General features: G+C 40.6%; 3 protein-coding genes, 2 long non-coding RNA genes and 2 pseudogenes across 11 annotated transcripts in view; 3 read left to right on the top strand and 4 right to left on the bottom strand.

Moving 5' to 3' along the window:
• Positions 1 to 10,610: 10,610 nt before the first annotated feature.
• LOC117076974 lies at positions 10,611 to 10,709 on the bottom strand (annotated as a pseudogene).
• Positions 10,710 to 12,397: 1,688 nt separating this feature from the next.
• Positions 12,398 to 69,798, bottom strand: LOC117075645. The gene is made up of 5 exons (XR_004434073.1): positions 69,635 to 69,798; positions 62,281 to 62,338; positions 38,581 to 38,703; positions 17,237 to 17,398; positions 12,398 to 12,997 (listed from the first exon to the last, which is right to left on the bottom strand). It is a non-coding gene; the product is annotated as an uncharacterized LOC117075645 (long non-coding RNA).
• Positions 38,741 to 236,693, top strand: NOTCH2 (notch receptor 2). Of its 5 annotated transcripts, none has more exons than XM_033198181.1 (34): positions 38,741 to 38,946; positions 111,000 to 111,081; positions 136,253 to 136,512; positions 143,845 to 144,180; positions 160,768 to 160,890; positions 178,342 to 178,575; positions 180,177 to 180,332; positions 180,783 to 180,971; positions 181,915 to 182,028; positions 182,854 to 182,967; positions 184,613 to 184,846; positions 188,970 to 189,080; positions 193,202 to 193,394; positions 194,740 to 194,885; positions 197,627 to 197,740; positions 199,416 to 199,535; positions 199,978 to 200,130; positions 206,301 to 206,529; positions 207,301 to 207,502; positions 210,051 to 210,204; positions 210,595 to 210,779; positions 212,444 to 212,576; positions 219,078 to 219,314; positions 221,943 to 222,055; positions 222,755 to 223,260; positions 224,608 to 224,955; positions 225,816 to 225,958; positions 226,148 to 226,358; positions 226,789 to 226,885; positions 228,459 to 228,627; positions 229,255 to 229,556; positions 230,302 to 230,449; positions 231,103 to 231,200; positions 232,070 to 236,693. In XM_033198181.1, the coding sequence occupies exons 2-34, from the start codon at positions 111,044 to 111,046 to the stop codon at positions 233,456 to 233,458; spliced, it is 7,299 nt and encodes a 2,432-aa protein (XP_033054072.1). In that variant the 5' UTR covers positions 38,741 to 38,946; positions 111,000 to 111,043; the 3' UTR covers positions 233,459 to 236,693. The 5 variants fall into 5 exon arrangements, with proteins under 5 accessions (XP_033054072.1, XP_033054073.1, XP_033054071.1 ...); XM_033198182.1 differs by lacking the exon at positions 38,741 to 38,946 and adding an exon at positions 45,931 to 46,091; XM_033198180.1 differs by lacking the exon at positions 38,741 to 38,946 and adding an exon at positions 69,876 to 70,307.
• Positions 236,694 to 252,121: 15,428 nt separating this feature from the next.
• ADAM30 (ADAM metallopeptidase domain 30) lies at positions 252,122 to 255,108 on the top strand. Its single transcript, XM_033198185.1, has one exon. The coding sequence runs from the start codon at positions 252,304 to 252,306 to the stop codon at positions 254,677 to 254,679; it is 2,376 nt and encodes a 791-aa protein (XP_033054076.1). The 5' UTR covers positions 252,122 to 252,303; the 3' UTR covers positions 254,680 to 255,108.
• A 28,557-nt stretch (positions 255,109 to 283,665) lies between these two features.
• LOC117074954 lies at positions 283,666 to 285,375 on the bottom strand (annotated as a pseudogene). Its single transcript, XR_004433789.1, has one exon. The product of XR_004433789.1 is annotated as a profilin-1-like (transcript).
• Positions 285,376 to 287,490: 2,115 nt separating this feature from the next.
• The window catches only part of NBPF7 (NBPF member 7), a 7,245-nt gene continuing 6,377 nt past the window's right edge, over positions 287,491 to 288,358 (top strand). For both annotated transcript variants that reach the window (XM_033195486.1, XM_033195487.1), the window contains exons 1-2: positions 287,491 to 287,657; positions 287,758 to 288,071. In XM_033195486.1, the coding sequence (XP_033051377.1) occupies positions 287,978 to 288,071 (94 nt within the window). In that variant the 5' untranslated portion in view covers positions 287,491 to 287,657; positions 287,758 to 287,977. The remainder of the gene's footprint in view (positions 287,658 to 287,757; positions 288,072 to 288,358) is intronic.
• The window catches only part of LOC117074248, a 1,535-nt gene continuing 1,174 nt past the window's right edge, over positions 287,998 to 288,358 (bottom strand). The window contains exon 2 of the long non-coding RNA XR_004433535.1: positions 287,998 to 288,287. This is a non-coding gene — a long non-coding RNA (uncharacterized LOC117074248). The remainder of the gene's footprint in view (positions 288,288 to 288,358) is intronic.

The following is a 288,358-nucleotide window of genomic DNA, read 5'->3' on the forward strand; positions in this document are numbered from 1 at the left end:
GCCATAAAAAAGAATGAAATCATATCCTCTGAGCAACATGGATGGAGCTAGAGGTCATTATCCTAAGTGAATTAAGGCAGAAACAGAAAACCAAATGTGTTAGTATGTTTTCACAAGTGGGAGTTAAGCATTGGGTGCTCATGGACATAAAGATGACAACATTTGTGCACAAGTTTTTGTACGGAAATATGTTTTCATGGCTCTTGGGTAGATTCCCAAGATGAAGAATTGCTGGGTCATATGGGAAGTCTAATTTTAGCATTTAGAGGGACTGTCAAACTTTTCCAAAGTGGTTGCACCATTTTACTTTCCCACTAGCAGTGTATGAGCTTTCCAATTTCCACACATCCTTACCAACAATTGTTATTTTCTGCCTATATTATTATAGCCATTCTAGTGGGTGAGAAGTGATATCTCATTGTGCTTTTGATTTATATTTTCCCAGTGACTTTTCATGTGGTCATTTGTATATTTTTCTCTTGAAAAATATCTTGTAATCATTTGCCCATTCCTAACTTAGATCATTTGTCATTTTTTTATTGATTTGTGTTTTTTATATTCTAGTCCCTTATCAGGTAGTATAATTTGCAAATATGTTCTCCTATTCTGTGGGGCTGTTCTTTCACTTGTTGGTGTCCTTTAAAGCACAAAAGTTTTTTATTTTGATTAAGTTCAACTTATCAACTTTTTTTTTTTCTCTTTTATTATTTGTGCTCTTGATGTTGCATCTAAGAAAGTACTGCCTAACTCAAAGTCACAAAGATTTACTGCTTAACTCAGGTCAAAAGAGTTAGTTTTCTTCTACAAGTTTTATATTTTAGTTTCTACATTTAGGCCTACGATTCACTTTGAGTTAATTATTGTGTACAATATTAGGGGTCCAAATTAATTCTTTTGCATGTGGATATCTAGTTGCCCAGCACCACTTGTTGAAAAGACCATTTTTTCCCCATTGAATTATCTTGGCTCTTTTGTTGAAAATCAATTGATTGTAACTGTTAGGATTTATTTGTGATTCTCAGTTCTGTTCCATTGATCTGTATGTTTATCCTTAGTAACACACTGTCTTGATTACTGTAGTTTTGTTGTAAGTTTTGAAATTGGGAAGTGTGAATCCACCAACTTTGTTCATCGTTTTGGCTTTTATGAGTCCCATGCATTTCCGTATACATTTTAAGAGCAGCAGAAATTGACAAGTTGTTTCTAAAATTCATTAAAAACCCTCACTTCTAAGAAACAATTAAAATATTTTCTTTCCAACCCAGGGTGAAATTGGATAAGGAGGACTGGGCAGGTACATTTTTGAGTTGTGGAGATGGGGGATGGGTCATTTGAAAGGGGGACCAACCTAATGGAGGAGGGGAATAAAGGAACCACAAAGTTTGGTAAACTTCCCACCCTGGTGAGAGGAATGTTTGTTCAGAGGAGGCAGTTTGTTCTAACACCAGGGAATATTATGAAAGATAATTGAAATTGTAAAGTCCATTGATCTCCCCAGAAGACAAAAAGGTCTCTAAGTAAGCAGTATTGTTAGCTTGTTGATTCTTACAGAAGAAGATTTTCATCCAACTAAAGGAAGCAGCTGGGCCTTTCTCAGGGCTGTAAGACAGGAAAAAAATGAAGAAATTCCCCTCTGTCTTTTCTTACCTCTTTCTGTGGCCAGCCCTAACTTTTGTCCATCTTTGTTACCCTTCCCTTTTATAAGCTCCCCAAAAAGAGAGAGAGGAGAAAGAGAAAAAGAAGAAAACCATAGTGGGAGAGAGGGTTACAGATGCTGGGGATAGAGGAGAAATTCTGAAGCATTTCAAATTAAAGATCCCTAAGGTACTATGGGTGGAACCTACTAAGTATATGATGACTTGTAGCAAGAGCCATAAGGATGATCACATCTTCAACTCAGTAATCCAACTCCTGGGAATTTATGTAAGGAAATAAGACATGCAAAAACTATGAGTGGGAATGTTAATGAAAATATTATCTATAATGGTGCAAATGGGAACAACCTAAATCTCCAGAATAGAAGCATGTTTTATGACATCATGGCATGTAAAGATGGCAGATTATAATACTAGCTTCACTGTCAAAATATACTCTGAATTGCATCACTTTTCACTGCATTCTGTATTATTCTGGATCAAGTCACCATTATCCCTCACCTGAATTAGTGCAACGGCCTCCCAACTGGCATTTCTGCTTTCAGCCTTGTTCTCCACCCCCAGTCTACTCTCAATACAGCACTCTTAGCAGTCCTTTAAAAACTTAATTGCAAAATTCATATGGAATCATAAAAGAGCCTAAATAGCCAAAGCAATCCTAAGCAAAAAGAACAAATCTGGAGGCATCACATTACCCAACTTCAAATTATACTACAAGGCTATAGTAACCGAAACAGCATGGTATTGATATAAAAGTAGATACATAGACCGGTGGAACAGACTAGAGAACCTGGACATAAAGCCAGATACTTAGAACCAACTGATCTTCAACAAAGCATACAAAAATATAAATTGGGGAAAGGACATCCTATTTAATAAATGGTTCTGTGAAAACTGGATGGCCACTGGATAGAAGAATGAAACTGGATCCATCTCTCTCACCACATACAAAAATCAACCTAAGATGGAATAAAGACTTAAATATAAGACCTGAAACCATAAAAATTCTAGAAGAAAACATAGAAAAAATTCTTCTGGACATTGGTTTAGGCAAAAAAATTATGACTAAGACTCCAAAAGCAAGTGCAACAAAAATTAAAATAAATAAATGGAACCTGATTAAACTAAAAGGCTTTTGTGCAGTAAAATATATAATCATCAGAGTAAATAGAAAACCCACAGAATCAGAGAAGATATTTGCAAGCTATCCATCCAGGAAAGGACTAATATCCAGGATCTACAAGGAGCTCAAACAAATCAGCAGGAAAAAAAAAAAGAAAAAAACAAATAATTCTATTAAAAAGTGGGCAATTTACATAAATAAATGCTTCTCAAAAGAAGATACACAAATGACCAACAAACATGAAAAAAGTTCAACATCACTGATCATCAGGGAAATGCAAATCAAAACCACAATGAGATACCACTTTACCCCAACCAGAATGGCCGTTATTAAAAATACAAAAAGCAATAGATGTTGTCACAGATGTGGTGAAAAGGGAACACTTATACACTGTTAGTGGGAATGTAAATTAATATAACATCTATGGAAAACAGTATGACGATATCTCAAGGAACTAAAAGTCGCAATCCCACTATTGGGTATCTACCCAAAGGAAAATAAGTAATTATATCAAAAAGACATCTGCACATGTATGTTTATCACAGCACAATTGACAACTGCAAAGGTATAGAACTAACCTAAGAGCCCATCAACCAATGAGTGGATAAAGAAAATGCGGTATATATATGCCATGGAATACTACTCAGCCATAAAAAAGAATGAAATAATGTCTTTTGCACAACTTGGATGGAGCTGGAGGCCATTATTTTAAGTGAAATAACTCAGGAATGGAAAACCAAATACCATATGTTCTCACTTACTAGTGGGAGTTAAGTTATGGGTACACTAAGGCTTACAAAGTGGTATAATGGTCATTCGAGATTCAGACAGGGGAAGGTTGGGAGGAAGGTGAGGGATAAAAAACTGCATATTGGGTATAATGTATACTACTTGGGTGACAGGTGTACTAAAATATCAGACTTCACCACTATACAATTCATCCATGTAACCAAGCACCACTTATACCCCAAAAGTTATTGAAATAAAAATATATTTAAAATTTAAAAAAGAAAACCTAAATGTGTCATCCACTACTCAAAAGTTTCCATGGCTCCTTCTCATTTAGTATAAAAGCCAATGTCTTTGATTAGTCCTGGGCCCTACCTCATCTGGCCTCCACCTGTGACCTCATCTGATATTTTTCTTCCTGTACACTCCATTCTGAACGTATAGCCTCCTAACTGTTTCTTGAATATACCAGGCCTCCTCCTGCCCCAGTGACTTTTGACCTTCTGTCTGCCTCAGAGTATCTTCTCCCAGATATCCATTAGTTTGTTCCTTCACTGCCTTCAGATCTTTGTTCAAATGCAACCAATGATACTTTCTTTTCCTGACCATCCTATTTAAACTCACTATCTTCCTCCCATCCCTCAGCCTCTAGCATATCCTGTTCTTCTTCCTTGCTTTATTCTTCCAACGCTTATCATTTTACTTGACTTATTTATCTGAGCTGTTGTGTATTCCTCCCCCTGCCACCTGTGCTCTATGAGAGAAAGGATTTATGTATTTTCCTCGCTACTGTATCTTCAGTGTCTTGACTATTCCTGGCACAGAGTAGCTGCTTAATAAATATTTACTGAATGAGTGAATACATCCACAAAAGTAGTGATTATGAACATTAGGTCATAACTTGAAAAGTGGAAATATGTAACTGGAAGCTGTGATGTGCACAGTGGCTGTGGCAATGTGGTGTAGCACAGTCTGGGAACTGCAGATGAGAGATCTGGATTTGAATCCTGAGTTCACTCCTTCCTAGTTATGTGAACTTCGGCAAGTGTACCTAACTTCTTCGTTTGATCATCTGTGGAACAGGTAGAATAATGCCTCCTTCACAGAATGGTGAAAATTAAGTGAGAAAATGTAGGAAAACCCTGACACCTAATAGGCGTTCTATGCACATTAACATTCTCCTAAAGAATATATATCCAGTGGGTAAGAACTGCAAAACAATTGGGTGTTTCAAAGACAGGGATTATGCACTTTTATGAAAAAATTTTAATACACAGGTCCTCTCTAAGCATGGATATATATATAAAAATAGTGCCAGACTAGGAGTATGGAGACCTGAGTTCTGAGTTCACCTCTGATACAAGCTGTGTGACATTAAGCAAATCCTAACCTCTCGGGACTGTTTTTTCATCTGCAAAATGAAGAGGCAGAATTTAGTAAGTCTGAGTCCCATCGATGCTTAACATTCTGTAATTCAGAAAGGCAGGTCATTCCACCTAGTTTCATCCCGCTTCAGCCCAGCCTTACTCAGATGTGCTGGCCAGATGTTTCTAATCTTACGCATAAAAGACTGTATTTGGTATTCAGAGGCCAAAAGAAACTGGACAATTTAGGAAAAGTACTAAGCAGATGAGTTTTCCTTCTGTCTGATTCTTAAACAGCTACATGACTATTATTCAAACTTAAGAAAACAGGAAAAGAAAAGCAAGTATGCGTATTTAGGTTTGAATCAGCTATGTGAATATTTGGCCATGAAGAAAACTGCTTTTTTGTGTGTGTTTTATTAATTATTATTTGTACAACAACCAAAAAAGTAGATGTCAGCAGTTTTCAACTGTAACTATAACCTTGTACCATGTGGCTGTGAGCCGAAGCACAGGAGGGAGTGGCTGGAAGGGAATCTGGCTAGAGCCTTCCCCTGCTCTGGAAAGCTCATGGCTTTGTTTTTTTCACATTGCTACACCAAGGCAGAGGAGAGGAGGATGTTTGGGTTTACAGGCCACCAGCCCACCAGCCACTGTCAGCAAGTTTGTAGCCCTGGCTTCACTTCCCTGAAAGGGCGGGGGAGTTTCAGCTGCCCTGGCCTCCCTCCAGCAACTGAGCCACAGAGGATTCAAATACCCCATCAGTTGCAAGGCCCTGACTTTACCCAGCTGAAAACTGACTATCTCATCTGGGAAGGGTCAGTTAAAGAATGACAGAACTGCCTAAAGTAAACAAAGGGAACAACCACAACAGAAACTTTCTCTGCGACGTTTCTTTATAATTACCGGCCCATCCCACCAGGGCTCTGGCTTGAGTCCCCTTCCACTCTCCCTGCCCCCACAGGACCTTGTTTGAGTAAGTCCTAGCTGACCTGAGGATCGCCTCCCTGTCTACGTGCCTCTGTCCCGCCCTCTCCATGGAGGGGAGGGAGACTCCAGATTGCAGGAAGTTTTGAGAATGGAGTTTGAGGATTGTCAGGCAAGAAACCCTCTAGAGCTCATTCATTAGGACCCCTAACAGATGAGTAAACAGCTTAAATGAAGTGCCTAAAGTTGAGAGCAAGTGTGGGACAGAACTGGTTTTCTTCTTGCTAACCGAGTGCTCTTTCCAGGTAATCATATACTGTTTTAAGGGACTAAAGATAAGGAAACTAACATTGAAGTTCTCTTTCTCCACCTTTTCATTCTAAACAAATCCTACTTTGTTGAACTTTACAACTTTATAGATAGGCCATGCATGGTCGCTCATGCCTGTAATCCTAGCACTTTGGGAGGTAGAGGCAGGTGGATCATGAAGTCAGGAGTTCAAGACCAGCCTGGGCAAGATGGTGAAATCCTGTCTGTACTAAAAATACAAAAAAAAAAAAAAAAAAAAATTAGCTGGGTGTGGTGGCGGGTGCTTGTAATCCCAGCTACTCAGGAAACTGAGGCAGAGAATTGCTTGAACCCTGGAGGCAGAGGTTGCAGTGAGCTGAGATCATACCACTGCACTCCAGCCTGGGTGACAGAGCAAGACTCAATCTCAAAAAAACAAAAAAAAAACAAAACAACCAAAAAACAAAAAAAATGCTTTATAGATAAACATATTTTGAATTTAGACTTGAGGACAAGGACTAAATATTACACTCTGTGTACCTTGTTCGTATTTCAGAGTTCATGAAGTGTATTCATGGCCAGCAGCCAAGTAGAGTGGGTAGGACATTGGCTTCAGAGTTCAGCAAGTCTCAGAATCCCATCTCTGCACATTCTAGCTGCGTAAACTTGTAAGCAGATTATCTACTCTAAAACTTAGTTTCCACATTTGCAAAAGGGGAACAATAATAGCTCCACCTTATTATTTTGCCATGAGGGTTTCATAAGATGATACATGTAATGCACATTGAAAAACTCAATAAATGTTAGAAATTGTAAATAGTCCTGGAAGGCATTTATCATTCCCGTTTTACAGATGAGAAAATTAAAGCTCAGAGAGTTTAAGGGCTAGAGCCATATAATTAGTTAGTAAGGTAGCTAGGATTTAGCTCAGACTCCCAGCTCCATATCCACAGTACTTGCTGCCCCACCACTGAGTGTAGACAACTGAGGTGGCTCTAAGCTATGGGTCAAATATGTCTGTCCATATCATCATGGAATGACATGTTATTTATTAAGTCCACACATGCTTGAGGTGCCAGGAAATGGATGCTTCCGGGGTGAGGTAGGCTCTTCATGTGCAGCCTTCATGTGCAGAATCCAGCCAAGGAAATCAAGCCTGGCACTAGTCCCTTGCCCAAGCCCAGGGACGTCCCAGGGACGGAGTAGGTCGGAAGTCCTTGAATATCCTCAGCCTTCCTTTCCTCTAGCAATGCTTCCTTGATGCCCTAAGAATATTTTGCTTACCCTGATATTAGAGCCCTCTTTACACTCTCAAGCGTTCTAGTATTTTGGGTGTCCATCTGATTCTCCTGTTGAAACAGTGGACTCCAAAGTGAAGTGCTCAAAATGGTACATAGGGGTATGAGAAAAACATATGTGAATACTTGCTTCTATTTATTTTTAAATCTAAAATATTAAGAAAATTAGGTTTTACCAATATTAAAATATCACAGTAGAGCATATATAATTTATAGTAAACATGCAATTAGTAGGCATGTATGCTGGTTTTCTTTATATTTCTTTTTTTTTTTTTTTGATGGAGTGATATGAAGAAAAGAGACTAGAGGTAACTGTTCTGGAAAGTAAGCTCCTACAGGCAGAAGCTGTGTCTTTTTCTAATGTGTATTCCACCCCTCCCTCATTACCTAGCACTAAATGACTCTTCCCTGATTAAATGAATTTGGCATCTATGTAAACTTGATTGTCTTTCTTGTTTTTCCTCTCCTTTTGTCATCCATCTGATATAATATTATGTCTTATTCAATATTCTCCCAAGACCTGAACAAATAATAAAGCTGTGTTAGTAAAGAGTGCAAATTGCCATAAAAAGACTGAAAAATACAAGATTCATAGTCCCCAAGGAGATGGTTAATGGTAGTCAATAAGGCATGTAGTGGGCGAAAGAAAAGCTAAATGTAAAACTTCATGGAAGAACTCATGGACACAAAGTCAGGCTGGGAGCCCCAGCACTACAGTCTGAGAAATCAAATGTAATCTGAGCATATGTGTATTTTCAAACTAACAATTGCCCTCCCTCTCCTCTGAAACTTGCAGAAAGCAATGCAACACAATGCAATGAGCCAGGGTCTTGGAGAAAGAAAGAAGTCCCAACTCTGTCACTGTCCTGGTTGGGTGATCTTGGGCAAGGTCCCTAATCACTCCTACTCCCAGGAAAATAGTTCCTCACCTACAAACGAGGTTGAGCTAGATGATTTTGGAGGTTGCTTCATGCTTTGAAGCAATCCATGTTTTCTTCCTGAGGCAATTTATACTTCAAGTGACACCATGAAGCTCACTGGACCAAAAATATCATCTTACCACCAAGCCTTTCATGGTTTGTGACATCCTCTCCTCAGGCACCGTGTCTCCATGTGGTGCTTCCCAACCTAGCAATAACTTACTGGCATGAATCCACTTCAAGTATCAGTTATATCCATAATGCATGTAGAGTGGGAAAGCAAGATATGAAAGATTATGTATGTGGTATGCATATGTCTATAAATACATACAAATGTATGTGCATACACATAGAAAAAGAACGGAAAGATACTCAGCATACCTTCAATGGTGATTATTCCTAGGGAATAGGAAAGCAAGATGAAGGTATGAATTTTACCATTTACTTTAAATTCTCCTATATTTTTGTTGTTTTTAAAAAATAAACTATTTTACTATTTAAAAATAAAAATTTTTAAAAATAAATATTAAAGTCCTATACAAATGTTTAATAATATTTGTAATAAGTAGCACCAGTTTCTTCAAGAGGCCCTACCAGAAGCAAAACTGCATCTTGATACTGCATTAGAGCCTTGGCTGAAGTACTAATAATACCCGAACATTCTATGGAGGATAGGGCCCTGGACTGGGAGACCCTAATCACATAATCAGAAACTCTTGTTGAGTGATCTTGGGCAACCTGAGTTTTCTCAAACTTTATTCGAGTTTGGTTTTCTCGACTAGAAAACAATGCTTTTGAACTAAATCCTCTATTGGGAACTTTCTACTCTGAAGTCCTGTGATTCTTAACAACAGGACATGCAAAAGACACAGGAAAGTGAGTATGTCCTATGGCAGCCAGGATACTTTCCCCTAAAGCAAAGTGAAAACTGATGTGAAACTCCTTCTTCCTTCCTTATTTTCCTCTCTCTCTCTCTCTCCACCTCTGTTATCTAAATGCTCTATATTTGAAGCATTCATCACTTTATAGGCCCTGATGGGATACAGAGGACAACCTTTTACTTTAGAAGCGGAAAATGTCAGATACTTATTTTGCAGCTTCCCTTACAGGTATGCATAAGCATAAGGATCTGCATTGCTTTTTGACTCAGGAGCTAGTGACCTCAAATAGCAAAGACTGCTGAATCTGTTCTGCAGCAGGAAGTGGCATTAGTTGTAATAACAACATTCATTTTCCAGATGCTACAGCGGTGGTTGTTCTGGTGGTTCTAGCAGCAGGGACCAGCATCCAGGCTTGGGGCATTCACTGAGCAGTGGTTTCCATGCCGTGGGGGCATTGATGACTTCATGATATTGTTCTGCGGTACAATTTTAGGTGTTGCTTCTGGCTATGTAGCCTCTAAACCTGGGTTTCTAGTCCTCCTGGAGAGCCTGTGAACTACCTAATATTTTTTAAATAAATTCATTTACTGCTTAGATTAACTACAAATTGTTTCTATTGCTTGTGACCAAAAACGTTTACTAATACACCTGTTATTTTTTTAAATCATGCACATGGAGATTATATATATACACACACACACATGTTTTTAAGGGAAAAAAACTCTCCTTCCCTTCCCTTTGTTGATCCCTTATTTTCCCAGTTTCTTCTCTAGAGGCAGTCATAATGATTTGTTTCTTATGTATTCCTCCAGAGATATCTTGTGTGTACACAAGCACATCTATGTATTGAAGAAAAGTTACTAAAAATCACTCAAATAGGATCACTCCATATACACTGTTTCATACTTTGCTTATAATCTTAAGACTACATGTTAGAGATAATTCCATAAATATAAAGCTGCCTCATTCTTTTTATTATTTTTATTTTTAGAGACAGGGTCTTGCTCTGTCTCCCAGGCTGGAGTGCTGTGGTGTGATTGTAGCTAACTACAACCTCTAACTCTTGAGCTCAGAGGATCCTCCTGCTTCAGTCTCCCAAGTAGCTGGGACAACAGGTATGTGCCACCACTCCCCACTAATTTTTTATTTTTTGTAGAGTCAGGCCTTGCCATGTTGCCCAGGCTGGTCTCAAACTCCTGGCCTCAATTGATCCTCCCATCTCGGTCTCCCAAAGTGCTGGGCTTACAAGTGTGAGTGACTGTGCCTGGCCTGCCTCATTCTTTTTATTGGCTGCTTAGTATCCCTCTGAATGAATATACAATAATTTATGTAGCCAGTTTCCTCCTATAAGCAGTTGAATTGCTTACAGTTTTTGTGGCTACAAATAATGCTACAATGAATATCGTTGTAAATATGTATTTTAAAAAATATATGGAATGCTTCATGCATGTCATCCTTGTGCAGGGGCCATGACAATCTTCTCTGTATCCTTCCAATTTTAGCATATGTGTAGCTGAAGTCAGCAAGTAAATATATCTTAATGTCCAGTGCAAGCAGATACATGTCTGATAATGAAGCTGCAGCGTCAAAAGGTAAATGTAACTTTAAAACTTTGACAGATAGCACCAAAATGCACTGCAAATTTAGTAACAAGTTTTAATCCAGCTAAAAATATTTTAGACTCCTCGTCTCACCGAATCTTTATCTCACCAATGTATATTATCAGATTTTATAATTTTGCTGTTCTAATAGGTAAAAACTGATTTTCTCATTGTTCTGATTTTCATTCTTTAATTTACGAGTGAGGTTGAACATTTTTCATGTATTTAAAAGCCATTTGTATGTATTCACCTGTGTTGTCTATTCATGTCCTTTGCCTGTTGTTTTCTATTGGATTTTTACCTGTGTTCAATTCCTTTGTAAAAACTTCGTCTTTTTTTTTTCTAAAATAGGTTCTTGCTTTGTCACCCAGACTGGAGTTGCAGTCTGGCATCCTCCTGCCTCGGCCTTGTTTTTTTGAGACGAAGTCTCACTCTGTCACCTGGGTTGGAGTGCAGTAGCGCTATCTCGGCTCACTGCAACCTCCGTCTTCCAGGCTCAAGCGATTCTCCTGCCTCAGTCTCCCGAGTAGCTGGGATTACAGGCACGTGTTACCACTTCCGGCTAATTGTTTTGTATTTTTCGTAGAGACGGGGTTTCACCATGTTGGCCAGACTGGTCTTGAACTCCTGACCTCAAGTGATCTGACTGCCTCAGCCCTCCCAAAGTGCTGGGATTACAGGCATGAGCCACAGCACCCAGCCCTGCCTCAGCCTTTTAAAGTGCTAGGATTACAAGTGTAAGCCACCACACCTGGTCAAAATTCCATATTTTAAAGCGAATTAGCATTTTGTCATACTTCTTGTAAATTTTTTTCCCAATTTGTTTTTGGTTTTCTGACCTTTTAAACTTTGATATGATTTTTGGTTTTTGCTTTGCATAAATCTTTAATTTTCACAAAGCCAAATGTGTCTATATTTTTGCTTATGGCTCTGGATTTGTTTGGAATGGCTTTTGGCTGGGTAGCTTCTCATGGTTTCAACATTGAAGCTGCTAATTTAGAAAAACAACACTTGAGACTTCTGGTTAAAGACAGCAGATTAAACACATGCTCCACTCCCTCCTAGAACCAAAATTTAATGTTTTGATTAAGTGATACATTCACATGGTTTTAAAACCAGAAAAATACAAAGAGGCACAGTCTGAAACGTTTCCCTCATCTATGTCTCCCATCAGCTCAGTTCCCACTTTCTCCTGGTCCAGAAATAAGGACTGTTATACTTTCTTATGCGTGTTTCCAGAATTTCTTTATGCGTATGTAAGCAAGTAAGAATTTTGGTAAACTTTTTTTTAAGGAGAAACCTACAAGGACAAAAGACTATAAAAAGGACAAGAGTAAGAAAGATAATTTTAAAAGCTGGAACATAAGGCCAGGCACAGTGGCTCACGCCTGTAATCCCAGCACTTTGGGAGGCTGAGGCAGGTGGATCACTTGAGGTCAGGAGTTCAAGACCAGCCTGGCCAACATGGTAAAAACCCATCTCTACTAAAAATACAAAAATTAGCCAGGTATGGTGGCGGGTGCCTGTAGTCTCATCTACTTGGGAGGCTGAGGCAGGAGAATCACTTGAACTGGGAAGGTCGGGGGTGGGGGTTGCAGTTAGCCGAGACTTAGCCACTGTACTCCAGCCTGGGTGACAGAGTGAGACTGTGTCTCAAAAAATAACATAACATAACATAACATAACATAACATAAAATCTAAACAAATAAAAGCTAGAACATAGATGAATGAATGGTAACTGAATCAAGAGACCTGAGCAAGCTGAATCCTAAGCCTGAAGATGAGAAAGGTAAAGCAACTCACTTTACATTTCAGAATCCCCCAAATGCTCAGCAATTGGTGGCACCAGGTACTTTTGGAAACAAGGATGAAGTTGTGGCTAAAAACAGTAAGTTGAATCGAAAATCAGTTCAGGAAACAATGAAAGCCCCAGGCCCCCTCTTCCTCTTGCTGTTAGATGGATTGCCCCTTCCCCACAATGTCCAAGAATGGAGGTTTTTCTGGTGGGAGAGTAAGACAGAGAAGGGACAAGGCACTATTGTGTGAAAGGACAACATGCTGGGAAAAAATAGGAGATTATACATATTGCCTTCTGCCGTCTTCTCTTACTTAGGGGACCCTGACAGCCAGCCTGAATGTTAGGAAAGCCGTCTCCGAAACTCTGACACACTGGAGACAAATGCTCTAAAGATAACGCAGAAATGACAGCATCTGTGAAAGAAAAAGAAAACAAGAAGTATTAATAATATCTCCAGAGAAATAAGAGAACTAGTGCATATATGAAATAGGAACAGAACGCTATTTTTTAAGAGGAATATTTAGAGAACAAAAAAAAAAAAACTTAGAAATTCAAATACGATAGCAAAAATATAAAAAAGCTTACTAGGTTTGGAAAGTAGAAAGGAAAGCAGAAAGATAACAGATGGAAAATAAAAACTATAAGAGCAAAATTAATTTATCTGGGAGATGACCCCAGGAAACATCTGTAGCAGAGTAAAGTAATGAGAAAAGGATCGTACGGAAGTTAATATATCTAGCAAGTTACTGTGGACAAGTGGAACTTGACTCCATTGGGAAACTCTGGGAGGCCTGTGTAGAAAGCATGCTTCAGGGTTAAACCCCCTCATGGTTGAGCAAGCTGGGATATTTATCTACTAACTCTCATCAGTCATTGGTTAAGGGTCTCTCCCAGGGAAAAGGGGGTTAATTCCCCAACACTTCCTGAGCAAACTTTCAGTAGCTTTTTCTAAGCCCTCAGGCAAAGAGACATATGTGCTGGCAATTTTGAAGGCCTGGATGTTAACTGCCAAGAGAATTCGGGCAGGGCACTGATGGCAAATGTTATATCTTCCCTGCACTCTCTCTGAGGAAACTACTGAAGAATGTGCTCCACCAAAACAGTGCTGTGAGTCAAGAAAGAGGAAGAGGTGGAATTCAGGAACCAGAGCACTCAACACAGAGTGAAGAGAGTCCCCAGGATGTGGGTGAAGGGAAGTCCCAAGATGACAGATGTACAGCAGGCCTAGAGGTCGGTCAGCCCAGAGAGGAGCAGATCAGTAGGCTCTGGAAGAGCTCGCTTCCAGATGAAATTGATGGAATACCAAGTTTGTTCGGATATAATGAGAGGAGACTTAAACAGCTAGAGAGGAGTATGGATTAAATTAGTGACATATGCACAGAAAAACTAGGCAGATGAAAAATGAGACCATTATTAACTCCAGAGAAAGCAAAACCGTTTTGAAGAAAGTGATCATAATTTATTACACAACACAGGTGTGAATAGTATTTATTTGATCATAGTAATATAAACACTGAGTGTCAGTTTAATAATGACATAGAAATATAAGCCCGTGCAGTATAGGAAGAGGCGAAAACTGAATCCCCATCTTCCACAGTGGAAAGTCAATAGAGAAAACTAAGAAGTAGCTATTTAGAGATACAATGATTTCCCTCCACCCCTAAAAAAAGATTTAGTGAAAGCATTGAAAGTGATTTCCTCTGAGGAGTGGGAAATGAAGGGGTGGAGTGGGGGAATGCTATTTCTTGTAATTAGTAATTTAGAACTATTTGATTCTTTAAACTATGTGCATATTTAACTTTGATGTTTAAAAAAACTAAATAAAACTCAGTAATCATTTTTCCTTTGCTGTATGAAAAAGGGAGGAGGTGAGAGATGGAAAATGCGCATCATTCCTAGCTGATAAGGAAACTGGGCAGGCAAAATGAAACTTTCTTGTTCCATGAGTCCATCAACCCAGCAGGGTCAATGTCTTTTCCATCTTCTTGAGGCAGAAGAAAAGCTATGAGCAACTGGGAAATTAAAACTTAAATTCCTTTGAAAGAGCCATTGATGCCAAACTGACCTGAAATCTGGGGCTACCCTAAGAGGGTTTTGGCCCAAATAAACAGTCCAGGATAAGTACAAAGAAAGGGTTCTTTCAAATGCAAAAATGAAAACAGGATTATATTAAGGGAGCTAGTAACAGCACTTGAGTGTAAGTAGAATGCACTCTTAATTATGTCTAATATGAATTTCTTTAAATTCTTTAAATGCCAGTTGTTTTAAAATACAGAAATTAAAAATGTTACTATCTTGATTTATAGTTTTAATTTTAAAAACCATGGGAGTACTTTGTACAGTCTTTTAATTAACCACGTCTATGATTGAATTTGCACATTGTGGCCGGGCACGGTGGCTCACGCCTGTAATCCCAGCACTTTGGGAGGCCGAGGCGGGCGGATCACAAGGTCAGGAGATCGAGACCACGGTGAAACCCCGTCTCTACTAAAAATACAAAAAATTAGCCGGCGCGGTGGCGGGTGCCTGTAGTCCCAGCTACTCAGGAGGCTGAGGCTCCGGAGAATGGCATGAATCCGGGAGGCGGAGCTTGCACTGAGCCGAGATCCCACCACTGCACTCCAGCCTGGGCGACAGAGCGAGACTGCGTCTCAAAAAAGAAAGAAAGAAAGAAAGAAATTGCACATTGTTTAGGTCTCTGGCCCGATCATGATACCAGAGTTTGTCACTTTCTGATTGCAGGCAAAATAACTACAGGAATGAGGCCTCCTGAAGGCAGAATCAGTTCTCCTTTCTCTTCCTACCTTCAATCTTTACCTACTAGACCCTTCTCCTTAGCCTAGAAAAATGCTCAAAAAGTTTCAATCTAAAATAAAAATAAAGAAGAAATTCTCACTTAAACTATCACCCAAACTTTCTCTTTTCCTTCATCATAATACTTCTAAAAAAAATACATGCTAACTTCCTTCTCTTCCTTTACTTCCTCACCACATACTACTTCTTAACTCCTTGTAATCTAGCTTTCACTTTGACCATTGCACTGAACCTGCTGTCTCAGAGGTCTCCAAGGACTTCTTACTTGCCAAATTTCGGTCCTGCTTAGCCCTCATCCTCCTCAACCTCTCTGTTTTTGACTTTCAAAATGTCTCACTGTATCTCTCTCTGTTGCTCTGTCTCTCTTCTCTCTGTCTCTCTCACCCACCCACCGTCTAGCCTCCTTATTCTGTGTTTTTCCTCTCTTTTGGTTTTCCTTCCTCCCTTGTTATTCTTCCTTTGGCTCTTCTGTCCCCGTCATTCTCTTAAGAATAGGCATCCAATGAGATCCCATTACTCCCTGCAAGATCTGGGATCGGCCTATGTCTCCAACCTCATATGCACCCTGTTCCCCCTTGTTCATTTCACTCCAGTTACACTGATGTTTCAGTTCCTCTAATGGGCCAATGAGCTCTTTATTACCTCAGGACCTACTCTCTCTACCTGGAACACTCTCCCCCACTTCCCCCCACCCCCAAAGCACTTCATCTGGCTATTTCCATATCAACTTTTAGGTCTCAGCTTCATATTGCTTCCTCAGAGTGGCTCTCCCTAAGTGCATCCTCTCCCCACCCCTCCAAATTAAATCTGTTTCCCCATTTTTTCTATTTTAGAAATAGTTTTTAATCAAATTATTATATGGCTTAAAATGGAAGACTAATTATGTATTTATTTGCTTAAATCTCTACCTTTCTCACCAGAGTGTAATTTCCATGAGGACAGGAACCATGTCAGTTTTGTTTAACACTGTATCCTTAGCATTCAACACAGACCTTAAAGCAGCAGATGACAAATATTGGTTGAATAAATGAGTGAACAAAGTGCCAGGCGCTACAGTAAGTACTTCTTCCTGCTGGGTGCTACAGTAAGTACTTTACATATATCACCTCATTTTTATTCTTACAACAACCCTATGCATAGGTACCACTATCAGATGAGGAAATGAAAGCTTATAGAGACTGACCAATATGCCCAAAATCTCACAGAAAAATAAGTGTAGCTCTTATGACATGAAAAGATGTAGAGGAACCTTAACTGCATATTACTAAGTTTAAGAAACCAATCTGAAAAGCCTTCATACTGTATGATTCCAACTATGTGACACTGTGGAAATGGCAGAACTATAGAGACAGTAGAAAGGTCAATAGTTGCTGGGGGTTGGAAGAAGGGAGAGATGAATAGGCAGAGTGCAGAGGATATTTAAGGAATGAAAATGCTCTGTATGATATATAATAGTGGATACGTGTCATACATTTGTCCAAGCCCATAGAGTGTATGACACCAAGAGTGAACCCTAATGTACACTATGGACTTGGATGATGATGATATGTTGATGTAGGTTCATCAGCTGTAACAAATGTACCACTCTGTGTGGGGATGTTGATAATGGAGAGGGCCTGTGCATGGGTGGGGACAGGGAGTATAGGAGAACTTTCTATTCTTGCTGCACAATTTTACTGTAAATCTAAAACTGCTATAAAAAATAAAATATTTTTAAAATGAGTGTCAGAGGTAGGATTTGAAACATTTGTTTGACTCTATGTAGGGCTTAATTACTATACTGCTTCCCAGTTGACAAATCTAATACTTTCACCGTCCAAAGCTTCCCTCACACTTACTTCCTGTTGTCTGTTTCTATGGTTTCTCTTGAGTCCTCCTTCCAGGATCCATTCCAAGCCAGATAATGGTACGTGGGTGGGAAACTGTGGTTATGGAGGAGACTGGACAGACCTGGAAGCTTTTCTTTTCTAACACATGTTTCTGAGGATCCCTCAGGAAGCCTGTGAAGGAGGAAAACCACGGCGATGGTCAATGCTCTGACAGCTCCCCTGCCTCTTTCTCCATGCTATTCTCCTGCCGTGCCTTCCCCAAGGCTGTGGGTTGCTCCCCACTGTGCTGCTCCCCTCAGGCCTTCTCTCTCTGCCCACATTTGCATGTGCCAGTCTTTTCCCCTTACAAAAATGTCCACATAGAATGGTAAGTAGAAAAAAAATGAGGCAATACTGTGCAAATAGTTGTTATCGGTTGAATTGTGTCCTCCCAAAATTGATATGTTGGAGTCCTAACCCCCGTTACCTCAGAAGGTGACCTTATTTGGAGATAAGGTTGTAGATGTAATCAATCAAGTTAAGATGAGGTCATAATGAAGTAGGAGGAATCCTTAATTCAAAATGACTATTTCCTTATAAAAAGAATACCATGTGGAGAGGCAGACATGTACCGAGGATACTGCCACGGGGAGAGGCGGACACGCACCGAGGATACTGCCACGTGGAGAGGCGGACATGCACCGAGGATACTGCCACGTGGAGAGGCGGACATGCACTGAGGATACTGCCATGTGGAGAGGCAGACATGCACCGAGAATACATGCCATGTGGAGAGGAAGGCAGAGATAGGGGTGATGCAGCGGAAAGCAGAGATTGGGGTGATGCAGCAGAAGCTGAGAAACACTAAAGACTTCCAGCAAAACAGCAGAAGACAGGAGAGAGGCCTGGGACATATTCTCTCTCACAGTCCTCACAGAGAACCCACGTGCCAACCCCTTGATCTCAGACTTCTAGCCTCCAGACCTGTGAGACGGCAAATTGCTGTTATTTAAGCTACTCAGTTGTGGTACCTTGTTATGGAAGTACTAGCAAGCTCATAGAAATAACAGAATCCTGATCTTGTAAAGCAAAATAAACTCATGTATTACAGGTTATCATCTTACATACACACATACACATACACGTAAATGAACACATAGAAACAATGAAAGGCAATATATTTTAAAAGTTATCAATACTTCTTTGGGGATAATGGATGCTGAGTAATTTTGTTTTGTACTTTTCTGTGCACCTTTGGGTATTTTCTCAGTTTTCTTACCTCTCTACAATATTATGCATTACATAGACCAGCGGTCCCCAACCTTTTTGGTACCAGGGATACGTTTTGTGGAAGACAATTTTTTCCACAGGTGGGGGCAGCAGTGGGGATGGTTTCAGGATGAAACTGTTCCACTGCAGATCATCAGGCATTAGATTCTCATAAGGAGCATGCATCCTAGATCTCTAGCATGTGCAGTTCACAATAGGGTTTGCGCTCCTATGAGAATCTAATGCTTCCACTGATCTGCCCAGGAGGCGGGGCTCAAGGGAGTATGTGGCCTATTCTTAACAGACCACAGACTGGTGCCTGTCCATGCCCCGGGGGTTGGCGACCACTGACACAGACAGATCCCCAGAGCTTAGTTTCCTCATCTGTAATTTGAGAATAGCTATACCAATCTTCCAGCACTGTTGTGAGGATGAAAGTGCCTGACACAAATAATAGGTCACTGGGTCTTCCTGGAATAGGGAAAGCAGCTCCAAAGAAGTAAACCTGGACAGACCTCTGTACCTCTCTCTATTCATCATCAGGCTTCACTGTTGCTGCTAAGCAGGCCTGCAGATGCTGCTCAGCACTGGCCTCCCTCTGTGGTAAGGGTGGATATGCAGAGATGAGATGGCACAGGGGAGCTAGCTCGATATCTTGGGTTTGGGAAGGTCAGCAAAGAAAGGCAAGAGATGGAAAAGTTTGATTGAAGAATGTTGGCTAGGTAAGGACAACTTAACCCATTTGGGGTAACATTTCTTAGTTTGGGGTGGGGTCCAATGGGGCAACTGAAAAGGAAAAAGGGACTGAGAGAGATTAGAAGACATAGCCACGAAGCCCAACAATCCCCTCCCACAGGAAGAATGCCTTGCCTCTTCATTTCTTCTCTGAAACCCCTCTAGAAATGGGAGTGGACAACGTAACTTACTTATTATCATTTTCCACAGCCCCTGGGAAGATGTTCTTTCCCCAGGAGGAGTGTTTCCCAAACATCCCTCCTTCTGGCCATATCTGTGATAAGTTGTTCTTTTCTGGGACTGTTTAGGTAGCCTTGACTCTGACTTACTCAATAGGGCAGGTTAGTTGTCTTGAATCTTGAATTTAGCCATTTGTGACTTCATATTAATCTTTCGTCTCCAAAAACATTGGGCTGTTTTGCCTCTTTCTACTCACTTATGTCTTCTTTATCTTAATTCCAAATCCCAGCAACTCAGAGAAGAATTGGGTCCCACAAGTGATATTCACAGTCTGTTGCTTTATGGGAGGTCATTGAAGCCCTTTCCCCATTTACTTTGTCAAAATCTGTTATCTCTTTTCATTCCTAATTTTTTATCTGCAAGATTACATAGCAACATGGGAAACATTTATCATATTAAATAGTGAAAGAAGGGGACACAAAAATTGCATGTAAATTATGATTCTATGTAAAAAAAGACTGAGCAAATAGACAAACAAAAAGACATACACACATACAGGGAAAATAAAAATGGAAGAAAACAAAACAAAAAATGAATAATGGCTATGGTAAAGTGCTGGGATTGTGTTTTTTTTTTTATTCTTCTCTATTTACCTAAAAATTTTAAGGTAATAAGAAAATACTTTTATAATTAAGAAACAGACTTACTAAAATAAAACAGGGGCAGAATGAGGAACAAAGTTTGCTAAAATGCATAAAACAGGAAAGCTTGTAGATAAGGTTTTATGGAAGTAAATATACGTAGCTTCCAGCTTAGTGTGTGTGAGCTGATGGAGAAACATGACTACAGAGCTCTTATGGAAGGCGTTTAACCATTTGTCACCCTTGCAGTCTACTTCAAGAGTGACTAAAAGGAAGAACAACATGAGGAAGACTTCAAACCTGTTGAGGATTTGAGAAGAGGGGCTAGAAGTCCAGGCATGTTAGAGGTTTTGGGGCTGTAGAGAGATACTGTAGGAGTTACTATATTGGGGGTTTTCTGGGAAGTGCTTCAAGCATGACATTGTAAGGCTATAATACTGTTTATTTTTAGAAGTCCTGTTGAGAGGAGTATCTTTCACCTCTCACTAAATTAGCTATGCTCCTTGGAACCATGGACATCTTTCTGCTGTAGCAGCAATAGGATCAAAGCACGTGTTTAGAAAGAGAAGTGAAAAACACCAGATGTGAGCAAAACCACAAGGGGAATTTCAGACAGGCAGCATGCACCAGATGACCCAATTTGGAATGTGGCCCAGGCCCCAGGACAGGCAGACCCTGTAAGGATCTGGCTGGACAGTCAGAGGTTATTGATCCCGATTTAAGCCAAATGTTGCTAAAACTTGATCTGTGACCTTGCTTAAGCCATTGACCTCCTCTAAACCACTTTCACCATCTGTAAAATGCAAGGACTGTGAATTTCCTCTCAGGAATAGCTAATGGAAACCATGCTAAAACCTAGAGATTAGAATGCAGCATGATCTTGCAATCTTGAAGAATGGTGGTAAATTGTATTTGATTATATAAATACCACAACATACACACACTTACAGTGTATAGATGCACATACTTTATGAGAAGAATGTGTATAAAAAACAGAATTGGCGGGGTGCAGTGTCTCACGCCTGTAATCCCAGCACTTTGGGAGGCCGAGGCAGGTGGATATCTTGAGGTTAGGAGTTCCAGATGAGCCTGGCCAACATGGCAAAACCCCGTCTCTACTGAAAATACAAAAATTATTGGGGCATGGTGGCACCTGCCTGTAATTCCAGCTACTTGGGAAACTGAGGCACGAGAATCACTTGAACTTGGGAGACGGAGGTTGCAGTAAGCTGAGATTGCACCTCTGCACTCCAGCCTGGGCAACAGAGCAAAACTCCATCTCGAAAAAAACGAAAACCCCCCCACGGATTAAAGATTGTGTTCCATCAATTCACAGAGTAAATAATCTATGTGTTGACAATTGAAGGGGTAGAAAAAATATTTTTTCTCTTGCACATAGCTCTTTAAGACTCCTAGGGCCAGATTCAGCATACTGTCTAGCACAGTTAGTGACAAATGAATGCTAGTATAGAATAGAGCTTATGCTTCAAATTTCAGCTCTGTTCACCACTTAGTTGCTATGTGGCTTTGGGTAAGGCACTCCATCATTTTGTGCCTTGGTTTCCTAATCTGTAAAATGGGGATAATACTAGTACCTACCTCATAGACTTGTGAAGATTACATAAAGTGATATATCTAAAGAGCTTAGATGAGTGCTGGGTGGATAATGTTAGTTATTACTATCTTCTAAAGTCTTCTGTGTGGACTTCAAAACTCTCTGCGTTTCTTTAGTTTATCTCCATTTTCCCATCTAAATGTTTCCCACATTCTTGCTCCATTCAAGACTATTTCTTGTTTGTCTTATTCATCTATGTAGGATATTGCTCCCTGTAGACTTTAAACCAGCTTACTCATTCCCCCTCAAAGCCATTACTTTATTCCTATTTACGTCAATTTTGAGTCAGTCTCTAAGTTGACCCCACAACCAGAAATCTATGAAGTGTCACTAAATCCTCTGTTCTCCCACTCCTGGGCTTCTTATATAACAGGATGTCCTCTTAACCACAGGGGATGTTTCACTAAAATTAAAACATATATCTTTATCTTCTTTAATAGAAGAAATAATCGGTTATGGCATCACAGTATATAACAGAAAATCAGCTTTGGATCACTGAGCATGGCTGTCTTTAAGAGGATGGGGCAGGGAGAGGAGTCCTGGGTGCAGTGAAAATGCCTTCCACCCTTTGGAGAGACATGGTCATTGGGGAGAAAGAGGGATGCAGTACAGGGTCCAGGAAGGGAAGATACTGGAATTCATCCTAGGTCTCATGTACCCAGGAAGTGACTCTGTATGAGAACAGAGGGGAAAATCAATAACTGATCAATGAGAGCTATGGTATTTTGGACTTAGGCCTATTAGGGGATGATGAGGGCAAAACTGAGAGGAATGTTAGGGAATCACTTTCTCTAAAGTATCAATATAAATTGACTCTACTTTTGGCGCTCATGAAAATGGCAGAAAGAGGACATCACAACCCCTACCTGGACAACTTCTGATGCAGTTTCACCAGCAACAGCGTCACTCCTTTCCAAGAGCACTCTTGTCTTCCACTGTTACCTTGTATGATTATGTGATTGTTGTTATCATTCTTATCATTATCACTTTCAAATCACTTGACTTTTCTTTCATCCCTCCACTATATTATCTTCTAAAATAACTTTACTATAAGATGATTTAATCCCATGGAAATTTTTGGGCCCCTATTATGAAGGCTAAATCCTAGGGAATACATAGATGAGTAAAAAAGTCATTGCTCTTAAGGAGCTCATATCACAAGATTTAGGCAGATTGAAATCGCTAACCGACATTTAACCCAGGTCCAGGTGCTCCTAATTATCTTCCCTATTGGTTTGTCTTGTCCTGTTCATTAACACATATTTATTGAGCACCTACTATGTGCTAGGCACTGGGCTAGCCTAAGGATGCAATAGCAACTAAAATAAGCATCGTGTTTACTTTTACAGAATATAACTACGATATGAAGAACTAGGCTCAATTACATACCTGATTAACTACAGAAAAATATTAAGTATTCCTGTCTCTCCTCCACAGAGTGGGGTGCACGCCAATGTACTCCTCTTCCAGCCATTGTGTAGTCAAGTTATAGCTGAGACATATTTAGTTCTTATGTGAGTCCAACTTAAGAGGCACCTGAGAATAAGAGGACAAATCTCCACTACAATGCTGAGTAGCTGGTAGCCTCATGTCCAATATTCTCATGCAAACACCCTTTCAGGAACCAAATACCCTTCATATTATGCCCTGATTCTATATGGGTTAGACATACACATCAAATAACTTTGGTTTGTCAATAAACAATCTAAATAATGGAAGGTAAAATCAATTATATAAAGTTTCCAAAGAAGGATAGGGGAAGAGTTTCCAAGAAAAGTTTTTTTCTTATTGGAAGAAGCATATCAGATGAAGGCAGCATTACTTTATGTATGTATGTATTAGGTATGTATGTATGTATGTATGTGTATGATTTTAAGGCAGGGTCTGGCACTGTCACTCAGGCCAGAGTGTAGTGGCATGGATCTTGGCTCACTGCAACCTCAGTCTGCTGGGCTCAAGTGATTCTCCCACCTCAGCCTCCCAAGTAGCTGGGACTACAAGTGTCCACCACCACACCCGGATAATTTTTGTATTTTTTTGTAGAGATAGGGTCTTACCATGTTGCCCAGGATGGTCTTGAACTCTTGGCTCAAGTGATCCTCCTGCCTCAGCCTTGCAAAGTTCTGGGATTACAGGTGTAAGCCACCACACCTGGTGGCTCACTAATTTTCACTAATGGCAATAAAACTACTACTTACAATATCAGAGTGACAATTAATGTATTAGCTGACTAAATAAGGAATGTAGTAAGTTTACTCAGAGCTTCTGCCTATATAGAGTAAGACCCCAAGGCATGGAAGAATTACTCACTGTAATAAACTAAGCCAACTAAATATTGATTAATGGTGCTCACATAACAGCATAATATTAGAACAGAAAAGAAAATTATAGATTGTACTGGATAACTCATTCAAGCATAAAATTTGGAATCAGATGGTCCTAGGTTCAAATTCCAACTCAGCTTCCTCTTTGCCACCTCTGTGGCCTTGGGCAACTTGGCCTCTCTGCTCCTGCATTTTTTTTTTCTGAGACAGGGTCTTGCTCTGTCACCCAGGCTGGCGTGCAGTGGCGCGATCTCAGCTCACTGCAAACTCTGCCTCCCGGGTTCATGCCATTCTCCTGCCTCAGCCTCCCGAGTAGCTGGGACTACAGGCACCTGCCACCACGCCCGGCTAATTTTTTGTATTTTTAGTAGAGACGGGGTTTCAATGTGTTAGCCAGGATGGTCTTGATCTCCTGACCTCATGATCTGCCTACCTCGGCCTCCCAAAGTGCTGAGATTACAGGCGTGAGCCACCGCGCCCAGCCTGCTCCTGCATTTTTAAATTTGCCTGGTACAGATCTATATTCCTAGCTAGTAGAGTTCTTTCTCTTATGGATTAAATAAAGTAACACAATTGAAGTCACATGGTGCACAGTGAGCACTTCATAAATACTCTAGTCTTCTTTTCATTTTACAGAAAAGGAACAAAAGCCTGGAGGACTGATCTAACTTCCCTGAAGGCCCACAGTTAACCAATGTCAGACCCAGATGAAAGCCCCTGGCTTCCTGACTCCTGGTCCAGCTGGCTGTCTATGATTTCCAAAATAGGGCTGTGCCAAAGACAACTGAAAATACATTTACCTCTGGTTTTTTAAAGCTGAAGAGAATGAAGTAAAAAGAGAGAAGGAGGCTGATGCGGGGTGAGAGGTGTAAGAATCAGATTTACTTTCCTGGTTTTGCATTACCTTCCTGAGTTTACACTGCCTGAGCACACACCCACTAATGGTGGGGGAAGTGGCGGAGCGTAGCCAACATGGGATTAAAAATTGTGTTACATCAACCCACAAAGTAAATAATCTACCTGCCCACAATTGAAGGAGGTGTGACAGGGTATTGTGTTTTTTCTCACACATAGTTCTTTGGGTCTCCTGGGGTCATCCCAGATCTAATTTTCCAGAAGATCCTATCTATGCCTTTCCATTGGAGTTTTGAGCTTGCTAATATGTGGATTTGGCAGACAGATGCAAATTAAAGAAGATATATATGAAAAATCACTTGTAGCCTAAACATGATTTCTGTGTGGGACTGGTGCTCCACATGGATAAAAGAGCCATGGGCCAGAGACAGGATGCTTGGCTGCTTCCCTGCACTGCTGTTAACACTCGGGGGGACCCAAGACAGGAGGTTAACTTCTCTGGGCATCTATTTTGTCACCTATAAAACACCATCAAGTAGTCATTTGCTATACAGTGAATGCAAAACGTTTGTCACATTTTATTTTTCTTTATCCTTTTAAGAGCTTCATGGGGCAGATTGTACTCCCCACATTACAAGTAAAGAAATAAGGGCTTAGGGATATTGTGACTTGTCCAACGTCATTTAGCTGGTAAGTGGCAGAATCTGACAGAACCAGGATTTGAATCCAGAATCTGCTTTCAACCTCCAAGCTATACTACTTAATATTGTGAGGGAAGGAAAGGATGTTAAACTTTAGAGTACTTTACAGGAGTTTAAACAAATGTTCAATACAATCATTTGTTAGAGGTATGATCCCTAGGAGGTGCCTGTACTTGTCATTTTCAGCTCATTGACTTTCTCATTCACTGCCTCTCATCTGATCTGTGAGCCTCAAACCACAGTTATCCTATTTCATTTCCTTTGTTTTTGGTGTCAGTACTCCTCCCACACTGGCTGATTTCAGGGGGAGCCGGCACCACTTCTCTTCAAGTAGGGGAGTGTAAGTGTAGGAAGCCAGTCACACACACACATGAATATGCACGTGCGTGCACACACACATTCATATTAGTTTGTGATACACACATGTGGTTTCAGAAATTGACAATTTAAAAACATGTCATTATTATGACAGTGCATATATCATGTATAAATAATTCCCCAGAATTGGGGTTGGGTGAAAAATACGCTGTGATAAACTGATAGAAAGCGAAGAGACATGTACTAAGGAGAATACCAACAGACTTAGAACCTTCTGGTTTCAGCCCCCACCTTGAATTTTAATACAAGTTTATGAATTTTTTCCTGCTCATTTGGTCTCCTGAAAGATCCTTACCCTTGGTAGGAAATTAGCTTGATACAACCCAGTGTCTCTTCATCAACTGATACTGAGCTTCACTCTGTTATCTGTATCTGCATTCCAGGTAGTGGTGGTCATCAGACTGTAAACTTTGGAGGCTCAGGGTCACATCTGTGGAATTCTCTCTTCTGTGGTCTGGCATGGCATACAATTAGCAAATTGGTGATGACAATGTTTTTCATTCCTTCTGTTGCTTTTTGTTTGGTTTGTTCAGGAGACAGACACAAAAGATTTTGAGGCCGGGTGCGGTGGCTCATGCCTGTAATCCCAGCACTTTGGGAGGCCGAGGCGGGCGGATCACAAGGTCAGGAGATTGAGACCACGGTGAAACCCTGTCTCTACTAAAAATACAAAAAATTAGCCGGGCGCGGTGGCAGGCGCCTGTAGTCCCAGCTATGCAGGAGGCTGAGGCAGGAGAATGGCATGAACCCAGGAGGCAGAGCTTGCAATGAGCCAAGATTGCGCCACTGCACTCCAGCCTGGGGGATAGAGCGAGACTCTGTCTCAAAAAAAAAAAAAAAAAAAAATTTTGAGACTCATTTAATTACAGCCCCAACTGTCATGGCATTCAACAAATGCAGTTATTCATTAAATATGTACTTGTTGAACATCATGGTAATATTATTGAACATCATGCTAATATTTCATTTTTTGCATTAACTCTTAATGGTTACAAAGTGCATCTATAATTAGTGTCACACCTAGGCTTCCTAAGAATCCTTTGAGAAGGGAGAAAGGGATAAAAGCATTACCTACCTTATGAGGTTTGTGAGAATCATACAATAAAAGACAAAAATGCTTAGCACTGGAAGCTGACACTGTAAACAATCATGAAATGCTACTATTAGCACAGTTATTAGCCCATATTACTGATGATATACCTCAGTTCAGGGAAGCTAAGTCACTTCCTCAAGGTCGCACAGTGAAGTAGTAGAATTCAGCTAAGAGTCTGTTTCCAGACCCCAAATCTGTCTTAGGAAACTATCAGCTGAGATTGCAATTATGGAAGGCAAAAAAACAGAGCCTTAAAGGAAGAGCAGACATGACAGGTTTTATGGTGGGTGAGTAGGCAGAAGTGTTTAGGGACCTTATGTGCATTGTCAAGTGCTCAGGGGAGAGGGTGAGGCCCAGGCTATGTACCACAGGCAGCTGTACCATTCATTTTTGGTTCCTCAAATGTTCTATCTTCCCTCAGCACCTTCACATAGAATGTGTTCCTTCCAACCTGTCTTCTTCTCTGTCTTCACCTCTCTTCCCAACACTTCACCCAAGTAACACTCATGCTTCCAGGCTCAACCCAAACATCTCTTCTTCCAGGAGGCTCTCCATGAGCCCCTGTCTGCATCTACTGACAGGCACTCACAGCACTCTGAATGCCTCCTTTAGAGAATAGTTGTCCAATATTTGTCTTCCCAGCTAGGACGTAAGCGCTGAGAAGTCTGCAACTTTCCCTTGCTTGCCGGCTGATGTCTCCCTAGCAGCAGTGTCTGGCACGTTTGTCAAGTGCAGAGCAGCTGCTGAACACCATAACGATGGAAAGGAATGAGACTGAAAAAAGGGTGGGAAGTCATGAAAACAAATGTAAAATGCTTTACTATTTTGCCCTGGAACCACTCAGGGTGGTGCTATTGGGAAGAGCTAGGCAGTGAGAAAACATAAAGGAGGCAATGGAAAGGAGCTGAGAAAAAAGACACAAGAAAGGCATGGAGAAGTCACTTGACACAAAGCGTAGCAGACACAGGTGTTCATTCTGAAGGAGCCGTGGATGCCAAGCCTTCCGAAGACATATGAAAGCTTGCTGAGAATTAGCTGTTTCTCTTTCTTTCAAACTTCCTCTTGTTCATGTCTGCCATCTTTTGTCAGAAAGAGATGCAGGGGCCCTGCTCTCTCCAGGAGACTAACCCCTGCAGCAGTCCACGGAATCCAGGGATAAACCTGCTGAGGTAAGAGGGAGGGAGAGTTTCCACCAGGATGACATATTTCTGACTCTGCCCTCTGACAACAAAGGGTGCCGGTGGTGGGACTTTTGGCAGGGAGAACCCCACCTCTGGGGGAGTCAGAATCATGCGGGGGGGCTGACAGTGACTGAGGCCAACCCTGGAGCCCTGGCCATCTCCCCTGCATGGCTCTGGGCAGCAGTGCCTGGATGACCTCCTGGGCGCCTCCTCCGAGATTCGGGCAGGGCCGAGGGAGGATGCGATGCCCAAGCTCCGGCAGGACCCATTTTGTTTATGTTCCCACTCCTTCGCCCTGGGAAGCCCCGAGTTCCCACACTCACTGAGGCAGGAAGGTCACCACGGACACCTCATCTGTCTGGGCCGTTGACTAACTACAGATAAGCAGCAGCTGCCACATCCATGTTGGGGTTACCTCCCAGTCTGCCCACCCTGGAACCAGGGGAGAAGCCCTCATCCCTGCCTGCTTGCACATGATGCCTCCCCAGCAAGGCCAGCTGCTCCTGAGGCCAGGATGGCAGCATGGGGCCCCAGAAAAACGTGCTTTTGCAGGAGAAACAAGACATGACCAAGGGATTGAAAGGTCTTAGACATCACTACCCGACAGCCCAGCCTTATATTTCCACCTTACTTTTTTTTTTGAGATGGAGTTTCACTCTGTCACCCAGGCTGGAGTGCAGTGGTGCAAACTGCTCACTGCAACCTCCGCCTCCTGGGTTCAAGCCATTCTCCTGCTTCAGCCTCCTGAGTAGGGATTACAGGCATGCACCACCACGTCTGGCTAATTTTTTTATTTTTAGTGGAAATAGGGTTTTACCATGTTGGCCTGGCTGATCTGGAACTCCTGACCTCAAGTGATCCACCTGCCTTGGCTTCACAAAGTGCTGGGATTGCAGGTGTGAGCCACAGCACCCGGCCTACCTTATATTTGCTGAGCACTTTAGAGTTTTATAGCGCTCTACTGCCTGCATCTTTTCACATGACTCTGACCACCACCCGTGAAGATCGCAGAGCAGGTGTTTTTTGTGTCCATTTTGCAGATGAGTAAACAGCCCCAGGATGTTCAAGGCGCTTGCCAAATTCACACAGCTAGTTAGTAGTAAAAGTCATGTTCACGGGGGCTTTGCGCTACCCCATGCAAACACGCCAAACCAACTGAACAATCCCAATTTTTGTCCCTAAAAGAGGACTCTTTCTCCCAGGTTTAACCTGTTTTCCACCCAAGCCTGCCGTGTTGTGAGAAACACAGCAGTTTTGGAGTTTGAATCTGATTCCTCTTCTTGTTAACCAAATGATTTAGCAGTTGTGTATTTGGGACTTGATTTCCCTGAATATTTGCTTCCACATGTATAAAATGCAGATAATGCTGCCTAACGTGAACGGTTGTAAGGTTTAAGAATAACAACAGGCCAGGCACGGTGGCTCAAGCCTGTAATCCCAGCACTTTGGGAGGCCGAGACGGGCGGATCACGAGGTCAGGAGATCGAGACCATCCTGGCTAACACGGTGAAACCCCGTCTCTACTAAAAAATATAAAAAATTAGCCGGCGAGGTGGCGGGCGCCTGTAGTCCCAGCTACTCGGAGGCTGAGGCAGGAGAATGGCGTGAACCCGGGAGGCGGAGCTTGCAGTGAGCTGAGATCCGGCCACAGCACTCTAGCCTGGGCGACAGAGCGAGACTCCGTCTCAAAAAAAAAAAAAAAAAAGAATAACAACAAACATCTATTCCCTGTTATCCATACTCTAAGCTCTAAGCTCAGTTCTAAGCACCTTATGTTCATTGAATTCTCACAACATGTCTATGTGATTTCATGCATGCTATCATTATTTCATTGTACAGTTAAAGAAACAATGGAAGAGAGGTGAAGAAACATAGCCCAGGTTACACAGCAAGCAGATGGCAGAACCAGGATTGCAACCCAGGCTACAGAGCCGAGTGCTTAATCTCCACGCTATATTGACTATGCAAATTATGTTTACTGTCCACAATCAGCACTCAATCAGTAGCTATTACTAAGAGTTGGGGAAGGGTTGGTTTGAATTACAAGCAAAGTGATCAGCTAACTTAATTAGATAAGTCAAAAGTCCTGTCTACTCAAAAATATTTTCTATGTAGTATGTACCGGTTTCTAATTTCTTCCCACTAGATTCATTGCTGCAGAGCACGAAGTCACCCAGGGAACATTTGGTAATGTCTGGAGACATTTTTGGTTGTCACAACTGTGGGGTGCTACTGGCATCTGAGGGGTCAGGCCAGGGATACTGCTAAACTTCCTACACAGAAAGAGTTCCAAAAAAGGATTATCTGGCCCAAAATGTCAATATGTTGAAGTTTAGAAACTACTTTAAAATTGAGTATTTAAAGTTGAGTCAAGATTACTTAAGTTTTGAAGTGCCCTGATGGATCCAAATTTGACACATATACCAATTTGTTTATTCAAATTGGACACATATACCGGTAAAGTAATGCCCTGTTTAATATCTACTGATACATTAACATGGTTCCTTATATGCAATCATTTGTCATTACTTATTGTTGCTGCTGCTATTGTTACCAAGTAAAACAGATGTGTGCCCTAGAAATGGTCAGGCTGATTTGGGGCTTGTGGTAGAGTTAGAAAATTGAAGCTGTTTTTCTGTTAAATTACGTTACCAGCCTCCAAATTGCTGACATTTCTTCCAACATGTTGAAGTAGGTCATAAATAAACTCACAGCAATGCCATTTCCTTTCAGCATGCAACTCTATGAATCCCTGGTATCTTTCAGTGCAGTCAGCTCTTGTTTTGTGTGTTATGTACACACCAAAGAGATTTTTAAAGTTTAATTTTGTTGGCCCCTTTTGAAAACTCCTATAGCTACTGACATTTTCTTTTTTTTTTTTTTTTTTTTTTTTTTTTTGAGACGGAGTCTCGCAGTCGCCCAGGCTGGAGTGCAGTGGCGGATCTCAGCTCACTGCAAGCTCCGCCTCCCGGGTTTACGCCATTCTCCTGCCTCAGCCTCCCGAGTAGCTAGGACTACAGGCGCCCACCAACTCGCCCGGCTAGTTTTTTCTATTTTTTTAGTAGAGACGGGGTTTCGCCGTGTTAGCCAGGATGGTCTCGATCTCCTGACCTCGCGATCCACCCGTCTCGGCCTCCCAAAGTGCTGGGATTACAGGCTTGAGCCACCGCGCCCGGCCGCTACTGACATTTTCAAAATGATAAAAGTTTTATTTTTTCAAATAGAACTTTGACCAACAGAACACCCTTGGCACCCGATGCATGTGTGGCACATCTGTGATGCCTGGCAGCACACTGAGCTTTCTTACTTTGTTGGAAAATACTGTGTGTCACATCATCAAGACTCACTGATTTTCATATCATCATGCATTAGCTTCAAAGACTCTGTTTATAATCCTCAAAGGAGTTGTATCAGTCAGTTTTATCTGGGTTGTGATACAGTAATGGATAATCTCCATATCCTAATAACAAAATAGATTTGTATTTGTTGATGTTACGTGTACACCATGAATTGGCCACTGATCTACTTCATGTCTTTTGCATTCTTAATCTAGACTGAAGGAGCTGGCCCTATTTGGGATATGGTAGCATCATAGCAAGGGAAATGAGAAAGATGAAACCACATGATGGCTCTTATAGTTTCTGCTCAGCATATATCACATATGTTTGCATTCTATTGGCCAATGCAAGTCCGTGGCCAAATTCCTTCCACAGGCCCCACAGGCAGGGGCAGCAAATATTTTAAACAATACGATAATCTGCTATAAGAGTCTGTTTTTGCCACCAAAGTCACCAACTTCCTAAGAGCCAGGGCCTTGGCCTTGAATCATTGCTTTTTAAAGATGTTTTTATCAAGAAATGGGGAGCGAATAAAAAGTGAAAACGTCAAAGAGTAAAATTGTCAGATTCTAATGGTTAATTTGATAAGGGGTAGAGTTGGGTGGCAATGCCAAGGAAAAGACAGAAATGAAAAATAATTTCTAAGATTCCAGGTCGGGTGACTGATAAATGATAGCATCAACAAGCGAGGTAGAGAAGAGAGAAGAAAAGGGGGTTTAGAAGGAGACAAAACAAGTTTCATTTTTGACACAACGAATATAAGGTGTCTTTGGAACATCTGTGTAGAAATATACAGTGGTCAGCTGGATATATGAGTGTGGCTCCTGAGAGAGTACTAAGCTGGAAACAAAGCTCTGAGTTGCAAGACCATGTAAATAATAATAATCACTATTAGGGCTGCATTTATTGAGTATTTACTATGTGTCATGCACTGTGCTAAGAATGTTCATACAATTTGCATATGTTTTATTATTTAATTTTCATGTAACCACATAAGCTGGGTATATATATATATATAGTCAATGTTATTTATACTCATTTGGCTGATGAGTTTAAAAGAGGGAAGCTTAGGGCCGGGCATGGTGGCTCACATCTGTAATCCCAGCACTTTGGGAGGCTAAGGTGGGCGGATCATGAGGTCAGGAGATCGAGACCATCCTGGCTAACACAGTGAAACCCCATCTCTACTAAAAATACAAAAAATTAGCCAGGCGTGGTGGCGGGTGCCAGTAGTCCCAGCTACTCGGGAGGCTGAGGCAGGAGAATGGTGTGAACCTAGAAGGCAGAGCTTGCAGTGAGCCGAGACCACGCCACAGTACTCCAGCCTGGGCGACAGAGCGAGACTCCGTCTCAAAAAAAAAGAGGGAAGCTTAAAAGATGATATAATTTGGCCTAGGTCTCACAGCTAGGAAGTTGCAAAAAAGATGCAAGTGTTTAATCTGTGCAGTGGACATTTTAGTCAGTTGTAGTCTCAGTTGGACCCGTGATGGCAAATGAGAACATCCAGGAACCAAAGATAGAAAGAAAAGAGAAGAGCAGTGGGCCAAGGGCAGGACCCTAAGGAATATGAACACTTAAGGAGCAGGAAGAAGAAGAGCCCTTGAAGAAGACAGAGAAGGAGCAGCTAGGGGGAGACCTGAAGAGCACAGTCTCAGAAGCCAAGTGTGCAGAGAGTGACAACGAAAGGGAGGGTCTAACAGAGTCAGGGATAACAGGATAGTTGAAGAGCAGACCTCAGAAATGTTCCTTGGTGTTGAGAGTTAGGTCTGCTCCCTGAAAGCATCTCTAATCTCAGGGAAGCATCTGTAACCAGCCTATTCCCCACCCACAACCCAGGAATAATAATAATAAAAAAAACATGGCGGCTAGTCACACACTGATTTCAGACACATCAACCTGTTGCTGGTTCACTCTCTGAACTTCGTTTCTCAAGACTGCCTTGACTTTTTTACCTGTCTGGGTAGATCTTTGTTTCTGAGTCTTAGTGACCTGGCTTTCAGACTCTACCTATGTACACTTCTCTGAGTCTGGACTGTTCTCTCAGCTTAGGAAACCCAGCCTTACACCACCTTCTTACTCTTGGTTACTACCCACTCCCACCTACAGTCAGTGAGGTTGGGCACTGGCCCTCAATCCACAGGACTGTATCTCCAGCTGATTCTCTGAAACTCAGCCTCCATAAGGGAAATGAGTTGTGGTCTCAGCTGGAGGCTGCTGTATCTGTTCTGCAGATGTAGCAAATGTGTCTGACAACAGAGCTGCTGCCTTTGAGATCACAGGTTGCTGGTCAGACTTGCCAAGTCTTGCACTGCCTGTTACCAGAGTAAGCTCTCTGTCTTCAGGTGAGCCTTCTCAGTTGCCGTGTTATTTTTTGTCCCAGCTCCAGTAGTTTATGGAGATACAAGGCCTATATCTGGGGGCAAGAAGATACTTATGTAAATAGGACTTCTCATGTCTTCTGGATAGTGGCCTGGCTATAGTCTGGAAGGCCACACTGCGTGGGCACCACTGGGACTGTCTCACAGCTCTGACTGATCAGCAAGAGTCCTTGAAATCTGTAGAGTAGCCAACTACAGCATTAGAGTGGTTAAGTATCCAGACCTGCCTCACTCTCAGAGAGCTGAACCAAATGAGCCAGTATCATGGAGAAGAGCAAAAAGCATCCCCTCGAAAGTCCTGCAAGGAGAGTCCCCTCTGATGTGAGGGCACCAGAATCCTGTAGCGTTTCTATTATTTTTGTTTACTTGGAGGTTGCACCATCCATCGGCCTTCCCTGACCATACCCCTCAGTGAGGATTACCAGACTTAGAAGGTGAAAATACAGGATACCCAGTTAAACTTGAACTTCAGATAACAAATACTTATTTGGTATAAGTATATGCTACATAATATTTGGGATATATTTATATCAAGACATTATTCATCATTTATTGGAAATTCAAATTTAACTGGTGTTCTGAATTTTATCTGGCATCCCTGTGGCCACCACAGCACCCATAACTTAAGACTTGGTAGGAATTCATAGGCCTTGAAATCCACTGGGGCCCTATCTCTCCCAACAAGGCAGTGGAGCACTTTGTGAGGAAGAAAAGCAGATGACTGGGCCTCTGCTAAGATTACTGGGATCCTAATACTGTCTGGTTCCCTCATTCTCCTGGGCCAGCTCAGAAGGACCATAAAATTAGATCTTCTGAGTGCCTAGAACCTTGTCTGCCTTCCATTGTTGCATTTGGATGACAAAGAGTTTGCAGAGAACACAATGCCTCTTGACCTCTGGCAGCAGCATGAGGGCTTTTACTTTCAAGGTCTCTCAAAGCACTGCTTTCCAACCACAGCCCTCAGCTATGCCTCAGTTTGGGCCTATCAAGTCTATATCCACATATCCACCACCCCTAGACAGGTGACAAAAGTAGTGCTTAAGAAACACATGTGCTTTTTTGCCTCCCTGACACAACTGACTGCTCTGGCTAATATCACTGCTACACACTTTACTTTCACTAATTATTATTTTTTCCTGCCCTCCAGAACTGCTTTTTTGCATACAACAGTTTGAAAGTCCCGCAGGACTTTCTAGGGGATGCTTTTTGCTCTTCTTGGAAAACATCCTCATATACCCTGAAACATCCACATACAACCTGACCAGCTATGCTTCATACGATACTCTAGTCCCAGCAGTTCTGAGTTACCTGAAACATCAGCACCTTCAAAACAGCACAGAAATGTGTGACATTTCTGAACCAAGTTCAGTGTAGCCAGTTATCTGTAATTCTGGAGTGAGAGACACCCTTGTCACTGAGGTTACCTAGACATTTCAAGAGATGTCTAACACCATTTTGTCTTTTTCTGTGCAACTGCCCTAGTAATGACCTCCTAAAATAGAGAAGGAAATTTGCCTGATGTGCTGAGGTTGACACTATGTTTGGCAAGTCAAAACTCGCTGCACCTCTGCTCCAGGACAACACGAGCAAGCACTGACGATGTGCCAGGCCCCGTTGAAAGGGCTTGCCTGTATTAACTAATTTAATACTCATGATGACCCTATGAGGTATATGCTATTATTATTATTCCTGTTTTGCAGATGAGGAAACGGAAACGTGGAGTGATAAAGTAGCTCCTATAAAGCCATACAGGTAAAAAAGTTACTAAGAAATAAAAATGAATGCAAGCAACTCAGCTGCACAGTGTGTCCTCTGCTCCTGCATACCAGCTCTACACAGCTGCAACCTAGCTTGGTTCAGCATCACACTGTTGAGACTGGTGCTGCCAACACTGTGGAGTGGGCAACCCTGACCCAGAGAAGCTTTATGCCACTCTTCATTATCCCTGCTTGGAAAGGGGAAAGGACTGAAGTCAAGCATGTTTTCAAGCCCTAGAGAGTCCAATGTACGACAGGGACTTCGGTCTGCCATAGGCTGAAAGCTCAGCTAATGCTATGCAGGGCAGCTCACCTTATCTGTGCTTGGGTGCTCCATCAGCTGTGTGCCCAGCACTCAGAATCACAGGCCAGAGAGATGCTCTATCCTGAAAGCCTGAGCACAAAGCGTAACAGAGAGACTCACTCTGGAAGACCATGGCTTGAGTATTTCACAATTATTCTGTTCAAATGATGTATTTCAGACATTTATGCATGGTCTTAATCCTGATACAAGGCCTCTTGAGGGCAATTTGGATTGATGTTAAATGCCTCAAAGGTCTTTACAGGAGTAAGGTAGTGCTCATCCCTGCTAGCAAGGCCAGAATGCAGCCTCAGCGCAGCCACTAGCCCTCCCTGAGGTGACATGGTCTGGTACACTACCACAAAAGCACCTGGACCCAAAGCAAAGATAACTCAGGATTCCTCAAGAGCAGCAGTGACTCTTTCTGATCCACACTCACATCTGAAACTCTAGTTTTGGGATTTCTATTTGTTGTCTGCCTGCTTCCTGGATTGATTGATTGATTGATTGTTTTAGAGACAGGGTCTTGCTATGTTGCTCAGGCTGAACTCAAACTCATGGACTCAGGTGATCCTCCCACCTCAGCCTCCCAAGTCACTGGGAGGTCTGCCTACCCCTCTTGACCTCTTCTCTGACTCTGCGCTCTTCCCTCCCTGTGTTGCTCCTCCACCCACTCCAGTCATTTATACCCTGATGGGTAAAAGAGGGCTTCTACTTTCATGGTCTCTTAAAGCACTGCTGTCCAACCACAGCCCTCAGCTATGCCTCAGTTTGGGCCTATCAGGTCTACATCCATATATCCACCATCCCTAGACAGGTGACAAAAGTAGTGCTTAAGAAACATATGTGCTTTTTTGCCTCCCTGACACAACTGACTGCTCTGGCTAATATCACTGCTACACACTTTGCTTTCACGAATTATTATTTCCTGCCCTCCAAAATTGCTTTTTTGCATACAACAGTTTTTATCCTTACTGTTTTCTTTTTACACCTCTTCTTGGAATTATTATTATTATTATTTTATTTTTTTATTTTTGAGACGGAGTCTTGCACTTTGGCCCAGGCTGGAGTGCAGTGGCGCGATCTCGGCTCATTGCAAGCTCCACCTCCCGGGTTCATGCCATTCTCCTGCCTCAGCCTCCTGAGTAGCTGGGACTACAGGCGCCCGCCACCACGCCTGGCTAATTTTTTGTATTTTTAGTGGAGACGGGGTTTCACCGTGCTAGCCAGGATGGTCTTGATCTCCTGACCTCGTGATCCGCCCACCTTGGCCTCCCAAAGTGTTGGGATTACAGGTGTGAGCCACCACGCCCGGACCTCTTCTTGGTATTATTGATATTCCTGCAGTTAGACAATACCTGGGAAGGAATGCACCAACTAGAAGGAGCTTGAATGAGCCTACCATGTTATGGCTGGCAGCAGCCTTCAGAGAGGTTTGAGTATAGGATGCCATCTAATTCCCCCCAGCCCATTCATTCTACCCAGCTAATGGGAAAACAAGAGGATTGCTGATAACAATATCATCAGCAAAAATAGTTACCATTTATCAAGCATTTACTATGGGCCAAGTACTACGCTAAATGCTCTGCATATATTTTCTCACTTAATTCTCAAAAAATGCCTTGAGGAGAATGCTATTTTATCTCTAGTTCACAGCCTAGAAAACTGACCTGCCAAAAAAGTCACATAATGAATAAGTGATAGAGCCAAAATTTGAACCCAAGTTAATCTAAAGCCTGGGCATTCAGCCACTCTGCTGCCATTATCATACATCATCTGACTTCCTTCATGTCCCATCTCCCAACTTCTGTTTTTGTTTTTTTTTTTTCTCTTTTCCTGATTCTCCAGTTACCCACCCTAGCAGTGCAGGGTGATATATATGAACTGCATGTCAAAGTGGGTGTAGACTCATAATGACACCATAATGACACCAACTGGACCATGGGAAATGGTGAAGGCAAGAGCAGTGATTTTAACTTGGCCCTTTGAAACAGAGACCCTGCTGCAAGTTATGAGGGGTTTGTTTTAAGTATGTTCCTGGTTCATTCACCCATAGATCCCAAACACCTAGAACTGTGCCTAACTCATAGTAAGAGCCCAAGAAATACCAGCATGGAAACCCAGAAAACTGGGGTAGATCCGATGAAGAGCACAGGAACCTTAGTAAATCTGGGTGGTCTGAAACTGGCTTTTAGTTGAGCCAGTTGATAGGATCTTAATGACAATGGTGCACCACTTCTCATTTCTTGTGACTCTGCAGGTTTGCTTCTTGCCGTCTTATTCCAACTAACAAATTCTATTTACTTTTCATGTATTTTCTCTACCTCAGAATTGCTGCTTATTCATAAATTCTGCCTTCTTATCACATTATTCTGCTTCCTCATAGTTTTGGTTTGCTATAATCCTCCATGGCCCTGTTCCATTGTATGCCATCTTTTCAGCTTCAACTCCCATGGCTAACTGCTTCTTTCTATCCATGTTTCCCAATTCAAATCCCAGAAGCAGAGAATCTGATTGATGAAACTTATCTTTTCCATTCAAGCCCTGGTTTTTGGAAAGGCAGCCCGTAATGTCAAGAACCAATCACTGGTCCAATCAGGAGCCATCCCTGGGTAAAGAACAACCTACCTCTGCTTCTCAAAGCAGGGGGCTGTGGGTGGGGCACTTTCATCTCAAAGAGGAAGTTGGGTGTGGCAGGCACTGTGTTGACATATCCAGTACAGGAGTGCCCTGGGAGCCCATCTCTCATTTCTGAAAGAGATAACATTGTAGGTCTGTACATTTCATCACATATTCCCAGGAAAGTCCAGCCAAGTGCAGCTGGTAAGTTGCTGAATTTGGAATTCCTCTTGGCCTTCCAAGTCTTTGTACTCTTCCTTCTGGGACTACTTTGGTTTTTCGGTTTATTATGTGTTTGGAGCTGGCTTGTTTCTGGACTCTCTCTTCTGCTCAGGTGAACAGACTTCTAACCGGGATGCCTGGCTCTTGGACAAGGTGAGTGTTTGGATCCAACTTTGGTTCTGCACCATTCTTCCAACTTGGATGACATTGCCTCACCTCTTGTATCCTTGTCCTCTCCCTTTTACTCAATCCACTCTATTCTGGGTTATTATTTACCTGAGGGTACCTTCCCTTCCCGGACCCACTAACATACTCCTGAGGGAAGAACATTCAGAAGCAGCTGGTGGCTTCAGTGAGAGCAATTTTTAGAGGAATGATCGGGGCAGAAGCTAGATAGAAGCAAGTTGAGGAAGTGGAAATAGTGAGTGCAAGACACTTTTCTGAGAAGTTTAGATAAAAAGGAGGGGAAGAAAACAGCTATGTGTCAAGAGTTTGGTGTGTGTGTGTGTGTGTGTATGTGTGTGTGTGTTTTGAAAGAATTTGCTTCTTATTATATAACACATGATTTTGTGAAACATTTTGAAAAAACAAAAATTGTAAACAATATGTTTACAGTTGCCCATTAAACTACTACCTAGATAATTACAATAGTTACCACTTTTTGAATACCTACTAAACAGAAGAATTATGCCAGGAACTTCATGAATTATTTTTCTATTTCTTGTGCAATACAATGTCCCAGCTGGGTCAGAATTCAGACAGATATGGTTGTGATGCAGAATAAGACAATGTCTCATCCCTTTAAGCAATGATTGGCATCCATTGATTTATAAGGGGGCTGAGAAGTTTGCTGGGGGCAAAATGGAAATATTTGCCTCAGTAGGGTTTTCAGCATTCATGGGCATGTCTGGAGAGAGTTCCAGAGGTAGGCAGTGCTGGCAGGAATGGTGGGGCCCCTGGAGAGAGCACAGTTGGTTGAGGAAGGAGTTTGTAATGGTAAGACTGGGCTTTAGACCTGGAAGGTCATGGTAAGTCTGGCTGTCACAGGGAAGGGCCTAACCCAGCTTCCTTGCATGTGTCTTCCCAGAAGAAAACAAAGAAGGGCCTCTGAGTCATGGAAAGAGCCATGAAACTCTTTGATGCTCTAGGTCCTATGGCCCAGTAACTGGTAACTCAGTGTAATATTAAGGAAGACAGCTTTTCTTTTCCCACTTTGAAAGAGGATGGTGACAGACATCACAGGGGCTATTACAGCCCTCAATTTCCCATAAAACCAGCACCACAGTGCCAGCTGTGATTGCAGAGAAAGGTTTTTATCCAAGTTGCATTAAGGAAATGGTAGTTGATTTCAGTTAATTCAGTAATAACACTTTATCTTGAGCATTAATGCTGAAAAAGTCAATTCTCTTACTTCCTGTTTTTCAAAAGCATTATTGGCTAGGGTAGCTGTGCAGGGCTCTACACTGACACAGTTTGTGGACTTCTAGCCCACAGTGGCGCTGTCAGTGCCAGCATCATGGTGTCTGGCTAAGCTAACTATAACAATACACATGATGACGGCACTGGCTTAAGAACACAGGTAAGATCTGTCCACTAATGACACCCAAATGTCTTTGTACAAAAACACCTACTCAATGAGGCCCTCCCTGACCACCCTATAAAAAACTGAACAACCCCTGTGCCTCCTCACCCTCTGCCTACCTCAACTTTCTTTCCATGGCACTTATCATCATCTCATGTTTTGTAATTTTGGTTTCTGTTTCTTCTTTTTTTAATCATCGTTTTTCCTATCCCAGAACGCAAATGCCAAGAAAGCAGTGTCCAGGCCTATCTGTTTATTGTTGTGTCCCCAGAGCCCACATCACTGACTCACACAGAGTGCTCAGTATTTATTGAGTTAATCCATTTCATGAGTTTCTCATAAATATTTGGGAAAGGATGAGAACTGTTAAGATTTTTAATTAACATGATCACATTTGGATTTATAGCCCAGGAGAACCAAGGATATTTGCTTACATTTATACCACCCTTACAAGGTCCATAATCTAATATGACCGTTTTACAGATGAGGAAACCGAGGATTAGAGTGAAAGCAACCTGCCTCAGCTCCCATAGATAATAAGGACTAGAGCCAATATAAACCGATGCAGTAAGTAAGAAGACCAAGTAGGCGGCATTGCTATAGGTAAAGCAAGATCTAAGGAAAGCCTTAGTTGATATGGCAGAAATAGGAACAGAGAGAAAGGGACAGAAAAGGCTGATTAGAAATATGGAAGGCAGAATTCAATATACTATTAGAAGCAGCCCATGAAAACAAAATGAAAGAAGGATTTTTTTCTAAGAGGAGGGTGGCTTCAATTTCTTTCAGAAAAGATTGGCTAACTGAAAACTAAGAAAGAAACAGACCAAGTCCTTGTAGCTTCTAGCACATCTATGATAAAATTTTGTTAATTGGATTTCATACTTGGATTATAACTGCACAATACATGAGAGTAAAATGCCTTATGACAAAAAGAGTAAAAATTGAGTCATAATATGGTGACGATACTATTCAGGCAATAGTATTCAAAGAATGGACCAGGGAGCAGTGCACAGCTTTGGGAAGCAGGGATTGTCAACATTAGGACTCAGAGTTGTTAGTGATGAGGTTCCTAGGCAACATAAGAGGCCCTTGAAAAAGACCTTGGCTTAGGGAAAAAGAATTATAGGGGCCAAGCGTGGTGGCTCATGCCTGTAATCCCAGCACTTTAGGAGGCCAAGGTGGGTGAATCACCTAAGGTCGGGAGTTCAAGACCAGCCTGACCAATATGATGAAACCCCGTCTCTACTAAAAAATACACAAATTAGCCGGGTGTGGTGGTGGGTGCCTGTAGTCCCAGCTACTCGGGAGGCTGAGCCAGGAGAATCACTTGAACCTGGGAGGTAGAGGTTGCAGTGAGCTGAGATTGGATGCCACTGCACTCCAGCCTGGGGCGACAGAGTGAGACTCCATCTCAAAAAAAAAAAAAAAAAAGAATTATAGGACCTAAGTAAGAAGGTCTGGCTCCCTTGGCATTTCTCACCCCCTGGCCCGTTAACTGGTGTTGCAGTCTCCACTGTAGTCCTCTGAGGGGTTTTAGAGGGAGAACCAGGGCAGATGACTATCCAGATCAGAAGGGCCAGGTAGGATGGTCAGCCACACATGTGAGGGACAGATAGGGAAACAGAAGATTAATGCATATGGGAAGATTAAGGAGGCTAAATCTATCCCAGGTCACTCTGGATACTGGCTATGTTGAGGCAGGCGGTGGGGGCTCAGCCTGGTGACAGCATATTTGTTAATTCAATCAATATTTACTGAATGCTTTTTATATTCTAGGCACTGTGCCAGACATTGGGCTAGGTGCTGGGAATTGAAATAATAAACTATTTCCTGATTTCTCTTCTCTCTTCTGGAGAAAGAATTGGATTGGAACAAAGTATGGTTCTCACTGGCACGGGGATTGGGCAAGGCCGTCTGCAAGAGGCAGACATCAGCTTGGGCAATGGGGTCAGGTTGGGGACAGCAGGCCCTAGCTGATACAATACTTATAATTTACCTGAAATCTGTGTTTATTTTCCATTTTGAACCTGGTGTTGTTTATATTTGATAAGCAAATTAATTATTTTATGTTTTAAGTAAGTCCTGGATACACAGGACATTTTGCAGGGGAGGGCTTTTGATTTTTAATCCTAAAAGCATTAGTGTATCTGTATTGCTGGGCTTGACAATCACCTAAAATAAGTGGATTTCAAATCACTCCATAGGAGTGGCTGCAAATAGGGGAAACGACATGATCTGTTACTACTTTGGATTACTACTTTATACTGGCAAACCATAAATCACAGTGGGGAAGCCACAGTGGAGTATAAGGATCTTAAATCATGGCAAGAGTGATTTAAGGTCAGTCAGTGCAGCAGCTAATCTGGAGAGATGATCCCACCCATAACCCTTTAAGACATGACGCTTGGTAAACTACCTAACTCATAAGGGCGTCCTGGCAATGAACCTCCACACCTCCTGGTTGGGGTGTGTGCTCCATCTCACCCAGCTTAAGTAGGCCTGAAAGACTACCCTGTTCTCTCAGGCAAGAGTATTCCTCTTCATTACTAGGAGGGTATTAAAGACAAAGCTGGTCTAATCAGTAACCCCAGGCCCTTGTCTTACTGAGAAGAATGCAATTCTTATAAGTAAATTATAAGAAAAAATGAACATGCAATTATTTGCCATTGTGGAATGTGTTTTCCCTAGTAACAATGCTATATATAATACTAAGATTTCTACAGCCTATTTAATCTAGAATATATACATACATGCACATGCAAACACACACACACATATATAGTGATATATAGTATATAACTATATAGTTATGTATAGTTGCCTCTTGTGTGGTATCCAGTCAAGTGTCTTTACTATAACTGGAAGTCAAAATTATATTAATTGAAAAAAATGTTACACCAGTAGAAAAGGTGGAGGGGGGAACAGGAGAATGAAAAAGAGGAGGAGCAAAAATGAAAATTCACTTCTAAACAAATATAATTTTGGCTATATGGTAACAGGTATAGGTTCTGGCTGAAAATATTTCAATGTCTGCTTTAATGTAAATTATAAGTATTCCAGAAGACAGATTATTTTATTTTATTTTTTTGAGGGGGGGGTCTCATTCTGGCCCCCAGGCTGGAGTGCAGTGGTGCAATCTCAGCTCACTGCAATCTCTGCCTCCTGGGTTCAAGCAATTCTCCTGTCTCAGCCTCCCGAGTAGCTGGGACTACAGGTGCCCGCCACCATGCCCAGCTAATTTTTGTATTTTTACTAGAGATGGGGTTTCACCATATTGGTCAGGCTGGTCTCGAACTCCTGACCTAAGGTGATCCACCTGCCTCAGCCTTCCAAAGTGCTGGGATTATAGGCGTGAGCCACCGTGCCTGGCTGACAAGATAATTTTAGGAGCCACTTTAAAAAGTTTCCGGAACTGTAGTCTGTATTATTTCAGTCTCAGTCCCATACCCCATGAAAAATTTAGGGCATTTCATTGCTACAAAGAATTTTAAAGCAGAATCAATCCATGTAATTCAATCTTAACATTTATTAAGTGCTTACTGTATGCCAGGTACTTTTACTTTTCTAATCATTGTACAGGTATTAATTCATTCAAATCTTATAAAACTCTATGAATTATTGTTTCCATTTTACAGATGAGGAAATTGAGGCACATATATTGCCCAAGATCTCACAGCTAGTGAATGACAGTAAGATTCACACTCAGACCATCTGACTCCGGAGGCCTCACTTGTCATTCATGTTAATCTTTCTTAACATGTTTCATGCTAACTACAGACTTAGTTATCTCCATATGCATCTTCTAAGTAAATGGTTTATCATGAGAACATTTAGACCTGCTTACATGTTTGGCACTCATTTATTGAATGATTACCTACTACACACTGAAATTTGTTAAGTTTGTTTCTAAAAGTGACAAGCTTAGTTTTAAAAACAATTCATCTTCTTCTGCTCTCTTTTTCACAAGAGGTAGTTGTTTGGATAGTAACCTTTTGAGAACCAAAATAAGTGAAGTAGAGCTACTTTTGTGAGAATAAATGGTGGAGGGCCATTCACTCAAGAACTTGTTTTTAACAGGTATCAGTTGTCAGTATGCAAAAGCAACAAGGTATACCAATGTAATTAATGTTCAATAAAAGCACAAAACTTATTTATATACATTAAAATCTTCCTATGTAACAAAAGGCATGTTTTATTTTTATCTGCCACTTTTCTTAAGTCAGTACACAATTCCAGGCTTGATATGAGGTTAGCTTTTCACAATTGATACTTCCGCGGGGGGGAGGGGGGGAGGGGAACAGGCAAAATAAGTGAATGGGAAAGCACTCAGACTTATTATTTATTAATTTGTGATATTTTAGCCGTTCAGTGACTTTTTTCATGCTATTTTCTCCAACTTTTGTGGGATGGGGAAAAATTGTTTGGAGTGACTCTTTTCCATTATTATTTCTTGCATGATATTTACAAACAATTTTTTTGGCATCATCTCACTTTGAAGATAAAGAAAGCAACAGTAAATATCAGCCTGCATATTGGGAATTCTCCTAGAGAATATTATTTAGACTTGATGAAACAAAAGAGGAGCTAAAATTATGCTTTGTGTAAATCTCAGATAGTGTGTTTGGCTTAAAATTTGCTATCCCAGCACTTTGGGAGGCCAAGGTGGGCAGATCACGAGGTCAGGGGATCGAGCCCATCCTGGCCAACCCGGTGAAACCCCGTCTCTACGAAATATACAAAAAAAATGAGCCGGGCGTGGTGGCGGGCGCCTGTAGTACCAGCTACTTGGGAGGTTGAGGCAGGAGAATCACTTGAACCCAGGAGGCGGAGGTTGCAGTGAGCCCAGATACGGGCACTGCACTCCAGTCTGGCGACAGAGCAAGACTCTGTCTCAAAAAACAACAGCAACAACAAAACGACAACTTTCTATTGTGTTAAAGTTAACTAGCGAGGACACTCTTGATTCCTAAGAAATATTAATCTTGGCCGGGCGCGGTGGCTCAAGCCTGTAATCCCAGCACTTTGGGAGGCCGAGACGGGCGGATCACGAGGTCAGGAGATCGAGACCATCCTGGCTAACACGGTGAAATCCCGTCTCTACTAAAAATACAAAAAAAAAAAAACTAGCCGGGCGAGGTGGCGGGCGCCTGTAGTCCCAGCTACTCCGGAGGCTGAGGCAGGAGAATGGCGTAAACCCGGGAGGCGGAGCTTGCAGTGAGCTGAGATCCGGCCACTGCACTCCAGCCTGGGCGACAGAGCAAGACTCTGTCTCAAAAAAAAAAAAAAAAAAAAGAAATATTACTCTTATATCCCCAAATATATTTCATGTATAGTTCAACACATGAAAATTAGATGCTCTGAATACGTTTTGGGGTTAATGAGTCTATTAGAATACATGCTTTTTGTATAGCAGCCTCGGAGAGCTAGCCCAGCCAGGCCTAGTTGCTGCTGTTTCTCAAGCACAGGAGGCTGAGAGTGGAGAAAAGTGCTCTGTAAGAAGGCTGAGCCCCTCACTGGAGGTGGAACTACTACCCTACACGTCTTGTTTGTTTAGATGATATGCTGAGAACCAAATCTACCCTGTCAGCTTACTCTTCAAGAACAAGCCAAGCAACTGAAAACTGAGTCCACGCTCAGCTAAGTCAAAGCCCAGGGGATTACTGGCATCATCACCCACCCCACCTGGAGCATGACAATGTCTGTGAGAGAATAAGAGGTGGGTGGTGTCACCACTATCTTTCTCTTTCTGTTCTCCAAATTATAATAATAAACAGTCTCTTTTCCTCCTCTAAACATTTTAGAGGAGGTTGAATTCAGTTGAAATATCTTGAAATTACTGTGGCTGGTTTACAAGCCACTCTGGAAAGTTATGCCCTGGCATAAATTTAGCAGCTATGTTTTACTGTAAAAAGAAACCCAGGGACATAGCTTATTAAGAAAATGTGGTCAAAGTGAGAATTTTCTTTGGTTTTGTGAATAAATATAGATATTATATTACAAAATTAGATTTATGTCATTGAGCTTGATACTAGACAGTAAAGAGTATTTCTTAGGAAAACGTTAATACATCATTAAATTTTCAAAGTTGAACACAAAATCTCTAACAAATTAAATTTAAATATTTCCATTTCAATATCAATGCAGACAGTTCATGGTAATGAAGTACATTGAGAAAACTTGTTCTTTAAGAAAACAAACTTCTGGGTAAAAGATAGTAATATTATATCAGCAAAAAGAGATTTTCATCAAGAAAGTTGAGGGCTATAGCATCATCAAGATAAAGATCAAATAGCACAGAGGCTAAAATAAACCTGTGATTTTTGTGGAGGTGGTCAATAGAAATTGGCTCTGTTGCTGGAGATTTTGAATTTTAAATTCTGGTGATCAGGCCAGTAATATGCTGATGAAGCAGGAATGTCACAGCATATTTTACTAAGTCGAAGATAGACAAAAGTTATGAAAGGGACATGGAGAACCTGGTAGAGCTCTGTGTACTGTGCTGAATTAATAAATAGAGAACTAACTTAAGGTTGTCAAAACTGCTGGGTGTCTCTCAGGCTTCTAATGTTTTCAAAATGTATTTGAAAACTTAAAGGCTTATAATAATAATAAGATTAGTCCAAGTTCTGTTTACTTCCTTTAAAAGGGAGTCAACATTTGAGGAGACAATTCTGTACTCCCACAACAGGAGAAATGCATCCTTTTACTATGTGAATAATTGAACCAGAGTCATTGCCCACTCTTCAGGAAATGGCTCATGTCACCTTTTGGCCGACCTGTGCTTCACAGTGAACTTACCTCTTGACATCCACCTCTGTAAACTTTTATTTGTATTACCAAATATTGACTGCAAACAAAAAAAAAAAAAAAAAAGAAAGAAAGAAAAAGGAACCTCCCTTATACAATTACAGAACGTTAGAGCAAAAGAGAACTGAAAGATGATCTTGTGTAGGCCACCATTTTATAGATGAAGAAACAAAAGCACAGAGTGACTTGCTAATGAAGCTGGCCCAGCCTGGCCTAGAGCTACATTCCCCTGTGTTCCAGCACCAACATCATGGATCCTCTCTCTCTCCCTCTCTTTTGAGACAGAGTCTCACTCTGTTGCCCAGGCTGGAGTATAGTGGCGCAATCTTGGCTCACTGCAGTCTCTGCCTCCTGGGTTCAAGCGATTCTCCCGCCTCAGCTTCCTCAGTAGCTGGGACTACAAGAATACTGCTACCATGGCCAGCTAATTTTTTTGTATTTTTAGTAGAGACGAGATTTCATCATGTTGGTCAGGCTGAAGATCCTCTCTCTTATTGTTTGATGAAAAATGTATTAGGCACTGGGAGGATAGAAATTAGGGAGCCACAATACTTGACATCAAGGAGCTCACAATCCAGTAAGTACACATGTAGACCACCCTCCAATATTTTATTGTACTCTGTACACTGTTGCTAGAATGATCTTTCTGAAAATGCAAATTGTAATGTATCTATCCTTGTGTAAAACCCTGCAGTGGCTCCTTGCTGCCTGTAAGGTAAAGCTTTCCCCTTGTTCTCCAGCCTCCTGTCTAATTGGGTCTATGCTGATGCTCAGGATCTAGCCATAGAGAACCAATTGCTTTTCCCTAAATATAGCAGGCTCTTTCATCCTGCCAGGTCTTTGCTATGCTGTTCTCTGCCTGGAATGACCTCCTCTCATTACCCTCCAGGAGGGTTATCTCTCTTGTAATAGATTTCCTTAGGTTTCTCTCCTTCCACCTCCAACCCCACAGGGAGAATTAACCACTCCTTCCTTCGTTTATTTGTCCTGCCCATATTTCTCCTACAGCACCTATAGTGCTTTGTAACTATTTTATTTTATGACATCTTGCTCTGTCGCCCAGGCTGGAGTGCAGTGGTGTGATCTTGGCTCACTGCAAGCTCCGCTTCCCGGATTCATGCCATTCTCCTGCCTCAGCCTCCCAAGTAGCTGGGACTACAGGCGTCCACCACCACGCCTGGCTAATTTTTTGTATTTTTAGTAGAGATGGGGTTTCACCGTGTTATCCAGGATGGTCTCGATCTCCAACCTCGTGATCCACTCACCTCGGCCTCCCAAAGTGCTGGGATTACAGGCATGAGCCACCATGCCCAGCCGATTGTTTTAAAATACATAAATGTACTTGCCATTTACACTTATGTCTTTCTCTACTAATTGAAGAGAAGCTCCTTAAGAGCCACCTTTGTAAGGGCCATCTTTACCTTTGTACCCCTAGAATCTAGCTCAGTGCCTGGCTCAGAAGAACTCCTTTGAATGAACCATCCATAGAGGCCCTTACATCATGCTATGGGAATGCAACAGAAGGAGCAGTGAACTGTGCTTGGAAGAGTTGCCTTGGAAGCTGAAGCATGTATACCAAATAGAGGAACATCAGGGAGGGGCAGGGGTTGGTTCATAGCTGGTCACCAGAATAGAATGCTCAAAGGTACGGGGCCTGACAAGTGGTAGAAAGGTTGGCAGGTTTGGGAAATTTGAGGATACCTGAGAGGAAGGACTGTGGGATGTGGTGGTTTGCTGTTGTTATTGTTAAACTAGAAGAAGAGGCTACGAGCTAGTCAGGGGCTGTGTGTGAAAAGGCCTGGCAATTCATGCTGAGAAAGGAGTTTTGATTGTATTACAAAGAGCTAGAGAAAGAAGAGTTTTGAAGGTCAATATTCAAGAGTAAGGATGATTGGATGTGCCTGTCAGAGAGAAAGGACAATGCAGTGACAAGGAGAGGTAGCTCCAGGGAGGAGTGGGACTGCAACTCAGAGTCTTGGTGAGGCATTGCTGGTCCGAGGGTTCAGAGAACTGAGAATGGTCCAGGTGAAAACCGATGAGGGCCTCAGGCAAGGCAGTGGAGATGGAGAAAATGAGAATGACTGGAGAAATAAACACAGCAGTGGTGGAATGGTGAGTCACAACCAGTTGAAGGTGGGGGAATGAAGGGAAATGAGGAGTCAAAAATGATCCCAAGTGTTTATCTTGAATGTTTAAGCAGATGGCGTTGTCCTGATATGGAATGCAGAAAAATAACATCGAGTTGAATTTGTGATGCTTATGAGATACTTAAATGAAAATGTTGAGAAAGCAGTTGAAATTATGTGTCTCACACTCAGGAGAGTTGAGGGCATGAGTCTCGCTAGGTAATAACTGATTCCATAGGCGAGGATGAGAGCATCTGAGAGCATGTGAGGGCGAGAAAAGAAGGTCTAGGATGAGGCCCTTGGTTAAGGAGGAGAGAGAAGAGAATGAGACAACAAAGAAATCCAATGTGGAGTCATGAGAGCCATAGAAAAAGAGTTTATTCACACGGAAGAAAGAGTTTGTAGTGTTAAAAATCAAACAAAGGATATGGATTGAAAAAAAGGTTCTGAAAGAACTGTAATATAAGGCTGCAGACATAGTCATTGGGGGCTGGAGGCAGTCCAACATAAGCCAGCGCCAGAGTTGAGCCAGTGAATCAGAGACAAAAGGCTCCTTCTCTTTTTTAGTCCCAGCCAGTTCATAAGCCTGAGGTTGAATTGCAACTATGATTATGCTAAATAGCTTCACCTAATTAGGGCTGGTAAAATTGAAGTGGTTGGAATACCTCTGGCAAGAACTTGATAAAAATTTGAGAGTCTTTCATATTAATTTTAATCTTCGTTTGCATGAAATGGGATGGGTTAAGGAGAAGTAAAAGAAAAACATGAAAAGGAAGGCACAATAAGAAATATTCACTCTTTAAAGGAAAATGATGTACCAAAGAGTAGTCCCAGAGCTCTTCCTTCTCCTGTCTCCACATAGTCTAAGGTCTATCTACAGGAAAAACATAAGCTAGCATGACCAATATAGGTTTCAATGGGCGAGCAAAAAAACAAAAAAGCCCTTCATGGCAAAAAAGGAAAAAGCAATTGCAATAAAAGCAAAAATTGACAAATGGGATCTAATTAAACTAATGAGCTTCTGCACAGCAAATGAAACTATCATCAGAGTGAACAGACAATTTACAGAATGAAAGAAAATTTTTCTTCCTATTCATCTGACAAAGGTCTAATATTCAGAGTTTACAAGGAACTTAAACACATTTACAAGAAAAAACTACCCCATTAAAAGATGGGCAAAGGACATGAACAGACACTTCTCAAAAGAAGTAAAACATGTGACCAAAAACATATGATAAAAAGGTCAACATCACTGATCATTAGAGAAATGCAAATCAAAACCACAATGAGATACCATCTCATGCCAGTCAGTGTGGCTATTACTAAAAAGTCAAAAAACAACAGATGCTGGCAAGGTTGTGGAGAAAAAGGAATGCTTTTACGCTGTTGGTGGGAGTGTAAATTAATTCAACCATTGTAGAAGACAGTGTGGCAATTCCTCAAAGAGCTAGAGGCAGAAATAACATTTGACCCAGTAATCCAACTATTGAGTATATACCCAAAGGAATAGAAATCATTATATTATAAAGATACATGCATGTTTATGTTCATTGCAGCACTATTCACAATAGCAAAGACACGGAATCAACCTAAATTTCCATCAATGACAGACTGGATAAAGAAAATGTACATATACACCATGGAATACTACGCAGCCATAAAAAGGAATAAGATCACGTCTTTTGCAGGGACATGTATGGAGCTGGAGGCCATTATTCTCAGCAAACTAACACAGGGACAGAGAACCAAACACTGCATGTTCTCACTTATAAGGGGGAGATGAATGATGAGAACACATGGACACATAGAGGGGAACAACACCTGATGGGGTCAGTCAGAGGGGGTTGTGAGGGAAGGGAGAGTGTCAGGAAGAATAACTAATGGATACTGGGCTTAATACGCAGGTGATGGGATGAATTGTACAGCAAATCACCATGGCACACATTTACCTATGTAACAAACCTCCACATCCTGCACATATGCCCCTGAACTTAAAAGTTGAAGGAAAAAAAAAAAAGTAAAAAAAATTAGGCACTTATAAAAAATGTGTTCCAAATCCCTCAAAACTCTTTTAGTAAGGGACTTACTAAGTATGGAGATTTCAAATGTGGTATGTGGATGGTGCTAAAATTGAGAGTAAGCATTTAGAAATTTTTAGAGCAAATTGAGAATGCTGTTACATACAAGCACACTGTCAGTGGACTCATGTCAATAAGCAGGGTATGGACTGGTTTGGGTGTTGTGGAATTCTCACAGTGAGTCACAGGTGGCATGACCTGTGCACTAGTCATATGCAGGAAGACACTTAGACCACAAGCTTGGAAATTAAAAAAAAAATTAACCACACAGATAGTTTGAAAAGCACTGCTTTAGATCACAACCCGTTTGTAAGTTAAGAGTCCCTACAGCTTGTTTGGTGCAAGGAAGTTGACAGCTTGAGCACACACCAAAAAATTCAGATATAAAGTGAGAGGAAATTTGAAGCCATTGTAGAAGATATGAATTGGAGATGGAACTACCCAAAATTATCTTCTGTAAGGATCTTCTAGATTAAATGCAAACTAGCTCATTTTAAAAATTGTTTCATTCATTATGATATGAACAGAGTCTATAACAGAACATGGAACATATAGGCACTAAATAAATATTTTATGAATATTGAATTCGTTGTTCTAATGACATGGTGGAGAATAGCTTGAGAAGGGGAAAGGCTAGAATCAGAAAAAGTGGCTAGGAAGACTTTAAAGACTGTCTAGACATAGGTTGATGGGTGGATTAGCCTAGTGGATACAGAAATTCAGAAAATATGAATCTGAGAAATATTGGGAGGAACTTCCAGTTTTTCCCATATCAGTAAGCATATGGCCATTCACCAAAGTCCCAATCAGGAATGTGGGGTCATCCTTGACTCTTCCCTTTCTCCTTGCTCCTCATAGTTGGGCACTTTCTGAATCCTAAATATCACTACCCTGCCTTCTCCTACTACTCACACTGCTTTAGTTCAAGCCCCACCACGTCCCTCCAGAAATTTGTAACAGCTTCCTTAAACAGTCTCCCTGCCCTGGGCTCTTCCCCATTAAGCTTTTCTTCCAAAATTGAAAATTCAGTGTTTTTCCTTTTTTGTGTGAAACCATGAAATGGCTCCTGATTTACCTTCTAAGCTTCAGCAATACCTAAGCTTCATGGTAGGGCTGCTCCTTACCAGGCCCTGTGGCACTTGCCTTGCATGCCAGTGTATTCTTCTGCTCCTTACTTGGTGGTTCTTAAACCCAAGCAACACTAAACTACTTGTAACCCCTGCCCCAAGGGTTTGCCATGTTATTTCATGCCTCTGTGCCTTTGCTTATGCTATTCCTTCTGCCTGGAATGCTCTCACCCCCAACACCCTGGTTGCTTTTCCATCTGTATTCATTTCCTGTTGCTGCTGTAACAAACTGTCATAAACCTACTCTTTTTGAGGTCAGAAGTCTGAAATGAGGCTATTTCATGAGGCTAAAATTAAGGCATTGGCAGACCTGCATACCTCCTGGAGCTGGAGGAGAGACTCTGTTCTTTGTCTCTTCCAGCTTCTAGCCACAGTTTTTGGGTTTTCTTGTTTGTTTCTTTTTGGTTTTGGCTGATGGCCCCTCATTGTCACATCTCTTTCTCTGACACTCCCGCCTCCTTTTTCTATAAAGACCCCTGTGATTACATCAGGCTCATCTTAATAATCTAATCTTCCCATCTTCCTTAAACTTAGTCATATCTACAAAGTCCTCATTGACATGTAAGGTAACATTTACAAGTCTGGGATGTGGATATCTTTGGGAAGCCATTATTCTGCTTACCACACCATCCAACGCCAATTAATCTCTTAAAGCTTTGCTATCACTTTTTCTCTGAAACATGTTCTGCTCAGAGCTAATCACTCTCTATTTTGTGTCATATACATACTACCTTCACTGCATGGGTCGGCTTGTATTGCACATAATAACTTTTAAAACACATCTACCTCTCTATTATATTTTGATTTCTTGAGGGGACAGCTTATTTATCTTTGTATTACCAGCAGTAAGCATGTTACATGGTATATAGTAAGTACTATGAGCTAAATTTACCGTTTAAAAATGAATGTTAGGCAGTGCAATGATCCATTAGACATGTAGGTTTAAATGGTGACTACAGCTGCGGTACATTCCTAACTTTCCAGGGTCATTGCCTACCACTCCCCCTGTCCCTCTTGCCTACTTCCCCTCCAGTCACATGGCCTTTCTAACCTTCCTTGGTCATGCTGTTCCTGTCCTATCCTCATCTCTCTGACTGTAATGCCCTTCTCCCAACTTTTCTTTTCATAAATCTCTAATTCATTCTCAGAGCACAAATTAAAACTTTCTCCTTCTGCAATGCCTTTTATTTTTCTCAAGACAGAATTAATCACTTCCTCTTTTGAGTTGCTACAGATTTTGTACAAATCTGTATTACATATTTCACCTTGTGTTTTGCTTGGTTATATATATATATATCTGTTCCATCACAAGAATGTGCAAAAGCCATATCTTGTTTATATCAGTGCTAGGCATATAGCAAGCACTCAACTATGTTTATGACCTTAAAGCGAACATATAAACAGATGAGAATGGAGGGGCAACAGAAAGGAACCAAAAGATTAAAAGAGTGCCTTTGATAAAAGATGAAGAGGAAGGAAGAGACTGAGAAGACCCTCAAAGACAGCATTCAGAAGACTCTAGAGGCAGAGTGTGATGAAGGCTGCAGTTAGAGTGGCTGACCTCTAATTAAAGAGGAGAAAGTGAGAGGCAGCACCACATGCAATGAGCTGCAGGCCTGAGAAAGAGAAAGGCTGTTGGATGTGACCATGAAGAGATCCTAATGGTTTTAGGAAGCATAATGAGAATGCCCAGTCAGGACCCTGGGTCTGCTCCTGTTTTAGGTTAGGAGAGATTAGGTTAGGTTAGGATCTCCAGAGGATAAATGACTTGAGGAAAAGGAATATCACACCTTATATCCGATCAACCTGCTTGAATGCCTGAGGCCATGAATACCTCAGCACAGCTCCAAGTCAGTTTGGAAGACTTGGTTCTTTCATCTGATACCACGACTTCAAAGTACTAAGAGATGTAGATGGTTCTCAGGGAATACAGGAGCCAACATAATGTGTTCCCCTATAATAATCAGAGATTTTCATCAATAGGGCACAGTCGACTGGGTAGTCTAGGCTCCTGAGGAACAAAGGCAAAATGTCTAAATCTGGCTTCAGACCTGAGAATAATTTCTCTTTCATGGAACTTTTCTGGATGATGAGATTTCTCTATATAAGGCATTCTCTGACCCAGTGGACAAATATTTCTCACATCTCTGCCTGCCTTGAACCTTGCCCTCCTATCTTTCATCAACACTTCTGTCAGCTGTATTCTTCAACCTGTGCCTTGTTTGGCTAACCTGTATGGCCAACTGTCTGTCTTTACCTTTACTAAGCCTGATCTAGACAAACTTCTATGCCTGACATCCGCATCGATTTTTGCCCAAATCGATTTTGTCTAGCATCTATTTCTGTTTTCTACTTCTGCTGTGTCCTGAATCAGTCTGCTGTGGTCTGATAGGTTGCACATTCTCAATGGGAGTGAGAATTGTTCTTGGGGGATAAAACACAACTTAATTTTTTAAATGCACTAAGTGCAGATATACATACAATGCATAAACTGATATCACAATATATCTGTGTGTACTAGGGCTCTCCAGAGAAACAGAACTGATAGCATATATTGTATATACATATACAGAAATAGATTTATTATGAGAGATTGGCTCATGCAATTATGGAAACTGAAGTCCCATGATCAGCTGTCTGCAGGTTGGAAGCCCAGGAAAGTCAATGGTGCATTTTAACTCCAGTTCAAGCCAGAAGGCCTGAGAACCAGGAGAGCCAATCCTGTAAGTCCCATTCCAAGTCCAAAGGCCCAAGAACCAGAAACACTACTGATATCCAAGGGCAGGAGGAGATGGATGTCCTAGCTCCAGAAGAGAGAGTGAACTTGTGCTCCCTTCACCTCTGTTTCATTCAGGCCTTCAAGGGATTGCATGAGATCCACCCACACTGCCAAGGGTGATCTTTTACTCACTCTACCGATTCAAATGCTAATCTTTTCCAAGAACACCTCCCAGACACACCCACAAATACTGTTTTACCAGTGATCTCATCTCAGCAATCCTTAGACCGCTAAAGTTGTCACATAAAATTAATCTTCACACTATGGTACCAAAATTTCATAGAGGAGAGCAATCTTTAAAAATGTCTGAAAAGCCTCCTTAGGAAGGCAGTGATGAAAAGAAAAGGGATGAGAAACATTGTGATAGGTGACGAGGCTGCAGTTCCTGTAATGGAACATAAGGAGACTGGATGGTGAGGAAATGGAGGTAGTCACAGTTGATTATGTGACTGAGAAGTAGACGATTGAAAGAATTCCAATGTAGCAAACAAATTATGAGCACTTATGAAGTGCCATGAACTGTATGAAACCCTTTCATATTTGTTAGCAAAGAGCTTCTCCTTTAGTAGTAAGGTACATATTCCTTGCAGAAACAACAGCGACATTTTCCATTGAGACAGGAGCCCACCTACCTCTCTGCTTCAGCAGCCTTTATGCTAATTACTCTTTTGGAAGTAATTCCTCATTCACATTTTGCAACATAAGATAATGAGAAAGACAGCCCAGATTTTGTTTGTAGAAGCTCCTTTCACGGCAGCCTTTCAACAGGTTGGGTAATTTAAAAGATGCAGTTGTAATCGTGACTAACTCATTAAGATGCTTGATGGGCATCTTAATGAGTTAAAAAACCTGGACATTTTTAACCCACTTTTGGAAAGAGGCAAGAAAAATATAAGAGTGGGAATAATCCAAGGAAAACAATTTCAAGTCTTTGAACAATAGACCCTAGAATTTCCTTAGCTTGAGATAGGTTAGGACAAGAAAACAGAATGTTGCTTAGAAGAAGCCCAGTGATCATGTGTGTTTACTTGCACTTCTGGAATATGACTTTTGTTAGTTGGTTCATTTTGACTTAAAAAACGTTTTTTGGCTAGGTGTGGAGGCTCACACCCATAATCCCAGCACTTTGAGGGGGCCAATGTGGGGGGATCACGAGGTCAGGAGATCGAGACCATCCTGGCTAACACGGTGAAACCCCATCTCTACTAAAAATTAGCCTGGCATAGTGGCGGGTGCCTGTAGTCCCAGCTACTCGGGAGGCTGAGGCAGCAGAATGGTGTGAACCCGGGAGGCAGAGCCTGCAGTGAGCCGAGATCGCGCCACTGCACTCCAGCGTGGGTGACAGAGTGAGACTCTGTCTCAAACAAACAAACAAACAAACAAACAAAAACCCCACAACATTTTTCTTTGTTCTCTCTCCGTACTCATTAAGAATTTACTACTGAGTCTTCATGTTTTATCTTAGGCAGATCAATGCTATGTATTTGTTCCCTGAACTTGACCCCTGTGCTTTCCTTCTCTCCTACTTTCCTACTCTTGTCATGAGTGCTGAGGCAGGGATGATGTTGGGGTGGAAAGCTGAAGGGTGAAGATGAATGAGCCACAGTGTCCACTTAGAATCTACAGCCAACTCTTGGCAGCTTATCTGTGGTAAATCTTGTTTCAGCTTCTTGTTGACTTTATCACCCACTCAATGTGCTTAACTCTATGATGGATGTTATCACCAGCTCTGTTTATTCACAATGCCAAGAGCACCAGTGGAACAGGGAAATATTCAGGAAAACCCACTTTATGGTGTCAACTTGACCAGAAAACAAAACACAACTCCATCATTGTTTTATTGAATTTGGCATCGTTCTAGAAATAAACTATCATTTATATTTTGTCAAACAAAAAGGCGAAGAGAAGATTTCAAAAGTACTGCTTCTGGGGAGGGTCTGGATCAAAGGTAAATGTGTGACTTTAGGTGACAGAAAAGCATCTCCACTCAGGTGCATCCAACTTTGAGGGGGCACTGACTACAGGAGAGTAGAGACAAGGGGCACTCATGAACAATCAGGCAGCTTTTCCAATTCTGGGTCCTTTTCAAACTGTAGTATCAACACATATCTTTAAGTTTCATAAATTCTTGGAATATTAAACATACCCATTCAAACACTTCTTTCAATATGGTGGGTGTTTGTAGGCTGCCCTGGAAATTAGAACACCGTGAATTTAATTCCTGCTATGACATTGGCTGACTCTGTAACTTTCACCTTTTTTAGTTCTCCAAGATGACATAAATAATGGAAAACATATAGGGCTTTAAAATGGTTGCAACATAGGTTCAAGACTGACCGCTACCACTTATTAGCTTGTCAACCTTGGATAAGTTATTTGACTTCTTTGAGCATCAGTTTCTTTATTTGTTAAATGGAGATAAAGATATCTATCTTGCAGGAATGTTGTATGGATCTAATGAGATCATGTATGCAAAACACCCAACACATAGTTGTCACTTTATAAACGGCTGTTCTAGTAGCCATTTGCACAGAGATGGGGAACGGCTAGGTGAAAAAAGGCATGGGCATTCTGAGCACAGTAGTTGATAGATGTTTCCTTAACATCGTAGTTTTATTAGATAATGAGGAGGATACAGCCAGCCACATAGGAACTCAGGCCTGTTTTATTTCTGCAGGATCTGGTCACCACAAGAATCAGAATGTGCAGGGGTAAGACTAAGGAAGAGAGAGAGAGGAAGAATGGGGGTGGGGAGAATCTCTTCTTCCTGGCAGCAGAGAAACCCCCCAGCATTCCTTCAGTTGCAGAAACCAAATGGAAGGCAAATGGCTGTCTGCTGGTGGTGCATGCACCAAGACAAACTACTCAAGTGTTTTCTGCCCAGTCCCCACAGGTGTTGCTTCTCAGCTTTAGATAAGTCCTCCAGCAAGTACTTTGCTGAAAGCAAGAAAGGCAGCTGCGTAACTGCCCAGTCCACAGAGCTGACAAACCACTGTGTCATCAAAGAAAGAGGGAATCATGGGAAATAGCCTGTGGTTCACCCTCTAAGGCAGAGTCAGGAGGCTGTGAGGTGGCACGTTTGATTCTTGCTCATTAACAAAGTTTCTCTTTGTGTCCTCCTCCTCCTCTTTGCCTGCTTGCCTGTTCCACTGGGCAAGCAGCAAGTGCCTACTCAAATCATTATTTATCAAATGTGTACTATGTTCTCAACATTCATTCAATACACCTATATTGAAAGCCTTTTATGACAATAACAAAAATAATAAGATAGATTCAGAGTAAGATTCAGAGACCGAAGCAAGTCCCCATATAGTAATCACATGTTCAACGAGTTGTTAAGTGGTATATATAATATGTAGAAACCAACCGTGGAGGGCCTCAGGAAAAGGAGCCAGGAAACTGAGGAAGGCTTTGGACAAGAGATGACATTGGAGTTAGGCCTTCACCCCAAATTCCATAGGTGTTGGTCCATTTTGCATTGCTATAAGGGAATACCTGAGACTGGGTAATTTAAGGGAAAAAGGGTTTATTTTGGCCAGGTGTGGTGGCTCACACCTATTATCCCAGAACATTGGGAGGCTGAGGTGGGTGGATCACTTGAGGTCAGGAGTTTGAGACCAGCCTGGCCAACATGGCAAGAGCCTGTCTCTACTAAAAATACAAAGAGTAGCTGGGTGTGGTGGCGCAAGCCTGTAATCCCACTTACCCAGGAGGCTGAGGGATGAGAATTGTTTGAACCTATGAGGCAGAGGTTGCAGTGAGCAGAGCTTGCACCAGGGCACTCCAGACTGGGTGACAGAGCAAGAATTTGTCTGGAAAAAAAGAGAAAAAAAGAGGTTTATTTGGCTCACAGTTCTGCGCCTGTAGGTGAAGCATATTGCCAGCATCTGCTTCTGGTGAGGGCCTCGGGAAGCTTGCAATCATGGTGGAAGGCAAAGGGGAGCCAATGTGTCACATGGCAAGAAAGGGAGCAAGAGAGAGAGGGGGTGTCAGGCTCCTTTTAAACAACCAGGTCTACTGTGAACTAACAGAGTGAGAACTTGCTTATCACCAAGGGGATGGCACTAAGCCATCCATGAGGGATCTGCCCTCAAGATCCAACACCTCCCACTAGGTCCCACCGCCAATACTGGGGATCACATTTCAACATGAGATTTGGAGGGGACACACATCCAAACCATATCACTATGGCTCCACTATATCACTATAGATCCAGGGGAGGACGGGATAGGGGAGGGCAGGGAGCAAGGGAAGTGCACATATGGAGGTGAAGAGGACATGAGCCCACAGCATGTCTGGGGACTGGCTAGTAGCTTGATGTGCTTGGAACAAGGGCTATGCAATCCTGGGCAGCAACAGTGGGAGAGGTAAATGTAGTCAGAATGCCAAGGATTTTCCATGCCAGTCTGTCCAGTTTGGGCTCTAACTGTAGAGAATGGGGAGCCATTGGTGGGTTTTAAGTATGAAGTGATGTGTTTATACTTGTATTTTGGACAATCCTGTGGGCTTCAGGGAACTGAATGGACTAAAAGAGAGGCTAAAAGCTGGGAGACAGTTAAGAGGTCACTGAAATTGCCAATGATGTCAAATGCTGCAAACTCATCAAGGAAAACGAAGACTGATAATGAGTTCACTGTATTCGTCAGTTGGAGATCTCTGATGACATCTAAAAGTAATTTCACTATAACGACTGAAGCAGAAGCTGGATTACTAAGCCAGTGGTTCTCAAAGTGTGGTCCCCAGACCAGCAGCATCGGCATCACTTGGGAACTTGTTATAAATGTAAATTATCTGGCTCAATCCCCACCCCATCTGAAACTTTGGGAATGAAGCCTAGCAATTGGCATTTTTATAAGTCTTCTGGGTGATTCCGATATATGCTAAAGTTTGAGAACAACTAGCCTAAATGACTCTTTCTTCATCTCTTCCCCAAACGTTCCTTACTCTAATGACACCTGAACTATTTGGTATTTCCTAAGTAATCATTAATATGGTTTCTCGGTTATCTGCATAAGTTGTTCCTGTCAGTCATGTGCAATATATGTACAGTCTCTGCCTGGTAATATTGCACTCATTGTTCAAGGCCTAACTCAAATGTCACTTCCTTAGGAAGTCTCTCCAGTTTCCTCCAGGCAGCCCCCCGTGGATACTTTTGCCCATATTTATGTCATAAAATTTATTTTATTGTGTTGTGTTGATTTGGTTTACTGTCTTCCTTACCAACTAGAAGCTCTTCGGGAGTAGGGACTACTTTATTGATCTCTGTTTCCACATTGTTTTTACATAGTACGTGCTCAATAAATGTAAGGAGAGGAAGCTGTAATAAATTGCAGAAATAAAAACAGCAAGGGACAAACACTCTTTTAAGAGGTTTGGAAGTGAAAGATGAATTTGAAATAGAAATACAATAGAAAGTATGTGTGTGTGTGCGTGTGTGTTTGCGTGTGTATGTGTGTGTGTCTGGAAGAAAATTGTTGGCTGAGGGATAAAGCCAGCAGAGAGGGAAAGATGGATGATGAGACAGTGGGAATCGGTGGGTAATGAATGCAAAATGGTCCTGGAAAAGGCAGAAGGGAATGAAATCAATGGCCAGTGCTGAAAAATTAGCATTGAAAGAAGGAAAGATTATTTTTTTCTGAGATACAACGGAAGGAAGTAAACGTGGGCACATAAGTGATAAGTTGTGAGGTTGAGAGGGGAGATGATAGGGAGTCCATAGATGGCCTATCAGTGTAGAAATGGTGAGGGCTAGGGAAGGTTTTGCAGGGGAGGTGATATTTGAACTAGGAGATGTCTTTAGTGAAGTAGGAAGTGAAGCCTTTTGCTGGGAAGAAAATGGGGAACAGAAAGAAGGAAAGAGGCTCCAGGAGAGTGGTGAAGATTTGTAAATGCCAGGGAGGGCCTGGAGAGCAACAGCAGGGGATTCTTTTGGGCTGATCCATCTCCCTGATTCAATTATAAAGAAAGAGTCCACTTATTCATCCCACTGTGATGGGCAATAAAAGAAGTATGGAGGGATTGTCCCCAAAGGCTGTCTTTGAAATAAGATGGACAACTTCTGGATACAGATCCCAATACTAATATAGAAAGTATTCTAGCTCTATATATTAATTAAGGCTGGAATATTTTGCAGACAATAACAATGCTATGTATGGCAACTATGGACAACAAAGGAAAATATTTATGATATATGAATTACCTAAGAAATCTGGATAAAAATTATATGTATGTCAACCGGCCATGGTGGCTCATGCCTGGAATCCCAGCACTTCAGGAGGCCAAGGCGGGTGAATCACCTGAGGTCAAGAGTTCGAGACCAGCCTGGTCAACATGGTGAAACCCCATCTCTACTAAAAGTACAAAAATTAGCCAGGCGTGGTCGCGTACGCCTGTAATCCCAGCTACTCGGGAGGCTGAGGCAGGAGAATCACTTGAGCCTGGGAGGCAGAGGTTGCAGTGAGCCGAGACAGTGCCACTGCACTCCAGCTTGGGCGACAGCGCAAGACTCCAACTCAAAAAAACAAAACAAAATAAAACTCCATCTATGTCTTGATTACAACTCTGTAAAAATATACATATGAAGAACAAATGAACAAAACACACGAAAATACCATCAGTGGTGGCATTATAGGTCATTTTTCCTTTAAATTTTAAACTGATGTTTTAATGTTTATAATTAGTTGGCAATAAACAGAATTTCTTTCCTTGCTGGCTTTAAAAAAATGTATTAGGAACACTTAGAAGAGAGTATTTCAAAATAAAAAGTTGTAAGGTGAAACCAATCAATAGAATTGTCTGAACATATCTCCCATATGAGGGGCAGATGCCAGGAAAAGAAGTCCTTAAGTAGCCCCAGAGTTGGAAGCTGACAAGCAAGAGGTTGGATGCCACAATACAGAAGAGCACAAAAGAGGTATATGACCTAGCCCTTGACTCACAATAAACTTGAGAGACTAGACTTACAATAAAGGATTCGAGGATAACTTACTCAGTGGTTAAGTTGGTCATCTAAACGATGGATGAGACTGGATCAGTGAAGCAGCAACCTGTGGGCAGGCGGGACAATGCAGAGGTCAACTATGTGCCATCGGAGTTGATCAGATGGACCTAGGCTTAAATCCCTGTGCCACTGCTTAGCTGCTGTGTGAGCTCAGACAACTTACTCAGGTGTCACTTTTTTGCACTGTGAAGTAGAAATAATAATGCCTACTCATAAGCTGTTGAAGCCTAACCAATAGTAAAGCAGGTAAAGTGCTTAATATAATGTTTGACACACAAAATTGCCATTATCATTATTAACGCTTTATTGTTGTGGTTATGTATGAGTATTTATGATGGAGGAAACTGATTTGGACTAGGGGCACACTGAATTCTTTGGAGGGACTTCAGGGAGGTATCTTAAGGGCTGTGAGAGAGTCTCAGGGGGCAGTGAGACTCCCTCACTGCTGGAACAACGCTGTGGGCTCACCCTAGGCCTTTGGGAGGGGAGAGAGATGTGCAAGGAGGAACTCCATAGTGGTTCTTCTTTTGCTACTGTTTGTGCTACTTCCCCACTTCTAAACAGGTGCATAGTACTCCAGAGCACCCTTACATTGTTCCTTTCCCATTCTCCTGTTCTGTTTTTCTTCTCTTCAACTCTTCTTACTTCCCTTTTCTCCTCAAAATCAAGTGGTAGATGGGTAAGGAACTATACTACCTTTTGTGTGTTCTAACTTTGCCTTTTTTTTTTAATAATTTAAAGGTTGTCTTCTAACTTCAGCTTTACCTAAGTAAGCCTGGGTTTACCCTATCCACTTCTTCCCTTATTTTTAAAATATCTATTTCCCAACCATTGTCTTTGGTAAGTACTCTCAAATGACAGTCATCAGCAGAAAGGCAAGGATTTCAGGCTATAAGAGTTTGATTAAGGAAGGATTTTTCGAGGTAGCTATATTTTGCAAAAGAAACAAAAGTGTGAACTGTTTGCAGGGCTCTTCAAACAGCAATGAGGTGTTCCTTCTGGATTCAGATATAGATCTTAATGGGGCAAACATTCTAGGTCTTACTACCATCTGTTCTCTTTCTGCTTAGACTGTTAGTATGTTGTTACAAGAGGAAAGGAGGCAAAGGTTTGAAAGAAAAATGATTGGATCAGTTGTCTGAGAAAGAGGATAAAGTAGTCATGTGACATTATTCTTAACAGAGATTAGAATGATTAAAAACAAAAACACGTTGGTATCCAGGATATTCAGGTACAACCACCCCTCACCTGCTGATTCCAATTTCACATTCCATTCCACATTGATGAATAATAATAATGATGTACTTTTAGCTTTGTCAGAAATCCTACTTGCATATTTATAAGGTCATTATGTTCAGTTGTTGCTGATATCTGGTCTGAGTCCAGCAATTACCACCTCTGTCTCTTTGCACACACTAGTAGACATACACACCACTGATTTGTACTTTCCTATAAAATTACTCTTTCCCTTTTTAATTAGAGTGTTTTCAGGAGCAAACCCTATCATTAAGGCCATGTATGCTTCCATTATAAATACCTGTTGCCAGCCATTAATTATCTCCCGATGAATTACTTACTTAGAAAGAGATTTCCTTTTTTTTTTTTTTTTTTTTTTGGAGACAGGGTCTCACTTTGTCACCCAGACTGGAGTGGTGGAGTGGTGTGATCATGGTTCACTGCAGTCTTGACTTCATGGGCACAGGTGATTCATCCACCTCAGCCTCCTGAGTAGCTGGGACCATAAGTGTGCACCACCATGCCCAGCTAATTTTTGTATTTTTTTGTAGAGTCAGGGTTTCAACATGTTGCCCAGGCTGGTCTTGAACTCCTGGGCTCAAGCGATCCTCCCGTCTTGGCCTCCCAAAGTGCTGGGATTACAGGTGTGAGTCATTGTGCCTGGCCTGTGCATACTACTTTTTATAATGGGATTTCTCTTCCTTACTTTTGATGCCCCTACTCTCATTCTTAGTTAATCATTTTGAATTCCACTTAATAAGAAAAGTTTCCATTTTCTTCTTCTTCGGGGGACTTAGATATAATCTGCACCTAGATGGTATGAAGATTTTCCATATTTTAAGGTAGAAACTTCCTGTGTGCCTGAATCTTGCAGTTAAGAATGTCTTGGCTAATCATGAAGGAAGACTATAAGAATGTGAGTAAAAACAATTCAACAGTCCCTGAGAACAACGTCAATAAATATTCAAAATTGCATAACCATTTTAGTGACTAAAGCACTGAGACTCATCCAATAATATTGTGGTTTGATAATTACACAGTTGTGAATTTATGATACTGTAAAATTGGGGAGACATCTTGGTGCATACAGGTCAACCCTTTCATACATCATACGCAAAAAGTGCACACCTACTTAGGAGTTGAAGTGTAATACCTCCTAGCATAAAATGCTTAAAAGAATTAAAAGAAGATTTTAAGGTAGTGATACAGTGGGCATTCCTATATGAATTTTTCTGCTTATCTCATGTATAGCAGAAGATGTGAAATTTCTAGGTAAGTTTTTTTTTTTTTTTTTTTTTTGACAGGGTCTTGCTCTGTCACCCAAGCTGAAATGCAGTAGTGGTAACATGGTTCACTGTAGCCTCAACCTCCTGGGATCAGGTGGTTCTCCCACGTCAGCCTCCCGAGTAGCTGGGACTAGAGACATGCATCACCACGCCCAGTTAGTTTTTTGATTTTTTGTAGAGACAGGGTCTCACTTGGTTGCCCAGGCTGGTCTTAAACTCCTGGGCTCGAGCAATCCTTCTGCCTCGGACTTCCAAAGTGTTGGGATTACAGGCATGAGCCACTGTGTCCTTCCTTAACATCAATCAAATTGAGATAATCACTTTCATAAAAGGGCAAAACTATGTCAAGAAGCCCATTGTATTAATCTGTCTTCACAGCGCTGTAAAGAACTGCCCAAGACTGGGCAATTTATAAAGGAAACAGGTTAACTGACTCACAGTTTAGCATGACTGGGAAGGCCTCAGGAAACTTACAACCATGGCAGAAGGCAAAAGGGAGGCAAGGTACCTTCTTCACAAGGCGGCATGAAGGAAAATGAATGCAGGAGGAACTACCAAACACATAAAACCATCAGATCTCATGAACTCACTCATTATCAGGAGAACAGCATGGGAGAAACCGCCCCCATGATTCAATTACCTCCACCTGGTCTCTCCCTTGACACATGGAGATTATAATTCAAAATAAGATATTGGGTGGGGACACAGGCAAACTATATTGCCCATATTACAATTACTTATATTACTGATTCCCTTAATTAGAGTAGAGGTAATTAATTGGGTGTAGGATCAGTAGAAGGGTCTGGCTGGTTCTTAATTCTCAGAGCTAGTTTGAATCTTGAGGTTAACTTCTTGCCTTCTAGAACTTGTCCTATGTTTGGCTGAACTTTGTGAACCTTTCAGAAAGTAGGTCTTTATTGAGCACAAACTCTATGCAAGGCAAAGAACCAACTACTGTGGAGCTTACAAACATCAATAAGGGGTAAGAAATGACTCTTGTCACATGGTTTACAGTCCAGCCGTGTATGCCACCACAGTTCATATCTTTCAGGCTAGGGCCTGGATGAGATGAAAGTGGACTCAAAATTAATCCCATGCTCTCTACTTTCCCATATCCCTGTGCTTTATCTCTGTTTTAGTTATGTTATTTGTATGTTGGCCTCCCTCAATGCTCTGTGATCTCCAAAGAACAGGGGCTGGGTTTTATTTATTTCTGCATTGCAGCAGAGCCTAGTATGTGCTTTGTAGAGAACAGGCTCTGAAAAATATTTTAAATTAAAAGAATGTATTCACTTGTTTATGTTTCCTAGTTACAGTGGGTCAGCTTGTTCTGTACTAACATGGAAGTGACAAGAAGCTGGTGTCCCTCTATGCAGAGGTCCCCATGCTAAATATCATCTTGGATGTGCTTCACACTGTTGCATAAAGGGGCAGTGGAGTGAGACTGAGTAAGAGGACAGAAATAGTGGGGGGTTTGTCTCAGCTCACTAATTACTTATTTAACCTTGGGCAAGATACTTAAAGCTCTATCTCAGTTTCTTCATCTGCGAAATGGGGATAATAATGACTGGGGTGCCTATTTCCCACGATTGTTTTGAGGATCCAATGAGATAATATACTTAAAAGTGTTTCTGGAACATCTAAATCACTGCACAACTGCAAGGCATTATTAAAAGAAATCTTCCTTTTAATTCCTGCTTCCACAAACATCTCATCACATATCCTTGCATTCCTGGGTTACACGGAGAGATTCGTGGTGTAGCTCAATCTGTGCATCATAGCTACCCCAGAATCTCTTCTTCAACTTCTCCAACACAGCAAGACATTCTTCCAGTCTTGCATTGCTCCCCAGTTTATATAGATATATATGTTCCTCATTCAGCATTTATGTAAAATGTATATTATTGAGCACTTATGTGATAGAAACTGGGGTGAAACAGAAAATAAGACAGAGCCCCTGCCTGTGAGAGTTTTTTACAGCTTATTGGCTCTGAGAGGACAGACATGAGAACAAATAAGTGCCCAATTCTGCATTTATTTTGGAAGGTAGTTTTATGTGAGTTTAAATTAGTAAAGATATAGACGTACATTTTTAGTTTTGATTAAAACTAAAACAATTGATAGCCCTTATTCATATTTTTCTATCATTAAAACTTATCTTTAAAACATGTCTTCAGTCATATTTTTCCCTTACTTCCATTCATACGATTTACTCTTTACTTCTCTTGTCCTTACCAGAATGTATGCAGTCAGTTTCACATTGTAACACATTTAACAAAAGTTATATGTGAACATAATAGCTGCTTTCTTTAAAACGGTTACTTTGAGAAACTGTATACCTATTATTTTTTCTTTTTTTTTGAGACAGAGTTTCGCTCTTGTTGCCCAGGCTGGAGTACAGTGGCACCATCTTGGCTCACTGCAGCCTCTGCCTCCTGGGTTCAAGCAATTCTCCTGTCTCAGTCTCCCGAGTAGCTGGGATTACAGGTGCCCACCACCATGCCCGGCTCATTTTTTTGTATTTTTAGTAGAGATGGGGTTTCACCATGTTGGCCACGCTGGTCTTGAACTCCTGACCTCAGGTATCTGCCCGCCTTAGCCTCCCAAAGTGCTGGGATTACGACATGAGCCGCCACACCTGGCCTGCACATTTATTTTAATAATGTTATCATAGCTACAGTCACTTCTAGAGTTGTTCTTTGGGGATAACTATCTTATATTCTTCTGAATATATTTTAATAGTGACAAAACTTATCTTTGCAGGTGATTTTTAAAATTTGTATGCAGCCAAGTCACTATGAATTATCTTTAGTGAGTAAAGAGGAAGATCAAACTGGTAACACTGTGGGTAAACAACTGAAAAATAGTGTTATCTTTCTCTGAACATATTTGCACAACAGAAATTCCAAAAATGTTTTGACTACGTTATTTTTGAAAAGAGTTTCTAGTATTCCAATGTGACCACTTTCACTAACAGTACTTGCTTACCATAAGTGCCTGCTAACATACAGTTCTGGAACCTCATAGGTCTATGCCCATACTGATTTGCACTTGCTCAAGTGTTGTTTTACATTCTAGTTCAACATCTATTATGTGATAGACACTGGGGATGAATAGGCTGTGGTCCTTGCCCATGAGGACCTCAAAATGTAGTTGAGAACACAGAAATACAAAGAGTCCTGTGTGAAAAATAAATATCGGTGTAAGATAAAGAAGTGGCAGTGGAAGACAGTGGAGGGACTGTCTGTTGGGGGTAAGAATTTATTGCGGTGTCGGCAAAGCCTTCTTTGGACTGAAGGATGAATTATGATTAGAAGTTCATTACGAGGAGGAGGGAAGGGGACTACAGGAGTCATTCCAAGCCAAAGGAACAGAAGGTACAGGGACAGCAACAGCAAGATATGTTTGGGGGAATCTCAAGTTAGTCAATACTGTTATTGTGTGAAGTTCACAACAGGGGCAGGGAGGACAGGAGATGGGGCCCAATGACGAAAAGGCCTTGTATGTACCATTTTTAGAAGTTTGAATTTTACCCTATAGGAGTCAGGGAGAGGTTCTATGGGTAGGATTTCCCATCCCAACAGGATTGTAAACTCCCACATCCAATTAGTCACATCCCCATTTTTTTTTTTCTTTTTCCTTAACCTTGTCTCAGATCCATTCCTTCTGAAATCTACCTCATTAGTTCAGGTCTTCTTAAATTTGTGCCTGGACTGTTTCACTAACTCTTGACTGGTCCTGGGGCTCCAGTTCACCTCTTGCTCCCAACAATCAATTTTGTACAGGATTATCAGAGCAATCTTTCTTTCCATCAGTCTCAACTCTGTTTAAAAACTTTCAATAGTTTTCTGTGACCTAAGAGGTAGCTGCCTCCCCACCCTTTCAGCTTGCCATTCAAGGCTGCATAATTTGGTTCCAACCCTCTTTCCCTCCTTGACTCCTCTCACTGCTAACAGAGCCAGAACTCGTTTACTTACTCTTTTGACTGTACCTTTGCTTTCATGAGGGCTCTTTCCTGGAATGATATATCCATACAACTATTGCTGTTGTTCTTACTTTTAGCTCTTTTCTTAGAAGCCCATTTGTACCCAGGCTTGATCACACCCCCTACTCTCCTGCCCTGGAAGTAACTACTATTCTGGTTATAGTCTCTTAATATCTATATCTATATATATACATCCACAGATAATGTGTAGTATTGTTTTGAAAACAATATGCATAAATGGTATACTTTGTCTCCCTCTGCGATTAGTTTTGTCACTATCATCTAGTTTTTAAGCTTTATCCCTATTGACATAAATATAGTCTTTTCAGTTACTGTGTTGCATTTCATTTTATAAATACACCATACATCATTCATCCATTCCTGTGAGGGTGGACATTTATGTTGTTTTCAAGGTTTTGCTATTACAGTGTTACAATGATATCCTTAGCTTAGCTGGTCTCCTTGTCTTATACAAATTTTACTGACCTTTCAAGATCCTGCTTTCACCCCAGCTCCTCTGTGAAAGCCTTCCCTGAATCCCCCAGCCCACAGCGGCAAAGTCTTGGTCCTCAAAGTTGCTTGTGCATCTTTGGTATCATTCCACTGCCAAACACACAGCTACGCAAAGTAAGGCACTTAAGAAATACTTGCTACAGGGATGAACAAATGAATGAATGAATGGGGCAGCACCACTCCGTGATGGCTCTATTCCTTTTTAATGGACTTTGGCGCCTTGGCCCCCTTTCCTTCTTTGACAGCACTGGTCCTACTCCAGCGCATTCCTCTAGGTAGCAAAGCAGTGTGTGGATGTGTGGGTGTAGGGGGCGATACAGACCTCACTGGATGAGGGCCGCCTCTCCCTGCAAGTTCACGATCCCGGCAAACTCCAGTGCTTGAAGTTCAGAGCCCTACCCCACCCCCCCTCCGCCCCAACGCCCCTTCGGCACGGGCCGGCCAGCGAGGCGCTGCAGCCCTGATCGAGTGAAGGCGCGGCGGCCCCCGGGGCTGCTGGAGAAGGATGCGGACGGCACCGATGACTCGTAGTAGATCCCTCCGCGCGGAGCTCGGGCCGGCGCTTCTTCCTGCGGGAAACCCCTGGGTGCCCAAGGCGGCGGGGCCGAGGCCGCGGCGACAGTGGGGCGGTGCTTGCGGTGGGAGGAGGCGGCTGAGGCGGAAGGACACACGAGGCTGCTTCGCTGCACACCCGAGAAAGTTTCAGCCAAACTTCGGGCGGCGGCTGAGGCGGCGGCGGAGGAGAGGCGGACTCGGGGCGCGGGGAGTCGAGGCATTTGCGCCGGGACTTCGGGGCGTAGCGCTAGGGCCTGAGCCTTTGAAGCAGGAGGAGGGGAGGAGAGAGTGGGGCTCCTCTGTTGGGACCCCCTCCCCATGTGGATCTGCCCAGGCGGCGGCGGCGGAGGAGGAGGCGACCGAGAAGATGCCCGCCCTGCGCCCCGCTCTGCTGTGGGCGCTGCTGGCGCTCTGGTTGTGCCGCGCGGCCCCCGCGCGTGGTGAGTATCGGGCTGAGGGGTGCTGTCCGCGGCGCCCGGGGCTGCCACCTAGGGCGACCCTTCTCCCCCTCGGTCCTCCTCTGTGTGGGAAGGCCAGGCTCGGCCGTCGGCGCAGAGCGAGGCCACTCGCTGGGTTCCCGAAAGTTTGGACATCGCCGGGGGCCCCTCCCGTGGCGCCCCCGCCAACCCCCGGGGTTCCCCGCCGCCTCTGCTCCTCGCGGCCCGGGACCCCTCACACGCCTCCTCGGCCGGAGGGAGGCCGACAGCAAGTCTCAGAAACTCCTTTTTCCTATGTCAGGGTGCGGGGAGGTAGGCAGTTTTGCCCTTCAGGTTCCGCGTTTCCTGGGGTCGAGCGAGAGCCGACGGCGGGCCTCGGAGGGGCTGAGCGAAGGAATGCCAGATTCTGGCGTGGAGAGCGGGGGCAGGGCCGCCAAGCCAAACGGCCTGCACCTTCGCAGCCAGCCTCAGCTTTGCCGGGGGGCGGCACACCGGCCGGGTGTGTGGGCTTGGTTTGGATGGGGACGGGGTTTTGCGGCGCGCCTGAGTTTTGACACTCCGATCCCACCGAAAGTCCGGAGGAGCCGGGTGTACTACTGTTCGTGTCTTTGAAAGGTGGAGGCAGGAGAAGTAGGGCAACTGGTGTGGCTGCATGCTGAGGCACATGATTTAAAAATCTCAACTGCTGTTATTCTTTCCGAGGCGCGGAGCTCTGCTGCTCTTTCAGGCTGTGTCCAGACCCAGGAATGTGGTGTGACGATCACCAACTCCTCCAACCTGGCAGCAGCATTTGCTGCTCCTTTGGCATGTCTGGGGGTGGGGCACGGGCGGGTGAGGAAAAGTGGATACGTTAATTCAAAGGGCTTCCTTAGAAAGCTTCTTTATGGTTGGATGTTTCTAACACGGTTGGACCAAGGAAAGGGAATCAAATCATATCTTCCCCATCCCACCCACACTTTTAGATTCTACATTTCTTCAGACTCTTTAGTGGAAGTAACTTGGGTTTTGGAGCCCTGCTCTGTAATCCTGGATTCAAATCCAGCTCTGCTGTATGAACTCACCAATAAAATGGGGATGAAATTATCCAGCTAATAGGATTAATTAAAATAATGTGTATTAAACGGATGACACTCTAAAGGTGTTCAGAAAGTCCTTTCAGGGCCGAGGCTGTGTTTTACTCTTTCTGAGATTGATGCTCCCAGTTGGATGGTGTTTTGTGCGTGTTTGTTGAACGGAAAGGAGCCCCTTCTTTTTCTGAGCGTAATCTGAACACAGATTTTTACCTTCACCAAAAAACGAGTACGTGAACTACATCCTTTTTCAAATAAAAGGTTAGGAAGATGATGAGCTTCAGAAAAATATGGTCTTTGTTCATTGTTAACAGGCAGTCGACATGTCAATCGCAGATGTTTAAAAAGAGAACAAGGTTATTTATCACCTGAAAACAGTAGTGGGTTGTTCAGCACCAACTAGATACTTCTTGGAAAGTTCAAATTTCAGACACGTCTAGGTCAGTAAGAATTTCAGAAGTGGACCAGGAGGCTTTGTAATGATGAAGCAGAGCTGTTGTTTCTGAAACATTTAGTAAAGAGCATATGATGGTGTTTTTGCTTTTCGTTTTTCTTTGAGTGAAAGCTTTAAGTGTAGCTTTAGGATAGAGATGAGTATAATCAATGAGACAGTCTGAGGGTCATAATCCTTGGTCTGCCATTAATTTGTTTTGATGAATAACTTAATCTTCATGATATGTAGTAGCCTCGCCTACGAAGCAGGACTAAAGGAATAACCGGCTTTAGAGAGTTGTAGGGAATAATACATATGATTGTAAAGTGATTTGCAAAATTAAGTATTAAATAATCTGACTGATGTCAGAAGTAGGATTACTCTGACACATAGGGCTTTTTTCATTCTAAGATCTCAGTGCATAAAACTGCCCTCCACCTCTGCTCTGCTGAGGTGCTGTGATCATTAGCTAGCGTTTAGGTAGTCAAGTTGAGTGTTAGTCAAGTTGACTCAAAGGATAGGATTTAGATGTTTTGATTTTTAGGCAGGTGTTCTTTAAATGCTAAACTAAAGCAGTAGAAGAGATTTAGAAGCCTGTTTCTTGGTACAAATCTTAAATCTTCTTAGAGTCTACAGTGAAGGCTTCTTGAATCCTCTTAATTTATTATTGTGTTTTGCTAAGGTACCAATTACAGCACACCCTTCTAAACTTTTGAGTGTTCCTGTGTTTGGCTTGTGGCCAATTGTTAATTTAAACATCACGGAGTTTCTAAGGCAAGGAGATGTCAGCCCGTATGTCTGATTGTCTAAACAGCTATCCAGGACCACCCTCTTGCTCCTTGTTTTCTTTTGCTTTGCAATGGGAAGTGACTCCATGATTTTGCTGCCTGCTAGATCATTTCTCAGCTGAATTCTTCTCTTGCTTAAACAAAATTGGAGTAATTTTGTTTCAGATGGAGATGAATTTTAACCTAAAACTTTTTCCTTTCACTTTCTTGTTCTTTCTACGTTATTATTATTCCTTTTTTTGGTTTGATGGTAGGGGGAGGAGAGTGATTATTCCTAGTCTCTCTTATTTTTCTGAATGTTTAGATTGAAAAGATATTTACCCATAACTTCTTGGGATCTCTCTGCACCATTCCCACCCTACTGCCTTTCCTGTAGGCTTCTATGGCATAGAGGAGCAACTTTTGGTTCACCGGTATTGTAGTTGCTGACTTCAGGACCTTTAAAGAATGTTTAAATTCAGTGGGATATGCTTGGATGCTTCAGAGCAGCCTTACAATACATTTTAAAAATATCACACCCACAGAAATTCTATTTTACCCACAACATTTGCATTGATCTGGTTCCCACTCTGTGATGCCATTCCTAGTGATCCTCCTCCCTACCTCTTCCATTGTGATAGAAAAAAGCTCTGTGTCCTGGCTACATCAAAATCTGTTGGGGTGAATCTTGGACTCAGCACCCAGGGATTCTGATAAGGTAAGTTTGAGAATCCATATTTTTTCAAGGTTTACAGGTGATTTTGACAAGTAACTTGGTTGCAACCCACTGATTCAGTAATTTTTTTTTTTTTTTTTTTTTTTTACCTTCAGGTATGTGTATGAGGTCTTTCTAAATTTAAGAAATTTCCGTAATGAATGTGACCTTAGTCATTCTAGTGTTTAATGCTTCTGACTGAAGGAATCTTAAAATTGCTAACATAAGAGCTATAGAATATGATGTCTTTCTTCTGTTTATCTGGGTGCAGTGTGTCTGCACTGACTCTTTGGAAGGGCTTTATATATTTGGATGATATTTTAAATTCTCCACCTCTCCTTTTCCCTTTTCTTCTGTTATCTCTTTTTTCTTGTGTCATTCATATATGTAATTTTTTGACACTTTATCTGTATGTCTGCAATGATTTTAAAGTAAAAAACTGCAAGGCATGATTCGAATAAGCATATAATAAGAAATTTGACACCATTTTCTTTATATTGTGTTCACAGTCCATAGTTACATGCTTGCTTGCTTTTCTTTTGAGACGGAGTCTCGCTCTGTCGCACAGGCTGGAGTGCAGTGGCCGGATCTCAGCTCACTGCAAGCTCCACCTCCCGGGTTTACGCCATTCTCCTGCCTCAGCCTCCGGAGTAGCTGGGACTACAGGCGCCCGCCACCTCGCCCGGCTAGTTTTTTGTGTCTTTTTTTTTTTTTTTTTTAGTAGAGACGGGGTTTCACCGTGTTAGCTAGGATGGTCTCGATCTCCTGACCTCGTGATCCTCCCATCTCGGCCTCCCAAAGTGCTGGGATTACAGGCTTGAGCCACCGCGCCCGGCCATATGTTTCCTTTCTTGATGTCTCAGTCCGAATGCCTAAATCTGAACTATTAATTTTCCTTCCACCCTTTCCTGATTTTCCTGTTTTTGTTTTCCCCCCTTTCTCTGCTAATGACTTGAAACCAAAAAGTCTTTTCTTTCTTTGTCAGTCTACCATATGTGTAGTATTTTGGACAGATCACTGAACTAGAAGCCAGAAGACCAGAATTCTTTTCCAGTTCTGTTATTAATTGGTTTGGTGACATTGTAGGAGAACCAGTGTTTTGGTACTTCATTTTCTAATGTACATCGTTCATGGTCACAGAGCCAATTAGAGTTGAGACTAGAATTCCTGTCTTCTGGTGTCCAGTGCCTCATTGACTGTCCACACTGCTTCCATCTCACGTACAAATGAGCTTATGTACACAAAAACTCTTATAACATCCTCAAGTGCTTATTGTTAATGCGTACACGAGGAAAGAATCGTGTCTTTTCATTTATGTGTTTATTCTAATGCCCACACCCCCTACACCTGTACCTGGCATGATGCCTTGGCATCTAATAGCCACACAATAAATATTTGTTCAGTTGGATAATTACTTTTAGCCATTTTCTTATTTTGGACAACTGTGGTACTCCTAGATATTTTAAAAATAGTATTTGCAAGAGTCATGCTTACCTTACATTTGGGGAAAAACCAAATTTTTCCCTTCCTCAGATGTTTCATTTAAACTTGTAATTTTGAATTTCTTTGTGTGTGGGATTTCTTTCTCTCTTTTTCTGATCACGTCTGCAATTTATAAATGTCACTTTGACTTTGGAATCTCACTTCAAAGGCACTGCCATCCACCCCCTGCCTTTCACTCAAATTTGCTTCCACTGCTTCCTGTATTACTATATTACTAGGCCAGCAATTTCTATTATTTTGTCCAGAATAGCCACACCTTTTTGTAATTTCATCATTTTGGGTACTAGTCATTTTTGGAATACTATTTTTTTTTTTTTTTTTTGAGACAGAGTCTCGCTCTGTCTCCCGGGCTGGAGTGTGGAATACTATTTTTAAAATTAGAGTTAACTAGGTTTGTGTTTGTTTTGATAATTTTTTTCGAGATTATTTTCATTGAGTGGGATATTGCAAACTTGTACTGGACTGAGAATATGTACATTTAGTAAAGTATATTTGCTTTTTTTTTCCCCACCAAGAGAGTCCCCTGAACACCCTACTGACAAAAACTAAAGGTGAAATATGATGAATAAATATTTGAGGGAATCACATGGTGTTGACTTGTCTCTGCCACAAGATTTTGCTCCTTGAGGGCCAGGACTGTGCTACATACGTTTCTTCTCTGTACTACAGAACTTGTCTGGCATGTGCCCCAAATTCAGAGTCAACTGAGCAGCAGGTCTTAGTCACAGCATCTGTGACTCCTGCTTTCCCACCTTTAGAACATTCTACGGGAGAGGCTGATGATGAGTTGGAGTGTGTTTCTGTGTTCTTTTTTCCTTTGAAGGGATAGGATCAGTTGAAAGTTGACCCCACCCACAGACTTCTGTGCTGTTTTAATTAATTAAGGAGTGGCTGAAATTTTCCTCTTTGTTGACTTATGCATTGGCAGGAACTTTAAAATTCATCTAGTCTTTCTGTCCATCTCATGCTGGATCTAATGTTTACAACATTCTGGTCAAGAGGTACCATACTTTCTCTCTTCTTGAACATCTCTTGTGGTAGACAGCTCTGCCTCAGCAGTTTGTTCCATCTTTGGCCAGCTCTAATTCTTAGAAAGATCTTCTTATATTCAGCTGTAATCTGTCTCCTCATGACTTGTCCTCATTGACATCTACTCAGAAATTTGTCTTGGAGTCCTGAGACCTGTGCAGGTGATAGGGACCCAAAGAGGTGCTTATTTGTACACTTCACTGAACTGACATCCAACTCTTCATAAAAGGAGTCAAACCCAGTGAGGAGCATGAAGATGACCCTGTCTGGGGTGATTGCTCAGGTAAAGCATCTTAGCCCTACTTGTTTCATACCTCCCCGCACAGGTGGGCACTGGTGGGAGAATAACATTTATCAAGCAGTGTTTTCCTAACCTCTCTTATGATAAGAATAGCTCAGGTGTTCTCATGGAGATTCTGATTCAGTGCATCTGGGATGAATGACATCTGTGAATCTGTATGTTTAAGAAATAGCCAGGTGATTCTTACATTAGGAAAGTTTTAGAATCACTGCAGAGTGAATCTGGGAAATCAAGGTGTTTGTTTTTGTTTGTTTGTTTTTTGAGAGTATTAGAGACAGGTTGCTTTGACTGGATCCTGTGGTCATTTTTCCCCCTTGGAAATGCCTCCTACTTGCTGGCCTCTCTTAGTACAGAGAAGGAAGCTGCTATGGTATAAGGTTAGTAAAGTTGTTTGTTTTGTCTTAAAAGAAATTTGTGAAATCCAGTGTTTTCAGACTTCTGTTTGTGTTGTATGGCTTTGTTGGAAGCCTCCTTATTCCTTATTCCTCCATTAGAATGTTACCTGAGATGATAGAATTCATAGGAGTTCCACAGCCTTTTTGGTGTCCACTAAATAATTCTGTCCTCAGCCGTTGCAAATAGTGCTTCCTTTGAGGATTTCTGCTTCATTAGCTCATGAACACATATTTGGTGTCAGCAGTTTCCCTCAGATGTGTTAGGGTGAAGAGATATAAAGGTCACTCATTTCTGGCAGTCCTGCTTTTGGGGTGTCTGGGCTGCTGCAGCAAATGGAATAAGAAAAGGAAAATAAAGGAGGAATCTAGGGCTTCTTGAGTAGAACAAAACAATCTGCAAGAAGGGGCACAGGATTGCCCCTCTCACAAGGACACTTGATATTACTGTCCTTGATAGGAAGAAGGAAGTGGCTTCAGATCTGAAAGGATATGCTCATAGGCTTGAGAGAGGACAAACTGCATCACTGGTAGTGGTAGGAGGTTTGCTGTAGATCTGTTTTTTTCTCTTCTCTCTCCTTTTTGAGAGGAATATTATCTGTATGGTAGAACATACATTGTGGCCTTAAAAAGGAGAGTAAAGCCAAGAAAGGGGGATGATAAAGCCATAGCTTGGAGTAAGAAAAGCAAAGGAATTATTGTATTAATTTGTGTATGTAAATATATAGATTTCTAAATAATTCACTGGTAGGATCACTAGCCCTTGGCTCTAAGATTTACTATCTTTGTAGCTCTGCTGTCTTAGTGGTATATTGGGGGAGCATTGTGGTATGTTGTCACACTTAATTTGTGTGTTTCCCTTGGCATCATGTGGTAGCAAGTACAGGGTATTCTACTCTTCTAGATGTGTGGGAATCATTGACCAAGTAGAAAATATGGTCCTGCCCCCAAGGAGCTGACATCATCATGGAGACAAGACAGATAAGCACACAATTAGGAATATGAAATACAGCTATTTCATCATTTATCTATGTTCTCTGAAAGCAGTTTCCTGCAGTCAGAGTGACTCGGAGCTACAGGGTCTTGGGAGTAAACTTCAGGTCTTAATACCACCAGGGCAAGGCGACCTCCAGCTCACCCTTGCTGGGCTTGTCTGCTGTCGTGAGCTGTCTGCCATTTTCCTCTTTCTGTGTTGTAATTTAGAAGTATTAGAACTTGGCTTGGGGAAAACACAAAAACCCCTTTGTCTGGTGAGGGTGTAAATATAAATTTGGCACATGTTGTGGTGTCTATTATGTCTGTTAGTGGGTTTGTGGCAAGAGAGAGTGCTGTGTTCTTAGTCCTGGATGCCAAGCCTGATCTAGGACAAGTTATGGTGGAAATTTCTTCGGAAGATGCAGTTCTCAGTGACAGTGACTGAAGGAACTTCTCGTCACAGCCAGGCAGTGACTGAAGTGTGGTGTGGACACACCCAGAGTTGCTGCCTCAGGTGGCATTGATTAATCATACTAATATCTCCCTCACCCTTTTGTACTTGTCTTGGCAAAACCCTGTTCTACTAGCTCCCCAATAGTTTGGCCTTTACTAGATATGACTGAACAAGCTTTTGGGGGTTCACCTCAGTGTCCCTTGCCCCTCTTGCATTTCCAGCCAGTTGTGTCGCTCCAGCCATGGTACCCTGGGTCTTCTGGCCAGGCAGTGAGGGGCCGGGTTTTTCTTCCCATTGAATTGAAGCACCTTTCCCTGGAGGCTTGCCTAGGGCAGTTTCTGGTCTCCGAGTCAGTTCCTTCTGCAGGATACTGGCAGCCGGCAGAACTCTGGGTTATTTGAATACATCAGCCAAACATCTTGCCAAGACGGACTCATTGTTGCACAAAGACAGGTTGGATCTATGGGTGTTGCAGAACCTGTTTCTGGGTTAAGAGTAGCTCTCTCACCCTGATATATGTTTATTCATATGATGAATGTATGTGTATATTTTGTGAAGTAAGAGAAACATGATGATAATATTGTGGTTGGAGTTAGATATTGTATCCTAAATATGTTGTCTTTTAACAAATAGCATTCCTTTAAAATACAGTTGTGCTTGCTAAATAAGGTGTTGTACAAGAAGCTATGGTTACATTCTAAAATAAACTGCCTTGTTCTGAGGCAGGCACATTTTAAAATTGTTGTTTGCTTCTTTTTCATCTCTTTTTATTTTCATCTTTTTTTGTGAGAAGATTCGGGAAGTTTTTAAGCCTCAAATATTTTCAATAATCTGTTTTAACTGGTACCTAGCAAGGAGAGGTTGTTCTATTGGTATACTTAACCAACATTCAAATAAGAATAATTGAATACTGTTTACTCACTAATCTGTTGAGTTTCTAAGTATGAATAATCACAAAACTAGATAGTGCTGATATGTTAACTTCTCTAAATGGTAAATGTGGTAAGCAGCAAAGACATTTTTGTTTAATTCTCTCTTTCACATGCTTTGGTTCAGACACTGTCAAGACACATTGAAGTTTGAGGACATGTATAGTTTGATTATTACTTTTATTATATTTTTATTTGCTGTGAATATGGCTTTATTTATTTGCTGGATCTTCTTTAGTTAGAAACATTAAGGGCATTTACTTTATTACAACATTTAAAGCGCATTCTAATCTTCATGAGGATTTTTAGGGAAAAGACCATATCCTGAGAATCATGCAAATCTTTGGCATTATGTTACTATTTACAGTAAGTAACAATATGAGTGGCTCCTCTGACATATTCTTTCTAAGAGAGTTAAGGAAAATGGTTGCAACTAAAAACAAACATTGAAACAGTTTAAGGTAGGTTTACATAGCAACAGAATTATTCCTTCTGTTTATACATAATTAACTCATATTTATACTTTGTTGATTTTCTCTGGCACCTTTACAAGATTTTTTTATTTTTGTAATATAAAAAGTAATTGTGTTTGAAAAAGTAGTTAAGGATGTTTGAAGAATCTAGAAAAGCATAAATAAAATGTCCGCAATCATGCTGCCGTTAATTTTTCGGTATACATCTTTGTTTCTTTTATCGTTAGATTTAGAAAAGCTGTTGGTCTATTTTTTATATATACATATATTTAGTTTATGAACAGACCTACATATATATGTGTGTGTGTGTATATATATATACACATACATACACACACACACACACACACGCACACAATATACTATTGTCAATGCTGGGTTTTATTTTTAAAACCTCTTTACCATTTGATAAGTGGTAAATATTACTTAATCTTAGTTTGCTTCTCTGATTACAGTGATATTGAATGTTTTTTCATATCAGTGGCGTTTGTATTGCTTTTTTTCTACTTATTTTGGTAAATTGTGTCTTTTACTCGTTCAATTATTTTGTTACTGATTTGAAAAAGCTCTTTAAATATTAAGGGTGTTAGTCTTTTGTCTTAAATATGTCACCGTATGTATGGAAATAATTAGCAGTATATAACATCAAATTGCTACCAATGTTGATATAAAAATTGTCCATTTCATAGGTTAATTTTTTTTAATCCTTTGGTTTCTAATGATAATGGTTAATTCATTTATTAACTGGTATTTTCTGTAGCTACTTTAAAGTTTTTATCTGACTGTATCATAAATCAGCATGCTTTCAGCTGTATGTGTCCAGGAAATTTACATTTACTTTAATACTTAATAAAAAAATATGTTGGAGGAAAGCAGTGTATTCTGGAGTCAAATACATGATTTTGGGTGGGGGAGGGGTAATCTGCTACTGTCCTCCTTTTCTAGATAGCCAAGATTTTTGAAGCATTTAACATCCCTGAAAGGCAGGACTAATGCTATGTCTACCATGCACTGCTAATTCTGACACTTTGACCTAATGGATAAGCCAGTACAGTGGGTCTAGCCAGTTAGCTTGGTCAGAGAACAAGATGACTAAGATCCTCTCACCCTTTCTTCACCAAATTGATTAGTTGTAGGACAGAACTGACTGAAGCAGCCTGTTGTTTTGGCAACCCATGGACACCACCTGTTTCCTCCATTCCTCCGTCCAGCCTCCCACTGCCCTAGTGCAGTGCTGTGTGCACAGTGGGTAGGAGATCAGTGTTGTTGCTAAAGAATGTAGCAATAAAGAAGAGTAGATTGCTTTTTTTCCAAGCTTGTGTGTTTTTAAGGCACCCCACTGGTTTTGACATTCGTTGCTCCAGCTGAACTGCTCTATGCTGAAGCCCTGCAGGTCTCAAGTGTTTGGTTCAGAGTAATTTCGGGCCATATGAATGCTTTCTTAAGCATCACTGGAATTTACTGGGTTGGCTGTCTGCCAGCTATTACCATATTTAGCATGAAGAGACCTGGAGAATGAGGACATTTCTGATCAGCCAAGGAAGGAAACCTATTTGAAGGATTACAACTTTTTTTTTTTTTTAAATGGGGTAGTTCAGAAAATGCCAGTTAGACTGAGACTCAAATTTGTGTCCACTGGTCTTTGCTTCTGTGCCTCCTCCCAAGATTAATTTATGAATAGGAAGAGAGATTTGATAGTGAAGTTCTTTCTCACTCTGAAGTCTAATACTGTTTCTGGGAGGAAGTAAGAGAATTATTATGCCCAGACTTTGCACTGAGAGGCTTAACCAGCAGGTGAAGCTGTTGATTAAAAACATAGGTTGATGAGTAGTCTCATTTTTCTCCTTTGAAGCTTTCAGAAATTTTCTGCTTTGTCCTGGTCTAAATTTATTTTGGCCCAGCCCTTGTCTCCACCCTACATTGCAAACCATTAGCCTTCCCTCTGTGGCTCAACATTTCTCTGCCTCAGTTTTTTCCAGATGAAGACAGTGTTTGGAAGGACCAGTAAATACAATTAATATAAGAATTACTTTGATAGAATCAAACAACCTCCAACATTTCTGTGGAAATTTATAGTTTATATAGAGTATTCTTACACAGTGGTCTCCTTTAATCCTCACAAACTTGGTGGAAATGGAGCCTCACAGGGGTTAGGTGACTTGTATACATTATTTACCCCATACGTAATAAGTGACAGAGCTGGTAGTTAAACTTGTGGCTTGATTTTTCATTTTTTTTCTTTTTTTTTTTTTGAGACAGGGTTTTGCTCTTGTTCCCCAGACTGGAGTGCAGTGGCACAATCTCGGCTCACTGCAACCTCCACCTCCTGGGTTCAAGTGATTCTCCTGCCTCAGCCTCCCACGTAGCTGGAATTACAGGCATGCACCACCACGCCTGGCTAGTTTTTTGTAGTTTTAGTAGAGACAGGTTTCTCCATGTTGGTCAGGCTGGTCTCGTACTCCCGACCTCAGGTGATCTGCCTCCCTCAGCCTCCCAAAGTGCTGGGATTACAGGCATGAGCCACCGTGCCTGGTCCTTGCAGCTTGATTTTTTAAACATCAGATTTTTTTTCTTTTTTGAGTTTTTACTATGTGTCTGTCATTCTGCTAGGGGCTTTGCAAATATTGCTTTATTTAATTCATATGGCTATCCTTTGGGATATACAATATTTTCTACATTACAGGTAAGGAATTTGGAACTTAGATTCACAGCCTTGGATGTTGGCCTATGGTAAGTGAGGGGTGTAGCCAGGATTCAAACTCCTGTCTGGCTCTAGGGCTGCTGCAGTAAATCATGGTGCTTTATGTACATTCATACACTTAACACTTTGCAACAACCCTAAGAGACAGGGGTAGGTATTTGGGGAAACTAGGGTTTCTAACATGCTCAGGATAATGCAATTAGTAAGTGGCTTAGTCAAGATTCAGAGCTAGATCTGTCTCTGTAACCCTCACTCATTCCAGGATACTGCAGATGCCTATTTTTATGATATGTATAAGTAAAAATTAATTTCAAAAACCACCTTCTTTGAAGGGGCAACCAGTTAGGACTCTTTTGTATCTTCTGAATAAGTAAGAAATGGATGGACATTAACTGACCGATACATTGATGGCTCTTAACCTTCTATCAGTTGATTTTCGTTACCAGGACAGGCAAATATAATTTGGAGGTAAAAAAGGGAGTTACCATTAAGGATGAGTCTTTAAGCCAGAACGGGCCACAGTGATGAACTCTTCAGAGGACTGCTCTCTGGAGCGTTGGCCCTTCTCCTCTGGGTTCAGCTTGGGGACATTCCTGTTTGTATTTATGGAGACATCTCTTTGAAAGGCAGATGCCGGCTTTGGTGGGGAGAAGGTTGGAATACATACAAGCCTTGCTCTAAATTTACTAGCCCCGTGTTTTTGGGTTCGTTCCTAAAGCATGCTGTGCCTCAATTTTATTATTTTAAAAATAAAGATAGTAGCAGTATATTTTGGAGTTGTTATGAAGATAATATCAGTTAATAAATGTTAGATTCATTGGACAGTACCAGGCACATAGTAAAAGTACAGTAAATAGTAGTTATTGTTGGTAGTGGTGTTATTTTATGTTGTTGTATAGACTGGCTTCTTGGTACATTCACTTTTCTTTAATCAAAAGTGGATGAATGATTGGGAACCTTCATGAGGAAAGAGGAACGTCATCTTTGCAGCATGTGGATTGTTCACTGGTTTCCTGTGATCTAATAAATATTTAAGGGTTTCATATTTGAGTCTGTTCCCTTAATGAGGTTCACTTTCTGTTTGGGGAGATTATATCTACAGGCATACCTCATTTGATTGTGTGTTCCCTTTTATTGTGCTTCACAGATTTTGTTTTATTTTATTTTTTACAAATTGAAAGTTTGTTGTAACCGTATGTCGAGCAAATGTATCAGCACCATTTTTCCAACAGCATATACTCACTATATGTCCCTGTGTCAGTATTTCTTAGCAATAAAGTATTTTTTTTTTTATTTTATTTTTATTATTTTTTTTGAGACGGAGTCTCGCTCTGTCGCCCAGGTTGGAGTGCAGTGGCCAGATCTCAGCTCACTGCAAGCTCCGCCTCCCGGGTTTACGCCATTTTCCTGCCTCAGCCTCCCGAGTAGCTGGGACTACAGGCGCCCGCCACCTTGCCCGGCTAGTTTTTTGTATTTTTTAGTAGAGACGGGGTTTCACCGTGTTAGCCAGGATGGTCTCGATCTCCTGACCTCGTGATCCGCCCGTCTCGGCCTCCCAAAGTGCTGGGATTACAGGCTTGAGCCACCGCGCCCGGCCGCAATAAAGTATTTTTAAACTCAGGTATATGCGTTATGTTTTAGACATAATGCTGTTGCATGCTTAATGGACTACAGTATACTGTAAACATAACTTTTGTATGCCCTTGGGAACCAAAAAAATTTTGACTTGCTTTATTGTACTGTTTGCTTTATTGTGATGATCTGGAGCTGAAGCCACAATATCACAGAGGTATGACTGTATTATGCAAATTGCATTGATAGGTGTTAAATCATTTTCCCATTTTTTATTAACCACACATTTGTGGTTGGGTGTTATGTTTAGTACAGATATTGTGATTTTCTAAGGTACAGCTTTGAGAACGATACCAGGTCTAACACTCTTGTTTCCAAATCTCCTATGATATGACAAACATAATCATATGCCATCCAGTGTCACCATGCAGAATACTAATGTGAAGCTAAAATACTTGGTGTTTTAATTAACCTTAAAGCAGTTAATGAACTATCTCTGTTAGACATTTTGAAATAATAAAAATATCCCATTGTCTTTTATTACAACCTCAGGGGCTACTGGAGATTTTGGGATCTTGGGTTGGGAACCACCCATCTAATCTATCCTTGTTTTAAAGAGAGAAAACCAAAGAAGCAAAGTGACTGGCCCAAGTACCTAGAGCTGGGTCAGGGTTGGGACCAGAATCCAATCTCTTGACTTCTAGCCAAGTGATGTTTCCACTATGCTCAGTACTCAAATTATGTATCAATATGTCGGCCCTTGTTTTTTGAGGTCTGAAAGGGTTAGTGCCAGAGTCAACAACAGTAAAAGAGTAGAAAGGGTGTTGGGAGGGGAGAGGTGTGTCTATATTTAAAATTTCAATGACAGCAGTGAAAATAATTTGCCTGTGAACCTCTGCCTGTCCCTTTGGAGTTCTTCGTAGTAGTTGAGACAACCTGTCAGGTCTGGTGTCATTAGTGATTCAGAGTTAGATTAGCCTGGACTGGTGGAGTTACTTTCTCAGAAAAGGGCTTTATATTTTAATATTTGCTTCCCTTGACAGTTTGCTTCTTCTCAAGTTTTGGCAACCTTGAACAAATGGTTGTCAGGTTTTTATTTTGTTTTGTTTTAAGAAAAAATTCCAAATTTTATTTTGCAGATTTAGTAAGTTATCCTGTACCTGCCACTCCCTTCTGCTCCCTCTATAATTATTTCTTTTTTTTTTTTTTTTGAGACGGAGTCTCGCTCTGTCTCCCAGGCTGGAGTGCAGTGGCCGGATCTCAGCTCACTGCAAGCTCCGCCTCCCGGGTTTACGCCATTCTCCTGCCTCAGCCTCCCGAGTAGCTGGGACTACAGGCGCCCGCCACCACGCCCGGCTAGTTTTTTGTATTTTTTAGTAGAGACGGGGTTTCACTGTCTTAGCCAGGATGGTCTCGATCTCCTGACCTCGTGATCCGCCCGTCTCGGCCTCCCAAAGTGCTGGGATTACAGGCTTGAGCCACTCTATAATTATTTCTAAGACTTATTTTTCCATTGTGGGAACACTGTGGAAGGTTTTCTTTTACAGTCTGAGATATTTATAATTATGTGTAAGCACACAGTTTATAGAATATGTAAATGGTCCATATGTTAACTTAAATACCCTTAAAATATTTTCCAATAATTTAAATCTTTCCATAAAAGTAGCTGAAGCTGCTTATAGTAAAAGAGAAGTATACACGAAGGATAGAAGAATTTGGATGTAGTTAATATAGATAAATATGAATGTCACTTTGGAGAAACTGGAAGTATTTGCATGAACACCAATCAAGTCATGCCTCCTTGTTAATAGAGTGAACAAAACAGACGAAAGTTTCTGTTTTCATGAAGTTTATGTGAATATCAATAGCTTCCATATTCTGAGGGTTTATTATGTGACAGATGCTTGGGGACAAAATACTTTGTTTCCTTTAGTCCTTAAAATAGATGTTAGGATTCTTGTTTACAGAAAAGTTAAGGAATGTTCATCCAGATCATGATCTAGCCAGTCAGTGGTATAGAGCAGCCACTGGAACCCCTCTTTCCTGATCCAAAGCCAACATACTTAACCATAATAAATAATGCCATTGTCTGGTGGAATCCTGTAGTCCGTTAGATAGTGTAATTTTGTATTTAACGTAAACATTTTGTGCACTGAACTGACTTACATTTTACTTTTTAAAACAATATTTTAATTCTGAATGAGCATTTGCATAATAGGAGAATGATCTAAATTGCAAACTTCCATTTTGAAGAGTTGTTGTTCTTTTAAATATTTTTGTGACTGGGAAGAAGAATGGATTTATGTTTGTTGTAATCCAAGGAAAGTTGGTTAGCATTCTTTCCTGTTACTTTTTGATCCAAAAAGACATTCTTTAGTAGATTAAGACCAGGAATGAATGTGCGGATTTTTTTTAAAATAAAAAATTGAGAGAGATAGAAACTAGCAATTCAGAGCCAGATTTATGTTCAGAAATGTTTGATGCCAGCCGTTTTAGTTACAAATAGCTTTTTCTTGACTGTACAGTTGTGTTCTTATGAAAGTACCATTCTGAAAGTGGTGTAAGAGACCATGTAAAATGATTGGAATGCCTCAGCCTCTGAACAATGGACATAGCCAATTATTAAAATTACCCAGTACTAACCTGTCTTAGCTTGGGAACTATGGAATTAACTGTGGGTAGCATTTCTACACGTATCATTACAGAACAAGCATAAAGACAACCTTGTTTTTTTCTTCTTCTGTGGATTTTTTTTTTCTTATTACCATCTCTTTTGTTACTGAAAACTGGTGGTCATCTATACTAATAGATAAGAGAAGTGTGTTTGACAGCAATACCTAATCTTAGATTATCCCTGCTATTTTAAAACACAGTCCTTCACCTGCATGCTCAGACATGTGGGTTCTTTCAAACATACTGGACTTCCTCCTTAGGTTTTAGTTGTGTTAGTCAGTAGTTGAATGATGAAGGAGAGGATGCCAAGGGATACTAAAGACGGTAAAAGAGATAAGTGACAGTAAACATTATTGATTTTTAATTATCTCTCAGAATGACTATTAGATACCCTTCCCTACTACATTTTGGTTTTTGCTTTAGTGTAGCTGGTGAGTTTTGGAATCAGAGAAACTGAGCTCTGATTTGTACTAGCTAGGAATATTAGATAAGCCACTTCTTTAAGTCTCAGTTCCCTTATTTATATGACGGTAATAATAGTAATATCTGACTTGCAGGATTGTTTGTAAAGATTGAAAACAGCATATTTAATTGTGCTTTCGTGGTTCTGGCACAAAATAGGCACCTGAGTGTAGGGGCCCCTGAACTTTAAAGTTCATTACTTTCATGGTAATTCCTCCTTTGAAATATATAGTCTGGGAACATTTGTCTCTAGACCTTCTTGTTTCAGTTTCTTTTAATGACTCCCTTTAGGTTCTGCTCCATGGCCAAGGCAAGATTATGGATCACCTAAAGAGTAGACTAAAAGTACTATTGTCTAGTAACTTCAAGTTTGTAGATTAACTCACTGTGAATCAAAAGCTTTTAAAAATCTTTTGTGTGGTCATAGTTTGTAGTGTCTTGTACCTCTCATCTCAGAAGCAAATTGGTTCATAGAAAAATTATTTAGGATTTCAGATTAAAGATGAAGAACTCTTTCAATAAGGAGGAACTTATTTGGTTGGATTATTTGTTTCTCTCTTTCACCCCAAGTCTTCATGGAAATCAGGTTTGAAATGTTAGAAGCAGTTGGTTTTCAGCATTGGGAAAGCTTATCTAATCAGGCATGCGAAGTGGCCTATGTCAGATTTCTGGGCTAGAGAAGGCCAGGGGAGGTTGAGGAGATTATTGTACTTGTAATTCCTGAGCATGGTTGAGACACAGGGAGAGGACTGTGGAAACTGTTTTTAAAAAGTTGTTGAAGTTAATGCATTCTTGGGTGGATTTGCAAAACAGAACAAAACAAAAAGTTGTTGAAGTTAGTCACACTGGTCTAACAATGTATACTTACCACCCCCATTTGGGCTGGAGGAATGGATCTAACAAGGTGTTTGTGATCTAATTTGAATCATGTAATCATTTATTGTTTCTGGGTTAGATGGTAAGGATTTTCTGTTTCACAGATTTTTAGACTGGGAATTGTACTATTATAAAATAATATTTTACATTAAATAATGCTTTCTGGATTTTAATCACCTTAATAGACATGGTCTTATTTGAGCCACAAATGAACTCTGCTAAGAATGGAGGGCTGGTTACATTATTTTAGTTTTACAGATGAGAATAATCAGTCTCAAATAGCTTAAGGGAATTCCTTTAGACCGTATGGTTAGTGTATGGAAAAGCCAGAGCTAGAACCCAGGTTCTGATTTCCAAAGCAGTTCTTATTTCATTATACCACATAATTTTATAATGTCCCTAAATCTGAATTTCATTCCTCATGATGTGAAAGGATTCCCTTCGTTTATGTTTGGTTAGCTGTGTCAGAGCACGACAGTAATGGAGCAGACTTTGAGTATTCTTTCCCCAGATGGGTCAGTTAGCTTTTCTTACAGCTGTTCTGTGCTTGCATTGTTAATCAGTTGTCCCTGGTTCCTAGACAGGATGTTGATCAGATGTGAAATAGGCAGAAGTATGTGGCTGACTCAGCTTAACTCATCACAGCTTTCATATGTCCTGCTAGTGGGTCCATGATGTCACTGTCATTTACAGGCATTTTTAATTTTCTGATGTCTATTTATTAGTATTTTTCCTCAGCCATTTTCAATGTCTCAAGCCATAGTTCTTCCTGAGTGGCCTGAAGTGATTTTGCTGCTCTCTAAAGCTTCCTTAAGGTTTCTCAAGAGCGTAAAACATAGGCTACTGCCAAATGTATTTTTATTTCCTAGCTCTTAGCATTTCTCACCTTATCATTATAACTTTAACTTTAAACAGAATACAAATTGTGTGCACAGATGGGTGTGTCAGTATTGCACTGTCACTTATGTAAGTGCAGTTTAGCATTTCTTCTTTCCTTTTAATCAAAATGAGGAAATAGAAAATGTTTTGTTATGGTAGTTTTACACATACACCCACAAGGAAATATGTACCTAGAGTCTGTGGGAACTGTAACTGATACATTTCAGGGAAGAAAATGTATGATGGCGAAAATTTTAACTCTTCCAAATGTTTATGGGGAAAGAAAAATTAACAGACTCACATTTTACACTTTAGTTTATCCTAGCCTCTGCCTTGTTTACATCTATATAATAATGAAGCTATACTTGTCTTTCCACAACAGTATATTTTATATGTTGTACCTTTTGTTTAAGGGAGCCTTCTTAAACTTTCTTTCAGTTGTCCAGTGTACAGAAGCTTACCGCAAGGAGTGGCCAGCTAGTTAAAGGTTTGACACTTCAATATCAACAAAATGCTGAGTGGATCATTTTCACTCCCACAGCAATCCAGTTGGACATTTGACCATGCCCCATGGTCTATGGAGAGCTTCTCTGAAGGCCACTTTTATCTAGCACATCAGGGCTATACACCTCTTTCACTAGAAAGAATTTGGCAGTTTTATGTTGTGAGAGCTGAGATTCACCATTCTCCACCATCCTGAGAAGAGCTTTGATAGCAGGGCTGCTCCTGAGGTACATAGATTATCCAAAATACATATAATTTTTTCATAGAAAGTTATATATGTATTATAATTTGTATTCAAGACAGGTTGAAATTAATAGATTTCTTACATTCACTGCATTAAAGGAATATTTATGGCTTTGGTAAAGTTTTAAATTTCAAATTCAAAAATTTGAATATTTGAATTAAACATTTCTGATTTGACTCTGTGTGTGTGTGTGTGTGGTGTGTGTGTGTGTGTGTGTGTTGGGAGGAGGAATAGACCTTGGAATTGTTTTTTCAAAACTTTTTTTTATAATAGTGCCTAATCTCAGTTGGCAAGGAATAGCTGTCCAGAATGCTGCATAGATCTAGCAAAAAGATTTAGGGAAGTTGTAACTAGTTTAATAACCATCTGTGGAGTGACATAGATTGACACACCCAATTACACAAGACCTGAGTCTGAGAACTGTTGATGTGCAATCATCCCATCAGCATCTGCTCGTCATTATCAACAACAATAATGGCTCAACTATTTCTTTGAGGCCACATGAAAAGACAGTGTACCCATAGCAAAGGATAAGTCAGACCTGACAAAAACATAGCCCTCTGCATCCCCTTGTTCCCAAACTTCGTTTTAAACATAACCTTTTATGAAGTTCTGAAAAATTTCATTTTATGTTTTCTTTTTATTAATTTTTCTTCTTAAATACCATGGCTTTCCAGCTGAAATCCTTGCCAAAACCAGTAAGGGCCAGTGTACTGTTGGTGATTTTTCTAACTCATTTCTTTGTCATTTGAAGCCTTCCGTGGCTTCATGTTGCTTTACGTGTATGTAAATATTCAGTATCTTTTCTAGTTTACACTTTTGTCACAACTGCTATTAAGCCAACTTTAGACACATTCTAATATAAATTATTTTCGCCACTGTGAGTGGGAGGGAAATAATCAGTTCACAGGGATAAATTTGCATGTTGAGAAGATTATATATAATAGTTTGCAAAACACTTCTATGTACTTTGTATCTGTTATAGAGACAAGGCCATGTGTTTGTTTATAGAGACTGAGACAGAGACCCCATGAGATCTAATGCAGAGTCACATGACTCCAAAGCTAGGTCTTCTATCTGCTCTTTGGTATATAACTGGATCATCATTCTATTGACAGAAATAAGGAATCTTCTTATTTTTGAAAGGTACCCTTTTGCCCTTGGAAGGTATATTTAGAAATCCTTTACCAGAGTAGAAAGAAGATAGTTATATTTTCCTGCCTTTTGATGAAAAACATTGTTTTTTTTCTAAATCTTGTTGTGTTTGACTAGAGTCTGTCTGATTAAAGTACCTTTTGGGAAATTAAGGTTATGTAGAAATTACTGGGCTCAATCTAGTGATACAAATATGTGTTGTTTGATTTATCAACACATTACAAACCTTAACTTTGGAGTTTTAATATCTGATTATCTTTAATATCTGGTTATCTTCTTTCTGAAGTGTATGTACACAAAATTGATGCTAAATAAGGTCTTGTTGTTTTGGCAAATAGTCAAATGCAAGGTATTGATAGATCAGTACTGTTATAACTTTGTTGCAAAGTTGCTGCATGCAGATTGGCTGTGGGACCTTGTTCATTTTTTGAGAACTAATGTAGAGTTTGAAAAAGCACCCTGAGCCTGCATTCCAGAAGTTCCGGTATGGATAGTGTGAGCCCAGGGTATGTGCTTATATAAAAGATCATTTAACAAATAGGTTTTGCATTTTTTTTAGGAATCAGGCTTTTTGCTGAATATTAGAGTGGTTGTTTCAGAGAGTTTGCACCAATTAGGCTTTATTGGTGCACTGAGGAGAAGCAGAGAGGAGAGGCAATTCTTGATAACTTCCTTGGAAGTTGCCGCTAACTCTGAAAAGTCTGGGTTGAACTAGGTAAGTAACTAATTCCAAGGATCAATAGTCTTTGCAGGAGTCCCTTTGATTGTACGTATAGCTCCCTGAAATTGCTATTGGTCCCTAAATCATCACAGTTTGTAATGCTGGTTTTCAAACTTGAGTGCACATCAAGTTTTGGAGGACTTGTTAGAACACAGATTGCTGGGCTCACCCCCAGAGTTTCTGATCTGGTAGGTCTGGAGTGGGACCTGGTAGTAGATTGCATTTCTAAAAAGTGTCCAGGTAATACTGCTGCTGTTTTGGGAAGTACACTTTGAGAGCCACTGGCTTAGAGCAATCTCAAGGTGTTTGGATTTTTGGGCAGGTGTGCTATGTAGGCGTAACTGGGATCTCTTCACAGTACATCCACTGCATAGAGGTGAGCCTCCATATGTTTTCATTCATTCAACAAATATACGTACCTGTTATGTGCTGGGCACTGCTTAAGTTGCTAGGGGATATTGTGAAGAAAGTAAGCAAAACCCCTTTGTTTGTGAAATTTCAATGAGCATAGTCCTGGGTTAGCCTGACAACAGTCCTACTGGTTATTGATGCTTATAGGTGAGCCTATTCCTTTTTCTAACTTTCTTCCACTTACTTTACTTTCTTTTGGAATTCTTGAATTTAATAATAGTAATATTTAATAATAGTAATATTGATGTTATTATTCATCACTATAACTTTTTATTGAGTGTGTATTTCATGTCAGACACAGTGTGGCTAAGTGCTATATATATATATAAAATATATAAAATCTCATCTAGTCCTTAGAAAAAACCTTGGTGTATTAGTCTTAATTTAAAAGATGTACTTTGGAAAGGTTAGTAGTTTACCCAAGATTATGCAGCTAGTTAAAAGTGGTGCTGGGGCTGGGCTTGGTGGCTCATACCTGTAATCCCAGTGCTTTGGGAGTCTGAGGCAGGAGGATTGCTTGAAACCAGGAGTTTGAGACTAGCCTGGGAAACATAGCAAGACCCCATCTTTACAAAAAATCAAAAAATTGCCAGGAGTAGGGGTGCACACCTGTGGTCCCAGCTACTTGGGAGGCTGAGGCAGGAGGATTGCTTGAGCCCCAGAGGTCGAGGCTACAGTGAGCCATGATTGTGCCACTGCACGTCTGCCTCGGTGACAGAGCAAGACCCTGTCTCAAAGAAAAACAAAAAAACAAAAAATAAAAGTGGTATTGGGTCTGTCTAATTGCAAAGCCACATTCTTTACTACATGCTTTAGTCCAGTGTTTTTTAAACTGCAGATTATGACCACAAATGAGTCATGAAGCCAATTTGGTAAGTCTCAAACAGCACTTTAGGGGAAAAAAAAGGGCAGAATAAAGAGTAAAATGTAGTATGGATAAGCATTGTTTCTTGAAGTTTTTCTTTTTGCTATGCACATATATATGTGAGTATTGAGGTCTAGTACAAGATATATTTCTCACTGTAGGTCACAGTAAAACCTGTTGGTAAGCTACTGTTTTCTTGGCTATGGGACTATAGGTAATCTAATCACTTTTAAAAAACAGATTACAAACTGTAGGCCTTAGAAAGGTAAGTAATTTTTCAGCTGGGCGTGGTGGCTCATGCCTGTAATCCTAGAAGTTTGGGAAGCCGAGGCAGGCGGATCACGAGGTCAGGAGTTTAAGACCAGCCTGGCCAATATGGTGAAACCCCTATTAGCCGGACATGGTAGCATGCACCTGTAATCCCAGCTACTTTGGAGGCTGAGGCAGAAGAATCGCTTGAACCTGGGAGGTGGAGGCTGCCAGGAGCTGAGATTATGCCATTGCACTCCAGCCTGGGCAATAGAGAGAGACTCCATCTCAAAAAAAAAAAAAAAAAAAGAGGCAAGGTAAGTAACTTTTCAAGAGCACAAAAATAGTAGCAGTACAAAGACGACTTTTTTTTTTTTGAGGCAGGGCCTCACTGTGTCACCCAGACTGGAGTGCAGTGGCACAATCTTGGCTCACCACAACCTCCACCTCCCAGGCTCAAGCGATTCTCCTGCCTCCGCCTCCCGAGTAGCTGGGATTACAGGGACGCGCCACTACCACCTGGCTAATTTTTTTGTATTTTTAGTAGAGACGTGGTTTCACCATGTTGGCCAGGCTGCTCTTGAACTGCTGACCTCAAATGATCCACCTGCCTCGGCCTCCCAGAGTGCTGGGTTTACAGGTGTTAGCCACTGTGCCAGGCCAGATGTCTGACTTTTTAGCCCTTGGTCCACTGCTTTATCCTTCACACCATACCACTTCCTTAGAAGTGTACCTGGAAATGCCTGGGAATTGAATTTTTTCTTTCCACATGATGGCAGATATGCTATGGAACCTTTAGGGATGTTGGTGAAACCTGAAAAGGGAAGTTGAATCTCAGCCCGCTCTGAATAGGTGAAAATTCTGCCTTGGAGCCCCCAAAGTCTGCAGATAAAGATGTGACATTTCTCATGTTAGTTCTGCTGTGCTTGAAGGAAAGAGGGTAATAATCTTAACAGTGCCAAGCTGTAAGCATGTTGCATATATTAACTTGTTTAATTACTGATTATTTTGATAGAGTGGCCATGCCTGGGATATGAACTAAGCTGTTTTGAGTGAGAGGGGACATCCTACCAGTGTGAGTTAAAACTTGTCTATACGCTCCCCGGTTCCTCGTTTTGTTCCTGCTGAGTTCGGAGCTATTTTTCTCATAGCCTGGCTTACCTGTGGATGTTCTCAGCCTTATTTTCTTTTGCTTGATCATATATCTTCATTAGGTGGGTGATTTTGGTTTCTGTTACTTTTTCCTTAATATTAGTATATTGCTGATTTGGATCAGGGGCCAGGCTGTAGATTGTCAGCATGGTCAGGTGATGATACATGTTGGTCCCCCATGCAGAATGCTTCCCCAAGCACTTTAGCCAAAGGAGCTCTATAGTCTGTCCAGAAGTACTGGGGAACACTGGTAATAACCTGAGAACACTTACAGAGCCTTCCAGAAAGTGCCCTTTAGCATCATATAAACATATCATGGGAAGCTGAGAGAATGCAAAGTCAAGGCCTCATTGGAGAGTGGAAAGGAGGCTGAGATTGGTGGAGAGGAGTGGCTGTTACATTCTAATTAGAAGAATGACATGTGCAGGGTCATGAAGCAACTGAAGATGGGATGAAAAACTTAACTCGTGAATCACAAAATTTCAGTAGGAGCTGGAAAGGCCTAGAAGTGTGAAGTGATTGGCCCTTGGTCAGATGGCTAGATGATAGAGAGCCAGGCGTAGAACCCAGAATCCAGGCCATCATTTTGTGGCTTCTTTTATCCTAAAGACATGTTAGCCAGAGATACCTTCCAAAGCACCTGATTATAGAGAAGAATGAACGTCGGTTACCCTAGAGTGAGTCAAATAGAGATGCCAGGAAGATACACCAGGTTTATCCAGTTTCTTTGCATTTTTCTGGCATACTGTATACTCTTGAGGGCATATGTATCCTACTTCGTGAAATCTGGGGGTAAAGCAGAACCCTTCAAACCTTTAAAAAATGTATGTCCCAAGAAAAACATTTTTAAAGCATGAATCCTTCCTCCTTTAAGTAAATACATATTTATACATTATATAAATGTCCAGCTATTAAACCATATATGCATATGTTAACTCTAAGTAAAGCTTAATTATATGTTTTTTAGACCATAAATGTGGAGATATTTTAAAATTTCTTCCAGTGCCCCAGTGGATGATCGTACACCTACCCCACTTCTGGGGTACACACACCTAATTTTGCAGACCACTGGTCCAGAATGTAAATTGAAGAGTTTAATGTCTAAGATGTTTGTTCTTTTGTTAGTAGATTATCTTTTACTCCCCATGTTTCAGATGTCCCTTTGCAAAATAATTTTTGAGTTAAAGTTTTCAATTAAAAAACTGTATTCTTGAGGTAGAAAAGATAAGGATAGAAGATATATGTGAATTAGGTTATATCTCTCCCGAAGAGGGAATACTGTTTTTGATCTAAGCAGCACTAACAATCCTCCCTTTCATTGGGTTGGTATAAGTAAAAATCCTTGTTTGAAGTTATTAAGGCTTCCCACCCATATGGTGATTAGTGTGATTCATAATCTAGAGTTAGAGCTTGGTAAAGGCTCCTTTCTTTCTTTTTTTTGTTTTTTTAATTCTTTCAGCCTTAACTAGTGAGTAGGCTAGAAATGACAGAGCAGTAGAATGGGGAATCTATCAGACTGTCCTACAGGACCTTGTTGAATGATACTGCTGCATGCAAGGGTTGTGGATTTGGTGTGAGCCTTCTGCAATATCACCCAAATTTGAGCAGTATATGTAACTAAAAGTAAGAAAAATAAATTAGACAGTTTATTTCATTTCAGACTTTGGAAGCCCAAGAGTGTGGGGATTAGCTAAGACAGTGATTCACTGAGCAAATGCAGTGAGAGATTCTTTTGTTACACTGATCATCATTTGTGGAGAGACTCTGAAGAAGGATAAAGCTGTGGCTACATAGTCAAACCAGACCTAATACTCAAGGACAAGCATATGAGATATGTAGGTGTTTCCAAATATTTTTTTCAGTTGTGGGGATGCAAATCATTTCAATAGTAGAGTAACTCAGTTCATTACTGTTACTGGAAAAACAAGTTTAACCAAGCACGCATCCTACTGAGGGTGAGTCAACAGTGTCATTTTAACATAAGAAGGACAGTACATTAAGTGAGTTATTCCAAGTCCTGTGGTTTTCCTACAGCTGAGCAAAGACAGCTGTTCTTTCGAAAGTGGGGCTTAGATGCACAAAAAGAAATTGCCCATCTCCTTTGATTATAGCCTTTTAGTTTTCTTTTTGCCTGAGACATTTCAAAAATTCATTTCCTCCTTAGATTTCTATAACCAAATACCCTGAATTTTGATAATTTATTTATAGAGTATACTATTTATTATAGAGTTATTGTAGTTTAAAACTTTGTTGTATTTTATCCCCCATTTCAAGGTCCATGTTTGCTATATGTGTCAGATAATAAAAATGCCATAAGGAAAACAGAGGAGTGATCTTTTTTAATACGTCATTATTTTTTATAATTCTTTAGTGGTGTGAACATGGAATAAGGTGGCATTTTGTGGGACAGTATAACAAACTTAGTGATAAAATTTATACTTTTAATTTTGGAGGACAAGAGTCTTGTATTCTCAGCCTTGTGGATAAGACAGTGCTGTGAGCTGTCTGAGGTTTTCTAAATTGAGATTCAACATCATGAAGGGTATGTGACTGGATAGTTTATTTATTGGTTTGGGAAGGTGAGTTTTTGTCTTTTTTCCCCCTCTTGAGTTGATTTCTTTAGTTGGAAAGAAGCAGACCAGATGAAGAAAATACTGTATCTCTTATGGCATTTTTGGTTTACCACATTAGTTATGACCTGTCTTCTCTGAGCAGCAAGCCATGCTTCTCTTGTTCAGTAGTTCAGTTTTCACTAACTTAACTGCAGATGTGTTGTTGGAGGGATTTCTAATCAATTGAATTATGGGTACTTGGATAAAATGATGATGGGTTACCTACTTTTAATAGGGCCATCATTTTTAAGAGTAAAATCTTGTCAAGGTAGGGTATGTCATACTTTGATCTGGTTCCATCTCTAACTCCATAATTTCCTTTTGCTCCTGTGATGCGACTCTGTTATTGAGAAGAAATGGTATCTTGTCAGTGTCAATTTTACAAAGAAATAATTCTAAACAATTTCAGTCATAGGGTAGCTTTTTTTATTTTATTTTTTTCCTGGAGAAATAATGCATAGTGTAGTATGCTGAATCCTAGAGTTGGCAGGTTTTCAAAAGTGGGGTTCTTTTGTTGTGTAGTTAGGGGTGATGCTAATGAATGGGCTTTAGTCATTAGGGCATGTGTATGAGTGGTAGTTCTCAGATACAGCACTGACATCCCCTCTTGTCCCTGGAAGTGAGTCCTGGTTTTGTTTTTGATAAGCAATTCCTGGTTTTGTTTTAATAAGCAGGTCATTAGCTGATCTTTGGTGTAAATGTTTTTGATGTGCATAGCTGGTATGTGGGTGGTTATCTACCTGAGAATGTTGTAGTCAGAAATGTGTGTTATGGAAGTTTGCAGATTATGGTGGATATCAGGTTTTTCTAACCGCATATTTACAGATGTAGTGAGTGAAAGGAATGTTGGGTCAGTAGGTAAAGGACTTGTGCTCTGGTCCTGTTCAGACATCTTGATTTGTGTATGACTTTGGGCAAGGCCCTTATTTTTTGAGTTGCAGTTTCTTGTGTAAAATGGTGCTAATACCAATTTGCATGCCTCATAGCGTTGTTGTGGGGATCAAATGAGATCACTGTTTATGAGCAGCCTTCTCAGGAGTGAGAAATTGCGGGTTGTGAGCTGACTTTCTGATTTGTTTGGCTGAGGTGTTCACATAAGCCATAGAATGCTTTGTAGGCTTGGGTGGAGGAATGTAGATGGAAATCAGCTGAAAATCCCTGCCAGTTAGAAGCTGAGATGTTAATCCTAAATATATTCTATGGAGTGCTGTCAGATGCTGTGCTTTTCTTCATGATGCCACGTCCATATTAGCTCCATCTTCAGGTAGCATAGGTGCCTGTTACTCTCATTTTACTTGAAGAAACTGACCAGCCAACTGATTTAGGATATGGCTGGCTAACTTCTGAAACTCACATTAGAGTTACTCCTTGAGAGTAAAGTCTTGTATTTTCTGAAGGTTGCTGCTTTTGGGGTATTTTCTGTGGAGGTGGGTGGGCACACACAAAAACTCACTGTGCTCAAATTTATAAACTTGTTCTTCTTAACAATTTTAAAGCCAGATTACATTGGATTGGAGGAGGGGAGGATATTAGATTTATTTAGTGTTTTTTAATTTAAAACTTTGTATTTGAGACTTTCTGCGGTAACATATATTTAGGCTCATAGCCAAAGTGATTACAAGGCATTGGTTTTAATATTTTCAGTGAGGTAATGTGTGCTTTAGTGGGGAGGAGGAGAAATGTTATTTAATCACCAGCACTACACTAATAACCACATTTACTAAATCCTTTGTCCTTTTGCTTGAACTGAGGGTTACTTGCTTTTATACTGGTTTTCCAAAGGACTTAATCCTGTTAATGTGATGAGGTGATGGTGGGAAGGACATTCCCATCGAGCTCGAAGTGGTGAAACTGGTAAAACTCCCTTTGTAAGTCCCTTTTGTTCAACATGAGTGTCACTCCCATGTCCCTAAAGTAGAATGGAGTTTTATTGGAGAGAATTTTAAGAGTGATAAATAAAAGAGATGGAAATATCTCCTCTGCCAGGTCATTGTGACCATTAAAGACTAGAATAAACTGTCACTTGGTAGATTTTCTTTTTGTCTTATGGGAAATTAAGGACTTGGTTATCCTCTCTTGGAGGGAGATAGAAAACTACTGGGCCTGCTCCTTAACAGTTTAGCTTGGCTGACATTTTTCAAGCACTTACCATGGTATTATAGCTGGGCTGAGGCTAAGTGGAGCAGAGATCACTTAGGTGTTGCCTAGCTCCAGAATCTGTCTTCTGGTGGAATTCCCTTAGGCTTCCAGACAGGAGGAGTGGCAACAAAGCAGATGAAATGGGAGATAGGCCAGGGCATCTGCTAGCTTGCTTTTCTTTCTCTCCCTCCCTTCCTTCCTTCCTTCCTTCCTTCCTTCCTTCCTTCCTTCCTTCCTTCCTTCCTCCTCCTCCTCCTCCTCCTCCTTTTCTTTCTTCTTTCTTTCTTTCTCTTTCTTTCTTTCTTTCTTTCTTTCGTCTGTCTCTCTCTCTTTTGCTTCCTTCCTCTTTCTTTCCTTTCCCTTCCTCTTCCTTCCTTCCTCTTTTCTTTTCTTTTTCTTTTCCTTTCCTTTCCTTTCCTTTCTTTTCTTCTTCCTTCCTTCTTCCTTTCTTTCCTTCCCTTTCTTTTCTTCTTTCTTCCTTCCTTCCTTCTTCCTTTCTTTCCTTCCCTTCCCTTCCCCTTCCCCTTCCCCTTCCCCTTCCCCTTCCCCTTCCCCTTCCCCTTCCCCTTCCCCTTCCCCTTCCTCTTCCCCTTCCCCTTCCCCTTCCCTTTCCTTCTCTCTCTCTTTCTTCTAGAAGTTTATGACTCATTTGTGAGAGTCCGGGAAGCACTGGGCTCAAGAAAGCCAACACCCCTTCTAGGGCTTACCCCCCATTTTAAAATGTAATATATTGGAATTTATATTGTTTCTTTTGATCAGAGATCTTCAGACTGAAGCTGGAGAGAAATCTTTTGACCTCTCTAGAACAAAGAAAGCCTTTATCAAAGACAATGTAACTTTTTGAGTTTGGCAAATTAGGTGTTGCTGCAAATGGAGAAACTCAGAGTTCTCTTCTGTGCTTAAAGACACAAACATGGAAAGTTTAAGTTCCAATATGGTCACTTAATATATACAAAATTTTCTGTCTTTGCTGTCTTTGTCATTCCAGCAACAACTGGATGAGCAAATAGAATGATTGTGAGCACTTGCAAACCAGATTGTGACTGTTAGTGTGTTGAGCTGCTTTTTTATTAAAATGACTGCTACAGCTCTGCACAAATCTGAGTAGTCTTAAAGATAAATTCTTGCTTGCATTTCCAATAAAGAAAGAATATGAGTAATCAAAAGGCTGATGGAGTTGGAGGACTGGCGTTTTTAAGAGGAACTGATTTGGACATTGAGATTATCCGCTTCTCACCTAATATCATTAAGTACACATTATTATTTTTTCTGTTGACCAGGAGGCCCAAGTTATGTTGATGTGGGACATAGATATATGTCTGAAGAAACAAAGCAAGGGAGAATAAAATAAATAAAAATGGAAGTTTACGGCTATATATATATATATATTTTTTTTTTTTTTCAGACGAAGTCTCACTCTGTTGCCCAGGCTGGAGTGCAGTGGCGTGATCTCAGTTTACTGCAAGCTCCGCCTGCAGGGTTCACACCATTCTCCTGCCTCAGCCCCCGGGTAGCTGGGACTATAAGCACCTGCCACCACACCCAGCTAATTTTTTTTTTTTTTTTGGTATTTTTAGTAGAGACGTGGTTTCACTGTGTTAGCCAGGATGGCCTCAATCTCCTGACCTTGTGATCCGCCGCCTCAGCCTCCCAAAGTGCTGGGAATTACAGGCATGAGCCACTGCGCCTGGCCGTTTAGGGCTATATTTTATGTTTTTTTCTCCCTTTAGTATTTAATAAAGATTTGATATTTTTCTATTATCTGCCTTCCTCTGTTCCAAGGTTTTTGGCCTCAGGTGTGTTCTCTGGAAATGGCAATGATGGGCATTAATATCTTCATATTTAGATATTTTCCTCACAGTGCTAGTTTCTGAGCTTATTTGAAATATCCTGGGTATGAGTTGAGGGTTTAGGATCTTTTGAAGCACTTGGGTTTAGACAGTTCTCAGTGATGTGTACAGGAATTTGGGTACAGGAATACTATTCACAGGTGAACAGAGTTTGGTTTTGGCTGAAGGCACATTATCTGACCCAGATAATAATATAAAAATAATCCAAATGTTAGAACCTTAGCTTCTGCGAACCCTGACTTGAGACTAGTTAGCCATACATGTAGTTGGACTTTATGTAGGACTAACCAATCTCCTCTGCACTATTTTTGCACAGTACATTGATTATGGTATCCCTGATGACCTCTGTCCCCATCCTTGTTAAAGAGCTGGAAATTTGCAGCATTTTTTTCTTTCTTATTTTACTTTTCTACCCAGCTTTGTGAATAGCCTTCATTGCTACCACTCAAGGATGCTTTAAAAAGGCTGTGAGGAAGGATGCATGTGGGGAAATCTGAGGCTTTTCTTTGGATTTTCCCTGTTTTGTTTTGGAAAGTATCCGTGATTTTATATAATAATATGTAGCAATCTTAGGTTTTTCTATTTTCATTTTTAACATACTTTTGATTTAATTTTAATTTCTGTTTGGGTGTCTACCTCTAAATGAACAAACACGACAAATTGTCGGCTCCATTTAAAAAGTGTTCTGGTCTGGGCGCGGTGGCTCACACCTGTAATCCCAGCACTTTTTGCGGGCGGATCACGAGGTCAGGAGATTGAGACCATGGTGAAACCCCGTCTCTACTAAAAATGCAAAAAATTAGCCGGGCATGGTGGCGGGCGCCTGTAGTCCCACCTACTCGGGAGGCTGAGGCAGGAGAATGGCGTCAGCCCGGGAAGCGGAGCTTGCCGTGAGCAAAGATCGCGCCACTGCACTCCAGCCAGGGCGACAGAGTGAGACTCCATCTCAACAACAAAAAAAAGTGTTCTGAACAATTTAAGCTAAAAAAGTATGTTGTTTCTTTTGGGTGTATAAGCAAGAAGATTATATATATTTATAAATTTTTTTTCCAGCAAGGGTACTTAAAAGCATGTACTTAAAATTAAGGACTTAAAAAAACTAAGCTGTACTTAACAAAATAGTCTTTAGAAAGCTTTAAAAAGGGAGGGTTTACTAAAAGCACAGGAAATTGGTGACAGGCAAAATTTGTCTTGATAATAGTACAAATAAAGATAGTGGAACAGAACAGATAATACAAGATATGAGACAAGACAATGGGATAACACTTCATATTTACCTTTTTTGACCACTAAGCAGCACACAAATATGTAGCCCTTTTTGTAGATAATAATTAAATTTCTAGGTATGATACAGCTTCTTCCTCACTGTTGGATTTTATTACACTGAGATCTTGAACCTTTTGGACATGTAAACTCTGTGATCATATCAGTCAATGTCATTTTACAAAGAGTTAGGTACTTATACTGAAGTGTTGTTTGGATCTCGTTGGTGCTTATTGTTCTGCTGATGTATATTAGTGAATCTACTCATGGGGAAGATAATACTATACAATAAAAACAGACTATCTTAGTTTCCCATTCAGTTGGAATTTTTTTATTACTCTGTTTTCTATGTTTTTCATTTAGATGTAAATTATTTTGGCTTGCATTCAACCTATTTCAGTCAGTTTTTACCATAATACACATGGCTTAAGATTTATAGGAGGCTAAGAGTGGAGAGTGTGTCTTCATTCATACAAATTGTAAGAAAACTTTCAAAGCTGTTTTAGTTTTGTAAAGATTAGAAAAGTACAGTTCTACTTTCTCAACTTTTCATCCTTGTTAAAGGCCTGGAAATTTGCATTTTTTTCTTATTTTACTTTTCTGTTTGTTACACAAAGTGAAATTGCACACATAAACATACAAGCTGAAGGTTGGGTTTATCCATAGGTTTTGTCTTAATTATAGCTATTTAGTTTATTGAATATCTTATTGAATATTGAGTACCTGCTGTGGTCCAGGCATCTTCTTAGGTCCCAGGTGTACAAAGATGAGCCAATTATGGTTACTGCCTCTGTAGAATTTGCATAGAAGTGGGAGAGAGAGAGATGAGTGGGCCAGCACTTATAATACATCTACCTAGGATAAAATGGGAGCATGGAAGAGGAACATCTGTATCAGTGGGTCCGTGAATGCTTCTTCAGGAAAATAATGCTTTATCTATGATTTGAAGTATAGTAGGAATTTAGCAAGATAGAGAAAAAGGAAAAGGAGGTAAAATGTTTTTCAGGTGAAAGAATGTACATGGATACGTATGGAGGTGATCATTATTAGCAAATTGGCTACATCCTGATTTGTAAGTATTTGTGGATTTTTTTCAAACCTTATATTTCATGTAGAAGAGCTGAATGCATTAGTCTCATCTCCAAAATCCAGGAATTGAAATTTAACCCGTGCATAAATTGAATTTTTTTTCTGAAGTCTTTAATAAGAGAAAAATAAAAGAAAAAAACCACACAGTGTGTAGTAGATTTCAATATAGCACAGCAAACATTGATGAATTTTTTTTGCAATAAGTTCAGTATTATAAAATAGAACAAAATTGGAATTTTTAAAAACAAAAATTATTCTAGATTTATCAGCTAACTGGAATGATTTTTTTATAGTATGAAAATTCTATTAGTAATATAAAAATATTCATTTATAAGTTGTTTTTGTTGATTATATTTTCTTAAATTAAGGTATATTTTCAGCTTTTGAAAAGCAATAATAATTTGCTGTGACCCTATAGCCCAGTTCTTAACTTTTGGATCTGATATTAGCATCTCTTAGGTAGGAAACACATTTTCTATATGATAATATCTGTAAAGAGCACAAAAATCCTTGGAACACTGTTAGGAAAACAAAATGGATGTCTCTTTTATTGCTCTTTTTTTTTTCCTTTTAATCAAGACATATTTCAAGGAGGAAGACAGATGTTTCTCCACTTCGTTTTTATTTAAATGTACCACTTGGGATTTGAAACTTCCGCACTTCTTCTGTTTGTTTGGATTTTTTTTTCATGGCTTGATCCCAAAAAATGGAATGAAAAATTTAGTGAAAGTTTTGTTGTTTGAAATTGCAGGGTGCTATGAGAATTATTGCAAATCCCTGATGTCTCCTTGTCTGCCCTCAAGTCTCCTGTTTTTGGTAATAATGCAGGCAGTCATTTTAGAAAACTTTGCTTTTTTCATTTTACTGAGCCTCTTCCAGAGACCATGTGCCAGAATCAACAGCAGCCAACCACAGCCGAGATCCTAGGGCGTAAACTCAGACTTCATCTCTCTCAAATGTTGCTACTTGAAATTTGCATAAACGTTGAAGAAAAAGTTGAAAGAGCCCTGTATAACTCCTCTTCATGTATTTTAGGAGTCCCAGACAGTCAAGACATTAAAATTTCTTCTGATTGAGCAGTGGATCTAAGCACAGATACCACACTGCAGACAGGGAGGAGGATATGACAAAAAATCATGTGAGATAGACAACAGACAGAGGCTTATTTGAAGAGGCTACAAAGCAACAAGTGATGCCAATTTAAAACGATTACATGTTAATGGCAACAAGTAAAACACATTGAAGGCTGCTCAGATTATACTGGCTGAAGTACAGACTTAATTACTCATGTTAGAAATGCCTAAAACAAAGGGAGGCTTTTAAGCCATTGATATGTAGCTGGTATGACATTGAAAAGCATTGGAAAACCTAGGTAAATGCCTAGAGGAAATATTAAGATTCTATCAAGTCTGGATACCTTAGCCTTATCCTTAAATGAATAAATTTCTGAGGCACTGAAACTGGTTAAAATCAATGACAGCTTACTCTGTTGTTTGCAGTTTTTATATACAATTGGGGCTGATAAACCTGAATAAATAAAAGAACCTTGTCTGGATTGAGTTACAGTTAGTGCTAAACATCAAGGGTTCATATTGTATTTCTTCAAAGTTCTTTTTGGAGTGATGCTGAGATTGGTATTAAGAGGGTATGCCAAGGGTATGTATTGGCAATTTTTATTTTGTTTGTATTTATCATAGAGTCATTTGGGTAGGTCACATTCTCTCTGCCCCTACTCCCAACTTCTCCTCATTAGATTGTAAGGACCATGAGGACAGAGATTGTTTGTTTCATTGGTGCTTAATTTTCATGCAGTGCCCTAGTAGGGGACAATGCTCACAATAGTTGCTCAACAAATATTAGTGGAACTGTATTAAAACTGAGTTTTTGCTCACATATATTGTTTATTTTACCTTTAGTGGATCACTTCTCTTTATGCCTTCAGTGCTATACTTTTTAAAAATAAGTGTGTTAGTCTATTTTGCATTGCTCTAAAGGAATACCTGAGGCTGAATAATTCATAAGGAAAATAAGTTTATTTGGCTAATACCTCTGCAGATTGTACAAGAAATTTAGAGCCAACATCTGCTTCTGGTGAGGGCTCAAAAAACTTTCATGGCTGAAGGTGAAGAGGAAGCAGGTATGTAACATGGCAAGAGAGGAGGGAGCAATTTATAGGTTCTTTCAAACAACTAGCTCACATGGTAGTGAGAACTCACTCATTACTGCAGGTGGGCACCAAGCTATTCATGAGAAATCTGCCCCCATAACCTAGACACCTCCCAGTAGGCTCCACCTTCGTCATTGAGGATTACATTTCAACACGAGGTTTGGAAGGGACAAAATAGCCAAATTATGTCAAGCACAAAGAAGAAACAGAAAAGGTCAATGGTGGAGCTAGTATTCAAACCCAGATTCGTCTGATTTCTGCATCCGTGCTTTCAATTGCTTATCTGCATTGCTTCAAATATTCAGAAAAGAAGAAATGTTTTCTGTATCCCAGGAACTTAAAAGTGAAAAAGCAGAAAGCTAGAAGACCATGTAGTGCAGAATTGAGAGTCATGAGTGTTACAAGGATAGGGGGTGGTGGCCCTGTGAGGACCAGAACCCTCCAGGGGAAGCTTTCTGGCTGAGGCAAGAGGTGAACTGGGCCTTGAAGGAATGAGTAGAATTTAGATGGTAATGAGGAAGGCAGCAATCAGAGGAAGCAGACATGTATGGAGGAATGGAACTGAGTTCAATGGTGATTTGTTCAGGAAAGAGGGCATAAACTGGGCAGAGAATGCAGTGGAAGTGGTGGGGAGTAATACTGGGCAGGTAAGGTAAGCTCTGATCTGGAAGGCCAGCATGGGAGCCTAGACTGGTTGAAGTAAGAAATGGCTTGTCCTTGGAATAAAACGTGCCAGACTTGGTACTGTGTGAAGGTACTGCACAGACCTCCCAACTGGTTCTTAGGAGAGCCAAACTGAGGTTAAGTTCTGAGAACTAAGTAAGAACTGACAGCCATTGTGGGTTAGAAAGTAGTGGGGCAACATGTTACAGGTAGTGCTTCTGGAAGGTTAGATGCTATTAGAGTAAAATCATTGCCATTTTGAGGAGCTGGGAAAATGGATGTCTTCAGTCTAGTCTAAAAAGGGATGATTTGAATAAACTTATGTAAGAAAGAAAAGAAAAGCCTTTTTACTCACTGGACCATTTCATAATCTTGACTTTTGTGAAACATAAATCTGTGTCATTTTTCTTATTTAAAACAGCTGAGTAGTTTACTCTCCTACTTAGAGCTGTGATCCTTATCATGAGCTCTTGTGATCTAACCCCAGCCTGCCTCCCTGGCCACTCTTCTTGCTTCATAACCTCTAGCCATATGATCCTGGAATACCAGTCTCTTTCCCACTTCAAGGCCTTTACACTTGTTGTTTCCTCTGCCTGGGATGCTCTTCCCTCATATCTTCATGACACTTGTTCATTTACTTTGTAGCTCAAAGCATACCTCCTCAGGGAGGCCTTTCCTAGACACTATCTGAGGTATGCTCCTGCACCCCCAGCCTCATGATTGCTTTTTATCCCATTACTGGGTTTTGTTTCCAGTGGAACTTACCACTTATTACTGTCCAAAATGATTTTATTTATTAATTTTTTAGCCACCTTTCTCTTATATAAATAAGATTCCTGAGGACAGGAGGTTTATTCAGTATACTACAGTATTCCTGACATCAGGACCTGTGCCTGCTGATAGTAGATGCTTTCTAAATATGTTCTGAATATTAGGTAGCTAGTTCCCAACTGCACGGCCCTGAAAGTGTATGAAAATTGGAAATTGGCTTCTAGATTTTTGTATTACATTGCCAAGTGATGGAGTGATGAGATTGAAATCTACTGCTTTTTGCCCCCCACCCTTTTTTTTTTTGGTGGAGTAGAGGAGGGCCTGCACAAGCAGCAGATACACACAGTAAATAAGATTTATTTCAGCCAGCGAGTATTTATTGACATGAAAACTGGGGGAAAAAGTGACTCTTTGTGAGTGACTAGTTTCTTGGAGTCTATTAAAGCATCAGTTTAAACATCAGTTCTCTATGGTATGATTTAATGTTTCTTTTTTTTACTTTATAAACGTGAAGCTGCCTTCAATTTTATTGTTAAATTTAAATGTTTTACATTGGAAAAAAGTAAATTGAATTTTAAAATGAGGTCTTTCCCAGTCTCACTTTCATGGTTTCAGGTTACCAAAGTTTTAATTTCTCTTTGTATGGAAGATAATTATAATATTCATTTTTGCTGCTGAGTAAAGCCACAAGTCTCAAGATTATTTTTTTTTTAAAAATTAGAATTGTCAATTTATAGTTGTATACATTTATGGGGTACAAAATGTTATAATTTACAAATACAGTGTAGAACAATTAAAAGGTAGTGTATCCTTCATCTGAAATATTTAACATTTTTTGAAATTTACTCTGTTAGCAGTTTTCAAATGTACAATACTCTTATTATTAACCATATTCACCACACTGTGCAATAGATCTCAAACATACAAAAAAAATATTCTTCTTGTCTTACTGTAGCTTTGTACCCATTGACCATCAGGCCCATAGCTTCTGTAACCATCATTCTTCTCTTTGCTTCTATGATTTTGATGGTTTTTAATTCTACATGTAAGTGAGAACATGCTGTATTTGTCTTTCTGTGCCTTATTTCACTTAGCATAATGTTCTCCAATTCTATCCATGTTGTCTCAAATGACAGAATTTCTTTCTAAAGGCTGCATAGTATTCCATTGTGTATATCTACCATTTTTTTTTTTTTTTTTTTTGAGACGAAGTCTCACTCTGTCACCCAGGCTGGAGTGCAGTGGCGCGATCTTGGCTCACTGCAACCTCCGCCCCCTAGGTTCAAGCAATTCTCCTGCCTCAGCCTCCTGAGTAGCTGGGATTACAGACGCGCTGTAATTTTTGTGCTTTTAGTAGAGACGAGGTTTCACCATCTTGGCCAGGCTGGTCTTGAACTCCTGACCTCATGATCCACCTGCCTCGGCCGCCCAAAGTGCTGGGATTACAGGCATGAGTCACTGCACCTGTCCTGTCTACCACCTTTTATTTATCCATTCATCTGTTGATGGACACTTCCATAACTTAGTATGGATGTACAGACATCTTTTCAATAAACTGATTTAAAATATTTGGGGTAGATACCCAGCAGTGGGATTACCGGATCATGTGGTGATTCTATTTTTAGTTTTTTGAGGAACCTCTGCACTGTTTTCCACAATGGTTGTACTAATTTACATTCCCATTAACAGAGTAGAAGGGTTCCATTTCTCCACATCCTGTTTATTCAGGCAGTATATTATCATCTAAAACATCTATGACTTCTATATTGTATAGCTTTTGAGTATTTTTAAAAGTGGACACTCAAGCTTTCATATATTCGTTGTCAATGTGTGGTTCCTCAGACCTGTGGTGTCAACATTACCTGGGAATTTGTTAGGAATGCAGATTCCTAGGCTCCCTATGGACTTAATCAGAAATTGTGGGGGTCTAGTCCAACACTCTTTTTTAAAAAGCCCTCCAAGTGATTCCAGTGCTTGCTGAAGTTTGAGAACCATGGCTCAGTAAATGTTAAAGGTTCAAGGTAGCATGATCCCACAAATCAGCCAAGTGGCATTAATTATTAGCCTGATAAGCCCACCTTCTTTTCAGTCACTGAGTTTGATTGGTTCACTAAGGCTAGGCTGTAAAGTTATTTGCTAGATTGATTGCTACATATTGACTTTGGGTTGTTTGTATTTCTCTGAACCTGTCACTGTAATGATTTGTCAGGACACTTAATAGGAATAGGCCGTGATTTTTGCACCCATGGCATTCTGAGTCATGGGTGGCTGGGTCTTTATGCACTCCAGGATAGGTTTCTTCAGGCACTGGGCATGCCATTCATGTACTTTTAAGGCGGGACCTGTCGCTGGTGGATCACAGGGTACCTTCAGGGACATTTAGTTCACTCTCAGCTTGGTTTACAGGTAGGGAAATTGAGTCCCCGTGAAGTTGTGCTTTGCTTGCAGTTAGAGGTACAGACAGGATTTCAGGTCTCCTGAGTCCCTCCACTGCACCAGGATTCCTGCAGGGGGACAGAGCTACAGCTTTTCCTGTGCCTACAGGACATTCCTTTCCTACTGTGAGGGTTTTATTTATTTATCATTTTATTTAAAGAAAAAAAGTAAATAGAAAAAACCCCGGAAGTTCTCACTGAAACTAATAAAAGTGTCTAAAGAGAATGAAAAAATCAGTTTGAGAACTTTGGTATGGAGGAAATAACCTGACATTAACTGTTTTAATTATAGTTGTTGCATTGGGCTTATCAGTGTGGGAAGAGGGAGCGTTTGAGCCTTACAGGGAAGTGGGATATGGACAGCAAGATGACCCTCTTCCTGAATTTGCCTGTTTGGGCCTGCAGCCTGGTGACTCTTTGTGTGATCCCAACAGCTGTCATAGAGATGGGCTGGACTTAGCAGAGACCTGGATCCTAGGCTCAGCACTGCCCACTAGCTAGTGGTACAATGCCCCATGAAGAGGCCACTTATTCTCTCTGGCCTTCACTATTGGTAAATGGGTATAATAATATCCACCCTGCCAATCCTGAGAAATTTCAAGGAATGGGAAGCAGTGTATCTTGGTGGTTAAGGGCAGAGTCTCTGGATTCAAATTCTGGCTCTCTAAGTCACTGGTATGACAATAGGCAGGCCACTTATCCTCTCTGTTTTCTCACCTGAGAATGGGTATAATGAAATTTACTTCTAAGGGTTGTTGTGAAGATTGAATTAGCTAATTTATGTAAAGTACTTAGGACAGTGCCTGGTATTTAGTAAGTTTTATGTGTTAGCTCCTATTATTATTATTACTATTAATAATTTAAATTATTAATTATTAATTATTACATTAAAAATATTATTTTAAGGATGGGATGCATTTTCTGTAAACATGTTCTCAAGTGATTCCACTACTGGATACAATACTGGGCAAATAAAGGGCTTTTATGCAGTAATTGGTGGAGGAGTTGTTCTGGCATCTAGCTTGCACCTGGGCTATTGGTTTTGATGCCAGGGATGGTCAGGCCTAGAGTCTCTGATCTTGCACAATTTATGCATAGAGTGCTGTGGTTAGAGGAAGCTTGGAGTGGGAACTTCTCAGTTTTGCTTTCAGGTATTTATACATTAACTATCATAAGAGATGGACATCTTAATAACCTCCAAGGAAGAGTTCATGAGCTTCAATTTTGATATTTGTTGTTTGACTAGGTTTCTTTCTGTCTTACCTTTCCAGTTGTTAGGGTTCTTGATACGTATTTTGGTGATGAAAATTTCAACTCTATAAGCTAAGCAATCAAGATACTGTAATTATCCAGCAAGTGATTGGCAGATTTTGGGTAGACTTCTTCCATTCTTGGCTGAAATCAATGAAAATTTCTACTATTGTTGTTGTTTTTGTTCTTTTTTCTGAATAGTCTGTTTTTGGGAGGGCCTCAGATGGTAAAGTGCCTTTTCATTGTCTCTTAAAGGGAATGGGGGAATCAAGAGTTTGAGAATTTTTATTTTATTTCCTTCTATTTATTTTGATACTCTCTCTACAATCTGTGTTCATGTTCTACTCCCCATCTTTTTATGGGTCCCTTAAAGCTAGAGATTATATTTATTCATTTATGTATTCCATTTCTCCTTTTTTCTGGATCCTAATTTTGTGCCTGGTACATACTAGGCTCTCAATTTCAGTTTGTTGAATGACTGTTATTGCTGTTTCTGATTACTTCTTGAAGTGGTCTGTTTTAAAACTTCACCTGAAGGCTAAGTAATTCATCAATATAATGGTGATCTATTATTTATCTAACATTTTCCTAGATATTCATTGATGAATCCTTAGAATACTCATCTGAAGTATCTAAATCCCAAGATGATCTGTCATGTCATAGATGGTATGGCTTTAATTTTTAATTGGGAGAAGGAGATGTAACAGCTGGAGATATTGGAACACAGAAAAGTAAGAACATCATTCGAGACCACAAACATGGTTTATTGTTGGAAGATACTTTTGGGATGGGCTTCTGTGCTAGAAGCCAAAAAATAAAAAGCTGATTAAAACTCTAAAAAGAAACCCAAATTAGGTGGGAATGAATGTTGATCTGGATTGGATTACTCTTCTTTGGTGTCTTAGGGTTATGATTAGTGACTTCTAATGTGCATTTGTTTCTGTTTTTAGCCTTGCAGTGTCGAGATGGCTATGAACCCTGTGTAAATGAAGGAATGTGTGTTACCTACCACAATGGCACAGGATACTGCAAGTAAGTTTTTCTCTTCATATATTTTCTTTTTGCGATAGAACACTGGACAAGATTTGGCTCTACTCCTCTATTTTTAATACTTCTGTGGAATGTTACTGGTTCTTGAGCTTTCCTGTTACAGATTTTGGTTGGGGGTAAGGATGGAAGGATGTGGATGCCAGATAATTAGTTAATAAAAACTTCTTACTATCTTACTGTTATCTTTCTCACCATGAAAAAGACTTTTCAGTGGGTGGCTAGTTAATATATATGGGGTAGGCTGGGTGTGGTGGCTCACACTGGTAATCCCAGCACTTTAGGAAGCTGAGGTAAGTGGATCACGAGGTGAGAAGTTCAAGACCAGCCTGGCCAACATAGTGAAACACCATCTCTACTAAAAATACAAAAATTAGCTGGGTGTGGTGGCACATGCCTGTAGTCCCAGCTACTCAGGAGGCTGAGGCAGGAGAATGACTTGAAACCAGTAGGTGAAGGTTGCAGTGAGCTGAGACCATGCCATTGCACTCTAGCCTGGGTGACAGAGCAAGACTCCGTCTCAAAAAAAAAATATATATATATATACACACACACACACACACACGTATATATACACATATATACATATATATACACACACACACACATATATATGTATGGTAGATTCCCTTGTGTTTTTTAGTTTAAGGCATACTCTTAGAGTCTCCCCTTAACATGTTAACTATGATCTTGTTTTTAAGTAAAACCAAATAGATATCAACTTTAATATTCTGCCCAGTATAAGTGAATATTATATTCGTATTTGTTTTCTAGTGTAAAAAATCTAATTCTGAAAGTGAGACAGTGAGAAAGGAAGATGTATGCATATGTGTAGATGGGGCGGGGAGCAGGGGCTGTGAGTGTGTATTATTATATGGGGATAAAAGAGTAAGGATGAAGGAAAATGTAGGCTAGTTCTTGGCTTAAGAGCATTTTTTTTTTCCTTTTTTCTCCAACCATGTGCTCTAGCCAAGACATTTTGTTTGTTTGAAGAAGGCTGTGAGATAATTTCATAATAGCTTTTCTAGGTTTCCTCCAAATAATTTTTTTCTTCTACCTCAATTGAAAATTTTTGAGAGGAATATATATCCATTCTATTTATTTCAGGGAAGATGCTGGATAAATAAGATTTGGTAATATGAAATTTCTCTTCCTTCACTTTTCTGAGGAGTAATTTTTCTTTGCTTTGGTAGAGGTACTTGCTTAATAAGCATTTTACGTGAGTTTATCCAACACATTTTTATTTCTTACCAGAAATGTAATTACAGCTTTTTTCCAATGAGATCTGTTCTGACACCAGGATTTAGTTTTTTAATGTTATAAACAAGATTTTTTTTCACGTCAGAAATGATTTTCTTCACTAAAGTGAAAATATTTTAAGCTGTGATGACAGTAAAGGTTAACAATAGGTTGTTTGGATTGGAATAAAGATAACATTGGAAATAAAGGTTCTATGTAGCTTATTATGGGCTGCTCATTTAGTTTTTCTAGCTGGGGGAAAAAAATGTGGTGTATTCTCCTCTAAGAATGGAGATACAACTGGAGATAATAAGGGAGGGAACTTAATACCTTAGAGTTGGCCACTAAAATCTTGTTTAGTCTCTTTGTGGCATTTGGTGCCTTAGTTGCTTGCTTTATTCTGTTATTCAACTCTTGTGGTAGTTAACCCCATTGCATTATGGTCATTTGTTGATGTGTTTCTTCTACTAGAACGTGAGGTCTTAGTCTTATGCATTTTTTGCATAGTTAATGCCTAGTACAGTGCCTAGTGTAGTTATTGTACAACAATGTGTTTCTTAAACTAAAAGGTGCTAAGTAGATATCATCATGCACATGTTTCCTATCTATTTATGTTAAATAAGAAGACACTGGTTCTCTCCTTTAAAAATTTCAGTGTGGTGATTCCTCAAGGATTTAGAACCGGAAATACCATTTGACCCAGCAATCCCATTACTGGGTATATACCCAAAGGATTATAAATCATTCTACTATAAGGACACATGCACATGTATGTTTATTGCAGCACTATTTATAGTAGGAAAGACTTGGAACAAACCCAGATGCCCAACAATGATAGACTGGATAAAGAAAATGTGGCACGTATACACCATGGAATACTTTGCAGCCATGAAAAAGAATGAGTTCATGTCCTTTGCAGGGACATGGATGAAGCCGGAAGCCATCATTCTCAGCAAACTAACATAGGAACAGAAAACTAAACACTGCATGTTCTCACTCATAAGTGGGAGTTGAACAATGAGAAGACATGGACACAGGGAGGGGAACATGACACACTGGGACCTATTGGGGGATGGAGGGAAAGGGGAGGGAGAGCATTAGGACAAATACCTAATGCATGTGGAGCTTAAAACATAGATGATGGGTTGATAGGTGCAGCAAACCACCATGGCACATGTATACCTATGTAACAAACCTGCACGTTCTGCACATGTATCCCAGAACTTAAAAGTAAAATTAAAAAAAAAATATTTACTTCACATAGCATTCAGGATGGTAATACCCCACAGAGAGGTAAATTAGTTCTATTTGAAGCTCTTTCAACTTGGTGACTTATATGTGGAGAATTTCGAATAGGTTCTAAGTGTTTGCCTATGTATTTTTGGTCTGACATGGGGAGAGAAGGTTTCTAGGGGAGACCAATCTCTGAGCACTTACCAGGAGAGGACACCTAAGGGTCACTGTTGGGAAGAAGTCCAGTAGTTCTTTGTTGGACTGTTGGGTTACTAGTCTCATACTTGCCAACCAAGGTTGGAGAGATGAAGTTGCCACCAGTTCCTGGAGAACACTGCTGAGGGCAGGCACCTGTGGTTGATGAAAATGGAGCTGCCTAAATTCTGTCCCTGGGTACTTGTTAATTGTTGATAGGATGGAATGCTTATGGATACAGTTCTGGGTGTGTCCCTCAGATGTCTTTCCTGTTTTGAGGGAAACAAGCTCCTTGAGAGAGAGTAAGAAAAGCTGAGGCCATCCTTTTGGGAGACCAAGATGAACAACAAAACTTGTATAAAGAGAGTGATTCCCTACCTCAGCAAAAGTAATATTAGCATCTTTAGGAGTGGCAGGGTCAACATAAGTGGACATAGAAAAAGCAAGAACAATATCAAGGCAGCCATGTCAATCATTCTACAGTGCTTTTTTGCCAACCTCCACAGAATTTTAAGCAAAATTTTATGCAAAAATAATGTATACTTAGCAGAGCTTTCAGTACATTTTCACCAACCTTACATTTTTTTCTATGGAGAAAGAAGATGATCTAGCTTGTTCAGTAAATACTATTTTCACAAAATAGTAAATAAATATTAAAACACTTAGAAGGTTTATAAAAAATTCTATCAGGCATGCAGGGCATGCGATTATCTTTTTATTCATGAGATTGCTTAGTGGATTAAGAAAAGAAAGTTGAAGCCAAATTCCTTTTACAGGGCCAGGGTGGGGGTGAGTGGTGAGTGGTGGGATGGGAACTGGTAGAAAATGTTTTAAAATAGAAGGAATCCGACTATCTGTTTAGACAGCATAATGCTACTGATTCAGCTAAAATATAATGATTGTTTATAGAAATTATAAAAATCCTTGATAAGATCACATTGACAGATGAAGATAAGTACTTTTGAAGATTAGTTTTGTACTCAGCTCAACTGTTTTTTCTCACTGTTAGGAGCCTAAGTACCCTATCAGTCTGTGATTAGATTTTGATGCCAGATAAGGAGAACCTGTGTAATCTTGCATAAAACTCAATTATTGCTGTTAAATAACTACTGTCAAATCTTAGTAAAGCCCTCTCACTACGGAGAGATAAGATATTTTATTCTTTCTCTTGTCCTTCTGGGACGTGTAAATATATAATTAAATTTGATGTCATGAATCACTTTCAAGTTGTTTGCTTCAGGCTTTCAAATATAAACCATTCTAAATCCCAATTTGATTAAAGATCATGGACAACTCAAGTTCACTAGAATTCTGGGGGTAGGTTAGGTTATGATTTGTGTAATTGACAAAATGTACATTTTGAGGACATATTTATTGTAGTTATTTAAAATCTTTGTCTGCTAGTTCTTAAAATCTGGGTTGTCTGTGGATGTGTTTCTGTTTCTATCAACTGCTCTTTCTTTGGACAATGGTTTCCCTTTACTTTACACAAGTATAGTACTTTTACATTATTTTAGTGGACGTTGTGGGTGACAGATTTTAAAGTTTGTCTCCCACTAAAGAATGTTGAATTTTGTCAAGATTGGCAGATCATCTTGATCCTATGGATGCTAGATTTTAGGACACGTTAGGGTGGGCCTACTTCTGTTCTGCCCTTAGTACAGTGATATAAATCTTAGTCGTGGGATAGGGCTCTTATTCCCAAGATGTGATCCTTCTGGGGGTTCAGTGGAAAGTGTGAGGGGCCTACCAAGCCCTGAGGTGTTCATTAAGGCCCTCTAAGGCAGAACGGAACCCCCAGCCCCAGGAGCCTTCTACTTAGTCTTTTCAGCTGTCCAGCTCTTACTTCCTCTTGGGTTTCTGAATCTTATCTTGCTCATGCATAGTCAGGAATTATTTAAGGATTTGAGCAGAGTTGTATGCATCCTTTGAAGCTGCCCACTCTGTGGTTCTGCCTTTTCCAGGATTTTTCCTCATGTTCTAGCTGCTGTGACAGCTCCACATACCTCTGACTCCTCAGCATAGCAGGACTTCCGTTTTCTGCTTGCACACTGTTCCTCTTCTGCTGCATGGACTGGGGTGTACCTTCATGGAAAAAAAACAAGCTGTAAATGTGGGTTTCATATAGTTTACTTCGCTTTTTCTGAGGCTTATATCCCTTCTAGTTTATGCCTGCTTTCAGTGGTTCTCCAGTGCCTTTGATATTTTGTCCAGAGCAAGAGGGTTAGTCTGATATAAGTTACTCTGCAATTATTTTTAATGATGAAAATTGGAAATATAAAGGGGCCTTTCAGAATTTCCTACATACCACTTGGTAAATATCTAACATAGTGTTTGTGTAACAGCAGAAAGTCACCATGCGTTGTATACGTTCCTATAGATGGGTGCTTGCATTTGAGAATGTCTACTTTTTGCCAAAGTGCTGATCTAAAAACTACACTTTAAGGTAAATTATTATAAATATAAAGTGTTATAAATACAACTTTGTGTCATGTTTTATCTAAAACTTGTCTGCTAGCTGTAATAAACATTAAACATTAACAGCTAACAATTTTCCTTGCCAGGATTAGGGAGTCATGTTGGTGGTCCAGATCTCCTGAATCCATCCAAGAAAAACTAGAGCCATTGCCTTCTTTGTCTTCTTGGTAGATGTCTGTATAGTAAGTAGAGAGTAGAGACACTCATAATCCCTTAGAACCTAGCTTTTTATGGAGGATGCATTGGCAATGTTTGTGTTGTGGTACTTCTTCCCCAGAAAGGCATTTTCAGAAGTCATGGCTGACTCAGCATTTTCCCCTTTCCTTCACCTTCTTGTGAGTGCATTCACGGAAGCACAGGGGCATTGTCAGATCAAAGAAATAGACAGGGAAAACTATCAGCTGTTAAATCACCTTCTCTTTTTTCTCAGCTGAAAATGGTTCTGCCAGCCTAGTTCCTTCAAGTAGGGTGCCTATTTAGCTGAATATTGTGTATATAGTTTTTCTGGAAAATGATAGCAGAGGCTTGGCCACTCTTCCATAGTTTGTTTATCTTTTTAACATAAAGAATGCTGTTTTTTGGCTCATTAAATACCTTTCATAGAGTAATCTTTTCTTAAAATGTAATGCGTTCAGGATTTCTTAATTCAAGAGTTATTTATTGCATGCTATTTATGTATACCACATATAACAGATAACTCAAGTATGTGGTAGTAGTTGCAATTAATCAATATTGTTATCATATTATTTCACACTTCTTTGGGAAGTCGTAAAATAATTACCAGTTCATTAACCTGGACTTCTTAGAGAGATTCAAAGTAAAGCCAAGTATGAAATAAGCTGACTATAATGTGGCCTTCTGTACGGGGCCACCAGTGAATGGCAGGACTGGGACCATGGTGAGGCAAGTAAGGCATTGGCCTCACTTGTGAAATTTAAGAGAGTGCCAAAACAATTCAGTAATCGAAATCAATTAATATTTGTATGTAGTTGTTCAAAAAATCAAAATTAATGCAAAATAAGTTGAAAATTATCAAAATTTTAAATAAGGAGATCAGTACTACTGATTTTTTCTTTTGCCTCATGAACTAGTATGGTTCAGCCTGGCACTGGTGAGTGGAGTAAGGGTCATAGAAGATCCTTGACTGGTGACATGGACATGGGTTTTTTTTTTTTTTTTTTTTGAGATAGAGTCTTGCTCTGTCACCAGGCTAGAGTGCAGTGGCGCTATCTAGGCTCACTGCAAGCTCCGCCTCTCAGGTTCACACCATTCTCCTGCTTCAGCCTCCTGAGTAGCCGGGACTACAGGCGCCTGCTGCCACGCCCAGCTAATTTTTTGTATTTTTAGTAGAGACGGGGTTTCACCGTGTTAGCCAGGATGGTCTCAATCTCCTGACCTCATGATCCACCCACCTCAGCCTCCCAAAGTGCTGGGATTACAGGCATGAGCCACAGCACCCAGCTGAGGACATACGCTTTTTATGCCAGATAGACTTAAGTTTGAGTCCTGGTTCCTATTAACAATTGGATCTTTGGCAAGTTAAAGTCTATGATGCTAGCTAACGTTACTGAGCACTTATTGCATTTTAGGGTCTGTTCTCAATTAAGTAGTTTACATGTATTTACTTTAGTCCTTATGTGAGAGAGAGACTATATGGAAGCTAAGAGAAGTTAAATAATTTGCTCAAGATCCCATCACTCTTTAGCGGACCTGAGATATACTCGTGGAAAATGTGCTGTCACCCTGAGTCTCAGTTTCCCTATCAATAAAATGGGACAGAATTACCTGTTTTAAGTTGGTAGTTCAAATGGAACCTTCTGAAAAGGAAGTGTGGACGAAAGGAGGAATTTTCAGATCAGGAATATGATTAAAACACTGCTTTATGTGATTTCTAAATTTAAAGATAGTAGCATTAGGTAGGCTTGAGTACCTCATGTCATACTAGAACACTGAATCTGCATGTAGTTACATGAGTGTACATGGGCCAGGTTTGGTGAATATTGCATGAAAGCGCAATGTAATAACTATGGATGAAATATGAGAAGAGGACAGTGAAGGTAGGGATAGAGGATATTGTCCATGAAAGTGTGCTTCAGTAGAGAGAACTAATTTGAAACTTCTCCTTTCTCTTTACTAATGAAACAGGAGCAAATCCAGACAGATTTATGCAGTTGTTAAATTGAGACAGGTTAAATTCAGTGATTTCTGATAAATGTTGTTGCCAGCACAAAAGTCACAAGTTGTTGAATATGGCACCTTACATTTGCATAGTGAGTTACAGATGCATATGAGTATGTTCTGTGAGGCTTTTCGTTGTATTAGGACTTGAGATCTGGACCCTTTAACAGTACCATTCCTAAGTGATTCTTATTAATACTTATGTCCTATTAAAATCCTTTATCAAATATGATGTGTCCCTAAGGGGTCTTTTGTAAAGGAAATCTTGGTTACTAGCGTCTCCCTCTGTGACCCAGGCTTGAGTTCAGTGGGGCAATCATGGATGACTGCAGCCTCCACCTCCTAGGCTCAAGCCGTCCTCCTGCCTCAGTCTCCCATTTTTAAAACTTTTTGTAGAGACACGGTCTCACATGTTGCTCAGGCTGGTCTTGAATTCCTGGGCTCAAGTGATCCTCCCACTTCTGCCTCCCAAAGGGCTAGAATTACAGGCCTGAACCACTGTGCCTCACTAGTTAGTAGCTTAACACATAGCAACATAATTTCCATACTCTTTTCAACTAATTTTTATTCTTTCAGTTGGTACCTTTATATATTTCAGTGTTCAGTGAAGAGGTAGGAGAATCTGGTTCTTAGGCTCTGCCTGTATCGTTTTAGCTGTCTTGGGTTATTGCCAAGAAATTAAATCAACAAATTTTGGCCTGCAGCCTGGCATTAATAGATGTGAATTTAGCTAGCTTTCTTTCAACACAGTCTCCAGGTTAATCATAATCTTATGTGAAGTTTCTTATTGTTCAGGCATGTCTCATTAGCACCATTAATTTCACATAGGAATTCTTTTTTTCTCCCTTTTTTTGTGACTAAGCAAAATGAGAAGTATTTCTCTTTTAGGATCTGGAGAAGCTTAATTAAATTCTTTTATTTTGTCTATATCTGCCCTTATCAAGGATAGCAAAGAAATGGGGGATATCAGAATATGAAAAAAAGTAATCATCCAAAAATTTCCAAGCACTTTGAAATTTGTTAAGCTAGCATAAATATGTGGGTGTGATGATAGAGGTTTTCTTTTTTTTTTTTTTTTTTGAGTTGGAGTCTCTCTCTGTCACCCTGGCTGGAGTGCTGTGGCCGGATCTCAGCTCACTGCAAGCTCCGCCTCCCGGGTTCACGCCATTCTCCTGCCTCAGCCTCCCTGGTAGCTGGGACTACAGGCGCCGCCACATCGCCCGGCTAGTTTTTTGTAGTTTTTTTAGTAGAGACGGGGTTTCACCGTGTTAGCCAGGATGGTCTTGATCTCCTGACCTCGTGATCTGCCCGTCTTGGCCTCCCAAAGTGCTGGGATTACAGGCTTGAGCCACCGCGCCCGGCCGATAGAGGTTTTCATTAGGCCTCCTCTCAACATTCAGTAGTTAGGAATGAAGTTTAGTGTCTCTCTGCCCTCCTGTCATATGTGTGTATGCACACACGTGTGCACATGCGACTGTGTTATGCATTTTGTTTTCATATTTCTCCTGGTTGAGTTTTACCTTACACCCCAATGTAAGGTAAGTTAAATTTTCTCTTGGATTTCTGCTCGTTTTCTAGATCCTGTTTATTTACTGTCAGTGACCTTCACTAGCACTTAGTGCTCTGTGTCCAAAAATGTATTGCCAATTCTTAGACTCCATCAGCCTTCCCCTATGAGAAAGTAATGCAGTTAATTTCTGCTTGAAATGCTCTTCTCCTAGCCGAGCGCGGTGGCTCACACCTGTAATCCCAGCACTTTGGGAGGCCCAGGCGGGCAGATCACGAGTTCAGGAGATTGAGACCATCCTGGCTAACACGGTGAAACCCCGTCTCTACTAAAAATACAAAAAAATTAGCCAGGCTTGGTGGCGGGCGCCTGTAGTCCCAGCTACTCAGGAGGCTGAGGCAGGAGAATGGCGTGAACCCAGGAGGCAGAGGTTGCAGTGAGCCGAGATTGCGCCACTGCACTCCAGCCTGGGCAACAGAGTGAGACTCCATCTCAAAAAAAAAGAAATGCTCTTCTCCTAAACAGTCTTCTACTTGATCTTTATGAAAAGGGTTTTATGAAAGAAAAGTGAAAATAAAGACTAAGAAAGGCATTATTTAAGTGATGGGTGATATTATTCAGCGAACACATTCAACTAGAGCATTCTATCTAGTTTTTTGCCTTCACATAAATATGAGGAGAAAGGTAGGTGTTAATAAGAAAATAATATGATTAGGATTTTTGTAGAAGAGTAGCATTTAGGGTATTAAATCTGTATAGATTCAGGTCATTTTCCTGCAGTCACTGTCTATAATCCTGTATGCTGAACACTGAAGGTTAGATTGACTCTAAGCACTATAGAATCCTCACTTTTCAAACAAAAGTTTCATTTTTATCACACTAGTATTTATTGAGCAGGCTACTATAACTGATCACTGTATGGGTATTGTGAATAGACAGAAAAGCCCAAGAGGCCTGTGTTACCTGACTTCTTTATTCACAAGTATACGTACCCAGAGAGTGTCTGACAATGAATGCAGTTTGTCCTGCGTAAGACATGATGGCAGTCTTCTGAAGTCTTGCTGGGGAGATGAACCATACAAAGATGTGTAAAATAAAACAGTCTGTAATATCCCAGTGTAGGGGCACAGATAGTAACTATGGAGAATCAGACAAAGGAACAACTACTGTGGGACGAAAGAGTAAAATCAGAGGACTTTTGGTGCACTGCTTAAATCCTAAATCTTTGAATATTAGTGGTACCTTAGAAGATGGATAGGTAGGAGAAGGGTGAGAGGAAGGGAGCTGAGGAGACTAGAAGGGACTGTTATTTCCTGGAATAATAACCAATTTCTTCATCACTTTTTCTTAATGACACAGTTTCAAACATTTTCTACATCTTGATTGCTCTCTTTTGTGTATACACCAGTTTGTGTGAGGTTATACTAAACCAGTATGTGGATTAATCTAGTTTCACAGTGACAGGTAAGTGATTTAGAAAATCATTCCTTTAGCACATGTTAACTTGAATGTTTGGAGGTAGAATGCCTAGAGTGAGGGTAAAGGAGAGGACCCAGGGACAGGAAGAGAGGGAAGCTGGGAGCAATTACCTTCCTTCCCTCAGACCTTTTTGGCCTTGACTCTTGATTCTTGCACTTCTGCCAGACCGAGAGCCAGGTAGGCTTGTGACCATGTTTTGCAAGGAAAATCAGAATCTGAGAATCTCTAAGGCAAGAGCAAGAATGGGTTGGGATAGGGGAAGTAACAGAAAAACAGAGGCATTAAGAAGAGGGTTGGTTTTCATGTACTGCATAGTTCATTCCCTTAGTTGAGAATTCAGGTATCTTAACCTCAAATATCTTCTGTCCAGCATATCGCTGGCCAGATCTGATTCATATGAGGGATCCAGAGTAAGGAAGCATCTGTTAGCCAAGTGTTTGGTTACCCCAAATTAGCTCAGGTCCTTTACTGCTTGTTTCCTCTGATTATATAGTACATATCCAAACCCTCAATTATCCAGAATAAACTAGGGCTGCCTATTCTGTGTGGAAAACATTTGATGGTGGTTAAGATTCTCTTGCCTAGATGATGATAGTGCCTTAGTCGTTTAACTGCCTGTCACTTTAAGATTTTGAAATACTGGTTCTTGTTGTGTAAGCCAGACACATCTTGAGGATTATTTTTCGGGGCAACTTGCCCTTTCTGAAACCTCAGTCATCCTGAAAAGTAACTCTGTACCTCCTTGACTTTAATTTTTCTGTCTTAATTCTGTTTGTATACAATGTTTGTGGTGTCTGATTCTCCGTCTTGTATTGCTGAAACTCATGGCCTCGAATTTCTGGGTCACTCTTAAAAAATAGACATAACTTGATTACTAATGAAAAAGTGACTCATTTTCTTCCAGGCAAAGGCTGACACTGTCACAGTTCGTGACAGAAGCAAACTCTCTCATTAGGAGACATCACCTATTCTTTTCTAAATTTTACAAGAATTAATGATAGCATCATGAGATGGGAAGTGAGTAAGATAAGCGTTTATGCTTTGTAGAGAGGATGCATAAAAATGAGATCTGGATAAAGTTCTGTCTGAGTTTACTTAAGTGGTTGATTCCCTGTGAGCTTAAATTTAGTGCTTCTCTTCCCAGACTGTTGTCTTACATACACACTCAGTCAGTTTTAGCCTTGTATAACTCGTCAGCAGGTCAGATTCCATAGAGACCGAGATATCTACCACCACTCTATGCTCAAGAAAACAGGCTCTTATGTTGGCCAGTTGTTTGGGAGAAGATGGTTAGGCTTTTCTATCCCCTTTAAATGCAAGATTCTTTTTTCATTCCCCTTATCTTGTTTAAATATATTGTTCCTTCTGTTTGGTTGTTCTTTGCTTTCTTATGCTTCTGTGAGGGGCTAGCTGAAAGTGTGAGTTGTGGAACAATTCATTTACATAAGTGTGTATTGAACTATCTGCAACTAGAGGGTGATGGGCACTGTGAGGGATATTAAAAAAGAGACACAGTGCAGTTCTTGCCCTAGGATCCCCTGCTTGGAGTGGAACGTGGAACAGTGGTCAAGACATATACAACCACAAACACCCAAACATTAACATCAGCAAGCATCATTACATCCTTGGGTGGTATTGCCAAGGGACTTCAAAGGCCAAGATTATAGAGTCATCACACTTAGGAGGTCAAAGGGACTTTGGAAAGTACCTTTGTCACTCATTTTGTTTTATAAGTGAGGAGCCTGAGGCGTAATACAGCTAAGTGAATTAGCCTTTATTACATAACTCATTAGAATGTAGACTGGGACTAAGAGCTGTTTCTCCAGATCCCATTAGGCAATCTAAAGATTCTGTAGTATATCTTCTCATTTTTGGTATCCAAATAGGTACAGTTGTTTTTGAACTAGGAAAATCTTTTCAGACCAAACAGTAAGCTTTTTAAATTATTCTGCTTTTAGATACTTTTTGGACTTCAGAACTTTGAAGGTGGTCATCCACCAACATTGGGGAATGGAAAGAAGGCTCCAACACTTATTTTTCTTTCTAGAGATCTTCTTTAATTTTCACTGGCAGTCACTACAGAATCTAGCAGTTCATGCTATTGAGGCCACTTTATAGGATTTTTTTTTTTTAGTCAGGGATCCAGGTCCCTGGTGGTTTATGTAGTCAGTCTTTTATCAACAACTGATGAAAGACTAATAAAAGTGCAAGAGGGAATGAGGACTGTTTGTGTGTGTATGTGTGTGTGTGTGTGTGTGTGTGTATGCCTGCATATGCACACATGCCTCTCAGTGTGTGTTGGTTAACTTCATATTTGGGGGGTGGGAGTGAAAGTGGTTAAAAAATAATCTACTTTGCATGGAGTTGGCATAATTTGACTGATTTAGGGGTGAGCGCAGGTTAAGAATTAGTCTATATATCAGGAATCTTAAATTAGTTTTGAAAATCCTTTAGGTAAATAGCTCAACCTAGTTGTTCCCAAACTTCAAGTGTATTTATAGGGTCTTTTTAAGGGTTAGTAAAGATTCCACAGAACCCTTCATTTTGACCTTTTGCTTCTGCACTGAATAGTTGAATGCCTTCTATATCCCAATCATTGTGTTACACTGGGAGTATGAGAATTAATAATTTTAGTCTGTTAACAAATAATCATAATAAAGGCTAATGAGTGACACAGCCTCAGGGTTATAAGAACAGAGGGGGTGTCAAGGCTGTTTTTCATAGGAAATAACATTTAAGTTGAGACTTAATGAAATTTTAGGTGTACTGTAGCATTTTCTAGGAGCTGAAAAGTGTTTAGCAAGAGTATAGTGCATAAAGGAGAGAACTTGAGATGAAACGGTTTCTCAGTGTGGTGTTTGAATACAATGTATACTGTCAAAATCTAAGAATTCAGGAATCATTTAATATATATTTATATTTTACTAGTCATAACAGCATATACATATATTTAAATATGGACAAGACACTGTTTAGTAGTTTAGAAAGTGGTTTATAAGGACTGTGGATCCTTTGCAATAACTCCACAGCCCATAGCTTGGGAACAACTGAGCTAACTCATTCAGTTTTTTCCATTACATTGAAGGGTGTTTTTTATAAACTCATATGTCTAGAATGTGTTTAGCATGTTTTAATTACAAGTAGCTATTTTCTCAGGGTCCAGTGCAGTGAAATATGGTAAGATCCTGATTGTGTTCTGGAACACAGAGGAAAGACCACCTTCTGTTATAGCAACAACACAAGTCTTTACACTGTGTGCCCCTTCCCGATCTTTCAAGTGATGATTGAAGAGAGTAGGTGCTCAGCTCAGCCTTTGAGTTCTGATAAATGAGCCTAGACTGTAAACTGGAAGATAAGGATGTTTGCAAAGTTCTTGTATAAATAAAGCATGGTTTCTCATTGCAGTGGTTACTGATTTCATAGTCTCCAGTGAAGATGAATGATGCTGTGAATCAACAGCTTTAAAGTCTGTACGACTTCAGCTTCTTTTTGGTTTAGGTTTATTAAAATCAGTGTGCATTTAATGCTTTATTCAGATGAGGGGGTGAAAAACCTGAACACATGTAAACTAAGTGAGGTGGAGTTTCAGAGATAATTCCCAGCCTCACAATTCCCCGTGAAGTTCTTTTCCTGTGGGAAACTTTTAATTTGGAAGCATGCAACCTAATGTGGGAACCAAGATTAACATTTTCTGAAATACTTCTACAAGAAAAGCAGAAATGGTCTGTCCAGGAAGCTGAATTTACATAGTAGAAAAATGAGCTGCCCTGCAGTATTTGGTAGTCTTTGTGTATTAGTTGTGATAAAAGTGTGTGTGTGTGTGTGCGTGCGTGTGTGAGAGTGAGATATTGTATACTTTGTTTCCTTCACATAGAACTAGTAAGGCCCTAGAAAAAGAAACTACACTAGAAAGTGTGTTTTACCACAAGCATCCCAGTTCTGGACACGAATCTATACACAAATACTTTTTTAAAAAGTTCTTTTTGTTTTTCCTTTTTGCTGAGTAAGCTATAGTATTTCCTTTTTTTTTTCTTTCTTTTTTTGAGGGAAGGTGGGGTTGAGAGTAGAGTGGGAATGGCAAGAAGTAGTTGGTATGACAGAGCTTCTTCCCTTTTCTTCCCCTCTTTACCAGGAAGTTAACTAGAAGTCCTCAGGCATGTTTTTAAAACAAAGTCGGTAATTAGCATAACCTAGTTAGTTACCTTTACACAGAGTGACAGAATTAAAAAGTTGACAAACCCATCAGACCTCAGCCAGGAGGTACTGAAAGGAGAGAGACCAGTGAGGCTAAACCAGTAGGTGGGTTAGGCCTCCTGAATGCCAGCCTAGAAGTTTAGACTTGGTTCTATAGGCTCTGGGGTACTATAAGTTTGTAGTCAGAGCCTTGGGAATTGAATGTTACATAGGAACTTTCACTGGTTACAGCTAGCCTTGGCTGTTAGCAATTATTTTTATCTACTTTAACGGGGGGACAAAGAAGGGGGGCAGGAAACTAAGCTGGCATTATGGTCACAGGAAAGAACAGACTGATTTGGAGCCTTTCAAACTGCAGACCTTTGTTACTGACCGATGCTTAATTTGGTTTCTGGGTTTTGTTAGTTTTTTCCCCTGCCCTTACCTCATTTACCTTAACGACAGCTCCCCCCTCTAGAGCTCAGCTAGGGCAGGCTGCCACTGCGGATTGGGGGGCCAAGAGGCCCAGCACAAGAAGAAAGTGGGTTGAAAGCAGAGTTCTGTTTAAAGAATTTTCTGCTGGAAACTAGCCCAGAGGGAGTAAAGAGGAGCTTTAATGAGGAGCAGCTGCAGTGCCGACGCAACCCACGAGACATTTTTTTCCCCTTCATTCCACATTCTGTATAGTTTTTTAAAAATCATGATTTTGAAATAGCTGTTTTGTAAAGCATGCCTCTCTTTTTCTTCTTGTATGTGGTAGGATTTTGCTTTTTTTTTTTTTTTTAATGGCCAAATCCTCGTTAAAAAAAAAAAAAAAGAGGCTAAGGACAGAACTGCAGCAAAGCCCTGGATACAATTTGGCCTCACCCTGCTGATACAGAACATTCGGTGGAAAACCAAGGGGAGAGAACACTGGCTTTTATTTGGAAAAGGGGCTTATTTCCTGCTCAGACTTCAGTCATCTTGAAGCTAACACAAGCTGCTACACTGTTTTAAGCTTTTCTCTAGACGAGTGGCTATTCACTTAGGAAACGTGAAAGAACAAATGTATTACTAGGGAGACTGATCCTGAACTGCAGCCATTGCCAGATAGATTGGAATTGCTATTCAGATCCCAGCTTCCTTGAAATCTGTAAAGTGGCTACATGTAAACTAATCCAGGCTGCTGCTGAGATGTGAGAGTTGGGGTCTGGTTTTCATCTGCTTAAGTGAGAAGGAACTGTAGGAGTATCCTTCAAATGGAATGTTTTCTAGTTCCATTAGGAGGAATCCCTTGTTTTTCTCTGTTTTCTTCCTTCCTTTACTTTTCTACACCTAACCTCATATGTGTGTTTGAACAGTAACAATGAAAATGTGGACCTCTTAATGTCAGAAATGACACCTTTTTTTTTTTTTTTTTTTTGAGATGGAGGGTCTCACCATGTTGCCTAGGCTGGTCTTGAACTTCCACTCTAGCAATCTGTTTGCCTTGGCCTCCCAAAGTGCTGGGATTACTGGTGTGAGCCACTGTGCCCAGCTGAGACTTTTAAAGAAAAAGTCATAAATATATCTTTATGGACCTGATAAGTATTCAGATTAGTTTATAGAGTTTAAAATGGAAAAATCTCCCCCCCAAACCTTTCTCTGTATTCACAACCTCATCTGCGAAGTATATTCTTTCAGAGTTCCAATGTTAGAGAAGAGAGAGTAAGTAGAAGTCACTGAGAGACATTGAAGAGACAATTATGAAAATAATAAATTCCCTACAGGAGGGAAACATTCATATAATTTTGGGGATGAAAGGCATCTGTTAGATTTTTGTGGTTATTTTTTAGAATATATACCTTTAGTTCAAGTGGTAGACTATTTTCCAAAATGTGTACTGGGTAGCTTAATAGAATTATAGATTTGTAAGGAATGTTGGGTGTTTAGCCATGTTTTCACCCTCTAACCAAATTAAACTTTAGGCATCTCAAGCAGACAGCTATTTAAGCCCTTGTTTTTAAGCAGAGAACCTTACTTTCCACCGAGACTAACAGAGTATATGTTCTCCTTATACCACAGTTGAGTAGGGATTTGCAGGTTGAAAGATCTCCTGCCTTAGGAAACAAGGGTCTGTTATTTCTGACTATCTCACCTATTACTCCCCTTTCTTCCCATGTCCATAATGCTGCTTAGTTTCCTGGGGTGTGAAGGATAATTCTGTACCTCAGGATGACTATTAGGTTGATTTGGCCTGTTATTCTGCCAGACAGATCACAGAGTAGAGATGGATTTTGTAGAATATTCAGATTGAGAGACTGACTTTATCCATCACATAGTTGTCATTTCTGACATTAAGATTTTTGAATCTTACAGCAGATTTTTGAAAGAATGATGGAAGGAAAGAACATAAGTTGGAAATATACCAGATATACCAGAAAGGAAGCATGATGTTTCTCACTGGAAATTAAAAAGATTCTAATATAGGGGACAGAAGACAAGATTGTGGAAATAATATGGAGTGTTCGAGTTATGGATTACTAAAGAGTAAGATGGTTAGATGATTGGAATGAGACAGACAAGCAGATCAGAGATTGTAAAGAACTTGGATTTGAAAGGCTTGGTATTAATACTGTTGCTAGTTTCTGAGTAGAAGAATAACATCAAAATTATGCTTAAGAAAGATTATTATTTTAGTCATATGCTCAGGTTCAGCAAGGAATTTCCAGACTGTCCTTAGGGAGAGGGAGAGGTATGGATAGGATACTGGTCCATTTAGGATGTTAGAGTTGATTGAATAGGTACTAGTCTTGGGGCAAGACTTAGTCATGCACTTTCAGTTAAGTGCTATTTCACTGCAAGGTCTAGGTGAAGGTAGAGATATATGTGTAAAACTGGGGAAATTGCTGGATTCACAGATAACCAGCTTTGGGTAGATCAGTTAACTTTGGTGTGCTTTTCAGTGCTATAGGAGTTCAGACCATTTGGTTTCTGAGATCAGTTCTGAAATTCTGTGATGATATGAGTATAATGTAAAAGTTGTCTCAATCAAGGAAACTTGGAGTAAAGACTCTATGACAAATTTAAAAGGAATGAATGACAGTTCCAATTATTGGGTTCAAAAAACGTGTGCTACAAGTGTTTTGAGAAAAATAGAGCACAATAGTAGTTCATGTGAAATAAGGCTCTGAATATTTTAGCTGAGTGTGTATTCCATAGCACATAGTAGTGTTTTGTGGCTTCTAAAAAAGTACACATATCCATTGGGTATGAGTGGGAGCATTACTCTTTCTTGAACTGTGCTCTCACGATGCCTCCCCAGTTTAAGAGCTTACCATGAAATAGTAAAAGCGTAGTGTCCAGATCAGGAGGTCATTGTTCAGCTCTGTGCTGCACTGGTGAGAACATGTGTTAAGCCTTTTTCCATTTTGAGCCTCACTTTTTAGAGGTTTTTGATGAACTGGAGTCATCCAGTGACGGGGAGGCAGGATAGCCTAGTGTTGAAGCATATGCACTCTAGAGTCTGCTTGGGTTTGAATCCTGCCTCTCCCATCTACTAGCTGTGATCTTTTTTTTTCTTTTCTTTTCTTTTTTTTTTTTTTGAGACAGAGTCTTGCTCTGTTGCCCAGGCTGGAGTACAGTGGTGCAATCTCAGCTCACTGCAACCTCCGACTTCCAGGTTCACACCATTCTCCTGCCTCAGCCTCCCGAGTAACTGGGACTACAGGCACCTGCCACCACGCCTAGGTAATTTTTTATATTTTTAGAAGAGGCGGGGTTTCACTGTGTTAGTCAGGATGGTCTCGATCTCCTGACCTCGTGATCCGCCCGCCTCGGCCTCCCAAAGTGCTGGGATTACAGGTGAGCCACCGCGCCCGGCCTGGCTGTGAAATCTTAATCTTTCTAAGCTTCGAGTTCCTCATGTATAAAATGGATATTATAATATAGCACTGTAGCGAATAATACAAGAAACAATAGCTATCAGATGCTTAGCAAATATATAATACATAGTTAAGTACTTAGAAAATATGTTTTCAGCTACTTCGGGTATATACCTGGGAAGGGAGGCGGAAAATTTTGGTCATTCTGATTATTATTACTACTATTAAGCATAGAAGCACCACTAAAAAGGTGAGGAAGCCTGGAAATAACTTTATACTGAGGAATACGCCAAAGCATTGAATCCTGGAAAAAAGAAAGCAAAAGGCCCACATAACTATCTTCAGATTCTTGAAGGGCTATGTGTAAGAGAAGCAGAAGGCTTGTTCTTTTCTGTTCTAGAGGGTAGAGATAACCTGAAATTGTAGAGAGACAAAGTTTGTTCTTTTAAAAGTTAAGACATGATTTATGTATCATAAAATTTACCCTTTTAAAGTGTATAATTTAGTAGATTTTAGTATTTCCAGAGTTGTGAGACCACCACCGTTTTCTAATTTCAAAACATTTTTATCACCCTGAAAGAAACTCTCTACTGCTTAGCAGTCACTATCTATTTCCCTTTCTTTACAGCTTCTGGCAACACTAGTCTACTTTCTATCTCTATGGATTTGCATATTCTGGACATTTCATATAAATGGAATTATATAATATGTGGCCTTTTGTGTGTGGCTTCTTTAACTTAGCATGTTTTCAAGGTTGATCCATGTTGTAGCATGTATCAGAATGTCATTTCTTTTCATGGCCACACATTTCATTTATGGATATACCACATTTTATTTATCTGTTCATCAGCTTATAGGCATCTGGGTTGTTTCTGCTTTTTGGCTATTTTGAATAATGCTACTATGAACATTTTTATTATGTGGGCATGTGTTTTCGGTTATCTCGGGTATATACCTAGGAAGGAAGGCAGAATATGAAGAATTAAGAAAGAAAGAGCTTTCTCACAGTGGGATCCAGCCACATTGAAGACTGTTCTTTTGCTGAAGTAGTGAGCCAGTAATTTCACTTAACAAATACGTAGTGTTTACTATGCGCTGGATAGTGTTCTAAGTCCTTTACCCTTATTTAAAAATCCTATGAAGTAGGCACTATTATTAAATCTCTTTTACAACAGGGAAGTTTAGTACCTTGCTCAAGATTACACATTGAGTAAATGGTGGAGTTGGGATTGAAATCCAGGTGATCTGGTTCCAGAGTTTATCCTCTTAAGAGCAAGAACAATAATAACTCCAACCATTTATTAAATTCTTAAGATTTATCCGGCACCATGCTACATGCTTGTATTCAAGCAGAGGCTGGTGATCATCTTTTAGAAATATTTTAGAAATTATTACTTAATTGGATAGAAATTAAATTTCTTGAATCTTAAGGTTCTGTTATTCCAAGGGTGGCTGGAAATGTGGGAAAAGCCAGCAACAAGATGATGTCTGGCCTGAGGCTTTTAAGATGATCAGAATTTATATCAAAAAGGAAACTGTGAACATGAATGGTAAGTATTATAGGAATTCAGTTAACAAGTCTTGTCAGAAGGTGGTAATAAATTATATACAACTTAAAGAGATTAAGTTACTTTAAATTGTGTGTAGGAGCCTTAGAAAAATGGAATAATTAAAGTTTCTTGGGAAAATGATCTCCTTTTTCAAATGTTTAGTTTCAAATAGTGGCAGCACATACTAGGGTAGAGAGATGACTTTTAGAAAACTGAACATATGGGACTGGAGCAGTGTATTTTGGAGTCAGTTACAGGAAGGAAGTTATTTAAAACCAAGTGAACAACAACAGTAACAAATGCATTTGAGAGAAAGAGCAGTGCAGTCCAGACTTAAACATTAAGGTGGCCATAATAGATGGGGAAGAAGGAGACATCAGCAATCCAGACTAAGACTTCACTGAGCTTTGAGTTAGCAGAGGGAGTCATAGAAACCAAGGTAAAATGATTAAAACAGTGCATGGAGTGGTTAGCAATTCTCCCTGTAGGAGAGAGAATTTCCTTATGAGTCTCAGACGAGACCACTGAACTTGACTAGAGGAAAGTCATTGTTTTTAGAAAACAGTTTCTAAGCAATAATTAGAATTAAAGTTTTGGGCCGGGCGCGGTGGCTCAAGCCTGTAATCCTAGCACTTTGGGAGGCCGAGACGGGCGGATCACGAGGTCAGGAGATCGAGACCATCCTGGCTAACACGGTGAAACCCCATCTCTACTAAAAAAATCTACAAAAATCTAGCCGGGCGAGGTGGCGGGCGCCTGTAGTCCAGCTACTCGGGAGGCTGAGGCAGGAGAATGGCGTAAACCCGGGAGGCGGAGCTTGCAGTGAGCTGAGATCCGGCCACTGTACTCCAGCCTGGGTGACAGAGCGAGACTCCGTCTCAAAAAAAAAAAAAAAAAAAAAAAAAAAAAAAAAAAGAATTAAAGTTTTGTTGCAGAGGCATAAGTAAGAAGTAGATGGAAAAGAAAGAGAAATATCTGAAATTAGGCTTCAGTCATAGAAGGTTTTTGTGAAACAATAATTTGGAAAGGGAAATGGGACTTCGTGAAAATGTAGGTTAAAAGAGACTTGTATATGTTCTAAGATGAAAGAACTAAGCTGATGTCCAGCCCTCTAGAACATTTTAAATATAAATCAAATCTTTATTATATTAATACTAGCAGTAGGTCTAGTTTCACATAGAGCAAATATGTGGTTCTGTACATGGGCTTTAAGAGAGTAAGTCTCGGCCGGGCGCGGTGGCTCAAGCCTGTAATCCCAGCACTTTGGGAGGCCGAGACGGGCGGATCACGACGTCAGGAGATCGAGACCATCCTGGCTAACACAGTGAAACCCCGTCTCTACTAAAAAAAAAAAAAAAAAGATACAAAAAACTAGCCGGGCGAGGTGGTGGGCGCCTGTAGTCCCAGCTACTCGGGAGGCTGAGGCAGGAGAATGGCGTAAACCCGGGAGGCGGTGCTTGCAGTGAGCTGAGATCCGGCCACTGCACTCCAGCCCGGGCGACAGAGCGAGACTCCGTCTCAAAAAAAAAAAAAAAAAAAAGAGAGTAGTCTCTTGTACCTCATATCTAAGTATTATCCCATTTAGAGGAAAACCCTAAGTCCTTCTTTGCAGTGGCTTAAAGGCCCCAACTGATCCACATCCCAGTTACAGCTCTCATCTATTTTCTGCTGCTCCAGGTCTCCTTGCTGTTTCTCAAACACGCCTGGGCTGCTCTCTGGGTTATGGCCTTTGCTTGTGCTGTTCCCTTTCTCATGAATGTGTTTCCCTAAGATACCTGCCTGATTACTCTCACCTCATTCAGGTCTCAACTCAAGTGTTGTCAGTGAAGGCCTTCTCTGATTTTCCTATTCTAAACTGAGATACTTCTCTTTACTCACCCCACACCCTCATCCCCAACTCCATTCCTTCCTGTTTTATTTTTCTTCACAGCACTTAACTACATCTACCATGCATCTTTTACTTAGTAATTTTGTTTTCACCTTCCCCTATTAGAATTTAAACTCCATGAGTGTAAGAATTTTTCTAGCACTAGAAAAACGCCTGGCACATAATAGGCCCTTACTAATTGTTGCATGAATGAATGATTATGAGTTTAATATTCTTTGTGGAAACTAATAAGGTTGATTTCCTATCAGAAACTGATCATTATTAATAAGCATATTTGATGGTATTTATAGAATTAGGCTTCATATATTCTCTACTCAGAAGTTGGCAAACTTTTTCTGTAAAGTGCCAGAGAGTAATTATTTTTGCAGGCTTTGTGGTCTCATTACAGCTACTTGTCTCTGTTGTTGTAGTGGAAAATCAGCCATAGACAATCTATAAATGAGTAAGCATGGCTGTGTTCCAGTAAGACTATTTATGGACACTGAGATTTGAATTTTATATAATTTTGAAATGTCAGAAAATATCCTTCTTTTGTTTTTGTTTTTTCTAATCATTTAAAAATGTAAAAACTATTCTTAGTTCATAGGCCAAACAAAAACAGGCAGTGGTCCAAATTAGACTTGCAAACTATAATTTGCCAATCTCTGCTTTTACTGATTTCTTAAATATATCTTAGGTTAAAACTTATTTTTCCATACTTGATAGGGAACAACAATGTGAATTAAAGTCTAGAAACAAATAATTCAGAAATATGTCTGTTTATCTTTAAAAACTTCCATTTTGCTTCATTTTTGTTTTCCTAGGAACCTTATATTTCCATTATATGTTTATGATATTACCATTTAAATCACTTTGCATTCTCTTAACATATGCCACGTGATAGTGCTGGGGCGATGTAATAGTTCAGGAGCAAAGCTGGGCAAAGCCCACCCACGTTTAACAATTTGCCATTATTTAGAAGGTGCATAATTCCCGTATGGGAGAATCAAGAGTCATCTAATAATGCCCAGAGAACTGCACTGTGAATGAGAATTGTGTTGCAGTTTTTAACATCATTCATAACACATTTCTTGAATAAGCTGCAAATGCTTTTAATAATATATCTCAGAGTTAATTTTTTAGCTATGCTACATTGGCACTTTTTGCTCTCCACTTCAAAAAGCGAACACAAGAAACTATTCTCAAATCAAGCTGTGATTTGGATGGGGCATTGTATTTTCCTCAGTAAGCATAAAGAAGAGAGAAAAAATGTTTTCACTTGCAAAACTTTTTCTTTTTTTTTGAGACGGAGTCTCACTCTGTTGCCCAGGCTGGAGTGTAGTGGCACAATCTCATCAGCTCACTACAACCTCTGCCTCCCGGGTTCAAGCGATTCTCGTGCCTCAGCCTCCTGAGTAGCTGGGATTACAAGTGTGTGCCACCACCCGGGCTAATTTTTGTGTTTTCAGTAGAGCCAGGGTTTCACCATGTTAGCTGGGCTGTTTGTTCTCAAACTCCTGACCTCAGGTGATCCTCCCACCTCCGCCTCCCAAAGTGCTGGAATGACAGGTGTGAGCCACTGTGCCCAGCCCACTTGCAAAACTTTTTAATATTTATAAGGCTTTTTACATACTTGATTTTGTTCAGTTCTTAAAATAATCTCAGGATGTAGGTGACCTTATTAACTGTTTACAGTGTGAGAAAATGAATAGTCAGTGAGGATAAATAACTTGTCCAAAGTCATAGCACCAGAACTCCAAACAAGACCCTCTGACCTTCTTAGATACAGACTTCTCACAGTCACCCGCATGCCATCTTTGGTTTCAGTGCTCTGAACTTTGTTCACTGCCTGTTGGTCTCTAGCTTCACCTACTCATGAAGATGCCCAGAGCCTTAGCTGCTCCTGGCTCTGCCATGCATATCTTATGCAGCTTTGGGAGGCGTGAAGAGGCTCTGGCCAGTTACCTCACTACCACTGTAGCTATTCACCAGCCCTGTTTTCTCTAGCCATTTTAGCTACTATGCAATTCTTCTGGGCATGTTCTGTCTTAGTTCCCTGGTATCTGGCCTCCCTTCTTTTCTCAGTAACTGTGACCCCTGCAGAGCATACCTTGCCAACCAATGGTTAATGAAAGGTCTTGGATATGACTGTCAAAGACAAAAGCACTCATGACCCCAGTGTTTCAGGTCACAATGATTAGGAAAATCAGGGCAACAAGGCTTGGGCACAGGAAGAGCTGGTTTTTGAGGGGGGGATTTAGAGTTTGGTTTAAATGTGTAATATTTGAGGTAATGGTGGAACAGCCTACTAGATTCAGTTTTCTAGTCCCTGAAAACTAAAACGAGGAATCAGTTGAATCACATATTTGGGGCACCAGCCAAATATATAGCAGCATTTATAGTTAGAATCAAAGTCTTTGTGTTTCTTAATTTAAATGCTTCTCAGAGATTCCATTTAAACGACTTCATTATGAAAATGGAGACTTACCATGCCTTTTTGATGCTGTTCAGAGAAAATTGTCATAAATAATACACACAGTTTTGAAATGGTTGTGCATCTTATGAATCAAGGGGTGGGATATAAAAAGGTTCCTCAGTGCCTCAATGTGGAAAATATCATAGAATGTTATTCTTCAATTGTTTCCTTCCTTCACTTTGGTGTTTATATGGTATCTTAGATATTTTATGTTATTTTAATTATATTTTGTGCCTTTTTATTTGGTTAAAAATGCCTACTACTTAAATATTAACAGATTTTTAAATATCCCTTTGAACCCTTCCCTATTCCTGTACCTCCTTTCCCTTTTTCTGTTGCAATGTCAACCACCTGAACATAACCCAGAAAACTAGGTATTGGCCAATTGATGTTTCAGTGGAAGTAAAAGAAAGAAGAACTTACTATTTCCCAGTGCTTAATTGAGGAAAAGCACATAGTATCTTACATATTTTAAATTTGAAGGGGATAATAGAGTCAGGTTCATGCATTATCTTGTAGACATCTTAATCCTATCAAATGGCTTTGTCAAAATGAGAAAGTTAATGAATTTAAGCAGACAAGTATGAACAATGCTCAAAAAAGGTGCTGTTACACCATCCCAGCCTGTGCACACATGAAAAAAAGCTGTGGTGCATTTTGCCTTTGAATAAGGGTCATGTTGACTGGTCATGGCAGCCCCTGCTAGACCATACACCTGGTATTCTGTCACCTGCCCAGACTCAAAAGGACATTGGGAATATGTTGTTAAGTTCTCTAAGGACTCCTTCTTCTAAAGGGAAGAAGTTTTATAGGTGGTACTTGTAGGTCTGTTGATTCACAATCGCATGCTTTCTTGATTGGACTGTGTTGTATTACTGTAATTTTTTTGGACTTACAAGAAGTCAGGTGTTTTCATGGACATTTCTCTTTTCCATATAGATGTCCAGAGGGCTTCTTGGGAGAATATTGTCAACATCGAGACCCATGTGAGAAGAACCGCTGCCAGAATGGTGGGACTTGTGTGGCCCAGGCCATGCTGGGGAAAGCCATGTGCCGATGTGCCTCAGGGTTCACGGGAGAGGACTGCCAGTATTCGACATCTCACCCATGCTTTGTGTCTCGCCCGTGCCTGAATGGTGGCACATGCCATATGCTCAGCCGGGATACCTATGAGTGCACCTGCCAAGTTGGGTTTACAGGTAACTAATGAGACCAAAGCCAGTGCTTTCCTACCTTCAGCAGATACCTTTATTTAGCATCTTTTAGATCATGGTGTTTGGCTCTTAAGTGTCCCCCAGCTCTGGTGCACATTTAACATTATGGTAAGGAACTGGGATGTTCCAGACAACTACCCCTAACTTCCTTTTAAGAGTTTCAAGGGGCAGAGAAAGAGAAAGAAAAAGGACCAAATACTTTGACAGCTTAAAGTATATATGTCAGGGCCAGGTGCGGTGGCACATGCCTGCAATCCCGGCACTTTGGCAGGCCAAGGCAGGAGGATCACTTGAGGCTAGAGGTTTGAGACCAGCCTGGGAAACATAGCAAGACCCCATCTCTACAAACAAAAAACAAGAATAAAAATAAAACAAAATTAGCCACTTACAGTGGTGTGCACCTGTAGTCCTAACTACTTGGGAGGCTGAAGTGGGAGAATTGCTTGAGCCCAGAAGTTTGAGGCTGCAGTGAGCTATGATGGCACCACTGCACTCCAACCTGGGTGACAGAGTGAGACTCTGTTTCAAAAAAATATATATATATGTATACCAGGATGGGGAATCAGAATTTACTTCACTAAAAGAAATAACTACACTGTCACCAGAGGAAAAGTTACTAATATTATTAACTATTTGCTTTTAGAAATCTCCCTCCGTAGACATTCAGGGTACTGTTCCTTTTGCTTCTTCATTGCTTTGTTCTTATCCATTAAATGTTTGTGCTCCCTGGAGCACTGTTTTGTGCCCTCTTTTGAGCCACATCACAGCTCTCCGTAGGAAATTTCACTGTCTTTATTCGCCTCCACTGTCACTGTCTTCATCAGTTGCTGATGAATCTCACCATCATTCCCCTAGCTCCACCCAACCCTGACATTCAGGCTCATGTGTCTAGCTATCCTTTGCATGTTCTCCTTGGAGATATTCACCAGGTACTTTCAGCTCCCCTTGTTGATAGAAATACGTAGCAACAATGTACATCCCAAATATCCACACTAGAAACTCCCTGTTGCTTGTTCTTACCTCACTTCAACTCAGTCACCCAAGCCAACCTCTGAATTACCTCTCACCTGTCTATTCCTCCCATTTCCTGTGCTACCCTATAGTTGAGGGCCATGTTATCTCTCACCTGGAGTTCTGAAGTAGTTTCTGAATACGTTTTCTTGCCTTTATTCTCTCCCCATCTCATTCACCTATGATATTACTACATCTTTAATTATAAATGCAAATGTTCCAACAATCTCACCTGCTTACAATGTCTAATGTTTTTTCATCATCCACAGAATAAACTGCAAACTCTTTTACATGGCTTCCATAGCTCTTTATAGCCTAGACTTTACATCTTTTTGTAACCTGACCTCCCCACAAGCATCTAGGTCTAGTCACACCAAATTCTCCTTATTTCCTGAAAATGTTGTACTTATTATTGCTTCCATACAGTTACACACCCTTTTGCCTGGAATGCCCTTTTCTACAACTGGTGAGTGTCCAATGTTATTTAAAACTGTGTCTTAGTGACCCTTTCATGATTCCTTTAGGCAAATGTTCTCTAAGTTTTACTATTTTTATGCATCACATTTTGTTGTAATTTTTTTTGCACATCTCTCGCCTGAATAGATTGTGGGTTTTTCTAGGTGGGTTTTTAACCTTATTCAAAAGTGTTTATTAAGTTAGATAAGAAAAGGAGAAGCATTCTTCATTTTTTTCTCCTGCTTTAAGCACTAAACCAAGAGTTCTATAAATGCAGTAAGCAAAAAGTGAAAAATGTACTCAGAAAACTATACTGGATTAGTGTAGCATACTTTTATATTAATTTTTCATTGTATTGGAGTTCTCTAGAGGGATGGAACTAATGGAATGTATATGTATGTATATATATTCCAGCCCAAAGTGTCTTGGTGGCAATCTTATTATATATATTATATATATATATATAATATATTCTATATATATTTACATATATATATATATATATATATATAAAGGGGAGTTTATTAAGTATTAACTCACATGATTACAAGGTCCCACAATAGGCTATCTGCAGGCTGAGGAGCAAGGAGAGCCAGTCTGAGTTCCAAAACTGAAGAACTTGGAGTTCGATATTTGAGGGCGGGGAACATCTAGCATGGGAAAAAGATATAGGCTGGGAGGCTAGACCAGTGTCGCTTTTTCACGTTTTTCTGCCTGCTTTATATTTGCTGACAGATGATCAGATGGTGCCCATCCAGATTAAGGGTGGGTCTGCCTTTCCCAGCCCACTGACTCAAATGTTAATCTCCTTTAGCGACACTCTCTCAGACACACCCAAGATCAATACTTTGTATCCTTCAATTCAATCAAGTTGACAGACTCAGTTTTAACCACAAGTCTACCCCTTGTCAACTTGAACCCATACACCTCTCCTGAGATCATACATAATCTTCAAATAAAGACAATAATCAGGTCATAATTACACCTAATGTAGTACAACTATTCTTCGTACATCCGGAAATGCACCAATCCCCAACTGAAATACTCTTTACATAAAGTTAACAATCCTTAAATGCTTATGTGAAGTCAGTAAATCTTATGTCACATGATAAAGGAGAAAGGAAATAAAATGAAGATATTTTCTTAGTACAAGTGTGTACGAGCACAGATGTGTTTTAATAAAAGAAGGAGGAAATACTGAGGACAATTACAGTCCTCGTTTCTGCAGCTGGTCACATGGTAGTAGCTGGTATTGATGACTACCTTCTGCCCATTTTGTATTCCTTTTGCCTTCAGCAAGCACCTCAGCAGGTTGTGTGTGTTTTTTTTTTTTTTCCCTGGTGGACAGTCCCAAACCTTCATTCCTGAGGGATCTGGACCATTTGTAGTCCTGCCTGGATTGGGCTGTTGTAATTTCCCATTGACCTTAATCACAGGGCATGATAATACTAAGAGACACCCTGATGGATCTCCTGTATTCCATGAATACTCTTTCTTACCTCCATTGTGGCGTAGTAGACTGATTTCATCTTGATAGCCTGGGTCTTGATAGCCTTGATAGCCCAGCCAACACTGTAACGCCCTTCTTAACCTGTTTACTTTAAGGTAGGAGGAACCCAAAGTGTCCTGGCGGCAATCTTAACCATCAGTTTAATGGAACTATTGTTGTGTCTCCTGGTGGCAGCGTTCCTTCCTCTGGAAATAAGACCCCTAGGCCCGCAGAACTTAATGTTGCGGGAACAGGAAGCAAACATTTTGCTAGTTGATCACTAAGGGTGATGGTGAGTGGTGCCACTTCCATTTCCACCCCTTGATTCCTGGATCTCTGAATCCTATGGGAGAAACAGTACCATATATTGGACGCTGATTCAGAGCATACACGGCCTTCTTGAGAACTTTGCCCCAACCGTGCAAAGTATTCTCACCTTGTTGGCCCTGTAATTGTGACTGCAAAAGGCTATTCCACCATTCTGCCTCAGGATGTTGGGGAACATGGTAAGACCAGTGAATTCCATGAGCATGAGCCCACTGCTGTACTTCTTTAGCCATAAAGTGAGTGCCTTGGTCAGACGCAATGCTGTGTGGAATACCATGATGGTGGATAAGGCATTCCATGAGTCCAGGGATGGTAGTCTTGGCAGAAGTATTGCATGCAGGTTAGGCCAACCCATATCCAGAGTAAGTGTCTATTCCAGTAAGGACAGACATTTGCGTTTTTCGTGATGGAAGAGGTCCAGTGTAATCAACCTGCCACCAAGTAGCTGGCTGATGACCCCGAGGAATAGTGCTGTATCAAAGGCGCAGTGTTGGTTTCTGCTGCTGGCGAATTGGGCACTCTGCAGTGGCAGTAGCCGGGTCAGCCTTCCACTGGCCCATCTTATTTTCTTCACTGGGAAGGTGGAGCATGAGCACAAATGTTAGGACCTGAAAGGTGGTGAACTATGCCTGGGCAGGGCAAAGCCAGAGGAAACTCTTGTGGAGGTCCATAGCAGTCCTGATGTGCAAATCAGTCATACAACCTGGGTGTAGGGACGAAAGATCTACCATCTAGAAGCTGGTTCCCTCCAAAGTTTCCCTCAGGATAGTTGGCACTCTGGCAAAAAAACCCACTCTCGGTACCAATTTACTGTATTAGTCCACTTTCATGCTGCTGATAAAGATATACCTGAGACTGGGAAGAAAAGAGGTTTAATTGGACTTTCAATTCCACATGGCTGGGGAGGCCTCAGAATTATGATGGGAGGCAGAAGGCACTTCTTTCACGGTGGTGGCAAGAGAAAATTAGGAAGAAGCAAAAGTGGAACCACTGATAAACCCATCAGATCTCGTGAGACTTATTCACTTATCATGAGAATAGCGCAGGAAAGACTGGCCCCCATGATTCAATTACCTCCCCCTGGGTCCCTCCCACAACACATGGGAATTCTGGGAGATACAATTCAAGTTGAGATTTGGGTTGGGGACACAGCCAAACCGTATCATTCATCAAAATGTGTTGGTGGGGTAGAGGGTAGTTAGGATGATCCATTATCTCCATCATGACGATGATAGCATTGATGATGTAAGTTGTTGAAAATATTTGGTGGTTATAAGAATAATTTCTTCCTGATAGTCAGTTTTGAGTTGTTTTGCTATTATGAAGCAAAGTGGGGGCACACATTCCTATTTAAAATATTTTAATTCTGACTAGTGGAAATGACACTAATGCCTTCTTCATAATTAAAATGCCACTCTGAAATAGTCCCCAGATTAAAACTTCTTCCTTTGCTGTTAAAAAGGATCTCTTCTTGGTGTGTTCTGCAAGATTCTGATCTTTTTTTTTTTTGAGACGGAGTCTCACTGTGTCACCCAGGCTGGAATGCAGTGGCACCATGTCTGCTCACTGCAAACTCCACCTCTCGGGTTCACGCCATTCTCCTGCCTCAGCCTCCTGAGTAGCTGGGACTACAGGTGCCCGCCACCACGCCTGGCTAATTTTTGTATTTTTAGTAGAGACGGGGTTTCACCGTGTTAGCCAGGATGGTCTTGATCTCCTGACCTCGTGATCCACCTCGGCCTTCCAAAGTGCTGGGATTACAGGTGTCAGCCACCTCACCCGGCCGATTCTGATCATCTTTTATACATTTGCTACTTTTGTCTATCACTTTAGGAATCGTCACAGATCAAGGTCATCCTTTTGGTCTTTGTGATAGCTCTATACCTCAGTGAGACCTTACTAGCTCATCTCCACTCAGAGATGAAGAAGCAGAGGCAGCGAGTTAGTGCTTATACATAATATATATGGAAACCAAATTCAGGGTTCCGTTCCCTTCCCCTTCACCATCCCCTTCCCCTTCCCCTTCCCTTTCCGCTTCCCCTTCCCTTTCCCTTTCCCTTTCCCTTCCCTGTCTCACTCTGTTGCTCAGTACAGTGGCATAGTCTCTGCTCACTGCAACCTCTATCTCCTAGGTTCAAGTGATTCTAGTGCCTCAGCCTCCCAAGTAGCTGGGATTACAGGCTCGTGACATGAAGCCTGGCTAATTTTTGTATTTTTAGAAGAGGTGGCGTTTCACCATGTTGGCCAGCCTGGTCTCAAACTCCTAACTGCAAGTGATCTGCCCACCTCAGCCTCCCAAAGTGCTGGGATTACAGGCGTCAGCCACCACTTCTGGCCCAGGGATCTTTCTGTTTCAGTTGTGGGCATCACTCTGAAAATCACACTTGCCAGAAGTGAGCATTTATATCTCTTCTCCACTGTAAGTGTCTCTTAGTGACATGAGTAGAAAGACAGGAAGAATTGCAGTTCCTTCATTTTCTGTCTTAGCTCCCTGAGATGTATATGCTGTACCTAAATTTGTGTTACACTTTTCTCCTTTGATTTGACATTCCTTGATAGGCAGAGAACACTTTTCTGTGCTCATATGTCACATGTCACATCTTTTTCCCTTATGGAAAAACTCTGTGTCTCCCATTTACCTTTCTGTGGGGTCAGAGATTTAGATACTTTCCCAGACAATCAACTGGAGTATTAACAAATTCAAGGAGTTCTCATCTCTGTAGTTTAAATAATAAAAGACTTAGACTAATGAAAACAAAAAGCCAGCCATGTGCATATCAAATTTTCTAGTTCTGTGAACATAGTTTTTTCTCTTTCTCTTTCTACCTCAAATAATCTGCTTTGCTTCCCCTGGCATCGTGATTTAGTTTTCAACCCATCAGAGTCTTCCTGCTAGTGCTGGTACTTTCCTACTTGAGAAAGTCCACGGAATACCTTCTAGACCTCTGTCCTCCTGATGGCTATTTCATTTGATATATAGGGACCCAGAGGTCCTTCATCATTTTCAAACACATCAAGTGATAATTATAGTAAGTCCACAATTAATAAAATGTTTCCCAGAATATATGTGTATGTTACATTTAGAGGAAACAGAAGTAGTATTCACTTGTTTCTATCACCAGAGGTCTACTTAGTAACTATATTTTGTGGAAAATATCGATATATTTTATCCATTCAACAGACATGATGTGAAAGCATACCATGGAGACCCAACCCTGCCAGTGTGGCAGGTGGTATAATAGAAGGAAACAGCAAACTTGGTGTATCTGTGTTTGCGCACATGTGTATGTGTGTGGGGAGCACTAAGGATGACTTTACAGAGGTTGGAACTTTAGAGCAGGGTTGCCAAGATAAGTGAGAGTTCACTAGGAAAACAGAAGGGAAGTTGATATTTCTTTTTTTTTTTCGAGACAGTCTCTCTGTGTTGCCCAGGCTGGAGCTCAGCTCACTGCAGCCTCCGCCTCCCTGGTTCAAGTGATTCTTCTGCCTCAGCCTTCTGAGTAGCTGGGATTACAGGTGCGCGCCACCATGCCCAGCTAATTTTTGTATTTTTAGTAGAGACAGGGTTTCACCATATTGACCAGGCTGGTCTTGAACTCCATACCTCATGATCTGTCTGCTTCGGCCTCCCAAAGTGCTAGGATTACAGGTATGAGCCATGGCGCCTGACCCAGAAGTTGATATTCAAACAGAGGAGCAGCATATGCAAAGACAGTGAGCTCTGAGAGAGTAGATCGATCCAGACTCCTATTGCTGATAGCATCCTGCAGGATTGGGCTTCAATGTGACTAACCTACAGTTGCCTCCAGGTGCTACACCCACTGAGTCCTTGTGTCTCTGCTGAGGCCCTTGGAGAGTTACTGGAGAGGGCTCTGTGTCAGATGACCTTAAGGAGGCTCTGATTTAGCCTTTTGTAAAATGCAAAGAGTTGAGGTCTTCTCCATGCAAGAGCTCCCTGATGTCAATGCGGTATTGAGGATGGGGCCATCTCCTATTTCTGTGGCCAGTACTGAGTTTTGTTATCCTTCCTTTAGGTAAGGAGTGCCAATGGACTGATGCCTGCCTGTCTCATCCCTGTGCAAATGGAAGTACCTGTACCACTGTGGCCAATCAGTTCTCCTGCAAATGCCTCACAGGCTTCACAGGGCAAAAGTGTGAGACTGATGTCAATGAGTGTGACATTCCAGGACACTGCCAGCATGGTGGCACCTGCCTCAACCTGCCTGGTTCCTATCAGTGCCAGTGCCCTCAGGGCTTCACAGGCCAGTACTGTGACAGCTTGTATGTGCCCTGTGCACCCTCGCCTTGTGTCAATGGAGGCACCTGTCGGCAGACTGGTGACTTCACTTTTGAGTGCAACTGTCTTCCAGGTAAGGAGCTCCCTAGTGTCCCAGGATTAGGGGACAAACCCCTAGCACAGGAGGTAGTGGGTGTGGCTCAATTGCTTTTTTTAGGAAGCTTCCTAAAGCAAGGAAAAAGGGAAGTGAGAATTTTGTGTGGGGTGGGTTGCTAGTGAGGGAGGAGTTTTATGGGCCCACTGTGGTCCATAAACTGAGCAGGGGGTAATTTAGCATGTCAGGGTTTATGATGATAAGTGGCTAGAAAATTGTTTATTGTCTCTTTTGTAGAAACAGTGAGAAATAAGAGGAACAGAGCTCTGGGAAAGAGACAGGCAAATCTGGAATGAAAAAGAACATGATGAGAATTAGACATTGGAAAATATGTATGTGTGGTTAATAAAGTGCTTTAAACTGAATTGACATTAACAGTAGGTGATCACCTTTCCTATGTGCTTTTGCTTTTGATGGAGTAATTCTTTGTTATCCACCTAAAAGCACCCAGCTGCCCTTGATTTTCTCTGGGCTACTGGCCTTCACAACGCGCTCCCATGTACCCTCTCTGACTTTGGTGTAACCCTCCCCTAACTTAAGCTAGAGAATTCTGAAACTGAGGAGGGAGTCCTCTGTTAATCAGTGAGCACTTTTTGATGAGCTGATAGATGATATATGAGAGACTATGCATGGCACAATACTTTGATACACTCTTCACTGATAAAAGTGTTCTAGAGTACACACACAACCCAAAGATAGAAACAAAAAGAGGAGCAGTGTCGGGGAGCTTGGGGCCTGGTGTTCCATGGAGAGGGAGAAAGGAACAATCCTGGCCAATTCATTCAGCTCCTTATAAAAATGATGAGGAGGCTGAAAACCAAGAATTTTGATTGGGAACAGAATACAAGCAGCTGGAGCAGATGAATTACTAAGCAACAAAGATCCTGTTTTTATACAAATATCCTTAGTACAAAAACAAAAGAAGGAAAACTGTAGGGGGGAATAATGTGCTAAGTAAGCAGAATTGCCTCAAAAAGAAGTTGTTCTAGTTACTCTTTCAGAGTGAGAATCTTAGATTCTGGTGTTGTGGATATGGTTCACATATAATGGGATTGTGTGTTTTATTTTGAAGGGATTAAAGGTCATAGGTTGGTCCTCAGTATAAAATCAACTGGTAATTTATTCATTTCATTTGGTAAAAATGTATTGACTGCCTGCTATGTTCTAGGCACCATGCTATGTATTTGGAATACAGCTATACAAAGCATTGCCACATAATTGAAATGAAAACTTTATATTATTTTACTAAGTCACAAGAACAAGCATTTAATTGTATTACTTTTAGTTTCTCTTTTAATAAATAATAGATAATGCTATCATTCTAGATACTAAATAAGTGTTTTCTTAACATAATATTACTATCCACTTTATCTTGTAGAAAAGAAATAACTAAAATACATCTGTCTTCACTCCTGTATTTGCATTTTAAGGGTTAAAGACAGAAATAGAAATGTAAACAACTTTATTTTGAAAATATTTCAATATTGCAAATATTGTCCGAGTCTGATACTCTAGTAATCTAATTGGCTAGTAATTGATGTTAGTGTGATTTATTGTTGAAGGCTTAATGTGTTTTTCAGTTTCAAGAAAATTGCTTTTAATAATTGCCTAGAACAAGAGGTTGATTTGGCAGCAAGATGTTGACGGGAAGTTAGAGAAGTCAATAAAGGAAGTTTTTAGCTGAGAGAGAGTGATTATTCACTCCCATAGCCTCTGCATTGTTATCCATTAGCCATGATAAGAACCTTAGGGAATTCTGAGAGTGTGTCCAGGAAAGGATCTGTCAAACTAGAATAGTATCTCCTCCTTGAGAAAGGAAATAACCAAGGATTCCGCACTGAGAGGCTGCCAGGGCTAGTGAAATAGAGTAAGGAAATATTGGCTGTCTCTTATTCTATTCTCTGCTTGTAGTTTAACGCAAGACACTTAATTTACTCACTGATGGTGTGTGTGTGTGTGTGTGTGTGTGTGTGTGTGTGGAGAGATTAGCATGAGGGGTGGGAATGGGGAGATTTGGTGAAGAGAAAACAACATTTTTTTGGTGGCTCAGAAACTGTGCCAGGTACTTCCATGCTTATTAGCTCAATTACACAAAAATCTTGGGAGCAGGTATTATGTTTCAAGTCTTCCCACGTGAAGTAACTGAAGTTTGGAGATGTTAAGTGATTCACCCAAAGTTGTACAGCTAATATGTGGTTAGGCTGGGTCCTGAAACCCAGGCAGTTTATTTTCAAAGCCTTTGCTTTGTGCATCTTATTGTGCCACACTGCACTGCACATCTGCTTCCTAAAAGCACTTTGTAGGTGTGTAAAACTTTTCGTTAAATGCTTTAAGCTGTTTGGGTTAAAAATACATGTTCATGTTGTGAGAAAACCAAGACACTCCTAATTATAATCAAATAGTATTTGTTACATGTCAATATTTATGTGTGTGTGTGTATGTGTGTGTGTGTGTGTGTGTGTATATACACACATATATATATGGCATTGTGCAGAAGTTTAAAAGTAGTTACATAGACTAGTTCTTGCTTTTCAGGGTCCCATAATCTAAAACAGATGATTCAACTTTGGATAAATATATAGAAGGAAATTTAAAGAGAATTCAAAACAATAGATGATGCAGTGACACCGTGAATAAAGGTTATTTATACAGTTTCTAAGATTTCATGCTCATTGTTCATGTGTCCCAGGTGGAGTTCAGAAAATACTCACTTTATTTCCACAAAGGGGAATAGTGCCTAAAGATGGTTTTCTTTTAAAAAGTCCTTTTCATAATGCAGTGCCCTTCCTTCCATTGCCCTTCATCCAGTTGCTTCCCATGCTTGTCAGGAAACTAAAATGTTGCTTAGAGTAATAGTCACTATCTCAATGTAAATAGCACCCTTATTTAATGAGAATTATTATTTCAGTTCTAAAAATGGGGAAACAAAGTCAGCAGGAGGCAAAGTAGCTTGCTAAAGTATTATGCAACTCTCAAATGGTTGCTTCCACTGCATTTCACGTCTTGGCACTTCTAATTGAGGGTTACTCTAACCACCCTATTTAAAATTGTAACTGTCCCCCACCCCCTTAATTACTAACCCTGGTCTACTTTTTGTTTTCTTTTTCTGTAACTCTTATCTTCTTACTATATAATTTATACTATATAATTTACTTCATTATGTCTATTGTTTATTGTCTGTCTTTTCCAAATTCTACTGCCTCTTACCTTTTCCAGAATGAAAACTAGGATCTTTGTTTTTGTTTACTGTTGTATTCCAAACACCTACAAACAGTGCCCAGTATATACTAGGCCCGCAAATATATATTGGCTGACTGACTGTATAGTTTAGTGTCATGTCATAGTATTGAGACTGTAACTTTGGTCTTCTCATTTTCTTCTTTGTATTGTGCATCCTAGACTTAGTTTGGCCTCTCCTTTTGTCCTTGTATACTCAAATAATACTGGATAAGAATTTTGGAGCCTTTTTCTACTCTGAGTCAGTGAATGCCACATAACTTAGTGACTATATTTAAATGGTTAAGTTACAATTCTTTTCCTGCAAAGGATACTGTAGTCACTGTGAGTATTTTAGTATTATTGTAGGACTCAAGAGGGAATTAAAACTACAAAAATGACTCATCCTGTATGACACAGAAAGAAATGTTTCTTCACAGAGGGAAGAGAAAAATATCTCCAAGAGAGAACTAATAGAATCAAATCAATGAACCATGTCTCATCTTTTTGGATAAGTAACTGTTAATAATCCAGACACTTCATGAACTTTCATTATGTAAAGTCTTTAGTAGAAGCTAAAGGAGGGGCACCAACCACAGTAATTTTAAGAACAAAATGGAGCATGAAAATAAATGATTAAATCATTTACTCCCACTATTTTTGGGTTAGGGCCAATAATGAGGAGAGAAAGAGGTAGACTAGTTTTGTGTTTGTGGCAATTTTAATAAAGTAGCACAAGTAATCAGAAAACAGTAGGCTGTTTTGAATTTACAGGCTGTCCCTTATGAGTTCACAGTTGGATTGAACTGTCCTCAATGTACTTTCTTTTTTTCTTTCTTTCCCACATCTCTTTATTCCTCTGATTTTGTTTAAACTTCATAAAGAGTTCTCTGATCTTTCCTTTCCAAACAATGAAGGTTTATCCTTTGTAAACCACCTCTATACTCCACAGGCTGATGATACGTGATATCCCTATATCATTAAAGTAAAGCCTAAGCACATTCTGTGGCTTTTGTGTCTACTCTGTTGTTGCTGAGCTTAAGAACTATTAGAAATAATTCCCGCTTGCATTTTCACACATGGGGAATGTGACGTTCTCTTGGGTATTATGCTAATCATATTTTGGCAGGTTTCTCTGGAGCAGATGCAGAAGTGATCATACCACTTTCCAGGGTGTATTATTTTAGCTCCTTTGACTTGGGCCCTAAGTCCATTTTACCTGATGTTCCTGAAAGATGTTCCTGATGTCTGTCACTGTTCTCTCATGCTGGATGTTCTTGCCTATGCTGCCTCCTCAGCTTTCTATCACCCTCTTCCCCTTTTTTTATATAGAACTTATTCTTAGTGATTTGTCAAAGACACCCTGTTTCACTGAAATGCCTTCTCTTCCATATTCCCTATCCTCCAAGTGGATTGGAGACCTTCTAAGATCTTTTGACATCTGCATATCTCCAGCACAGCACTTACCACGGTGATTATTTATCTGTTCATCTTTCCAAGTAGACACTCTCATTTTAACTCCCTACCTTAGTCCCCAGCATCCCCAGCATAGTGCCTGTCAAAAAATGGTGCATCAATGAATATTTGAAAAATGAATGAATTGAACGTGGTAAACAGAGATGAGAATTCCTATATTCTACAGTTTTTTAAAATGTACTGAAATTATTGTCTTTGAATACTCCGATTTATTTCTGTGACTTCTTTGGTGACAAAGTTAGAAAAAAGTGAGGTCAATAGGAAGATATGAAGGGAAGCAGGTGGAAACAGCGAGCCTGTGCAGGTGATGGGGTGGGAGATACGTGGCACAGGCACAGGGGTCAGTGAGTTAATCTGGGCTCATTCAGAGAATGGAAAGTATATGCCAAGAAAACTGGTTGGATAGGGACAGATTCCCTCTTGCATTCTCACACTTGGGGGCATGTGTCATTCTGTTTACTTTCTTTTTTTTTTTTTGACTCAGAGCCTTGCTCTGTCGCCCAGGCTGGAGTACAGTGGCGCAATCTCAGCTCACTGCAACCTCCACCTCCCGGGCTCAAGCTATTCTCATGTCTCAGCCTCCCAAGTAGCTGGGAGTACAGGTGCCTGCCACCATGCCTGGCTAATTTTTGTATTTTTAGTAGAGATGGGGTTTCACCATGTTGGTCAGGTTGGCCTTGAGCCTGATCTCAGGTGATCCACCCACCTTGGCCTCTCAAAGTGCTGGGATTCCAGGCATGAGGCACCATGCCCAGCCGCATATGTCATTTTCTTGGGTGTCACACTGATCGTATATTTGCAGGTTTGCTTTTGTGACAGACTTCTTCTGGGGGAAAAAAAGTATCCTTTTATCTTTTTACCTTTGTCCAGTTCCAGGTATCCCTGTTTTTTTTCTTCACTCTTTCTTCCTTGTTCATGGGAGCTTTTCTTGAGGACTTTGAGCCCAGCTTCGGAGAATCCTGGTTGTGTCATCTCATCTCCTTTCTGCTCACTTTTTCATCTTCTCTACCTAGCCTTTCTACCCTCACACCTCCTAGGGTCTGAAAATGGAAAGACAAGGGTGTTTCCCTGAAAGTTGCTGTTGTGTGTGGGGATGGCAGGTTCGAAAGACTCTTTTCTGGTCCCTGCCCTCATTGCCATCATTAATCAGTTAAGTGGCCCATGGTTTTGTAACAGCACAGTCTTAAAATGCTTCTCCCAAGTTTAATTTCTCTCCATTTGACCTTTTAAGGATGTGAATTGGCTTTAAACAGTAGACTCCCTTTAGTATGGCCCTGTGAGCCTCTCGGTGAATCTGCTACACCCATTCCACCCACGGGTCTGGAAACTTGTCTGTTTACCTTTCCCTGAAAACTTAAGATATATTTTTAAGAAGTGCCTTGTAACTTTTCATATAGCCTTTCCCCTACTTTGGGTAGACTGTTTCCTACAAGAATTTGGTAGATCTTTCCAAAGAGAATTCTGTATCTCTATTTTTAAAGCATAAATCCTGTCTTAACTTTGGAGGAGAACTGATTTGGCTTGGGTTTTCTCAGACATGGGAACTTTTGACCTAAGTTTGTATTTTTACATTGTCAGAAGGGAACTCCGGGATCCCAGAAAACGTATGGACTGCAATTGGGTAAAGTTTCTGGTTCAGTACTTATTCCTACTTACTAGCTATTTAATCTTGGGCAAGTCAGCCATCTGGCTCTCAACTTCCTCATCTGTAACATAAAAGGATTAGAGTAGACAATCTCTAAGGGATGCTGTAATACTACTGACAAATAATAATATTAGCTAATATGTGTAAGGCACTGTGTTTAGTGCTTTTTCCCTTAATACAATAGATTTGAGATGTATATACCATATAATAGATTTGAGTTTATATACCATACAATTTACTTTTTAAAAAAGTACACAATTCAGTAATTTTAGTAGATTTATGGATAGGAGTAACTATCACCACAGTCAATTCTAGAATATTTTTATACATCAAAAGAAACCCTTTACCCATTATCAATTACTCTCCATTCCTCCTAACTCCCTCCCAGCCGTAGGCAACTACTAGTCTACTTTCTGTCTCTATTTGCCTCTTCTGGACATTTCATACAAATGGAAACATACAGTATGTAGTAATTTGTCACAGCTTCTTTCACTTAGCATGAGGTTTTCAAAGTTCATTGATGTGGTAGCATATATCAGTATTCCATTCCTTTTCATGGCTGAATAATATTTTATCATATAGATTTACCACATTTTATCATTTTATTTATCCGTCATCAGTTGATTGACATTTGAGTTGCTTCTACTTTTTGAGTATTATCAATAATTGTGTTATGAAGATTTTTGTATAATTTTTTGGTGGACATATATCTTCATATTTCTTGGGTATATACCTAGGAGCAGAATTGCTGCATCAGATGGTAATGCTGTTTAACCTTTTCAGGAACTGTCACACTATTCTGAAGTGGGTACATTATTTGACATTTCAAGCAGCAGTATATGAGAATTCCAGTTTCTCCACATCCTCATCAACACTTGTTATTATCTGTCTTTTTTATTATATTCATCCATAATGTGAAGTGTGTATCTCATTGTGGTCTTGATTTACATTTCCCTGATGGTTGATGATTTTCAACATCTTTTCATATACTTATTAGTCATCATGTATCTTCTTTGGAGAATGTCTGTTCAGATCCTTTACCTACTTTATAATTGGTTTATCTTTTTAATATTGAACTGTAATAGTTTTAAAAAATATATCCTGAGGAGTGGGGGGGCGGAGCAAGATGGCCGAATAGGAACAGCTCCAGTCTCCAACTCCCAGCGCGAGCGACACAGAAGACCGGTGATTTCTGCATTTTCAACTGAGGTACTGGGGTCATCTCACTAGGGAGTGCCAGACAATCAGTGCTGGTCAGCTGCTGCAGCCTGACCAGTGAGAGCTGAAGCAGGGCGAGGCATCGCCTCACCTGGGAAGCGCAAGGGGGAAGGGAATCCCTTTTCCTAGCCAGGGGAACTGAGACACACAACACCTGGAAAATCGGGTAACTCCCACCCCAATACTGCGCTTTAAGCAAACGGGCACACCGGGAGAATATATCCCACACCTGGCCGGGAAGGTCCCACGCCCACGGAGCCTCCCTCATTGCTAGCACAGCAGTCTGCGGGGATCTAACCGCAAGGCAGCAGCGAGGCTGGGGGAGGGGCGCCCGCCATTGCTGAGGCTTAAGTAGGTAAACAAAGCCGCTGGGAAGCTCGAACTGGGTGGAACTCACAGCAGCTCAAGGAAACCTGCCTGTCTCTGTAGACTCCACCTCTGGGGACAGGGCACAGCTAAAAAACAACCGGAGAAGCAGCAGAGGCCTGTGCAGACGCGAACGACTCTGTCTGACAGCTTTGAAGAGAGCAGTGGATCTCCCAACACGGAGGTTGAGATCTGAGAATGGACAGACTGCCTGCTCAAGTGGGTCCCTGACCCCTGAGTAGCCTAACTGGGAGACATCCCCCACTAGGGGCAGTCTGACACCCCACACCTCACAGGGTGGAGTACACCCCTGAGAGGAAGCTTCCAAAGTAAGCATCAGACAGGTACACTCACTGTTCAGCAATATTCTATCTTCTGCAACCTCTGCTGCTGATACCCAGGCAAACAGGGTCTGGAGTGGACCTCAAGCAATCTCCAACAGACCTATAGCTGAGGGTTCTGACTGTCAGAAGGAAAACTATCAAACAGGAAGGACACCTATACCAAAACCCCATCAGTATGTCACCATCATCAAAGACCAGAGCCAGATAAAACCACAAAGATGGGGAAAAAGCAGGGCAGAAAAGCTGGAAATTCAAAAAATAAGAGCGCATCTCCCCCTGCAAAGGAGCGCAGCCCATCGCCAGCAATGGATCAAAGCTGGTCAGAGAATGACTTTGACGAGATGAGAGAAGAAGGCTTCAGTCCATCAAACTTCTCAGAGCTAAAGGAGGAATTATGTACCCAGCGCAAAGAAACTAAAAATCTTGAAAAAAGAGTGGAAGAATTGACAGCTAGATTAATTAATGCCGAGAAGGTCATAAACGAAATGACAGAGATGAAAACCATGACACGAGAAGTACGTGACAAATGCACAAGCTTCAGTAACCGGCTCGAGAAGTACGTGACAAATGCACAAGCTTCAGTAACCGGCTCGATCAACTGGAAGAAAGAGTATCAGCAATTGAGGATCAAATGAATGAAATGAAGCGAGAAGAGAAACCAAAAGAAAAAAGAAGAAAAAGAAATGAACAAAGCCTGCAAGAAGTATGGGATTATGTAAAAAGACCAAATCTACGTCTGATTGGGGTGCCTGAAAGTGAGGGGGAAAATGGAACCAAGTTGGAAAACACTCTTCGGGATATCATCCAGGAGAACTTCCCCAACCTAGTAGGGCAGGCCAACATTCAAATTCAGGAAATACAGAGAATGCCACAAAGATACTCCTCCAGAAGAGCAACTCCAAGACACATAATTGCCAGATTCACCAAAGTTGAAATGAAGGAAAAAATCTTAAGGGCAACCAGAGAGAAAGGTCGGGGTACCCACAAAGGGAAGCCCATCAGACTAACAGCAGATCTCTCGGCAGAAACTCTCCAAGCCAGAAGAGAGTGGGGGCCAATATTCAACATTCTTAAAGAAAAGAATTTTCAACCCAGAATTTCATATCCAGCCAAACTAAGTTTCATCAGTGAAGGAGAAATAAAATCCTTTACAGATAAGCAAATGCTTAGAGATTTTGTCACCACCAGGCCTGCCTTACAAGAGACCCTGAAGGAAGCCCTAAACATGGAAAGGAACAACCGGTACCAGCCATTGAAAAAACATGCCAAAATGTAAAGACCATCGAGGCTAGGAAGAAACTGCATCAACTAACAAGCAAAATAACCAGTTAATATCATAATGGCAGGATCAAGTTCACACATAACAATATTAACCTTAAATGTTAATGGACTAAATGCTCCAATTAAAAGACACAGACTGGCAAACTGGATAAAGAGTCAAGACTCATCAGTCTGCCGTATTCAGGAGACCCATCTCACATGCAGAGACATACATAGGCTCAAAATAAAGGGATGGAGGAAGATCTACCAAGCAAATGGAGAACAAAAAAAAGCAGGGGTTGCAATCCTAGTCTCTGAGAAAACAGACTTTAAGCCATCAAAGATCAAAAGAGACAAAGAAGGCCATTACATAATGGTAAAGGGATCAATTAAACAGGAAGAGCTAACTATTCTAAATATATATGCACCCAATACAGGAGCACCCAGATTCATAAAGCAAGTCCTTAGAGACTTACAAAGAGACTTAGACTCCCATACAATAATAATGGGAGACTTCAACACTCCACTGTCAACATTAGACAGATCAACGAGACAGAAAGTTAACAAGGATATCCAGGAATTGAACTCATCTCTGCACCAAGCGGACCTAATAGACATCTATAGAACTCTCCACCCCAAATCAACAGAATATACATTCTTCTCAGCACCACATCGCACTTATTCCAAAATTGACCACATAATTGGAAGTAAAGCACTCCTCAGCAAATGTACAACAACAGAAATTATAACAAACTGTCTCTCAGACCACAGTGCAATCAAACTAGAACTCAGGACTAAGAAACTCAATCAAAACCGCTCAACTACATGGAACTGAACAACCTGCTCCTGAATGACTACTGGGTACATAACGAAATGAAGGCAGAAATAAAGATGTTCTTTGAAACCAGTGAGAACAAAGATACAACATACCAGAATCTCTGGGACACATTTAAAGCAGTGTGTAGAGGGAAATTTATAGCACTAAATGCCCACAAGAGAAAGCAGGAAAGATCTAAAATTGACACTCTAACATCACAATTAAAAGAACTAGAGAGGCAAGAGCAAACACATTCAAAAGCTAGCAGAAGGCAAGAAATAACTAAGATCAGAGCAGAACTGAAGGAGATAGAGACACAAAAAACCCTCCAAAAAATCAATGAATCCAGGAGTTGGTTTTTTGAAAAGATCAACAAAATTGACAGACCGCTAGCAAGACTAATAAAGAAGAAAAGAGAGAGGAATCAAATAGACGCAATAAAAAATGATAAAGGGGATAGGACCACCGACCCCACAGAAATACAAACTACCATCAGAGAATACTATAAACACCTCTATGCAAATCAACTAGAAAATCTAGAAGAAATGGATAATTTCCTGGACACTTACACTCTCCCAAGACTAAACCAGGAAGAAGTTGAATCCCTGAATAGACCAATAGCAGGCTCTGAAATTGAGGCAATAATTAATAGCCTACCCACCAAAAGAAGTCCAGGACCAGATGGATTCACAGCTGAATTCTACCAGAGGTACAAGGAGGAGCTGGTACCATTCCTTCTGAAACTATTCCAATCAATAGAAAAAGAGGGAATCCTCCCTAACTCATGTTATGAGGCCAACATCATCCTGATACCAAAGCCTGGCAGAGACACAAGAAAAGAGAATTTTAGACCAATATCCCTGATGAACATCGATGCAAAAATCCTCAAAATACTGGCAAACCGGATTCAGCAGCACATCCAAAAGCTTATCCACCATGATCAAGTGGGCTTCATCCCTGGGATGCAAGGCTGGTTCAACATTCGCAAATCAGTAAACGTAATCCAGCATATAAACAGAACCAAAGACAAGAACCACATGATTATCTCAATAGATGCAGAAAAGGCTTTTGACAAAACTCAACAGCCCTTCATGCTAAAAACACTCAATAAATTCGGTATTGATGGAACGTACCTCAAAATAATAAGAGCTATTTATGACAGACCCACAGCTAATATCATACTGAATGGGCAAAAACTGGACAAATTCCCTTTGAAAACTGGCACAAGACAGGGATGCCCTCTCTCACCACTCCTATTCAACATAGTGTTGGAAGTTCTGGCTAGGGCAGTCAGGCAAGAGAAAGAAAGAAAGGATATTCAGTTAGGAAAAGAAGAAGTCAAATTGTCCCTGTTTGCAGATGACATGATTGTATATTTAGAAAACCCCATTGTCTCTGCCCAGAATCTCCTTAAGCTGATAAGCAACTTCAGCAAAGTCTCAGGATACAAAATTAATGTGCAAAAATCACAAGCATTCTTATACACCAGTAACAGACAAACAGAGAGCCAAATCATGAATGAACTTCCATTCACAATTGCTTCGAAGAGAATAAAATACCTAGGAATCCAACTTACAAGGGATGTAAAGGACCTCTTCAAGGAGAACTACAAACCACTGCTCAGTGAAATAGAAGAGGACACAAACAAATGGAAGAACATACCATGCTCATGGATAGGAAGAATCAATATCGTGAAAATGGCCATGCTACCCAAGGTTATTTATAGATTCAATGCCATCCCCATCAAGCTACCAATGAGTTTCTTCACAGAATTGGAAAAAACTGCTTTAAAGTTCATATGGAACCAAAAAAGAGCCCGCATTGCCAAGACAATCCTAAGTCAAAAGGACAAAGCTGGAGGCGTCACGCTACCTGACTTCAAACTATACTACAAGGCTACAGTAACCAAAACAGCATGGTACTGGTACCAAAACAGAGATGTAGACCAATGGAACAGAACAGAGTCCTCAGAATAATACCACACATCTACAGCCATCTGATCTTTGACAAACCTGAGAGAAACAAGAAATGGGGAAAGGATTCCCTATTTAATAAATGGTGCTGGGAAAATTGGCTAGCCATAAGTAGAAAGCTGAAACTGGATCCTTTCCTTACTGCTTATATGAAGATTAATTCAAGATGGATTAGAGACTTAAATGTTAGACCTAATACCATAAAAACCCTAGAAGAAAACCCAGGTAGTACCATTCAGGACATAGGCATGGGCAAGGACTTCATGTCTAAAACACCAAAAGCAACAGCAGCAAAAGCCAAAATTGACAAATGGGATCTAATTAAACTAAAGAGTTTCTGCACAGCAAAAGAAACTACCATCAGAGTGAACAGGCAACCTACAGAATGGGAGAAAATTTTTGCAATCTACTCATCTGACAAAGGGCTAATATCCAGAATCTACAAAGAACTCAAACAAATATACAAGAAAAAAACAACCCCATCAAAAAGTGGGCGAAGGATATGAACAGACATTTCTCAAAAGAAGACATTCATACAGCCAACAGACACATGAAAAAATGCTCATCATCACTCGCCATCAGAGAAATGCAAATCAAAACCACAATGAGATACCATCTCACACCAGTTAGAACGGCAATCATTAAAAAATCAGGAAACAACAGGTGTTGGAGAGGATGTGGAGAAATAGGAACACTTTTACACTGTTGGTGGGATTGTAAACTAGTTCAACCATTATGGAAAACAGTATGGCAATTCCTCAAGGATCTAGAACTAGATGTACCATATGACCCAGCCATCCCACTACTGGGTATATACCCAAAGGATTTTAAATTATTCTACTACAAAGACACATGCACATGTATGTTTATTGCGGCACTATTCACAATAGGAAAGACTTGGAATCAACCCAAATGTCCATCTGTGACAGACTGGATTAAGAAAATGTGGCACATATACACCATGGAATACTATGCAGCCATAAAAAAGGATGAGTTTGCGTCCTTTGTAGGGACATGGATGCAGCTGGAAACCATCATTCTTAGCAAACTATCACAAGAAGAGAAAACCAAACACCGCATGTTCTCACTCATTTTTGGGAACTGAACAATGAGATCACTTGGACTCGGGAAGGGGAACATCACACACTGGGGCCTATCATGGGCAGGGGGGAGGGGGGAGGGAGTGCATTGGGGAGTTATACATGATATAAATGATGAATTGAGGGGTGCTGACGAGTTGATGGGTGCAGCACACCAACATGGCACAAGTATACATATGTAACAAACCTGCACGTTATGCACATGTACCCTAGAACTTGAAGTATAATAAAAATAAATAAATAAGTAAATAAATAAATAAAAATATATATATCCTAAATGCAAGTCAGATAATACGATTTGCAGATATTTTCTGTCATTCTGTATGCTGTCTTTTCACTTTCTTGATGATATTCTTTTCAGCCCAAATGTTTTTAACTTGATGAAATACAATTTATTTTTTCTTTTGTTGCTTGTGCTCTCTGTCATATTTGTGAAAAGTTTGCTTGTCCCACATTACAAAGATTTACTATTTGTAAGTGATTTATAATTTTACCACCTACCTTTAGGTCTCTGATCCATTTTGAGTTAATTTTTATGTGCGAGGAGGGAGTCTAACTTCATTCTCTTGCATGTGGATATTTAGTTGTCCCAGGACCATTTGTTGAATTAAGAGCTGTTTTTATCTAATTCATTTAATCTTTACAAAACCATTTAAGGTAGGTCCTGTTAATTCCCCAAAGAAGTTTAAGTATCTTGCTCATGTTCACCCAGCTATTGCATGGCAATGCTGAGAGTTGAGCCTAGACAGTTTGGCCCCAGAAGCCATGCTTTTAGCCATGAAGTAGCTGTCTTACCTACCTCCCCTCTTACCTACCTACCTACCTATTGACAGGGAAGAAGTACCTCAACAATAGTCAATCAGTTATAAAAAGAAAACACTTTATTTCTTTTCTGTTGTGGTTCTGCTGAAATGCTTCTGCTTTCTGTTTTGTTTTTTTTTTTTTTTTTTGAGACGGAGTCTTGCTCTGTCGCCCGGGCTGGAGTGCAGTGGCCGGATCTCAGCTCACTGCAAGCTCCGCCTCCCGGGTTTACGCCATTCTCCTGCCTCAGCCTCCCGAGTAGCTGGGACTACAGGCGCCCGCCACCTCGCCCGGCTAGTTTTTTTTTTTTGTATTTTTTTAGTAGAGACGGGGTTTCACCGTGTTAGCCAGGAGGATGGTCTCGATCTCCTGACCTAGTGATCCGCCCGTCTCGGCCTCCCAAAGTGCTGGGATTACAGGCTTGAGCCACCGCGCCCGGCCGCTTCTGCTTTCTTAATTTGTCTGTGGTTGATGAATTCAGTTAGTTGTAACATTGGCTAGTATAAAGTTAGAGTCACAGTTTCTATTCCTTATAGTTTAGCTACAAGGGCTTTACTACCTCCCTGACACCCTAGTCAACTGTATTTAGTGTTGCTCATCAGAGAGATCGAGTTAGGGAGAGGATGATCATTGACATTTTAGTACACCACCAGACCTCTTAAGTTTAGCAGTTGTAGGCCAGGGCCCCATTCTCCCCAACAATCTAAATCTATGTCTTTAAATTTTCCTAAGAATGTCTTCATCAAGAACCCAGACTAGGGGCTGGTCCTATGTTCACTCAAGGACGTATTTTCACAGGTATTATTGGGCAGCAACTCTGAACCTAGTTCTTATTCAAGGACCTAGTAGGTCCCATAGATTCTGTAGGGGTGGGCTTCAATGGCTCATCATTTTCTGGCTCAGTCTATTTGTAAGACTCATATTTCTATGTGAGTAATATGAAATATGAGTAATATACATTTTTGAAATTTGAGTATATTTTCATAGTCTCTTTCAGGCTTCCTTAGTGATTCATCTGCTTGAATGGACTGAGTACCAAATGCTTGGAGAAATATAATTTCCTTCAATAAAGCCTTCAATGATTTCTGTCTTCCCTGGAGTGATTTTTGACTAATGTTTTTGGTCACTCAGTTTATACTTATTTATATGACCGCCATTGTATTAAGAGAAATCAGCCATGTTCCAATGTAGCAGAGCAGATGCAGAATGTCACAATAACTTATGGTAAGGAATAAAGCAAAGTGTGATTGATGCATGTCCCACTCACCAGGCTGTAAATGCCCCAAAGCAAGGACTCACTGCTGTATCACCAGTGCCTATTGTAAGGCCCAATAAGTATTTTGAGTGAGAGAGCGGAACCTTAAGCGATATTTTGAGGAAGCCAAATATGTAATCATACTATATTTCAAATAGGAGAATGTTTATAATAGAAGCTGGTAGTCTTCTATTTAATTAGCTCAGGAGTTTGGTAGCAAGGAAAGAGAAAGGAAGAGGCCCAACATATAAACTACAAAGGACCACATTGTGGGCAGTTAGAGTGAAGTTTGGTGTACTAGTTTCATTTTCATAAAAGAAAAAGTTAAGGGGAAGGAAGCAATGCTATAAGTTTAGAGAAGAGGCTGATGAATTTGAAGTGCTGGTAAGCTTAACTAGTAATAATGCCGCCCAGTTTTCAGATACCTTTTAACATTTGTATAGCTCTTTTTCATGATGTGGCACTTATAATTAGAAAGACAGGATAGGCAAGTGGAATTATCCTCATTTTTTACAGGTGAGGAAGCTGATGTGGAACTTTAGTTTACCATGTACGAATAGCTTGCAGGTGGTGAGATTGGGACTGACCCATGTCTTCATACTTTAAGTTCAGTGTTTTTTCAATATCCTCCTCCACTCCCTTTCTCACCTGGCTTGGAGGCCTAGCAATCATTCAAAGAAAAAAAATAAAAGGAACTTAAATTTAATTAGGTAATATTTTATCTGTTCTTCCCATTAGTCTGGCATGGAGCTGTGGAAATCTAATACCCTGTTTTTTCAGAACCCTTGAATATCTCTGTCCCAAGTAGACATTTATCATCCCTGGGATTTTATTTCATGAAAACATTTTGAAATACTTGTGAGGTAACTATGAAGGCATGCCATTGGCACAGTGAATCACTTTCACTGTCTAGCTATGCTTGAGGCCAGAGAAGACAGAGAATTGGGGATTTTTCATATGGTGAGTCTTGGGTGAGCAGCTGTTGAACTGAAGTCATGAAGTGGGTCTGTTTTAATAACCATGTTCTGTGGGAACAGAGCAGGTCGTTTCTTTTGTATGAGATTTCACCATTTTCTTTTGTTCTTTATTTACCAGGTTTTGAAGGGAGCACCTGTGAGAGGAATATTGATGACTGCCCTAACCACAGGTGTCAGAATGGAGGGGTTTGTGTGGATGGGGTCAACACTTACAACTGCCGCTGCCCCCCACAATGGACAGGTATGTACAGTGTGGAGAATCCACCAGAATGGAGTATGGATTGGTGACCAGAGGCAGACTGTTTTTTTAAAATATCAGTAACAAAAATCTTAGGCCTGCTCTGGAACCAGTATGTGAACTGAGCAGGATCTCCATGCTAGATCTTTGCTTATTGTACTAACCTCATACATTCTCCTATGTTCACTCAAAGACATATTTTCACAGGTATTATCAGCAACTCTGAACTCAGCACCATGCTAGATGCTGTGGCAGATATGAGAGAAAAGCATTACTTCTACACTCTAAGCTTATTATCTGGGAAAAGCAGGACATTACCTGGAACGTAGTTGATGCTTAATAAATATTAAAGAGGAAAAATTTCCTGAAATGCTAAAATAAATTGTACAGGCTACAAGAGTTCAGAGCTTATTTGTTCATGGACAGAGATCTGTCCCGTCTTAATGTCATGTCCTATAACTAGGCAAAGTGTTGGGCAGGTACTCTTAACGACATTATTTTTATGATATGCATCCTACATTTGTTTTTTTCTTCTATCCCTTTTTGCACACAGGACAAAAATAGATTTTTCTGCCTCTAACATTAGAAGGGTAGTCTTGTTTAATTGTACAGCCTCTTGGAAGTTTCTCATGTAGTCTTAGGCAGGTTGAGTGATTTATGCAGACATTTGGTTCTAATTTCTCTTTATATTTGTTTATCTACTGAAAGTAGAGACAATTAAGAACTGATTAAGGGACTAAGAGCTGGGCCTTTTTGAGAGAAATTAATTTAATGTGGAAACCCAAGAGGAAGTTAGTATTATGAGAAAAAACTAAAGCACCAGTAGTGGGGCTATCTCCTACAAAGAATCTTGATGTTGAAGTGCAGTCATTACTACCTGGTATTCTTTAGTGTCTCTGAATTACTTTTCCTTATCTATAGCATCTAATTATTTAGAGTACTCTTTAAAACTATAGACTATGAATAGAAAAAGATGAAAACATTTAAAAACTCAATCACACGACTTCATAGGGAGGCCAAACATTTCTACTTTTAATCCCCAAACTGTCCCTTTTAATACTTTTCCACCAGGTTTTCCTAGAATTGGGAGTTCCCCTAGAATTTCTTCATGGTGTTTTGATCCTAGAACTACACTTTTAGCCCTCTGTACTTTTTGTCACATTCTCTCTTCTAGTTTTTGCCATTTTCCTGTGGTAGACTTTTCAGAGGCTATTTTTTCAACTTAAAAAATTACTGTAAAGTTAATTACATGACATATAGTAACTGGAAAAATTCATGTTTTTTTTTTTTTTTCTCTTTTTAATGATCCTTACAGTATTGGACAGGATGAGATACTTGTTAAGAACTTGACCACATTCTGATCTCTTCCTTGCTGGGTGAGAGTAACTGTGTAGTACTGAGGCTTCTGATGCCAGTGAAGATTAAACAGCATTGTAGTATTGTTGTTGGTTTTTATTTGATACCACACTTGGTTTCTTGCTTTGATATTAATTAGGAAGGCCTGCTCTTGGGGAAAACTTTCTCAGTGAAATGATATTTTATTCAAATTTCTTATCCCAGGACATTTAATAAATGCCTCTTTTTTATAGAAGTCTTTATAAGATGTTTCTGTTTTTATATGTTCCAAAAAGGGTAGTGGAGGTCATGAATAAGTTTAATGTGGCAATTTTATTTCTTTTGATTTGCTGTCTGTCATTTAGAGTGACCTTCAGTTTTTTTGTTATTCATCACAGGTTTTCTTCTTCACTCATACCAATTCTTTGATTCCCAGTGAGAAGCCTTGTTTTTTGCCTTGCCCATCATCAACAGGATAAAGTCTAAGATCCTTCTTCTGTTATATGAAGCCTTTCATGGCCTCAGCCCTGTCTGCTTCCCCAGTCTCCTCATGCATCTAGCGGCATGCCCTAGCAGTTCTCTGCTCCCAGTTTTCCTGTACATACTGCATAGTACTTCACATCCTGTGTCTTCATTGACACCATTCCTTTTCTCTAGGGTTTCCTTCTCCACTCCTCCCCCATTTTTCTCATCATTTTTGGCATGGCTGACTCAGATCAAGTGGTTACCTCCTTCAGGAGGGCTTCCATGATCTCTCTCCAGGCTGAGCTAAATGTTCTACTCTGGACTCCCTTAGTACCCCATGTATTCCCCTGTGATAACAGTTACCACGTTTGTATTGATATTATTATATACTTGATGTGAGGGATGTACCAAGTTATGGGGGCAGTTGGACTATTGATGACAGCAGTTACTAGCACTCCTTACAGACCTTTGTTCTCAGTAGCATGTAGCTGAGCTATTTACCATCCCAGCCCCTATCCCATTGTAAAGAGAAAAGCAGAAGGAAAATTTTGTGTCATAGGGCTTATATTTCTACCGATATTAGATGTATAAATTCAGATTAGTATTTTCTATGTTACACAAATTAAATAAGTGAATGGAGCAGGGATCTAGTAGGAGTTAACTAATGTTTGTTAGCATCCAAATACTGTGCTGATTACAATGTTTTATCTTGTACAATCTTTGCAATAACTGTATTAGAGATAGAGTTTAAATATCTTTTTTTCAGATAATGATGCATATTCAAAAGGGTTAAATAATTTGCCCAAGACCTGTAGTGGTTGGGTTAGGGTTTGAATCTAGGCTTGTTGAACTCCAAATCTGTGCTCAAATCTGTGGTCTTTTTTCTATATAAAATTGATTTTATGAGTTATCTTGTTTTATTTGAAGAACTTTGGGTTTTCTTAATAGACTGAAAATTTCATTTATAATTTCATTATCCTAAGATTTGGTGATTTACTCCTTGTGTTTTCCCTTTTTAAGAACCTAGCTGGTTACTTTGAGGTTAGAAGTTAACATTATGTAAATGCTTTAGATTCAGTCTGATGCTTTTTCTCTACACCTAAGAGACTACTACAACTTTGTTCAGAATTCCTTTTACAACTTCCAGCTGTAGACTTGAAGCATTAACTATTTGGTCTGGCTTTTGACAAAATGAAAAAGGAGGTGTTGGAGTAGTGGGTTGAGGAAATGAAGGAAATGAAGTTGCCAGCTATCTGAAAAAGAATGGGTAGGACCATAGGGCTGAGAAAAGATAGGCATTAATTTTAAATAAATGGAGATTTCTAAATGTGCCATTCTTTTAATGAGAAGAACCTGATAGTTATGGCTTTGTTTTGTAAGTACATATACATAAAAGGCTTGGTCTTTTGTAGCAAGTTCTACACTTCAAGATGAGTAGAATTTTTTCCAGCTCTATTCATGGTTTGATTTAGGATAAATATGTCAGCCTCCTTTTCTCAGAAGCCTTTATTTGCTATTATCTCTCTCTTGGGATATTGAAACAATAAAAAATGCAATAAAAAGTTTATTTTTTCATTTGTTCTGCAAACAGCTATTATGCTAAACATTCTAAATCCATCCTATTCTGTATGGTGGCCCCTAGTTTCATCTTGCTATGGAGCATCTGAAATATGGCTAATGTGAATTGAGATGTGTTGTAACTGTCAAATAACTGATTTTGAAGACTTACTATGGCCCGGCACAGTGGCTTATGCTTCTAATCCCAGCACTTTGGGAAGCTGAGATGAATGGATCTCTTGGGCCCAGGAGTTTGAGACCAGCCTTCGTAACATGGCAAAACCCTGTCTCTACAAAAAATACAAAATTAGCTGGATGTGGTGGCATGCACCTGTAGTCCTGGTCACTTGGAAGGCTAATCATGCCACTGCACGTTCCACCATGGGGGACAGAGTGAGACTGAGAACCTGTCTCAAAAAAAAAAAAAAAAAAAAAACTTCATATGGAAAAAAGATATCTTTTTAATAATGTTTAAATATTGATTAGATGCTGAAATAATACATTTTGGTACATTGAATTAAATATTAAAATTAAATTTCCTTTTTACTATTAAATGTTTTAGTAGCCACTGGAAAATTTAAAGTTATATCTGTGACTCTCATTACATTTCAGTTGGACAGTATTACTTCAGATACAAAAATGGTCTGTAGGTATTACCATTGCGGCTGCTTTGTGGAAGCATCTGTTCTAGCCCTGAGGTAGAGGAATAGATGGTTTCCCCATGGCCTGTGGGCAGAACTGTGTTATACCCCACTGCAGGCGTTTTTACCTACAGTGGCTGTCTAGTTAGTGTTTGTTTGTGCCTTCAAAAACTACCACTCTTGTGGACTAGCTTAAGCTCAGATGGAAAAAAGATATTGGTCTTAGGGAGTGGGTGTGGGGAGGTGATTTATTTCTTTATAGGAATTGCCTTAGAGGGATAAGCCTGAATACTGGATGTTCCTTTAGGAAATAGAAGTAGACCTGAGAGTTGGATGAAGATAGAGCACAAATGTCTTTATTATACTGTATTTGGCCTCAGGCCATCTTATCAGAGAATTTCTGCTCTGGCAGATACCCATTTAAGGAAAAAAAGATTTTATAGGGCTCAAAATTTATTAGAGCAGCATAGATTAATGTTTTGTCTACATAGACTGCTATTTGAATTTTCTTTTTAAAGGTTCATTTCCTTCAGAATTAATGTTGACCCTTAGCTCAACTCACAAATTCCTCTCTGTGGCTGCTTTTGACTTTGGGCTCACTTCTGGGGCAGATGTGATTTATTTTCTTGTGCTTGTTATTAATCCAGAAATGTAAGTTCAGCATGGGCTTGGAAAAGTGCTCTGGGACATGAAGCAGAAGTGAACAATGGAAGTTAGGTGGATATGAGTCAAAGAAAACTGACCACACTTTCTCTCAGCTCTCCTTTAGAGCATGATGAGCCTCAAGAGCTGGGGGAGGTTTCCATTGCTGTCGGTGCTCCCATTTCAGTAAAAATGTTTGGCGTGAGTTGCAAGTACATTCGCCAGAGGTGGTGCATCAGCTCCTCGTGTCTGGGAATGGAGACTTTCCTCATGGTGCTCTTATTCTGAGCTGGATATTCCTGTCTCAGTCCAGCCTCTAGCTGGTGATGAGTTATTCTCTAGAGTGAGGCTTTTCTCACAACCATTTTTCTACTTGTTTAAGACTGTAGGGATGGAGCTTTTTGACTGAGAGAGTAAACTACTTAAATCTGGGACTGGAAAGTTATTCTCATTTGTATTCTGCATGGAGGAATGGGAAAAAGGTCTCATACTTCAATTTCTCTGCTGTCAGCTTGATTGTGAGGACTTTATAATAAGCCTGTTCTCTGAATTCTACCTCCTCACCCCAAATTCACTTTTCTATCAGTTGGGCAGACTGCCACAGTGCTAACCTGAAGCACCCTTGCCCCAGATATGCCCGAGTTGATTAGTGGCGCTGTTGGTGGAAACAAGGATGAGTAGATAGTCTAGCCCCACATGCAGGAGGTGAGACTGCAGGATCGTTCCTGCCCTGCAGTCAGTGACTCAAGGTGTTGCCTTGGCTATGTTACAGGCATGATCCAGTTTAACTTCATGGCCCTCTAAGCCCCCGTGGAATGGTTGTTAGGAGGTTCAATAATTTATCTATTGGACCTACTTACAGATATTTATTGAACAACTGCTACAGGGAATATATTATGCTAGATACTGTAAGAGAAACAAAGAAAAAGATTCCTATTTTAAGAGTGATAAAATTGACTAGGAAGACATAAGAAAGTCCACACATAACCACACTAGGAAGTAGAAAGTGTGTGTGAATGTGAATTTGAAAGAAACAGTGGTAGGAATTGGGAAGCATCTAAGTACTTGGTGGCGTAAGGAAGGTGATCGAGAAGAGTGAACTTCTGTTTTGAGTCTGAGTAATGGATGGGAACTGTTGACAGAGATGGAGAAATAGGGTAGAGATGATGGTAAGTTGGAGATGAGTTTTCCAAGTGAAAAACATGTAGACCCAGGAGCTCAGAATACAGGCAGGGACAAGAGACTCAGATTTTGAGTCTTTTGGTTACCATGGAATGTGTCAAGTCTGTGAGGGAAATTGGGTGGAGTGATAAGAACAGAGGATTTGGACCCAAAGTATGAGAAACATCCACCCTTCAGAAAATGGATGAGGAATGGGATCCAACAAAGGAAAGTGAGAAAAGGGGAGGTTTGAGAGGTGGGAAGAGAGCTCAGCCATGATAGCATCCTTGAGTCAAAGGATGCAGCCTTAGAAGTTTGCCCTGAACTCAACTCTAAACGCCTCGGTGGCAGCTCCTGTAATATTTCACTACTCTTACTGGGTTATGTGCTCAGCTTGCCTAAGAGACTATCAGTCTCTGGAAGGCAGGAAACTGCTCTTACTTATTTTGACATTCCCAGGACAGATTTTAACAAACCATGGTTATTAATAAGTGACAACCAGGAGACTCAAATATGAATGATAACCGCAAAATGTTCATTAGAATATTTGAGTTATTAGAAATTTTCTGAAATACAGTTTTAATACAAACAAGACTAAGAAGCTAGATTGCAGGAAGTTAAAGAAAAAAGTAGGCCTGGGGAAGGAGGAAGGAGCAAAATGGGTTTAGATCACTATGTAAGATTTTGCACAACTAAAAAGAAAGAGAGAGAGAGACACAACGCAGGGTTATAGGAGGTAGAAACTTTATTCATCTCATTGACCATAGAGCTCAGCTACACTAAGAGCTAAGGCAGCTCAAAGGACATTGGTTAATGAAATGGATTATTGGAAGGGGTTTACTCTCACAGGTTTTAGTGGGGAATACATTAGGGTAAGATGTCTACTGGGAATGAGAAAGGAAGAAGATGGGGAAGTTATAGTCAGAGAGTGGAAGTACCAAGTTGGAGATCTTGGATGAGAACAATGAGTGTCTTGTAACAGGGGTGTAGAATGTGAGTGTGCTTGTGATATGGAGTGGATACGGAGGTCTATGAGGTTGAGAAAAGTAAGAACCCTTGATTCAGATAACCTTAGTGGTCCTCAACCCAGATATTGATTTCATGTGAGACAGGAGAGGAAAGAGCAAGAACGTAAGCCACGCACTTGTCACTCTAGGAAGAGGAAATTGGTCCAGGAGAACAACAGACCATGGTGTGATAATTTATATTATACTATGTATTTTTTTTAATCTTTAAAGGACTTCATCTATCTAATTTTAATGTCAGAAATTAGAATGTATTTATTGATTTCTTTCTCTTGAAGATGAGGAATTAGCATACTTTTAGTTCTGATATCTTTCATTCACTCCCTAGATTTTATATAAATAATCTGGGTTTCAACATTTATATTATTGTTATCAAATTTATAAACATGAATATTCTTTAAAATTATTCTTGATATTTACAGTTTTATAACCCAATTTATAATATTTTCAACTTTGTTTTATGTGTTACTTGTGTTGTGCTAACTACCAGTGCAATTATGTCACAGCATTTTCATTTCTGAGTTCCTTATTTTCATTCACATTTTAGCTAAATAAGTATCTTTGAATAGTTTTATTTCAGAGGAGTTACATGTTGGACCCATTTGGTTATTCAAAAACTGTCTTTTGATTTAGTTGCCTTCATACACAAGTTGTATCTTGACTAGATATCAAAGTCTTGGGTCACGAATGAATCTCATCAAGTTCTTACACATTGTTCCTTTGTGTCTTCCAGTTACTATTCTAGGGAAATGCAATGCCAGTTGAGTGTTTCTTCTTTTTCATAAGTAACACTGGGCTCCCTGCTCTCTTTTTCATTTGTTGTAGAGTTGTCAGGAAAACCTATTATCTTTGTATTAGGTCTTCATTCTTTCGTCTGCAGGGCTAAAATCTCTCTTGATTTTTAATCTGTTCATTTTTTGTTTTGTGTTCTGTGAGAGCTCTCTTAAGGTTCTTCTTTATAACACTGACTTATACTTCTTCATTGTCAGGTCAGTCCTTTGTAGCCTCTTCTGCCTGCCTCTCAGCCCCTTTGATCAGAGACTAATGTCCTATATTATTTTTTATTTCTTTGTAGAACATAAATATGTCTAAATGTCTTGAGCATACAGAACCAGTTCTTTCTAAATGTATTAGCTCCTGGAAGTGAATAATTTTCCCAGTATGCTTTTCATCAATATCTTAAGCATTACATTCTCCATGTTTTATGTTGTAGAATCTTTTAATAGGTGCCATGTTGTTTTTTTCCATTTTATTCATTCTGAGCAGAGTAACTGCCTGCCCATAGACAGGGGAGGTGGGTACTCTTTGTATCTCCTCACTCAACCTGGCTGCAGCTAATTTTTCCTCCTGGTGCAGCAAGGGGCTTTTATGTAAACTGGCTCAACAACCCAGCAGCCTAAGGAAGTGGGGAGAGCCAGAGAGTGGGGCCTCCTAGCAGGAGACCAAAGCTTGGCACCACTTTCTTCTCTGTGGCGGGGGTCAGCTTTCTGAATGCCCCGCACTGGCCCAGCCTCCATGGCAATCTACACAGTGGCTGAGCCTGGATGCTTTTCAGTGCTGCTGCCTTCGGAATCTGCCCCAGATGCACTGCAGTATTTCTAGTTGCTATAGTGGCCACAGGAGCCTGGACTCTGCAGTGCTTGAAGTTTTTGTTGACCTGGAGGTGTGAGGTGGAGTTCATTCCATTCTCCTCACTGCAAGAGAGTGGACTTTCTGAAACATGCGTTGGATCGAGTCATCTCTTTGCTGGAAACACTTCAGTGGGTCCTCCTTGTCTTTGGATTTAGTCCCAAGGCTGTGCATGTAACTCCCTCTCCAGCACACCTCTCTGCATTCCCCTAATGCATTTCTTATAATTCAACCACAAGAATTTTTTTTCATTGCCTCAAGTGAGCCATGCTGTCTCTTCAACTCAAGCCTATACTTTCTGCCTGAAACACTCCGCACTCCACCCTTTTTCTACACACCCTCTCACACACTTCTCCCCTCTTGCACGCTCCTCCCAGGCCTTCTCTTAAAAGTTTCATTCTCTAGTTCCTCTCTATTCTCCCTACTCTGTACTCCCAAGGCAATAGGTATCTATGAAAGCACCTATCACTCTGTGTCATCATTGTTTGTTTGTTTATAAATCTGCTATTTGTAAGTTCTGCAGGCAGAAGCCATGGCTGTCTTGTTCACCATTATAATCCCAGTATGTATAGTCGGAGCCTGGCACATTGTGTTTGTGTGCATGTGTGTGTGTATGTATACATATATATTTTTTAGATAACGAATGAATGAATTACAGCATTCAGTTTTCCAGTCGTTCCCAGCCAAACCTCATCTCCAAATTCACAGCTCTTCTTACCTTTCTAAGATACTTTAGTATTTTTCTTCAGTGTGCACCAAGTTTGTACTAAATCTGTAAAACTAGACTATATATGAAGACTACATTTGACAATCAGTGTAAAGCACTTATCATCACATCTGGAACCTAGAAATAACTCAGTACATATGTTTTTACTGCTGAGGTTAGTAGTGATGTTGGGGAATAAAGAGAAAACCCACGCTTTCTCCCCTAGTTTCTTGTCGGTGGCAGTGTTTGAAAGAGGAGGACTGCCGGAGCTCTACCGCAGAGGGCTGACTGGACTGGTGCCTTTAGGGAAAACTCAGTTTTCAGTCAAAGAAGGAAGTTGTGCACCTTAATGTAGAGTTGCCCTTGAGGTGTAGTTGAAGGACTAGTGGGCAAAGGCAAGGTGAATCTGGGTGTGGTACAAATGAGATGGAGTTTAGTGACACAGGAAGGGGGCTGGGATGAGGGGTTTGTGTGTAGACTGGTAGTGTAGACAAGGGTGACAGACACTTGGGGTAGGAACAGAATAGAGACACTCTTTGTTGCTATGAGAGGGGTGAGTTGAAAGATGATTATTATTTTGGGATTAGGATAACTTAAATAAGAGAACTTTAAGCAGATAAACATTCATTTAAGGAATATTTATTTAAGCTTGGGACTGTGTTGCATGCTGGGGATTCAGTGATGAGGGAAACAGCTCCCCCCCGTTTCTTCATGGCACTGACAGTCTAGTGAGAAACACAGGCATAGACAATATAATTCTCCATAAAATTTTGAACTGTACTAAATGCCTTGCAGGAAACATAGAATGTATCTGGAGAGCATATTAACAGGCAGAACTAGTTGTGTTTAGTGACAGGCAAGTAAGGTGTCTTTGAGAAGGTAACATTTTCGACATAGACAATGAGTAGGAGTTGGGGAGAGAGAGGATAAGACTATCCCAGGCACAAGGAATAACATGTGCTAGCCACTGAGGAGGGAAAGAATGTGATCATTTTGAGAAATGAAAAAAGCCCAGAGTGGCTGGAGCTAGTGGTATTTCATGGTTAGAGCTTAAAGAGATAGGCAGAAAACATAGGGAGGTGTTAGAATTTTATTGTAAATGCAAAATAATTCATCAAAGGATTTGAGCAAGTGAGCGGCACAGTCCGCTTTACATGTTAAGATTATCCTGGCAGCTCATTAGAAAATACATTGGTCATGATGCAGGGAAACCAGGCCTTTGAGAAGTCCTGAAAAAGATGATGGTGTCTAGAATTAGTGGAGAAATTTTTTGCGTTTATTCTGTATGAGTATCCTTTCCACAACTACATTATCCCCTTAGTCACATCGATACTCCCAGACCATCCTCTCAGTAGGTAGGGCCTGTAGACAGCAGTGTTTATACAGAATGTTTCACCCAAGCTTGTTCTTTGTTCTTCATCTCCAACTTCAGCAGCGTGATAGAAAGTCTCTTGTGTATAGAGCTGAGGTTTTGTAGGATAGAAGTCACAAGAATAATCTTCTCTGATACAGAAAGAGGTGAAAGTCCAGAACTCAGAGGCTTGGGCGACTGCTGGTTGGAAGGGTATATTGGAGATGGAGCTCTTTTGACTCAGCCATAGAGGAGAAGGTAGCAGGGTCAGGGCAAGGGCCAGCCAAGCTCATTTTTTATTTGTTCCTCTTGTGGAGATTGTTGTTGCAATGAGAGTTGACCCTTAACAGGACCAGTGATGTGATCAAACTTTTTCCCACAGAGTTCACAGTTAAGAGATGACTGGAAAGGGTGAGAGCCGAGGCTCAGCACCTTACTTTTTTCAATTCCTTTCTCTTCTTTTCTTTCTTTCTCTTGTTGTCCCTCTCTATTTTTTACCCATCACTTGTAGCTCCAAGTCAAACTAGTGGTTTGTGGGTGGGGCCCTTGCCTTGAGAGAGCCGTAATGAGCTGTTTGTGTCCCCGCGTGTTACAGCTCATAAATGCTGACTGTTCCGTGGTCCTTGGCTCACTTGGCTGAAGCGTGGTGCTAATGAGGCCCAGGCCATGGTTGCTATTTCAGCACAGACCTCTTAGGTTCACCCTGTTATATTTACTGCCACAGGCTGTGCCCATAATTTTTTTTTTTTTTTTTTTTTTTGAGATGGAGTCTCGTTCTGTCGCCAGGCTGGAGTGCAGTGGCACGATCTCAGCTCACTGCAACCTCCGCCTCCTGGGTTCAAGCGATTCTCTTGCCTCAGCCTCCCAAGCAGCTGGGACTACAGGCATGCACCATCATGCCCGCTAATTTTTGTAGTTTTAGTAAAGACAGGGTTTCACCATGTTAGCCAGGATGGTCTCAATCTCTTGACATCGTGATCCACCTGCCTCAGCCTCCCAAAGTGCTGGAATTATAGGTATGAGCCACCGCGCCTGGCCGACTGTGCCCATAATGTTACTTGTTCAGCCTGAAGAAGCCAGAGGATGGAGCAACAAGAAAAGATCAGCATAGAGGTGACCCTACTCCTGCAAAACCAAAACAGGATACTTCCTTTGCTAATGGTGGGTTGATAATGCCATGTTATCTTCACTTGTAGTACTCTGAGCTTCTTCCTCTTTCCCTACATCCCTCAACAGTCAGCTCAGATTGGCCTTCTTTATTTTGAAAACTAACTTGATCTGTAGCAATCTCACACCCCAAAGTCTTTATCAGCACTGAACTATTTTCACTTCTAATTCTTTTGCCAACTAACTGTGCAAATTTGGACAAGTTGCTATACCTCTCAGGTCCTAGTTTCCTCATCTGTGAAATGAGCATGTTAGATTAGATGCTGCCCAAGGTCAGTTTCACCACTGACACCAGGTGTCTAGTGCAGTGGCTGGCATAGATACCAAGGTGAATGGCAGACACCGTCCCTGTCCTCCTGGAGCTTATAGCGAAATGGGAAAGAGACTGTGAAGAGTAAATAAATATAAAATCACGGCTTGTGATCCATTCCAGGATGGATTGAATGGAATGATGCAGTGGTGGAGAATCATGAGATGTGCATATGTAGACCTACTCTCTTGATAAGACAGGTACCCAGCCATGTGAAAAAGCAGGGAAAAAATGTTTCAGGTGGACAGAGCAGCTTCTGCAGCAGCACTGAGGCAGGAGGAAACTTACAATGTTTGAGGAATCAACAAAAGTTATTGTGGTTAGCATAAACTGTACAAAGGAGAGATATAGATTTGAGTATATTTACAAGGCAAAAGTGATCAACCAGAAAATTGTCAGTAGTTACAGGTGGCACTCAGTGTTTAAGGTATCAGCCAAGGATATGCTAGTTTGACATTTCATTTCAGATTGTTCCAGAGTCATTGTGGCATTAGAGAGAGTAGTTTTTAAAAACAAGTTATTTTCTTTCTCTTTTGCCCATAGGAAATAAGAGCCTAGCTAGTCCACTACCTCAGTCCTGATGTTAAAAAAATGACAGTAGCCTGCAATATCTGGCAGGTGGAAATTAGTGAGAGGGATAATTATTGCCCTTGAAAACTTGCCTACCTGAGCTTTGTGCAACATTTTGGGAGTTCACCAGCAAAGTTTGTGTGTTGACACAGGTGATGACACATGCTGACACTTGTTTGTATTGAAGATTTAGTAGCTTGGTAGGACATGGAAACAATACAGCTCTCCTGTTTCACCAAAGGCTTTTATTTGCTAGGTAGCCTATAACTTAGTGCTTTCTCCTCCTTTCCCTACTAACATAAACTCATTTGCTCTTAATCCCTTCTGTATTCTATTGGTCAACTTACCTTCAAACACAATATTGATCATGTCTTTCCTCATCCTCCTTTACTTGTTGTATCAAGTTCCGAATTCATACTCAAATTCAAAGCCTCAAATTTTTCTTCTTTTAAAACCCCAGCCAAAGAATACACTCCAGTTATTTTAATATGTTTAAGACTTAATCCTGTTTTCCTCTGTAAATCTTCAACCACCAGCCCAGGCTGGTGCTTTCTTGCGCCAGTGGGATAAGCTCAATGACCGTAGAGCATACACTTAAGACCTCTAGGTGATCGCCAAGAACTTTTCCCACTCAAGTATCTGGTGACCTTGTGCCTTTATTCCTCTCTAATACGAGTGTTCCTTAACTATCTTATGCACCTGTGCCTTCTCAGGGTGCTGTAAGACCCTGGGATCAGGGACCTCATCTGTGGATTGTGTTGATCACATCCAGGGCTGAATACTCAACTCTGCTGCAGTCAAAGAGCATCAGATTTGCAGTCAGACCAATCCGGGTTTCAGTGCAGCACTCTCACTCACCAACCGTGTGAACTTGGGAAGATTTTGTTTCCTTTTTTTTACCTTCCTGAACCTGAAGTTTTTTATTTTTAGGCTTCTGCACTGGTTTTTCCTGTGCCAGGAGGGTGGTGACATGAAGGAAGTGGTTGTATTGTAGCAGATGTTCCACTGGGAATTTTAGAATAAGCAAGTGTTATGGCCATCCTGGTTACTGTTCTTCCTAATCCGAATTTTAGAACCAGTTGATAGAAGTTTAATAGGGAGAAAATAATCTGGCAGAAATGGGACTAGGAGGAAATGCGAATCTGTAGAAATGTGCCTGAACCTTAGAGAAGTGTGATCCATCCAGTAGCTAATTACTTATGAGCCAGTGTCTTCTTGGATCTCTAAATTACCTGTCCCTAACAAGCACTGTCGAACAGATACATGGTCCAAAGGTGTTCAGTGAAGACAGGTAATCTTCAAAATTCAGTCTCATTCAAAAACCAGTGGACTGGCCGGGTGTGGTGGCTCACACCTGTAATCCCAGCACTTTGGGAGGCCGAGGTGGGCGGATCACCAGGTCAGGAGATCGAGACCATCCTGGCTCACATGGTGAAAACCCTGTCTCTACTAAAAATACAAAAAATTAGCCAGGCGTGGTGGCGGGTGCCTGTATTTCCAGCTACTCGGGAGGCTGAGGCAGGAGAATGGCGTGAACCTGGGAAGTGGAGTTTGCAGTGAGCCGAGATCGCACCACTGCACTCCAGCCTGGGCAACAGAGCAAAACTCCATCTCAGAAAAAAACAAAACAAAACAAAACAAAAAAACAGTGGACTGTACCTAAAAATACATTTCCCTTTTAGACAGGAGTTTGCAGTCACAAGTGTTTCCAGTAATCAATTGTTTGAGTCATGATGAGTCCTCACCTCCTCCATCCCATCCACTTCCCCATGCCTGTGTGCCCTTGGGAAGCCCAAGACATGCAGAGATGGCTGGATATGGTCAGATTCTCACCTCAGGTCTTTGTTAAGAATTTTGGAGTAAGGCAGCTCCAGTTCAAATCTCAACTGTCCTTCACTCACTGTCTTACAAAGGCACATTATTTTACCTCTCTGAGACTGTTTCCTGAGATATAAATGAGACAATTTTTATGAGAGTCCAAGCACAGTGCTTGCTTCTCAGTAGGCAGTCAATGGCTACTGGTTTCCTTTCCCAAGAGTGCCACATTTCCTTTCCTTTATTTACCTACTTTGTCTTGCTACATTATTTCAGTGTCTGTTTATTATAGTGCATAAGAAATGTATACAAAATAACTTTAAACACATTGTGTCTTAAAGTACCCAAAATTATCACAAAGCCTCAATAAAGGAAAATGACATCTAAATTGTTCACATTCAGCAAGTCAGTTTGGTTGGTGGGTATTGTGGATATTTGAGTTAGCATAAATATAATAGATGAGACTCAGCAATTTTCATGTTGCAGTAACTCTTCACCTACTTCTTGGTCATGTTTTCATTTCTCAATCCCACCTGCATCCTAATAACACAGCTCTCATTACTTTGAGGTACTATTTCTGCTAGCACTATAAGACAGCAAAGTTTCTGTAATAAATGACATCATCTGCCCTGAGGGAGATTATTGCCAGTGTGCTCACTCCTTCCCTCCTTCATTCTCTGATTCCTTCACTCACTCACTGACTCCCTCCTTCCCTTTCTCACCTCCCTCCATCTTTTATTCTCTCACGCACTGCCTCCCTCGCTCACTCCTTTCAGTCACTCCCTCACTCACTGCCTCAGTGTTCTCACTTTCTTATTCATCTTCTCCCTTCCTTCCTCCCTCATTTCCCTCATTACCTCCCACATTTACTCCCTCATCCCTCACTCACTCTTTCTGTGTTAGTACTTTGGGTTGCAGTTGACACAACCTCGTTTCAAATTAGAAAGACCTGTTGCAAGGGGCATCTCTCAGAATGGCTATGCCACTGAGTAGGCTTACTGGTAGTTGGGCTTCAGTAACAATTGGAACCAACAACTTGAATGCCACCATGTTTTTTTCCCTTTGTGCACATCTTTTCTATTGTTCTTTTTTTGAGATAGGGTCTTGCTCTGTTGTCCAGACTGGGATGCAGTGGCATGATCATGACTCAAGTGATTCTCCTACTTCAGCCTTCCGAGTAGTGCCTGCAGGCTGGTCTCTTAACTTGTGGGCTCAAGTGATCTTCCTGTTTGGCCTCCCAAAATGTTGGGTTTACAGGTGTGAGCCACTGTGCCTGGCTCTCTGTGCACTTCTCATTCACCCATATCACTTTCTCTGCAGACCAGCCTCCTCATCTTTTTGGTCTATGTGGCAAAGTGGTCCTACTCCAATAATTTGGGAGAGATACAGTGATGTAGCTTGGATCAGATGGCCATCTTGGGTCAGTCAGCTATGGCCAGGAGGGTTTGATCATGTAAAGACACAGTTGCTCCTTCAAGAATTATATGGCTGGACTTAGGAGAGGAGCATGGAAGGGTTATGCTGAACACAGAGTTCTGGAGACATCCACATACCCATCCTGCCATCCTAGGCAGTTGGCTCTTGGCTGGGAATACAAAAAACCCTCTAAACTGCAGCCAAGCAGTGGGAGACAGAAGTACCAAATAAGTGTGATAGAGTGATATTGGTTCTATAGTAATGGAGGTACATGTTAGATAGGAATAAAGAACAGGCAGTCAGGTTAAGTCAGACACAACTAGCATCTGCGAGTAATAATGGTTAACAGGCCTTCTACAGATACATGAGCCAGTCAAATTGCTAGGTATTCCGAGTCTAGAGATAGCCTTGGCATTTTCTAAGCACAAATACTGTGTTCTTTTTTTTTATTAGGAGGCCTCTTTATCAGAGTGCCTTTTAAAATTATTTGTTGAGTTTTATTTACAAAGGAAGAATGAAGGACACCTTGACATTTTTTTTTTTTATTTTCAACAACTTACCATGTTTTAGAGAATTTGGATGATCTAAATTTTAGTTCCTTTGGTAGCTCTCTAAACTGTTTTTAAAAGACCTCAAATAAAACCAACCACCAATTTATTTTATCGCTCATATGATCTGGCCCTATACTGCTTTTGTTAATCACAGATTCTTGGGTTGTAAGTTGAAGACATTCTCTTGTTCTTTGTTAAGGGACTTAGGAGCCTTTGCCTTAGTCTCCATTGTTGCTATAGTTGGTGGCCTGCAACCTAGCCAGATGTGGGCTCATGTTTAGCTTCCTTTACTGTGGTCTTTTTCAGGCAGTGCATACCAGTCCTTCTTCCATCTCCTAGTACATTGGGTGGACTTTCCATGTCTTCTTCCACAAATCCCCATCCTTTAAGTATGGGGTGCCTCAGGCTGAGCACAGCTTGCTCCATTCTCATTATTCTTGGCCTTGCCCTTCACATCCATACTTCACCAGAGATTTTCAACATCTTTCATGTCTTCTCTCTACCCTATATTGCTTGCCCTAACATTTTCAAAAATTAGACTTTTTATTTTCAGATACTTGTAGTTTTGCACAGTTATGAGGATTAATACAGAAAGATTTCCTGTACCCTTTATCTAGTGTCTCCCAGTGGTAACATCATCTTATGGAACTGTTGCATAATATTACAAGCAGGGTATTGACATTGATACAGTCAAGATATAGAACAGTTACCCTAATGTTTGGCATATAGATTCCTTCTCATTTTTTTTTCTTACTCATCTTTTGTACTCTTCTTTCCTTGCTCTTCTTACTTATATGTTCATTGACGCAGGGATTAGTTAACTCAAGGGTCCTACAGGTTTTACCTTCTCTTTGATAGGTTGGCTAAACCCTCATGTTGTTAGAGTTTCTAGCGGTAGGAACTGTTCTATTTATCTTGAAATGATTTGCCTGGAATAAATGTCATTTGGATGGCTCAAGTTGGCCTTAAAATTCATGTGAAGACCTGGCCTTCTGTGAGCTCTGCTTGCCTTAATTTCAGACAGATCACATGAAGAAGTGTGTGGGGGGGCTGGTATGGTACTAATCCTTTGAGACTCAAGAGCTCTAATCAAAAATAGTTTTCCCCTAATAGGACAGTTCTGCACAGAGGATGTGGATGAATGCCTGCTGCAGCCCAATGCCTGTCAGAATGGGGGCACCTGTGCCAACCGCAATGGAGGCTATGGCTGTGTGTGTGTCAACGGCTGGAGTGGAGATGACTGCAGTGAGAACATTGATGATTGTGCCTTCGCCTCCTGTACTCCAGGCTCCACCTGCATCGACCGTGTGGCCTCCTTCTCTTGCATGTGCCCAGAGGGGAAGGCAGGTAGGTTAGCAGAAGGACGGAGCTAGAAACGGGGAAGGGGCAGGGGGCATTCAGGACTCTGCCTTCTCTTTCATCCCAAACAGCTGTATTCTTTGAGTTACCATCAGTGGGAACATATCACTCAGGACTTCCAGAAATGTAACCTGCTAACCAAAGTGCTGTGAAGATAGTCTTCCTCCTTAGGACTTTAGGCTCTCTTCTCAACTCTACATACTTTAGTTTTTCATTCCAAAAAAGGAAAGTTAGTAACTATTGTCTTTGGAGCATCTGCTGAAGTCCTTAAGGTCTTAGACTGAAAAGCACCTCAGCTATTAATATAAAATGGCTAATAAATGGATCCACAGGCTTCATTTTAAGAAGAAACCGTCTATTTACTCAGAAGAAGTTGGCAGGAGAGAAACATTTAAGTGCCTTCTAACCCTCAATGTCTATGAAAATATTCCCCTCAGGGAAGATTTTTACATGCTACCGGGTTAACATTCCTCTCACCTCTGAATTTAACAGCTACTAGTTCTAGGAGAAGGAGAGCAATGTAAGGGGGAAGGTGATGGGAGAAGATAATTTAGCTGGGAGAACTTTCTGCCCAGCAGTTTTGAAATGTTCTTTCATGGATGCCTTTCCAAAAGCCCTAGCTCCAACTTTGTGGAAGAAGCCTTAGTTACCTGTTCTTAAGTTAATTGCAGACTGGAAAATCCAGTTCCCATGTGAACTATATAAAACAGGAAGCCTAGTAATATCTTCAGAGACCTGGGGCCACCTGAATCAGGAATGTTGGTGCTATTAAAAGGCTACTCTAGTAGAGGCCGATGGTGTTCAGGTGGCCCCATGATCATCAGGTAGCATAATATTGGGGAAGTAGGATTCCAGATAAAATGTAGGATGTATGGAATATTTGAGACATACTAAAAGTTACTTCTTGTTTATCTAAAATTCAACTGGACATCCTCTATTTTGTTTGCTAAATCTGGCACAGTATCTGGATGGTCGCTCCATTTTCCTATCTCCGCCTCCTTTTTTATTTTTTATTATTTTTCTTTTGAGACGGAGTCTCGCTCAGTCGCCCAGGTTAGAGTGCAGTGACGCGATCTCGGCTCACTGCAAGCTCCGCCTCCTGGGTTCACGCCATTCTCCTGCCTCAGCCTCCCAAGTAGCTGGGACTACAGGCGCCCGCCACCATGGCCGGCTAATTTTTTGCATTTTTAGTAGAGATGGGGTTTCACCGTGTTAGCCAGGATGGTCTCGATCTCCTGACCTTGTGATCCACCTGCCTCAGCCTCCCAAAGTGCTGGGATTACAGGCGTGAGCCACTGCGCCTGGCCCCTATATCCGTCTTCTTATTTTCTGGCCTGTAGATGTCTCTGCCCTGAAGGAGAGGTCTAGCTGAGGGCTCAGGATCAGAGTCTAGGGTTGCAGCTAGGTACTTTGCTGGTAGCCAAGCATGTCCCCAGGATAGGGTCAGGCAAAGCGGAAGTTGCCTATAAATCTCCATGTTGGTTTCTGAGGAAGTGATCATGAGGTTTTCCCTCCTGGGTGAAAGAGAAAGCTCTTCCCCAAGTGAAGGACATTTTCTCTTAGTTCTCCTTTGCCCCACCCTGTGACAGGTCTCCTGTGTCATCTGGATGATGCATGCATCAGCAATCCTTGCCACAAGGGGGCACTGTGTGACACCAACCCCCTAAATGGGCAGTATATTTGCACCTGCCCCCAAGGCTACAAAGGGGCTGACTGCACAGAAGATGTGGATGAGTGTGCCATGGGTGAGTACCCAGAACTTTTTCTATTCTGTGAAGTGTTTGTTGAGCTCAGCAAATGTTTAAACTGAAGCACAGTTTACTGTAGGAGCAAGTTGCATACACCCAAACCTCAGATTCCTCTTGCTATGTGGCCGGTGTTTACAGGTGACCTTTCAGCATAACCATAACCATATATTCCATTCTGGGGATTAAATGTATGAAAGGTATGTACTTGATTCTTAATATAAAGCCATACCTCAATGACAGTTTGGGCAGAAACTGCAATAGCAGAAATGCATAACAGTTGAGGATACTCTGCTTTTATTTCTTTTTAAATTAAGGAAAAAAGAATATTGGGAATGATATTATTAAAGGCCTGGCCCTGATGCTATAATCATCAGATCTTCTTCTATTGTTCACATTTGTGGAAACTCAAGTGCTTTGATCCCAGTAATTGGTACTTGTGTCTTTCAGCCAATAGCAATCCTTGTGAGCATGCAGGAAAATGTGTGAACACAGATGGCGCCTTCCACTGTGAGTGTCTGAAAGGTTATGCAGGACCTCGTTGTGAGATGGACATCAATGAGTGCCATTCAGATCCCTGCCAGAATGATGCTACCTGTCTGGATAAGATTGGAGGCTTTACATGTCTGTGCATGCCAGGTAAATGGGCCCATCAGCATGTGGGGTCTAGAGAGGAGGGACTGTTCTAAACTTCTCTTGGTAGAGCATTCAGTATACTATTGCAATCTGATGAGCTCTGTCAGCATTTGATTTCCTTTGCTGACTGGGGACTAGAAGAAGTCAGGGTTCACAAGCAAACCTTCCTTCCTCAAAGAGTAAGGCAGTGCTAGAATTCATCAAACTATGTAGACCAAGTTAAACAAGCCTGTTATATCAAAATCCACATGTAATAGAAAATTTCAAAAATGATTTACTGTAAGAATCCTTTACATAGCAAGTTTTCCTGATACCTTCATGTAATTATAAATACCATACCATTCCATTTATAGAAATAAATTTTATCCACAATTATGTAGGAAGTTTCCATTTATCTAAAGTGCAGTACATGTTTAGTTACATTCTGGAGCTCTTCTGCAGAGGCCATGTCTTTAATTTTCAGAGGATACAGCCAAATCCAGCTTGAAATGATGGCTAACATTGGCTGCTCTGCCTGATGAAGGCTGCCAGCTACTTCAGCCTTGAAAGGCACTCCTGACCTTGAACTGCACCCTGAAGGCAACACCAGCTCCAGCTCGGCTTGTCTTTGGGAATATAGAGTGGGGACATTTTGGGCCTTCCACAGTCCAGGAAGTATGGATTTATCACAGAAAATATGGAGCAGTCCTTGTTTATATGCTAGGTCTTGCCAATGTCTTTTAAAGTAATCCCTTCCCGCTTTTCACAGTAACATGGGCATCTCACAGTATGCCCTGTCCTGCTTGATCCTTGGCGTGACTATTTCTCATCATGGCAGAGTTCCTTTTCTCTCTGCAGGAGTGTGTGGACTCGCAGAGAATGTAGTTATCATTGCAAATTTGTGCTTCCTTGTCTGGAATACACCTTTCTGTCTCTTTAAGCCACTTGTGTGGTCTATTTTGTTTAGGTTTCAAAGGTGTGCATTGTGAATTAGAAATAAATGAATGTCAGAGCAACCCTTGTGTGAACAATGGGCAGTGTGTGGATAAAGTCAATCGTTTCCAGTGCCTGTGTCCTCCTGGTAAGTGCCCACCATCTGGCCCTGTTTTCTCTTAAAGCACAAAGCCAACTGACCACAGGGAAGACAGCAGGGAGAGAACGTGTGTGGGCTGTGCATGAGGAAGTCATTAGAGTAAGTGCTTGGTGATAGGAGTGTGTGTGTACAGAAATAGAGAATTTGTTTTAGCTACTATATCTTACAAATCCTTTGTGGCCAGAAGTCCAAGTCTATTCTTGAATGGCCCATGACCTCTTTGTCTGTGTGTATATTTCAGGATGTTCATACCTCACAGAAGCCTTAGTTGTAGGCTATAGGGATTTTGTTTTTTTCCCATGGGTCGTATTCTTGAAGGCCCTCTGTGAGACTGTTATTTTTAGACATTTCACCCATGAGTTCAGGAACAGAAAACACATGCCAATTTTTCCAGGATTCTCTGTCTCTCCTTTTTTTTCCTCAAGCTATTTTTGAAGATATGCCAAATTGCCCTCCATAGACTGCATCTTACCCCATTGTATCTTCAGAGAGAAGGTTTCCGTTGCCTCTGAAGCTACAGTTACTCGTTTGACGGTTCCACCTATAAATTTCACTTCCTACATCCTTCCTTTATAAGTGAAGTCTGTCTGTGAAGAAGCAATGGTGGGGACACACCACAACTGCCTCTGATTGCCTGAGTGTCACCTGGTTATTCCAGTTACCTGTTGGGGAGAATAATAAAGCATAGGCTTATTGACCCATTGGTATAAGCCCTGCCAGTAACCTAACCCACCCCTCCCTGGACATCATTCTCATAGTAAAGGAAGATGCAAGATAATCCTTCAACTCATGTTACCACTGTCCCTTTTTGAGGTTTTACTGGGCCAGTTTGCCAGATTGATATTGATGACTGTTCCAGTACTCCGTGTCTGAATGGGGCAAAGTGTATCGATCACCCGAATGGCTATGAATGCCAGTGTGCCACAGGTAAGATTCTTCTCACTCTTCGTCTCCTTGGTAGGTCCATCTGAACAAAATAGGGTATTTGTCCCTGTGCTCTGCTAGCTGCTCTACCAGGTCAGTCCACTCCCAGGGGCTCCTCTGTGTTTAGGAAGAGCTGCTTCTAGCAAATTTTTTGCTGCTCTCTTTTTCTACAGCACCTGCCTCCTCCACCACAACAGTGGTCTGGCCCAGATATTTCCATTTGGTATCCATGTCTTTCTGGGACAGACTTTGGCAGCAGTGAGTTTCCAGCTGGCTAGATTTACTCATGTAGGAAAGAGAAGAATTCCAGTTGAAAGCTATTTTTCATTGGGGCTTCTCAACAGGAGGCCTGGTTCTGTGTTTCTTGGAGCAAGTGACTGAAAGAAGGCCCAGAAATTTAAAGGCTGAATGTGTACAAGTGCAGGGTATTCTGCATAAAAGACACCAAAAATAGGATTGAGAGTCAAGTGTGTAAATGACAGGAGAGAAAACTCTAACTGGGAAAGTTTGGGTCCTCTTTGCTGACTTCTGCAACTAGAATCAAAAACGATCTGTGCACAAATATTCTGCATTTCTGGGTTTGTAATCACATTTTGTACTTGGGATTGGATTTCAGTAAGCCAGATGTTCCCTATTACACATTTCCTTTTACACAGGCCAATATTATACAGAAAGGTTAGAAATTATTAGAAGTGAACTTCTTTATTGTCTGACTGCTTGAGAAATAAGTTATTTATATAATTGAAGACATTATCTAATTTTAGAGAATGGAGTCTTAAAGATTATAGGCATCATGCATATAATTTATTTCTGATCACAGAAAAGCAAATTTAGTTGTGAAAATTAGTACAAAAAGTTAATATTTCAAGTATTAGACCTACTTAGGTTAGGACAACTCAGATGAGCCACTTTCTTTCTTTTTGCAAATAGTTGCCCTTTGTTGGAGAATCCAAATTTTGTCTTTCCCTGGCCAGATTCTCCTTGTAGAAGATAAGTTTCAAAGAGATTAAAAACCTTTAGCTCAGGTTTAAAAGTAGGGAGAGGTCTCCTGGAGTCTTCTAGGGAAGGATATAATGTTTGTCTATTTAAGCCTCAAAGAAAGGAACTCTTGTCTCTCTCTCTTTTAAATGCTCGTAACAGGTTCATTCATTTTATTCAACCAGTATTTATTTAAAACTACTATATATGCATAATACTGTCAGAGGAGCTAAGAGAAGTAAAATAAAGCTCTCTTACCTCCGAAGTCAGAACTGGGAACATAAGACACATGAAATCATTAACCTGTAAATTGGGCTTGGGAAGAAAGAAATACAAAGATAAATATATAAAGGAAAAATGTTTTGAGCTGTTATACCTGAAGCCTAATAAAAAATGAAGATGCAGTTAGAGCATCTCTGCAATGAAACTATTGATCAGTTGCAAACGTATTTCAATTCTAAAATTTGATTTGGAAATCTTTATTTTAAGCACCTCTCTGCAGGCATGCTTTCTAAATCAGTGCAGATAGTCATTTTCTACTGCTCAAGACCTGCAGTATTAATTGACCACACATGGTATGTGTAGAGTAAATGGATGTAACTACACTTGTGTTCTGGTGTGGAATATCTGCCTTGGTTTTTGAGAATCCTTGATAAAATTATTTCCAAAGGTTTCACTGGTGTGTTGTGTGAGGAGAACATTGACAACTGTGACCCCGATCCTTGCCACCATGGTCAGTGTCAGGATGGTATTGATTCCTACACCTGCATCTGCAATCCTGGGTACATGGGCGCCATCTGCAGTGACCAGATTGATGAATGTTATAGCAGCCCTTGCCTGAACGATGGTCGCTGCATCGACCTGGTCAATGGCTACCAGTGCAACTGCCAGCCGGGCACATCAGGTAAGCCCACTCGGTTTATGTTTGGTATGGGGTTTTCACAGTTTCTCACATCAGTTTACACAGATGTTTCAGACGGTTGGCATATGCTCAGATACCTAAAAAACAGTCCTAATTCTGAGAAGCACAGCCAAAGCCACAAACATAAATGTCTCAAGGCAGATGGCCCTAGCCAGTGGAGAAATCAGAGACAATAGCTCTGCCAGTCTGATGATTTTGTGTGTGTGTTTTGTTAAATAGAGGCATACCACTTCAAAAATTAAAATTAATGATTTAAAATTGAAAACCCTCTTTTTTGTGGCTCTATTATATTTTTTTCTTGAAGTTTCACCCCACCCAGATTAATAAATTCAGTCCTTCTTGCCTGCTTTCCTTCCTTCCTTCCTTCCTTCCTCCCTCCCTCCCTCCCTCCCTCCCTCCCTCTCTCCCTTCCTTCCTTCAGTGTATTTTCTCTTTCACAGTTCAGTCTCTTTAGTGTGTCACGTTTCTTCAGTCACTTGTCTCTGGTGGGGCCTTAGCCATCTTGGGGGATTCTAAGGAAGAGGAGATACCTTGCAACACACCACAGTAACTAAAGTAGAACGCAAAGCTGTCATTTCCTGTCCTCAGAGTTCATCATTGTTCTCTGACCTTGGTTAAATGACTCCTTGTTGGTTGTGAGGACATGCTGCTCCTTGTTGGGGGAATGTGGTATTATTTTCTCAGGGAGCAGCATATCACAGGTTTGAATGGTTCTGTTTTACTTATTAGATGAATGATCATGGTCACAACTATGGTTAATGGACAGACAAGTACTATGTTCCAGATCAAAGGAAAATGTATTAGTGGAAGATTAACCAATGTGTGCCTTTGTCAGAAGGAAACCTGCCAATATAAAGGAGTGATTTATTGAGAACTCATTCTGGATGTAAGGAAAATGAACTATGTAGAGAGCAGAGGTGGAGAAGGTAGTTAGCTGCCCTCATTTTCTTTTATTGTTTCCAAATCCATTTCTTCAAACTTGTCAAAGGCTCTGGTCTTTATCCAAGGCTTCATACATGCCAAGTTTGAAAACAAAGTCCTTTTTGAATTGCTCAAGCATACGAAAAACATCCCATGTCGTCACAACTGAAAATGCCTTTCCCTCCCCCATTTAGATAACTCACTAAAAGGGCTGAATAGATCTTTGTGAAAACTTCCAAAAGCAATTTGCTTCCGGGCTGTTCCTCAGACATGAGAAATTATAGTAGGAAAAGAAATTTGAGAGATTTACAAGCAATTGACTGGATGCCTTTAGAATGGAGGGGCCGTTTTAGACTTTGCTGTCATTCCCATCATAATAAACATACTGGAAACCTGGGTGAGTGGTGGGTTGGCAAGCACTTTGTTTTCTCTGGGATTATATCATTATATCAGGATATATCAGGTGTTTTCTGGGGAGGACAGAGAGGGTATGGTGTAAGTAGCTGTCACTGAGAAGGTGAGAAGTCAGTATGAGTGATCTATAGGCAGCATGGAAAGGAAGGCCCGGGATCTGTCAGAACCTGCCAAAGACATTCCTGCAGTTATTTGGAGAATTAAAGCAAGCAACAGTCAGACAACATTAAAAAAAAAGTTGGTCTATAATGGGTGGAGAAAGAGCTGGCATGTATCAGGGACCTGGGTGGAAAATCCATTAAACGAGGCATTATGAATACAGTCTCAAGTTCTAGAGTAAGAATTCCTGTTCCACTTATATGGCCTAAGTTGGTAGTTAGGTGTTTGGATAGGGGAGTGGGTGGAAGAAATATTTTACAATTTGCCAGCTAAAATTGTGGTAGTCACTCACTGGGTACTTAAAGTGAGATATACTACCCAGAGTTACTTTCAGTGCCTTCTCTCATCTGTGCTTTTATGATAGTAAAGTTTTAAGTAAGTTTCTTTGTGTTTCAAGTAACAGACCAACTTGAGCTAGCTTAAGTCATCATTTACAAAAAATAAACAACAACAAAACAAAGAAACAGAAAGAGCTTAGCTAAAGCACCCAGAGCCTCTTATAGATTCCAAGCAATTGAATAATAAGGCTTTGGAGAAAATAACAGGAAACTGGGCATTTGTAGACCAGAGGTCACACAGTCTGTGTTTCAGTGTTGTAATGAGAGAATCTCATTGGCCTGACTTGATCCAGGCGTCTTTTGCTACTCAAGTACACAATGGACAGGGGGCTAGAGTCACATTGGATCATCAGGGCTTCATTGGGAGGGGGTGCTGCCTTCTTGTTTTGAGGGTAAAGGGGGTTTGTCAGTCAAAGGTTAGAAACATCTCCTAAAGGTATCCACTTCTCTGCAGGGAATATGGAAATCTTTCCCTCATTTATGGCTAGTTAGGCAGTATAGCCTCATTAACCACGGGATGACAGTACGGTGTGGTGGAAAGAGGATGCTGTGGATCCACACAAACAGGGTACAGAGCCCAGCTTTCCTGCCCTAGTGGTGGCGCTGTGCATGTCAGCCCTATTGTTTATAAAATGGGTGTAATACAGACTAATATGCAGGTTGGGTGACAGGGTTAGAGAAAACTTACATGACAGGCAAAGCAGCGTACTTTGCACATAGTAAGAGCTCAATAAACTGTTCCTCTGTAATTATTATTAATAAACATTATTGCAGAGTATGGGCACAGTGGCTCATACCTGTATGAAGTATACATACAGGTGTATACCTCACCTTTTGGGAGGCCGAGGTGGGACGATTGCTTGAGTCTGGGAATTTGAGACCAGCCTGGGCAACATAGCAAGACATCTCTTAAAAAAAAAATAGCCAGGTAAAGTGGTACACACACCTGTAATCAGGAAGCTGAAGTGGGGGGATTGCTTGAGCCAGGGATATTGAGGTTGCAGGGAGCTGTGCTCTTGTCATTGAACTCCAGGCTGGGTGACAGATCAAGACCCTGTCTCTTAAAAAAAAAAAAAAGAAAGAAAAACAAAGTATGAGTGAATCACAAGTATGACATTTTTTTCCTGGATGTTTTGTTTTGTTTTATTCTCATTACCAGTTTTTATTTTTAGTCCTTTTAAACTACCAAAATATTATTGTATGATACTTAGAAAGCATCACTTAATTCATACAAAAATAAAAAATATCCTTACCATTATTTGTAAAAAGATATTTGTGAAATATATTACAAATATATTACAAAATATATTACAAATATATTTCACAAATATCTTTTTACAAATAATGGTAGCAATAATGATTGTATACTGTTAATATAACCAAACTCTTCCATTCATCTGGGCAGCAGAGCAAAAATAAGGCAGCTTACCTCAGAAGGAAGTTACTAGACTCAAGATTTATCCTGAAATTTAGCCTGTAATACTGACAGGCAGTGTCAAGCTCACTGTGATAGATAAAAATTCCAAAATTCTAATTTTGATTCGAAAGCTTAAGTTTTATCTTTGGCAAAAATACTGTTAATTTGCTTTTCCTCAAAATGACAGGCTTGCTGCTTTCACTTAATATTTGCTAAATACTCAGTTGTGATTCACCCTGGTTTGTGTTGTCAGCTGCTCTTTCAGTTAAAATGTGGTTTCATGAAGAAAGCAGCTATTTCAATGCACAGCTCAAACAACAGCAGTATAGCTCTTCCTGGAGACAACTTTCATACTTGGCATGCCACAGAAATGCTTTATGTATACTTCCATTTCATCACATGGAGTAGCAGACATTACTCAAGGTTCGAGATTTATTAAAATTATAAAGTTACTAATTTTAACCTCCTCAACAAAGCCACTCTTGAGTGAAACTGGCGTTTTTGCTTGTTTAACTGTGGCACATGGAGGTGAGCAGTAGAATAATTATAGTACAGTTTGGTTCTACTGCCTTGATTCATGCTAATGCGATCAGTTTCACCCCATTGCCTCTGCACCATCAGTTTGAATGTTAGCACGGTGAAAAGGAAAGATGATGGCTAAGTAAGATTAATAAAATCCTTTGGACCTCTATATCTTCCTGAAAGAGTGGACTACATTTTGAGAACTGTTGCTTTATTCTGTCCAGGGTTGGCTGGAATTCACCTTAGATTTCTTACCACATTGCTGCATCACAAAAGAAAGCCTTAGTATTTCTGTGGTAATATTGAATGGTTTGCCTTTGGTTTTCTCTTCCAGGAGTTAATTGTGAAATTAATTTTGATGACTGTGCAAGTAACCCTTGTATCCATGGAATCTGTATGGATGGCATTAATCGCTACAGTTGTGTCTGCTCACCAGGATTCACAGGTAAAGCTCCTTTTACTGCAAGGCCCCTCCTTCAGCCCTATCACTTTGGGAATATAGCATCCAAAGGAATATTGCTTTTCAACTGTTTCCTATTTCTTTGTCTCTCTGGAAGGTTAGTAGTCTGTTTCTCTGCTTCTCTAGATTAGTTTTCTGTTCACAGACCTTTTCTAAACTGAAACATACTTTTCATTAATTAGAGTTTTTAGATTATATGTTTATTGCTACCAGAAAATAATTCCTAGACAGACCATAAATTGCCTTTGCTTTGTTTGAGTTATATTGCTTCCAAAGCTATGTTTATTGACTACAGGTAGTAGTCAAGGCCTTCCATAAAGACATATTCAAGGTAAAGTCTTATGAAAACACTGAATGCTTGTTTCTGGGTACTTCCTCTTTGACATACTCAAGGTAGAATTCTATGAAAATACTGAATGCTTATTTCTAGGTACTGCCTTCTCTGAAATATTGTTAGATGAGGTCAGAGCTTGGGGAGACTGCCCTAATTTGGGTAGCATTTCTGCCCAGGAGGAGAAAGTAAATAGCTAGAAGAATTTTGAATGTAACTCCTCTTAAAGTATAAACAGCCCAAGCATTTACACATACACACATGTGCATGTACATGCACGCACACACACACACACACACACACACACATCTTCTCTCTATTTGTTAATATTAACTTTATCTTTTACCCTCCTGATCAAAAAGTGCTAGAGGCTACTACTGCAGAAACCTGAGGCCCCTCACTGACACACCTGAGTTTCTTATTGGCATCATCAGAAGGCACACACTGTACATTCTGTTCTTTCTGGACAGTGACACACAGAAGCAGCCACTAACATGTTACCATTTAGTAATTTCCATGTGGTTGGTTGTACCCGAATGTGAAACACCCTTCAAAGTTTTTAGTAGAGTCTGCAAAAAGCCAGAGCAAAGCGAGGTGGATGTCCACCATTCATTTGCCAGGAGTGTACTTTGCTCTCTATTTCACAAGAGTTTCTCCTATTTGGTATGATTGTGGACATTAGAGAGGAAAGTTTGCAGCCCAAATGGGTCACAGTGATCCCTGTTCAGTGAAAGATCACTGAGAAGCCAAATCTGATGAAAACTGTCATGCCCAATGCCCAGTGCTGCTATAGTAGCCTGATGTTCTGCATCCTGAAACTTGTGACTCCAAGATCAAATGGCAGTCAAGTGAATACACAGAAATCCCTGCTAGATAGGATAATAGGCACATTGTTGATGAGTGGGTAATACAAAGAGAATAGGTAACATTTATGAAGAACTAATTTTGAACTAGACACTACGTGCCTAGTCTCAATTGTCACTGCTGTTGAGAATACCTACAGAATTTATAAGAAACTCAGAACACAGAGAGGTTAAGTAATGTTACCAGTGCACAGCAGCCAGAATTACATCCCAGGCAATCTGACCCCAGAGCCCATGCTCATTCCCACAACACTGGACATCCTGATTAGGGGCCTGTTGTTGTGTGTGTGTGTGTGTGTGTGTGTGTGTTTATGTAAGGCTTCACTGGACTCATTTATTCAAAATGCCAATGAATCATATTCTTTCTCTTTCTAACATTCAGCAAGCCAGAAAGGTCAAGAAGGGAGAACATAGGCTAAAAATATTCTAAAATAAACCTAAGGTGTAGCATGAAACCTTATAAGCAAGAAATGGAATGTTTTGGTTACTAGGTGGTCCCCTGTTCATGGAACTGTTGTCTGTGTCTGAGATGGTTTTTTTAATCAGCTGCTGAAAACGTCAGAGACGACTGTGGTATATACTCATGAGTGGTAAATGTAAGGAGTTTTATTCTTGCTCTTGTTTTATTTTAATGTATTTTTCCCGTATCATTCTAATAATAGCTTTGACAGCTTTAAAGGAGATTTTTTTTTGTTTTGTTTTAATACTAAGTTATCTGTTCTCTTAGAACCTTTTTAAATGGGGGAAGGTGAGGAATTATGTGATACTTCTATAAACTGCTTTTCAGTTTTACAAAGCACCTTCATACCCATTATCTTCCTGAATTCTCTTAACTATCCAGAAAGGAAGTTCTACTATCCCCATTTAACAAATAAGGCAACTGAGAGACAGACCTTAATGTGTATACTCATGGCCTGCCAGTGAGTTCCATAGTGAGGACTGTGAGTTCCCAGAAGGCGGAGACCTCGTTTAATCATCTTCATAGCAAGTGTCTAAAGCAATGTCTAGCACACAGGAAACACTCAGTGAATGTTGCTGAATGAACGAATGAATGGGACTCAAATACAGCACTTTTGCTAGCTAATGCCAGACTCTGAAGTGTGGACTATACCATGTTTTCATTTATTAAGCACCAATTTATTGAGTACCTGAGTCAGAAGAAACATTGGGTAACTCCTCATTTCAGTTACTGAGCCCAACAAAATTGCTTGGCCTTCCACTGGACTTTTCTGATGCTCAGTGGAAACTCCTTGAGGGTAGGACCTTGCTGATGGAACAGCTGTCAATCAACATAGTAGAATGCATTTAACACTTTCAGATAAAGATGGCTTGAAATTTTATTCTGCAAAGAGTTTAAAAGCAAACAAAGAAAACTTGGGAGGAGTGGCTTCTGAGGAGATGCTTCCAAGAAAAGACCAAAAATGAGAAAGGCTTTTTCCTGTCATCCTCCACTATATTACAGGCTAAGGCTAACTGTGTGATTGAAGAGCTCTGGTTCATATTTTGGTGCCACTGACAAACATCTCAAAGAACCAGTGGTTGAGGCCAAGGAAATAGTATTTAAAAATAAGCTATTAATAAAACACTTAAGAGGAAAACAGCAGCCACTTCCAGATTATGGGTTTTTACCACAAGAACCACCAATAATGGTTTAGAGAGCAATGGAGGGTGAAAAAATGTGAATACTCATACTTCATAGGAGTGGGTATCTATTTCATTTGGAATGTCCTGTTCTAAATACAGGATTGCTCTTTCTTAAATGAGAAAAGTGCATGTTTTCAAAATCTGAATCAGAACATTGTATTCTTTGAAATTTATAAATTCATAGCAGTTGCTTGATCCCACTCATTTATAGAATTATAGGTAATTTTAACATTTCATATCATTTTGGAATATATAGTTAAATCTCAGTTACTCAAAATGTAGCAAATGGAAACACTTGTATAACTGCCCATGTTACTTTATTCAGCCTAAGAAATATCAAGGTTATAACAGACATCTTTTTAAAGAGCAATCTTGGCTATGTCTTAGAGGAACAACATATTCACTTCAATTTCACTTACTCCCAGTATCTGCATTATATGATGATAGGTAGTAATTGTCTAGAACAGAATTTCTCAAAATCTAGTTTTTATGCCACCTACATTTTTAAAAATGTGGTTTGCTAGATTCTGTTCATCACAAGCTATGGTGATAGGGCCTAGGAATCTCCACTTAAAATAACAACTTAAAGTGATGATTTTACACATTAAAGTTTCAGAACCATAGGTCTACAGTGACAGAATCTGCATTATTTTCTCCAATATCAGAGAATAACAAAATTATGCCTTGAGACTCTACTTCCTGAGGTTAAAAAAATGGATTAATACGACTCTAAGAATGAAAACAAAATAGCTTTTCTTTACAATCAGTTTAAGTATTGAATTAAGTTACTATCCCATTCATTAAGCATTCCAGTTAATTTGGATTTACCATAAATAGAAATGTAAGAGGCTAGCTGAGAAAATGAATTTGTGGTAAACCAGCACAAAGCATGTTAATGAATGCTTCTTTGAGTTGTACTCAGGACAGCATTAAAAAGAGAAGCCTTCTTTGCTGACATTTGACGTTCTCTTCTTAGAACCTTGTAAAGTTTCCCCATTTCTGAGTTGAAAGAAAATGCCAAATTGCTATAACACTTTTCCAGCCTTTTGTTAACTTTCCTTGATTATCAAAAGTCAATGCTCTTTGCTCCTTCTTTGCATGGTATTAAGTGTTATTGGGTATCTAATTCCTTGCATCTTGACATTTGGTGCCCCAACACACCTTATGGCCTGAGCAGATGAAGGGTGAAAACACAATGTGTCTTATAGTTCTGGGTCTATTTCCTGAGCGTTTAGGATGTAAATAACACTGTCCCCCATTCTCCACAGGGCAGAGATGTAACATTGACATCGATGAGTGTGCCTCCAATCCCTGTCGCAAGGGTGCAACATGTATCAACGGTGTGAATGGTTTCCGCTGTATATGCCCTGAGGGGCCCCATCACCCCAGCTGCTACTCACAGGTGAACGAATGCCTGAGTAATCCCTGCATCCATGGAAACTGTACTGGAGGTCTCAGTGGGTGAGTAGCTGCCCCATGTAATAGCTTCTTATTGACCTGTGTTAAGCCAATTGGATTATAGTACTGGTGACAGCCTGAAGTCGTCAAATGGGACCTTGAGCTGAAACTTTGCTGAAGATTTGGTAGTCTGCATCAAAGCCTTCTGAATTACCACTTAATCCATGGAAGCTGGCCCCTCCCTTCCATAAGTGAGGACCTAGATGGAACATAAGGAGGAATGTCTCCCTTATATGGGTCATTAGCAAGGACCTCATAGGAGGAACCCAGACTCGTTGTGTGAATCTTTGGCAATTATGTTTTTAGTATGTATTATTGGAATGATTTCTGTAGAATGTTGTAGCCTTTGTTTTTTTTTCCCTGCTTAAACATAGCTCACCTCTGTTCTGTCACAGTGCCAGTGTGTGCTCTGAAGTAGGGCCACTTCAGCCAATTTTAGAAATGTCCCTGATAAAACATTTGCAATTTTTAAGCCCCGCAGACTTGTGTGATGTGTTAGTGATTTTCTAGAACCATAGAGTGACATTAGGTCTCATGAGACGCTCTTATACTCTTGCTGTGCTTGCCATAGGATGTGGCTTTGGACATTTTCCTTTGCAAACTTTGAAAGATGAAAGAATAAAGTGTTTAGAGGTAAATAGTAAATAGTTATTTTAAAATGAATTAACTCAGTATTGCTGTTTCAGAGTATAGCAGCCTTCAAGGCACCCTTATCCATCTCTCATTTTCTTAAAATTCTCCAGATAAGAAAGCTGTCATTTCCTGATATCACATTCTAAATGTTAGTGATGTTCAAATTGGACATTATATTTACATTTCAAATACCTTCATTCTTGTGCCTTTTCTTGCAGAATACCCTAGGTGCTTTCTGAAGCCAAGTTTCAGGTCAGAACAAAGCATGACTAAGATATGAAATATCCCAGGAGCATCTTAGAGTGGCTCAGGGTCCCTGATAGGGACCTAGGTATCTATTTTGCACCAAAAACTAATGATCTTAATGTTTGCTTTACTTTAGTTTTATGTATAGTAAAATACATTGTGCAGATTTATCCATGATATTGTTTCCTTCAGAGTGGCCCAATATATTGTACAAACCATTGTTTACATAAGAAATTCCATTGTAATTTCACTAACTTGGTGAGCCAGGAAAGCATCAAGAAGCTTTCTTTATCAGATACACCTGATAGGACCACATGGTACACACCATGTGCAAGGTGATGCAAGGATAGTTCCATGAAAGTAGAAATGAGATCAGTTTACCCCATTTCTTCACCAAGTCCTGTATTTCACTCTGTGACTCAATTGTACATTTATACCTCCTATAGTAAAAAGTTTTGTCTTCCTTCAGATATAAGTGCCTCTGTGATGCAGGCTGGGTTGGCATCAACTGTGAAGTGGACAAAAATGAATGCCTTTCTAATCCATGCCAGAATGGAGGAACTTGTGACAATCTGGTGAATGGATACAGGTGTACTTGCAAGAAGGGCTTTAAAGGTGAAAACAAAAGTACATCTTTCTGTGTCTGCTCTTTGTCTTCTTTTTGTTACATACTGCTTGACTCACTTCTTAGTTTCCGTTTCTCTTTTTCATTCATTCATATAACAAACATATCAAACAATTAGAACTTCTAAGGCACTTGGGGAATAAAAACGTGAATAGATACAATTTCTACCTTCAGCCTAGCAGTGAGGTAACCTATTGAAATAGTAATTTTTCTTTCTTTTTTTTTTTTTTGATATGGAGTTTCGCTCTTGTTGCCCAGGCTGGAGTGCAATGGCGTGTGATCTTGGCTCACTGCAAGCTCTGCCTCCTGGGTTCAAGCGATTCTCCTGCCTCAGCCTCCCTAGTAGCTGGGATTACAGGCATGCGCCACCACACCCGGCTAATTTTGTATTTTTAGTAGAGACAGGGTTTCTTCATGTTGGTCAGGCTGGTCACGAACTCCTGACCTCAGGTGATCCGCCCACCTCGGCCTCTCAAAGTGCTGGGATTACAGGCATGAGCCACCGCGCCTGACCTGAAATAGTCATATTTAAGATGAACAGTTAAGACTCCAGTTTTACAGCATTGGACAAGTGTCTAATTATAAGCTTCCTGGTCCAGATTTGAGTCTATAATAGTTCAAATAGATATATGAAAGTAGAATGAAAATACTATGCTTACTGTAATTAAGATAGTAGTAATATCAAGGAAGAATCCACATGTTCAGAACTCTTTCAACAAACTTTTTAACACATTGAGATATTCTTAGTTACTTAGTCATCTTTGGTCTACACCGGAGGTCCTCAACCCTCAGGCTACAGACCAGTACCTGTGTGTGGCCTGTTAGGAACCAGGCCACAGTGCAAGAGGTGAGCAGCCGGTGAGGGATCCAAGCTTCATCTGTATTTATAGCCACTCCCCATCACTCACATTACCGCCTGAGCTCTGCCTCTGTCAGATCAGTGGTGGCCTTAGATTCTCATCGGAGTACGAACCCTATTGAGAACTGCATATGTGAGGGATGTAGGTTGCGTGCTCCTTGTAAGAATCTAATGCCTGATGATCTGTCACTGTCTCCCATCACCTCCAGATGGGACTTTCTAGTGGCAGGAAAACAAGCTCAGGGTTCCCACCAATTCTACATTATAATGTAGATTCTACTATATTATGAGTTGTAAAACTATTTCATTATATATTACAGTGTAATATTATAATAATAAAAATAAAATGTACAATAAATGGGATATGCTTGAATCATCATCCTAAAACCATCCCCCCAACCCCAGATCATGGAAAATTTGTCTTCCACAAAACCAGTCCCTGGTGCCAAAAAAGTTGGGGGACTGCTGGCCTACCCAACAAATGTATAGTCATGGGAGTTGGGTAAATTCTGTTTCTGAGTTATCACTGTTGTATTTCTACCATCAGTTTTCTCTTGGAAACTCACAAAAGAGACCTGTGTGGGTAAATCATTATATTTGCACTCATCTGTCTACTTATTCATTGATTTCCTCACTCAATATTGTACCATGCTGTTGTCATACATCAGCATGTTTTAGAGCCACTTTATTTGATTACTTGAAACTTTTCTGAGACCATATTTCAGCCATTAATTTTCTGGTATATTGTATTACATTGGCAAAGAAACTTGTAGATTTCAAAACACTTTTATTTCTTTATCTTATGAGACTTGCTTATCAGTGAACAAAATAAAATTCAAAAGATAAGATCCCAAGTTATTGCCCAGTGAGCAGCAGAATACTCCTTGAACCCATACCTCTGCATTCCTAGACCATGTTTTCTTTTCCATAGTGCCATAGTTTCTCTATTTTAAGGCTCTGTGCCAGGCCCTATTGCAGATGCAAAGGTGTACAGTATTTGGGTACAGTGCTATCTCCACTCATCTTTTATTCCTTTTATCCTTTTCTTAGTGGGAGAAGGTTTCATACCTTGAATCAGGAGAAAACAGCTTTGTAACTTCAGGAAGTACCACATGGGTGGTAGACACTGTGCGTATGAAAAAATGGGCGTAAACCAGAGGCTTTGATTAAAGTATTCAAAAACATCATACCTTTTCCTGACCAGAAATGTTATATACAAAGGGTTTATGTTTATCATGCAGCAAGCTATTGGCTGGGTGTGATGGCTCACACCTGTAATCCCAGCATTTTGGGAGGGTGAGGTGGGAGGATCACTTGACCCCAGAAGTTTGAGACCAACCTGGGCAACATAATGAAACCTCATCTCTACAAGAAATTTAAAAAGTCAAGTGGGTATGATGGCATGCACCTGTGGTTCTAGCTACTCAGGAGGCTGAGGTGGGAGGATTGCTGAGCCCGAGAGATCGAGGCTGCAGTGAGCCATGATTACACAACTGCATTCCAACCTGTGTGACAGAGTGAGACCCCCTGTCTCAAAAATAAATAAATAATAAATAGGTCATGCAACAAGCTTTTGAACCAAGAACTTCATTATTGAGAAGTTATTTGTAGTTGGAGGGGCATTAGGCTTTCATACCATTAGAACAGACTGTTTTTCCATTCATCTTTTCAACTAATTGACTGCTGTCATTTACCGCCTGTATATCAGGGACATGGGGCTGAAATGAATGAACAGATATTTCAGTGGCCTGAAGAAATGAATGCAATTTCTGGTGTGTTCAGTTTTTACCCCCAAAGAGAATTGGTTAGAAATGGAGATAATGAGACTGTCAGAAAGTTTTACTGTTTTTGGTTTTTCCCTTTTGTCTACAGGCTATAACTGCCAGGTGAATATTGATGAATGTGCCTCAAATCCATGCTTGAACCAAGGAACCTGCTTTGATGACATAAGTGGCTACACTTGCCACTGTGTGCTGCCATATACAGGTGGGTCCTGGAGGTACTAGCAGGGATCAGAGGGGATACTTGGCCTTGCTTTGTCAGTGCCTGAGTCTGAGTGCCCAGGTCTGTGGGGCTGTAATGCTGCTCCAAGGGCTCACTCCTCAGTTGTCCTTCCTGCCCTTACTGACTGGATCTTGAGCTTTGAGGAAATATTGTGGCCTCCTAAAATGCAAGTGGTAGACAGTCATTTGCCTACATTGTACTTATGTATTTGAAAGAAAAAAATTTTTAATTGTATGTGTCTGGAACCAGGCACATAGCTGATGGTTGTCTATCAGTTGACTGTTTCCAGGATGTTAGCTATTTGTCTTAGTTTCAATAATACAGCTACCATTTATTGGTAATTTACTTGGTTGTCTATCAGTTGACTGTTTCCAGGACATTAGCTCTTTGTCTTAGTTCAATAATACAGCTACCATTTATTGGTAATTTACTATATGCCAGACGCTTTTTGTACTTTGGATTATTTAATGTATTCCTCAATAATTCTACAATGTAGAAGTTCCTATTGCCATTTTACACATGAGGAGGCTGAGGCAAAGGGAGCTTGCTTGCTCAAAGTCATATAGGTAAGTGGTACATCTAGGATTTACCTGTAAATCTCTTTGAATCTGAAGTTTTTCTTCTTAATGACCTTTTTACTTCCCACATTCAGTACCGCTACATCTCACTCAGAGGTGTCACCCCTTTGACGGCTGTTACAACTGAGAAGACGTGAGTGTGACTGCATGCCACATAGCTGTTCTTTGTTTCAGGTGTTACATTTGGAGTGTGCTTGGGACATTTATTCTTTGTTTTCTACTGGCTTATTATTGCCTTCTTGTGTTTGGTTATATTTCTATGGCTTGTTTATCTCCTCTTCATCTATTTTCCTCATTCAGAGGGAACAAAACACAAACATAGACAATAACTGTCTGTTTCATCAGGTTGCGGCATGCAATCAGGAGCATGGCTGAGTTACTACTTCCCTGGAGTCTTGAGCTGTTGATAGCAGCTGTTGATAGTGACGCTAAGTTGTGTAGAGTAGCAGAATAGCCATAGCATGACTGTGTTACCTGAAAGACCTGATAGCACATTGTTACTTTTTCCCTCTAGAAGAAATAGTAGGCCGGGCGCGGTGGCTTACCCTGTAATCCCAGCACTTTGGGAGGCCAAGGTGGGCGGATCATGAGGTCAGGAGATCGCAACCATCCTGGCTAACATGGTGAAATCCTGTCTCTACTAAAAATATAAAAAATTAGCCGGGCATGGTGGCAGGCGCCTGTAGTCCCAGCTACTTGGGAGGCAGAGGCAGGAGAATGGCATGAACCTGGGAGGTGGAGGTGGCAGTAAGCTGAGATCATGCCACTGCACTCCAGCCTGGGTGACAGAGTGAGAATCCATCTCAAAAAAAAAAAAAAAGAGTAATGTAGGGAAACTACGTTTAACAGGCCTAGTTCATAAAATCACAGTTGTAGGAGATCCCTAACTATCTTACCCAAGTTTACACAGTTAGCAGTATCGGAGCCAATGCTGAAAAGACTATGGGTTTCTCCATTTTCAAAGCCTCTTAATCAGGACTTTTTACTTAAATTTGGAGAACATCCTTGGGATACAACTTGGGAAAATTTTCGTTTTCTTACCTGTTTATGTGTTGTAAACTCTGTCATTTACTTTCCAGGCAAGAACTGTCAGACAGTATTGGCTCCCTGTTCCCCAAACCCTTGTGAGAATGCTGCTGTTTGCAAAGAGTCACCAAATTTTGAGAGTTACACCTGCTTGTGTGCTCCTGGCTGGCAAGGTAACAACATGGGTGTGGAGAAGTCAAGAACATGCATTCTGAGCTTTAAACGAAGTGGTCAGGTTATCAGATCATAGGGAAGGCCCTGCTGGTCTTCTGAGGCCTGTCCGTCTTGTCAAGAGCACACAGGTTTTGCACAGGAGCTGCTAATTGGAATGGCTTAGAAAGCCTTTCCATTGTCCGTGTCTTTGGGGCCCCCTAGCGGCTGGAAGGCTGCTACCGCAGACTCTCAAGCCATGATGTTCGTTCTTCAGGGAGTTTTAGCACCTTGGCAGCAACTTCCTAGGCCACGGAAGTCTTCCTGAAACTTCCTAAAGTAGGGAACCAACCAGTTTGTCTGTGGAATAGCTCCACGCACCCCAACTTAAGCTCAGGTCCTGCATAGGTTTTTGTGGGAAACACCTTCTAAGGACTAGGTCATTTATTAGCCTTGTGTTCCTAGGTCAGAGGTGTACCATTGACATTGACGAGTGTATCTCCAAGCCCTGCATGAACCATGGTCTCTGCCATAACACCCAGGGCAGCTACATGTGTGAATGTCCACCAGGCTTCAGCGGTATGGACTGTGAGGAGGACATCGATGACTGCCTTGCCAGTGAGTATGCCAGTCAGCTCTTAAGCCCCTCTGAAGAGAGGAAAGCACACAGGGAACAGAGGAGAGCCCAGTAGAGGCTGCTGCCACTCATGCCTGACATTGGGCATACTGTTAAATGCTGGGCATTTATCCAGCATATTTAACAGTAGTGTTTTAACTCTTTCTTTTGAAGCTAGTGTCTTGGAATTGAGGCAGTGGAATATATTTTAAGCATTCCCTTTAATTTGTGAACACTGAAAATGTGAGGACAATGCTATGATAGTGTTTTTTAAAAAACAGATTTATTGAGGTATAATTAATATACATTAAACTGCAAATATTTTTAGTGTACAGTTTGACACATTTTTGACATATGGTAACTGAAACTATCACCCAAAATAATAAACATATTTATCACCCTAAAATTATCTTCATCCCATTGCAATTTAACCTTCTCTCTCTTTATTGCCTGTGGAGCCACAGATTTACCTTCTGTCACTATAGATTATTAGTTGGCAGTTCTTATCATTTCATATAAATGCAATCAGATAAGCATAAGTCAGGAGAAGTTCTGAGTTGTTTTAATGAACATAGTATTTGAGATCCATCCATGTTGTTTATACCAATAGTACATTCTAGTTTATTGTTGCACGGTATTCCATTGTATGGACATATTACAGTTCATTGGTTGATGGCCATTTGAGTGTTTTCCAATTTGGGGATTTTACAAATGAAGTTGCTGTGAATGAGTCTTTGGGTGGACATATGATTTTAGTTCTCTTGAGTAAATACCTAGGAGTAGAATTGGTGAATCATGGGTTTCACTTTTTAAGAAATTGCCAAAATATTTTCCAAGGTGGTTGTACTATTTTCATTCTCACCAGAATTGTATGAAAGTTCTGTTTGAACCATATGTTCACAAACTCTTGGTGATATCAGTCATTTAAATTTAGCTCTTTTAGTTGGTGTGTAGTGGTATTTCATTGTAATTTTAATTTGTGTTCTTATCTTTGCCAATGATGTTAAGCATCATTTCATGTGCTTTTCGCCCATCTGCATATCTTCGTCGGTGAAATGTCTATTTGAATCTTTTGCCCACTTGAAATAATTGGGTTGTTTGTCTTCTTGAGTTGAAAGAGTTCTTTATATTTTTAGATAAGAATTATTTGACAGTTATTTGCTTCCCAACGTCTTCCCTCCAATTTGTAGCTTCTCTTTTGATTTCTTTTGAAGATGAAGATGTTAACATTGATGAAATTCAGTGTATGCATGTTTTTTCTTTATAGTTCATGCTTCATATATCTTGTTTAACAAATCTTCACCTAATCCAAACTTGAGGTTTATCTACTGTGGTTTCTTCTAAAAGTCGTATAATTTTAGCTCTTATATTTTGGCCTATGATCTATTTTGAGTTAATTTTTACATATTGTGTGATATTGTACTAAGATCTTCAATAAATGCAGAATAGAAGTGGTGAGAGAAGCCAGCCTTACCTTGTTTTTGATCCTGGGGGAAAAGTATGTAGTCTTTTACCATTAAGTAAGATGTTACCTATAGGTTTTCATAAAGGCTCTTTATCAAATTGAGAGACCTTGTACTTCTGATTTGTTAAGAGGTCTTTTTGTATTTTTATAACGAATGAATGTTTATTTTTTGGTGTGCAGTTGATTTCTCTACATCTGTTGACATGGTGAAATTATTTTTTGGTCTTTTAATATAAGCAAATTGTCATCAACTTTATTATTTAACATTTTGCAAATGTTAAACTAATCTTAAATTTATTGGCTATATTCCATTTGGTCATTATGTATTATTCCTTTTATGTATTATTGGATTTGATTCGTCAAAATGTTGTTAAGGATTTCTATATCTGTGTTCATGAAGGATATTGTTCTCCAGGTTTCTTGTACTATCATTGTCTGGTTGTGATAGGAGGGCAATGCTGTCCTCATAGAACATATCAGGAAGTGTTTCTTTCTATTTTCTGGGAGAGTTTGTGTAGAACTGGTGCGTTTTCTTCCAAATATCTAGACATGGAACCTTCTTTCTGGGAAAGTTTTTAACTATAAGTTTGGTTTTCCTAATACATATATTGCCTTATGGGTTATCTGTTTTTAATTGAGCTTTGGTAATATCTGTCTTTCAAAGAATTCTTCCAGTTCATCTGTTTTGTCAGATTTGTTGACACAACATCAATTTGTTTTGTAACATTTCCTTACTGAGCTTTAATAGTCTATAAGATCTGTGACGATTTCCTTCTCATGTTTCTATTGTTGGTAATTTGTCTCTTCTTTGAGAGGAAAGAATGTCTGTTTTGCAGATTTTTTCATAGAGTGTTCTATAAATGTTATTAATTCAAATTGGATAATAATGTTATTCAGGTCTTTTATGTCCTCTATGACTTTCTGTCTACTTATTATTCATAGAGTATAGTAAGTAGGCTTTCTGTTTATTTCTTATTCAAGAGTATTGAAATCTTCTACTATCATTTCATTGTATGTTCATCTGTTTCTCTAGTAATTCTATTTGTTTTGGCTTAATGAATTTTGAAACTCTAATCTTAAGTGCTTATAAACATTTAGGGTTCTTATGTCCTTTTGAGGAATTGACCCATTTATCATTTTGAAATAGCCTTTTTAAACTCTTGTCATATTTCTCTCTCTGAAGTCTGCTTTGCCTGATATTGATATAGCTACTCTAGCTTTATCATTAGAGTATGTTTTTAAAAATCCTTTTACTTCTGACCTGTTTCTCTAAAATGGGTTTCTTGTAGAGAGCATATATTGGGTCTTGTCTTTTTTCTCCAATATGACAATATCCATCTTTTAATTCAGGTATTTAGACTGTTTAAATTTAATGTAGTTTTTTATATGGCTGGCTTCAAAATATGTCATCTTGCTGTTTGCTTTATCTTTGTTCTTTCTGTTTATTGTTTCCATTTTCCTCTTTTTCTGACATCTTTTGAAATAATTGCATATTTTTATGATTATATTTTATCTACATACATAAATTTCAAAAATTTATCTATATTCACTCCCGTATTTGTTACATATTTTTTAGTAGTTATTGTAGGGATTACTGGTGTGCAACTTTAACTTGTTATAATGTACCTTCAATCATGCAACTTCATATAGAGGAGAAGAGCTGTACACTCACATTTGCATTCCTCCTGGCCTCTCTTCTATTGTTGTTATAAAATGTATATATCATTAAGCCCACCAAATATATAATTAAAAGGTGAATTATTTTTTCAAGAAATTTGAAAAATAATTTAAAAGTCTTTAAGGTTACCCACATATTTTCAAGTCTTGTTAGTTTTTATTCTTTTATGCAGATTTGAGTTTCCATCAGGTATCATTTTCCTTCTGTCTGAAAAAATCCCTTGAATATTTTGTGTAATCTTTGTCTCCTGGTGATGAAGTCTTTCTGTTTTTGTGTGTCAGAAAGGTTTTTATTTTGCTTTAGTTTTCAAAGATATTTTCACAGGGAAGAGAATTCTAAATTGACTTACTCTTTCAGCACTTTAAAGCTATCCTATTATCTTCTACCTTGCATTATTTCTGAGGAGAAATCTGCTGTTATTCCACAATTCTTTTATCTGTTCCTTCATATGTAATTCTCTCTCCTGTGGCTGCTTTTAAGATATCCTCTTTCCACTGATTTTTACCAACTTGATTATAATGCCTGTTGGTGTAGTGTTCTTTATGTTTCTTCTGTCTGGAGTTTACTTATATTTTTGGTCAGGGGTCCAAGTCTGGAAAATATTTAACCATTATTTGGAAAATATTTAACCATTTTTTTTTCAAAAGTTTTTGCCTCTCCCCTTTATAATGTTGTTTATGCATTTATTAGACTGCAAGGTTGGTTCATTTATTTTTCAGTATTTTTTCCACTTAGTGTTTTATTTTGGATTATTTTATTATTTGAAGATATCTTGTTATACTTCCAAATTCACTAATTGTTTCCTCTATAGTTTCTTGTTTACTGTTAATCTCATTTAGTGTATTTTTCCCTCAGATATTATGTTTTCATAGGTGGAAGTTTAATTCAAGTCTTTCTTTTAATGTTATCTCCCTCTTTGTCATGTTCATCCTTTTATTTCCTTCTTGAACATATAGAGTATCATCGTTTTATAGTTGATAATAATTGACCATATTTTATTGTCCTTACCTACTTTTCTACCATATAAGAAATTCCTGAGTATGTTTCTGTTCATATTTTTTCTACTCATTTTGAGTTGTATTTCCTGCTTCTTTGCCTGCCTGGTAGTTTTTTATTGGATGCTAGACATCCATTCTACATTGTTCCATGCTGAATTTTCTTAAAAATCTTTTTAAAAAAACATTTTTGAACTTTATTCAGATATTAAATTATTTGGACATAGTCCAATCCTTCAGAGTCTTACTTCAAGTTTGTTGATTGGTTCCAAAACAGCCTTTAGTCGAGGGCTAATATGGCTCACTACTAAGACAGGGGTCCCTCGGGACTCTACTCACTGCCACATGGTTTTTTCATTGTTATTGAATGAACATGAGCTATTCTCAGCCCAATGAAAACTATAGGGATTATACTGCCTACTTCTTTCTGGTGATTGTTGCCCCAGCCTTAATAGTTTTATTACATATGTACTGACCAATCCTTAGTTACTTGTGTAATGATTAAGTAATTAAACTTCAAATGAGATTATCACAATGCATTAATAATGGCACCTTAATTTACAGGATATATAACTTCAGATTATCATAGGGAGGCCACCATGCTAGGTGCTGGCAGTGATAAGATAAATAAGTTTTAGTTTCTATTTTCATGAAGCTCATAGTCTGTTAGGGAAGAAAGACATATAGTTACGGTTTGAGACCAGCCTGGCCAACATGGTGAAACTAAAATACAAAAATTAGCCAGACGTGGTGGTGGGCACCTGTAATCCCAGCTACTCGGGAGGCTGACGCACGAGAATCTCATGAACCTGGGAGGTGGAGGTTGCAGTAAGCCAAGATTGTGCTACTGCACCTCCAGCCCAGGCAACAGAGTGAGACTTCATCTTTAAAAAAAAAAAACAGACATATGGACAAATAATTTTAATGATGTATTACAAATGGTGAAAAAGTATGTATCCAAGGCACAATTGATGGAGAACTTTAGGGAGTGAGATCAAGCTGTTTGTATTTCTTTCTCATGTTGAGTAACATGTCATTCAAAATACTGAGTATTTTTAAATTTTTCTATATGAAGTGGAACCAACAGTATTTACAATGAGTTTAAAATAATTCAGTAAATTATGGATGGCGAGTTTCCTGAAAGATGCTATGAAAATTATAGTAACTGTGTATTGTGGTTAAGAAACAATTTTTTCTTAACTGAAACAATTTTTACAATTGCTTTAATAGAGACTGCAGATGAGTCTTATAAGGGAATTAGTTCAAGAGATGAATAAGGTATATTAAATGTTTCTCTAATAAAATAAGGGTCACATTACCCATTAGTTTAGTGTTTAGTTTTCATTTTACATGTGTAACCCATCTTTGCAATTATATTTTTAAGTTCCTTAAGAGCCATAGCTACAGCTTGTTTTTCTTGTTCTGATTTGTATGCCATATGATTGTAGAGTGCCGTGGCATGACTGTCGCTTAAAATGTGTTGGTTCCTTACTATGAGTATAAAGTGTTCCAAGATCAAGCTATGTGATATTTCAATTTTTATTTAAACTTTGTTTCATAAGGCTACTGAAATCTAAAAGAGAAAGAGAGAGAGGAGACAGAAGTGAAAGGGAGAGAGAAGATTAATTTATGTAGTTAATATGCCTGGAAAAACATGAATATGTGTATTTTGTCCTCCCCCACACACTGCACAATCATATATACCTTTTGAAAAGATTGATTGATATTCTGTGAATTGGGGCACATATTTGATTTGCAAATGTGTAAGGGACCAATGCAAGTTTTATGACTATTGATTTTACAAAACTGTTGGTGGTGATATAGATGAAGTTTATTCCAGTTAACAAACAGGTTAAAAACTTCAAGCAAGTATTACTGAATTCATTTTCATAAATGGGGGAGTTGGCAGAATTGAATGAGAAAGTCAGAATTATGCTGCCCTCAGCGTGACTTAGTTCGGGTCATTAACTTTTATGAATCTAAGATTAAATTGATGCTACTCTTCAGAGCTCTAATTTTTATGTAATGGCTTAGATCCTTGCCAGAATGGAGGTTCCTGTGTGGATGGAGTGAATACTTTCTCCTGCCTCTGCCTTCCGGGTTTCACTGGGGACAAGTGCCAGACAGACATGAATGAGTGTCTAAGTGAACCCTGTAAGAATGGAGGGACCTGCTCTGACTACGTCAACAGTTACACTTGCAAGTGCCAGGCAGGATTTGATGGAGTCCATTGTGAGAACAACATCGATGAGTGCACTGAGAGGTGAGCAACCAATCACTCGGGCATCAGCATCTTACAAGAGAAAGGGAGAAAGGGAAGGAAACTTCAGAGCACAGTGCTAGAATTGTGGAGCAGGGATGAGGTGTCCACATGGATCCCAGTCCACAGTCATCTATTGCCCAGTTACTGGTTCCTGATAAACATATATAGTTAGAAAGTTAAAGGTCAGAGGTTGCAAAGTTTATAGGGATGGTTTATTATTTCTTGCTTAGAGAACAGAAAGAGCTATAATTCTGTTCTGTTCTTCCCTTGGTCTCTTGTTCATTTCAGAAATCCAAAAATTCCATTTTCTCTGCGGAGATTGGAATTGTTACCAGTCTTTAAGAAATTTCTGGGAGTTTTGTTTCATTTCTTTTTATAATATTATGAACATATTTGTTCTATTTGTCTTTTATAAATAATCTATAGTGAAGAGGATTTTTCAAATAAATTAAATTGACTTAGAGATAAAATGAAATGTGATACATGGGAAAACTACAGAAGAACTGGGTAAAACCTAGAAAACTTCACTTTCTCTAGGTATCTATACTAAGCTCAGTCTTTTAAATACTTCTAAGCCTTTGATTATAGAAAGGAAGTGGGCACCTCAGAGCTTCTGGCACCCAATCTAGCTTGTAAGAAAGTTTACGGGATATGGGTTGCTCAGAGGTATTTGCCTCTGTAACATCTTAGATTCCAGAAATCTTACTTTCTAGTAGTAAGTCACGGGCACCAGATGCATAGCTGATGTTGCTCTCTCTGTTTGCTTCTTAGCTCCTGTTTCAATGGTGGCACTTGTGTTGATGGGATTAACTCCTTCTCTTGCTTGTGCCCTGTGGGTTTCACTGGACTCTTCTGCCTCCATGAGATCAATGAATGCAGCTCTCATCCATGCCTGAATGAGGGAACGTGTGTTGATGGCCTGGGTACCTACCACTGTAGCTGCCCCCTGGGCTACACTGGGAAAAACTGTCAGGTAATTGACTTCCTTCCCATTCACCAAACTGCTCCCCTAGAGCAGCTGAATATTATACCTGTTCACTTTCTAGTCTGAATAAGTTCCTTCTAAAAGAGACTTTTGTGGATCTCAGGGATGTCCCTGAGATAATCTAGGTAACTTCTTAATAGCTTGCAGATTCCAAAATGGTGCTGGCAATATGGTATAGATTCACAAACGTAAGATCTTGAAAAGAGGCTAACCAAGAACTGCAGAAAAATACATGTGGGAAATAAACACAGTTTTTTTGTTGTTTTTTGTTTTGTTTTGTTTTACATTGGAAGCACAGAAAGAACCGAAGAAAATAGAGAATAATCAAAATAACCTTTTAAAGGTCAGATGCAACATCTAAGGGGGTAATAATGATAATTGTTATATCTTACAATGTGGTAACATTCTCAAAACCAAACAATTTACATATCTTTTAAGTTCAAATATGTAAATATACACTTCCATAAAATTTTAGAATGGAAAGAGCCCTTATAGGCAACTAATCTAACCTCTGATTTCATGGAAGGCAAAACTGAGCCCCAGAGGGGCAAAGTAACTTTTCCAAAGTTGCATACCAAACAGCACTGTATTTAATTTTATGTTATTCCACCTCTTTAATAGTGATAGAATAATAACTCCAAGGAACATAGGAATAAATGGCCAAACTTAGCTTGACTTACAGGGCGCTTACTTAAGTAAGGCTTAGGCTATATTAGACATGCGAGTACCCACCTCCACAGAATTAAGCGGCTTGTTGCTGATTCCATGGATCCCGAGAGCATTTTTGGTTGGGCTCCTATTTGTTCTCATAGCGTCGATTGGAAGTGCTGGCGAAGCACTCCTCCCTTCTTCCAGCAAACAGTCTATATTGTGAATTTGGCCTTCCTCTCCTCAAGGGGCCAAGCCACTCCGTGTGTGAATTCAGATGAAAGGTGCCAGTCCTTGTGCGCTCTTTGCCTCAGATTGCCTTCCTTAGAAATGAGTTCTTAAACGGTTTTAGGCTTATTAACAGGCATTAAGTCCTTTTACCCATATTCACCAAAGATAGATTTGGTCAAGACCCACATGGATTTCTCACACAGGATTAGCATAGAAAGTGTGAACTTGTCTGACAGCTTTAACTTTTTCTTTCTAGCATTGCGGGGTGGCCATACATGTAGGCAAATCATGTCTAGAGCATTGGGAATAGCTTAACCTGTTGGGTTTCCTTGAATTTTTAAACTTTTTTGGTAATAGCTTTTTAAATAGAAGACCTAAAAGGAATTAGACTACAGCAGGTCCTCAAATAACTTTGTTTCCTTCATCGTCATTTTGTTATAACATTGAGTGGGGGGAAAATCTGTTTTTAGCCAGAGCTGCTATCTGTGTGGGGTTTGCATGTTCTCCCTATGTCTTTGTGGGTTTTCTCCAGGGACTCCAATTTCTTCCCACAACTCAAAGCCATGTATGTTGGGTGAAGTGGACATGTCTACATTGTCCCATTGTGCCAGAATAGGCTCTGGCCACTCATGAACCTGAACTGGAATAAATGGGTTAGAAAATAAATGAATGGGGCCGGGCACGGTGGCTCACGCCTGTAATCCCAGCACTTTGGGAGGCTGAGATGGTTGGTCATGAGGTCAGGAGATCGAGACTATCCTGGCTAACAGAGTGAAACCCCATCTCTACTAAAAATACAAAAAATTAGCCAGGTATGGTGGCAGGCACCTGTAGTCCTGGCTACTCGGGAGGCTGAAGCAGGAGAACGGTATAAACCCAGGAGGCGGAGCTTGCAGTGAGCCAAGATTGCACCACTGCACTCCAGCCTGGGCGACAGAGTGAGACTCCATTTCAAAAGGAAAAAAAAAAAGAAAAGAAATGAATGAATATACCAATTATTGTAAAATGAAAACTCATAAAGCCTATGATAATCGTACGGGTGCACAACAATAAACAATGTGGTACAACACCACCCAGCAAGCCTGCCATATTGGCTAGTGTTGCTTTCTGAACTGTGTGGTGGTAAGAGGTGCTGACAGTTTTGCTTTGCAAACATTTATTCCTTGACTTGACCGGCCACCACTAGGACTACCATTACTCGCGGATTCACCAAAAATTGGATAAATAATTATCTTACTTGTTTTTATTAATATTTCTTAAATGAATGTATAGCTTGTTTATTTTAATGTTTAATATTAAAGGTGGGTGTTAATTTGAAGTTTAGTGACTTTTTTAACCAGAAATAAATATAGGAACTTAACTCTTTTTTATATCAATTAGACTGTGGTAAAATTGGTTTCATTATATATTGTTGTCCTTAAAGTCGCAGTTTCCAGGAACCTAATGATGACGTTAAGTGAAGACTTATGGTACGTAAAAATGTTTAGGTATACCTCAGAACACTGAATCTGGTTTAAGGGCTCTTTTATCAGATGAAGGCTCCTTTTCTTTTTAATCAGTGTGCTTTTCTTTGATTTCTTGTAACACAATAGAACTTCTTTTTCTTCATTTCTAGTATTTGAATTTTGATGTATGTACACCCCTGCCTCTGTTTCAGACCCTGGTGAACCTCTGTAGTCGGTCTCCATGTAAAAACAAAGGTACTTGCATTCAGGATAAAGCAGAGTCCCGGTGCCGATGTCCATCTGGATGGGCTGGTGCTTATTGTGACGTGCCCAATGTCTCTTGTGACATAGCAGCCTCCAGGAGAGGTAAGCTTTGCTCCCTTGGATTCAGGTCATTCACTGAAGTATTGACTGACCAGTGGCATTTAGAGCAGGTATTATTTTTTGTCAGATAAAAGGGAAGGGCAGATAGTAGTGGGTGGGCAGGGCTCTGGGGAAAGGGCTCAAGACAGAAGATGTAAGGGTAGGGGAATAGGTTCAGAGATTCCAGGAAGAAATGTATTTGAAATGAAACTAAGGTATATTCCACTTTCAGGGTTTATTTTTAATATGCATCTGGTACTGAGGGCTGTGAAGAATTGGCTAAGAATAAGATTTGATGTGTCAGCCAGTTTAGGTTTACTTGCTCATCAGTTGATTTGAACCCCATGTGTCACATGTTCTTCTGTGACATTTCTTCCTCGCTGGGTTTCCCAGGTGTGCTTGTTGAACACTTGTGCCAGCACTCAGGTGTCTGCATCAATGCTGGCAACACACATTACTGTCAGTGCCCCCTGGGCTATACTGGGAGCTACTGTGAGGAACAGCTTGATGAGTGTGCGTCCAACCCCTGCCAGCACGGGGCAACATGCAGTGACTTCATTGGTGGATACAGATGCGAGGTGAGGACACTGAACAAGCAGAGGTCATGGACCTCCCAGGAGATCAGACAACTGTTTTGAGCACTGATATATTGAATTTAGCTGCTTGTATCTTATATTTATAGTTTATAGATTTTTACCAATCCCCATCATAGTGTTTACCACTGTTTCTTTCAGCTTCTCTATGCAGTAAGTTAACATGTCCCTAGTATGATATTTTTATAGACGTCTGGAACCATCCCAGCTCCTTAGGCTTGCTTTTAGGATTCGGAGCCAAGAGTCACTACCAGAGTGCATTTTACAGGCCCACCCAACACAGCAGTACACACTTCCCTAAATAGCAGCTGAGATAGGAAAAACTGCTTTGTGGAGTATTCCTTTGGCCCCTGTCACTTTTGTATGTAGTCATTAATCCGTCAACTAGCAATTTTCTCTCAAAAAAAGTGTTGCTCATCCTGTTCCCCATAGCATCATGCTAAATGTTACATGTATATATTTGAGGAAGTACGTGTCTTCAAGGGACATGTCACTATTTTAATGTCTGGGCTGATAATGGTTAGAGCAAGCAAGATATTAGCAAAATGCCTGAGACATTAATTTGATACCAATTCAAACCATCAATCAACACTGAGAAAAGCTTTGCTTCTCTATTGTTATATGAATGAGCCAATGATAGCTTCTGTATTTTGGCCCCTGGGTTGTTTATTTCTTCACAGCAGGCTGGGACTCATTAGCTCAAAGGCCTGCCAGTGCCAAACCCAAATTTTGACACATCCAGTTGTTTTAAACATAGCGCTCAAATAAGCAGATTTTTAGCTATTTAGAGCTTACCTGCTTTGCATAGCCTGCAAAACAGCAGCCAAAATCTGCTAGCCATAGTATAAGTAGGACAAGATAAACCCTGGGGCCATACAGACCCCAGACTGATGCTGGCCTTTAGAGCTCTCTGACCCAGAGATTCCTGCCACTGGTTGCTGAGTGACATCACCTAGACTCCCTCTCTGATCCTTCTTTCCCAGAGTTTACTTGCTGTCTTCCTCTTACCCACCTGTCCCTCTGGAAGGTCTCATGCTGTATGGGACTTCTCCCACATGCAAGCCTGTCAAAGTGTCCAAATAAAGCCACCTCACAGCCATATCTTTTTTCTTGGTCAGCCCTGAAATCCTTCCAACCCTTATAGCCACCACAGCCAGCCAGACCCACCTCCCTCTACCCTCAGCCCTATCTCAACCAGTTTCTCACACATATATGCAGTTTCCTAAACCTGGAGATCAATAATTGCATGTCTGTACTACCATCCACATATGCCTTTTGACTGAGTCTTAGGGTCCTCATCACATACAGAGGAATGTGTATTTTAAAGATGAGGAAACCTGTACCCAGGAGGAACAAAAGGTTTGCACACAAGTCAAATCTGAAATATCCTTCATTGTATTCAGTCTTTGCCTTCCCTTTAAAGTACCTTTTTCAACTGGAGGAGGATTAGGTAAATGCCAGTAAGTTGCAGGTTTTCTGTCCCTGCGTAGAATGATTTGCAGAGATTGTGATGGCTCCAGAGAAAATATACAAAAGCTAAGTGGGGAGGTGGGAGAGAGTCACAGAAATGTTCCAGCTCTCACTTGCTCTCATGGTCTGTTTCCAGTAATGGTCCAGTATTTCTTGTCCTTTTTGTTTCCTCATGGCAGTGTGTCCCAGGCTATCAGGGTGTCAACTGTGAGTATGAAGTGGATGAGTGCCAGAATCAGCCCTGCCAGAATGGAGGCACCTGTATTGACCTTGTGAACCATTTCAAGTGCTCCTGCCCACCAGGCACTCGGGGTATGAAATCATCCTTATCCATTTTCCATCGAGGGCATTGTATAAGTTATAAAACCATTCTTAGTGTTCAGGGGATTTTATAAAATCAAAGATAGTAAGACTAGCTTCATTCCAAGCCTTTAGTTCTGCATCCTAGTAATTCAAGCCATTTTATTCTCCCATTTCTTGCTAACTCTGATGTTGTGATTTATGTTCTCAGTTTTATCTGGTTGTTTGGCAACTTGATATTCCATGAAACACAGAATATGGAACTGATACAATATTAGCATAACATAACAAAAATAGCCTGGTCAGTAAGATTTCTTGTTGCTTCACAGAAAAGCAACTAATGACCTCTAAAATAAACAATTTACATTTACCTGCTTATGTATTTTTTAAATTAGCCAAGTCTTACCTCTATAAGGTGGGGGAATGAATGAAATGAAAGTATCTGCCTATTTTCATCACCTCAGGGGAGGATACTGATGGTGCAAGGTTCTACCTTAGGAATTGCAGTAAGGCCTGATGAGAGATGCAGCCATGGACTGTGAGTGACGGGGCCATCATTCTTCTGTGGGCATTGCCACTGCTTTTCAGCTAAGTGGTAGGGCCATTATTCTGCTGCAGACATTGACACTGCTTTTGAACCATCCCTTGGAAAGAGTTTTGAGTATTGTGTATCAAAAGAGATGTAGTTATGATGGGGCCTACTCTGAGAAGCCTGTGAAAAAAATGTTAAAGGCCATCCACACTGGTGATAAATTCATTCTCGTTAGTGTCAAAGAGAACAGAATGCCAGAGAAGTATTTATATTGCCTTAGAGTTTTGTGTCAGTAAAGTTTGAAAATTTGCCTTCCCAGATATCAGTGTTTGACTAAATTAAAATAGGAGAGTACCCTACTAGTAGGCTGGTTATTGAGGAATGAGGTTAATGGGAAGAAGAAAACTAAGGAGAAACGGTCTTTAAGTATTTGAGGAATTGTTCTGCAAAAAGGAGAATTGTTCTTTATTCTGGAAATCAGTGGTTGAGTAGAAATTAATTCCAATTCATTATTAGTTTGTTCCTTTGAGAAACTGTACTGGTTAGGACAAGCTACGATTCTGGCGATAGCTATTATCGTAGTTCATTTATGTTGCTATAAAAGAATACCTGAGACTAAGTAATTTATTTTTCGAAAGAGGTATATTTGGCTCACAGTTCTATAGGCTGTACAGGAAGCATGGTGCCAGCATCTGCCTCTGGTGTGAGTGTCAGGCTGTTTCCACTCATGGTGAAAAGTGAAGAGGAGCCAATGTGTGCAGAGATCACATGGCAAGAGATGAAGCAAGTGAGAGGGGAGGGAGATCCCAGGCTCTTTTTAACAACCAGCTTTCATGGGAACTAATAGAGCAAGAATGCTCTCATTGTCTCAAGGATAGCACCTTGAGACATTCGTGAGAGGTCTGCTCCAGGGACCCAGACACCTCCCATTAGGCCCTACGTCCAACATTGGAGATCACATTTTAACATGTGGTTTGGAGGAGTCAAACATTAAGCTATAGCAGCTAATTAAACCTCAAATCGCAGAACTTAATATAACACTGATTTTGTCACTCAGATAAAGTCGAATATGTGTTGGGCCACCTTTCTCTGTTTTAGATATGTAGTTTGAAACACCTGGCCTCCAAGGCCTCCACAGTACAGGGAAGAGAGACAGACTTGAAGGGTCATACAGCAGCTTTCACTAGCTCAGTCTGGAAGGAACACACATCACTGTCCCTCACAGTATATTGACCAGAATTATTAAATGGTCCCCATGACTTCAAGGGAGGCTGGGAAATATAGGAGAATACATGAGTATTCATCAAACTCTAAAATCACTGCTATACCATGAACTTTTAATTAATAAGACATGTCCAGTCCTAGAATGGATCATTTCAGGAGGAAACAAAATTTTTGTCTCTTCTAACCATGTGGTAAAGATGGCTTAGAATACTAGTTTCGATATTATCATGACAGTCTTTTTCTTTCAGCACTTTGAATATGTCATCCAACTGCTTTCTGATATCCATGATTTTTAATGAGAAATATGCGGTTAATCTTGTTGAAGTTCCCTTATATGTGATACATTGCTTCTCTCTTGATGCCTTTAAGATTCTTTCTTTATCTTTTGATAGTTTGATTATGATGTGTGTAGGTATGAATTTCTTTGAATTTATCCTACTTACAGTTCCTTGGATTATTTTACTATGTGTGCTTGTTTAGGTATGTGGAACAGTATTTTTTTTTTTTCATCCTGACTTAACTTCTCTGGACGTTGGTAAACATTCCAGGAAACTATCTAAAGTCCCATAACCCCATTGTGAGAGTCATCACAATGTGTGTTTTGGTCACTGTATTTCTAAGCCTTGGATCTTTGCCTACATGTCCCTCCAGTTTCCCAGGTCGAGGGCTAACTGTAACAGTTCTGCCTCTTCCTATTACTTTGCTTCAGGCTGAGGTTGAGTTCTCTCTCATTTGATAGATCTGTTTATTTCTGGTGGTTCCATTCTGATGGGGAAATACACATTTATACTCATTTTACTAGCAATCCCTAAATATCAAATATTCTTTGAGATAGGGAGCATATACTGGATTTTGTTTGTTTTTACTTTTTTGTTTTCAATTTACTCTGTGTATAAGGTGAGATATGCATATATACATATAGACCAAAAATGTATTCACACGTAGAAAAGTATGCAGTGAAAATACTTCTCATTCCCATCTCTCTTCTGGTGGGCAAATTTTCCCTCTCCCACAAACATGTAATCACCACTTTTAGTTGTTTGTGTTTCTTTCTAGAATTTTTCAAAAACTGTATCCTTCAAAAATTTCTTTATGTAGAGAGAAGCCAAATGCAATGATATTTTATTTCCTTTACTTTTTACTCTGAAGATAGAATATTAGACACATTTTTTGCACTTGATTTTTTTTTACTTAATTGGAGATATTTTCATATCAAAATATAGAACTTCTCTCTCCTTCTCTCTCTCTATATATTATATATTCTCTATATATTGATGCCTTTAAGATTCTTTATCTTTTGATAGTTTGATTATGATGTGTGTAGGAATATGTATTATATATATAGCATATACAATAGCTATATATATAATATATATATGTATTTTTTTTGAGATGGAGTTTTGCTCTTGTTGCCCAGGCTGGAGTACAATGGTACGATCTCAGCTCACCACATCCTCCGCCTCCTGGGTTCAAGTGATTCTCCTGCCTCAGCCCCGGAGTAGCTGGGATTACAGGCATGTGCCACCACACCCAGCTGATTTTGTATTTTTAGTAGAGACAGGGTTTCTCCATGTTGGTCAGGCTGGTCTCGAACTTCTGGCCTCAAGCGATCCATCCACCTCAGCCTCCCAAAGTGCTGGGATGACAGGCGTGAGCCACCACGCCTGGCCCGAACTTCTTCAATATTTTTTATAGCTACAGAATTCCCTTTTACAGGCATGCCATATTTTACTTAACCAGTGTCATCATGATAGATATTTCAGTTATCTTGCAGGCATATAAGTATACTGGTAAAATAAATTTTCAGAAATAGAATCGCTGGATTGAGTAATATGTACATTTATAATTGTAATCAGTAATTGCAGTATATCAGCATACTGGCTTTTTCTTAAGGTGGAGAATATATTTTCATTTAAGACTCATTTTCTTTTCCTTTTCTTGCAGTTTCTCTGTTTATATATATATATATGTCTTTTTTCCCCCATTAAGTTGTTGATTTAATGTTTTGTGGAAATTGGCTATGATATGTTTTGTGGAAATTGGCTATGATATTTAAAAAAACAAATATTTTCCCAGTATGTTGTTTTTTATCTTTTGATTTTCTTCTTAGTGATATTCAGTGCACACTTTTACTTTTTAATCAAGTTGAATTTATCTTTTTTTTTTTTTTTTTTTTTTTTTTTGAGACAGAGTCTGGCTCTGTCACCCAGGCTGGAGTGCAGTGGCCCGATCTCAGCTCACTGCAAGCTCCGCCTCCCGGGTTTACGCCATTCTCCTGCCTCAGCCTCCGAGTAGCTGGGACTACAGGCGCCCGCCACCTCGCCCGGCTAGTTTTTTTGTATTTTTTAGTAGAGACGGGGTTTCACCATGTTAGTCAGGATGGTCTCGATCTCCTGACCTCGTGATCCGCCCATCTCGGCCTCCCAAAGTGCTGGGATTACAGGCTTGAGCCACCGCGCCCGGCCGAATTTATCATTTTTAAAATGGCTTCTGGATTTTGAGTTGTAGTTAGCAACATCTTATACACTTGAAGGTTGTAAAGAAATTCTCCCATATTTTCTTCAAGTACTTTTTCCATATGGTTACTCATTTGTTAATACACAATTTATTGAATATTTTGTTTTTTATATAATGATTTGAGATGGCACCTTTGCCAGATTCTAAATTCCCATGTGTATTTTTGATGTTCTTCTGGACTTTATTTTCTCTGTTATTCTATTAATTCACCAATAACATTCTGTTTCAATTAAGGATCTTCTTCATAGTTTTCCTGGTTATAGTTACAGTTTATTTTTCACGTAATTTTATAATCAGCTTGTCTTAATAAATTCCTGTTGGTAATTTTTATTGGGGTCTCATTAAATTTATGAAATCAATATAGAGAAAACTGACAACTTTATGATGAGGAATCTTGCTAACCAAATCCTGGTATGTCTTTCCATTTTTTCAAGTCTCTTTTGTGTCTGTTAGGACAGTATTAAAGTTGTCTTCATATAAGTGTAACACATTTCATGTTAAGATTGTTCCTAAGTATTTTGTCTTTGGTAATTTGGTAATTGCTATTGAAAATTGGGCCTTATTTTACATTTTTTAAAAAAAATCTTGCTTTTGTTAGTGTATGCTACAATGCAAGTGGCAAGAATACAGAACTGTTTTCTTTTGTACTTTTTTAAAATTTTTATTATGATTATGATTTTTTGAGACAGAGTCTCGCTCTGTTGCCCAGGCTGGAGCGCAGTGGCGAGACCTTGGCTCACTGCAGCCTTCATCTCCAGGGCTCAAGTGATTCTCCTGTCTCAGCCTCCCAAGTAGCTGAGATTACAGGCATGGGCCACCATACCCAGCTAATTTTTGTGTATTTCGTAGAGATGGGGTTTCACCACGTTGGGCAGATTGGTCTCGAACTCCTGACCTCAAGTGATCCGCCCGCCTCAGCCTCCCAAAGTGCTGGGATTACAGGCGTGAGCAACTGCGCCCGGCCTCTTTTGTACCTTTTTGAATTAGTCATAGAATAATTTCTAGAATAGTCATTGATTTATTTTGTTTCTTTCTAAGACACTGTATGCAGATATTCATACTAGATGGCTCATTTATATGTATAGTACATTAAATGAGTCCTGTTTTAAATGGAATAACTTTTGAACTCTCAGCAGGAAATTTATCCTCTATTTCTGTTAAATAAAAAGCATTGGTGCACTTATACACTATTACAGAAAAAAGCCAGTGATTATAAAACTTAAAAATGTATTTCATTCAAAATTCAGTTCCAATTGTTACCAATATATTTACATAACCTATGTATAGTCATGGGTCACTTAACAGTGGGGATATGTTCTGAGAAATATGCCCTTAGGCAATTTCATTGTTGTACAATCATCATGGAGTGTAATTACACAAACAGAGAGAGTATGGCTTACTACACACCTAGGCTCAAACCTGCACCTTGTTTTACTGAACTGAATATTGTAGGCAATTATAACACAATGGAAAGTATTTATGTATCTGAACATATTTAAGAAGAGGTACAGTAGAAAACTTAAAAGGTACAATAAAAATACAATATAAAAAATAAAAAATAGTATACCTGTATAGGGCATTTACTGTGAAAGGAGCTTGCAAGACTGGAACTTGCTCTGGGTGAGCCAGTGAATGGTAAGTGAATGTGAAGGCCTAGGACATTACTGTAGACTACTGTAGACTTTGTAAATACTGTACACCTAAGCTACACTGAATTTATTTAAAAAGTAATTGTGCGATGACATTACAAGGCTATGATGTTACTAGGCAACAAGAATTTATCAGCTTCAGCTTCATTATGGGACCACTGCCTGCATTGACTAAAATGTCATTATACAGTTGCATGACTGTATTTATTGTTATGTTCTTTTTTGGACTGTTTTTATATTTTGGATTATACTTTGGAAAAATTACTGAGCCTCTCTTGAGCTCCAGTTTCCTTGTCTTTGAGATGGGACAAATAATAGGACCTACACCATAGGGTGCTACTTCACTGGATTGAGTGGGAGAGTACGTGTGGAGCTCTAGTGTGTTCGTTCCTTTACTTGTACAACTCACCAAAAGGATGACAGCTGTCATGAATAAAGCATGTGCTTTGCCCTGCCCAACTACAAGGTCCCACTACCAGTTGAAGAGTATACTCTGATTCATTGTGAAAATGCCAACAAGTGTGGTTATCCCTTGCTGGAAAGCAAGTTAAAAGGATTTTCATAATTCTGTACCTCTTCTCTTTCCTCCAGGCCTACTCTGTGAAGAGAACATTGATGACTGTGCCAGGGGTCCGCATTGCCTTAATGGTGGTCAGTGCGTGGATAGGATTGGAGGCTACAGTTGTCGCTGCTTGCCTGGCTTTGCTGGGGAGCGATGTGAGGGAGACATCAACGAGTGCCTCTCCAACCCCTGCAGCTCTGAGGGCAGCCTGGACTGTATACAGCTCACCAATGACTACCTGTGTGTTTGCCGTAGTGCCTTTACTGGTGAGAAGCTCTCTAGCCTCCTGGCCACTGCCTTGGAAGATGGTTTTAGTGAACAAATTGGGCCCTGTGACTTGTCCCAGACCCAAGTGAAGCTTTTATTATATAAGAAAAACAACAGACTTTGGGAGGCCGAGATGGGCGGATCACGAGGTCAGGAGATTGAGACCATCCTGGCTAACATGGTGAAACCCCGTCTCTACTAAAAATACAAAAAACTAGCCGGGCGAGGTGGCGGGTGCCTGTAGTCCCAGCTACTTGGGAGGCTGAGGCAGGAGAATGGCATGAACCCGGGAGGCGGAGCTTGCAGTGAGCCGAGATTGCGCCACTGCACTCCAGTCTGGGCGACAGAGCGAGACTCCGCCTCAAAAAAAAAAAAAAAAAGAAAAACAACAGTAGCTTAATTTTTAAAAGCCAGTTTTTTCTTGGTCTATAGTCTACGGATGTTTCAATCACTGTCTACCTTTAATTTTTCCTGAGAGATTCTTTTGTTGCGCATTGATTATATCATGCTATGGCAGGAATATTTTTTACAGTGTATATTGAAAGTAGTTGAACAAAATAATATTTTTTAATAGTGGCAAAATATCCAAAACCTAAAATTTACTATCTGAATCATTTTAAAGTGTACAGTGTACAGTTCAGTGGCATTGTTTAGTGCATTGACATTGTTGTTCTACTATCACCACCATTCATTCACAGAACTCTTTTCATCTGAACAAAATAACGTTTTAAGGAACCTTATGTCTAACTCTGGTTTCTTCACCCTGCCTCCTTTGACATGTGAGGCTTGAATTACAGGGTAGTTCCTGCCACCGTGATCATTCCACCCCTAGGACTCAGAGAAGCTTAGGACCCTGCTTAGATACTTAAAGGGAGCAGGTCCAAATTCAAGCGTCTTTAACCAAGGATCGTTGATGTGGGTATGAAATGAAAAGTTGCAGTGGTCACAAGTAATGCCCTGCCCAGTAAAGGCCTGGCCATGTTCCTACTCTGTTCCCAAGCTTCTTTCTTTCATTACAGGGCGCGAAGATGACCAAGCCCTGCCTCAGAATAGGGATCTTGTCACAAGAACTTACTAGTTACTTCTGGAGAGGACAGCATGGTGACTGTTGGGAACTAAAATAGTTGTTTGTATCCAGATGTGGCAGGATACTCAGATTTGAAAATTATCATGCATTTCCTGCGGTCTATAGTTGTATTTCTTATACGGAGGGTATGATCAGATTCCTTGGGAGTAAGAAAATAGGCTTTAATAGTCTATTTACAAACAATTCATCAAGCTGAACTCTGCTACATCCCGAGCCCATCTTCAGCCATCTTTCCTTCCAACTTTAAAGATATGCTACCTTACCATCTTGGAATTTTATAAAGAATAGGGATTCTGCAATATGGAAGCTGCCTGGATACACTAACATCCAAAAAGAAATAGTCCATTGTGAACATAATAGCTATTGAGGCAATGTGGAACAGAATGAGTATAAACAATCTGTCTATAGCCTCGTATTGGCCATACTGCAGTTGGAAAGCCAATGAAGCAAAACTGGCTCCCGTTTTTTTCATTGCCCCTGAGGCTTTTTCTCTGGAAACACTGACAAGCATTTGCAAAGTAAGGGGGAAGCAGGAGAAGGAAGGAATGGAGACCACTTTGAAGTAGTGTCCCACAGCCAGGAAGTAGTGTTTGTGCATTTTCCACATTTGTGAATGAAAAAAAAAAAATCTGTTGAATACATTGAGCACAATTATTGTGGGATGCTGTTGCAGAGATAAACAGCAAGGGACTGGTGGTCCACCAAGCTGTGTCCATGTGGTGGTTGCTCTTGGTTAGTGGCTGCTGCTGTGATTTGAAGAGACAAACATTTATACCTCTTGCTGCTTGATCTTGTTGGCCCAAAACATTATATTTTTGTTTCATTTTTAAAGCTACCTCTTCTTTCCCGAGTGACCACAGGCCAGATGGGGCCTATCTCCTGCTATCGACCAGGAGTCCCAGCTGTGCCCTGCGTCTCCTCTGTGGTTCCAGTTGCCTCGTGCTTTATCTTGGAGCAGTGGCGCCCAGGGACCTTCTGTTTTGGAATTATTCCTAGAGGAACTTAACTCTAGGAAAATTAAGCTGCATTTTAAGGAATTGAGTTAGGTTACAGAAAGGCCAAAAAGTGATTGAAATGAGGTATCACAGATGAAAATTCTCTATACTACAAATCACCTTTTAAATATATTGGCCTGGTGTAGCCTCTCCTATGAAGTAGATGACATTAACAAAATGCAGTGAATAGTTTTTCAACTGTTTCCTACAATTTGTGAAAGCTAAAGTGACTTCAAAAAGCTGAAGTGTGATTTCTCTTTTTTTGGTGGGATTTAAGTCACTTTTCTCACCCATCTTGTCGTGTGAGTTGGTACTTATTGTGGAGGCAAGACAGTGTAAGGGACTGGCCTGAGCCAGTGACAGGCCAATCATACTGAGATGCAGTGAGTGTTTTCTTCCTATGCTCAGATTACCACAGGCTTAGAACTGAACTCTCTCACACTTGCTCCACCTGTGGCTAGTTCCCATCCCAGCAAAGTTTGTTTAATAACTTGCAGTGACTACTTCTGCCTTTTAAAACTTATTTTTATTTTTTATTTTCTGAGGCCGGCACTGTGAAACTTTCGTCGATGTGTGTCCTCAGATGCCCTGCCTGAATGGAGGGACTTGTGCTGTGGCCAGTAACATGCCTGATGGTTTCATTTGCCGTTGTCCCCCGGTAAGTGCCCTGTTGCTTATCTAAGAAGGGGCATTGTCTCTTCCATACAATCTGTGACAGAACTGAGATTAAACCTGGTTTAATCAATCTTCCAAATGGGAAGATTTCTCAGTTCTACTGTTTCACAAGAAAGTGCTTGGGTTCTTCCATTTAAAGCTGTTTACAAGTGACAAAACAAAACAAAAGCAAAAGTAAATAAAAGCTGTTTAGACACTCCCAGAAACAGTGAGCTTCCCAATCCATGACTGTCAGTCTTAAGAAAAACTAAGGGAAAACCACAAAAAGTGGTGGAATGCCCCCTTGAAAATAGGGCTGATGTATGTGGCTTCTTGGCCCCATGCTGGAGGGTAATCTCACTGCCCAGGTTGGGCCAGAGTTGGTGGAAATGCTGCTCTGCTTGCATTCTTTAGCAGGAACCATTTGGAAGCAAGTTGTCTCTTAAAAGTAGAGGGAAGCTTAATTTTAGCTATTTGCTATACCCATTCTTTTATCACTGCCAGAGGCTGAAACCTTCCCAAAACAAGAGGTCCCTATGCCTCGGGAGATACCAAAAGGAAACCTGTCTAGTAACCTTAGCTTGGGCTGAACAGGAAGTACAGAAGGGAGTAGTGAGATGTGGAGGTTTTCTAGAAACCTAAAACTTCCAATATGACTGTTTTCCTACCAATGCCATTTTTATTTTCTCACTGATTTCCACAGGGATTTTCCGGGGCAAGGTGCCAGAGCAGCTGTGGACAAGTGAAATGTAGGAAAGGGGAGCAATGTGTGCACACCGCCTCTGGACCCCGCTGCTTTTGCCCCAACCCCCGGGACTGCGAGTCAGGCTGTGCCAGTAGCCCCTGCCAGCACGGAGGCAGCTGCCACCCTCAGCGCCAGCCTCCTTATTACTCCTGCCAGTGTGCCCCACCATTCTGGGGTAGCCGCTGTGAACTCTACACGGCACCCCCCAGCACCCCTCCTGCCACCTGTTTGAGCCAATACTGTGCCGACAAAGCTCGTGATGGCGTCTGTGATGAGGCCTGCAACAGCCATGCCTGCCAGTGGGATGGGGGTGACTGTTCTCTCACCATGGAGAACCCCTGGGCCAACTGCTCCTCCCCACTTCCCTGCTGGGATTATATCAACAACCAGTGTGATGAGCTGTGCAACACGGCCGAGTGCCTGTTTGACAACTTTGAATGCCAGGGGAACAGCAAGACATGCAAGTAAGGGCTTCACGTTTTCCAGAAGCTGAAGGGGACTGTCACTAACACACTTCAGTTTCTCGTTCTTGCTCCTAACCACTCCAGTGCTTCAGCCTAAGCTGCTTCTGCTTTTCAGATGGTGCCAGCCTTGTCCCATCGCACACTACCCTGTGCTCTCCCTTGCTGACAAAGGGCCAGGAATGCTCATTGCATAATGACCCTCTCTCTCTGCCTATCTCTGCCTTCTCACCTGCTGCCTTCGTGACCTCCTGGGGGATATAACTTTTGGAAGTGGTGTTTCCCACTTCAAGCAGCTTCTCACATAACCTGCCTGCAGGATGGATGGAAAGGTCTGTATCTCTCTCTTCACCCCATTCCTTTCCCTAAGACTGTTTTTCCCCACCCAGGTTTATCAGGAAGCATGAATTAGATTAGGTCTGTGAACCCTCCTGGTCTTAATTGTTACAGTTGTAGGATACTGTATGGTTGACTTAGGAACTTTCCTATTAATTAGCCATTCCATCTAATTTATTCCCCAATTAATTATCAACAACCCATGAGGCATAGGTATTATTAACATTCTTTCATAGGTGAGAGAACTTAGGCCCAAGGGTTAAAGAACTTGCCAGAGCAGGTTGTTTCATTGACTCCTAATCTTTTGATTGAGATAGCATGAAAAGTTGTACCAAATAGTATAAATATCAAGGGGTAGGGGATAAGGAGAGGAGAGTGTGGATGAAATAGTTTGTACATCATTTAGGTTTGAGGGTTCTAATTCCTTTTGCGAATATTGAAAAAGCCTGTACAAGTAAGGTCTGGTCTGGTGTGCTACAAGGACATACCCATCTCCCTTTACCTTCTGTAGTTGGGATTCACTCTTGAAAGGGAAAGAAATGGGTCATGTTAATATGGTTCTCTGTGGCAACTCTCAATGGTTCGGGGCCAGTTTATCAAGTTTCTAGAGGCATCTTTCACTTTCTAAAGCCCATTGTTACCCTATTGGGGACAATGGACACAAAGTAGAGGAAGCATGAACCAGGCTGACTTTTGTTTCAGATATGCAGCTTTGTTTGAAAACCTGACTTAACAGGATTGTAAACTGCCTGGGAGTCCCTAAGCTCCTGCAGCATAGTGAGTACAATGTTCTTCATTTAGGAAGTACACAACAAGGATGAGTGGCGTAGACTATACGTACTCTATGACATCAGGGATAGGAGATGCAAAGAAGGTTTTGTGGGGCATTTGGGTCCTGGGTGTGGGCCACAGAAAATGGGTAGGAAAATCCACAATAGTTCCAAATGAAAAAGCAAATAGAGCTCCAGTCTAATCTGAGCCCCTTTCTCCTGTTCTCTGCTTCCCCTTACCTAGGTATGACAAATACTGTGCAGACCACTTCAAAGACAACCACTGTGACCAGGGGTGCAACAGTGAGGAGTGTGGTTGGGATGGGCTGGACTGTGCTGCTGACCAGCCTGAGAACCTGGCAGAGGGTACCCTGGTTATTGTGGTATTGATGCCACCTGAACAGCTGCTCCAGGATGCTCGCAGCTTCTTGCGGGCACTGGGGACCCTGCTCCACACCAACCTGCGCATTAAGCGGGACTCCCAGGGGGAGCTCATGGTGTACCCCTATTATGGTGAGAAGTCAGCTGCCATGAAGAAACAGAGGATGACACGCAGGTCCATTCCTGGTGAACAAGAGCAGGAGGTGGCTGGGTAAGTGTTTGGTTTCTGAACTTCAAGGCTAATTTTATGAAGCCTAGCACTTTGATGTGTAGCACAAGTCATAACTCAACCTATAGAAATGCAAGAATCAGACAAATAGAATGGCCCACCACTTAAGATAAACCCGTTACCTCAGTACTTATGTTTAAATGTAAAGATGTGCCTTGATCTTGGGCTCCTGAAAAGTGGACTGGAGTACCAGGAGGCAGGATGTCTGGGAGGCCTTCTCGGATGCCAGAATCCATAACCTTTTACCAGAGTTGCCTCAAATCCCTTTATTAGTGACATTCCTTTTTACATTAATCATTGCCTTATTGTCAAGGCCCTTCTTTAGAATATACGTCTCTTTGACACAGGTAATGATCTTCAGTTGCTCTGTCATTCACACCTCACTCTTTGTTGCTATATTCCCAAACTTTCAACCCTCCAACTAGCTGAGATACCAATGCAGAGACAAAGGAAAATAAGGACTAAAAATGCACAGGGATGTATTTTTAGAGTAGCACTAAGTTACCACTGAGTAGGTAGGAAAGAATGGAAGAAGACCACTGAAACCTTCAGGAGGAAAACAGCTTCTCACTTTGTCATGCATTGCCTCAGCCAGAAGGCTTTGGTCAGCTAGACTAAGGAAGGTGGGACATCCTCTATGTGGGAATTAGTGTTTAAGATCTCAAGGGACAGTATCCTAATTTCTGAGAGATGTCTTAAAGCAGCATGCCAGAGGTGGGGACCTGATGCTGAAGGGGAGGAAGGGAGGCTCCCATCACCCTTTATGACACATTCTGCCTGACCTGCACTCTTCTGTTTTACCCCCATCTCTCCTCCTCCGCTTCTCCCTTGGCATCCCACAGCTCTAAAGTCTTTCTGGAAATTGACAACCGCCAGTGTGTTCAAGACTCAGATCACTGTTTCAAGAACACAGATGCAGCAGCAGCTCTCCTGGCCTCTCACGCCATACAGGGGACCCTGTCATACCCTCTCGTGTCTGTCGTCAGTGAGTGGCAGTGGTGTAAAGGGGAAAGGTGGCGGGGGGAGAGTGTCAGTTGGGGAAATAATTTTCATTATGTAGCCCTGTATTTTTTCAGAATTGTTGAGGTCAAAGTTGCCCTCTAAATGAATCTAATGCTGACTTTGAGAGGTTGATGTTTTATTCAGCACTTTCCCTGTCTCTGTGGACTTTCAGGTGAATCCCTGACTCCAGAACGCACTCAGCTCCTCTATCTCCTTGCTGTTGCTGTTGTCATCATTCTGTTTATTATTCTGCTGGGGGTAATCATGGCAAAACGAAAGCGTAAGCATGGCTCTCTCTGGCTGCCTGAAGGTTTCACTCTTCGCCGAGATGCAAGTAATCGCAAGCGTCGTGAGCCAGTGGGACAGGATGCTGTGGGGCTGAAGTAAGAGGCGTTGCCAACAAGCCACTATTCACAGTATAAGTAGGGATGACTAGAAAAGCGTATCTTGTTGAATCATGATTTTAAATTCTAAGCTCTGGACATTTACTCACACTGCCCATGATTCTAAATGCCTTGTGAGTGACTGAAACCACAGTCAGAGCCTGGGTGCATCTATTCTGTGCATATTATCACAGTGCCACCCAGCTTCTGTGTTGAGGTGCACTTTTGTTGTAAGCTCACGCTCAGTGGGAAGGGAAAGGATGAATGCCAAGGGAATGTCACAAAAATACTGCCCATCTTCTCTGGGCCAAGACCCTGCAAAATTGTAATAGAGCCATGGGAATGTGTCACGGTGGAAAGTGTTGAAAACCACTGTATTAGTTTTTGACATAACCGCCATTCTTATTTTTTATTTTTATAATCATATTAGAAATCTCTCAGTGCAAGTCTCAGAAGCTAACCTAATTGGTTCTGGAACAAGTGAACACTGGGTCGATGATGAAGGGCCCCAACCAAAGAAAGTGAAGGTGAGGTGGCCTTGGTAGAACCACCATTGTCAGACATTATCTGGTTACATTTCAAATTTCTGTCCTTTAGCTCCAGAGTGTCCTGAATGGAAGTAAAGAGTGATAGTCTTTATATGTTACACAGACAGTAACTATCCTAGGTTCTTTTAAACAGCAGGAATCCTTAGGACATTGATGACCTTGGGTTACCTATGTATACTCTTCGAGAATAACTCTTTAAAAATATTAAAACAAACACGTCTCTTTCCTTTAGTGTCGTGCTGGCAGTAGTCAAGTCAGGAATGGTGTGTGTAGATGGCAGTTCCTTCATGGCCACGTCTCTTCCTTATCCTTTGTGGGTACTTCTCCTTCTATAAGAAAAGATGAAATTAAGCAGTGGAAGAAAGCCAGTGATCATTGACATTGGCAAAACGAAAGCCAGTGATCATGGCAAAACGTTGACATTGGAGGCTCCATACTTTGAGCCCAGGAAACTAAAACCATATAAAAGCAAGTGGTAGATTGGGCTGAGACTGACATGAAAAAGGAGACCATCCATCCACAGCTGTGCATTGCTGGGAGCTGGTAGAGCACGATGGTTAAGAAGACCATCGCTGGCCCTCACCCCTCCTCAGGCAGAGCAGGAGGTGGATGTGTGATGGATGTGAATGTCCAGGGCCCAGGTCAGCACCCGGCCTCTTCCTCTCTTCACTGGGCTGTGTCTGTCCGTGGTTCCACATTGTTGTCCCTGTGTTTGCCCCATCCAGCCATACACCCCTTCCCAATTTCACAGACTCTAAATCAGCTTGAGGAAATGAATGCTTAAGGAATGTAGCCATGAAGAAATTATGATAGTAACTAATCTTTAGTTAATATCAGAACTGGATTCAAATCCAAAACTCTGCCACTTAGTAGCTGGCAAGTTACTTAACCTCTTTGTAATTATCATTCCTTGTAAAATGCAGATGATAATAACCCTTTCCTCTGTGGGTTGTTGTGTTGGCATATGTGCCTTATCTACTTTCGTGTCATATACTAAGTGTTCAGTAAAGGGTAGCTGCTTTTAAATTATCATAATTATTATTGAATAGTCTTTCCTGAGTGCTTACTTACATGTTGGGTGCTATGTTGAGTACAAGGAAGCAATGTTGAACAAGGCTTATTTTGCCTTCTCGAGAAGCTTACAGCCTTGTGGTGGAGATGGCCATGTAATACTATGTAAGCACTTAAAACAAGATCAGTTAAGCAGAGGTAAGCAGAGTATGCTTTTTAGGGCCAGCAAGAAGAATTAAAGTTTACTTTCTAGTGGAGGGTAGGAAAAGTGAGAGTTGGGTGCTCTGGAGATCTAAAGGCTAAAGCCTAGAGTTTGGGATGGGGGAAGGGAATTGTCTAGATGATGCAGGAAAAGTAAGCAGGAGCCACATCACGAGAGCAGTGGGAAGCCAAGGCTGAGGTAATCCTCTGGAGGGGTGGAGGAGTAGGAAGAGACAAAACAATGGGAGATAAGCAGGGGTGGTGGAGGCTCTGGACAGCTTCTCATTAGCTGTTTCTGGTGGTGGCCAGATTGATAGGGGGCATTGTTTTCATCTTTCAGGCTGAAGATGAAGCCTTACTCTCAGAAGAAGACGACCCCATTGATCGACGGCCATGGACACAGCAGCACCTTGAAGCCGCAGACATCCGTAGGACACCATCGCTGGCCCTCACCCCTCCTCAGGCAGAGCAGGAGGTGGATGTGTTGGATGTGAATGTCCGGGGCCCAGGTCAGCACCCGGCCTCTTCCCCTCTTCACTGGGCTGTGTCTGCCCATGGTTCCACATTGCTGTCCCTGTGTTTGCCCCATCCAGCCATACACCCCTTCCCAATTTCACAGACTCTAAATCAGCTTGAGGAAATGAATGCTTAAGGAATGTAGCCGTGAAGAAATTATCAACTCAGAAAGGGAAGGATTTTACATTGCTTCACGTACAGTGTGTTGAGACTAAACAGGCTGATAAAATGGGTTAGATTGTAGTAGGATAGAAAAATAATATCCCAAAGCAGAGGATAGTTAGTTAATATCTTATGCATATATCAGTTGCTCTATTAACATTACATATTTTTAAATGTCCAATTAAAATAACATATCACTTAAACCTGAACAGAAAAACTTGTTTTACTTAGAGAAGGGCCCGCAGCTTAAAAAGACTTGTACTTTCCCATTATTCTTTACAGAAACGATGTTATCAGAGTGAAAAGGTAGCAAATATGAAACTAATAACCAGTTACTACAAGAAGTACAGGGAATTCTTTGCCCCTAAGAGTAGCTTAAATAGAGCTGTTTCAAGCTGAAGATAGGGTTAACTGCCTTCTCCTTCTTGAGTACTTTATGGAATTTTCCATTCCTACAGATGGCTGCACCCCATTAATGTTGGCTTCTCTCCGAGGAGGCAGCTCAGATTTGAGTGATGAAGATGAAGATGCAGAGGACTCTTCTGCTAACATCATCACAGACTTGGTCTACCAAGGTGCCAGCCTCCAGGCCCAGACGGACCGGACTGGTGAGATGGCCCTGCACCTTGCAGCCCGCTACTCGCGGGCTGATGCTGCCAAGCGTCTCCTGGATGCAGGTGCAGATGCCAATGCCCAGGACAACATGGGCCGCTGCCCCCTCCATGCTGCAGTGGCAGCTGATGCCCAAGGTGTCTTCCAGGTAAAGAACATGAGAAGAGTCACTTGATTAATAATTCCTATGGCTCTGTACAGTTTTATCTTTTTTAAGGAACTAATATCTCATTGAATTTATTCAATCATTTGAGAGATTAGGGCAGGTATTAGAGTCATGCCTGCTAGATGGGAAAGTGGGAAGGGAGACAGGCAAACTGACCTAGCCATATATAGGAAGATCGTGATAGAGCCAACTGCAGATAACACCAGTCTTTCTGATTATTAGTGATAATTTGTTGTGCCAAGATGCTTCCCAAAAGAGTGATACCTGGTCTGGAGCCTTTGACTAGTATCTTTTACTGCTTATGGATTGGCCTGACTGTATGGGCTTCCAGCTGCTCATTGGCAGTTTTCTTGACCTGAGTTCATATTATATTCCCTGATGCCTGTTTATCCTTATGAGGAAATCGGAAGCATTCTGAATCACCTTAGACTGTATACTGACTGAATTTGTGATATTTCCCCACATCCCTCTTCTTTCCTGAGGAAGTAGAAGGCTCTTCACTTTACATCGGCCATTATTTATTGAGCACGTATTTTTTAATTTATTCAATCAACAACTATTTATTGATTGATGACGATAGAATCTTGGGCACAAAGATAACAAGACTTTCCCTCCCCTCCGGGAACCTACAGTGTAGCCTCAGCTCTGATGCCCTTGTTTCTTCACTGAGTTTCATTATTTTCCTTCATCCAGGTGACTCTCTTTTCTGTATTTTCTCCTCTTCTAGATTCTGATTCGCAACCGAGTAACTGATCTAGATGCCAGGATGAATGATGGTACTACACCCCTGATCCTGGCTGCCCGCCTGGCTGTGGAGGGAATGGTGGCAGAACTGATCAACTGCCAAGCAGATGTGAATGCAGTGGATGACCATGGTAGGGATGAAAGGCAGGGATTTGGATTCGTACCTGCAAAGCATGCCTCTGAGGAGGGGGAATGGTTACATGACCCTTAAAGAACTGTCTGAGATTCAGATACATGGGAAATTCACTCATTCTTTCATTCATGCATTTATTCATTCTTCCTTTAACATGCAACTCAGAGATCCAAGCCAGTAGGAGATCCCTAGTTAAAATGAGGGATTTTTAGTGAGGGTTCTTGGACCTCAGAGCAGATACATGAAAGGTGTTCCCATATAGTTTCCTAGGCATAACACTCTTGATTTGAGGATTTATGAGAGCTGACTTCTGTAGGAGAGTTGTGGAATATTCTCAATATAAATTCTGACATGTAATATATAGGTTTTTGTCTTCAGTATGTAACAGGGTAGATTCTGCCATGTAGGGGACATGAATACCTCATACAAGTGGTCCTTTCACCTAGAGGTCTTCTGCAGGCTAGGCAGCCTGTACTGAAGTATTTCTAGAACAGAGGAAAAGGAAGAGATTACTTTGGTTTTTCCTATAGACTCCTACAGAGAACTGCTTCCTGCTGATCTCTGGGGAATTTAAAGTTTCATTGTACAAGTCATGGTGTTTTTTACTAAGAGTATGATATGTCTGTTTATAAAAATGTTTCTCCCCTTCAGGAAAATCTGCTCTTCACTGGGCAGCTGCTGTCAATAATGTGGAGGCGACTCTTTTGCTGTTGAAAAATGGGGCTAACCGAGACATGCAGGACAACAAGGTACAATTTGTGTGTGCTGAGCTTGAGGAGGCTCATAGCACTGCCTCAGTTATAAGCCCCTTCCCATTTCTCCTTGCATATCCTTGTGATATGTATAGACAAAGATGGAAGCAGTTTGGGCAGACACTGGGTTTGGAGAGCTTGATGAGGATATAGGGCTTGTCCAGGCATGTGTCCGGATGGAGTTCTTTGCCCTCTCAGTATTCAGCTTGCAGTAGGCTGGCTATAGATAGCTTGGTGTAACCTTTTCTCTTCCCTGACATTTCCTTTTCTCCAGCTGTCTCTTCTGTTCATAGTCACTTCTTTTTCTCTTGTTTTCTTTCTTTTTTCCCTCCTGCTGCTTTTTTTTCTGTCCTTGGACACCCTGATGTTTTCCTGTTTGATTTTTCTCCGTCTGAGTTTTTTGTCCTGCTTCCTTCTGTCATTCATCTTCTCTCAGTTTTCTTCATTTTCCTCATCTTAGTCCTTTCTTGTACATGTTTTGTCTCTTCTTTGTTTCACTGTTTCCCTTATTTTTCCCAGTTCTGTGCATGCCTTAGTTTTTTCTCTTCCTACCTTTCTTATTTCTAACTCCTTTTCCTATTAGAACCTTATTTTGATAAGCTCAGTACTCTTTTAAGTGAGTCTCTGGCTCAGGGCATGCTTTATTTTATGAATTCCCAACTGAAGAGATGTTCCCCCTAAGGTGCAAAATTGTTTTTTGAGGAGAGGTGAAATAATCTTACTCTTTTTATGTATAAATCACAGATATACATTCAGTACACTGGTAGAGGCACTTGTCTAAGGGGGTGATAATAAGAAAGATTGAGAAAAACTGCTATATTCTCAAGAGTGTTATTAACGTGTTCTGTGATGGGCCTTTTCTGTAGGAAGAGACACCTCTGTTTCTTGCTGCCCGGGAGGGGAGCTATGAAGCAGCCAAGATCCTGTTAGACCATTTTGCCAATCGAGACATCACAGACCATATGGATCGTCTTCCCCGGGATGTGGCTCGAGATCGCATGCACCATGACATTGTGCGCCTCCTGGATGAATACAATGTGACCCCAAGCCCTCCAGGCACCGTGTTGACTTCTGCTCTCTCACCTGTCATCTGTGGGCCCAACAGATCTTTCCTCAGCCTGAAGCACACCCCAATGGGCAAGAAGTCTAGACGGCCCAGTGCCAAGAGTACCATGCCCACTAGCCTCCCTAACCTTGCCAAGGAGGCGAAGGATGCCAAGGGTAGTAGGAGGAAGAAGTCTCTGAGTGAGAAGGTCCAACTGTCTGAGAGTTCAGTAACTTTATCTCCTGTTGATTCCCTAGAATCTCCTCACACATACGTTTCCGATACCACATCCTCTCCAATGATTACATCCCCTGGGATGTTACAGGCCTCACCCAACCCTATGTTGGCCACTGCCGCCCCTCCTGCCTCAGTCCATGCCCAGCATGCACTGTCTTTTTCTAACCTTCATGAAATGCAGCCTTTGGCTCATGGGGCCAGCACTGTGCTTCCCTCAGTGAGCCAGTTGCTATCCCACCACCACATTGTGCCCCCAGGCAGTGGCAGTGCTGGAAGCTTGAGTAGGCTCCATCCAGTCCCAGTCCCAGCAGATTGGATGAACCGCATGGAGGTGAATGAAACCCAGTACAATGAGATGTTTGGCATGGTCCTGGCTCCAGCTGAGGGCACCCACCCTAGCATAGCTCCCCAGAGCAGGCCACCTGAAGGGAAGCACATAACCACCCCTCGGGAGCCCTTGCCCCCCATTGTGACTTTCCAGCTCATCCCTAAAGGCAGTATTGCCCAACCAGCAGGGGCTCCCCAGCCTCAGTCCACCTGCCCTCCAGCTGTTACAGGCCCCCTGCCCACCATGTACCAGCTTCCAGAAATGGCCCGTTTGCCCAGTGTGGCCTTCCCCACTGCCATGATGCCCCAACAGGACGGGCAGGTAGCTCAGACCATTCTCCCAGCCTATCATCCTTTCCCAGCCTCTGTGGGAAAGTACCCCACACCCCCTTCACAGCACAGTTATGCTTCCTCAAATGCTGCTGAGCGAACACCCAGTCACAGTGGTCACCTCCAGGGTGAGCATCCCTACCTGACACCATCCCCAGAGTCTCCTGACCAGTGGTCAAGTTCATCACCCCACTCTGCTTCTGACTGGTCAGATGTGACCACCAGCCCTACCCCTGGGGGTGCTGGAGGAGGTCAGCGGGGACCTGGGACACACATGTCTGAGCCACCACACAACAACATGCAGGTTTATGCGTGAAAGAGTCTGCCTCCAGTGTAGAGACATAACTGCCTTTTGTAAATGCTGCTGAGGAACAAATGAAGGTCATCCGGGACAGAAATGAAGAAATCTCTGGAGCCAGCTTCTAGAGGTAGGAAAGAGAAGATGCTTTTATTCAGATAATGCAAGAGAAGCAATTTGTCAGTTTCACTGGGTATCTGCAAGGCTTATTGATTATTCTAATCTAATAATCAAGACAAGTTTATGGAAATGCAAGATGAATACAAGCCTTGGGTCCATGTTTACTCTCTTCTATTTGGAGCATAAGATGGATGCTTACTGAAGCCCAGACATTCTTGCAGCCTTGAGTGTGTTTTAAGCCCTGCGGGCTTCTGCCATGTCCATGAGAAGATTCTACACTAGAGTCCTGTTGGGAATTGTGCCCTGGGATTCTGCCTGAATTGACCTATGCATCTTCTCCTCCTTGGACATTCTTTTGTCTTCATTTGGTGCTTTCGATTTTGCACCTCTCCATGATTGTAGCCCTACCAGCATGTTATAGGGCAAGACCTTTGTGTTTTTAATCATTCTGGCCCATGAAAGCAACTTTGGTCTCCTTTCCCCTCCTGTCTTCCCAGTATCCCTTGGAGTCTCACAAGGTTTACTTTGGTATGGTTCTCAGCATAAACCTTTCAAGTACGTTTCTTTAGAAAATGGACATACTGTATTATGTTCTCCTGTATATATCATTCCTGGAGAGAGAAGGGGAGCAGAATATTTTTCTTCCACAAATTTTGGGGGCAGAAGATCCCTTCAAGAGGCTACACCTTAATTTTTCTTGGCTGTGTGCAGGTCTTCATATAAACTTTACCAGGAAGAAGGGTATGAGTCTGTTGTTTTTCTGTGTATGGGCCTGGTCAGTGTGAGGTTTTATCCTTGATAGTCTAGTTACTATGACCCTCCCTACTTTTTTAAAACCAGAAAAAGGTTTGGAATGTTGGAATGACCAAGCGACAAGCTAACTTGTGCAAGAGCCGGCTACCCACCCACAGGTCCCCCTACTTCCTACCAAGCATTCCACTGACTGCCTGTATGGAACATATTTGTCCCAGATCTGAGCACTCTAGGCCTGTTTCACTCACTCACCCAGCATATGAAACTAGTCGTCACTGTCGAACCTTTCCTTTCATCTCCACAGAAGACACTGTCTCAAATGTTGTACCCTTGCTCTTTAGGACTGAACTTTCCTTAGCCCAAGGGACCCATTGACAGTTGTCTTCCTTTTGTTGGATGATCAGTCTCTACTTTCTGATTATCTTGCTGCTTAAAGACCTGCTCACCAATCTTTCTTTCACACTTGTGGTCTGAGTTACTGGTATACCCAGTATGTTCTCACTGAAGACATGGACTTTCTGTGTTCAAATGCAGGAAATGGAAAGTTGGACTTGTTTTCTATGGTCCAAGACAGCCCTATAAGAAGATTGGAAAAGGAGGAACTATATAGCTGTTCTCTGCTACCATTTCTTTTCCTCTGAAGTGGCCATGGCATTCCCTTTGGCAACTAACATAGAAACTCAACAGAACGTTTTCCTTTCCTAGAGTCACCTTCTAGATGATAATGGACAACTACAGACTTGCTCATTGTTCAGACCGTGACTGCCCCTCACCTGAACCCACTATCTGTATTCATGCTCTTGGCAGTTTCCTTGACTCTCTTTTAAGGGCAGAAGCATTTTAGTTAATGGTAGAAAAATAATAGTTTTCTTCCTCTTCTCCTTAGGCCAGTTAATAATTGGTCCATGGCTACACTGCCACTTTTGTCAGGTACTGTGATGCCCATGACACCTGCAAAATAAGTTCTACCTGGACATTTTGTAGATATTCACAGGTGAATTCCTGACTCTTTTGGTTTGAATGACAGTTCTCATTCCTTCTGTGGCTGCAAGTATACATCAGTGCTTCCCACTTACCTGATATGTCTGTTGGTAGCCCCATATGGAAACCCTGTGTGTCTGTTGGCGTGATAGTTTACAAATGGTTTTTTCAGTCCTGTCCAAATTTATTGAATCAACAAAAATAATTAGTTCTGCCCTGAGATAAGCAGATTAAGTTTGTTCATTCTCTCTTTATTCTCTCCATGTGGTAACATTCTGTCAGCCTCTTTCATAGTGTGCAAACATTTTACCATTCTAAATGGTGACTCTCTGTCCTTGGACCCATTTATTATTCATAGATGAGGAAAACCTATCTGCATGGACCTCTGTGGACCACAGCATTCCTGCCCTTTCCTGCCCTCCTGCCCCAGCCCCACTTCTGAAAATATCAGTTGCTGATCCAGCCACTGGATATTTTATATCCTCCCTTTTCCCTAAGCACGATGTCAGACCAAATTGCTTGTTTCTTTTTCTTAGAATACTTTAATTTGGATCCTTTGGGTTTAGAGAAAGGGAATGTGAAAGCTGTCGTTACAGACAATAGGTTTCAGTGATGAGGAGGACAACACTGCCTTTCAAACATTTTACTGATCTCTTAGATTTTAAGAACTCTTGAATTGTGTGGTATCTAATAAAAGGGAAGGTAAGATGGATAATCACTTTCTTATTTGGGTTCTGAATTGGAGACTCGGTTTTTGTGAGATACATCTTTTATGCCATGTATAGATCCTCCCCTGTTATTTTTGGTTTATTTTTATTTTTATACATTCTTTCTTTCTTTGACTCCTCTTCTGCCTGCTTTTGGGGATAGATTTTTTGTTTGTTTATTTGCTTCCTCTGTTTTAAGCATCATTTTCTTAGGTGGGGGAGGGAGAGGTATGAGGAAAAGAGAGTCTGAGAATTAAAGATTTTAGTATAAGCAATTGGCGGTGATGCTGAAATCCACTGTATCATCTTATTGAATTTGACAATTTGTAATTCTTGCATAATAAAGAACCAAAGGTATAATGTTTTGTTGAGAGGTGGTTTAGGGATTTTGGCCCTAACAAATACAGTGAATGTGTGATGACTATTTGGGAGGATACATTTATGTACCCAGAGGCCCCCACTAATAACTGGTACTATGGTTACTTCCTTGTGTACATTTCTCTTAAAAGTGATATTATATCTGTTTGTATGAGAAACCCAATAACCAATAAAATGACCGCATATTCCTGACTAAACATAGTAAGGAAAATGCACACTTTGTTTTTACTTTTCCGTTTCATTCTAAAGGTAGTTAAGATGAAATTTATATGAAAGCATTTTTATCACAAAATAAAAAAGGTTTGCCAAGCTCAGTGGTGGTGTATTTTTTATTTTCCAGTACTGCATCCCTGGCCTGGCAGTGTTACCTCATGATGTCATAATTTGCTGAGAGAGCAAATTTTCTTTTCTTTCTGAATCCCACAAAGCCTAGCATCAAACTTCTTTTTTTCTTTCTTTAGTTAGATCATAAATAAATGCTCCTGGGGAAAAAGCATCTGTCAAATAGGAAACATCACAAAACTGAGCACTCTTCTGTGCACTAGCTATAGCTGGTGACAGTTGCTCAGGGACCAAGTGCCTTCCAATGGAAATGCGAAGTAGTTGCTATGGCAAGAATTGGGAATTGGGATATAAGTAATAATATTAATTATGCTGTTATGTAAACAATGAGTTTGTAATATTCCTTAAGTGAACTTTGCGTAGAACTTAATATACAGGATTATAAAATAATATTTTGTGTATAAATTTGTTGTAAGTTCACATTCATACATTTATAAAGTCAGATATTTGAACATGAATACTTGATGTTGATAATATGTATGGCATTAGCAGTCTTGTATTGACCCTAGCATCTTATTTCCATTTTCCATTATTTTGCAGAAACTTATCAATCATACATGCATAATTATAAATGGTAACAGTATTTTTTTAAATGACTTGAAATATTAGGATATGCTTCTGCTAAGCAGATAAAGGAGCCTTGTTCAAGATCTGCACACTTAAGGTTTTAATGTAATTTAGCATTAATTGGTTATGTTCAGAATGTTTTAATTTTATATAAAACATATTTAAGTCTTCATACTGGATTTTATAATGGTGGAGGAATAAAATGAATTTGAGAGCTAAGGAATGATCACCTGTGCAGGCCGGCCACTCAGAGCTCAAATTGCCACTTGCAAACTGTTTGGGAACTAAATTGCTCAATGAAAACCTGCTTCAGTGGATCCAGGCTGCAGGCCATTGGGTGGCTGACCACATCCAGCCCCTGCAATTATAAGTCTTGAATGCTAGCCTTTGATTTTGCAGGGAGAACTCGGGACACTCCCAGATGTGAAAGCCAAAAAAGGATAGTAGGGCTGAAGCCAAGTGCCACCCTATCACAAAGCTGGAACACTAGGTTTGGACATGAGACCATGAGCATGCCAGGAGAGGGGCTAGTGCCTCAGTCATGCAACTAAAAAGCTTCACCACCCAAGGAGAGGGGCTGCTTCCTTTATCAGAACAACCTCCTTAATGCCCACATGCTTTTCAGGATGTGGGCAACGGGGGAACTGTGAGCCCGTTACTGCCTCTGCCTCTGCCACTATGCCTTTCAGCCACAGGGTATATGAAGTGTGTGTGTGTGTCGTGTGTGTGAAAGAGAATACAACCTTTCCTTCTTTTGACTTAGCGCTTAGCAAAACACATTTAAAATATTTGTACCAGTCAAGTCCCAACCACAAAGTGTGGGCACACTCAAATTAGGATACGTCAAAGAGGGCTATTTACAAAGGATTAATTACAAAAGTGTATGTGCAATGTCAGGGACCAACACACAGTAATGCAGAAACCCGTGTTAGCATCAGCAGAGCTATTTCTACTTCTGGGCCCAAAAGGCCAGGAGAAGTCACTAGGACCCTGAAGCAGAATCCTGTAGAGCAGGGGTCCCCAACCCCCGGGCCACTGACTGGATACCTTAGCCTCTTAGGAACCGTTAGGAACCGGGCTGCACAGCAGGAGGTGAGCGGCTGGCTTGCTGAGCGGCTGGCAAGCAAGCATTACTGCCTGAGCTCCGCCTCCTGTCAGATCAGCAGTGGTGTTAGAATCTCACAGGAGCACGAACCCTATTGTGAACTGCATATGTGAGGGATCTAGGTTGCGCACTCATGATAATCTAATGTCTGATGATCTGAGATGGAAGAGTTTCATCCCAAAACCATTCCCTGGCCCCAGTCCATAGAAATACTGCCTTCCACAAAACTGGTTCCTGGTGCCGAAAAGGTTGGAGACTGCTGCTGTAGAGCAGGCTACCTCAAGAAGAGCTGTGACTTCCTTCAAAGCACACAGTGGGCCTTAAGCCCTCTCAGAAAGAAGCTGGGGAATGAATGAATACCCTGATCTAATTCGCTTCACTAGGCTTTCTGTTTGCCGACTCCAAGTGGAAACCTGCAAATGTGGGAGCTGTTGATTATAATCTATCAATGTAAGTCAGCTTTCTGTCTGAGAGCTTGGTGGAGAAGGAAAGAGTGAATCTGAAGGGGCAAACATATCACTATCTAAAATAACATTCTCCCTCCAACTATATTTTTGAGAAATTTCCACTGGTACCCTGTTATTGATGTGTCTAGGCAGAAAGCATAAAGTTAAAAAATAGTATGTATTTAGAATCCTGACTTCTTTTTCTGATTTAGTAGTGTGTTTCTTCACTACTTTGGCTTTGAGTACTCAAGCTGAAGACGGTCATTGGCAGTGGGATGGATAAATTCTGGCACATTCATTGAAATGAATGCTATGCATAAATGAAAAAGAGCAACTTGCAACAACACCAAGTATATTCATCAAAATAATGTTGAGCAAAATAAGGCAGACACAAGTAATACATTCTGTATGATTTCATTATATATGTTTAGGAAAAACCAACTAATAGTAAATAGATAATCTGAACAGTGGCTACTTTTTGGGAGAAAGGTCTAGACTGAAGTGAGGGAAATAAGAATCTTTCTGGAGTCTGAAAGTATTTTGACCTGGGTAGTGATTACATGAGTGTATACATACATAAAACTTCACGTAAAATTTAACTTGAGATTTATGCGTTTGACTTATGTAAATTATACTTCAATAAAATGTATCTACAATAACCTACAGAAATGTACAAGTATCTAATATTAGAATTCATAAAATGTTGATATTTTGTACTTATTTCAGATGTTTGAAGACGCATAATGCTTATGGCTTAAAACTCCTATATTTCATCCTCTAATTCCATTTCTCTTCCTGTTTTTTCCTTCCTCTTTCCTTTCCTAGTTAGTTATTTTTATAAATTTGATCTGTGGGGATTATTTTCTTCTTGAAAACGTTGTTTGCAATAGTTGGTCCATGTAAAAAGTCTGTTTTCAAATGCAATTGTATAAAATGTGGGACTCCATAACTGTGAATTTAATTGACTGAGTGAGACAAGCCAGTGGAGTCAGCTTGCAAGGCAGGAGTTCTGGGCTCCAGCTGAATAATTCATACCCATCTGAATCATGGCTGCCATTAGGCACCACTTGGTGGCACTTGTGTGCCTCAGCATAAATATATGTGGGATTGATTCTGGACTTTGTAACCTGGCTGAGAATTTCAAGAGCTTGAAAAGCCTCATTGTAAAACATCACCTGTCTATTTCACATGTCTATTTGAGAAAATTTAGGCTGGGCAAGCACTGAGATGTAGGGACCCAGTCCTGTCCCTCTGTCATGCAATTGTCTCACATTTCTCTGTCTCTCTGCTTTTTCTCTCTTCCATGACCCCTTTTCCTTGCTTCCTAGGAAAGGTTTAAGAACGTGGATTTGAAGAGGATAGGCATCAACCACTAATCATGTTACATCAGAATCTGTGTTACTGTGCTTAGGTTTTACAAATAAAACTAGGGTTTTACATATAATCATTAGAAAGGAGGTTAACATGACTATATACCTGGACAACTGAAGAAAACAGAGAACTACCACAAACTATTAGGGATTCAGTAAATAAAATGATGTAAAACCAATTCACAGAACTATTTGGAGGATGTAATTGAAAAGAAGACCACATTTACAATAGTGCACACGTGCACACGCACACACAGCCACACACCCCAATAACTTTTAAAAAATTCAAACCCAGTGGAGGGGCTTCAAGATAGCTAACTAGAGGCATCTGGTACTTGTGTTTTCTACAAAGAAGAACAAAAATAGCAAGAAGATAATCACACTTCAAATAGATCATCTAAAAGAGAACCCAGGAATTCAACAGAAAAGTGACCGGAAACACCTAAGGCAAAGAAAGAGAGAAATGAGGCAGCCTGCTCAGCCATGACCAGCTGGGGGCCCAGAGAGGCTCCCCAATGTGGGGAAAGGGTAAGTGAGAGACCCCCAGCAGTCCACATTCCCACGGTAGATTCTTGCAATCCTAACCATGAGATATCTCCTCGACCCTTGAGGACCTTAAAACTAACATAGGAAGCTGCCTGAAGACCCTACAACTCTACTGCTCCAGAAGGGGAGCTCACACTGGGTCCCGCACACACCACCCCTGGCAAATCCTAAGCAGCTACTGCAAGGTTTCATTTTAGGAGTCCATCCCTCACCAGACTGAAACCTGTCATTAGGCCCAAAAGCCTCTGCATCTCCACATCCTGGGTCCCCCGTTGACATCCTCCACCCAATTCTACTGCCAGGCCCAAAGTGTAAGCCATTGGCTGAGACACTGCCCACCCCCAGCAGTTGGCCACCACACATTTACAAGCAAACTAAGGACAGGCTACCTCATGCACATCTTCCACTTAGGACCAAAGCATGCACTCCCCAACCACCTGCCCATGGTTGCTGCCACTGAAAATCCTACCCCCTAGCAGCAGGGTCACAGGGCATCTGCTGCCACCCTCACCCAAGCATTCTTCCAGGGACCTGGTGTATTGGTCAGAGTTCTCCAAAGGGACAGAACTAATAGAATATATGTATATATGAAAGGGAGTTTATTAAGGAGAATTGATACACGTGATCAGAAAGTGAAATCCCGCAATAGGCTGCCTTCAAGCTTAGGAGTTAGGAACCCAGTAGTGGCTCACTCGGAGTCCCAAAGCTCAAAAGTAGGGAAGCTGACATTGCAGCCTTCAGCCTGTGGGTCAAAGGCCTGAGAGTCTGCAGCAAACCACTGGTGTAAGTCCAAGAGCCCAAAGGCCAAAGAACCTGGAGCCTGATATTCAAGGGCAGGAAGCATCCAGCACAGGAGAGAGATGAAAGCCAGAAGACTCAGCAAATCAGCTTCTTCCCCTTTCTCCCAGCTGCTTTCTGTAGCTGTGCTAGCAGCTGATGGGATGGTACCCACTCAGATTGAGGGTGGGTCTTCCTCTCCCCATCCACTGACTCGAATGTTAATCTCCTCCGGCAACACTCTTACAGACACACCCAGAAACAATACTCTGCATCCTTCAATCCAATCAAGTTGACAATGTTAACCATCATATCCATGATCGCTGTGCCCCTGTCTACCACAGCTAGCACCTGCACACACTGCCAGTGGGTGTTGAAGACAGGCCTGCCTCGCCCAGCTGTGCCTCTTCCCACAGTGCCCAACCATACTGTCCAGGAGCCTGGGGATCACCCTGCCTCATCCATCACTTTTGGCATGTGAGCACTCCTTCCAGGAGCCTAAGGATGGGCCATCCAACCTGCTGCTACCACCACAGCTGGCACCCACCTGCATGCATGACCTACAGGCTTCAGGATTGGCCCAACTAGCAAATTTCAGCCCCTGCTAACCCCAGTGCAGACTGCTCAGAAACAAGAAGGCTGTCCCACTACTGCTACTGCCATCATCTATGCCATGCTCACTGTGCAGGGGCCCAAAGACCCATCAACCTATCCAGCCCACCACTGCCACTGCCAGCACCAAAGCAAGCCATTTGGAGGCCCAAGAACCAGCCTCTCTAGACCTGCTAACACTGGCGCCAGTGCACATTTCCCTGGGGCTCAACAACAGGCATTCTCAGCCTGCCACTGCCACCACTGGGACACAAGGACTGGCCCATTTTGTGTCCCCATCCCTAGCAGAATGTCACCACAGCCTCCACTAACAACCACACCCTAAGTCGCTGCTATTGATGCTGGCTACAGCCAAAGAAATCATACAGAGACTACACTACTACATGCACCTGGAATCAAAGCCAAAGTGCCCTACAAAACCAATACCATAGATACATCCTCAGAAAAATGTCCTCCCTTGTGAAATCAAATTCACAAAATTGGAAGAAGTGATTGTTACACCAGATGTGCAGATATCAGTGTAAAGACACAAGAAACATGAAAAAACAAGGAAATATAGCATCCTCTAAGGAACACAATAATTCTCCAGCAAAAGATTCCCATAAAAAATAAACTTATAAAATCCCAAAAGGGAATTCAAAATAACGATGTTTTAAAGCTTAGTGAGATACAGCAGAACAAAGTAAACAATACAAAGAAATCAGAAAAACAATTCAGGGTATGAATGAGAAATTTACCAAAGAGATAGAGGTCGTAAATAAAAGAACCAAACAGATTCTGAAACTGGAAAACTCATTGAATGGAATTAAAAAATATATTCAAAAATTTCGATAATAGACTAGATCAAGCAGAAGAATTTCAGAACTTGAAGACAGATCTTTTGAAATAACCCAGCCAGACAAAAATAAAGAAAAAAGAATTTAAAAGAATGAGCGAAGCCCACATGACATATAGCACACTATTAAGCAACCAAATGTTTAAATTTTTGGTGTCTCAGAAGTGAGAGAAAATATAAGAGATCGAAAACCTATTTAACAAAACAATAGCTGGAAATTTTCCAAGTCTAGCAAGAGATTTAAACATCTAGATAACAGGAAACTCATAGATCTCCAAACAGATACAATTTTAAAAGGTCTTCTCCATGGCCCATTATAGTCAAACTGCCAAAAGTCAAAGAGAATTCTAAAAACAGCAAGAGAAATGGTTTAGTCGCTTATAAGAGAACCCCCATCAGACTGACAGCACATTTCTCAGCAGAAACCTTATAGACCAGAAGATAATTAGATTATATACTTAAAGTGTTGAAAGAAAAAAAAAATGCCAACCAAAGATACTATACCCAAAAACTTATTTATAAATGAAAGAGAAATAGTCTTTCCCAAATAAGCAAATGCTGAGGGAATTCATCACCACTCGACAAGTTCTACAAGAAATGATTAAGGAAGTTCTATACCTGGAAACAAATGGATGATATCTACCATCATGAAAACACGAGTGTATAAAGCCCACTGGTAGAGCAAACACACAAATAAAGAAAAGAAAGGACTCAAATGTTACCACTAAGGAAAATCACCAAACCACAATAATAAATGATAAAAGGAAAAGAAAGGAACAAAGGATATACAAAAAACTCAAAATCAATTGATAAAATAAAAACAGGAATAAGTCCTCACATATCAATAATAATCTTAAATGTAAGCAGATTAAACTTTCCACGTAAAAGATATAGACTGGCTAGACTGGCTAAATGGATTAAAAAACAAAATAAAACATGCTCCAACTATATGTTGCCTTCAAACATAGTGAAAGTATTCTAGCTTGATGTGTAAACTAACCGAGGAGTATACCCTTGTAACACACCAACTGAGTCTCAGCCAGTTATAGTAGCTGAACCCTCAGCAAATCTCAGGCTTTAAATTGCCAGATTATGCCCAAATAAAACAAACCTCAAACAGTACCAATCATTTAACCCCTATATGTCATTTCTTGTTTTCTGATTTTTAAGTATAGCTCACCATGTTGGAGGTGGGGGTATTCTGAACAATTTTTGGTTCAGAATGCTTCCCAGTTCTAAAACCTGTTCCCTGCACAAACTTTGTTAAATTTAACTTGTCTTAGGTTTTTCTTTAATAATTGTAAAATATAGCATATAAAGAAATGAGGATAAAACTTTCAGGAATATTTTAACAAATATGTACAGCAAACGCTAGCGGTCAAGAAATATATTGCCAACACCCCAGCAAAAGCTACACCAAGCATACCCTTCTTCCTCCCTCCTTTCTTTTCCTGAGTATAGCCCCTTCCTTTCACCCTAGAAATAATAACTCCCTGACAGGTTTAGTAATAATTTCCTCAATTTATTTTACCAACTATCTGGGCTGCTATGACAAGATACTTCACACTGGGTAATATATAAATAGAAGACAGATCTTGCTTACAGTTCTGGAGGCTAGGAAATCCAAGATAAAGACAACAGCAAATGTAGTGTCTGGTGAGGATTATTTCTCTCTTTGCTTCAAAGACGGTGCTTTCTTCCGGGGTCCTCACATGATAGCAGGGGCAAAGAAGCCCCCTCAGGCTTCTTTTTAAGGGCACTAATCCCATTAATGACTCATGGAACCCTGCTGATCACCTCCCAAAAGCCCACCTCTTAATACCACCACACTGGGGATTAAGTTTTCACATTTCAACTTAGAGGAGACATAAACATTCAGACTATAGCATTCTGCCTCTGGTGTTCCAAAATTTATTTTGTTCTCACATGCACATTCCATCCCAATAACCTCAAAACTCTTAAATAATTTCAGCATTAATACAGAAATCTAAGGTCCAGAGTCTTGTCTAAACATCATTTAAATCAGATATGAATGAGACTCAAGTTAGAATTCATCCTGAGGCAAATTGCCCTGTGGTTGTGAATCTGTTTAATTAAACTTATGTGCTTCCAAAATACAGTGGAGAAGAAGGCATATGATAAATGTTTCTATTCCAAAAAGGAAAAATAGGAAGGAATAAAGAGTTAACTGGTCTCAAGTAAGTCTAAAACCCCTCAAGGTAAACAACAGTAAATCTTAAGTCTTGACAATCAACTTTGACTTGATGTCCTGCCTTCCGGACATACTGGTGCAGAGGTTGGAACCTCAAGGCTCCAGGTGACCTCACCCCCATGGCTTCATTGATGAGCACAGCCCACACAGCAGCTTTCAGAGGTTGGAATCAGGTGCCTGTGGCTCTCCCAGTCTGTCGTTTCACACTGGAGACTCTACACTTTCGGGGTTTTGGGACAGCCCTGCTCCCATGGCTCCATTAGACATTGCCCTACTGGGGACTCTGTGGTGACCCAACTCCCACAGTTCCAGTGAGCAATGCCCTAGTGGGAGCTCTCTGTGATGGCCCTTCCCCTGTGGCAGTTCTCAGCCTAGATTTCAAGGCTCTGTGGAGTATCCTTTGAAATCTATGTGGAGGTGGCCATCCTCCCGCAGTTCTTGCATTCTGAGTGCCTGGAGAGTTGGCATCATGTGAATGCTGCAAAGGTTTACTACCCGCAACCTCTGGAGGGCCAACCACTGCTGCTGGCACCACAACTGGGCACACTGGAGCCACACCGGGGGTGGCCAAGAAGTGCTGCATTTGAATCAAAGAGCAGAGATTTGAAGTGGTACTGGGCAGTGAGTTAAAGGCCCCACATATGTCCTGGGCTCCTCCTTTTAAACCATTATGCCCTCATGGCTCTGCCATCGTGGACCTGTGATGGAAATGGCAGTCCCAAAGATCTCCACATTGTGTTCAGGGTCATTCTTTCATTGTCTTGATGAATGACACAGGGCTGAGTGATGCTGATCTCCTTATCGAAGAGTGACTTGGTCACGCCCGTGGTATTTTCTTCCGAACATGACCCGGCTGAGAATTTTCCATATTATTACATTCTTTTCCCTTTTTGATTATCTCTCTTTAGCTCATTTCTGTCTTCTCACATTTTATCATAAGCAATCACGAGAAGCCTCAACACTTTGCTTAGAGATTTCTTCCTGCCAAATATCCTATTTCATCATTAGAAGTTCTACCTCGCACAAAACACAGTTCAGCCATGTTTTGTGCCACTCTATAATAAGGATTTTCTTTCCTCTCATTTTCAATAACACGTTCCTCATTTCCATCTAATACAATGTCCTCATCAGAATAGGCTTTACCATTCACATGTCTATTTAATACCAACATTCTGACCATGACCACTTAGGTAATCTCTGTGAAGACTGAGGCTTTCTCTACAGCTCTTCTCTTCTAAGCCCTCACCAGAATCATCCTTAATGCTTCATTAATGGCAATGTACAGTTTAAAAAGAAATCATGTATCCCCAAACTCTTCTAACCTCTACTCATTACCCAGTTCCAAAGCCACTTTTACATTTTAGGTATTTGTTAAAGTGACAGCCTATTTTCAATACCAATTTCTGAGTGAAACTCTAAAAACAGAGTTAGATTTTGCCAGATTTTGAACTTTATATTCATTATGTTTTGTTTTTCCATGTTTGTAAAATTCTTCCGTGTTGTTGCATGTAACTGATTCATCATCTCCATTGCCACAGTCACTATTGATAGAAATTTGGATTGTTATCAGTGTGGAGAATATTGTTATGTCCATGTATCCTGGTGTACATACAAACACATTTCTGTAGGATATATACCTAGAGTGGAATTGCTGGATCACAGGGTCTTCATATTTTCAGATACATAAGAAATGCTGAACAGGGCTTTAAAGTATTTTTGCTGATTTACATTGCCACCAAAGGATATAAGAGTTCTTACTCTTCTATGTCCTTACCTAAACTTCATGTTAGGTTTCCTATGATTCGGCTTCCTGAATCATTTTCAGCCTGAGGGACATCCGATAGAAGCTTTAATTTGCAGTATTCTGTTTAGTAATGTGGTTGAGAACCTTTCCAATTGTTTACTGGCCATATACATTTTCTCTTTTGTGAAGTGTTTGTTAAACTCTTTTGCTTATTTTTCTGTTAGATTATCTGTCTTTTTCTCATTGACTTGTCAGAGTCACTTACAATGTCCTTTGTCAGTTATAGGATTATTCAATATCTTGATTCAATAATAAGACAGATTCCTACCTTAGATGGGAGACAGAATTATATTCCATATAAAAGAAAAATCAGAGATATACCAAAATAAATTTATCAAAGCCCATATTAGACAGACATTTTTACAATCATAGAATGAAGAAAGACAGAAGAACGACATGAAACTCTGCAACCAGGTGGGTTTAAAATATTCTGCATGGTGAAAAACACTATAAAAGTTAGTGACAAATAACTGACTGGAAGAACAGATTTGCAAAATATAAATAGCTCCAACAAATCAATAAAAGCAGGACAAACCATGTAATATAAGAATGAGCAGGCAAATTTAAGAATAAAAAAAGTAGACTGGTTTTCAGCTACTAAATACGCTCAACTTCACTAATAACCAGAGAATGCAAATTGAAATAGTGAGTTGCCTTCTTTTTATAATGCAGGTGTAGATTAAAGAGTTGGATATTATATACTACTGGAAATGTTGCGAGAATATGGGCCTTCTATACCTGCACTGTATAACACTGCAGCTACTGGTCACAAGTGGTTATTTAAATTTAAATTAGGCCAAGCGCAGTGGCTCACGACAGTAATCCCAGCACTTTGGGAGGCCAAGGTGGGCAGATCATGAGGTCAAGAGATCGAGACCAGTCTGACCAACATGGTGAAATCCCATCTCTACCAAAAATACAAAAATTAGCTGGGTATGGTGGTGGGTGCCTGTAGTCCCAGCTACTTGGGAGGCTAAGGCAGGAGAATTGCTGGAACCCAGAAGTGGAGGTTGCAGTGAGCAGAGATCGCGCCACTGCCCTCCAGCCTGGCGACAGAGCGAGTCTTCCCTCTCAATAAATAAATAAATAAATAAATAAATAAATTTAAATTAAATAAATTTTAAAGTATAAAGTTCAATTGCTCACACTAGCCACATTTCAAGTGCTCGATAGCCAGGAGTGGCTAGTGGCTACAGTATTGGGCTATATTAACATTTTCACCACCACAAAAAGTTCTATTGGGAAGCACTATTTTATAGATAGTTTGCAAAGAAGTAGAAGATTTTTAGAGGGAGGCTGTATTATCTTGGATCTAACACTTTCAATTCTAGGACTCTATCACAATGTAAATACTTTTCAGGGGCAGAGAAAATGTATGTGTATTTATTATGTGTGTGTGTGTGTAAATTGTTGTAAATATATTTACTGTCAAAATATAGAAAACCTTATAAACAAGATAATTATAATATTTTAAACAACATAATTACATCATCTATACATGGGGAAAATTGTTAAATAAATATTTGTTTCCATACTATAGAACAGTATGCATCTATTGGAAGCAATAATCTAAATCAGAGAACTACTTACAATATGTTGTTCACTTTTTTTAAAAAAATAGAGACAGGGTCTCACTATGTTACCCAGGCTTGTCTTGATCATCTGAGCTCAAGTGATACACCCTCCTCACTTCCCAAAGTGCTGGGTGTACAGGCGTGAGGCACCACTGCTGTCCCCGATATGTTGTTCACTACAAAAGACAAGGGTAAAATAATATGAATAGTATATACTTATTTATTTATTTGAACCATTTTATTAAGGTATGATTCACATGTAAAAAGTTGTACATATTTAATGTATTTACATCTCAGTGAATTTGGGGATAAATATATACCTGTGAAACCATCACCATATCACCATTATTAAGGCCATGAACATAGCCATCATCTCCAAATTTTCCTTGCACCCTCTTTATCATTATTGGGGTGTGTGTGTGTGTGTGTATACAAGAAATTGACCCTGTTAGTAAATTTTAAGTATACAGTACAGTATTGTTGGCTATAGGCAGGCACTGTACTGTATTATAGATCTCTAGAAGTTGTTTATCTTGCACAACTGAAACTTTGTACCCTTTGACCACCACCTCATTTCATCCTCCCCTCAGGACCTGGAAACTACCATTCTACTCTCTGCTTCTATGACTTTGACTATTTTAGTCCACATATAAGTGAGATGATACAGTATTCATCCTTTTGGGTATGGCTTATTTCACTTGGCGTAATGCCTTTAAATATTACATAGTTTCTATACTTGTAAAGACATATCAAAAAATGGAGAAAGAATTACACCTAGTAGTCACATCTATGGAGGGGAGTGTATTAGACAAGCATGCCGGGTTGGAGGATAATGGAGGCTTTCATTTGTTACTCCATTATCATTCAGGGTTATTCATATCCTTTGTGATACGCATGTATAATTTCCATAAATAAAGAGAAATATGTCAAAGCAGGCTATTTACACAAGGCTTGGGGTCCAACATTCAGATGCTAGACATCTGTGTTTAGTACACAGATTGTATTGTAGCAGTGGGAATTGATGAATTGGTGTTTTTCTTCAAGAAATTCTACAACAGCCCAAAGAAAAATGGTACAGAGATGAAAATGATGATTTGATTAAATAGAATAGATCCAGAAGATATACTGCAATTGCCCTCCCCAATTTAGGCTGCTGGGTGTTGCTTGAGAAAATCAAATTAATTTACAGATAGGAAACTGCAATTTCTCGTTTCCAACCTGAATTAGGCCCTCAACACACTTGGTGATACTTTTGTTTTTCTCTAGTCCACTGTCTCCTGAGCTCTCTTCTTCATCTCTTTCAGCTCTGTCACCCCTACACTCCCAGCAGCTGACGTCACAGAGAAAGCCGAAGCCTTCTGACTAGCTCTCCCTTATTTTCTCACTGCACTCATAGCTTCACTGCCTGCTACCCTGCTGTCTGCTCCACCCCTGCCTCCTGCTCTGCTGCCCCCAAGGAGGATCTCGCTGCGTCATCACCCAACCTCTCCTGGAGGCTGAGCAAGGCTCCAGCAGGGACTCTTTCCTCTAACAAGCCCTCTTTCTACCACATGGTTCCCAAGCTACTGTCTTACCTTTTCTCTCTCCTTCACCCAATTTATTGAAAGTGCAGTCTAGGTCTGTGATCTCCTCTTTCTAACCTCCAATTTACATTCCAGCCTCCTGGTATGTGGCTTTGCTCCTCAGTAGGTCCCCGAAACAGTGTGCACTAAAGTTTCTATGACCTCTCTTGTGCTCATTGCAGTGTTGCCAGAACTCTGCTCAGCGTTTCACCTGTTGGTCATGACATCGTTCATTAAGTGCTTCTGCAATCACCTGTTATCCTGCCTTTCTTTTTATGTCAATATCCACTCCTTCACAGGTCATTGCAAGCTTCTTTCTTTCAGCCCAACCTTAAATCCTACTATTCCTGAGCGTTCCAACCTGGTCTTTCTCTGCTCATTCCTCACCATCCCATGAGGCATCATCATCTGCTTGTATGGCTTCAATCAGCACCACTGAGCAGAGGACTCCAATTCAGCTCTAACTCAGGCATCTCAGTCCAGAGGAAGCTGCCTACTCATCTGACTGCAGTTGAGAAATCCCTTCTTCAGTGCTCCTTTACTGACACCTGGAAATCTACATTTTGCAAGCAGAGCTTGTCATATTTATTTGCTTTATCTAAATCTATTTGTTCTGACGTTTTTCTTCTTTGAGTGGTTAGAGCCATGACACACACATACACCTAAGCCAGAAACATCAACATTCTTTCTCATTTTTGCCTCTTTCATTCTGGGAGAATCCATTCAAGCATTAAGTCCAGGAAAGTCTAAGTGGTTTTAAATCTCTTGAAGCTGTCAACTTCTGTCCTTCCCCAAAGAGACAACAGAGTTGACTGGAAAAGAACACGGGCTCTGGGTAGAGTTGCCTAAATGTTCACAGGGATTACTTCAGCTGACACCACCTTCTGAACCATGGTACAGTTTTCACATCCTCGCATGCAAAGTATGGGTGATAATAGTAGTACCTACAACCTAGGGTCATTGTGAAGATTTAATGGGCTGATTTATGCAGAGCATAGCAGAGTGTGTAGCACGAAAGAAGCCAGTCTTCCATAAGCACTGTTTATTATCAGCCCTAAGGCCATGCTTTCTGCCAACAGACAACATAGATTGGTACAAGAGCTTTTAACTAGTGCCCCTGACTCAAGCCTGGTCCTTTTTAACCTTTCCTTGTAGTTCAGCCAGATTGAATATCCCAGGAACAAAACTGAAACTATTCTTCTCCTATCAGAATCTCTCAAAATCAGCTCATGACCTTCTGATTTGCCCTTTTATGGACGATAAACCCTTCTATTTTCTGAGCCAGAGGCTTCTGCCTTTGTGGAGTCAGCCTCATAACTCGACTAGGAACATAACCAGCTATCTACCTTTCTCAGAAAGCACTTGGGTTTGCTCTTCTCACAGGCACTTTTTCTAGATTCTCCCCACCATTGCACATGGACACATGAAAATGACACTGACCCCTGGCACCCCAAAGACACACAGCAGAAAGCACCCCCAGGCAAAAATGAGCTCAGAGCCTTTCTGTTGCCTGGGCCCACCACCGAGGCTCAGGGCCTTCTCTAAAAAGAAGCCGCAGCTGAAGCCAGGGGAACTGCCCAGCGTGGGGCTGGGAGTGTGGAGTCTGCACTGATGCTCTCAGGCTGTTTCCACTCTTGCTGGCTCTGATGCTCCTTTCTTTTCCCGCAAGCAACCCTAGTGGAAAACTGGGAAACGTCCAGCAATGCAGTTAGGACAGTGGCCCATAAAACATCGGATTTCAACCTGTGTCCTAAGGTGTAAAGACACAGACTAAAGGCACAAGATATAGTGAGCCTTTAACACTTTCTCCTTTGTTCTTCCTATTTCTCTATTTCTTCTCCATTTCCGATAGTGTTCTTTACCCTCTCTCCATCCCACGTGCCAACAGCCCCTCTTTTCTCTTTTATTCTCGCCCACGGTTTCCCTCCTTTCTTCCACCTGCGCCCAACGGTACGGCCCAGAAAACGAACTGGATGCGTTGGACAGGGCACGCGCGCACTGGGAACGCCAGCTAGACCGAGCCCTGGGAGGCAAGGAGGTCCCCAGGAAACCCTGCCAGGGGAGCCGGGTTTTGCGCTCCGGCGCCTCTAGCGGCGGCCCCCAGAAGTCTGACTCGCGAGGCCCGAGTTGCAGGGACTGAATAGCAAACGGAGGCTGAGTAGGAAACAGACTATGAGGTCGGTGCAGATCTTACTCTCCCAATGCCGATTGCTCCTTGTACTAGTTCCGACAGTGCTCCTTCTTAACTCTCTTGGCGAAGATGTAATTTTTCACCCTCAAGGGGAGTTTGACTCGTTTGAAATCACTATTCCCGAGAAGCTGAGCTTCCGGGGAGAGGTGCAGGGTGTGGTCAGTCCCGTGTCCTACCAACTGCAGTTAAAAGGCAAGAAGCATGTCCTCCATTTGTGGCCCAAGAGATTTCTGTTGCCCCGACATCTGCGCATTTTCTCCTTCACAGAACATGGGGAACTGCTGGAGGATCATCCTTATATACCCAAGGACTGCAACTACATGGGCTCCGTGGAAGAGTCTCTGGACTCTAAAGCTACTATAAGCACATGCATGGGGGGCCTCCGAGGTGTATTTAACATTGATGCCAAACATTACCAAATTGAGCCCCTCAAGGCCTCTCCCAGTTTTGAACATGTCGTCTATCTCCTGAAGAAAGAGCAGTTTGGGAATCAGGTTTGTGGCTTAAGTGATGATGAAATAGAATGGCAGATGGCCCCTTATGAGAATAAGGCGAGGCTAAGGGACTATCCTGGATCCTATAAACACCCAAAGTACTTGGAATTGATCCTACTCTTTGATCACAGTAGGTATAGCTTTGTGAACAACAATCTTTCTCAAGTCATACATGATGGCATTATTTTGACTGCGATTATGGACACCTACTTTCAAGACGTTCGTATGAGGATACACTTAAAGGCTCTTGAAGTATGGACAGATTTTAACAAAATACGCGTTGGATATCCAGCGTTAGCTGATGTTTTAGGCAGATTTGTAATATATAAAAAAAGTATATTAAATGCTCGACTGTCATCAGATTGGGCACATTTATATCTTCAAAGAAAATATAATGATGCTCTTGCATGGTCTTTTGGAAAAGTGTGTTCTCTAGAATATGCTGGATCAGTGAGTACTTTACTAGATGCAAATATCCTTGCACCTGCCACCTGGTCTGCTCATGAACTGGGTCATGCTGTAGGGATGTTACATGATGAACAATACTGCCAATGTAGGGGTAGGCTTAATTGCATCATGGGCTCAGGACGCAGTGGGTTTAGCAACTGCAGTTATATCTCTTTTTTTAAACATATCTCTTCGGGAGCAACATGTCTAAATAATATCCCAGGACTACGTTATGTGCTTAAGAGATGTGGAAACAAAATTGTGGAAGACAATGAGGAATGTGATTGTGGTTCCACAGAGGAGTGTCAGAAAGATCGGTGTTGCCAATCAAATTGTAAGTTGCAACCAGGTGCCAACTGTAGCATTGGACTTTGCTGTCATGGTTGTCGGTTTCGTCCATCTGGATACATGTGTAGGCAGGAAGAAAATGAATGTGACCTTGCAGAGTACTGTGACGGGAATTCAAGTTCCTGCCCAAATGATGTTTATAAGCAGGATGGAACTCCTTGCAAGTATAAAGGCCGTTGTTTCAGGAAGGGGTGCAGATCCAGATATATGCAGTGCCAAAGCATTTTTGGACCTGATGCCATGGAGGCTCCTAGTGAGTGCTATGATGCAGTTAACTTAATAGGTGATCAATTTGGTAACTGTGAGATTACAGGAATTCGAAATTTTAAAAAGTGTGAAAGTGCAAATTCAATATGTGGCAGGCTACAGTGTATAAACGTCGAAACCATCCCTGATTTGCCAGAGCATACGACTATAATTTCTACTCATTTAGGGGCAGAAAATCTCATGTGCTGGGGCACAGGCTATCATCTATCCATGAAACCCATGGGGATACCTGACCTGGGTATGATAAATGATGGCACCTCCTGTGGAGAAGACCGGGTATGTTTTAACAAAAATTGCGTCAATAGCTCAGTCCTGCAGTTTGACTGTTTGCCTGAGAAATGCAATACCCGAGGTGTTTGCAACAACAGAAAAAACTGCCACTGCATATATGGCTGGGCACCTCCATTCTGTGAAGAGGTGGGGTATGGAGGAAGCATTGACAGTGGGCCTCCAGGACTGTTCGGAGGGGAGATTCCCCAGTCAATTCGGATTGTGTCCATCATAATGTTTCGCCTTTTTTTATTAATCCTTTCAGCGGTTTTTGTGTTTTTCCGACAAGTGATAGGAAACCATTTAAAATCCAAACAGGAAAAAATGCCACCATCCAAAGCAGAAACTGAACAGGAAGAATCTAAAACAAAAACTGGAGAGGAAGAATCTAAAGCAAAAACCGAACAGGAAGAATCTAAAGCAAAAACTGGACAGGAAGAATCTAAAGCAAAAACTGGACAGGAAGCATCTAAAGCAAACGTTGAAAGTAAACGACCCAAAGCAAAGAGTGTCAAGAAAGAAAAAAAGTAACCAGTTAATCCATACTCATTCAGTAACACACGCTCATTTATTTAACCAGCTAATCATTTATCCAAAGGCTTTCCATTCTTCTCCCAATATTTTTTTACTTTAATTTTTCCCACAAGTTTTAATCAGCAAATAAATGGCATTCTTGTTTTGGAAACAAACCAGTGCATTCTACTTCTCTAGTATTCACTTGCCCCTCAGTTTGCGATCAAGTTGCGGGTATTTTGAAAATCCTGCTCTAATGGCTTTTCCATACACTAAAGCTCTGAAAGTAGTGAGTTTCCTAGAATTACTGTTGTATTCAAGGTGTAGTCTTATTTCTCAGAATCCCAGGGAACAAAGCAATTGTCTGCCTCTCCCTCTTCTTCCCTCAACTTGGTCCATGTGAACATCCGCACCTGCACCCATGCTGATGAGTAAATGCCAACAACATATTTTATGAGTAAAAATGCTTCTAGAAGCATTTTCAGTATTTGGGGTGATCTCAGGTGGGTTAATGACACTGATCTGTCCTAACTCTTGCATTGCACCACAGTGCAGTGATGACAAGATGATGCCAGGCCTTAGTGGTGTCCTGGGGCAAGGCTGTTAAGAAAATTTGTGTTTGCAGTGTCTGCTTGGAGGGGCAGATCTTTTGTGAGTGCGTGTGTGCTGAGTGACACCTGGCCCCATGTTTACCACTCTCCTAAGTAGCACAGAGGAGGAGTGAGGAACGCATTTCACTCCCAAGGACCTCCGTGTCTCTGCCTCCACATCTTCCTTCCCATTTGCACAGTGCTTTGGGTGGGAGGAGAGGACTGAGGGGTGCCTTGGCAGAAGTCAGTATCCACTTCTTATATCCAAAGGGGGATCGTCCCTCTCAGATTTGTGTCAGCCCAAGCTTTTTGGTTTTGTTCTAGGCTGGGTCTTCCTGCTGTTTTCTCATCTTACCCCAGTGCTCCTCTCCCTCCTCAGGCAACACTGCAGGCCTGCAGTGCCCCATCTCAATCTCCTGGTTTTTTTTGTTTTTTGTTTTTGTGTGTGTGTGAGGCGGAGTCTTGTTCTGTAGCCCAGGCTGGAGTGCAGTGGCACCATCTCGGCTCACTGCAAGCTCCACCTCCCGGGTTCAGGCCATTCTCCTGCCTCAGCCTCCCGAGTAGCTGGGACTACAGGCGCCCGCCACCTCGCCTGGCTAATTATTTGTATTTTTAGTAGAGACAGGGTTTCACCATGTTAGCCAGGATGGTCTCCATCTGCTGACCTTGTGATCCTCCCACTTTGGCCTCCCAAAGTGCTGGGATTTGCAGGTGTGAGCCACTGTGCCCAGCCTCCTGTTTCTTAGTCACACTTCTAGTGAAAGATGAACTTGCAGCAGTCTCACAGGGAAAGTTGGTCCCCAGATGGTTTTTTTCTCAGCGTATGTGCCAGCAGCCTTCTAAGAGCTTCATGCGTATTACTAACATGCATACTGCTGAAAACAGTTCCACATGAGATAGGTGTCATTGTTTTCTCATTTTACAGAAGAGAAACTGAGGCACTGCAAGGTTAAATAACCTGCCTGAAGTTACACATCTAATAAGTAATGACATTATTCAAGAAAACTTTACATGAAAATTAGAAAATTGAGTTGAGATCATTTATTTAAAAATCATAAGGATATTTACACATTAGGATTTAAAAAAATCTTTGATTGTAATAAAATACACATACTCTAATATGGACCATCTTAACCGTTTTTATGTGTGTGGTTCAGCAGTGTTAAGTATTTTACATTGTTGTGCAAATAATCTCCAGAACTCTTTTCATCTTGCAAAACTGAAACCCCATACCCATTAAACCATAATTCTCCATTCGTCCATCCCTTTACGCCTCCCAACAAATATCCTACTTTCTATCTGTGTGAATTTGGCTAATCTAGGTACTTCATATAAATAGAATCTCATAGTATTTGCCCTTTTGTGATTGGCTTACTTCACTTAGCGCGATGTCTTTAGGGTTCATCTATGTTGTCGTATTTTGTGTTGGAATTTCCTTATTTTGTAAGGCCGAATGGCAGCTAGATGTTTCTGTGTACCACGTTGTGTCTAATCATTCTTCACTGAGGGCCACTTGGATTACTTCCACCTTTTGCCTACTGTGAGCAAGGCTGCCATGAACATAGGTATACAAACATCTGTTCATGTCTCTGCTTTCAATTCTTTTGGATATAAATCCAGAAGTGGAATCGCTAGATCATGGGGTAGTTCTATTTTTAAGTTTTTAAGGAACTGCCATACTGTTTCCCATAACAGCTGCACCTTTTCATATTCCCACTAGCAGTGTACAAAGGTTCCAATTTGTCTACATCCTCCCCAACACTAGTATTTTCTGGTTTTTACAGATAATAGCCACCTTAATGGATGTAACATGGTGTCTCATTGTGGTTATGATTTGCATTTCTCTAATATCAGTGATATTGTGCATCTTTTCTTGTGCTTATTGGCCATAAGGATATCTTTTTTGAAGAAATGTGTATTCAAATCTTTTGTCCATTGTTTGAGTTGTTTGGTTTCTTTTTTGTTGAACTGAAGGAGTTCTTTAGATATTCTGGAAATTAACCCTGTATCCAAATACATGACTTGAAAATGTTTTCTCCCATTCCGTAGGTTGCTTTTTCATTCTGTTGATTTTGTGCTTTGATGCACAGAAGTTTTAAATTTTGATGTAGTACAGTTTATCTATGTTTTACTTTTGCTTCCTGTTTTTCAGTGTCATATCTAAGAAATCCAGTTAACCAAATTCAGTATCATAATACACTTTTTCCTGTATTTTTTTCTTTTCTTTTCTTTTTTTTTTTTTTTTGAGATGGGATCTCACTCTCTCACTCAGGCTGGAGTGCAGTGGCATGATCTCTGTTCACTGCAACCTCTGCCTCCTGGGCTCAAGCAATTCTCCTGCCTCAGCCTCCCAAGTAGCTGGGAATACAGGGCATGCACCCCCATGCCTGGCTAATTTGTATGTTTTTCTCTAAGTGTTTTACACTTTTAGGTCTTACATACAGGTATTTGATCTTTTTTTTTTTTTTGAGATGGGGTCATGTTCTGTCACCCAAGCTAGAGTTTGCAGTGCTGTGAACACAGTTCACTGCAGCCTCAATCTCCTGGGCTCAAGTGATCTGATCCTTTCACCTCAGCCTCCCAAGTAGCTGGGACTACAGGCATGTGCCACCACACCCAGCTATTTTTTTTCTTTTTTTCTTTTTTTTTTTTTTTGCAGAGATGAAATTTCACATGTTGCTTAGGTTGTCTCTAACTCCTGGGCTCAAGCAATCCTCCTGACTCAGCCTCCCAAATTGTTGGGATTATAGGCATGAACCACCATGCTTGGCTTTTGAACCATTTTGAGTTAACTTTTGTATGTGATGGAAAGTGCTTTTTTCTTTTGCATGTCCATATTTAGTTTTGGAATCTTCTACTATTGTGGTATTTCTTCTATTTCTCCCTTCAGTTTTGTCAGTGTTTGCTTTATATATCTAGGTGCTTTAATGTTGGATGCATACATAGTTATGACTGTTGTATCTTGCTGGTGGATTGATATTTTATCATTGTAAAAATCCTATTTTGTCTCTTGAGACAGTTTTTGACTAAAAGTTTAGTTTGTCTGATATAAATATAGTCACTCCTGGTCTCTTTTTGTTAACATTTGCATGTAATTTCTTTTTCCACCCCTTTACTTTCTGCCGATGTGTTTCATTAAATCTAAAAAGACTTTGTCATAGACAGCATAGGTTGGGTCTTGGTTTTTATTATTATTATTATTATTATTGAGATGGAGTCTCGTTCTGTCACTGAGCTGGAGTGCAGTGGCATGATCTCGACTCACTGCAACCTCCACCTTCTGGATTCAAGTGATTCTCCTGCCTCAGCCTCCCAAGTAGCTGGGACTACAGGTGCCCATCACCACGCTCAGCTAATTTTTGTATTTTCAGTAGAGACAGGGTCTCACCATGTTGGCCAGACTGGTCTTGAACGCCTGACCTCAAGTTATCCACCTGCCTTAACCACCCCAAATGCTGGGATTACAGGCGTGAACCACCATGCCTGGCTGGCCTTGCTTTTTAAAAAAAAATCCATCCAGCCACTCTATGTCTTTTGATTGGGGAGGATTTTAACCCATTTATATTTAAAGTTATTATTGATAGAAAAGGATTTACTATTGTCATTTTTAAGTTGCTATCTGTTAGTCTTGCCATTCCTTTCAGTGTCTTTTCTTCTGTTTGTTTCTTCCTTTGTGTTTTGTTGGGCTGTTTTCTTTTTTTGGTATAAGTGTGCTTTGATTCCTTTCTCTTTTTTAATGTAACCTCTATGGGTTTTCTTTTTTTGTGATTACCTTGGGCTTAAATAAGACATCTTATTGTTATTACAGTTTAAGCTGATAACAACTTAAATTTAATCATGTACAAAAACTACACTTTGAATTATCCCCCCAAACACATACTTTATGTTATTATTGTCACAGTTTACATCTATTCATACTGTGAGTCTCTTAACATTTTTTAGTGATATTTTTAATACTTTGTCTATTAACTTTTTATACTAGAGTTAAAAGTAATTTACCCTGTAATCTCAGCTCTTTGGGAGGCCAAGGCGGGTGGATCACGAGATCAGGAGATTGAGACCATCCTGGCTAACACGGTGAAACCCCGTCTGTACTAAAAATACAAAAAATTAGCCAGGCATGGTGGTGGGCGCCTGTAGTCACAGCTACTCGGGAGGCTGAGGCAGGAGAATGGTGTGAACCCTGGAAGCGGAGCTTGCAGTGAGCCGAGATTGCGCCACTGCCCTCCAGCCTGGGCTACAGAGCAAGACTCCGCCTCACACACACAAAAAAGTTATTTACCCACCACCATTATAATAACACAGTATCCTATATTTGTCTATGTATTTACCTTTACCAATGAGTTTCACTCTTTCTTATGCTCTCAGGTTGCTGTTTTGTGTCCTTTTATTTCAACTTGAAAAACTTCCTTTAGTGTTTCTTGTAAGGTAGGTCTAGTGGTGATGAACCCTCTCACCTCTTGTTTGCCTGTTAAAGTCTTTATCTTGTATATTTGAAGGAGAGTTTTGACACTTATAGCATTCTTGGTTATCAGGATTATTTTTTCCTTCAGGACCTTGGATATATCATCCCAATTCCTTCTAGTCTGCAAGATGTCTGCTGAAAAATCTTCTGACAGTATTCTGGAGGTTTTCTTTTACGTGACAAATCACTTTTGTCTTGCTGCTTTCAAAATTCTCAGTCTTTGACTTTTGACAACTTGATTATAATGTATCTCAATGTGGTCCTTTTGTTTGGTGTCCTTTGGGCTTCTTGGATCTGTGTGTTTCTTTCCCCAGATTTGGGGAGCTTTCAGCCATTATTTCTTTCAATAAGCTTTTTGGTCCTTTCTCTCTCTATTCTCCTTTTGGAACTTCCATAATGTGTATATTGGTCCATTTGATAGTTTCACATAATTCCCTTATCTTTCTTTATTCTTTAAATTTTGTTTTTGTTACTCTGACTGAATTATTTTTGGTGACCTGTTTCAAGTTCACTGATCCTTACTTCCGCTTGATCTATGTGCTGTTAAATCCCTCTAGCGAATTTTTCAGTTCCGTTATTGTGTTCTTCCCTTTCGTGATTCCCATTTAGTACTTTTCAATATTTTCTATCCTTTGTTGAAATTCTCCCTTTGTTCATTTATTGTTCTCTTGGCTTTGGTGAGCATCTTTATGAAAATTATTTTTAATTTGCTGTCAAATAAACCATATAACTCTGTTTAATTAGGGTCAGTTTCTAGATATTTATCTTATTTCTTTATTCAGAACATCCTTGCTAAAATTTTTCTTTCTTGACCTCTGTGTTGGTGTCTACATATCAGAAAGGGCATGCACCTTTCTCAGTCTTTATGAGCTGTCCTTACACAAGAGAAGGTTTGTACTAATCTTCACAGCCAGAGATTTTTGAGGCCTCTACCAACTCTTTCCATCCCCAGAGAGAAGCAGATAGGTGTAGCTACTGGCTCTTCACTGTGTGCTAAGCCAGGAGGTAAACTATGTCACCTATGGGCTCAAGCCTCTATCTCTATTCTCTCCCTGGCAGACAGACAGTGCTGAAACCATTAGAATTTCAAGACTGTTGTGACAGCTACTAGGTCTTTGAGGATCCCTGGAAAAGTTGGAGCACTGGACACATGGATCAATGCTTTCTCCAGGGAGAATCTTAGAGCTGGGTTTTTACCTTCTCACTCTGTGCTGAGCAGGGGGGTAGGTCAGTGGCTTCCACTAGACCAAGTGACTGTCTCTGTTTGCCTCCAGGTGACTGTGCTGCACTGGATCCATGAGATCTCCAAGACCAGTATGTGAAAATCCAGTTTTCTATGGAGTCCTTTCAGAAAAGTTGGCACCAACCCCCTTCCTCCCCTAGGTGAAGCTGGGAACTAGATGGTCTCTTCCTGACTATAAGGGGATGAAATGGGGACAGGGTGTCTTGTGAAAAGTGTCCTGAATCTCCCTATTACTGTCATTAAGTTTGATTTTGTATTTTCCCAGGGCTCAAGATGCTTTCAATGTGTGTCTGGTATCTCACAAAGAGAACTTGTCTATAAATTATTGCTGAATCATATGTTTGTGAGGAGAAGAAGGGTTGAGAACTTCCACCACCATTTTTCACTTCTTCCAGTTATGATAATTTTGAAGGAAAAGAAACAAATAAGAGGCCCTTTCTTCAAGGCTTAAATAAATCAACATTAAACCTTTGCTAAAAGGCTCCATTTGACCTTTCATCCCTTTCAAACATGAATTCAAGGGTTTTAATTTCTCTCCAGTGAAGCTTATCCTTCACAAGAAGAATCTGTCCAGGGAAAGACAAAACCCTTTGTAGAGAAAATCTTTACACTTGCACATATTCTGCCCTTAAATTTCTGGGCCTTCTTTCAGTCACTTTCCTCTTGAGAGAGGCCTCTTGTTGAGAAGCCCTGGTGAAAAACATGTTTCAACTGGAATTCTTCTCTTTTTCAAGGGAGTAAACCAAGCCAGCTGGAAACTCATTGCTGCCAAAATTTGTCGCAGAAAGACATGGATACTTCTTGGAAATATCCGGGCCAGACCACCGTTGTGGTGGAGAAGAAAGCAGCTGTTGGAGAAGAAAAGAGTGAGAGCAGCAAAAAATCTGCCGGAAGAAGCTCTCTAAACACAGAGTAGCCCCTGGGAGTGGTACTGATAGAATAGCTAGCAGAGGACGGTTCCCCTATATTTGTTCAAATGGACCTACAAGGGGATGAAGAGTGAGAAGAATCTTACCTGTGGCACACTGGCATTCATAGCCATTCGGGTGATCGATACACTTTGCCCTATTCAGACACGGAGTACTGGAACAGTCATCAATATCAGTCTCGCAAAGTGGCCAGGCCTCTTATAATCTAATTCTTAATTCTTAATTTCCAATTCTATCTTTTAATTAGAAGAGAGGGGAAGTGTGTGTGTGTGTGTGTGTGTGTGTGTAGCTGTGTGTGTGTGTGTAGGTGTGTGTGTGTATGAGAGAGAGAGATGTACATTTCTGCTATTCTTTTACCCAAACTATCACTGAGGTGGGGCTTTATATTAAGAATCAAATGCATACCTTCCGTATGTTTAATCACCAGCATGAAATATATAGTTTTGGTTATGCTGAAAGGTTAGTTGGAAACACTGGAGATGTAGCAAGAGAAATCCGAGATTTGGGTGTAACTTGCTCTAAAATGTGCTTCTGTTTAAACACTTGCTGAGTTTGACAGACGCTCCAAGGAATAGGAAAGGTTCTGAGTACTCAGCCATGACACACTTGTCCACATCTTCTGGGCAGGTGCAAATATATTGCCCATTTAGGGGGTTGGTGTCACACAGTGCCCCCTTGTGGCAAGGATTGCTGATGCATGCATCATCCAGATGACACAGGAGACCTGTCACAGGGTGGGGCAAAGGAGAACTAAAAGGAAATGTCTCTCACTTGGGGAAGAGCTTTTTCTTTCATCCAGGAGGGAAAACCTCATGATCAGTTCCTCAAAATCCAACGTGGAGATTTATAGGCAACTTCCGCTTTGCCTGACCTTACCCTGGGGACACGCTTGGCTACCAGCAAACACCTACCTGCAACCCTAGACTCTAACCCTGAGCCCTCAGCTAGACCTCTCCTTCAGTGCAGAGACATCTACAGGCCAGAAAATAGGATGGCGGAGACAGGAAAATGGAGCGATCTTCCAGATAGTGTGCCAGATTTAGCAAATAAAATAGAGGATGTCCAGTTGCATTTGAACTTCTGATAAACAGCATATCTCTCTGTATTCTTATAACTGCCCATTAAACTAAAATTATCTCAGAAGAAGAAGTTTACTTTTTAACTGTTAGGGCAAGTAAAGATAGAGAGAAATGATTAAAGACGCAAAGCCCTGGTGTAGTACTGCTGTGAATGGTAAAGCCAAGCATGATGAGACTGGAGCAAACTGTGCTCACCCAGACGCACCCTAGTTTCAGGATTCATTCAGTATGACGCAGGAAGCCCACACAATGTAACAGGATAGGTTTGGCTCTGCCTGAAAAAAAGAGCACATCGAAGGATGAAAAGTGTGAGACCACCTGTGTTTATATGGTAGGCCACTACAATAGCAAAGGATGGGGGTCTAAGGCAAAGGCTCCCAGTCCCCATGACAAGGACCAAGGGTGTGACTTGAAGTTACACCCAAGGTATTTGTGTGAGGCAGTGAGTGCAGGAGAGCTGGGATTTAAACTGGGGCTGCCTCACTCTCAAATTCTGAACAAAGACCTGAGGTGAGAACCTGACCATATCAAGCCATCTCTGCATGTCTTGGGCTTCCCAAGGGCACACAGGCATGGGGAAGTCGATGGGATGGAGGAGGTGAGGACTCAAATAATGACTCGAACAGCCGGTTACTGGAAACACTTGTGACTGCAAATTCCTGTCTAAAAGGGAAATGCATTTTTAGGTAAAGTTTGCTGGTTTTTGAATGAGACTGAATTTTGAAGATTAGCTACTTTCACTGAACACCTTTGGAACATGTATCTGTTTGATAGTGCTTGTTAAAGACAGAAAACCTAGAGATTCAGAAGATATTGGCTTGCAAGTAATTATCTACTGAATGGATCACACTTCTCTAAGGTTCAGGCACATTTCTTCAGATTCACATTCCCTTCCAGCTTCACTTCTGCCAGATTTTTATCTCCCTATTAAAATTCTATCAACCAGTTCTAAAATTCAGAGTGAGGAGACAGCAGCCAGTCATTGTACTTGCTTATTCTAAAAGCCCCAGTGGAACATCTGCTACGATTCAGCAACTTCCTTCATGTCACCACCCTCCTGGCACAGGAGAAAACCAATGCAGAAGCCTAAAAATAAGAAACTTCAGGCTCAGGAATTAAAAAACAAAATCTTCCCAAGTTCACATGGTTGGTGAGTGAGAGTGCTGCATTGAAACCTGGATCGGTCTGACTGCAAATCTGATGCTCTTTGACTGCAGCAGAGTTGAGTATTCAGCCCTGGATGTGATCAACACAATCCACAGATGAGGCCCCTGATCCCAGGGTCTTACAGCACCCTGAGAGGGCACAGGTGCATAAGACAGTTAAGGAGCACTCGTATTAGAGAGGACTAAAGGCAGAAGGTAACTAGGTATTAGAGTGGGAAAAGTTCTTGGTGATCACCTAGAGGTGTTAAGTGTATGCCCTAAGATCGTTGAGCTTATCCCACTACTCCATGGCAAGAAAGCACCAGCCTGGGCTGGCGAAGGAAGGCTTACTGATGGCAGTAGCGAGGGGCTTAACGGGAGAAAATGGTTGGAGATCATTAGGAGATTTGACGTCAAGTACAATTCTGAACTTGATACAATAAGCTAAGCAGAGTATAGGTGCATGGGTGGGAGAAAATATAATCAAAGATGTGTTTGAACGTTAGTTGGGCAGTAGCACATAGAAGAGACTAAAGACGAATGACTGTTAATAGGCACAGAGGGAGGAGAGAGCACTAAGTTATGAGTTACCTAAATATAAAAGCCTGGTGGAAACAGAGAGCTATGTTTTCCCCAGCTCTACCAAGCTACAAAATCTTCAGTTCAACAAGGCTGAGCATGAATTGTCATATATGTCGACACGCAAACTTTGCTGGTGAACTCCCAAAACACGTTCTACGAAGCTCAACTAGGCATGTTTTTGAAGGCAACAATAATTCCTCTTAGTAATTTCCACCTGCCAGATATTGCAGGCTAGAATCACTTAACATCAGACTATGGCAGTGGGCTAATACATCTCACTTCCTAAATGCAAAAGAGAAAATAAAAACCAGCTAGTGTTTTAAAATTTCCTTCTCTAATACCACAATGAGTCTGGGCTAACCTAGCATGACATGTCAACCTCCCCAATTCTTGGCTGATACATTAACCTTAAGAAACTGGAGTCACTATCAGCTACTGATAGCTTTCTGACTGTTTACTTCTGCCTCTTAAATATGTTTCAAACCTAACTCCTTCCATTTCACATGCCAGCCCATTTGTCTAGGAAATCAGAACCCCTCCGCTCTTCTAATCCTGCCCTACTTCAATCTATTATCCATACAACGGCCATAAAATATTGGAAAGATATAAATCAGATAATATTTTTTCCTGCTTGAACTTCCAATCCTTCAACTAAAATTCAAACTACTTTTCTGGACTCACATTATCCTGCATGATGCTGACTCTTCTTTCTCTGCAATCTTATTTAGCCTCACTCTCCCGTTCATACTTTTTACTTTAGCCACAATGATTTCCTCTTGGTTCCTTAAACATTAAGTTCTTTCCTGCCTCAGTGCTGCTGCAGAAGCTGCTCTGTCCACCTGAAACATTTTTTCCCTGCTTTTTCACATGGCTGGGTACCTGTCTTATCAAGAGAGTAGGTCTACAAATGCACATCTCATGATTCTCCACCACTGCATCATTCCATTCAATCCATCCTGGAATGGATCACAAGCTGTGATTTTATATTTATTTACTCTTTACAGTCTCCTTCTCATTTCGCTATAAGCTCCAGGAGGACAGGGATGGTGTCTGCCATTCACCTTGGTATCTATGCCAGCCACTGCACTAGACACCTGGTGTCGGTGGTGAAACTGACCTTGGACAGCATCTAATCTAACAAGCTCATTTTACAGATGAGGAAACTAGGACCTGAGAGGTATAGCAACTTGTCCAAATTTGCATAGTTAGTTGGCAAAAGAATTAGAAGTAAAAATAGTTAAGTGATGAAAAAGCTTTTAGGGTGTGTGATTGCTGCAGATCAAGTTAGTTTTCAAAATAAAGAAGGCCAATCTGAGCTGACTGTTGAGGGACGTAGGGAAAGGGGAAGAAGCTCAGAGTACTACAAGTGAAGATAACATGGCATTAGCAACCCACCATTAGCAAAGGAAGTATCCTGTTTTGGTTTTGTAGGAGGATGCTGATCTTTTCTTGTTGCTCCATCCTCCGGCTTCAGGGTGAACAAGTAAGATTATGGGCACAGCCTGTGGCAGTAAATATAACAGGGCAAACCTAAGAGGTCTGTGCTGAAATAGAAACCATGACCTGGGCCTCATTAGCACCACGCTTCAGCCAAGTGAACCAAGGACCACAAAACAGTCAGCATTTATAAGCTGTAACACGCGGGGACACAAACAGCTCATTAGGGCTCTCTCAAGGCAAGGGCCCCACCCACAAACCACTAATCTGACTCGGAGCAACAAGTGATTAGAAAGAAAGAGAGGAGGCCAACAAAGGGAAAGAAAGGAAAGAAGAAAAGAGAAAGGAATTGAGGAAAGAAAGGTTGCTGAGCCACAGTGCTCAACCTTCCTGGTCATCTCTCAACTGTGAGGTCTGTGGGAAAAAGTTTGATCACATCACTGGTCCTGTTAAGGGTCAACTCTCATTGCAAAACAATCCCTACAAGAGGAACAAATAAAAAATGAGCTTGGCTGGCCCTTGCCCTGACCCTGCTACCTTCTCCTCTATGGCTGAGTCAAGAGAGCTCCATCTCCAATATACCCTTCCAACCAGCAGTCACCCAAGCCTCTGAGTTCTGGAGTTTCACCTCTTTCTGTATCAGAGAAGATCATTCTTGTGACTTCTATCCTACAAAACCTCAGCTCTATACACAAGAGACTTTCTATCACGCTGCTGAAGTTGGAGATGAAGAACAAAGAACAAGCTTGAGAGTGCCATCACCTGCAGGGAATAAAGTTGGGTGAAACATTCTGTATAAACACTGCTGTCTACAGGCCCTACCTACTGAGAGGATGGTCTGGGAATATCGATGTGACTAAGGGGATAATGTAGTTGTGGAAAGGATACTCATTCAGAATAAATGCAAGAAATTTCTCCACTAATTATAGACACCATCATCTTTTTCAGGACTTCTCAAAGGCCTGGTTTCCCTGCATCATGACCAATGTATTTTCTAATGAGCTGCCAGGATGATCTTAACATGTAAAGCGGACTGTGCCGCTCACTTGCTCAAATCCTTTGATGAATTATTTTGCATTTACAATAAAATTCTAACACCTCCCTATGTTTTCTGCCTATCTCTTTAAGCTCTAACCATGAAATACCACTAGCTCCAGCCACTCTGGGCTTTTTTCATTTCTCAAAATGATCACATTCTTTCCCTCCTCAGTGGCTAGCACATGTTATTCCTTGTGCCTGGGATAGTCTTATCCTCTCTCTCCCCAACTCCTACTCATTGTCTATGTCGAAAATGTTACCTTCTCAAAGGCACCTTACTTGCCTGTCACTAAACACAACTAGTTCTGCCTGTTAATATGCTCTCCAGATACATTCTACATTTCCTGCAAGGCATTTAGTACAGTTCAAAATTTTACGGAGAATTATATTGTCTATGCCTGTGTTTCTCACTAGACTGTCAGTGCCATGAAGAAACGGGGGGGAGCTGTTTCCCTCATCACTGAATCCCCAGCATGCAACACAGTCCCAAGCTTAAATAAATATTCCTTAAATGAATGTTTATCTGCTTAAAGTTCTTATTTAAGTTATCCTAATCCCAAAATAATAATCATCTTTCAACTCACCCCTCTCATAGCAACAAAGAGTGTCTCTATTCTGTTCCTACCCCAAGTGTCTGTCACCCTTGTCTACACTACCAGTCCACATACAAACCCCTCATCCCAGTCCCCTTCCTGTGTCACTAAACTCCATCTCATTTGTACCACACCCAGATTCACCTTGCCTTTGCCCACTAGTCCTTCAACTACACCTCAAGGGCAACTCTACATTAAGGTGCACAACTTCCTTCTTTGACTGAAACCTGAGTTTTCCCTAAAGGCACCAGCCCAGTCAGCCCTCTGCGGTAGAGCTCCTGCAGTCCTCCTCTTTCAAACACTGCCACACACTGGGATTATTACGATAAACAGCCATGGCTTCTACCCTGCGGAAGTTACAGATAGCAGATTTCCAACGAATAAGCAGGGATGACACAGAGTGATAGGCGCTCTCAGAGATACCTGCGGCCTTTGGAGCACAGAGGAGGGAGAAGAGAGAAGAACTAGAGAAAGGAAGCTTTAGGTGGCTAGGGGATGCTTGACCAGAGGAGGATGTGTGGGCACACAGTAGGGTCGGGGACATTCCAGAGAAAGAGTCTGCCCTTCTGGGGATGACAAGAGAACCACCCTGATAGTCAGCTCGCCCACTCCCTGCCCCTAACCACTCTTCCACATGTGTCTCTCTGGCCCTTTTCTCATCTGTCTCCACCTCCCCATTCTTGCCATTCTCCTCCTATCTTGTTACTGCTCCTCCTCCACTCTCCCAATTGAATCCCCCCAAAGCACACAGCAGGAGGCCCCGGACCACTGGAAGGTTTGCCCAGTCTGAGAGAAATACGCGGGAATATTTTCCACCAGCAGAAGTAGCATGAATGCATCTTTCTCCGGTCAGGGTCTGTTTTCGAGGAAATCAAGCAAGATTGCTTCACCTGAGGCTCTGAGCCTCCACCGCCAACTCTCGAGGCCTGGGCAGTGCAGACCTTAGGCTGCTCCCTGGAATGGTGTGACCAAAAGTCAGGAACCTCTGGATACGCAGGGCTAATATTTGCCACAATCTCCCCGGAACTGAAACCAGCAGAGTTCAAAGGGAAAGCACCATGGCGCACTCTTGTGGCCCCCGTGGGGACTGCAAACAGAGAGCCCTAGGGATCCTCCTGACCCTAGAAGCAGTGCTGACCTGGAAGACCGACTTATCCTTTAAATCAAATTTTATTAATTTATATTGTAAATTAATATACAGTAGGCACCTGCGCATGTTTTAATTTGTTTTAAAATCAGAGGCAAATAGAAGGAATCAGCAGGTGTAGTGCAAGTCCTTTGTTCTTGGTGACCTCTAGCAAGGAACTTCCCTCCTCCAGGGAGGGGGTCCTACCTGGAAGGCCCAGAGTTCAGCCTTGCAGTTCAGATTCAGTTTATCTTTTCTCTTTTTCATACTGGAGGATTTCGGAGCTCAGGGCAAGAGTTTTCTTGAAGGTCACAGTTGCTACCTGTGTTAAGAGACATGAGGAAGAATTGCCTTATGCATTTTATAAATGACCCGATTTTCTTCCAACCTACATGGATGAGCTGAAGTGAAATAACGGTTTAAGGAGGTCAAGTCACCGAAGAGACCTCAGTGGGACACGGCAGCACTAGGGCAGCTCATAAGTGAAAAACTCAGCGCCACCAACAGACAACTACTTCCTCAGTCCCATGGGCCCGGAGACTGTCGTGGATGGGAGAGAAGGAGAGATACAGCCTTGAGGGGGAGGTGCGGGATCCCAAGAGTGTGTGAGAAGAAAAAGAAACAGTGAATAAAATGAGAACAAAGGTGTTTTAAATTATGCTGGGAATGAGGAAGCTGTGATTATCTCCCTGTTGAAATAGAGTCCCCCGAGATACCTCTCATCTATCAGGAAGCCTCGTAAGACCCCACATCACCATAGAGCTGTTGACCACAAACAAGGTTCAGTATGCCAGAGCTCCAAGTGATTTGGCTACCCTCTGAAAATCACATTATGATGATTTATCAGGAGTGCTAATAAAATTAAGCTTATCACTTACCATATATTGAGCAATTATGTACCAAGCTTATTAAGATCCATTGGCGTCCTAGCCTGTAATTGCTCAGTGGGCAAAAGTACGTTTTCAGAGTGATGAATTAACTTACTGGTACAATATGAACTCATTTCTCAATAGGATAAATAGGGGCAGTATAAATAACTCTGTATAAAACTTTTAATAATAAATAGAAAAATACCCACTTTCCCGATAAATAAAAAAGATAATTCATTAAGAACAAAGAGTGCTGCTCAACTCCCTTGTTCTGCAGAGAAACAAGAGTCTCTTTATGCACTTCAATAAGCTGTACTTATCTTGACCTCTCAGCCCATGTAATAAAACAGAAAGCTTCAATTTGCAAGTTAAGATTACTGGAGTTCAAAACAAAGATCATAAGACAGCAGTGAAAAATGGCATCATGCTTCTGGAGTTGCAAATGGGCACATACAAAAGAATATATGGTTTGGGAAGGAACTTTGGCAACGTATTTAGTTTAATAGGGACCTAAAGGCCACTGAGTATTTGATCCATAAGCTAACCATGACCCTACACACTGATTATTCTGGTTTGACTTTGGCCAACAGTCACTATTTTTTTTAACTTTTATTTTAGGTTAAGGAGTATATGTGCAGGTTTGTTATATAAGCTCATATTCTATACATTATTTCCTCACCCAGGTACTAAACCTAGTATCCAATAGTTATTTTTTCTGCTCCTCTCCCTCCTCCCAACCTCCGCCCTCAGGTAAGCCCCAGTGTGTGCTGTTCCCCTCTTTGTGTCTGTGTGCTCACATCAATTAGCTCCCACTTATAAGTGACAACCTGCAGTATTGGTTTACTGTTTCTGAGTTGGTTTGCTAAGGATAATGGCCTCCAGCTCCATCCATGTTCCTGCAAAGGACATGACCTCTATTTTAAGAAAAGTCAGGGAATTGCATAAGAGAATATCCACCTGAAATGGAGAAAACACAAAAGATCGGATTGCAAATAAACCTTATGAGAATCATAAGCCATACCTAGTATCAAACGTTATTAATTTATATTGTCGTACTCAAGAAGAAAACTAATTGTAAGACACACACAAATCAAGCATAAATGTGAGAGCACCACCATCACTCCCCAAAGAGCCTGCCTTCCATATTAGGAAATGATGTAGCCCAGATGTAACATAAGAACTCTGTAAGTGATGCGCGAGATTGTAACTTACATAAATATGGAGCCATTTTTGGTCATCTCCATTTGATAAAGCTGATAGTCGCATAGATTATGTGACAGTTTCCAAGGAACAAAGGCATGTAAATCTACAGATTCCAGGTTTGACTACCATGATTACCCATATAGATATGACACATCTTACTAAAAGCATTCCACATGTAAGAAGGTTTCCAATAGTAAGGACCATTGGTATATTTACCAAGCAGTCTGTCACTATTTGTTTACAATGAAAATTGACTGGGTTACCTTTTTTCCTTTCCCAGGCTATCCTTCAGTAAAGAGAGATCATAGCAACTGAAATAAACAGTTCTTTGTGTCTTTTCTCCAAATAATTTTGTGGAGATTTTAGCCAAATCAGCAGGAGTTCAATTTTCCTTGTCTGAGAAAAGGAACAATGATTCCTTCCAGCATTGGCCATTAGTCAGTGCCAGATCTCAGAGAATTAGTTCAGAGTATTATTCTTAGAAATAGCATGATAGCAATCCTATCTGGAATCATTACACACTTAAGAACACCCCTATGGTGTGCAATAATTTGTCTCTAATGCTTTTTATTGTATCCTGGACACACATCATTTTCCCAGTGGTGAAACCGGTTTAGAGGTGCTGTATGACTTGGGGATGGGGCCAAGAAATAGCCTGACCAAGCCTGTAATTGAGTTGCATACCAAGTTGGCTTCCATAAGGCTACACGATGTGAAGTTAAATTCCACCCTAAAATACTATTAAGAATACACATTCCAAATTTAAATGTATAGATATGGTATCTTTGGGATGGGTATCAAAGTTCTAGGCCTGCAATCCCAGCACTTTGGGAGGCCAAGGTGGGCGGATCACGAGGTCAGGAGATTGAGCCCATCCTGGCTAACATGGTGAAACCCCATCTCTACTAAAAATACAAAAAATTAGCCGGACGTGGTGGTGGATGCCTGTAGTCCCAGCTACCGGGGAGGATGAGGCAGGAGAATGGCGTGAACCCAGGAGGCAGAGATTGCAGTGAGCCGAGATCGCACCACTGCACTCCAGCCTGGGTGACAGAGCGATACTCCATCTCAAAAACAAAACAAAACAACAAAGTTCTTGGTACAGGATGTGCCCTCAGAAGTTATGTTCCTGGACTCTGTTAAAGGCGACCATCCCCTCACCTGCACACTTGGGCATTTCCTGTCCCAAGGCCTCTGAGACATCTAGGACTTGCCAGCAATCCTACCTTTGAGAATCTCCACCTTTATAGGCCCCCAAGTACGTGAAGGTACCTGGGAAGTCGATTCTTCCCTGCCATGGTTAGGCTTTGGTGCTAGACTTGGGCCTGGAATCCAGAGATCGGACAAAATAAAAAAAAAATTCTGAGGTGGGAAAGATATTTTGTTATATTAAGCTATATAATTGCATTCTCCCTTTATCCCTCATTCCACTTCAGAAATCTAGAAGACATTCCAGGGGGATCTGCACTTTACTTACCCTCGTTCAAGCTGAGGACACAATAATTTAAACTACAAACCCAGCCTTTCCAATTTTGTCCATCTCCCCTGTTTTGACTACCATGTGTTTCAGTTGACTATCAGGGGTTTCATTTTTCATTTTCAGAAAGGCTACTGCAGTGAGAGTGGTAAGTAATACGTTCCCCGAACTATGTATTTACTCACAGTGTCAATTTCATTGGGCTAGCGTTCCTTTGGCCACACATAGGGAACCCAACAAATCTTTAAAGTATGGGGTCTGTGGGCTGGGATAGGATAATACCAGCTAACACTTAGGATTGTCTCAGAGATCACTGGTTCTTAAATGGATGGAACCCCTGGTTGTCAAATTTCTCTATCTTTTCTTTAGGAGATTATAAGTCTAGATGCCTGCCATTTTCATGTTGACAAAAATGTTTACAAACTGAGAAATACCTTCAATCTGCTCCTAAGTCCCAAGACACATGTTTACTGAGTTTACACATGTTTACTTGATACATGCAAGTTCCCCTTTGCATCCATCTCAGGAGGAGACTTCCTAGGAACCCAACCTCCATCACCTGAGATCCCTGTTAGCCCCTCTGTACAATCCTTCCCTGCCTTTGGTGCATTTTTGCTCCTAAGGATTCTTCTAGGAGGACTATCCTTGGGCTACTCTAACTATTTTGCACCCAGTCTCCCCAAATGGGACGTATATGGGAGTGTATAATCCATATATCCCATTTATCTCTCTTCCCTCGAGGCTTTAGCCAATCACTAACAGATGCAGCAGGAAATCTCAGTTTCATGGGCCCCTGGGGAAGGATAACTTCTAAACATAACTTAACTCCAAGTTCCCCTGCTGCTATCCAGACAAAGCTCCCTCATGGCACTTTGCTTGACATAACACATACACAGCAATTAACTCAAAATGGATATAGACCTAGTTGTAAGAGCTAAAATATAAAAGTTCAGAAGGCATTCATGGGAGAAAATCTTTGTGAATTTGGGTAAAGCAACGAGTTCTAAGATAATATACCAGAAGCACAAGCCATAATAGAAACCATTAATAAAATGGACTTTCTTAAAATTAAAAACCTTTCTGCTTCGAAAGAGACCATTACAAAGAAAATAGTCATAGACTGGAGGAAAATGTTTGCTAATCATACATCCTACAAAGGACTTGAATTCACAATATATAAAGAACTCTTTTAACTCAATAAGAAGCAACCTAATTTTAAAAATCAGCAAAAGGGTATAGATGCAATTTTACTAAAGAAGAAATATAAATGGCTAAAAAGCATATCACAGGGTACTCAATGTCATCAGTCTTTAGGTAGATGCAAATTTAAACCACACTAATATACCGCATACACCATGAATATGATTATGCTTTAAAAGACGGAGAATACCAAACCTCACTGATTATGTGGGAAAACTGGAACCTTCTAATATTGCCTGTGGGAAGGTCAAATAATAATCACTTTGGAAACCAGTTTGACAGTTTTTTGAAAAGTTAAGCATATGGTTACCATATGATCCAACAAGTCCACACCTAGAAATCTATCCAAGAAAAATCAAAACATATGTCTACACAAGATTTGTTCTGGAATGTTCACAGCAGCATTATTCACAAGAGTGAAAAACTGGAAGTATTTCAATGTCCATCAGCTGCTAAATAGATAGACAAAATGTAGTGTATCTGTGGAATGGAATTCTATTCAGCAACAAAATCTCATATATGCTACAACACAGATGAACCTCAAAAACATGTTAAGTGAAGGAAGCCGGTTGCAAAATACTACATATTGTCTTATTCTATTTCTATGAAATGGCCACGAAGGATACATTTATAGAGGCACAGAGCAGATTAATGATTGCTTGGGGCTGGAGTGGTGGGTTCAGATGAGGGAGGAGAGACTGACTGCAAAGGAGCTGGAGGGAAATTGAAGAGGTGAAGAAACTGTTCTAAAACTGGATTCTGGTGATAGCTGCACAACTCTACGAGTCTACTAAAATTGTATGAATTTGTCAAAATGCATTCAGCTGTATACTTAAGAGGTGCATTTTTTTTTTTTTTTTTTTTTTTGAGACAGAGTTTTGTTCTGTCACCCAGGCTGGAGTACAATGCTGCGATCCTAGCTCACTGCAGCCTCAAACTCCTGGCTCAAGTGATCCTCCTGCCTCAGCCTCCACAAGTTGATTAGGAACAATTATATGGTATCAGTATATAAACCAACAAATAAATAGATAAGTGAAAAAGTATAGATAACTCATTAGAGATCATTGACTATAAAAATGTAATACTTAGTAATGATATGTCAAATCAGTGAAGGAAATAAATTTTAAAAAATCGTCTATGCTGGCAAAATTTAGTGTCCATCTGGAAGAAAATAATGTTGGATCTCATCTCACTCAAAGTAATTTCTAAATGGATTTAAGCCTAAAATGTAAAATAAAATTTTACTGTAATTTAAAGTCTTTCAAGACAACTTAAGAAAGTATATATGTAATATTGGCAATAGGGATACATTTTTCAACTAACACTGGAAAGCCAGGAGACACAAAGTAAAAATGACATCCGTGATAACATTAAACATCTTCTCATTCTTCCACATGTTACATGTCTTCATTTGTTGAGGCTTTCTAGCTTTTGTCCATTTAAACCCTGCTAAATTTATAGATTAATACTAGTAATATTAAGAATATTTCTGTGAGACTCCGTCTCAAAAAAAAAAAAAAAAGAATATTTCTTAGGATTTTTCTACTTACTTGTTGACTAAGACCTCCAGGATGTTAGTGAATAAATGTTGGAATAGCTGACATCATTCCCTTATTCCCTGTCTGAGATGGAAAGCATTCAGCATTTCACGATTAACCACGATATTAGCTCTATGTTCTTCATAGATGCATTTTGCAAGTTAAAGAAAATTTCTTCTATTCTTAGTGTGCCATATGTTTTGTTTTCTTTTGAAAATCATGAATGAGTTTCAATCTTGTCAAATACTTTTTCTGCATTTATTGAAATAATTGTATAATTTTTTTCTTTGTTCTGTTAACGGCCTGAATTACATTAATTGATTTACAAATGTTGAAGAAACTTTATAGTCCTGGGATAAACTAGACTTGGTCAGGATTTATTATATCTGTTATATATTTGGGTTTGATTTGTTAATATTTTGTAGGATTTCTTGAATCTATGTTTATGAGAAAGAGTGGTGTATAATTTTTTTCTTATAAAATCTTCTGATAGCAGCATTATACTTGCTTTGGTTTTGGCATCAGGGTTATGCTTGCCTCAAAAACGTTGAAAAGTTTCTTCTTCTAAATTCTGAAAGACTTTATTTAATATTTGTATCATGTCATTCGTAGATAAAGGAAAGAATTCTACTTGAAAGCACCTGGGCTTAGATTTTGCTTAGTGTCAGATTTTTAAATTATAAATGCAATTTCTTTCATAGGTGGAGGGATATTCTTGCTATTTCTTCTTGTCATTTCGGGTGAATTGTACTTTCCAAGAGATTTGCCCATTTTATCTGAGTTATTGCTTTTATGGACATAAAGTTGTTTACCATGATCTTTTATTATCCTTTTAATGTCTGTAGAATCCATGAATATCACCTTTTTAATTCCTGATAAAAAGATAATTTGCATTTTCTTTATACTTTTCTTTAATTTGTCTTTGTAGGTATTTATCAGTTTTATTAATCTTTTAAAAAACAGCTTTTGGCTTTAATTTTTCATTGTTTATCTGATTTCTATTTCATTGATTGCTGCTTTTTATGATTTCTTTTGTTCTACTTACTTTAGGTTTAATTTGCTTGTCTTTTTCTAGAATCTTAAGACTATAAATTTAGATCATTGATTTTAAAATTTTCTTCTTCTCTAGTATAGACATATAAAGTTATACATTTTTCCCTATCACTTTAGCCGCATCTCACAAATTTTAATATGTTTTGTTCTTATTTTCATTAAGTTTGAAGTATTTGCCAATTTTCTCTCCAGTGAGACTCCCTTTGGCCACAGCACTGGCTACTCCCGGACCGGCTTTGGCGGTTCCATTAAAGTGATTACAAACATGGCTGTATTTTGGGCGGGAAGTCGGTGTTCCAATGAACATGGTCATGATATAGTTGACAGATGAAGTGATGGTAATTTCCCTTGTGGTGGGGTTTCCAAAGGCTTGAAGTATTTCATTATTAAAATTTTCAAATATAAAACAAAGTTGAAAGATTTTTTACAAAGCTGGGGTGCTTTTACCTATATATCTATCCCCTATATTCTATTATTAATATTTAATATCCTTGCTTTATCATATATCCATATATTTACCCATCTCCCAACCCACCCCTTCATTCATCTACCTTTTTTGATGCATTTCAAGTAAACTGCAGACATCAGTATACTGAATTCACATCCCACTGAATCCTTCAGCATTCATGTCCTTTCCTAAAGTTCAATATTTATCTACAGTTTTTTTGCTTTTGAGGTAAAATTTACATATAATAAAATGCTCAAATCATAAGTGAACATTAGATGAGTTTTGACAAATGCATATGAACATATAGAATATTCTCATAACCCTAAAATTTCCTCATGCCCCTTCCTGGACTTCATCCATAGGAAACTACTGCTTTTTTTTTTTTTTTCTGCCAGAACATCTACTAATGGAATTAAAGAGTGCATACTCTTTTGCGTATGACTCCTATTGCACTCAAAATGTTTTTGACATTCATCCATGTTTTGTGTGTCAACAGTTTGTTCCTTTAGCCATTCCGTGGAATGAATGTATCACAGTTTATTGATCCATTCTTGTATTGACAGATAGTTGAATGTTTCCAGTTTTTCCTATTATGAATAAAATTGCTATGAATATTCTTGTACACATCATTTTTGGACATATGTTTTAATTTCTCTTGGATACATACTTAGGAATCACTGAGTCATAGAGTAGGTAGTTGTATAGTTCTGTAAGAATATGCCAGACATTTTCTAAATCAGAGAAAAAAGTAGAATATCTGTTGTTACTCTTTCAATCCAGCATTATACTAGAGATCTAAACCAATGCAATAAAGTAAGGAAAATAAATAAAAGCATTGAAAAGTTTAAAACTAAATAATTGAAGCTGTCTTTATTCACAGATAATGACTGTGTATATTAACAATCCTAGAAATCTATAAAAATCTACCAAAACTAATTAGTGAGTTTGGTAATGTTGCAGAATATAAGCTCAATATAAGTAGTCTTTTGTACTTTTGTATATTAGCAATGAGCATTTGGAAAACGAAATAAAAATACCATTTCATTTAAAGTAACATCTAAATATATGACGTGCTTATAAATAAATTTAACAGGCCGAGTGGGGTGGCTCATGCCTCTAATCTCAGCACTTTGGGAGGGCAAGGTGAGCAGATCATGAGGTCAGGAGATCAAGACCATCAAGCAAAACATGGGGAAATCCCATCTCTACTAAAAATACAAAAAATTAGCTGGGTGTGGTGGCACATGACTGTAGTCCCAGCTACTCAGGAAGCTGAGGCATGAGGATCACAGGAACCCGGGAGGCAGAGGTGGCAGTGAGCCGAGATCGCATCACGGCACTCCAGCTTGGGTAACAGAGTCAGACTCCATCTCAGAAAAAAAAAAAGAAGAAAGAAAGTCAACAAAATTTATGAAGGGCCAGTACACCAAAGACTACAAAAATTGCTTTGAGAAATTATAAAAGAACTAAATTAGTGGGGAGATAAACCTTGTCATGGATCAGAAGAGTTGTTATATTTAAAAAGTCAGTTCTTCCCAAATTGATCTCCAGATCCAATACAATTCTAATAAAACTCCAACCAGCATTCAGGTAGAAATTTACAAGCTGATTCTACCATTTATATGGAAATGTCAATGATCAAGAATAAAAGAGCAATATTATAAAAGAATAATGGTAAATAAATTCACTACCTATTTCCAGAATTACTATACAGCTATGAAAATCAAGAGCATGTATCCTAAAAATATATATGCACCCAATACAGGAGCACCCAGATTCATAAAGCAAGTCCTTAGAGACTTACAAAGAGACTTAGACTCCCATACAATAATAATGGGAGACTTCAACACTCCACTGTCAACATTAGACAGATCAATGAGACAGAAAGTTAACAAGGATATCCAGGAATTGAACTCATCTCTGCACCAAGCAGACCTAATAGACATCTATAGAACTCTCCACCCCAAATCAACAGAATATACATTCTTCTCAGCACCACATCGCACTTATTCCAAAATTGACCACATAATTGGAAGTAAAGCACTCCTCAGCAAATGTACAAGAACAGAAATTATAACAAACTGTCTCTCAGACCACAATGCAATCAAACTAGAACTCAGGACTAAGAAACTCAATCCAAACCGCTCAACTACATGGAAACTGAACAACCTGCTCCTGAATGACTACTGGGTACATAACGAAATGAAGGCAGAAATAAAGATGTTCTTTGAAACCAATGAGAACAAAGATACAACATACCAGAATCTCTGGGACACATTTAAAGCAGTGTGTAGAGGGAAATTTATAGCACTAAATGCCCACAAGAGAAAGCAGGAAAGATCTAAAATTGACACTCTAACATCACAATTAAAAGAACTAGAGAGGCAAGAGCAAACACATTCAAAAGCTAGCAGAAGGCAAGAAATAACTAAGATCAGAGCAGAACTGAAGGAGATAGAGACACAAAAAACCCTCCAAAAAATCAATGAATCCAGGAGTTGATTTTTTGAAAAGATCAACAAAATTGACAGACCGCTAGCAAGACTAATAAAGAAAAGAGAGAGGAATCAAATAGACGCAATAAAAAATGATAAAGGGGATATCATCACCGACCCCACAGAAATACAAACTACCATCAGAGAATACTATAAACACCTCTATGCAAATCAACTAGAAAACCTAGAAGAAATGGATAATTTCCTGGACACTTACACTCTTCCAAGACTAAACCAGGAAGAAGTTGAATCCCTGAATAGACCAATAGCAGGCTCTGAAATTGAGGCAATAATTAATAGCCTACCAACCAAAAAAAGTCCAGGACCAGATGGATTCACAGCTGAATTCTACCAGAGGTACAAGGAGGAGCTGGTACCATTCCTTCTGAAACTATTCCAATCAATAGAAAAAGAGGGAATCCTCCCTAACTCATTTTATGAGACCAACATCATCCTGATACCAAAGCCTAGCAGAGACACAACAAGAAAAGAGAATTTTAGACCAATATCCCTGATGAACATCGATGCAAAAATCCTCAATAAAATACTGGCAAACCGGATTCAGCAGCACATCCAAAAGCTTATCCACCATGATCAAGTGGGCTTCATCCCTGGGATGCAAGGCTGGTTCAACATTCGCAAATCAATAAATGTAATCCAGCATATAAACAGAACCAAAGACAAGAACCACATGATTATCTCAATAGATGCAGAAAAGGCTTTTGACAAAATTCAATAGCCCTTCATGCTAAAAACGCTCAATAAATTCGGTATTGATGGAACGTACCTCAAAATAATAAGAGCTATTTATGACAAACCCACAGCTAATATCATACTGAATGGGCAAAAACTGTAAAAATTCCCTTTGAAAACTGGCACAAGACAGGGATGCCCTCTCTCACCACTCCTATTCAACATAGTGTTGGAAGTTCTGGCTAGGGCAATCAGGCAAGAGAAAGAAATCAAGGGTATTCAGTTAGGAAAAGAAGAAGTCAAATTTTCCCTGTTTGCAGATGACATGTTGTATATTTAGAACACCCCATCATCTCAGCCCAAAATCTCCTTAAGCTGATAAGCAACTTCAGCAAAGTCTCAGGATACAAAATTAATGTGCAAAAATCACAAGCATTCTTATACACCAGTAACAGACAAACAGAGAGCCAAATCATGAATGAACTTCCATTCACAATTGCTTCAAAGAGAATAAAATACCTAGGAATCCAACTTACAAGGGATGTAAAGGACCTCTTCAAGGAGAACTACAAACCACTGCTCAGTGAAATAAAAGAGGACACAAACAAATGGGAGAACATACCATGCTCATGGTTAGGAAGAATCAATATCGTGAAAATGGCCATACTGCCCAAGGTTATTTATAGATTCAATGCCATCCCCATCAAACTACCAATGAGTTTCTTCACAGAATTGGAAAAAACTGCTTTAAAGTTCATATGGAACCAAAAAAGAGCCCGCATTGCCAAGACAATCCTAAGTCAAAAGGACAAAGCTGGAGGCGTCACGCTACCTGACTTCAAACTATACTACAAGGCTACAGTAACCAAAACAGCATGGTACTGGTATCAAAACAGAGATGTAGACCAATGGAACAGAACAGAGTCCTCAGAAATAATACCACACATCTACAGCCATCTGATCTTTGACAAACCTGAGAGAAACAAGAAATGGGGAAAGGATTCCCTATTTAATAAATGGTGCTGGGAAAATTGGCTAGCCATAAGTAGAAAGCTGAAACTGGATCCTTTCCTTACTCCTTATATGAAGATTAATTCAAGATGGATTAGAGACTTAAATGTTAGACCTAATACCATAAAAACCCTAGAAGAAAACCTAGGTAGTACCATTCAGGACATAGGCACGGGCAAGGACTTCATGTCTAAAACACCAAAAGCAACAGCAGCAAAAGCCAAAATGACAAATGGGATCTAATTAAACTAAAGAGCTTCTGCACAGCAAAAGAAACTACCATCAGAGTGAACAGGCAACCTACAGAATGGGAGAAAATTTTTGCAATCTACTCATCTGACAAAGGGCTAATATCCAGAATCTACAAAGAACTCAAACAAATATACAAGAAAAAAACACCCCATCAAAAAGTGGGCAAAGGATATGGACAGACATTTCTCAAAAGAAGACATTCATACAGCCAACAGACACATGAAAAAATGCTCATCATCACTGGCCATCAGAGAAATGCAAATCAAAACCACAATGAGATACCATCTCACACCAGTTAGAATGGCAATCATTAAAAAGTCAGGAAGCTGGGCGCGGTGGCTCAAGCCTGTAATCCCAGCACTTTGGGAGGCCGAGACGGGCGGATCACGAGGTCAGGAGATTGAGACCATCCTGGCTAACATGGTGAAACCCCGTCTCTACTAAAAATACAAAAAACTAGCCGGGCGAAGTGGCAGGCGCCTGTAGTCCCAGCTACTCGGGAGGCTGAGGCAGGAGAATGGCATAAACCCGGGAGGCAGAACTTGCAGTGAGATGAGATCCGGCCACTGCACTCTAGCCCGGGCGACAGAGCAAGACTCCGTCTCAAAAAAAAAAAAAAGTCAGGAAACAACAGGTGTTGGAGAGGATGTGGAGAAATAGGAACACTTTTACACTGTTGGTGGGATTGTAAACTAGTTCAACCATTATGGAAAACAGTATGGCAATTCCTCAAGGATCTAGAACTAGATGTACCATATGACCCAGCCATCCCACTACTGGGTATATACCCAAAGGATTATAAATCATGCTGCTATAAAGACACATGCACACGTGTGTTTCTTGCGGCACTATTCACAATAGCAAAGACTTGGAATCAACCCAAATGTCCATCTGTGACAGACTGGATTAAGAAAATGTGGCACATAATACACCATGGAATACTATGCAGCCATAAAAAAGGATGAGTTTGCATCCTTTGTAGGGACATGGATGTAGCTGGAAACCATCATTCTTAGCAAACTATCACAAGAACAGAAAACCAAACACCGCATGTTCTCACTCATAGGTGGGAACTGAACAATGAGATCACTTGGACTTGGGAAGGGGAACATCACACACTGGGGTCTATTATGGGGAGGGGGAAAAGGGGAGGGATTGCATTGGGAGTTATACCTGATATAAATGATGAATTGATGGGTGCTGATGAGTTGATGGGTGCAGCACACCAACATGGCACAAGTATACATATGTAACAAACCTACATGTTATGCACATGTACCCTAGAACTTAAAGTATAATAAATAAATTTAAAAAATTAAAAAAAAAAAAGAAAATCAAGAGCATGTGTTTTGTTGAAAAAAATAAAATATATATCAGTGGAAGAGAAGAGAGAATCCAGAAATAGATACATTTATGTCTAATTAATGATTCTTAGGACATATATGTATGTATACACACACACACACACACACACATATATATATATATATTCACCGTTTTGAAGATTATCTATCATTATTTCCAAATAGGGAACATTAAGAGAACATATAAAGAAGCCACAATATAGGACATATCATATTTATCTCCAACAAAGGGTTTTTTTAGAGTGTGTATATATATATATATATAATGCAGTCTGATAAAATAAACAGCACAATGAAACAATTTCTCAAAAGACTTGAATAGATACTTCAGAAAAGAAGATACATAAATGGTCAATTAGCATAGGAAAAGATGCTCCATTGTTTAGTCATCAGGGAGATCAGTCATTACAACAATGAGATACCCGTACGTATCCATGAGAATGGCTGAAATTAAAAAGGCTGAAAATAGTACATGTTGGTGAGGATATAAAGCACTTGGAAGTCTTATACTTGTGGGAATGAACAATGGTACAACTCCTTTGAAAATCTAACAGTTTCTTAAAGGTTAAACACATACAAATCAGACGGACAGTCATTCCATTCCTAGGAAAATACACACTATGTCTGCACAATGATCTGTATGTGTGATTCCAGACCAAACTGAGGGGCAGGCTGCTATATCTCACGGCCCAGTAACAAGATGCAGATGAACTGAGGAGGAAGAGAATTTTTACTTCTGCAACTGGTTACAGGGAGAAGGCCTGGAAATTATCACCAGACCAACTCAAAACTACAAAGTTTTCCAGAGTTTATGTACCTTCTAAGCTATATGTGTATGTGGAAGTGTGCATTCATCTAAATACGTAAGTGATTAACTTCTTTTAATCTATAACTGAGGTCTGAGTCCTGAACACCTTCCTCTGGTGCCTCAGTAAATTCACTTAATTTAATGGGTCCAGGTGGTGGGGACCCTCATCTTGTCTCCTGCTAAATCACAGAGGTTTGGGGAGTTCCTTCAGACCTCCAATAAAACTTGTTTAATCCTAAATGATTCCTGTTAAGAATTCCTTTGTTATTTTGTCATGCTTTAAGGCCCAGGAAAAGCCTAGGCAAAACTCTTAGTGGGCTTTTGTTACATTCTAGCCTTTGTATAAGGGCAGTGGCTTATTTTTTGCTCTTAATATTTAATTTGACCACTCAGTCGGTACTGAAACAGTAGTTAGGGAGGCCTGCATTAGTGAGACCTGGCCTTCCATATATGGATGCTCATGTTAGCTTCATAATAGCCCAAACCTGGAATGACAGTAATGTCCAATCACAAGTGAATGTATAAACAAACATGGTATAGATGCACAAAGGGATACTACTTGCAATTACAAGGCATTAACTGTTGATGCAAATACTCATATGCATGGATTTTAAAATGAAGTTGATGCATGAAAGAAGGCAGACACAAAAGAACACAGGTATCATTTCATTTATAGAAAACAGTTAAAAATGTAAACGGACCTGAAATGACAGCGGCTTCTTGGAACTGAGGGTTGAAAGATGGATGAACTGCAAAGGGGTACAAGAAACTTTGGGGCACAGGGAAATTCCTCTATCTTGGTTGTGGCAGTAGTTCCATTAGTGTATACATTTGTAAACATGCATTGAATTATACATTTTAAAGTGGTACAGTCTGTTGTACCTAAATTATACCTTCATAAAGTTGATTTCGTCACCTTAATTTCTCCATACTACCAATTAGCAGCTAGAAAATGAAATTCAATAAAATATAATAGAGATTGATAGCTGGAATCATTACATGCTTAAGAATACATGCAATGAAGCAGGTACAAGGCCTAAAGCAATTGGTGAGAAAATTAAATAAGACTAAACAGAGAAATATATATCATGTTCATTGACTGGAAGACTCAATTTTGTTAGCATAGTACATCCACACAATTCTGATTAGTATTTCTAATAAAAGATTTTAGAGAAATTTAAAAGCTAATTTCAAAATGTATTTGAAAATCAAAGAACCTAGAATAGGCAAGTCGGTCTTGAAGAAGCAATAACTTGGAGGACTTACTCTGCTAGATTTCAAACCTGATTTTAAAGCTACAGTAATTTAAAAATGGTAGTTTGGTGTACCTATCCATAAATATATCAAAGTAAAAGAATACAGATTCAAGCAATATGCCCACATATGTACAGTTATTTAATTTTTTTAGTAGAATCTTTTTTATTCATTAAAAAAACTCAAAACCCCAAAACGAAAAAGTTTTCCAACCACACACAGGAAGGGTATGGGTACAGGGGGTATCTGTCCCTCTAGTCCTGGCCCTCAGCCCATGTGGTTTTGGCAGCAATAAGGGGTGTGGGGTAACGGCCCCCAGAATTAAAATGGTGTATGTGTGTATGAGACAGAAAGTGGGGCAAAGCTGTGGAAAGCGGTGGAGAGGAAGGAACAAAGGAGGTCAGTACTGGGAACACTGAAGGTGGGAGGCCATTTCATAACACTGCTTGTTGATGAAACTGCCGTGGATACTTTCTTTGCCCATCAGCAGGCCTAGTATCTTGGCAGTCATGGTGACAATGACATTGAAGGTGGGGGCTCCACTGATGTTCTTCATTTGAAGATCCACAGTCAATTCCCCATCCTGCAGCAGTGAGTCCGGGACCACAGTACATTTCTGGCCCCCCAGTGTCAGCCCATTCATGAAAAAGCTTGAGCAGTCTTTGCCAACCAGGACACCAACCTCAGCTGGGGTGATGTTGACGAAAGTTTCCCCTGGGACGGTGGCCCAGACAGAGGGCGAGTCCTTGTAGCCCACGATGGCCACGTCCTAACAGGTCCCGTCTGCCACTAGGCTGTAGATAGAGGCATCCACCCGGCCATTGCGCTGCTGCAGGGGCTCCTCTGGTCGCTGCTGCTGGGGCCGCCGTGGCTGGGGGCGCGAGAGGCGGAGAGCTCAGGGCAGGCGCTGCCGTCCTGACCAAGGCACTGGCACTGCCAGAGACACCAATGCCCTTCATTGGGGAAATGAAAGACTTTTAAGTAAAACATTTTTGAGTGAAATAATATTTGTTGTTTTAAAAAGTTAATATTAACAACCACTCTCCACCATACACTGAAATTAACTTAAGGTATGAAAGTTAAAATGAGAAACCTTGTGAAGGAAAAACAGGAAATAATTTCATGAACTTGACATACGAAAATATTTCTTAGACTCTTAGACGAGATACTGTAGCACTCACCACAGTAAGCAATCAAGTGAATTGCCCTTCATTTTTAAAAACTTTCTGCTTATTATGTTTTGTTTAACAACTTAAAAGCTATCTGTAGACCAGAAATAATTATTTGCTATAAAATATCAACAAATGTATATATAAATGGACTCATTCAACATATATAAAGAATTCCTATAGATTACAAAGAAAATGACAAACACCCCATTTGAAAAGGTCTTTTCCATAAGAAGTTATCTAAATGAACAATAGGTATGAGAAAACCAAAATAGGATATCTCCATACACATGGTAGAATGGCTATAATTTAAAACACTGAAAATATTAAGTGTGTGGGAATGTAGAGCACCTGGAAATGGCCTACATCTTTCATAGAAATGTAAAATAATACAACTTCTTTGCAAAACTCTGTGACCATTTTCTACCCATTCACCAAACAATTTCATCCCTAGGTTTAGATACCCAGGAAAATAAGTAAAATAAGTATAAGTATGTATATTCACAAAAATAATTGTACAAGAATATTCATAGTTACTTATGCACAGTAGCCAACAAGCAAACCTTTCTTCCATCAGAAAAATGGATATCAAATTGTGTGATAATCATACAATCAATAGGATATTACTTGGCCAAAACAAAATGAAACAAGAGTAAAACACAATCAAACAAATTAGTGGCATATATAACCACCTAAGTAAGAAAAGTCAAAACAAGAGAACATACTAAATGATTCCTTTTTTTTTTTTTTTTTTTGAGACAGAGTCTTGCTCCATTGCCCAGGCTGGAGCGCAGTGGCACGATCTCAGCTCTGCTTCCCGGGTTCAACAAATTCTCCCTGCCTCAGCCTCCCAAGTAGCTGGGATTACAGGCACCTGCCACCATGCCTGACTAATTTTTGTATTTTCAGTAGAGACAGGGTTTTGCCATGTTGGCCAGGCTGGTCTCGAACTCCTGACCTCAGGTAATCTGACCGCCTTGGCCTCACAATGTGTTAGAATGACAGGCGGGAACCACCAGGCCCGGCCAAAATGATTCCTTTTTTTTAAGACGGAGTCTGGCTCTGTCGCCCAGGCTGGAGTGCAGTGGCCGGATCTCAGCTCACTGCAAGCTCCGCCTCCCGGGTTTACGCCATTCTCCTGCCTCAGCCTCCCGATTAGCTGGGACTACAGGCGCCCGCCACCTCACCCGGCTAGTTTTTTGTGTTTTTTAGTAGAGACGGGGTTTCACCGTGTTAACCAGGATGGTCTCGATCTCCTGACCTCGTGATCCGCCTGTCTCGGCCTCCCAAAGTGCTGGGATTACAGGCTTGAGCCACCGCGCCCGGCCAATGATTCCATTTTTATGAAGCACATGAATAAGCAAAATTAATCTATGGTGGCTGCTATAGTTTAGATGTTGGTCCCCTCGAAATCACATGTTTAAATGTGGTCCCCAGTGTTGGAGGAGGGGGTTAATGGGAGGTGTTTGGGGCATGGAAGTGGATCCCTCATGAATAGAATAATCCCCACCCTGGGAGAAGGTAGTGAGTGAATTGAAGAGTGAATTAAACACAGCCAAGGGAAGACCCAAGTCTCATACTTCTCTTGCATATTCCAAAGTTCCAGGGAAATTCCAGGTGATAGAGGTTATTTCCCATACTGTTAAAGCAAGGTTGCAGACACTTGGGAATTTTGGTCCAGTACTCTAGGAGGGCACACCTCTGTCCTGGAAAACCATACAGGAATGAACACGCTTCCCGTGACTCATTCTGCTCATTCTTCTGGCATCACAAAAACCAAAAAATAGAAATATGGCCAAACACATGCTTTGCTATCCCTCTTCTTCAGGTTTCTTACCTGTTACGTATGGATAATAGCATTACCTTAAGGATTATGGTGAAGATACAACGTCCAAATATGAGCACAGTTTTGAGCAAAATGCCTTGTACGAATTGGTCAGTGAATATCTACTAAATAATTATGTGAATATTTACTGAATTATATGGATCCTAGGAATAATGACTGAATAATGACTGTTATTGCTTTTATTGGCAGTGCTGAAAACTCATCCCTGTGTGACCTCAAGTAAGCCATGTAACTTTGTGAACCTGCAGTTTTATCATTTTTAAAATGAAGAAACTTGACAGATTTTCATTATGACACAGAACGTCAGGTCTCCCAGACCCCGGAAAATACATTTACTTAAAGCTGTTGATACATCTCAAAGCAGTATCCTTACAGTGTCATTGGAGGATGGTGTGGGCTGCAGAGACGGATGCTTTCAAATGGGATTGATCCAGTCCTCCTTCCTTCACTTCCACATGAATGCTGGGCAGCCCAGGGTCTCACCCACTGCACCCTCAACTCAGGCTAGTCCAGCAGCCAATCTTGGGAGACCTGGGCTACAGGACAGTCTCCCAAGTTCCAGGCTCACAAAACCTAGGTAGGAATGAAAGCTGAGAAAGTGAGGAGGTGGTTCAGGGGGTCACTCTTTCCTACTCATTCCTCTCACCTCAAACTCACCTTCTACTGCACCACTGAGGATCACCAACCAACCCTGACCACAACCTTGATCTTGCCATGTTCTGTTAGTGGGATGCAACCAAAAATCAATGGTGTTAGTCCAACTCAACAAAATATACATCAAACCATATTC

Source organism: Trachypithecus francoisi, unplaced genomic scaffold (genome assembly GCF_009764315.1).
Source record: "Trachypithecus francoisi isolate TF-2019V2 unplaced genomic scaffold, Tfra_2.0 Lachesis_group5, whole genome shotgun sequence".
NCBI lineage: Eukaryota > Metazoa > Chordata > Mammalia > Primates > Cercopithecidae > Trachypithecus > Trachypithecus francoisi.

Coding starts and splice junctions, on each gene's coding strand:
- NOTCH2 (XM_033198180.1), top strand. CDS start 70,235: ATGCCCGCCCTGCGCCCCGCTCTGCTGTGGGCGCTGCTGGCGCTCTGG. Junction 207,503..210,050: donor ACACTGGGAAAAACTGTCAG/GTAATTGACTTC, acceptor CCTCTGTTTCAG/ACCCTGGTGAACCTCTGTAG. Junction 228,628..229,254: donor TGTGAATGTCCGGGGCCCAG/GTCAGCACCCGG, acceptor CCATTCCTACAG/ATGGCTGCACCCCATTAATG.
- ADAM30 (XM_033198185.1), top strand. CDS start 252,304: ATGAGGTCGGTGCAGATCTTACTCTCCCAATGCCGATTGCTCCTTGTA.